This window comes from Neovison vison, chromosome 1, assembly GCF_020171115.1.
Source record: "Neovison vison isolate M4711 chromosome 1, ASM_NN_V1, whole genome shotgun sequence".
In the NCBI taxonomy this organism is placed as follows: Eukaryota; Metazoa; Chordata; class Mammalia; order Carnivora; family Mustelidae; genus Neogale; species Neogale vison.
Genome location: NC_058091.1, coordinates 303249607 through 303537964, shown reverse-complemented (window position 1 = coordinate 303537964; position 288358 = coordinate 303249607). Strand labels below are relative to the sequence as shown.

Genomic DNA, 288358 nt, shown 5'->3' with positions numbered 1-288358 from the left:
GTATTTATAGGATATACCATTGGGAGTAAAACACATGTGAAAAATATCATGATAGAAGGCCTTTATTTAAAGTGCGGTTGAAGGCCGCTGACTCATTGGATAACTGGAGTATTTGTGGCTTGAGTAATGGCTGAGCCAAGAATCTTGGAGTCAGTTAGACTCTTTCTTCCCTGGAAAAAAAAAAAAAAAGGAAGGGTCAAGAAAATTCTATCCCACTCTATCTTGGATATTTTGTTCAACATTGATTTTGACCAACCCCAAATTCCTCAAATGAGGGAGGAATGTGCAGTGTTTTTGTAACCTTGATTAACTGTGCTATTATTCCCTACAAGGAGGCATACCCACAGGAAGGCAAGAGGTAGAAAGGAAAGAGCTAAACCGAGAAACTGTTTTTGTTCCTAGATGATGGATGTTTTATGAATGGGGTCAGTGCCACTTCTGATCTCATCCTGAGAAAAGCCACTCTTTCACCAAAGGGGCAAAATATTTGGACTCAAGTGTGAAGCAGCTTGGTTGACTCGACTAAACACCTGAAGAAAATCTTAAGTTATTCCGATATGGTATAATTGATGATTTTTTTTTCCTGAAGTTGTGCTTCTTTTTGCATGTTTTCTGGTTCGGTGAAAATAATCATTTTTCAGTTAGGTTCTTGGAACTGCCATGGCCCAGGGTTGCTATTTACTGTGAACTCCCTGGTCCTGGGTTAGCAGGGATCTGGTCTTCTCAGGGATGCTGTTGAGCATGGTCAAGCAAGGATGTTCTGGAACCAGATGACCTGGGCACGAACCCCAGGCTGCCTCCTAGAAGATGAGACCTTGGAAACTTGCCCACACCTCTGTACCTTTATAGACGGGTTCCTGTCTATAAACTAGGATGATTACTGTAGGTCTAACATCACTGATTGATAAGAAAATATGATTTAAAACATGCGGCCTATGAATCAGAGCCCCTTTAGCATTTGTATCAAAGAGTTCAAATCTCCAGAGCTATACCAAATCATCACTTTGTACAACTGAAATCTATTACAATTACACTTCTCAGTTACACCTAACTAAAGCTGAAAAGAAAAGAAAAGGAAAGAGAAAAACTTCATTGCTTCTGTGTACAAGGATAACAGAAAATAAGATACTGGGTTTAATGAATCATTTCTACATTCATTGAATGATTCAGCACGTGCCAGGCACTGGGGATACCAAGTCAATTACGGCATGATTTATGATGGTGCTTGATATAATAGTAGAGACACACAGAGAGATTATTATGCACTAGGTGGGTGTTAAGATAGAGATATGTGTAAGCTATCAGTGAAGTTTAAGAAAGGGGGATCCTCAGAGGTTAGCAGAGGGTGGAAAGAAATAGAGGAAGTTCCTGAAGAGGGCAATCCTAGAAAATACCGACTTTGTCAAATACAATTTGTCTTTTAAAAAATGAGTAAGTGTTTTAGTTTGTGTCTCAAGAAGATAAGCATTCTTTCTCTTTCTCACAACCAGAATATTATTGTGACCTCTAAATAGATGACAATGGTTGCTTAACTGTAAAAAGATATCTGGTCAATTTTCAATAACTTCATGTTTTTTTAAATTTAATTTTTTAATTTTTTTTCAGTGTTCCAAAATTCATTGTTTATGCACCACACCCAGTGCCCCCATGCAGTATGTGCCCTCCTTAATATGGTAAATTACTTTTTAGTTGTACTTTTGAATCAGGATGCAAATAACACACCTTGTAATGGGTACAGTCTCTTAACAATTCTTTTATCTGTGCTAGGTTTCCTCTCCATTCTCTTTTTTTATTCCGTATTATTTATTTGAGGAAGAAACTGGGCTGTTTATTTTATAGAGTTTTCCATGGATGAATTTTTGCTGGTTACATCTTCATGCTGCCATATAACAATTCTCTCTGTTCCTTATAGTCCCTAGAAATATCTAGTTAAATCTAAAGGCTTGCTCAGATTCAGTCTCAGTTTTTTGGAGGAGATGGACCAACACCACTTCATGGTCAGTGCGGTACGTTTCTGTTCTCTCTCTTTGGGATGTTTGCTGCTGTTGAGGCTTGGTGGACAGGTCCATTCATTCACAGGGGTTATAATGCGAGCCTATTCTAATTCTATCATTTCTTCTTTAGCTGGAATTCTATAAAGAGAAATTTGCTCTCGCTTATTATTTGCTGAGTTAGTGGTATAGTTGGTCTAGCAAAGACAAGATGAGTGCCTAGAAAATCCATATTAACAATGGTCCTGTGTCATCAAAGAATCCAGAACCTTTAAAGGCAATAAAATTCTATTCGGCATACAATTTTACTAAAGCAGGAAGGTGAACCGATGGTTTTTTATAACACTCGACACAGGAAGAAGAATTTTCTGCTTGTAACACAGTTTTAGAAACATTCAACTTTCCCCCAAGCTTTTAATAAAAATAGGTTTGTTTCTTTCTTTTTATTTTTTTATAGCAATTACAAAAAGATAATCTTGCTACACTGAAATCCTAGACTACATCTGATATCATTTTAGTTTTCAGTGACCTACTTACTGCATGGCATGATTTACAGTTGAGGTTTAGTGCATTAGCGAAATAATGTTTTGGAGGAAAAAAATCCTTTCAGTTTTATTCTCTACTATGGAGTGAAACCTTTCACAATCCAAGCTGGCTCAAGGTTAAGTTATTAAAACAACATTGTACCTCTGGCCTGAGATGGATATGCGCCTTAGCATTGATGTATACAGTTCTGTTTAATCTAGTCCCAGCTGAAATCGGCTGTCTGAATTTGCTTGGTGCCATAAAACATTAAGAGGAGCGGAAACATAAGTAACCTCTGAGCTCCTGGGTGGACTCCTGTGTGACCTCAAGTCCCCAATTCTAGTGACCTCAAGTCTCTGACTTCCTCCAATGGGAAACTGGTCGACCCAGATCCTGACCAGTTTTCCTCTTGCTCTCTCCCTCCAAATCACTTAACTCCTTTGTCTCCAACTACATTAGATCTATTCAGTGTTTCCCTTTTTAATGCTTCCACAATTTCTTAATTTCTACAAAGAGGGGATTGATTCCCACCCCCGGAATATGCCAGCAGGAAGCAGCGGGGTGTGCATATTGGATGGGCCCCAGTTTGAGGAACAAGCCAACAAGGGGAATATTGTCTTTCTTTTCCTTCTTTATTTTATTTTTTAGAGCGTTTTTCTTTCTTATCCAGATTAGTCTGACCTCAGCACAATACAACTATAAGCTACTTTTAACGGCAAACTTGAATGTCACCTAGGTTGTGTCGGTGGTTTTCTATGAATGTAACATGATCATCCCAGTGGAGTCACCGCAGTCACTTACTACTCCTGGCCTGATAAAAATACTTTGCTGGGGCTATTATGATGTCTTTTATTTTTAATCCAGTTGAAAATGGGAGCATTAAAGAGCTTAGAAATATTAATGAGAAAATTCCTTGCTTTACATAGAGCACCAGCCCTCACAATGAATTAGAATAAAAGTATTTGCTCCAGTTTAACCCAAACAGAAGCGTCTTCTCTGGGGCTTTCGAGCTGGGCTTTTAAGAAAGAATCCCATGACACACACGTACACAAAATGGAAATGCCCTGGTAGATAAAATTAACATTCTCTTATTGCACCTGTAGTGCAAACAGTTATAAAAAGAACTGCTAAATAATGTACACTCTCTGATGATTTAAATTGCAGCTGTGCTCTTTTCTATTTTAAAAATCCAGAGGGTTAAAGCCTAATCTAATCCTTTCTTTGTCAAAGTTTCTTTCAAGTGATCAGACCCTTGGAAATGTTCTCATTCAGGACGGATGCGTTGTCTTGAATCTAACCTACATTATTAACAGTCTTCCCATATGCCTCTAAGGGCCTTCTCGTGTTTGCTTATTAACAGATAGAACTTGCTATCTTACTCTTGTTCTAACTAAATAAACCTGTGCTAAAGCTCAAGTGAGTATTAAAAGCAGGGAGGTCTCTTTTTTCTAAAGGACATGACTCACTGTCATCTTTTACCTCTGCGCACAGCCTGCGTGGGACATGGCACAACAATTATGACGGAATCACCTAGCGAATGAGTTCTTCTTGTACATTTCATGAAAACAAAAGAGAGAATGGTCTCCCTCTCTTGTGGTAATTCCACCTCAACTTTGGAGTTCAAGACTGATAGCACCACACAGGCAGCAAGAGGGTAGGGCGAGTTTTATTACTCACATAGCGAGGCTTTCTGGCGAGTGCAGGGAAAGCTCCCAAACAGATGCTTCAGTTTCATCTCATAGATCCCTGCACCAACCTGTCCTCAAGAGCCCTGATTTCTTTGGTTAAAGAATGCTACCATAAAACAAGATTTAGGTGTGAGGTGTACTTGTTGTCACTGGGTTGTCAGTGTTTCTAGGTGGGCCTCTTAGCCAACAGAGCATGGAAATATAGGTGTAGGTATGAGCCCTTGTATATACATCAATAAATAACTACATATATTTCTGTATGTATCCATTTTATATTTAGCTAAACATTAATTCATACTGACGTCTGTAACTCAAATTAGTACCACATGGATTATTCTAGCCTCCTTGCCTGGCTTGCCTGTAACCTCCCTCTTCACCAAAGAAACCTGGCTCCCACCACCTGCCCTTCATTTATCTAATTGTTCAGTTCCAGTTACACATGTGTATTGTTTTCAGAATCATTAATCGGGTTTGGGCGTATTTTTAAACTCTCTTCCAATTCATTTCCTTAGTTCTTTTCCCCCAATTATCCTTTCTTTAAAATTTTCAAGATTTCCTTTTCTTTCTCTTTAAAAAAGTGTTTTGACAGCTTCTCTTCTGTTCCTAAGGATACTAATTAAAGTTTAAACATTTCATTATGTCTTCACTCTTTATTCAAGATTGTCTCTGTTTCTTCTTTAGCCTTTTTTTTTTTTTTTTTTTTGCTTGTTGGTATTAGCCTTTGTCTTTGGTCTTGGAGGATTTCATCAAATACCTGATGATCTTTGGCTATCTAAATATGTCTAATTGTAAAATACAGTAATTTGAAATTATTAAAGTGCCTACATAAGACACTAAATAATTTTCCCTGTCAATTTTCTGTGCTGATGGATTAGTTGTAATTATGAAAAGAAACAAAGAGTATTATTTGTTTCTCTATTATTAATGAGATGTTCACAGCTATTTGTGACCGAAATATACTCTCTGAGTTAAGTCAGAATTAGGGACCAAGTCTTGTTTTTAAAATATAAATAACCAGGGAGATTATGATGATTACTACTTTTATACAAATAAACAGCTAGCTAGATAGCCAACTAGCTACAGAATGAGGCATTAAACAAGCTGATTGGCAGCTGTGTATCTTTAAGTAGGACTGATTGACTGTCAGGCATCTTCACATTGGAGAGCAGGCATTTTTGTTGTGGGCCCTCCAGAGAACAGTCACTTCACAGTAAGAAATACATTTTACATAATGAGCCAGTAAACGCACACAAGTACCAACTTCTCTACCCAAGTTTCATGCGACAATATGCAAATTTACTAAATGCAAACTACTCTGATGTTTTCTATTTTAAAAACATCATGGCCCACTAAATAGATTCCACAATCCAGTAATGATTCAGTATCAAAACTTGAAAAAAATTAACCCTAAAATCTTCTGTGAATTAGTCTCTTCCTGTCTCTTCATCTTGATTTTTTTTTTAATCACTTCCTATCAAACAGGCTCGTCATGGCCAAACTACTTAAAATTTCTGGAAGTGCTGTGATCTCTCTTCACTCTGTATTTTGCACATCTTATTCCATTGCCTAGTAAGTCTTCCTCCCTTTTCTGCCTGCTGACTTTTTCATGTCCCATAGATTCCGCACAGTCATTATCTATCTTGGGAAACTTTCTTGATCTTTTCTTCTTTCCTATTCCCTACTCATCCTTATACAAAGGAAGTTTTATCTCATCTCTTCTCTTTTTCTTTGTTTCCATAGCAGTTAATACATATATCTTTATCATACCTAACACGCATCCATGTGTTAATATAATCATTGATTTTTATATCTGTGTCTCCCCTGAGAACATATATTCTGGGTCTAAATTTTGTACTTTACCCTTCTTTGTTCTGTGGTTCTGATCAGACAAGAACTCAGATGAAAATGAGAGATGAGCATATACCTTCTGCCTCTACTTATAAAACTTCTGGTATGTTTGGTCAGGCCATACAGCTTAGATCCAACTTGACTACTCAGAAATTCCTTCTATAAACTCCAGGACCTCTACCCTAAATCTGCATCAACATAGGTCCATGAGTCTAGATCTCACACTCACTTGGAGTAATGCTGATTCCACAGATGGCAAGAACTACCCCCATGCCATGCTGACCACAGGAGAGAGTGAGCTGTAGACATGGACCTCTAGGTCTGTTTTCAGAAAGATGGTAGGTCTGTGACTTAAGCCAGATGTCTCCCTACATGGGGTCAAGAGTGAAGAGAGGGCTCTTGACTTGGGGTCATCTGGATAAAGCTATCCCATTTTTTGTGGAGTAGAAAAAGAGAGGTAGAAAAGGGGAAGAGAGGCATTTCTCCAATATTATTTCAGCCTAGATGTAAAACACAATTCTTGATCCCCTTTAGAGGAAATGCCTTGTGGCTCTGGGTATTGAGTATCTCATTCTTATATCTATGCCCTTAGCATTTAGTCACTGGGATGAGCTGTAAGCTCAGCATTTATGGTTGGAAGGATAGGTGTGGATAATGATGTTGGGTTGAGGGACTGGAATTCATAACAATGGAATATAATATATTCAGAACAAGATAATTGGGAAAAGGAAGAAGACAAAGAATATAGTATATAGTATTTAGGTGTTTTATGGCTTCAAGTGATTTCCTGTCTTACTGGATAACTTAAATGGGATGGAAATGGGAGTTTTTAAAGAAGAAATTGAGGAACTGTGAGATCTGCATATTAGAAGTATCATTAACATGAACACTAATATGGGAAAAGATGGTGGCAGAGGATTAAATGAGGAGTGAGATTAAGTCATTTTAAAATAATTTGAGGACCCAAGAGAATATTCTGGAAGCTTACAGATAACTAGAGAGGAAGGACAAAGTAGCTATTGGGTTAAAAATAAGTACACCTTTATTCTATACACACATATGGACACACACACACATTTTTGCACATACACATAGACACACAAACACACTTTTTGCAACTACTTTTAGTAGTTTTTAGTGAATGTTTTATTATTGTTTCTTTGGAATGTTTGCTTTTATGATCACCATTAAGAATAGTATTGCATTTTGACTAAAATAGGAGTAATGTGTTAGAAAGGATAATGCTAGCTGCTACAATAAACAATCACAAAAACATCATACAAAATGGACAATGATTCAGGCATGAAGGAAGTTTGTTTGTAAAGTTCAAAATGGGTGTTCTTGATTAGTGGGTGGCTCTCTTCCAAAGATGATTCTGAAATCTAGACTCCTTACATTTGGTGCCTCTGCTGTCTTTATCACGTGGATTCCAAGGACCCTATGCCTAACTCTATCAAGCCTGCAGATTGGGCAGGAGTGGGAGGAGAAGGCATACCCCTTCTTACTAATCAGGGATGGAAGAGACATATTACTTCTGCCCACATTCCATTGGGGAATGCTAGTCATATGGCCTCACCTAGATTCAAGGCAGGTTGGGACTCTAGTCACTGATTGCCAATCACCTTCCAACCCAAAGTTATATAATGAGAAGTTCAGGTTTGGCAGACAATTAGCTATCTTTCCAAAGATAGATATTTAGAGATCCTGTGTGTGTATCCATAATTTGCCCAAACAAGAGATTTCAATAAGTACTACATTAAATGAAAACTTAATTAAATAATGTATAACTGAGTAAAATTAAGTAGAATATTTAAAACTTTTAATGATTGTTGCTTGATCAAATAACCAAAAACAATCTAAAAATAAAAGATTTGAGAATACAATTAACAAATTCGATTTAATGGATACAAATTCTTGCACCCAAGAACTAGAAACCACCCATTTTTCTTGACTGTTTGTGAAACAAATTATAAAAAGTGACAATTTCCTAGGCCAAAAAACAACCTTTGATACATTTTATAGCACTGGTATCTTACAGTTCACATTCTCTGATTATAAAAATGAGCATAGCTCTATTGGTTCTGCTCTGCATGTTCAAACAGGAGGGTTCTTACTCAAAACCAAGCTCCAATAATCCTGTTATCAACTACCAGGGATATAGGTTTCCATTTGCCACAGAAAATATATTTTAAAGCATCATTTTTACATATTTTAAGATAATTTGGATATGTCAATTATTGGTATAATTACATTTTCCTTACAGTTTTTAAATGTCATCTGCCCTTTATATTGCTGCATATTACCCTTTGAACTTAAAACCCTAATGCAAATTTTTTTAACTTAAAAAAAAGTGACAGTTTCTAACGACCTACAAATTGAAGTTTGCTTATGAGGCACTTGATTTATAAACTTTGCCCTAGTTAGAATTAGGCAGCAAACTGTGGGGCATAAATGGAGCTCTGTAAACATTTAAAATAAAAGTCAAGTTTATTACTATTCAATTAATTCTCATAAGAATAGCAATGTCAATTCCCTTCAGTAGAAGCAAGAAGCCATTTTCATTTATACTGAGTGGATGGTAACTTTCATTCCACTGTGAAATTTGACAAAGAAGGAAAGGGCTTAGCTCAAAAGGAAAACAGAAGGTTCAGATTATTTGGTAGCCAGAAATGTCCCCAAAGTACTTTTGTCCACACATACCCCAGTGTTATTTGTTTCCCAACATAAATCTCCCCAATAAGCCCAAATTTCTTAACAAATCTTAGCCCCAATCTCTAATGCACAGATCTTAAAAAAAGAGTGAGAAAGCAAGCAAGGCTGTCTTGGGACTCATGACCTTAGATGCAGTGACGAAGGAATCAGAATCACTATACCTTAGTGCTAGGGAAGTTTAGGGTAACTCACTCTCTTCATCTGACACATGAAGATGAGGAGAACTGGGCAGATGGAAGTATTTACTCAGGGTCTCCTTGATGCTTCAGTTCAGAGACTGGGGGAAAGAAAAAGAATATCTTTACATTAGACGTTAGGCATCCTTTGATATTAAAAAACAAAAAAACAAAAAACAAAAAACCAAAACCCACACCAGAGCAGCAAAGAGTTCAGTGGACCAGAAAGGAGATGAAATGCAGCTGGCAGCATGGCGGGGAAGAGCCTGGAAACAGATCACACAGACGTGCTCATACATACAGTCTTCCTGTGTCCTTATTTTAGTAAGTCTAGCTATGCAAAACCATTCACTTATTCGTTCATATCATTCGACAAGTATTATTAAGTTACTATAACATGCCAAGTCCGTAAATATCTATCTTCATGGAGGTTATCTTTTCATGGGACCATACTCCTGTCTCAGTTATAAATATACAAAAACCTGGAACTGAGGCAGATAGGTGTAGTTAAGAAGGTTCACACATAAAATGTAGAATGGATACTTTTAAAAGTTGCATCAACCATTACACATCCAACACAATGACTAAAAGGAAAAACACCAACAATACCAAGTGTTGGGGTAAAAATATGGGGCAACTGGAGCTCTAATACATTGTTGAAAGGGATTTAAAATGGTACCAGCACTTTGGGAAACGATCTGACAAATCAAGTAAATATATACCTACCTTATAAACAAAAATCCCAAGCCTAAATATTTACCCCAGAAAATGGCAATACAAGTCTGTAAAAAAAGCTTACAAAAGCATATTCACAGAAGGTCTATTGATTATAAGCAAAAACTTGAGACACATTAAGTGTTCATCCACTGGAGAATGGATAAACTATGATATATTCATACAGTGCATACTACTCAGCAATTTAAAAAATTAATTGCAGTAGAAAATATCATCTAAGACTATAACAAGAGGAAGAAATACAAAGGATGATTACTTTGAGAGGAAACTTTTTTTTTTTTCCTAAACATGTCATCAAGAACAGACACAGCAGGGAGAGAAAAGCTTCCACAGTGGTTCTGAACTGGAGTCCAGCAGTAGTTGAGATGGGGCAGGGCTCTGGTCATTCTTGCTTGGTGTCTTAGCTCCTATCAACTAGTTGGGCTACAATCTGGGGACCAGGATGTTTTATGCTGGGAAAGTTGTAAAATTTTAAAATTGTAAAACTGTAACATTGCAGTTTGGATAAATGGGACTAATAGTGTGTGCTTCTTGACTCCTGGGAACATTGCCAAAACTATAAGAAACTTGGCTCTGGAGAGCTGATCTTGGTTTACTTCTTTCCACTCCAGCCCAGAGGGCAAGCTATGGTCTGTTAAGTTCACCCTTTCTCAGACAAGAATATTTCACATTTGGTTCCATTTTTAAACACCTTCTTGATGGACTTTTCTTATGCTTCATTGCATTAATGGGACGGTGTTATTTTTGAACATTTGTGGCACAGCAGAAGTATGGCAGTTTATTGATCAGACTGAGTGGGAGGAAAAGGAAGAGTTCGAAGAGCTTGCAGGAAGCCAGTGGTGTCAGTTTGGGATCCATTTATATCCCATCCCAATTGGGTAAATGGAAATGAGACTTAGAAATATAAAACTAGTTTCCCTTGCCATGATCTATTGAAAGTCAAGCCCAAGACACAAGAGTTTGTAAAATGAAAACAATAAAAGAATAAAAAATAAATACTACTATTTTCTTTCTCAGCGTCCAATCATGGTCAGTGTGTCTGGGTCCTGTTTTGTTTTGTTTTTCAACTTCTTTATTCATCCTCTTCCTCAATTCCTGCCAAGCCGGCTTATTTTTCTCAGACATTTGGTTCTGTTGCTTCCTCTTCCTTGGTCCTCAATTCCAAAAGCATCTCTGTTTGTCTGGAATGACATGGCAACACCTTAGAGAGGTAAGAGACTCAGAAAGTCCCCACGTGTCCTCTCTGCCTTTTGGAGGTTGGAAAAGTGAGAAAGAAAGGTGAGAAAAAAATGGGCAGAGATGAGAGCTGGATGCTGGGGGAGCAGCTCTCACAAATAATGAGTTAATGAGAAGTTTAAGGAGTTTATAGGTCCTCTCTTGCAGTGTGATTGAGACTGTCCTGGGAGACCAGAGGCTGTTCATTTAATGCAAGAAGTAGGTTAAGGCAGGGAATCACTTTAAAAAGTGATCCAATTTTGGGGTGCCTGGGTGGCTCAGTCAGTTAGGTTCATTTCAGCTCAGGTCTGAAACGATCTCAGGATGGTGAGATCAAGCCCTGCATCAGGCACCACACTCAGCACGGAGTCTGCTTGAGAGTCTTCCTCCTCCTCTCCCCCTGCCCCTCCCCCCACTTGCATGCATGCTCTCTCTCCAAATAAATAAATAAAATCTTAAAAAAAATAAAAAGTGGTACTATTTCTTTGACTTTAAATGTGTGTGTGTGTGTGTATATATATATATATAAAATATACATATATTCAAAAGAATATTTGAATTCAAAGGAATGGCAAAAGATTGTTATATATATACACACACACATACACACATATATATACATACACATAGACACACACACACACACACACACATATATTTCTTTTGCCATTCTTTCGATATAGGGCTGAGGACTTTTTTGGTTTTGAGTTTAGTTCTACTGATTGAGGTGCAGTGTCGCTTTTTTTTTTTTCAAAGATTTATTTAGTTAGTTAGTTATTTGTCATAGAGAGAGCACAGCAGGCAGAGTGGCAGGCAGAGGCAGAGAAAGAAGGAGGCTCCCTGCTGGACAAGGAGCCCGATGTGGGACTTGATCCCAGGACCCTGGGATCATGACCTGAGCTGAAGGCAGTGGCTTAACCAACTGAGCCACCCAGGCATCCCTCAGTGTCACTTTTCTTGGGTAAATTATATTCCCTAATATTCTACCTAAGAATTTCCCTATGATGGAGGGAGAATTTAAGGATACCCATGAGACAACTAAGTACATAATCCTTCTAGGTTTTTGTGACCTTCCCTCATGGCTAGAAATTTATGGTTTTCTCCCATATTTTCTTTGATAGCAATTGTTGTTACTGTCTCAATTTTATTCCATCTTTGCACAGTATTTAACTGTTTTCATAGAAAAAAATAGTCTTTCTTTTTATAGTTTCGTTTCACTAGTTTTCAAAATAGTTAACTGATTTAATTAAATCCTTAAATAAAATAGCAAGTCTAATTTAGATTAAAAAAAAACAACTTGGAATCAAGTACAACTAATTTTGACAAGGACACAGCTAGCTGGTTGCATCTGAAATTTGTGGCTGTACCAGAGAGAAGCCTACCAGTTTCAATGTTTCAACATGCTGTGAGTCCTAGTAGATTTGCTTTACAGATGGATTTGAGAGTGTTGATTAACCCAAGCAGTTGGAGGGGCAACTGGGTGGCTCAGCCAGTTAGGTATCTCACTGTTGATCTTAACTCAGTTCTTGATTTCAGGGTTGTGGGTTCAGGCCCTACATTGGGCTCCACACATTGAACCTACTTAAAACAAAATAAAACAAAACAAAACAACCCTTACCCTCCAAAACCCAAGGAGCTGGTTAAGTGGAGGTACGTTGGGAGCAGAACTCTATGTGCTCTGTGGGTCATAGAACTGATTGTGTTTCCAGATTTGAAAAGTAGAAGCCTTGGACTATCATTACAGCATGATGATGACTGGTTTATATGACCTCAGGTACTCTCATGAAAATACCTTAGGGCTCCCCATTTCCACTGCAGTGATATAATGTATGTGGAATTTCACTATGGACTTCTTGTGATTTTGCCTTAAACATTGCCTTGTACAGGCATTCTCTTTTAAACTAATGTATATTTTTAACTGTTAACACTCAGCTTTACCATTAACATCTTCTCTGATTTATTATTATTATTATTATTAATCACATCTGTTTCACTGCTAGGGAAAACCTTAGGAAGAGTAAAATCTCCAAGAAAGAGAAAGAGTGCTAAAAATGAAAGTAGAGGTTGCCTAAAGAATTGTCTTCTGCATGAACCTGCTGAAAACTGACCCTGATAATGACCACTTCAGTCAATACCTGAGAACAGTCTAGGAGTTTTGAACATCTACCATTTTCTGGCACTGTGGTAGCTTCTGGGAATACAAAGGGGTGCTGAGTGATGAACTCAGTAAATTTTTATCAACACACTCTTGACCCAGAGTTTGAGGGTAGGCATACATGTAACTATTGTGAGTTTTATGACAGAAGACTTTACACAGGGCTTGACAGAAATAAGGACAGGGCAACTAATTTCTAGCTGAGGGACTAGTGGAAGGGCTCAGGAGATGTTTACACAGGCTGGGTCTTGGAGAGTGAGTATGTGTTTGTCAAACCAGGAAGATGGGGGATGGCATCCCAGGAAGAGGGAGAGAGAGCTGTAGCCTAGACTACTCAGTGAATTGACATGTCATGCTTGAGCAATCGTTTGGTTATGGGATAAGCGTGGTATGAGGTTGTATGAGTCAGGGTTGTCTAGAGAAACAGAACCAGTAGACGGTGTGTGTACATTCGTATACACATACACATACACACACACGCACACACACATAAGAAAAAAGACAGAGATCGTCTAAGGAAGAGCCTCCACAACTAAGAAGCCTCAAGATCTTCCACAGGTAAGCTAGAGGCCCAGGAGAGCCAATGCTGTAGTTCTAGTTCAAGTCTAAATGCCTGTGAACAGGAAAGATGATGCTGTAGGTTCAGTCAAAATGCCCAGTCTCAAGAAATGGGAAGAGCCAAAGTTTCAGTTCTAATCCACAGGCAGGAAAAAATGGATGACCCAGCTCAAAGGCTGTCAGGCAGTAGGAATTCCCTCTTATCTGGGCCACGGTCAGATTTCCCTTCTTCTCAGGATGCCAGTGGATTTCTTGAGGCCTGCCTACATTAAGGAGGATGATCTGTTATACAGTCTACCATTTTAAATGTTAAACACATCCAAAAACACACAAAAATACTCAGAATGATGTTTGATTGAATATCTGGGTATCCCACGGCTCAGTCAAGTTGACACATAAAGTTAACTATCACGGAATCACAGGCTCAAATTGAAATCTTTGTTTTCCTCTTTTGATAGAAGTTATAATGTGGGACAGCTCTCTCCAACCTAGATCGACTTAGCCCCATTAGGCCTGGAAGTCTCTAAACACTGCTTAGCGGCCATCAACCCAAACCATGTAGGTCAATGAAGATGCCTCAAGTGGCCATGACTTCCACTGAGAATTCAATAATGTTTTATAAAAATGTGATCTTCAGGGGAACAGTGTCAATCTGGTGGTATTTGTGGGACTAAATTTATAGAATTAAAATTACCCTGTAATGAGGCACTGGCAATTTGGGGGGCTATTTTCATACCATAAATGTTGATCTGTTAGCTGTTCTTGGAATCTTATACACACCCCTCCCCTTAAATATCCACCCCTTTTTGCTAAATATTGCACAACCAGCTAAATTAGAATATTTCCTCCCTCTGATCAGCTTGAGCATTTGGAATTTAATAACAGACAGTGTCTTATTTCATCGAAAACTTAAGGCAGCTGCAAGTTCATTCTATACTTAGAAGGCATAATAGCCAAATTCCTCATCTGGGCTGTGTCCTTTGAGCCGTAGGTATTAAGCAAAGATTAGAATGTTGATGACAATTACCGTAATAGCAAACCTGTGTCAGTTATTGATGGCCACATTGCTTTATGTTAATTAAATTAATTTCCTCATTTTATGGGTAGATAAACAGACTTAATGGATTTTAAGCTTCAATTATATTGGTGCATCTAATTCACCACTAAGATGCTAAACTATCTTCACCTGCTTTTATTAATGTTGATAGTGAACCTGAAGTTCACTGATAGTTCACTGATAGTGAACCTAGCTCAAGCTGGGTTTCTCCATATGGAGAAATTTGTACCTATACCGATTAAAGTAGTCAACTACTACTTGGCGAGATTTCAAAATACCTTCTTTGTGTCAGTGAGAGGAAGGCTATTTCTTGAGGGGTTCTTGGACAGACCATGGACCCAGATGATTTCTGGAAGGGTGATTATCTAAATTGGTCATTCAGCACGTTATTAGTACATTCCTAAAAGGGAAAAGGCACACAGAAGTACAGGGAAAGGGGCAGAGATCTGTTCATTGTTTTGTCCAGCCATATGCAGATGGTAAAAACGTAGCTTTAGTTGGCTTTGTGTCACTTACATTTCCCTAACCTGTTGATAGGAGTTGGACCCATCGTGAACTAAGATGATTCTTTGGTCATACTGGGATGAGAGAAGCTCAGGGGCAGTGGAGAAAAATCCCCCCCGCCCCGTCCCATCCCGCGCAGGAAGCCTGAGGGTCATAACATCCTGTAGGCACACTCTAGGCTCTCGGGTGCGTCCAATCCGGTGGGATTCCCAGATACACAGCCTGTGCTGAGGGCAGGAAGGTCTACTTTGCTTACCTGTGTCTGTTTATAACAGTCCACAAAACCTTTGTTAAGGACAAAGAAAATAAAACGCGCTTGGCTGACTGGAGAAACAGATACACAAATTAACTATTAATTTGTCCTACTTTGGCTTTTTTTAAAGACTTATTTATTTATTTATTTATTTATTTCAGAGAAAGAGAGAGAGAGAGAAAGCATTAGTGGGAGGGGCAAAGGGAGAGGGAGAGAACTCTTGAGCTCAGCGTGGAGCTCGACAGGCCGCTCCATCTCACAACCCTGAGATCACGACCTGAGCCGAAACCAAGAGTCAAATGCCTAACTGACTGAGCCATCCACACACCCCCATCCTACTTTGGCTTTTAAAAAACTAACAAAAACAGCATTTTCTTAGCACAAATATTTGTCAGTTTCAGACTTCTGACAACTTCATATAAAAACAGCAAATAATAAAACAAGGCTATTTTAAAGCATACAAATGCGAGCTTGGAAAGTGCACATGACATTCAAAATTTGTCAGCCTCGGTCGGCTACTTATGCTTTTGTTTTGTGTCGGGTGCACAGTACTGAGAAAAATCCTACCCGGCACAGCTAAATAACAGCAAGTTGCATACATTTGGAAAACACCTCATTTCAAGATCTCGGGATACTCTCTTGATAAACTTAATCCAAAAATTTGGGAGAGGAGTAGCAGGAAATGTTTGTTTCAAGTGTGGAATCACTCATCTTCTTGATCTGTTTTTCACTCACTCATGATTGCATAACCGACGTTTATACCACGACTGGAGTATGTGTGACCGACTTGCCTGGGGTACGTGGGATGTTTGAATTGGGGGGGGTGAGGGACGTGTTGTCAGGGTGGACTCTTTTGAACAATGATATGTGAGTGGACAAGAGTGGGCTTGACCTCTTTCTCCTCCTTATTTTTCTTTTAAACCATTTTTAAGTGTACGGTTCAGTGGCATTGAATACATTCACAAGGTTATGCCACCATCACCTATTTTGTTTTTAGAAGTGATTCCCAGGTGCACCTGGGTGGCTCAGCCAGCTGAGCCTCCCACTCTTGGTTTTGGCTCAGGTCATCATCTCAGGGTCGAGAGATCGAGCCCCATGGCTCCATGCTCAGCAGTGCCTCTCTCTCCTTCTTCCCCTGGCCCTCCCTCATCTCTCCTGTGCTCTCTCTCTTGCTCAAAAAAAAAAAAGTTTTTCCCAAGGATCAATGTCATGACACTTTGAAAGGGACACACATGATATCTGCCATTATCTTATAGTCACCATTTGTATGATTGCCTAATTATTAATTCTTGAGCTCACATCAATCCCATTGCTGATTAATCTCTTTGACTTAAATTTGATTTTTCTATTTTCCCCCTGAAGGTTAGAATACTTCTGGACTGTCCTTTCCCGGTAGTGTTTCCAGAAGACTCGGAACCTTCAGGGATACTGGCATTTGGAACTTGTGATATAACCTGATCCCTAGCTAGTGTCTTCAAGACTTTAATTAGCTATTTACCCTAATTTCTTTAGTTAGAATCTCACCTGTTCCCTGAGCTGGCCTAATGACCTGAAATCGCATTGAGTTCTTTCTGAGGAAAACCAGAACATTTAGTCCTATGACATTCCTTTGTACTTTTTTTTTTGGTCAGAACAGAAAAAAATGAAGAAAAAGCTAACTACACGTTTTCTTCTATAGACATAAGAAATAATACTTCTTGATGAAAATGTCCCATTTTACTAGAATAATTCTCACAATGGCCTTATGAGGTTATGATTATGGCTATTGTAAGGATAATGAGATGGAAGCACAGAGAGGTTAAGCAGCCCGTTCCAGGTCACACAGCGAGGTGAGTGCACAGCTGGAACACAAATCCAGACAGCTGGCTCCAGGGCCATCACCAACCACTGAACCCTGGGGCCCTCACACTAAGAACCGCTCCTTCTGGGATGCCACCGTGACTCTTCCCCAGGACTCCAGCTACAAGGGAAAATGGGTGTCACAAACAAGAAAGTCTCATGTAGACTGGACACAAGGTTGTTCTGAGCGATCCCCACTAAGAGAACTACATCTGTGGACTGGGAGAACGGGTGGTGTAGAAGAGTGGAGGCAGGACCAGCCATGTAGACTAGAGGGCCTGGGCGAAGAGGACATGGGGAGGGCTTCATTCCAAAATTTCTAGGTATTTGAGACAGTGGCTGCAGAGCACTGAACCAGGTGTAGGCCCTTCTGGGCGTGGGACCCCATGTGACTGCAAGGTCTCCCATGAAGCCATCTGGGGGGGGAGGGCTCCCCTCCCCACAGAAGGAACTGTGGCCGTGTGTTTCTGCTGAGCGAGTCTGGATCCAGAAGTTGACGCTGGAGGAGGCTCTTGAGAGAGTCCTTATCAAGACAACTTAACCCTTGGTGGGTCCCAAGTTCTCATCGAGATCCTCCTCATGTCAGTCATCATCGGGGGTGACCCCATCAGTGCCTAAGTGGGGGGTTTGCTGACTGGACTGACAGAAGCAGGGGAACATATGGTTAAAACTGAGAGCCAGCTTAGAGATATTAGTTTTATTTATTTTATTTTTAACTTCCTCATTTTATAAAGAAAGTAGGACCCCGAAGAGCTCTGGAGGGGGGGATGTCTAAGTCACATAAGGAGATAGAGAAAGTTCTAGAACTAGACCCCAAGTATCCAGCTTCTAGTTCACCATGTTTTCCTTGTGTATGGCACACATTCCTCTGTTGCTGGAGTTCTGGGGGTTGGTGAGGGAGTCCTGGTGGCATCCTAAGAGGAGTGGTTCTCATTGAGAGAGCCCTGTGGGTTAGGAGTTTGGGGAGGGCCCTGGAGCTGGCTGCCTAGGCTCATGTTCCAGCTGTGCACTCACATTGCCACGTGACCTAGAGCAACTTGCTTAACCTCTCTGTGCTTCTACCTTATCTGTACGATGGAGATGACAATAATATTCTTATAAGTCTTTTGTGAGGATTAGAACTAATACACATGGAAGGATTAGCATAAAGAAGCCAATAAATGTTATGGACTCAATGTTTGTGTCCTCCAAAATTCACCCAGTGATATCCTGACCCCCAATGTGACATCGTTGAGAAGTGGGGCCTTTGGGAGCTAATCAGGTTTAGTTGAGCTCAGGAGGGTAGGACCCTGGTGATGGATTAGGGTCCTTATCAGAAGAGGAAGAGAGACCAGATTTTTTTTTTTTCTCTCTCTCTCTGCCAAATAAGGACACAGCAAGAATATGGCAGTCTACAAACCAGGCCAGCTGGGGCTCATCAGACACAGGTCGGCTGGTACGTTGATCTTGGACTTCCCAGCCGCCAGAAGTGAGAAATAAATGTCTGTTGTTTAAGCCACCTGGTCTCTGGTATTTTGTGAGGCCAGCCCGGGCTGACGAAGGCAACAAGCCTCGGCTAGGAGGGCTTGCAGACAATAGAACTGGCTGCCTGTCGTGTTCCCAGGCTGGTGACCCAGCATCTCCTAGTTGCTCCCATATACAAAATAAAGACAACTGTAGGGACCTTCCAGGTGCCCGCACAATGCTGAGCACATTGTCGACAGATTGGGCAAGCTGAATAAATAGCGGTTTTCGGCAATAGTAGCTATTACCTGAAATCCCAAGTTCCATAAACAAGTGATTTTTTTTTTATAAAGAGGACCTCCTTTCATTAAGTAGAGAGAGGATAAAAGGAAGGCCTGGAGTCCTCTTTCCCTCTTTGCAGTCCCCAGAGGGACTGCTCCCCAACCCCCAGGCCCATAAGCCAGTGATGTGTCAGGGACAGAGCCACTGAGCTGAATCCCCTTAAATGGGTCATTCACCCCTCATGCCATGGACCACATCTCATTTCTAAAATGCCTGTTGATCACTGACCCTAAAAGCTATCTGACTAGAAGCGGGAAAACAAAAGGAGCCATAACTGAACAGCAAAGCTGTGACATCTGGCTGGCTTAGAAGATAATGTCAGGGGAGAATGGGGTTTATAACATTTGCAGACAGGGGTGCAGACCCAGACCTGGCTTCCGCTGGCTGAGGTGTCCCTGGTGGGGGCACGGTGGGTGGTGTTTGCAAACATGACCTTGAGACCAGACAGGGAAACTCCGCTTGCCAATCATGACTAACACGTGTAAAATTAAAAAGCCACGGTGGACCTGAATTCAATTCAAGGTTATGTAAAAAAAAATAATAACTCAAAAAAATACCAAGGATGGAATAACAGTTTCTAGGCTGGTTAGAAAAGGAGTATTGTGAACGAGACGAGAAACAAAATAAAACAAAACAAAACAAAACACCCTGATTAAGATTATTTTTCTCTGTTAGGAGATGTGATTTTAAAACAATGACCTTCACATCCTGCTTACATCAACTGTTAAAAATAACTTTTGGGGTTTTTGTTTTAGTCTCTCCTGGGCATAGGCTACAAAACCAACCACCTTTGTACATAGAGCAACTTCTTTATAGGAAAGGGGAGGCTGGAATTTCAGAGCGTGGCCAAAAAAAAAAAAAAAAAAAGCAGAAATGTGCGGGCCCTGCTCTGACCACCGACAACCTTGAAAATTCATCTTCCTAGGGTCACGTCTCCTTCCCACCCTTCCACGACTTCACAGTCCTGCTGGCTGCCTTCTGGGCCCGGGAGGGAGGCAGACAGGAGGGAGAAACCTCCATTCTGGGGGCTGCCTTCTCTCCTCATTTGCTGTGTGATTCCAAGCGACTCTCCTATTTGCCAAGGCTGAAAACGGAATGATCGCTCCCCGCAGGAAGCTAAGGAACCAGACGTTGCCCTGTAACTCCTGGAAGAAATTTCCCCGAGGACCCAAGGCTGATGTTACCAGTCTTTCAGAAATCTCCTATTCGTCCAAGTACCACTTCTAAAATTTTGGTGTCTCTTGGTTTCGATGCATAACTCAGGCTTGATTTTAAAACACTGGTGGCCGAGAGCTGGTTCAGGAGAAACACTTCTCAGGTGGTTCTCTGAGGGTGATCCCCAGATGGGCACCATCAGGGGGGACCTGGGAACTTGTTAGAAATGCACATTCTCAGGTCCCAGGCCCATTGCATCAGACACTCAGGGGCTTAGGGCCCAGGGACCTGTGTTGTAACTGCCATCTGGGGGATACGCGCACATGCTGACGGGTGTGCTTCATCGTTCCCACATTTCCAGCCACTGCTGTTTTAATGAATCATTAAAAATTTGATGATGGGGGGCCTGGGTGGCTCAGTGGGTAAAGCCTCTGCTTTTGGCTCAGGTCATGATCCCAGGGTGCTGGGACCGAGCCCCGCATCGGGCTCTCTGCTCAGTGGGGAGCCCGCTTCCCCCTCTCTGTCTGCCTCTCTGCCTACTTGTGATCTCTGTCAAATAAGTAAGTAAAATCTTAAAAAAAAAAAAAAAAAAAAAAAAAAGGACGAACAGTCCTCTGACCGATTTCTCTACCAAGTTTGAGTTTCAAGTGTGACTGCCCTGACTGGACCCCCGTGTCGCGAGGGCGCTTTACCTTGACAGCGTCGTCAGCCATTTTCGCAGTAGCGCCTGGAGGACGTCGTTTCCCACAAAGACATGAAGGCTCTCCTAGAGGAGAACCAAGTGCCACCGGGCAGTCTGCAGACAGGCCGGGGCGCAGGGTATTTACAGTATTTCTTTCGGGGGTAGTAAATACGCCTGTCAGGACGAGAGGATTCCTTATGTACACGGCAGTCTCGGGACCAGGACGAGCTAAGTCGTGGATCGAAATGCTCTTTCCCCGGGAACGCATAGTCGCTTCCACGTACGGGGCGTCTGTCACTGCGCCTGGCTGCTGGGGGCCCTGCCCAGCAGATCACTGTTGTGCGCGAGAACCCTGGAGCCACACTCCTGGTAGCGGCCCTGGTGGGAGCGAGCTCGTCCGCCCATGGTTGGAGCGAGTGCGCACAGCCATGACAGGAGCGAGTACTTCGCGCCTACGTGGCAGTGAGTACGTCGGACCCCATGGGAGCGAGCACGTCTGGCCCTGCTGGGAGCGAGCACGTCTGGCTATGGCGGGAGCGAGCACGTCCGGCCCTGGTGGGAGCAAGCACGTCTGGCCATGGTGGGGGCAAGTACGTACGCCGTGGAAACTGACAAGCTCTTCGCTTGAGGACTTGAACCGTTGAATTGTGGAGAGCTGGTTTACCAGCAAGCCACCGGTTTCGGGAGACTATAGAGCTTCAAGTTAGGCCCTACTGATTGCGCTCATCTCTGGAATAGCAGTCTTTTGAAATCCTATTTATTTTAGGATCAAGACCCACTCTTATGCATGTCAGGGCTGTGGCCACGCTGGGATTCAAAGCAAACCTGTTGGAGGATTTCCTTGTGCTTCTTGATCATCACTGTTCTTGCTCTTGTGATGAAGCTTCTGCTAGACACCCAAACACTTGTTGCTGGGGATCACCTAGGTGTCTGCCGGGCACTCCTGTTCCCTGTCACTTGAAGGGCCAAGATGGTGGGCTTGGCCATTGGGGATAACTCCCTCCATCCTCCTTCACTCTCTTTTTCCTTGCAGTCTAGTCCCACAGCACTCAGAGGACTGGAGGTCTCAGTGAAAGGGTAATTTCCATTCATTTATACAGTTAATGCTTACTGTGCTCCTACCCTGCTCCAGGCTCTTATGGGACTAACTCTAGAAACATGGCCTTGCTTAGTGTCTACAGAAGCCCCCAGAGGTAGGTACTACTTGTATTAACATTTTCCAAGTGAGGGAGCTGAGGCTTAAAAAGGTAAGTAAAAGTCAAGATCATAGAGGATTTGAACTTGGTATGTCTGATTCTTGTCTTTCTCCCACATAAAGCCCTAGTCGCAGACACTGAAGTCTACTTGGAATTAATCTTGTAGCCAGTTCTTTCTTCCTCTGGGCTGTGTTATCTCTCTGGAGCCCTTTAGCTCATTGGGCAAACAGACATCTGGTGGGTCTGCTCTCCACGTGCTCAAGTAGGTCTCAAACCTGGGATTAGACTTACTTTAGGTTCCCACTAAGACAGCCTCCTCTCTCCCCCAGCTAGTCAATCAGTGATTTATTCAGTGCTTGCTGTAGTGATTTTGCTTTAGAACCACCCATAGAGCTTTAAAAACATAGAGAATGCTTTGGGCTCTACCCTGAGATTTTTACTTACTGATGAAGCTAGAAGGCCTGGGAATTGTTCAGCTTTTCAGACAGTTGGATAATTAGAAAATACTTCCAATGTTACATACCTACAAATGCCAGACAAAATTTCTAAAACACATCCTTTTAAATGTGTGAACTGAGCTCTTAAGACAGTAAAATCCTCAGGGTGCCTAGGTGATGAAGTCGGTTAAGCGCCAGCTCTTGGTTTCTGCTGAGGTCATGATCTCAGGGTCCTGGGATGGAGCCTTGCATTGGACTCTGTTCAGTGGAGTCTGCTGGGATTCTCTCTCTCCTTTCTTCTGTTGCCCCTCCCCCTGCCCTCCTCTACCTCCCGCAAAATAAATAAATCTTAAAAAAAAAAAAGGATAGTAAAATCTTCTGGAGCCAAAATCAAAGACAGATGAGCCTAGGAGCCAATTCTGGAGCCATGCTTGGTGACAGGGTGTTCTGAGAGGAACGATGTAGCCAGCTAGCAATCAACCAGGGGACAATTAAAACATCACTCAATATTTGATGCACACAAAAGAATGTCACTCTTTAAACTGTTACTAAAATTCATCTGTGTTGTTGTCAGTTGTAGTTCATTCACTTCATGGCTGTGTAATATGCTATGGCAGGACTGGAGCCCCGTGTTCTATTCATTCTCCTGGCATGGACACTTGGCACATGTCAGGACTTTTACTCTCATGCAGTTATGAACAAGCACATGCATGTCTTCTGGCCTGCGTGTGCCAGATTTTCTCGAGGAATAGAAGATATTTAACATGGAACTTACGATTCTTATCCCCAGACTTCTTCTACCTACTGTCTTCCCCATGTCATTAGCTTCCTATTGCTGCTGTAACAAATTACCATAAACTGTGTAGCTTAGAACATTACAGATTTACATTACAGAACATTACAGATTCCTATATTTTTTAGATTGGAAGTCCAACATGAGTCTCACCAGGCTAAAATCCAGGTGTTGGTAGTGCTATGATCCTTCTGGGGGCTTTAGAAGAGAATCCGTGTCCTTGCTTTTTCCAGCTCCTGGAGGCTGTCTGTACTTCTGGGCATATGGCCCCATCACTCCATCTTCAGAGTCAGCACAGTTGGGTGGAGTTTTTCTCAAGCTGCCATCTCTGGTTCTTCCTCTTCCTCTTTTAAAGACCCTTAGGAGTATATTGGGTCCACCCACATAACCTAGGATAATCTCCCAATTTTAACGTCATTAGCAACCTTAATTCTATCTAAATCCTTAATTCATTTCCTTTTGTCATTTAACCCAACATATTCATAGGTTCAGGAATTAGGATATAGGCATCTTCTTTTTTTAAAATAATTTTTTATTGAAGTATAATTGACGTAATCTGTTCGTTTCAGGTGTATATCATAGTGATGCAACATTCTTATACATTATGAAATGATCCCCACAATAAGTTTAGTTATGATCTGTTACTATATAAAGTTACTGCACTATTGTGGACTACATTCCCTATGCTGAACTTTACATCCTCTGACTTATTGGTTTTATAACTTGAAGTCTGTGTCTCTTAATCCCTTTCCCTGATTTCAGCCATCTCCCTAACCCCTCCCCGAGGACACAGACATCCTTGTGGGACCATTGTTCTGCCTACCACACCATTCTTGACGATTCTCGTGCATAATAAAACCAATCTATGAGTAGACCCTGTGGGTTCAGTTTTCAACACACATTGAAAATCCAGCCACTTCTTACCACGCCACTGCTGTTTTCCCACTGCAGCCTGCCACCACTTTGGGGATTATTGCAGTGGTGTTGTGACAGGTGTCTCTCTGTTGTCCTGGGGGTCTCACTTCAACATATCAGCCATCATGATCCACTTCAAATGTAAGTCATATCTGTCACTCTTCACACAAAATTCTCCAGAGTCTTTTCATTTTCTCAGAACAAAGGTCAGATTCTCACAATGGCCCACAAAGCTCTCTGATTCATGAATTCCTGCCCACCTCCAATCTCTCTGTTAATCATCTACTGCTCCTTTCATTGCTCATTCCTTATCTTGTATTTACTTATAATTTGGTTATTATTGGTTATTATTTTCTGCCACCTTCCTTCTAGAGAGCAAGGTCCATGAGGCTGGGGGTTTTTTGTCTGGGTTATTCACAGATACCTGCTCAGGGCCTGGAACTCAGGATATATCCTAAGAAAGACTTTTAGTTCAAAGGGTTTACATCAGCAGCCTAGATAGAGATGAGGCTCTGGACCAGCAAAGGAGTGGAGAAGGAAATAAGGCACCTACATAAATCCGAGAACCTGAAAAAATTCCTTCCACAGCCAAAAGCAATGACAAGGGTTTTTTCCTGTCTTGGCCTGGGCAGTTTAGTGGTTGCCAGGGGCTGGGAGGAGCAGAGAATGGGAGTGACTGCTTAATGGGCACCAGATTTCCTTTTTGGGGTGGTGAAAATGTTTTAGAACCAGATAGTGGTGACAGTTGCCCAACACTGAATGTACTCAATGCCATGGAATTACACACTTCAAAATGGTTGGAATGCCAAAGTTCTGCATAAAATTTCTGCAGTCTCCCAAGGAATTGTTAGCACAGGGTTATTGTCCTGTGGATTTGGGATTGAGTTTACGCTACCTGCATTGTCAAGGGACTGCCAAAGCCAGTAAGCTAGCATAAGCAGTAGTCTTGGGCTGTGGATACCCCTTGAAACTCTGAGAAAAGCAAGTGCTTCTGGAGCTCAAGAGGAAGAATGTTCCAACAGCCCAGGCAGCACTGGATTTTCCCAGGCAAATTCCCACTGAACAGGAGCTCACTATTGCAAATCCCACATCCCAAGAGATGTTGGGGGGAGGGTTGGAGTGGATTGGGGGGTTGGGGAGCACTCTCTGTGAACAAATGTCAGCAGGTGAAACCAATAGCAGAGTTAAATGGCCAAGAACTCTAGGTAATAGGATGTAGAGACCAGAGACTGTGTGCAAACTGATTAATGACCAAAATAAGCACAAAAATAGGAAACGTGGGAAAAAGACTAATATCCTATGTCAAGATCAGGCATGTCTGAAGAAGACTAAAATAAAATTTCTAGAAATCAAAGCGAAAGTCTTTAAAAATCTTAAAGGAGATCAAAAGAGCTATTTTAGCAGAGTTTCAGAAAGATGCTAGGATCTGAAAAATTTATTTGTGGCATTAACCCAGAATATAATACAGAAAGACAAGGAGAGTTTAAGGACCTGGAGCGCAGGGCACGATGGTCTATGTTATCTGAAATAGAATCTCAAGAAGAGATAAAAAGATGATAGGGAAGGGGCGCCTGGGTGGCTCAGTGGGTTAAAGCCTCTGCCTTCGGCTCAGGTCATGATCCCAGGGTCCTGGGATTGAGCCCTGCATCGGGCTCTCTGCTCAGCACTAAGCCTGCTTCCCTCCATCTCTCTCTCTCTCTCTCTGCCTGCCTCTCTGCCTACTCGTGATCTCTGTCTGTCAAATAAATAAATAAAATCTTAAAAAAAAAAAAAAGAGGATAGGGAATAGTCAGTATTTAAGATACAACAGGGAGATTTCCAGAACTGGATGAAAGACATCAGATTCAGGAAACACAATGAGTCCTGAGCCAGCGAAGTCTCCTGAGGTGTGATGTGCATGAAGGCAGATCTCCAGTCCTGGGGGATGCCCTAGACAAACAGGGAACAGGACTGGGGCAGGCCCATGGGGCATGGAACATACCCAACTTTTCAGGGGGAAGCACAATTTTTCTTCACAAAATTTTTCCTTTTATGGAGCACAGAGTTACAGGTAGCATTCTAGAAACATAAAATTTCAGGTATATGGAAGAAATTAGAAAATTGGCTTTATATCTTTCTCTTTATTATGTTGTTAGCCGACATAGAGTACATCATTAGTTTTGGTTGTACTGTTCAATGATTTATTAGTTACGTATAACACCCAGTGCTCATCACCACACAAGCCCTTCTTAATACCCATTACCCTGTTCCCCCTTCCCCTCACCCTCCTCCATTCTGTAACCCTCAGTTTGTTTCCTGGAGTTGAGAGTCTCTCATGATTTGTCTCCCTCTCTGGTTTCTTCCCCTTCAGTTTTCCCTTCCCTTCCCAGTGGTCCTCCATGCTATTCCTTATGCTCCACATACCAGTGAAACCGTATGATAATTGACTTTCTCTGCTTGACTTACTTCACTCAGCATAATCCCCTCCAGTTCCATCCATGTCAGTGCAAATGGTGGGTGTTCATCCTTTCCGATGGCTGAGGATTATTCCCTTGTATATATGGATCAGATCTGCCTTATCCATTCATCTGTGGAAGGGCATCTTGGCTCCTTCCGCAGTTTGGCTATTGTGGACATTGCTGTTATGAACATTGGGGTGCATGTGCCCCTTCTCTTCACTACATCTTTATCTTTCTACAGGGGGAGCAACACTGTTCATCAGAATTCAGGTTTATTGACCCCTTGCTCTTATTAGAAAGTATGTTATATTCTGAAAGAAATTACAAACGCCGTAGAAGGCAACGTGCTTTAGGATAGGTATAATTATTGAACAGTTATGCACACATAGATGAATATAACTATAAAAAATAACTATACATATGATATACGATGAAGCACATCAGTGCTAATTGAAGGGGACAAGGCTACTGCTGACTGAAAGATCTGTTGAACCCCTTAATTTACAAATTCTTAACTGGAAAACAGATTTGGAAAAATCACAATGATCTGTTAATTTCAATGAAAGTAAGGGTTTTTTTTCTTAAGATTTTATTATTTATTTGTCAGAGAAAGAGAGAGAGCACAAGGAGGGGGGAGGGCAAGGCAGAGGGAGAAGCAGGCTCCCTGTAGAGCAGGGAGCCCAATGCGGGGCTCCATCCCAGGACCCAGGGATCATGACCTGAGCTGAAGGCAGATGCTTAATCCACTGAACCACCCAGATGTCTTGAAAGTAAGGGTTTTTCGTAGTATGTGTAGAAATGATCCTTGATAAGGGAAAAGTGGCAGATTCAGGAAGGTGCAGCTTCTTCTCCCATCAAGAGGTGGGTCGGTGTTGCGTCTTCTGAATCTGGGCAGGCTCTGTGATTGCTGTAGCCAACAAAGCACTGAAAACGTGATATTGTGCCAGCGTTCCAGCCCAGGCTTCAAGAAGCTGGCAGTTTCCTCTTCCTGGCCCTCACAGTGCTTGCTCTTGGAGACCTGAGCCACCAGCGAGAAGTCTGGCTACTTGGCAGGAGCCACCATGTGGAAAGACCCAGGCAGTGGAGTGAAACCATTCAAACCTGTTCTGTGCCCGCTGAATCCCACCTAGCGACATGCGTCAGCGCCATAAAGGACTGAAGAGTGTCCCAACCAAGATTTTCCCAAGTTCCTCTCTCTCCATGTACACACACACACACACGTGTATACACACCTATATATGCTTGAACACAATGGAATTTTATTTCTGGATCATATAACAGTACGAGGAGCGAGTTTCTTCTTGGTAAGTGGCCCTCCACATCGTGACTCAAAGAGCAATAAGATGGTGTTCGGCCACTTATTTTAGATGGTATATTACATTGCAACAGATAACTAGAACTTGGTCTTTGGGTCCTACATCATTTCTTTCCATTCCCACTTCAATTAGTATCATATTCTGGAATCCAGAAGCTGTTGTGGTAGACTCGTGAGAATTTGGATTTGGGCAACAGGGAAGCAGGGATGAGGACTGTCTTCTCAATACTGTTCCATTTCTGGCGTGAGCCTTTCACAGATTCCTCTGTCTCAGTGTCTGTGTTGTCATTGGGGCCAGCTTCATGGGTGTGTGACCCGTGTGCTCACACAGAGCCCCACCTTCAGAAGGGTGTCATGCTTGGCTAGACACTCTGCAGTTGTCATTGTGGAGTTCTGAAATAATTTTGTCTTTGAAATTATGTTTTGTACATGAAATCTGAAGGGAGAGTGGAGGAGAAGAGATTGGGTAACCCCAAAGTCCACAGCTGTTGTTCCCTGTCCTATTTGCGTATGCCTTCCACGATACCTCCGGAGCATAGGTTTCTTGTGGACCCACAATATCTAGATGTCCACTGAGGCACAAAGCAAGTACAAGATACACACTTTATATCTGTGAATCAGTAAGTAGGGACCGGAACAAGTCCGAGAGGCTGTCCTTTCATTTGGAAACAATTTGTTTTTGCTGCAGAAAGAAGCAGTAAAGTTCCAAGACACATGAATGACTGTGATGGGAATGAGGAGTTCCTTCTTGCTGTTCTGTGAGGAGGCAGAAGTTGAAATATAGGCTTTTCAAACTGGTGGTAGAGAAACATTTAGAAGTGTTGGTATTCCTAAGGCCACAGGAACTCTCGGGCAGAGCTTGTGATCGGGCAGATGGTCTTGTAGTCAAGGCACTGACCGTGGCAAATCCTAGTAATGGTCAGCTTGCCGCTTTCTCTTTAACACTTAGTTCATTAGTTAGCTAATTCTGCAACTCCCTGTGAAAGCTAAACTCTTAGACACTAGAATTAAAGATGCACTCATATAGAAAAGGCAGTGTGTCATTTCTAATTCAAACCTGTTAGGATTAAGACTTACGATTTTGCGTAAGTTGTCAGACTTCAGCACGGCGACTGGTTGGGCCGGGTCCTCCACAATATCAATTAGCAGTGACAGCAAATAACACAGCCCCGCGAGAGAGATGCTCTGAGTTGTTAGAACGTATCTCAGTTCTCTGTGTTACACACTATGCTTTCTAGCTCAATCAGGACTGTTTGGAGCATTTCAGAAATCTCTGGAGTGAAATAACTACACAGTGATTAAATATAATGCCAATGGCATCAGTTGAGAGGCTGAACACAAGAATCATGGCGAATCTTCTAGAAGAGGGGAGGCAGGTTCTTGTAACAGTTGTTTTGGAAGGATGTCCTTCAGCCTTCCTGGTCCCGGTAATGGTACTGCCGTCTTCAGCATCCAGTTTCTCAAAAGAGAGAAAAGGTGGTCTCTCTCCCCCACCCACCCTGTGTTTCTTTAACTCTTTTATACCCCTGCTCCAGTCAACCCTCATCCCACCTCCTAAACATCACTGCTTTTCACTCTTTTTATTTTTGCCAATGGAAAAACGTTAGGTGAAATAGAATGATAAATGACTTACTGAGACACATAAGAGAATAGAAAGTTTAATCAACTTTCATCCAGATTTAGAGTTGAATGTATAAAATTTCTGAAAGATCTAAAAATTAAGCATGGCAGCTTGTTTTCTCATTAACTGTCGTGTCCTAGGCGTGTCACCCACGCTACGGCAGGATAACCAAGAGGCTCAGGAGCTGGGGTGTCTGGTTGAAATCCGTGGCTGCTTCCCTAATGCCTGGCTCCTGTGGTTCTTGCCTAGAGTCATCTAGTAATCTCCTAAGTGCTCTCTCCCTCCTCCCTGTGAGCGCCCCCCGCCCCGTTCCATTGTAATTAGAGCGATCTATTTCAATTACAGTTTAATCATTCCAACTCTAAACACTTGGCTATGTTTGTAAAGCTGTGTGTGTGTGCATGTGTATTTTTAATTAACATCTATTGCTAAATCCACGAAGGATACAAAGACCAGTGGCTGAGCAAAAGCAGTCTTGCCCTCAAGGAGCTTCCAAATTGAAGAGTGGACTTAAATAATTTATTCGAATGATGACTATTAAAAAAGGAGTCTCACTAGCTGTTTTGTTGACCCTCGAAGAACAATGCAGAACAAAGCCGAACAGAAGTTCCTATTTGCTGAAGTCAACGCTGTCCACAATAGCGTGACCTCACTCGCAGTTCATGTTATCGACATGCGCTCCAAGTTTTGTTTTCAAAGCTTTTGTTTTCTTGTGGCAACTTGCGCAACAATGCTACCCGAAACAAGGCAGCTCAGAAGGTGTGGGAAAACCTAACACTGTTTATCAGATCTAAAACCCACAGATGAAAACTGTGTTTTAAGTTTAGTGGTTACTGGCTCAAGGGGACGCAGATGTTAAGCTTCATGCACCTGTGGAAATAGTATTGGCCCTTCCTTCGAAGAAGCTTTTTCATGTAGAAAGTGCTGGAATTTTTTTTCCTAGGACATGAAAAGTCCTGTCACCATTTGATATTGGATGATAACACTGCTGATATTACTGTCAGGATGTGAGAGTTACACTAGAAATACCAATAAAGTACATTTTTTTTTTTTTTTCTGAAGAGAAAGGAACGGTAATGGCATGATTTGTGGGTGTTTTTCCCCAGGATGCCTGTGTGGTGATCAAGCTTTACTATATGCTGTTGTGTTTATAAACTAAAGTCAATTATTTTCCAACAGTGCAAACAACTTGTATTTTTCCTTAAACTCACTGGGAGTTTCACAACTTATGCTGACATACTTTGGATTTCTGAAATTTCGTAAAACTGTGAAGGAATAAATTTTACTTTGGGGTCGAATAGATGCTTTTTTTCCTCCTACATTGAGCATTTAAGGCAAAACACAGAGTTGAGCAATGTATTTAACTGAGATAGATTACCAATGTGAATTCCAACAATTTTTCTGAAATAATAATTCTTTTAAGTGGGGTGATAAATACAGGGGACAAAGCTAGGGAGCTTAAAGATTTAGTACGTTAATAAAAGTTCAAGATTGAATAAATAGAAAATCTGAAATGTTTGAAAACCAAATATGAAGACCTTTTTCCTTCCTTTGGTGTTTTTCTGGACATGCCACGGTGAGAGAAAGGCAGTGGCTCTGACATCCACACCCTGAGGATCGGGGCAAGTCATTTCTTTCTTTTGTCTCAGTTTGCTGGTCTGTACAATGGGGGTAGAATTAGCAGCCGTTACCTCCTTGGGTTGTAAGGAGGATAAAGCCTGATTACACAGGCAAAGCACGCTGAATAGAAGTTGGCAGAACTTGGCTCATGGCGAGCTGCTCTATAAATGTTAATACCTTAATTTTGTATTCTGTCTAATGGGACTTAGCCACAGGCTTTTGCAGAACACTGCGGAGTTTTGCCTTGGCACCACGTGAACCCAGATGAAATCAGAGCAGGAGCTATAAGGATGGTGAGGGAGGGCTAGCTGAAGAACCAGATGGCAGTCACTGTGGGGGCAGGCATCTTTTTGATTTTCAAACAGAGCCGAGATGTAAATTAGGTCATTCTCGTCTTCCCCAATCTCTACTCCCCCCCAGCCCAGCCTCCCCAAGAAACCCAGCTACAGAAATCCTTCTATGGCCCCTTTCTGTTGTTTCATGCCATGAAAGCCAAGATAGGAAAGTTTTGTGTAAATGACCTAAATATGCTTCAGAGGAATTTTAATGAAATTGCTCTCAATGAAATTGAGAACTACTTAGGTATATTTTCTTATTTTGTTTGACAGAAGCAGATTGCAATTTTTTCAAAACAGGCTTTCGTGAGGAATTTTTCATATATATTCAAGGTGATGAGATGTTATCTGGGTAAATCTATGCAAAAACTGTGGAACTACACTCACGTCTGGAAGGAAAGCCCTCTGGACAGCCTCACCTTTATTTGAAGGAATGTTCTGAGTGCTCGCGGATGTCACCTCCGGCCTTCCTGCTGCTTCTGCCTCAGCATTATCTGGAGAGGAGCTTCCTCTTTTGCAACCAGGGCAGGCGGACATGTAGCATCTGGGGAACAGCTGCTGCTTAGAAGAGTCTCTTAGGTCAGTGGTCACCTAAGTGTCACCAAGTTTCATTTCCATTCTCTCCTCTTATCCTTTGAGTGTAGCTGAATGACCAGGGCCACCTCTTTGTGGCAGGTGGAGTTCAACCAGGAAACAGGGCCAACAGGCCACCACATTGGTGGTGATTCCTGCTCTGAAAGAACTTTCTGGCATTTCCTGATGTGAGAAACATTTCTGTGAAAAATTCTCTTCAGTTCCACACATGACCCAAGTCTCTCTTAGCGTCATCCTCCTGAAATCCAGTACTCACTTGTCTGCTCCTTGCATAAAATACTGGAACTTTGTGTGTCTTCTAGAATTCTAGGTCCCTGTCAACCTGCAGGAACATTAAATTAGAAGTTCCTATATAGCCAGGGGATATAAAACATTTAAAAATAGAAGAATGTTGTTGATGATGTTAAAGATAATATAGGTAAAAATAATGTTGGTAATATTAAAATATTATGAGTCTCTTTAAATACTTGGATAAAAGGAAATAACTCATTTGAGCAGGGTAATGTAAAGTTTTAAATGAAATATTTAAATATTCATCTCTACAGCAAGTGTGTCCAGAAATAGGCGCCCTCCCCATAGAAAAATGTAACGAGAAAGAAAGCTTCTATCAGCAATTCTGAAATAGTTAAGTGAAATGGTGGGCAGAAAAAGCTAGAGAAATGCATAAACTGTATTAAAGTGATGCCATTAATGATGCTACATTAAAATGATACCGTTGGATTTTATTTGTCAGCCATTGAGTAGGGTTAGTTTAGTTCAATGAAGTGTCGCAGAATTCTGTTAATAAACCTGGGGAGGGGCAGGGGAAGAGTAAAAGTTTTCACCAAAGTATTGGTGATAGAGTCGCGTCTCACCTTGACAAAGTAGGCTGTCCCCACGTTGAGCCAGAGGAAAGCTACCGTAATAAAAGCAGACAAGTAACAAATATGGTGACAAATCTGAGGGTCATCCAGTGGATTTTGCCAATCTCCAGACAACCTCAACTGTCACTCTGAGTCTCCCTTTGTCCCATAAACGTACCGTCCAGCGAGAGACATGAGATAAAAAGTCTTGACTGGGCTGATCTAGATCAGCACTGCTGGGCAGCCTGGAGTCCCCAAGAGGGAACAAGGAAACAAACAACAACAACAACAACAACAACAACAACAACAACAAAACCCAGGACTTGCCAAACTCGTTGTTTGGTCACTTTGATTTGAATGGAAGAAGCAAATGTGAAAGAGAGAGGAGAAAATTGTAGGTCGTGCTTCCTGAATTTCAACCTCAGGAGGAGGGTGTACCTGAATGACAAAAGGAAATCCAAATAGGGAGGTGATTCTAGGCAACTTCCGGAGGGGTGGGGAGCGGGTTGGGGGCGGGGCAGCATGGAATACGAGTCGCTACCCTCCGGATTGCAGATTCCTTCCATGTGAAGAAAAGTGTAAATTTGAGAAAAGACCACACCAAGAACCAGGATACACGGACTGTGCTTTTATTAGGAGTTCCAAGAGAGGTTTACAAGCAGCCAGGAGCTGTCTTCTCTGCTTTGTTTGGAAACCGAAAAATCCCTGATCCCCTGCCTGAGAGTCAGGCCAGGTGTCGCAATTCACGGTTGTGGAGGAAGCAGATGGGGAAGGGGGGAGCGCCTTCCCTAAAGTCTGTTTCTCTCCGCTTTCTAAGCTGCATTGGAAAAGCATTTTTCAAAAATACGAAAATTGGCACCAACCAAACGCGGCATTTGGGGTTTACGGAGGAGGGCTCTGAAGCGTCGTGGGTGTGGTTGGAAAACACTCAGGGAACACTTTCCTGGAGATAATCCCTTACTGGCCTGAGCCCCAGCTCTGGCAGCTTCTGGGAATTCCCCCTAACAATGGCACATGACTTTTTGGCCCAGATAGGTCTTGAACTTCATCCTAGACCAAGTTTCATTTGCATTTGCTCATCTTATCTTTTCAGTTGAGCTGAATGACCAAAATATTCTCTAATAAATTCTTGGGTACACATTTGTTAAAAATCCCTAGTTTCTAGAGACTGCCTTTCCTACTGACTCTTACTGAAAATGTCAGTCATTGCCTCTCCCCGTTTTCCCCAAGAAGCTTGAGGCTCTGCCCAGTGGCATGGTATCAAGAACAAAAATAACCTTGTTGGCTCCTAGGCCAGTGTTCTGAGTTATTTCCCATACTTTTTGCCTTCTTGGCTACTCGCATCAATAATTAAGAATATTTTTATGACTGGTAACATCTTTCACTTACTATTAGAAATCTACAGTTATCACATGGCCGCCTTCCTAGGCACTGTTTGTAGGGGAGAGGATGCCGCATTCGTTTACTCATTCAACCAATATTAAGCCTATATCATGTGCTGGGTAATATTCTAGGTGTTGAAGAGACAGTAGTGATCCAAACAGGCCTCTGCCTTCATAGAACTTGCATCACAGTGCAAGGAGCCAGACCACAAGCAAGGTGGATAGGAAAATATATGGGACGTTAGAAGTGACTGTACGGGAAGAAAAAACTTTCCTCCAGGTTCAGTGCCTGCTGTCTGCGAATTAGGCTGGCAGAAGACAGATTAGCAGGAGAAAATGACTACAAATTTTACTAAAGTTTTTTTTTTTTTTTTTTTTAAGACTTTACCTGTTTGAAATGAGAGAGAGCACGAGCAGGGGGAGAGGCAGAGGGACAGGCAGATGTAGACTCCCCGCTGAGCAGGGAGCCTGCCTTGGGGCTTGATCCCAGGACCCTGGGATCATGACCTGAGCCAAAGGCAGATACTTAACTAAGTCACCCAGGCATCCCTTTACTAAGATTTTTAATTTTACATGCATGGGGGCTTTACAGAAAAGAAATGAAAACTCTAAAGAAGAGGTTAGGTTCAAGGTCTTATATGCCATTTTGACAAAAGGCTATATACATGGTGGAGAAGTGACAAAGAACAAAGGAAAGAGGGTTTGGGCTTTTAGAAACAATCAATTGTGGGCAGGTGAACAAGAAGTATAGGGGGTTAGCTAATGGTAGAGAAGGGTTATTTGCTAAGATTTGTTTATGCAGATTAATTTTGTGTCTCTGGTGATTAGGATTGTTCTTTTTCTGGTAGAGGAAAGGCAAATTTATGCCCTCCTTTCTGACAGATGGGGGAGGGCACAGAGCTCTTTTTGTGTTTGCTTTGTCTCAGTTGCCTTCAGCTCAAGATAATCCTAGTTAATAATTATCCTAATTATCCTTAATTATCTTATTATGCTCAAATGGCATATTTTGGGGTGGTGTTTTCTTGTATTTTTTTGAAGGTTTATTTATGTGAGAGAGAGAGCGAGCGTGAGCATGCATGAGTGGAGGGAGGGGCAGAGGGAGGGGGAGAGAATCCTCAAGCAGACCCCACCCCCACGCTTACAGCAGAGCCCAATATGGGGCTCAATCCCAGGACCCTGAGATCACAACCTGAGCCGAAATCAAGAGGTGGATACTTAATCGGCTGAACGACCCAGGTGCCCTTTGGGGGGCGTTCTCTGATCTCCTTCAGGGTAAGAGAACAGAGGGGAAAGGGTGAAGCAGAAGGTGGTTTGCAGATTTGGATAGAGTGCTCAGAGAAGTCCCTCTTAACAGAATGACATGAACTTTTGAGTAAAGACCTTAAAGAAGGAGAGTGAGCCAAGAGGGTAGTGGGGGAGAGCATGGCAGGTGGAAGGAACAGTAGAAGCAAGGAGAGAAGGCAGGGGAGTGCCAGACACTGTCAAGGACAAGTGCACACAAAGAGGAGAGTGCGGGAGAGAGCAGGATTAGGAGGAAGACAGAGAAGGGACAGGCCGGGAGGCACGTCCAGATGAAGTACAGGTCATGAGATGAGGTGAGAAACTGTTGGATGGTTTTGACTAGAGGGAGATGGGTTCTGACTTACGTTTAACAAGATCATGCTGACTTCAGGGTGGAAAATATGTTGTGGCGTGGTGGGGCTGGGGGCTTGAAACCCTAGGAGGACAAGTGCAGATATACAGGTAAAAGGTGGTGGTGGCTTTGAGCCGAGAGGTGACGTGGGGGAGGGATGCCATCAGATTCTATAAGTTTTGGCAGAGTTGACAGGATTTGTTGGCTGATTAGACGTGGGGTGTGGGGGAAAGGCCAGGGATGATGCCAGAGCTTTCGCCCCTGCAACTGACTGTGGGATGGAGTTCCCCTTGTAGGAAAGGAAAAATAATCTACCCCTCTACCCTCCTGAGTTCTTGGCTGAGTCTTCTCCGTGGTAAAACACACCAAGTTTATTTACATGTATACCTCGTGGATACACGGCAGAAACGGAGCAAAAATGAGTAAGTCAAAGAGATGGTTTTAGATTTCAGGTCTAAATACCATTTTTATTTGGGAAATTTGGGGTGTAGCCCTCTTAGCAGGGTAGTGAATGATCTTTGGGAAAGAGGAAGGGGTCCTTAGAAGCAAGATTGGAGGTCGGACAGTCGGTGACTGAGTTTGCTGGGTGTGGTGGCTCCTACTCTCCCCATCTCCTCTCCTGTGATAAGAGTTAATCCTACCCCATTGATGAAACTCTCAGGAAGAGATCTGTGACAACTGAATTCCTTTTGGAGGACCTGTTTTTAGGCAGATAAGGGGGTTCGGAGAAAGCTTTTCCCTGTTTTTGGTGTTTTCAGGTGATAACAGCTCAAAATGATCAGTATGCTAAAGCAGCAGACTTTGGACTGGGAGGTCCTGACCTCCTTTGGTCATATTTGGGGCGCCTTACTCTACTGCCCTTCACCATTTACTGTGTTGATGGAGAAGACTCAGAGGAGTTGGTGATTGGAGGAGGGGAAATAGTTATCAGAAGTTGTCTACATTGGTAGATATCCCACTAGAAATACCAAAAAAAATGTTGTTGGGTGTGTGAGTTGAAAGTTCAGAGAAATCTGAGCTGGAGATATTTTTTGGAACATATAAATGTATCAGTGATACTTAAAGCCATGAGACAAGCTGATCTTACCAAGAAAGGGAAAGTAGTCTTTGAATTAGAAGATATGGATCCAGATTCCAGCTCAATGTTTGGGGATCTATAACCAAGCTCTCTTCTTTACTTTTCTTTAACATATAATATATTATTTGCCCCAGGGGTACAGGTCTGTGAATCATCAAGCTTACACATGTCACAGCACTCACCATAGTACATACCCTCCCTAATGTCCATCACCCACCCACCTTATCCCTCTCCCCCACCCCCCAGCAACCCTGCGTTTGATTCCTGAGATTAAGAGGCTGTTATGATTTGTCTCCCTCCTGATCATATCTTATTCATTTTTTTCCTTCCCTATCCCCCATAACTCCCCACCCTGCCTCTCAAGTTCCTCATATCAGAGAGATCATATGATAATTGCCTTTCTCTGATTGACTTATTTCATTTAACGTAATATCCTCTAGTTCCATCCATGCCATTGCCAATGGCAAGATTTTGAGTTTTTTGATAACTACATAGTATTCCATTGTATATATATACACCAGATTTTCTTTATCCATTCATCTGTTGATGGATATCTAGGCTCTTTCCATAGTTTGGCTATTGTGTACAATGCTGCTATAAATATTCGGGTGCATGTACCCCTTGAGATCACTAAATTTGTATCTTTAGGGTGAATAACCAGTAGGGCAATTGCTGGGTCTTAGGGTAGCTCTTTTTTTCAACTTCTTGAGGAATCTCTCTACTGTTTTCCAGAGTGGCTGTACCACCTTGCATTCCCACCAATAGCATAGGAGGGTTCCCCTTTCTTGGCATCCTGGCCCACATCTGTTTTTTCCTGACTTGTTAATTTTAGCCATTCTAACTGGTGTGAGGTGGTATATCACTGTGGTTTTGATTTGTATTTCCCTGATGCTGAGTGATGTTGAGCACTTTTTCATGTGTCTTTTGGCCATCTGGATGTCTTCTTTGTAGAAACGTCTGTTCATGTCTTCTGCCCATTTCTTGATTGGATTATTTGTTCTTTGGGTATTGAGTTTGGTAAGTTCTTTATAGGTTTTGGATACTAGCCCTTTATCTGATGTGCCATTTACAAATATCCTCTCCCATTCTGTCAGTTGTCTTTTGTTTTGTTGACTGTTTCCTTTGCTGTGCAAAAGCTTTTGATCTTGATGAAGTCCCAATAGTTCATTTTTGTCCTTGCTTCCCTTGCCTTTGGCGATGTTTCTAGGAAGAAGTTGCTGTGGCTGAGGTCAAAGAGGTTGCTGTCTGTGTTCTCCTCAAGGATTTTGATGGATTCCTGTCTCACATTGAGGTCTTTCATTCATTTTGAGTCTATTTTGGTGTGTGGTGTAGGGAAACGATCCAGTTTTATTCTTTTGCATGTGGCTGTCCAATTTTCCCAATACCATTTGCTGAAGAGACTGTCTTTTTTCCATTGTATATTCTTTCCTGCTTTGTTGAAGATTAGTTGACCATAGAGTTGAGGGTCCATTTCTGGGATCTCTATTCTGTTCCATTGATCTGTGTGTCTGTTTTTGTGCCAGTACCATACTGTCTTGATGATTACAACTTTGTAATAGAGCTTGAAGTCCAGAATTTTGATGCCACCAGCTTTGGTTTTCTTTTTCAACATTCCTCTGGCTATTTGGGGTCTTTTCTGGTTCTATACAAATTTTAAGATTGTTCCAGCTCTGTGAAAAAAGTTGATGGTACTTTAATAGGGATTGCACTAAATTTGTAGATCACTCTAGGTAGCATACACATTTTCACAATATTTGTTCTTCCAATCCTGGAGAATGGAGCATTTTTCATTTCTTTGTGGCTTCCTCAATTTCTTTCCTGAGTGTTCTATAGTTTTCTGAGTACAAATCCTTTGTTCTTTGGCTAGGTTTATTCCCAGGTATCTTATGGTTTTGGGTGTAGTTGTAAATGCGATCAACATTTAATTTCTCTTTCTTCTGTTAGGCTCTTGGTGTATAGAAATGCAACTGATTTCCGTGCATTGATTTTATATTCTGACACTTTACTGAATTCTTGTATAAGTTTTAGCAGTTTTGGAGTGGAGTCTTTTGGGTTTTCCACATAAAGTATCATATCATCTGCAAAAAGTGAGAGTTTGACTTCTTTGCAGATTTGGATGCCTTTTATTGTTTTTTGTTGTCTGATTGCTGAGGCTAAGACTTCTAGTACTATGTTGAACAACAGTGGTGAGAGTGGATATCCCTGCTATGTTCCTGACCTTAGGGGAAAAGCTCTCAATTTTTTTCCATTGAGAATAATATTCGCTGTGGGTTTTTCATAGATGGCTTTGATGATATTGAGGTATGTACCCTCTGTCCCTACACTGTGAAGGGTTTTGATCAAGAAAGGATGCTATACTTTGTCAAATGCTTTTTTAGCACCTATTGAGGGTATCATATGGTTCTTGTTCTTTCTTTTATTAATGTATTGTATCACATTGATTGATTGGCTGATGTTGAACCAACCTTGCAGCCCCGGAATAAATCCCACTTGGTCTTGGTGAATAATCCTTGTAATGTACTGTTGGATCCTACTGGGTAGTATTTTGGTGAGAATTTTTGCATCCATGTTTATCAATGAGATTGGTGTGTAATTTTCCTCTTTGATGGGGTCTTTGTCTGGTTTTGATTAAGGTAATGCTGGTCTCATATAAAATGAGTTTGGAAGTTTTCCTTCAATTTGTATTTTTTGGAACAGTTTCAGGAAAATAGGTATTAATTCCTTCATTAAATGTTTGGTAGAATTCCCCTGGGAAGCAGTCTGGTCCTGGGCTCTTGTTTTTTGGGAGATTTTTGATGACTGCTTCAATCTCTTTACTGATTATGGGTCTGTTCAGGTTTTCTATTTCTTCCTGGTTCAGTTTTGCTAATTTATATGTCTCTAAGAATGCATCCATTCCTTCCAGATTGTCAAATTTGCTGGCATATAATTGCTCATAATACTTTTCTTATAACTGTTTGTATTTCTTTGGTGTTGGTTGTGATCTCTCCTCTTTCATTCATGATTTTATTAATTTGGGTCCTTTCTCTTTTCTTTTTGATAAGTCTGGCCAGGGGTTTATTGATCTTATTAATTCTTTCAAAGAACCAGTTCCTACTTTCGTTGATTTGTTCTACTGTTGTTTTGGTTTCTATTTCATTGGTTTCTGCTCTGATCTTTATGATTTCTCTTCTCCTACTGGGCTTAGGCTTTCTTTGCTGTTTTTTCGCCAGCTCCTTTAGGTGTAGGGTTAGGTTGTGTACTTGAGACCTTTCTTATTTCTTGAGAATGGCTTGTATAGGTATATACTTTCCTCTCAGAACCGCCTTTGCTGCATCCTAAAGATTTTGACAGTTGTGTTTTCACTTTTATTTGTTTCCATGAATTTTTTAAATTCTTCTTTAATTTCCTTGTTGACTATTCATTCGTTAGTAGAGTGCTCTTTAGCCTCCGTGTATTTGAGTTCCTTCCAGCTTTCCTCTTGTGATTGAGTTCTAGTTTCAAAGCATTGCAGTCTGAAAATATGCAGGGAATGATCCTAGTCTTTCGGTGCTGGTTGAGACCTGATTTGTAACCCAGGATGTGATCTGTTCTGGAGAATATTCCATGTGCACTAGAGAAGAATGTTATTCTGTTGCTTTGGGATGGAATGTTTTAAATATATCCATGAAGTCCATCTGGTCCAGTGTGTCATTTAAAGCCTTTATTTCCTTGTTGATCTTTTGCTTAGATGATCTGTCCATATATGTGAGGGAGGTGTTAAAGTCCCCTACTGTTATTTTATTATTTTTGGTGTGTTTCTTTGATTTTGTTATTAATTGGTTTATATAACTTACTGCTCCCATGTTAGGGGCATAGATATTTAAAATTGTTAGACCTTCTTTATGGACAGATCCTTTAAGTATGATATAGTGTCCTTCCTCATCTGTTATTATAGTCTTTGGCTTAAAATCTAATTTATCTGATATAAGGATTCCCACCACAGCTTTCTTTTGATGTCCATTAGCATGGTAAACTGTTTTCCACCCTGTTACTTTAAATCTGGAGGTGTCTTTGGGTCTAAAATGTGTTTCTTGCAGAGAGCATATTAATGGGTCTTGTTTTTTATCCATTCTGATACCCTGCATCCATGTTTATCAATGCCACCCAATAATGTAGACCGTCCCAATAATATAGGCTGCCCTGTCTTTTGATTGGGGCATTTAGCCCATTTACCTTCAGGGTAGCTATTGAAAGATAGTGCCAGTGTATTGCCTGTAAGGTGACTGTTATTGTATATTGTCTCTGTTCCTTTCTGGTCTGTTACTTTTAGGCTCTTTCTTTGCTTAGAGAACCCCTTTCAGTATTTCCTGTAGGGCTGGTTTGGTGTTTGCAAGTTCTTTTATTATTTGTTTCTGGAAGGTGGTTTTTTTTGTTTTTTTGTTTGTTTGTTTTTGTTTTATCTTCTATTTTCAATGACAGTCTAGCTGGATATAGGATCTTGGCTGCATATTTTTCTCATTTAGTGCTCTGAATACATCATGCCATTCCTTTCTGGCCTGCCAGATCTCTGTGGATATATCTGCTGCCAATCTAACATTTCTACTGTTGTATGTTATAGATCTCTTGCCCTGAGCTGCTTTCAGGATTTTCTCTTTGTCATTGAGACTTGTAAGTTTTACCATTAGATGATGGGGTGATTAGATGATGGGGTATCGGCCTATTTTTCTTTTTTTTTTCTTTTTTTTTTTTTTTTTAATTTTGAATGGGTTCTCTGTGCCTCCTGGATTTTGATGCTTGTTCCCTTTGCCAAATTAGGGAAATTCTCCATCATAATTTATTCCAATATACCTTCTGTCCTCCGCTCTCTTTCTTCTTTTTCTGGGATCCCTATTATTCTAATATTGTTTCATCTTATGGTATTACTTATATCTTGAATTCTCCCCTCATCGTCCATTAGTTGTCTTTTTTTTCTCAGCTTCTTTATTTTCCATCATTTGGTGTTCCATATCACTAATTCTTTCTTCATAATTCTTCATAATTCACTAATTCTCTCTCATTTATCCTAGTAGTAATAGCCTCCATTTTTTATTGCACCTCATTAATAGCTTTTTTAATTGCAACTTGGTTAGATTTTAGTTCTTTTATTTCTCCAGAAAGGGATTCTCTAGTATCTGCCATGCTTTTTTCGAGCCCAGCTAGCACCTTGATAATCGTATTCTGAACTCTGGTTCTGACATATTACCGATGTCCATATAGAGTAGGTCCTAGCCATCAGTACTGCCTCTTTTTCTTTCTTTTTTTTTGTGGTGAGTTTTTCTGCCTTGTCATTTTATCCAGATAAGAATAGATGAATGAGAGAATAAAATACTAAAAGGGTAGAAACGACCCCAGAAAAATATACACTAGCCATATCAGAGGAGAGCCAAAAGTGGGGGGAGAGAGGGGGGAAAAAAGAAAAAAACACCATATATATACATATATATATGTATATATATGCATGTGTGTGTGTTTGTGTGTGTGTGTGTGTGTGTATTACACTGGTGAATAGAGCAGAGCCACATACTTGATTTTGGTGTATTTTGATCTGTTAGAAGAAACTACCTCCAAAAATTTTAAAGAAAGTAAAACTTATAAATATACAAAAATAAGGGTAAACATGATGAAGGGATGGAATATGAGTGTAAAGATAAAAATTTAAAAAGATTCCAAGAAAGGAATTGATAAGAAGTTGGTTGAAAAAAGAAAAAAAAGAGGAAAGACTGTGATCAGACTGGAGACAAAGCCATGTGCTAGATTTAGGGTATATTTTGATCTATTAAAAGAAACTGTTTCCCAAAATTTTAAGGAAAGAAAAAACCTATATGTATACAAGAAGTAAGTTTAAATAAAAATGAAAGGATAAAATATGACTTTAACAATGAAAACTTAAAAAGGTATTTAAAAAGGTATTGATGAGATAAAATAGTTAAAAATGTTAAAATGGGAAAGAATAAAAATTTTAAAAATAGAAAAAGAAAAAAATAAAATTAAAAAAATTTAACTTTGAAAGACTAAAGAATCATGGGGGAAAAAGCCATGAATTCTACTTGTTGCTTTCCCTTATCTCTGGAGTTCTGCAGTTCTCATTGATCAGTGAACTTGGTTTTGGCTGGATGATCTTGCTAATCTTCTTGGGAAGGGACCTGTTACCAATGTCTTTGCCTGAGGCACAATTGCACCACCCTTGCCAGGGGCCAGGCTAAGTAATCTGCTCAGGTTCACTCCCGGGAGCTTTTGTTCCCTGAACACTTTCTGTAGAGCTCTGGAGGACGGGAATGAAAATGGCAGCCGCCCAGTCTCCGGCCCCCACTCCTCAGTGTGCCCTCGGAGAAGAGCAGTCAATCCCTCCCATGTCCCTGGTCTCCAGCCACACTCTGAGCTCACCCAGCCTGTGACCGAGCATTTCTGTCTCTGGCACATGGCCCCATTCAGAGTCTCCAAACCCAGTAGATTCCTGCAGCGCACCCTTGCACCGCTCCTCCTGGGTGAAGGTGGGTCTCCCCGGATCTGCCACTTGTGTGTCCCCTGCTCAAAGAGTAGTGATCCAACTGTGCCTAGGATCACAGTTCCAGGTAACCTCGAGCTGAGAGCTCACACCTCAGCTCCATCTCTGTAGCTGGCTTCCCCGGCTGGGATGCCTGGGAGCCCTGCCACACTCAGGCTCCCTGGTCTCTTTGTGATCCTGCGGGTCCTGAGACCACACTGTCCCCGCGAGGGCTCCACCCCGCGCTTAGCCTCTGGGGTGATGCCCCTCAGTGGGGTGGACTTCTAAAAGTTCTGATTTTGTGCTCCGCTGCTCTACTGCTTGCAGGGAGCTAGTCCCTCCCCCAGCAGTGTATCAGCCCGTATGTCGTCTCAGATTCACTTCTCCCCATGTCCTGCCTTCCCGAAAGTGATCAATTTTCTGTTCCTAGAATTGCTGTCGTCTTCTCTTCAATCTCCTGTTGAGTTTGTAGGTGTTCTGAATGGTTTGATAACTATCTAGCTGAACTCCTGGGACCTGAGGATATTTAGGTCTCCTATTCCTCCGCTATTAGCTCTGGATCCAAGCTCTCTTCTTTATCTGTAACATGGCTATGCGTGATGGACTGAATATCTATGTTCCCCAAAAATGTGTGTATGGTGAAATCTTAACCCCCAATGTGATTGCATTAGGAAGTGGGATCCTTCGGAGGCTGGAGTCCTCATGAATGGGATGGTGTTCTCATAAAGGAGTCCCCAGAGGATTCCCTTATGCCAGTGAGAGCCCAGAGGGAAGCCTGCCATCAATGCAGTGAGGCAGTGGGCTCTCACCAGGTGCTGGATCTGCCACCAGCTTGCTCTTGGACTTCCCAGCTTCCAGAGTTGTGAGAAATAAATGTTTGTTGTTTAAGTCCCTTGGTCTATGGTATTTTGTTACAGCAACACACATGGGCAACTGAGATGCTATGATAATATTAGCATCACAAGGGAACCCTCAGAATAGATCTGAAGTGGTGCCTGATGCCGAAGAAGTATTGGTCGAATATCGACCGGTCGAATGAATATATATAGAAAGCCCTGTTCCCTAAGCAACTAAGAACAATTGTTCTTGTCAATTAACTCTTCATTTTGGCATTCTCTCATTGACTATTCTGGGTTCCTTAGTGAGGAGCAGTGTGTGAGGACAGAAATGTGACTCTGTCTGGAGGAATAAGCTGTTATTAACTGAGTATTGACTATGAGCCTGGGACTGTCTCACCAGAACCCCAGGAGATAGCGCCCCTTAAGGGCCCAGTTTTACAGGGGGTAATAGTAGTGCCCAAAGTCATGGGGGCTAAAACCCAGAACTTGGACTGGATCTAGATCAGACTGCAAAGCTTAATCATTATTCTACAGTCTGGTGTGTTGAGAGAGGAGAGGGATCTCCTTATGGTCAGTGACACTTCTTAGTCTTCACTTGGTTCCCCAGCAACCCCGTACTTGCTTTCTCAGTCTGAGGGCACCCATTTGCTAAGGGCATGGTGGGATCAAATGCCTGTTCAGATCTTTCTACAAGTCCAAGCTCCATATTCTATCCCATAATGGTCGTTTTGACAGCCAGGAAGGTACCTCTTCTTCTCCTCTTTCTCTTCCAAGATTAATTAATTAATGAGAAAGAGAGAGAGAGAGAGAGTGCACGAGTAGGGCAGTAGAGGGATGAGGGGGAGGGGGAGAGCGTGAATCCCAAGCAGAATCTGTGCCGAGCACAGAGCCTGATGTGAGGCTCAATCTCATGACCCTGAGATCATGACCTGAGGCAGGTCAAGAGTTAATTGCTCAACCAACTCAGCCACCCTGGTGGCCTCTTCCAAAATTTAAACACAAAGAGATACACATCTTGAGTAAAAGCTCTGCTTTGTGGCTCCTGTTCATCTTCCCATGTTTTCACTTGACCTGTGCATGATGCTTTCCAACGGTAGACATGCTTTCAAAAAATCTGGGGAGCTTTAAAAAAGGGCAGTTCCTGAGCCCCCCCCACCCCCCCACCCCACAGTCAGAATCTTAGGATGAGGCAAGGGTGGTGGTCTTTATTTTTAAATATATTCGGGAAATTCTAAGGTGAGAAAAGACCAAAAACAACCAACATACAGGATAGGACAGGGTTGAATGCAGGACCAAGGATTGAGGCAAAACTCCAGAAAAAAAATTTCGAATTCCTTTTCCATTCCCAAGCACTCAGTCCAAAGGATAGACCACACCTATCAGAATCTGGAGGGGGTAACTAAGTTGACTATGTCCCTTGAATGGTCCTAACTGATGGGCATGGCTGTCATGTCATATCTCCATCCTGGTGCCTTTTTGTTGAGAATCAATAGTTTGAGGAAAATAAGACAGATTCAAGTTATTTTGGGTATCTTGTGCTAGATGCAAAGGAGAGTCATAGGGTGGGAAGGGGGATCAAAAGGGGTTGCTTTTCTGGTGGTGATAACCAGCAGTTGGTCTTGCAGGAGGAGAGGAGAATGGAGAAACAGGCCCAAATGTTTCCACTGCCTCTCTGTTAACTCCATCCTGGGCTTGGGGCGCAGTCCCAGATTCCAGCCGGAATGAGGTGTTGGCTGATCTAATTCAGGCAAGCTTAGTGGGAGGCACAGAGAGCACGTGTGGTCAACAAGGCTACTGAGCTATGAATTCATCCTGGGACAGCCATTTCAGGCTGCTGACCTTTGGAGACTACTGACATGCAGACTGAAATTTAGAAAATATACCTTAATTTTATTTGAAAAAACTTTAGGGTCCCCAAAATATCTTTTTTTAGCTGTCTTTTTGTGTAATATGTCCTTTTGGGAGAAGAGTTATTGTGGCACAGTTAAAAGCTTTCATTAACCTTCCTCCTCATGTGGAGATAACAAGTAAAAAGTACGACTTCTTGCAGAATAGGAACCCGAATATATCTGGAGAAATAAACTAGTGTGGTTGTTGTCTGTATTGAGAACAGACTACAGTCGGCACTTCAGAGTGGCTGGTGGGGAGCGTCAGAGTCATTGAATCAGTGGCAAATGTCCATTCCTTCCAGCCATGAAGCTTTTAGAGCATTTCAGATAAACCAGTTTACTAAATGCAAAGACAACTCCTGTGCCAAAGTTTCTTTTGGGCCTCTGTCCAGGCGGGTATCTAGAAGCACGGTCTATGCGAATGATGAGTAGGCAGACTGGGGCTTCTTCCATTATTGTTCACCCAAGAGACTACTCTGACCCCCACTCCCCATCTTTGGGAGTTTCTGATGTCTAAGGGTAAAGATTTAATAAACGAAGGTATCAGGCCTCAGTGCACATATTCCCCTCACTTCTCTGACCTCGCTTTCACTGGGGGTGGTCTGGCCAGGCCAGAAGCCAGATGAGGGATGAGTGGGAGGTGTGCCCTCATACCCTGCCGGTCCTCCTGAGGTTCCAGGAATCTTCTATCTCAAATATCTTGCCAGATTCTAAAGCTCTTTGCAGACAAAGGAATCTATATACTCTAAGTAGCATTGAATTTCAGAATCCAACAAATGCAGGATCTATTACAGCCCAATAAACTAGAACAACATGTGCATAAAATGAAAGGTGCCCATGAAAGCTTACTTCACCAGCACAATTGTTGGGGTTGTCCTAGTTAGTTTTGTGATTTAAAACATTGTAAAATATACAAGCAGTACGTGAAACTGTGTACATACAATTTAAACAAAAACGAACATCTATGTTGAGAAATGAAGAAGCACCAGTACCCCAGAAATGTCCTGTGTGCTCCAATCAGATCACGTATCCTTCCCCCCTTCCCACCCCTCATAATGACTGCCTGAATTTTGCGTTAATCACACCCTTGTTTTTTATTGTGGGGATACGTGTGTGTGTGTGTGTGTGTGTGTGTGTAACCATAATGTGAATGTATCAATAAATAGCGTTTTAAATTTTGCCTACTTTTGAACTTTATATGAACAATTTGTTTCTTTGGACCCACATTGTTTTTGAAATTCAGCCACATTGATGCATGTAACTCGATCCATTCATTTTCACCATGTAAGACGCGAGGGTGTAGTAAACTAATGACGATGACATTTAATAGCTGTACTGTTGATGGATGCTTGTATTGTTTCCTTTATGAAGAACACTGCTAAAAACATTTGTGAACATGGTTCCTGATGAACATGTGTCAAGTTAGATTTTGACAACTTTTTTTTTCTTTCTTTTTTTCTTTTTTTTTCCAGACTCCTTTCATTGAGGAATCATCAGGAAATGAGAAAAATTCTCAAGACTGGAGCTTACAAGCCTTTTCCCTTTTTTTAAAACATGGGAAGAGTTGGAATCTAGGGGCCATTGAAACAATGAGCATGATGAGGAATTTTGGCAAAATTCTAAAAAGAAAATTAGGTGTGATTTGTTCTTAAGAGTGCTTAAAAAATGAGGTCACTAAAAATAAGCCATGCAAATTATTTTAATCAATCCCTTTGGAAGGGTCACCCTACTGGTTGATCTAGGAAATGCTTTGTTTACCTTCTTTTCCTTAGATTATCCTAGGAGTCTCTGAATAAAGTCCCCATTATAGGTCTATTTCCAGTGGCTTCTATTTTTTTGTTTGTTTCCATGCCAATTTCTCTAGCCCACAAGCTCTACTGGTCTGGGACCCTATCTTAATCATCTAACAAAGTGTTTGACTATAAGCTAGTCCTCCCTGGAGGTTTATTGGATGGATTCTTTCCTTGAAGACAAGACTAGGAGCAGTATAGGCAGGAGATTATTGATTAACAGATAAATATCTGTTTAGAAACCTCTCTTTCAATATTTTTTGAGGGTTCAGATGAGTTTATTTCTTTTATATGACAACTCCATTGAGAAGTAATTCATATACCACACAATTGACCCACTTAATTTGTACAAGTCAGTGTTCTCTTGTATGTACAAGAAATCACCACAATCAATCTTAGAACATGTTCGTTACTCTAAAAAAAACTCTATACCTATCAGCAGTCACTTCCCATATCTTCCCAACCTCCGCAGGCCTAGGCATCCACTAACCAACTTATAGTCTTTACAGATTTGTCTATTCTGAATATTTCATATAAATGGAATCATATCATATATGCTCTTGTGTGATTGGTTTATTCCACTTAGCAGAATATTTTTATGTTTTGTTGGTGTTGTGGCATGTGTCAGTATTGTGTTCCTTTTTATTGCCAAATAATATTCCATTCTATGGGTATAACACATTTTACTTACCCATTTATCAGTTGATACACATTTGTGTTATTTCTACATTTTGGCTATTTTGAATAACACTGGTGTGAATATTTGTGTACATGTGTTTGTGGACACATGTTTTCATTTCTTTCTGAAACATTTTCCTTTTATTTCATTTCTCTTTAGTATATACCTACAATGAGATTGCAGGGTCTACTGTAACTCTAACTTTTTGAGGAACCTGTCTTGGTCAATATTTTAAGAAGCAATTTAGGTGAAGACAAAATGTATAATGACCAAATTTATGAATGGCATAAATCTGCAAGAATTAATGCTCTGGGTGTTGCTCTTCAATATGGTAGCCATCAGCCAAATGCAGCCGTTGAGAACTTAAAATGTGGTTAGTCTGAATTAAGATGAGTTATAATTGTAAAAATATATACAGGGATTTCAAAGACCGATGTATAAAAAAAGAAGGTAAATTGTCTCATAGATTGTCTCAAAAATAATTAGTTTACTGATCACATGTCGAAGTGCTAGTATTTTGGATACATTGGAGTAAGTAAAATTAATTTCACCTGCTTCTCTTTACTTTTTCAGCATGGCTACAAAAAATTTGAAATTATGTGTGTGTTTCACGTTCTGTTTTTGTTTTTGTTTTTATTACTTTTTTTATTGTTTTAAATTTTAAGTCCAATGTAACATAACATACAATGTTATGTTAGTTTCAGGCATACGATACAGTGATGAAATATTTCTATACATTGTTCAGTGCTCATCATGATACGCGTACTCTTTATTCCCCCTCACCTGTTTCCCCCATTCCTCCACCCATCTCCCGTCTGGTAACCATCAGCTTGTTCTCTGCAGTTAAGAGCCTGTTTCTTGGTTTGACTCACATTTTATTTTTATTGGGCATCACTACTCTATTCTCTTCATATTCATTTCCTCCTTTAAACATTAGATGAATACTAACCTGGTGGGGTTTGGAATCAGACCAATGTGGATTCAAAACCAGATTCTTCTTAGCTATAAAGCTGTGGGCAAATTAGTAACATTTCTAAGTTTCAATTCTCTTAACGGTAAAATTTTTATTTTTAATTTTTAAAAGATTTTTTTAAATTTATTAGAGAGTGATCGAGAGAGACAGAGAAAGAAGGAGCAGGGTGAGGGGCAGGAGGAAAGGGAGAAGCAGGCTCCCCGCTGAGCAGGGAGCCCGATGAGGTGGGCTGACATACAAGAGTCAGTGTTCCCATATCTTCCCAGTGTTCTACCTTTCAGTGTTCTTCCAGGATCATGACCTGAGCCTGAGATGAAGCCAGATACTTAACCAACTGAGTCACCCAGAAGTCCCAACTGTAAATTTTTCAAAAAATAATACAAATTATACTTAATTTTATCAGAACTTTATGAAGATTCAATAATGAAAGTTACATAAAGAACTTAGCTGGATGCAGGCATCAAGAAAGAGCTACATAAATGTTAGTTCTTTTCGCTGTCTTCCTCATTGACATTCTGTGAAGTGATAGGTAATTAACCAGATGATTGATAGGTCTGAGTTGTGACATGTGCCCCATCCTGTGACTTAGAGTGTATTTATTTTAATAAAGGTACTTCAAGATATTATGCTTAATAAAATGTTTCGGGTAGGCTAGCTGTCATAATATGAAAAACCACTTTCATCTCTTCTGTGATTTTAGAATTTAACTTTGCTTGTTTGCAGTACAATAGATGCCAAGTCTTAAAATAATTTGGGGCTGCTTGAACTTTACTCAACACTAAAGATATGTTGAGATTGTTTGCATGTGGTTCAGGATGTCATTCGAACCATCCAGAACTCATTCAATATGGAAAACTGAGTGAGAACTTCTCAAGGGAACTTATTCTCTCTCCAGAGGTCAATGGAATTTCCTGTTTCTGTTTGGACTCAAAATATCACATGGAGTTCTACTTTCTCTGAAGGCTTTGGATCCTGGCTTGACCCAGACACAGTTTAATTTAAGTGAAAAACACACACATCACAGACTCACCACCTCCCCCAGTTCTGAGGCATGCCTGGTGGACGAGAGGTTGACTTCTTCGATCGACAGGGACCACAGATGGTACTCCCTTCACTTTGCTGAGGAGAGTTCCTTCCTTCTCCAGAATTGTCGACTACCCACAATCGTTTTTCTACCTTTTTGCAGTTTTGGAAGGAGATTGAGCACAAAATGGCTAGAAAGGAATTGGTAATAACCTTTGCTTATTCGAAGGAAAAATCTGCTTTTAAAAACTAAAGTTTCCAATAATCAAATAAAACTTCATGATGTACTGAAGGTTGAAGTCAGCTCTTCCCTTGTTTTAGGTTTTTATGTAAGAGGATAGATACAGATAATTACACTCTCATTGCTTGGACATTAATTTTTTTGTTTTCTATATTCTCCCCCCCCACCCAGTGATCTGTTTCTAGAATGTTCCTATATGGTATGCAGTTAAAAAAAATTTAAAAGCTGCCTCTCCACTTTTTGGGGAAGGGTAGAGAGCTCCATCTTGGGTAATGGAGCAGGCATACTCTATAGGCCCTCTTGATCATCTTGCTCCCATTTGCTTGATTAGGGCCTAAGCATCTTTCAGCCATGTGTTGAACTTGGCACCCTGAGATTCCTGCTAAAAGTTGCAATTTCTTCAACATTCTGCTGCACTCTCTGGGAGAAGTTTCTAAAGACTTCCAGCTGTCACTGAGAATGAGGAAGGACCCTTTCCTGACAGGATTGCTTTGATTGTCCTGCCTCTAAACAATGGATAAGAAAACATCAATTGCCATTTCTAGGGCAGTAGAATATTGGAAATATTTGGGTCCTCTTCCTCAAGGATGGGAGAAGCCATGGCCACATGCTGATAAAATTCCTCTGTTGCTCAGGGTGTCCACAGAGATTATTTGATTCCTCAGGAAGTCAAGTCGAAGTGTAAAGCAGTGTTGATTTATCAGGATTAATTGAAAGCTCCTTGTAGCTTCTAGTCTGTCAAGTCTGTCTCAACTTCCTGTTTCTACCACTTTATTTTTAAAAGATTTTATTTATTTATTTGACAGACAGAGATCACAGGTAGGCAGAGAGACAGAGGGGAAGCAGGCTCCCTGCTGAGTAGAGAGCCCAATGCTGGGCTCGATCCCAGGACCCTGGGATCATGACCTGAGCCAAAGGCAGAGGCTTTGACCCACTGAGCCAGCCAGGCACCCCATCCGTTTCTATCATTTACAGAAAAGTATTCATTTGCTCCGTCTTTGAACCTACTTCATGTTGCTCCCTTAAGCAGGGAAGAGGTCACCAAGAAGAAGCCAAAGAATTGCTTGTGTTTCTTCTTCCTCCAACCCATTTAGAATCTTGATGACCCTTCATCTTCAGAAAAACAAGGCAGATGACTAGCTATGGGTCGTTCTAAATGATACCAAGTCCTGCCCAGAGATGGGAGCCAGGCACACCTACTTGATTTTCAAAATGAGAATGTTTGATGATGAGCAGATAGCAACTCAGGTAGAGATGGCAATAGGGTAAGTTTTCTCTTCTGGGATCATTATTTTTACCTCACTCCTGGCAATACTGACTTGAAACAAAAAAATTATTCAGTGAACTTGAAATCACTTCAGTTGATCACACAGTTCTTATCAGAATAAGAAGGAGTGGATTTAGAGAATAACTCATCGATACTCCACATTTTGATTTTTTTAATATTTTCCAGTTTTTTGGAAGTATTATTTAATTTTAATTCCAGTATAGTTAACATTTTTTGAAGTATTAAAAAATTTATTTTGATTTTTTTCCCCAGTTTTCATCCAAAATAATTCAGAGAAAAGAGTAATCTCTTTACATTTGATAATCCCATTGTCATTTAACCAAGTGGTTAGCGATTCAGCATTAAAAAACTCATGTCAAAAAAACTTAAAAAACAAAACAAAAAAATTGTTCTGGGAGACTTTAATATCTCTCTTTCAGAGGTATTTAGACCAAACAGATAAAAATCAGGAGGAAGAGAGTTTGGAAAAAAAATGTAATGAATACCCTCAATATAATAGAGATATATATAGGACTTTATATCCTACAGAAAATGTGTGTTGTTTTATGACTCTGGGGACTTTCAGCACTCAATCCCATCAGTGACCACAAAGAGAACGTGAATAAATTCCAGAAAGGGGAAGTTTTGGAGGCCATATTCTTTGCTTCTAATCCAATCAGCCTGGAAACCTCATATAAAGATACTGAATTAAAGAAAGCTTTACCTAACCTAGTGGGACCTGTTCGATGTCAGATGTTATCGGCGGCCGTAATAAGCAGTATAGAGCTCCTACAGTAACTGAGAACTTGGGAATACAGGCACAGCCAATGGTACTAGGTAATTGGGAGACGAGGATTTTATTGAGGGAGAGTATGTGGGTCAGCCTTTAATCCTCTGAAATGTTCCCACAGGTTCAGAAAATCTTGGTAAGGAATGAATTCCTGGATCCAAACAGCTGACAAGCAGGAATGAACTTTAAATGTTATTTCTTTTTCTTCCCTGCATTGAGGAAATGAGGACCCCTTTAACAATGAAGGTTTTTCTAAGGGTCATGATAAGATCTTTCTTCCGCGTCTGGAGCTGGACTCGGAGGCTCTAGACTCTTAATCAGCAGAAAGAGGAAACCAAGGTTTCCTTCCCGGATCTTCCTGGCCTCTGTAGAGCACAGAGCCACTTTGTGCAGAGTTTTCTGGATGCTGCCAGCTCAAGATCCGTTTTTATGTTGAATTCCCCCTTGGCATTAGACCAAACAAAGGGCTGTGTTCCGTTTTCAGTGTGTGGTTCCTTAAAAGAAATTCTTTTCTATTTCCTACAGGTAAAGCAGCTTAAGTTACGTTGAATCAGCCTGTTCTGTCAATATCACGGTTATTGGCGTTGAATGGAAAAATGTATTTCATGAAGTGACCTGTGTGGGTTGGGTTGGGATGGGGCAGAAGTTGCCTTTGATGAAGGAAATCTTTTAAATTTAGATAAAGAATTCCCTGGTTTATCCCTGCCTGTAACAAAAAGAAAACTTGATTTTGGGCATTCAGTAACACTCACAAGATGTGGGAGGGGTCCAGAGTGCTGAGACAGCCTCTGTCTATGATTTGGATGTGGAAACAAGTCCTCTGAACTCTTTCCCCATTTTTTAAAATCCTTTTTTGTAAAACGGGATCAGTTAAGAAAGTGAACGTGGGTCCGCCGTGGCTGAATGTGAGTCTTCTGCTTGTAAAGCCGCATGTTTCTAGAAGATGCCACATTGCAAAAGACTTCTAATAATATGCTCTGAATGAGCTAGAAAGAATTTTAACTTCATTCTGAAGTAAAGTGGTTACCTCAGAAGAATGGGGAAAAAAAAGCCATCCACAAGCCCGCAAACTCTTGTTTGCATCTTGTAGGGTTGAACACATGGAGTTCTGTTGCAACAATGGTCTTGACAGAACCAGCTTGTTTCATTAAAACAAGCTTAATTTAATAATTACTACCTTATGAGGCCCTCAGATATTTCCAGCGGAATCCTCTTTCTCGTTCTCTTTCAGCTTCCTCTTTCTGACAGCTCTCCCACAAGGGGTGTCCTTTTTGGAGGGTGGTTTTTCTGGGAGAGGAGGCAGTCAGGGATGGAATGGTGTCCTTGAGCGCTCAGGACCCCAAGCCCGTCTTACGGAGTCTGCTCCTCCTCCTCTGCTCAGGCCAGGCCCTCCTGTTCCAAGGACCAAAGCCCCCACGAAGCAGCATCAGAACAGAGGACAGTTGCACCCCTGCTGCCATTTTCCTGTGCAGCCTGAGGTCACACAAAAGGAGAGCCGCTCCTCCCTCCACCTCCTGTAGCACAAGGGGGAGCAGGCTTTATTTATGGGCTTCTTGGGAAGAAATCTGGTTTGGAAGTTTGTAAAGCCAGCTGCTAGGAAATAAAATATGCCCTCAAGCCAAAGAGGTATTTCTCCCTCCCCCGTGTTTGCTTAGAATTTGGAAGGAACACTAGTACTTATTGTCTAATGTGTAGGGTGGAAGCCAGAAGAGATGCGTGCATATACATGAAAGTTTTTGAACGTCTTGAAAGGAAGTTATTCTTACCCTGAAAAGAACAAAAAATGCCAGGATTCAGCAAACATTAACTGTTCAAATACGTGATTTCATCGTTTGGTTAATCAAACAAAATTTAGAGCAAAGGGTATTCCCATAAAAGAAAGGAAACAAAAGGGTAGGAGCATTTATTGAGATGCGCGCGGATGTCAGGGCGGCCTTCTCTTGCCTGGCGCCCTGATGTTTATTATGCGCCCGCGGGGACGGGGCGACTTGGAGCCACACACACGCAGGGTGACGGCTCACAGGGGGGCTCCGTGAGCTGTCCGACCTGGAGCCCCGTGCGAGTCAGTGAGCGCACAAGCTTGTGTCCCTCGCGTGGGTTCCCCCGATGCGGACCAGAAGATCCAGCACGGAGGATGGATGAACAGAGCCTGTCCTGGAGTCCTCAGGCCACGGCACTCGGCAGGATCTTCCGATGCGCCCGTGATGAAAGCAAACGGGTGACAAGGCTGTTGAGCCGTCCGGACTCTTGCTCTGCGCGGCGGCCGAGGTGGTGAAATCCCCGAACTCACGAGCAGTGAGGGTTTTCCTTCCGGCCACTCGGAGGGGCTTTCCTCAAACTGTTAGGTTCACTGTCACCAAATCCTTACGTTGGTAATGTTCAGGCTGTAGGGTCGCTGGGCGGGCCCGGAGGGGACAGTCGGGGGAGGGAACTGCCCTGCTGGGCGGGGAGGATCCCTCAGTGCGCGGTGCGTCAGTCCAGTCAAAGCGCCAGACAAGGGACCTTTCTCTTGTCGCCCCCGAGAACAGGTCCAGAGAAGGTGCCGTTGGAGACACGCGGAATTAAATCGTGAGAATTTCCTTCCCCACCTGCTACCAGTCGAAGCAGTGTGCAAGAAAGACCTGGTTTTTGTCTTTTTTCTGGAGTTTTCCATCATATTGATCCCCTCAGCTTGTACTAACTTTATGGGGGGCTTAGATGTTACCTCTTGATTTTTATTTTTTTTTTAAGTTTTTAAAGAGGATTTCTCAGGAGTACGTGGAGAAAGAAGTTTCTTAAGGCTTTTGAGTAAGACCACCAGGCAACTGTGAGCCAGGACGGAGCGCGGATCCCCAGTGATTCTCGAACCTGGTTGCATTTAACAGTTACTCCGAGGGGCGTCTGGGTGGCTCAGTCGGTTGAGCCTCTGCCTTTGGCTCAGATCATGATCTCAGGGTCCAGGGATAGAGCCCCGCATCCGGCTCCTTACTCAGTAGGGAGCCTGCTTCTTCCCTCTCCTAATAACCCTCCCCTGTTCATGCTCTTTCTCTCTCTGTTTCAAGTAAATTAAAAAAAAAAAATTAAGAGTTATTCCAAGAGCTTATTAACTATGCTGATGGGATGCTGCAGGACTTGGAGGGAGTGTACTGATGTTTGTCATTTCCTCTGAAATGTGGCAAAAGATAAACACGATGGGTCAGATACAGAAAGATGTTAACTCTAGAAGCTAGGTTTTGGGTGTGCAAGTGTCCACTATGAAATTCTTTTATTTTCTTTTATTTGGCATGTTTGGACCTTTCAAGGGTAAAATGTTGGGGGAAAAAAAGAAATACTAGAAAATGTATACTATTTGCACAAGGGGAGAAATGCTGGAATGCAGAGTAGAATGAGAGCAGTTGAAGGGTGAATTAGCAAAGTGCACAGTTAGATTCAGAAACTGTCCCCAAAGGGGGAAAAGAACCCCAAATAAGAAAGGTGAAGGAATAAGAAAACATAAAATGATGAGGTATACGGGAGGGTAGTTAAGTATGAGGAATCCCAGAAAGATGATAAATGAAAATCAAGAAAAAGATATATTTGAAAAAATAAAGAAGGAGATTAAAACAAGGCAGATGGAGACACCACCACAGAGGCGGATGCTGGTTTTACTCTGTCCACCTTCCCTGGTCGGGGAGATCCGAGTTTTTAAATGAATCCCAGCTCTGGAGTGTTCCATGCACCCTCTGTCCTTTGCTGTGCATTCAGGGTTGAGAGGTGCTGGCTGAGAAGAGAGAAGGAGTCTTGGACACGAAGACGCTTTAAAAACAAACAGGTATGGGAGTGCAACAGTGATCAAAATGAAGTCAATGCCGCTTCTTCAGAAATATTTTCTTTTTAAATTTATTTATTGGACTGAGAGAGAGAGAGAGAGAGAAAACACAAGCAGCCCAAGCTACAGGCGGAGGGAGAGGGAGAAGCAGGCAGACACCTAACCACTGAGCCACCCAAGCACCCCGTGAATGCCGCTTTTTTAATGACAGACTGGGCTTTCTTTTTGTTCTGAAAGCTTGCCTTATTTTGGTTGGTAATTTCTTGATTGCAATGACAGCAGAAAAACAAATATTAAAAAAAAAGTACACTCTTTCTTGGCCAGATTCTTGTGCTATTGGAGGTCAATGGAATTGAACTTCACGTATTTATAGCTCAATTAATATTTTGGGGGCCTCAAATAAAAACCTTCATGCATGAAAATGAAAAGCATGCTAATTATTTAAAATTAGCTTTATTGTTTTTGTTAAAGTGATAGACTTGATTTATAAAAATTCAAGCCATATAGAAAGCTTAAAGCAGAAGGTTAAAAAAAGAAACCCTCAAAACTCTAAATGCTACCACCAGGAATGAAATCATTATTAACATTTTATGGGGCATCTGGTGGCTCAGTCGGTTAAGTGTCTGCCTTTGGCTCAAATCATGATCTGAGGGTCCTGGGATGAAGCCTGGCACTGGGCTCCCTGCTCAGTGGAGAGTTTGCTCCTCCCTCGCCCTCTGTGCCTCCCCACTGCTTGTGGTCTCTTTTTCTCTCGAATGAATAAATAAAATCTTCAGAAATAAAATCATTATCAACATTTTATTGTATTTTTTTAAAAGATTGTATTTATTTATTTGACAGACAGAGATCACGGGTAAGCAGAGAGGCAGGCAGGGAGAGAGGTTCCCTGCTGAGCCGAGAGCCCGATGCGGGACTCAATCCCAGGACCATGAGATCATGACCTGAGCTGAAGGCAGAGACTTAACCCACTGAGCCACTCAGGCACCCCCATTTTCAACATTTTAAATACTTCTATGTCTACACAGCCAAAAGGATGGAAGTATAAGATTTATTTACAACATGGGGATCAAATGCTCTATAGTGTATTTGTGAAAACCAATTTGTTTTTGAATTTAATAGAGAAATACTGAATTTTAGCTGAATTTCTAAACTTTGGATACTAGTGCTTTTAAAAGTTTGCAAAGGAGATTAAAAAATAAGTTTACAGGTGATGAAACTATATTCCAACCCATATTATTTTATATATTTTTCCCTCCTTCTGTGAACAGTGAGGATATTAGTAAGCATGTACTCCTTCTCTTGTTTTTCATCTGTTTACCACCCCCTTGGTTCCTCCCTCCTTTTTAAAAAATATTGTCAGGACTCATAATGTTTACATTCTGTAATATAGTCCTGCTTTCACTTCAGTTTAACTTACACTCTTACCTTGATAATCATGATGATCCTGATAAATATGGCTAATAGTTATTCAGTGCTTATGAAGGGCCAAGCATTATGCTAACACTTTTTTTATAGTAGTTCATTTCATTCTCATAATGACTTTCATATGGATGAGAAAACTGAGACACAGAGAGGTTTAGTATCTTGGTCGAGGTCACACAGTGAGTGAGAGTCTGACTCTTAGGTCTAGTTGTATTGCTACACTAGCTATACTGAGATATTCGAGTAGTCTTTTTGGACAAAATTATGTGGATGCTATGTTTCCTGAGTTCCTGATGTCTAAGGGTATATGTCATTTTTATACCTCAAGGACAGTTTGGCTGGGCATAAAATTCGAAAGTCACACTCTCTTGCGTACCTTTGTAAACAGGATCCCCTGGCTTCTGGTATTGACCATTGTTGGGAAGAAGTCTGAGGCTAAAGTGATTTTTTTTTCCTTTTGGAAGTAACTTATTTTTCAGCCTAAGTGTCTGAGGCATTATTTCTTTACTCTTGAAAGAAAGAGTACAGAAATTTTTACTCCATAAATTTTCCATGATGAGACAGTATAAATAGGTCTGTATAAATTTATAAAGAAACAATATGTGCCCTCTCCCTCTGCAGGGTTGAGGTTTTATTTGAGAAGTCATATTGTTTTCTGTTCCACTTGTGTATCTTTTTAAGGACATCAATTACGCATATATCAGGAATCTTTTTCTCATTTTCGGCATTTACCAGTTCTCTCTAATTATTTACGTCATTGTTCTTTTCCTTTTTGTTCCATCTAATTTCTCCAAATGTTTTCCTCCAAGTCTGTGACGGTCTTAAATTTTGTTTATTCTGTCTTTGTTGCCTCTAATGTTGCTTTTAGCTTTGTAACGATTCTGCTCCCTTCTATTCCTCCATTCCCTTCACATATGGTCAGCTCGCCTTTTACCCCGTCTGCACTCATCACATTTACTTTGCCTTTTTGTAAATTTTGGAAGCTCTCTTTTCAAAGAAGCCCTTGAATCTCTAGTTTGAGACTCTGGAGAATAATTTGCAAACATTTTCCCTCATTTTTGTGAATGGTTCTTCTGATGTGTGTTCTCTGTTTTTCTGCCTATGTTCCTTTTTTTCTCTCTTTTCGTGGTCAACACATAAATCCTATAGCTAACAGTTTTTATGTGCATGATTCACCTTTAAATGGAGTCGTTCTATCTGCATTTGCTACAAAATGCATAGTGATAGGGTTGAAGTGCTGGGAAAGGTGTGACAGAATGACCTGGCAATCTCCAGCAGGAATTAAGATGTATCATCTGAAAAGCTGCTCATCGACCACTGAGTTCTGCACTGGAGCATTTCTCACTGCAGACCTTGATGTGCGAAGGTTGGAGCGGCTCACAGTGCATCCTGAGTCTCACGGGTCTCATAAGTCTCACGAGTCTCATGGGTCGAGTTGTGTGTCCCTCCTCCCCCAAATTCGTAGATTAAAGTTCTAACTCCCAGGACTTCAGAGTATGGCCTTATTTGGAGATATGGTCCTTACAGATGTAATTAGCTAAAAAGGAGGTCATACTGGAGAAAGGAGAACTGGTCTCCCTGTTAAAAAAACAAAAAACAAAAAACAAAAGCATGTGAAGAAACAGACACACACACACACACACAGGAAGAAAGACAAGTGAACCCAAAGGCAGAGAGTGGATCATGTCATCTCCAAGTCCAGGAGGAGACCTGGCACTGAAGCTTCCTTCACATCTCTCGGAAGGAACCAAACCTGCTGACACCTTGATCTTGGATTTCTAGCCTCCAGAATGGGGAGACGAGAACTTTTGTTGATCAGCTGCCCACCTGTGGTACTTGGCTAAGGCAACCCTAGCAACAGTTTGCACATTCCGTGTCTTTTTTTGGTGCCAAATCCTCCCTCTCTATCACTCCTAGTAGTTTCCCTGGGCCAGGGCACTGGACTAGATATTGAACTGGATGTGTCTGCAAAGCTGGGGTGTCCTTCAGCTCTACTTTTCCCACTCCTCTGCAGCCCGAACTCTCTCTCCCTGTCTTCCCAGTGTCCCTGTGTTATGTCACTAGTCAGGCAGCTTTTTCAGGATTAAGGTCCTTCCTTCGAGAGAAACCTCTGGGGAAATTATGTCAACTCTTACACGCTCTCTACTGCCAATAAATTTCATTTTACATTATTTTTGACAGATGTTCTTTCTTCTTTTAATTTGAGACAGAGGCTTTTACTTTAGTTAATTTAAAATGGAGTTTCTTACCTTTTGGGTCTTTTTGTTGTTTTTGATGGATTTTGGTGAGTATGGCAGAGTGAACATAACTTTATCATCTGTAAGTAAATATTTAAAGAAGACTTACAGTGACAAACATTTTGCAGATAAATAAACTCAGGCAAGGAATTTAAGAGCAGAGGCTTTATGAGGAAAATGAGAGTTGCCTTAGGATTCTCTGTCTTGCTAGGAGTTTAGTGTAACTCGATTGAAAAGTTTGTAAATACCTTTGTTAAGCATGGGGCTGAGTGTGGGACATTTCTGTGTCTTCCCTAAAAGAAATGAGCATAGCCCTTTTATGGGGCATGAAGGCAGAAAAAAGCAATTATAATCCAGTGTGGTTGGTGCAACATCAGAGATATGGATGGACAAGTTCTGTATAGTCTCTAGACTCTCTGTGCTAGAGGAATAACTGTACCTTGATTAGCAGTCACTGAATTCAAGCTTGTATTTGTTAATTCCAGGAGCTGATTTGACTGGGGTTGACGTGGACTGCTTCCAATGTGGATGAGAGCAAAGTTCCAGAAGCAATTTCAAATTTAGTTTTATTCCAGGAGTTGACAAGCTTCTTGTAAAAGAGTCAGATAATAAATATTTTAGACTTTGTGAGTTGCACTTGGTCTTTGTCACAAAATTTTCTTCTTTTTCCTTTCCTTTTTTTTTTTTTAATACAACCCTTTAAAAATGTAAAAGCCATCATGGCTTTTGGATCATGCAAAAATAAGAGTGGACCAAAGTTGGCCAACCCTTGTTCTATTCTAGAGTGCATCTTATTTCTTTTTAAAGATTTATCAATTTATTTGAGAGAGAGAGAGAAAGAGCAGGGGGAGGAACAGAGGTAGAGAGAGAATCCTGAAGCAGACTGCCTGTTGAGTGCAGACCACCACATAGGGCTCAGTCCCAGGACTCTGAGATCATGACCTGAGCTGAAATCAAGAGTCAGATGCCCAACTGACTGAGCCACCCAGGTGCACCTTAGAGTGGATCTTAAAGTCACTCTACACTGCTTCCTAAGTCTTGGGAATGACCCTAAACCAACAGACAAGAGCTCACATAGGTATGTCATTCAAAGTTAACCAAGACTCCAAGTGTGGTAGATTGTGTTGTTGACTGCCCTTTGTGGGTGGAATGTATGTGCCCACTCCCACCATGTGGCTTGCAGGGCCTCACCCTTCAGGTGAATCTCCTTCAGCATTGATGGTGGGCGTGGCTCTATAAAATATGCACAGAAATGTGGTGTGCCTCTTCTTGGCAGAAATTGAAGGACCTTCATGTGGTCGCAGAACCACCATTAACTCCTTCTGCCATTGCTTGGGGTTTCCCATTGCGTTCTCATTCTTCCTCAAGATCAACATAATCCAGATGGGTTTGGTCCCAGAATGAAGAGGCAGAGCAGAGTAGCAGCCAGCTTCCAGTTGGCCTGTAAAATAAGTGAGATTTAAAGCTTTGTTCTTAGAAGCCCAGAAGTCTGTTTGTTACAGTTACATTATCTGAGAAAGCTGCCTAGTACCAAAGATACTTGTGTCCCACTGAAGCTATTTCAGTTTGGTCCTCCTTTCTGAGCTGAGCAGTCATGGATCAAGAGTGGAGGACATTTAAATGCATAAAGGAACTTTGAAAAATATAATTCTCACATTTCTTATTTTATAAAATCAGTTCATTTTAGAGAAGGGGCCAGGCTTACTCTAGATGACTCAGAGTTCTAAGCAAGAACATTTGAGAAGTAGAGTGAGCAGGCATGCCCATCAAACCAATACCACCAGCATGGCTGGTTGCCCTAGAAACCTCGAGAACACTGAGCTCAACAAAACAATAAAGGTGAACATGGCTGGTGTTTTGGAATAATACATAGCTACAAGTGAAATAACAACACTACAACTATTTCTAAATAATGGTCTATAAAAAATAAGCATAGTTTTAATCAGTAGACCCAATAATAAAACCTGTCCACGGTGCTGAGCTTTTTGAGTTTCAGAGCATTCGCTGTTTCCCAAGTGCCGTATCTTCAAATGCTAAGATCTGCGTCTTTGGATCGTCCTGCCAACTCAGGCTCGTGTCCCTGCTGGGTAACGAAACATTCAGGATGAACTCTGAGTGTTGGATATTCCTTTTCAGACTGCTCTTATGCAGGTTAGACATATTTACTGATCATAATAGATGACATGTCTTGAACATGTGACATTCAGATCTAATGCTGAATGCTGCGGATGACTTCTTCACTGCCCTTGCCCCGAACAGCTTTGTGAAACAAGTACCATTATTGTCTCGGGCTGGGGAATGAAGAAGCTGGAGCTCAGGGGTGTGAAATAATTGACACAGGCTACACCCTGAAGGGATGGTGGGCCTGGAACTTGGCTTCAGGACTGATCCTGGAGCACCCTCTGGTCTGGAGGGTACCTCCGCTTCCTGTCTCTGCCATTGTTGAGCTGTGGGACCTTGTCAAGGTCAAATGAGATCACGTCTGAGAGATCCTTTGAAAACTGTCCTGCACTCGCCGATGTATGGTTACAAGGTTAATGCTTTCTGGAGCCCCAAATTGTCCAGGAGACATAATAAATGACCACTCTGAAGGATTCAGGTGTGGGAAACCTCTGGAGGCATGTTGTGAGGTCTCTCCCTGGTTATATGATTAAATGCTGAGGTGGCCTGTCCAAGAAGATGCAGGAGCTGGGGATGAAATCCCAACTGAACTATTAATCTTGCCCTCACATCTCCTCCTGGAATGAACTCGTTAGCACAACATCTCCTATTTTCTAGGGTGAGCGTAATATGTTGGCCTGAAAACCAACCTCTTGAGACCAGTTCCTTGGACTTCCTATACCTGATTTTTTTTTTGGATCAAACCTCTAATATTTCAGGCTAATGTTTTAAAAATGGAAATGAATCAGAAGACAGAGGATGCCTCTGGGATCCGAAACTGGTTTTTGTCCTCTTTTCATAGGAGAACAAATGTAGGAGAGTTGCATTTAAATCGCTCGGATGGAAACACCATAAAGGACAGAGCTAAATCTGTGAGGAGAGTGGAGAAGCAAATGTGTCTACTGGCTCCCTGAGCCCGTCTCAGAAGAGGCACACGCTGGGCACTGAGGGACATGGGTCTCTCAAAGTGGCCTAGCATGTGGTTCTGCTCTTTCACGGTGTTGGACATCAGTGACTTTTACAGGCTCTGGAACATAACCAAGGCCTTAGTTGTGAAAAGAGGCAAGGACCAAGGAGGGGAAGGAGAGTGAAAGGGGAACGGAGAGGGAGAGAAGCAAGTGAAGGAAGGACAGAAGGAGCAGGAAGCTTCGAAGGGATTTTGTAGGGGGCACCTGAGTGGCTCATTCGGTTAATCGGCCAAATGACTCCTGGTTTTGGCTCAGGTCATGACCTCAGGGTCCTGAGATCCAGCCCCGCAACAGGCTCTGCGCTCAGCAGAAGTCTGCTTGAGTCTCTCCTTCTGCCCTTCCCCGGCTCGTTCTCTCTCTCTTTTTCTCTCTCAACCAAATGAATCTTTTAAAAGAAAAAGAAAAAAAAAAAGTGGATTTAGAAGAATGACCATCAGGGAGGGCAAAACCGAAAAACTAATCAGGGAAATCTGGTGTTGAATCTTTACACCCAGATCCTTGGTCTTTGAGTTTCCACCTTCAAGGTATGAAAACAGGTTTGTAATGAATCCTAGAAATACAAGGTCAACTTCATCTGCCATGAGAAATCACTCGAGCTTCATGAGAGGAGTCCCCAGATTTCTCTGGAACCATCTATCATTTGGAACAGAGCCAACCGTGGGCGGTTCTTCACTTCTCTTAAGAGTAACTGTCACACACACACACACACACACACACACACACACACAGTAACTATCACTAAATGCCTAATGCCTCCTCGTTTTGAAGGATAAATCTTTAAAAATATTAGGTCCTAGACTGTCTTTTAATTTTCAGGGAATCCATATTTCGTTACTCAATTTAGAAGTTTAAAAAATGACAGACTTCTAAGTGTGATTTAACACCAGCTTCGGTACCTCCCAAATTCTTTCCTTTTCCTCATTAAAGAAATGAACATTGTGGAGCTATATTACGTGCTTCATTTCAAGGCAGGGGCATTTCAGTTCACGGTTTCTTCCTCATTGTTTTTCCAAGGAAAGCCAGCGTGCTTTCAACACTGGGTATGTTTGAAACACACGTCATCCACGTTCAAAAGGGGCTCTGAACCAGCTTGTCCGAGTTTCCCAAACTCGGGAGGAGGCACAAACATCTTATTCTAGTTCTCAGAAGAGGCAGAACTAGACCGGTTGATTTCCCTTCATTAGCTTTACTCCTGTCAGGGTTTTGGCCCTGAGGCGACATCAAATGACAAGAGTTGGCTTCCAATACACAAAGGACAGGCGTCACCGCTATAGAAATGTGGTGTATACTTCCTTTTGCAACCCACGTTGTTGAAAATCGGCAGCAGAGAGAAACTTGAACTATCTTCTGGAATAATGCCGTAGATCGAGGGGAGGTTTATCCTAAAGCCGTGGGAGGGAGTCTGGATTCCAAGTGACAGACAGGAATTACGAGATACTGAGCACCAAACCATGTATTTTCATCCATAAGGAAACTTTACACATATGGAGGGGAAGCGAGTAAGGGGGCAGATGTGTCCTGACCCCTGATGGCTTGAATTAACAAAATAAAATGAATCTTTTGCAGGGGTCAAGCCACGCACAGTCTTGGGAACCACTTTCTGGAAATGATGTGGGGATTCCTCTGTCCATCCGGTGGGGGTTTGGACTAGATAATGCTGCTTACCTAGAGTTAGGAATTCCACCCCAGGCTTTCCTCTGTTGCTGGCTTCCACAAGATCCACATTTTATATGAAGTACGATGCTGACATGCCCCACTCTGACCCCTGTGCTTCCCCAAACCGCAGAAGTTCTAAATAAATGTGGTTAATAAATCTGAGTTAACATGAAAACCACTGAAGTAAAATCCAGGGATTCTTGTCTTGTCCAGGAGAACAGTCACAGCCTTCTGGAAACTGTCTACTTACTTTGGTGGCTTAAACCCAAAAAAGTGACCCCAAGGGAGTGTCTCTCAACCAGGAGTGGAAGACCAGCTAGAGAGAGAGATCACACATTTCTATTTCTCCAGCTCCCTAACTAATGTATTTTGGAGTGGGATGCTTTGTGCCACCTTAGTGGCCATGGGCAGTGACATTTGTGCAGAACCCGTGGGCTTTAAAAAGGTATATGTTTATAATGTGAAGTGAAGAAAATCTATCACATGTAGAAAAAGGGGTGTGTGTGTGTGTGTGTGTGTGTGTTGTGTTTGCATGTGTCTGTCTCCTCTGTGTCTATGCGTATGGACCTACACACAGGGTTGTACGTCGGTGTGTATGCTGCCCAGATGGGAGGTACACGTGTCTGACATCTCCCCCTCCCCCACGGACACTGAAGACCTTCTTGCATCTCCACAGCGAGCCCTCGTGCGTGGTCGGTCGTTTAGCTGAGGGCCACAGTGACTCTCCCCCAGACCTGCTCAGCTCTCTTTAGCCCTCCAGCTCCTCCCTGACTCACTTCCTGGACCTTCCTTTGGCACAGTGCTTCGAGGTAGGTAAATGGGCAGGAACAGTGGAGGGGTTGGTGTCTAGAAGTGGCCTCTCCTCTTTCAGTTGGAAACTGAATGGGAAACCTGAGCCAGGAGATGTTTGTCATATGCTACTGCACCGGGAGAGTCACCATGATAACCTAGAGGACGGGGAAGACAGCAGGAAAAGGAAACCTTAATGTGAATACCACGTAAATCATGGAGCAAGCGTCCTGAGTGTTCAGCTACAGCTAACCACGTTCCTTGTTTGAGATGGCCGCAGAGTCTGACTCTGAAAGTCATACAGACGATTCAGAGGAAGTGCCAAGAAAAGTAGCTAAAAGGCAGCACCGTCCAGGGGAACTATCTGTGACCGTGCGAATGTTCTAGATCCACGCTGTTCTGACAGTAGCAACCAGTCCCGTGTCTACTGAGCACAAGGAATGTGGTTCATGTGATTGAGAAACAGAATTTCTAATTTTAATTAATCTAAATGTCAATTGCCACATGTGGCTAGTGGCTGCTATATTGGGACCGCCCGGGTCTAGAGCAGCTTTGTGCACTAGAACATTTTGCAGGGATGGGAATGCATAGCTCCTCTGTCCCAGAGAGTAGCCACTGGCCTCATGTGACTATTGAGCGTTTGAAATGTGACAGGTATGGTGGAGAAACTGAATTTGGGGTTTCATTTCCTTCTAACAAATTCAAATTTAAATTTGGAAAGCCATGACTGGCTAGTGGCTACTGCACAGGGCAGCGTAGTGTGAGGGCATCGGTTCAAGCTGCACGATCTACTGCTCTCGAAGACTTTGCCATTCCCTCCCCTGTGATCACGTGCACCACTCACTACTCTCTTGGTTGAAGGAAAACTACCCTGAAAGCACTTGTAATGTTTCATCTTCCACAGTCTTCTGTCACCGACTTCTTTCAGGAGCCTGTAAGAAGATTCAGTGCAAAGTGCTTCTGGACATGATATACTTTGTACCTGTGAATGTTCTCTCCATGGACACATGGACAAAATCCAGTTTCTTAAGCTACTTCCCACTGGGCTGGTCTCCTGTCTGCCCATGGGGTTTGTCTTTGCGAAAGCAGCTAAGCTTATTTTCTGAAAGCAAGATTCTCCAGGCTCCTGCTTCCTTTCATTGTTTGCGCTAGCTGCAGTTTTATTTGTCAGTTTTCCCAGTTCTGTCACCTCGGAGTCTATAAATGTAGTCGTGGACAAACAATTTGAGCGAGCTATCTGCTTGAGTTGGATTTCTCCTGTCTGTGGCATGGATTAATTTCCCTACAAACACCACTTGGACGGATACACTGAATCATCCTGAAACTTCCTTTCACTCCTGGTTTTACGTATTTATTATCTTCTAGTTCTGGAAGATAGAGTCTGCCAATGGGACTTAATTGGGCTAAATCAACGTTTGGTAGGTGATGTTACTTCTGGCAACTCTGGGGGAGAGTCTGTTTCCTTGCCTGTTTCATCCTTCTAGAAGCTCCCTAAATTTGGTGTGTTGTCACTTCCTCCATCTTCACAGACAGCAGTGGAATGTCTTCGAATCTCTCTCTCTGCCTCTCTCATCATTTATTCTTCTCTGAATCTGGCCCTTCTGCCTCCCACTTTCACTTATAAAGACAGTTGTGGGGGCCTAGGTGGCTCAGTCAGTTGAGCGTCTGACTCTTGATTTCCGTTCAGGTCATGATCTTTGGGTCATGAGATTGAGCCCTGCATCGGGCTCCATGCCTGGTAGGGAGTCTGCTTGACATTCTCTCCCTCTCCCTCTGCTCCTCTTCCCCAACCACCCCCCCACACCCTGCTTGGATGCTCTCTCTCTTTCAAGTAAATAAATCTTTAAAAAAAGACATTTGTGATTACACTGGACCCATCCAGATAACCCAGAATAATCTTCCAAAATCAGTTTATGACTCCCTTTGTTTGATATCCCTTATTTCGATTTCTCTTTGCCATCTAATATGATGTATTCATTGGCTCTTCTAATTAGGATGTGTATATCTTTAACGTGGTAAAATCCTGTCTATTGCATGAAGACCATTGTGACTCCAATCCTCCCAGAGGGACCTGGTGTTTATAGTGGGTGCTGCCGTGATGTTAAGAATGTTAGGGCAGCTTTGTCATACATTTACTGTGTGTCCTTGAGCTATGTCAACTTTGATGGCTCTTTACCGTAGTGCAGATAATAATAGCTAATCCACGCAGTTGTCTGATGATTGAATAACTTACATAACATTCTTTGCATGTGCCTTGGCATGTCGTCGTACTCAAAACAGGTCACTTCTGGTTATCACGTAAGGTGGGAGGGCTTTCTGGTGTGAGGGGTCTTTTTGTAAAGACGTTGTCTGGAACTGCGTACCCTTTCTTCCTCTCCTACTGTGAAGGCATTCCCATGATTCCTTTGCATTTTTGTCCCCCATAACAGCACACATCTAGAGGTCCGATACTACAAAGGTAGCATTTTAAGCAACACTCTATGAAACCCTGTTTAACAAACGGAATAAAGACATCATCTAGCTTTATGCTAAGGCTTTGCAGACACTTCCTATGGCTGTCCCTTCTGTGGCTGCTTGGACAGAATGGCATCCACATCTTCAGCCTGCCCCCCATACTGCTTTATCTCGAGACTGAAGCGCTATGTCTACTCATCTCATTCATTCTACTCGGTGCCTGCTGAGTCAGGGGGCAAATACTGTGGAGGAACCGCACTACAGTCTTCCTCTACACAGTTTATTTCTGGAGATTTATGTATTTTCTTTATGGCCAGGGGTCTAGGGACAGAGATGCACCCGTATTAAGCCTTTATAACGGAACCTTAATTACATGTACTAGTTAGGAGGTGGAGAGAAAGAATGGATCAAATGGGTGAATTCCAGAAAAGTCCCCAAGCTGAACCACTTTCAATGTTCTATCATGAGGATTCCAAATTGTGAGCCACTCTTCGCAAATACACGAGGCGAGGTGCCATTCGAGCAGAGCCATCCATGGTCTGGAGGGTCATTGGGTGGCTCTGCCTTGGGGGAAGGCTACAGAGCTGAAGTTAGGGGGAGAGAAGGCTTTTGTTCCTTTTAAGTCAATACAGACACCAAATTCTTGACCTTAGGTTTCTGAGTAAGAAGTAAAGAAATTCCTAAGCTTCTGGGAACACTAGCTACCACCTACTGATCAGTTTTAGCATATCAACGGTTACTCCACGTGCTTTGCCTTGACTGACTCCTAGAATCCTACTCTGTACTGCTTAGAAGGAGATGCTACAACTAGTATTTCCATCAGCCAGAAGTTGCCCCAGAACACGAGGCTAGTAGGAGTTTGAGTCAGATTTGAAGCCCGGTAGGGAGTCTGGAACCGAGTTAGCGCCCACCTGGAAGGACTGGAAGGAATGAGAGTCTTCTCCCTTCCTATCTCCTCCCCAAGGCAGGGGAAGTTCTGGGAGAATAAGGCAGTCTTGTTCACAGAAAGAGGAGAAGAAACGGGGAAAAGAATCAGTGCCTGTGAGGTCCAGAGTTTTCTAGCATGTTTGTGAATTAAAACCATAAAACCAGTTAATTCTATTAGTTTCATTGCTTTGAGATTTCTCTGTTCTTTTTGTTATCATTCTTCCTGAGACGTTTCTTTGTATTATTTCTTGAAAGTTGTGGTAAGGACCAGTTTCTGAGAGTCAGCATTCCTTCCTTTAACAATGGAACCCTGTTCAGCCTTTCATCCGGCTCCCTCCTTATCTTTTTCATAGAAATTTAAATTCTATATTAGCCAAGGACCTTAACCTTTGTCAATGCTTTTAAGAAGGAACAAGAAAGCAAGATAAAATGCCTTCAAACATCCAGTTTCTTGGATTTATACTGGTAGGATTTGCCATATGCGGACAGATATGGACCTTGCTTGAAACACGTTTTCCTTCTTGCACACCCCTAAAAAGTTAGGCAAAATCTGGAGAAGAGCTGCCACCTGTGCTCCAAGCTTATCAAACGTGCAAATAATATGTTCATCACTGTGACTAGGGTGGTCTGAAGCCTTATGAGGTGGAAATAGTGTGCTAAATTTGGCTTAAAAGCATTTTGTTTTAAGCTCAGCTCTGGGATACATTTTGATTTACAGAGACATTTATAAAGCTAGAGCATGGGTTTGCACAATTTGCTAAACAGCGTTATATGGATTATTGCAAAAAAGAATCAGAGAGTACAGGATGATACAGTATATTTCAGAATATTGATGGGCAAAGATGTGTGGAGCCATGTGTGGGAAGTGCAGAAGGAAAAAAAAAATTAAGGACATTAAGAAGGAGGAGTAGACTGGTAATTGAAGGAGTGGTCCTTTGCACATTCGATAACCATTTTTTGGACACCTACTAAGTGCTTTCAGGGGTCTAAGTGCTTGTGATACAGTGGCAAACAAAATAGTCATCTTAACAAGTTTACATTTTAGTGCAGGAGCCAGTCCCCCCTTCCTAAATCAATAAACAGTACATAAGGTAGTGATGAATGCAGAGTAAGAAAATAAAGAAGGATGAGAGGAAAATTTTATAGAGAGCAGTAGAAGACCTGCATGATAGGTGACATTTGACTTGAGACAAGAAGGAAGCAAGGAACTGAGTTGGGCAGGTATCTGGGGCAAAGAGCATTCCAGGTAGAGGAAACAGCAGGTACAAAGGCCCTGGGGTAGGAACATATTTGGGATATTCAAAGACAAGCAAGGAAACAAAGAGCAGGGTAGAGGAAGATGAGGTAGGATGTATAGAGATTATGTAATGTCATCTAAGGATTTCAGTTTTTACCCTGAGATGAAGGCGGTGAGTGTTTTGGAACAAAGGAGTAGCCTGATCTAGCTTAGATTTCAGAAGGCTCACTTTTACTCTTTGTGGAGCCAGACTTTGGGGAGGGAAAGGCTGTGTAGCTATGAAAACTGTCTTCCAGATCTGTAAAATATCAATGAGAGTAACTGTTCTCAAACATCTTTAATGAAGACTCTATCCAGATAAAAGAAACAAGGCATTTGGCAAGATCTTTAAATGACCCAATGTAAACAAATTACATTCTAGAGATGAAGTTGAGACATGCTTTCAATCTAGCCTCTGCAATCGCCAAGTCATCACAGCACAGTCAAAGCCAGCTGGGACCACGGAAGATGACTCCACATCCTGTTGACGCTCTGCTGGGCACAATGTGGATGGAAGCCAGCAAGGATGGGAGGGATGGAGGCCCCGTGAGCGCTGCCAACCTTTGTTCAAAGCTAGTGGAAACTTCTGATTCTGCTCAACTCTCTTTTGCAGCTAGCAGGGAGGGATGGCCTCACGGAGAAGATGCTGCGCCTGCCATGACAAATGTGACATGGGCTTCCAGTGTCCCCCTGGAGCTATTTCAGAGCATTTTCTATTTTTTTAAGTGGCTAGGTCTTTATGCTGGTAACGCTAGCCAGCATTTACTCAGCATTTCCTATGTGCCAGGTACCGTGCTAAACTTGCCATAGTCCTCCTCTTCCTAAGTTTTCCTAACAGCTCAATGAGAAAGGTGCGGCCATCATCATGCATGTCTTTTTCAAGTGTGATCTGACATTTAGAGACTTTCGTAAGAACTGAGAATCACAGCCAGATCATCAGAATCTCATCGGTATATTGGAACAATAACACTCTGTCTCTGATTATTACTTGCCAATGTCTTACGTGAGGAGTTGCCTAAATGGTGGCAGAATTTATTCTTAATTGGTTTCTCTTGAACAGTTGTTGGCATACGTTTTGTATCACCATGAAGTCTGCTCACTCCCAGGGCAGGAAACAAATAGAATAAGGCATGAGACTGATGGGAGAAAATGCACGTATGCCGTATGCAAGCCTTACTTTTAACATGCACAGAAACGTGAAACAATAGATTTACAAAACAGACACGAGGAGGGCATGGTTTTAATCATAAGGATTTCTTTGCTTTGCCAAAGGATTCGCCAGAGTGCTACTTTAAATGATAGGCTCAATAATAACCCCTCGTGTACAATTTATAGTTATCCAGGGAAACAGTATTATGTCCAATAGAACGGCATGATGACCAGTACAGAGACAGTCAATGGTTGTTGGTGAAATAGTTCATCTGGGCTAAAAAGCCACCGAATCTGGTGTTGCCAATCGAACGTCGCAATTTCAGAGTGACCATTGCCTATTGAAACAGTTTTCCAACGTGGTAACTTTTAACCATGGCTGAAAGCTGTGTCTGTTACAGCCCAGCAGAAAAGCCCTGTGCCTTCACCATCCCATTCGAGGTCAAATGACTTTCACGACAATGGGGATTTTTTTTTTTGCTATAAAATGGCTAGGTATTTTAGTGACCCATATTGTAAGGATGCAACTTGTGCATAAGTGGCGGCTGAAAGAAAGAGATAGGAATGGAAAGATGTCTCCTCGTGTCTCCCGAATCTGCAGCTCCATCCAGCCCTGCTTTGTGGGGGGGCAGGCTGGTTAGGGAAAGAGCAGGAGGGGAGGGCAGTGAGTTACTTGGCCTCTCTCAAGAGTGAGAGAGCCGCACGAGCCCCACCCATGGACCCTGAGTTCTGTGTCAGCCTGTGGGAGCTGTAGACGTTGGCAAACAACCTTCGGGAATGGAAGCGAGAAATGGGAGTGGAGGCGAAGCGCGTTCAGAATTCACAGCTAAGGACCACCATGGAGAATTGTGCAATCAGCGAAGTCACCCCTTTGCTCTAAAGCTCGAGGCAGTGGACGGAGGGAGATGAGTGGTGGATAGTTGAGAAGCTTATTTTTGGAAGACTATCAAATGTGTCTCTGTCCATTTGATTCCAAACAGAAGTTCAGATAAAGCAAATTTGGATGAAGCAAGCCTCGTACGGAATAGGATACAGTTTCCATTCTAGCAGCAAACATAAATCTCCCCGCCCCCCGCCTTACCGGTTACCAAGATCCGACACCTGTTTACTGATATTTATGATGAACCCTGTTATCACATTTCGCCTTCAGGAACACTGCACACTCCAGCCAATAGCTCAGAATTTTTCCTTGATGGGAATAGAAGTGTTGAGACTCTTGCCAGAGGGTCTTCCCGCCCAGGTCACTGTGAATTCTTTTTCTTTCCCTTTTTTATAGTTTTTATTTTCTAGTTGTTGATTTTTCCTGTTCACAAGTATTCCCTCAAATATTTTGAAAGATTATTTCATATAAAACCGTATTTCCCCACCCCACTCTCACCCCATGTTTGAAAAAACAAAAACAAAAACAAAAACAACTTCAGGACCGAGAAAAAGCTTTCCTTTCCCGTGCTTCGTTTACACTTTGGACAAAATCTTTTATCTTTCTTTTGAATTAGCAACAACGATTCAATGCATGAGAGAATGTAGGGCGTGACAACTGTAAAGAATTTTAAACATCTTAAGCTGGGCCTCAAGTTAGTTCTACTGTATCTTACTTATTTGGAGTCGATACTTTAATGGTACAAGTTGGCAGTTTCTGCTTGTTCGTTTTAGAAAAAACTTATTTTAATTACTTCTCAATGGAGAAGCAATAATATTCTGTGCAAAGTAACCACATATTTAACTGATAACAAAGACATACTCATCTTTTAATATTTTTAAAAAGATTTTATTTATTTATGTGAGAGAGAGAGAGAGACCGTGAGCAGGGGGAGAAGGAGAAACAGACTTACCACTGAGCAGGGAGCCTGATGTGGGGCTCCATCCCAGGACCCCGGGATTATGACCTGAGCCAAAGGCAGACACTTAACTTGAGCCACCCAGGTGCCCCAAGACATACTCATTTTCTTTAAGAGACCTACCAATGCTGATTGATTTACGTGTGGGAGAGCTTTTAGACGCTTCAGAAAGTTTGCATTTTTGGCTACAAAAATCCTCCCTTGGTCTGTAAAGACAGAATGGTTGTAGATATTTTTTAAATTTAATTTTATTTTTTTTTCAGTGTTCCAAAATTCATTATTTATGCATCATACCCAGTGCTCCATGCAATACGGTATTATGAAGGCTTGTAGATTTTTTTTTTAAAGATTTTATTTATTTATCTGGGATAGAGAGAAAGAGAGGGACAGCATGGGTGGGGGTGGGCAGTTGAAGAGGGAGAAGCAGACACCCCACTGAGCAGGGAGCCCAATGCAGAGGACCCCGGGATCATGACCTGAGCTGAAGGCAGAGGCTTAACTGACTTAGCCACCCAGGGTCCCCAGCTGTAGATTTTTTTTTAATTAAAAAAGAAGAAAAATGAAAGCAAGCCAGCATTTCCCTAACAATTAACTTTGCCAGCGGAAGTAACGGCAGCCTCCTGAACCTTGTATCCATTTCCCTTCGCTCGGTCAAGGTGGTGTTGTGATACCACTTTTCCACCGTGTGTCACATTTCAGTTCCGACGTCGAAGCTCCGTTGATTAAGTGGGGGGAGTTTATGCAAACGGCACCTCCAAAGCAGAAATATCCACCCGGTTCAGCAGCTACCACGAGTGTATCATACATTGGAGTTAATAGACCGTGAAGACACCCCCAGTGGTTTCTAATCATTTACATATGTTCTTTCCTGAGCAGAGTTTACAGTATGATTATTCTACCCAATCAAAAGGTCCATTTAAAAGAGATTATATGGAGGAAAAATTATTTCAAGCTTTGTTTACCAGTGCTTTTACTTACACTAGTTCTCAAATCCTATGAATAAAAGGCGCTATTTTCAAGACCACTGCTTAACCAATCAGGATATGCAATACGTCTTGTGCAGAAGTGAGATTCCCCCCGAAAGAAATTTCCAGAAATGCATTTCTGTCTAGGAAAAGAAGCTTAAGTTAGGAGGTGCTCTAACCGTGTGTGTCTATGTTTGTGCGTGTGTGTGTTCTACCACAGAACATGGCATTGGAGGAAATATTCAAATATTCACTGTTTATAGGTTTCTCCAGTAGTTTCTGTGACATTTGGGGTAGAGTAAATGCAGCATGAGCTACACTGAACCAACTTTTAGGGACAGGCCTGCGTATCTTTTGTAGAAAACAGGCCTTCATTTTCAGAAAGTCAATCTCGTCTGAGAAGCTACAATGGTCCTACCCCAGCACCTAGTCCACTCAGGGTTCCCGTCATATCTTGCAAATGATGAATTGCTAACATGTTCTTTTAGTTTTATCCCCAACATTCAATCTGCAGAGGCTAAAGGGACCTTTCCTAATCTCCATTTCTTCTAACAAATCCATTCAAACCTACGGGTGGAGGGGGAGAAAAAGGAGTAAATCACAGTTCTTGCCAAAATGTGTAAGAGGAGAGTGATTGCATGTTACGGCGTCAGTGCGGGTCAGGCCCGTCCGCTCTAGTGACTTTAGTCCGGACTCCCAACTTCCGCACGTCGCAATGTCATCACATGTCGATGGCGCCTTGTGCAAGTCCATGAGCGTTGAAGTTGAGCCCTGTGGAAGGAGACAGTCGCCCGACAGTGGGAGCCGGGGAGGAAAGGCGAAGGTAAAGTCACGGCGGCAGGCAGAGGGGCGCCCGTGCCTCCTCTGGGAACCTCCGCTCTCATGTTCAGGAATTCTGGGAATTTTCTCAAGCTTCTGGACTGGCCCAGGAAGTACTTTGACCTTTTCGTGTGGCCGGTCTGTTTGGGGGATGAGATTCCTGCCCAGAGACTTCCTTCTTGCAAAAAGGCTCTGAACATGTCCTTTCTAGTTTTTGTTTCTAGATTCCCTCTTGTGGAAAAAGTATCATTTGGGGACCTTTCAGTATTTCTTTAGGTCTGTAAGATACAAGCAAATTGGAGCTGTGTAATGTCTTTAAAGCCATTATCGTCATTTTATTTTCAAATGGCAAATATTTAATATTGATCCTAATATGCTGCGATGAACCTGAATGCTCAGTATCCTAAAAATTAACTTGCCACTTGCCTTATATATGATTTTCAAAAATTGCATACATCACAGTATTCTTAAATATGTTACCAGATTCATCTGTAGTTCCTGCCATTCATCGTTTAAAAGAAACAACATACTCCCCAAACAATTCATGGAGTATAATGAAATAAAGGTCCTTGTGGCATTGTATTCTGAAGTCTTCTATTAATTACCCAGACAAATACCTTTATATAATTGAGGTTTACAGCAACCCTGAGCGTTTAAACTGTGACTGACTGACTCATCTCCAATTCTATCCATATTTCCAGTCCTATGCAAGCTCTCCATGACTGTTCAGTAAGTCATTGTTTAGAGAATTAATGTGAGTCCAAGAGAAATAACATTTAAAAATTTTTTTTAATTTATTTATTTTACAGAGATCACAAGTAGGCAGAGAGGCAGGCAGAGAGAGAGAGAGAGAGAGAGGAGGAAGCAGGCTCCCTGCTTGAGCAGAGAGCCCCACGCGGGGCTCGATCCCAGGACCCTGAGATCATGACCTGAGCAGAAGACAGAGGCTTTAACCCACTGAGCCACCCAGGCGCCCCGAGAAATAACATTTTAAATGTGCATGTTTGTACATGAACTTAGGGTTTATGCTCCCCTCCCCCACCCCCACTCCTGCAAACTCATGTGCTGAAAGAAGAAGGGGCCTTTGGTAGGTGATTAGGTCATGAAGGTGGAGCCCCCATGAATGGAATTAGTGGCCTTATAAAGGAAAACCCCGAGAGCTCTTTTAATTTCTGCCATATGAGGACACAGCAGGAACAGGGCCATTTATGAATGGAACCAGGAGGCCAGCTCTCACCAGATCCCGAAGCCGCCATCTTGGACTTCCCAGCCTCCAGAACTGTGAGAGATATTTCTGTTACAAATAAGCCACCCGATGGTATTTGGTGACACCAGCTTGAATAGGCTAAGCCATGTTTCTATACATTTCAATGTTATTTGTCATAGACTTAACTTTTCATTTCTTTCTTGACTGTGTTAAATTCATTTGGTGGGATTTAGAAAACATTTCACCATCCTACGTTTAATATTAAGTGTATCAAACATTACTATTATTAACAAATCCTTGCCTGGTCACTATTAATACACTTAATTTGCATAAGGGTAGATGGCATAAAACCCATTTTATTTGTGTGAAGCACCTTGCTTAGAACCGGACTTCGGCTTCCCACCCCGGCCATCCACCCTCAGGGCTCAGGCTAGACAGACAATGGCGGGTTTCAGATGCAAGGCGGAGTTAAACAAGAGCACATTTTGTGCGGACCAGTCCCTCACTTGGCAGTACACAGCCTTGTGGAGATGAAGTTTGTTTTCCTCAATTATATATATATATATATATATATATATTTTTTTTTTTAAAGATTTTATTTATTTACTTGACAGAGAGAGATCACAAGTAGGCAGAGAGGCAGGCAGACAGAGAGAGGAGGAAGCAGGCTCCCTGCTGAGCAGACAGCCTGATGCGGGACTCGATCCCAGGACCCTGAGATCAGGACCTGAGCCGAAGGCAGCGGCTTAACCCACTGAGCCACCCAGGCGCCCCTCCTCAATTATATATTTAAAGAACACTGTGCCCCAGCTTATATGGTCTTGGAGAATCCCTGAAAAACACATTCACATTCTTTACTCTCAACTTGACCAACGACTATGTCATTCTAAATTCCCGTGAGACGTTGGCTTTGACTCGCCAGGACTCCGCCTAGGGTCAGTCTGGAACTAGGTGCTTTTTTTTTATTTGATAAGTTCCCCGGCTTAAGTTTCAGCAAGACTGGCAGTCATTCTCGAGGAAATGCTATCTCTGTATCTTCAGAAAGTCTTTTCGTACCAAATTTTCAGTGTTCCGGTTGATTTAAAAAATTAGAAGTGGAGGTGTTTGTTGTCAAAAGGGTCTCATCCTCCAAAACCAAACAAAAACAAACAAACCCCAACCCATTTGAATAATGAGGGGGTTCATAGAGATTCTCTGTTCTGAAACCCCTTGTTTTTTGTTTTTGTTTTTGTTTTTTTTCAGATTGGGAACAGAGGCCTAGACGGGCTAATTCAAATGATCCCAGGTACTTTCTTGCTCTGCTCTTGGGGTAGGGATGGGATCCTCGGTTTCGTGAATGAAACATGAAGCCTTAAACATCCTTGCCTGGTTGTAAATTGCACTTTAAGTTCCTGATTAAGTGCAGCGTCCGTGAGCTTGGCTGAGTGCTACCGTTCACAAGTGTATCTTTTTACTTAAGGATTACAAAATGTGTGCTGACTTAGCACAGGTGAGCTTTGATCTTGCTCAAGGTCAGCGTTGAAAACTGTGCCTTTTATGAAAGAGGAACAGGAAAATCCAGTATGAGATTTCACATACATATTTATTCTCCTGATAAGCTTCACATTTCCTAATGCCGTGGCATTCACTTTCCTCGTTAATGATTTGATTGTACCTCTCGGTCACGATTCTGGTTTCCCTGAAATAGTGCATGGAAGTCAGGCTTGAAGCCTCAGTCTGCCTACCTCCATCACTTGGCAATTGCCTATGGTCTGTATCATCTGTTTGCTGTGAAACCTATAATTTTTTGTCAGTTCTTATTTTTTTCTGAGTGAATTTCACACCACCCCTTAAACGTAAGGTACTTGAAGGAACAGGCTGAGCTTAGTGACTGTCACGTAACTAATTCCAACTAACATTCCTGAAGCTACTTGAAAACCAGAATTTTATAAGGTGAGCAACTTAAAAGTAATTATGACAAGGTGTTAATTTATTGCTCTGGCAAAGATGAATTTCCGCCCGTCAGAACTGCATGGAGAGAGCGAGTCTGACAGTCCCCCAAGTGCCTCTTTCCCAGGGATTTCAGGCTATAGCTCAGACCTTCACAAACACTGTATCTTCCCTTTCTTGGTTCCTGTTCTCTTAGAATCGGTTGTTGGAATTACCAGGTACTTGGCCCTTTCCAAGCACAGATCTATTTTGGAAATTTCTAGCTATTTCCCTTTCCTTAATATGGATGTATGTGTTCTTAAAAGAAATAACCATGAATTGCCAGTGCCTCACAGATGATGTCCTCCCCAAATCCTATAAATTTACTTACAGACGATGGACTGTAGCTGGGGGGTTAGGGTGGGCCAAGGCCGCCGTTGATTCCATTCTGTCTACAGGCTATACCGCTTGCCAGTAATCCTGTGCCCAGAGAATATTTTTCCTCTGTGGATATGCCTTTAAGACAGAAAACCAAAAGGCTTAAAACCACCAGGCAATTTCAGGGGGAGGGTAACTTCTTTGTTGTGCTTCTGTTAACACCTCTGTTCTCAAGGTTAATTACACATTTGGTTAATTGGTTTAATTAGTTAATTGGTTTGCTGAGTCTGCCTCCCCGGTGAGAATTACAAAACCCAGTGAACTGCCAGTTCATGCATGGATATGCCTTTTCTCCAAACGAGGCACACACACTGCTTCCCTGAAAAGAATTTGTCTTCTGGGCGGATTTGCTTCTTGTTCTCGGCAACAGGTTTTCGTTTCTGTTAGGACACAAGTAGCGCAAATGCCACTTTACTGCCAGTTCCAGAAACGTGGGCATGGGAGGCGGTGGGCATGGCAGTCCCTGGAGCCAGGGTGCGCTTGCAAAGAACAGCTGAGGTCCAGGAGGTGGCGACTCTCCACCCACCTCGGGTCTGAAGGCGCCCTCCTTCCAGAATGTCCCCTCAGCAGAGGAGACCAGAAAAAGAAGCAGGAGTCAGCGTGTCAGTTCTGGATGCTAACATGTTCTGAATAACTATGAAAATCAAGTCTTCCGGGGCGCCTGGGTGGCTCAGTCAGTTCAGTGTCTGCCTTCGGCTCAGGTCATGATATCAGGGTCCTGGGATCGAGCCCCACATCGGGCTCCCTGCTCCGTGGGGAGCCTGCTTCTCCCTCTGCCTCTGCCTCTGCCCTCCTGCTTGCTCACATGCTCTCTCTCTCGCTTTCATATAAATTAATAAAATCTTAAAAAAAAAAAAAAGAAAAAGAAAATGAATTCTTTCTACATTGCTGATGGGATAAAAGGAAACACAAGAACAGTTTTTAACCCTAGATGGGTTTTATAGCTACTGACTAAATTCGCTAATCATTTCTAGCCCTTTTTATTTTTAATTTTTATTTGCTTCAAATTGTACAGGATGACTTTTGCAGGATGACTCTTTGGATGCTGAACAAATTTATAGCATATCTCATCTGGCATCCCGGGGCGTGAGGCTTGGAAAAGAAATATTCCAGAATCCTTTTCCCTTGGTGAGCTGGCCTAGCGTGCTGTGGGTGGGAGGCTGATGGGACCGCGCGCCTTCACTCACGTGGCCCTGAAAGGTCTGGAAATAACACGGTGGGAGATTGTAAAACCAGTCGTAGATCCTTTTAACTAGAGAATGGAGCCCCCCAGCTTAGGAATGACGCGGTTTTGTCCCGAACAGTTCTCGCTGTAGAATTTCTCCTTTCCGTCTACAGGGTTAACAAATCTGTAACCTCCTCTGTCAGAGTCACCTAAGCCTCCTCTCTCCTTTCTCACCATCAGAGAGTTTCTTGGTAAGTTTAAGCAAACTTTTCTTTGAACAAGTTTCCCAACACCTTGTTCCAGCTTTATTGACTAGTGTGGCTAATTGGCCTTCTTTCTTCCCTAATAATTGCTTTATGCATTTGAAAGGCAATTATAGCTCTCTTTATTTTCATTCTTTCACATGCCGAATATTCCTTTAAAAATTATAATTATTTTTAAAATTACAGAAGTCCTGTAACAGTAGTACCATTTGGCCTTTGTTTTTCCTCCTGAATCAGCCTTTATGTTGCTCCCTACAAATCATACTTCAAGTGACATTTACTTTAGATGCGAGGTTTGGAAACCAAACACGAGACCTGCATCCTAAAGCCAGTGCGGAAGTCCACGGCAGAAGTTCTCATGCTTTGTGCCATGTGTGGAACTCTTGTTCATACATCCCAATGTCAGAGGCCATTTCCTCTTTTTTTTTTTTTTTAAATTAGGGAGGCTTGGGGGAGAAGAGCGGGTGGTAACAGTGTCTCATTGATGACTCATGTTCCTGTGTCTGTGAGCTTTGGATGAATGGCAGAACTCTCCAGAACAGTGTTCTCAGGGTTCTACGGGGTGGGCAGCCTTACCTACTGGGGTGTGATTCCTTCCGCTTTTTTATGCCTTTCCATCAAATTCTGGCTAGGTGTTCAAATAGCACCATAACCTTAGTGAGGAAATAGGAAATGAGATCAGAACTCAAGTAGATAGACCACACAACATTATTTTTAAAAAGAAGAAGGAAAGAAAAAAGAAAACAATAAGAAAAACAACAAAACCAGAGGGGAAAAGGGGGCGACTGACGGTAGGTAGAGAAAGAAAGCATGTGCATAGAAACACTGCTGAGAAAACGGGAGGCATATGGAATTGCCTTAAAGAAGTTACTCTTAAAAAAAAAAAAAAAAAGAAGTTACTCTTGGGGGTGCCTGGGTGGCTCAGTGAGTTAAAGCCTCTGCCTTCGGCTCAGGTCGTGATCTCAGGGTCCTGGGGTATGAGCCCTGCATCGGGCTCTCTGCTCAGCACTAAGCCTGCTTCCCCCCCATCTCTCTCTCTCTGCCTGCCTCTCTGCCTACTTGTGATCTCTGTCAAATAAATGAATAAAATCTTAAAAAAAAAAAAAGTTACTCTTGTTCTGGTTATTCCTGCCTTTGCATCTTTGGAAAGGCGATGGTTTGGTATCCAACTCTAAAATGTTCTGGCTGTGGATTTATGGGCCCGGACATGTTCAGTGGGAAAGGCGTTTTCATCATCTGCTGACTTCCTGGCACCTTGGTGAAGGGGTATGTCAGTGAGCTCTGTGCCGTAGTGTGGGCTCTGTGGAGGAGGAGAGGAGGGAAGAGGAGCCCCAGAGAAGGACGAGGTGCTTCTGCTTGGAAGGTCCCCTCCGGGGAAGCCAGCGGCCTGGTGAGTCAGCAGAGCCCTGGGTGGGTCTGGGTCGGGGAGGCGTTGGAGCATAGTGGCAGGCGCCTGGAGGGGCCCGACCTGATGGATGGGCTCCCTGGGCCACGGGAAAGATGCAACCGGATGGCTCAAACCCCAGCTGGCTGCACTTCATTCAACAAAACAGACAGGTGAGGGAGGATTTCATGAGCATTAGCCAATAGTCCCAGGCTGCATTTCTTACGCTGTGAAATGATTAACTTCAGGTGTCACTGTTGCAGTCTGTCGTAACCTAATCACCTCTTCTGACGAGAAGGGTTTTGTTTTGTTGCTCCTATCTACTATTAACGTAAGCCGTTCATGTCAACTATAAACTAACATTAAATATTTGCCTTGGAGGCAAGTAAAATCAGAGATAAGACTGAAGTTGGGTTTCGGTCATGCCTCTGGTTTCATCATCAGTGAAACTATCAGAAGAAATGATGAAGGTGATATTAATCCCATTGGGCTGCCCGGCCAGTTCTAACACCTTTCGTTTTTCTTATCTTATGTGCTGGGCACTCCGCTTGGTGCTAGAGATACCCGTACTACTGATGGGAGCACTGTGTCCACTGGCCGTGGAAATCACAAGTCACCCCAACGTGTGCTTACTACACACCCAATACTGCTCTAAGCACCTGCTCTTTTGCATCTCACCAATCATTTAATCCTCCAAACTACAAGGAGCATTACACTGTGTATATTATTTATATTTTATAAATAAAAAAACTGAGACACAGGTCAGGCGCTATGAAGTAGCAGAGCAGGGACACAAGGGCGGGGGACACAACCCAACACGATAGGTTCCCACCGTGACGCCCACTAGCCGGAGGTCTAGGAAGGGGGACGGACCATTAAACACACAGTGGCAATTAAGTGTGGTTGGTGCCAGAGCCAAGGAATCTGGAGCAAAGGCAACCAATGAAGCCAGGAGGCCGAGGCAAGACTGCCCAGAAAAAGTGTTACGTGGACCATGTCTGATGGCCGGGGGATGTGGGTAGGTGTCAGTGCAGCTCAGGACAAACCCTCTGCCAGGAAAGGATGTCGACAGTCCAAGGACAAAAAAGAAGCTAAATGTGGTTGTTAAGAACAGATTGGGGAGTGGGAGGGTGGTTTGAGGCAGAAGGTAGCAGCCACAAGAGGGGAGGAAGGCTCGGTGAGTCACATTAGAGATGGACTATCTCTACAGAGAGGCGAAGCCATCGAGGCTGTTGAGGGGAGTGAACCTGGCTGCTGTGGAAAGGTGGTTGGGATTTAGGTAGAGGAAGCGAGATCTGGGAAGAAACTCTTTAGTGTTGGGGATGAGAAGTAATAGCTTGCTGAGCTAGGGCGATGGCCAGGAGAAGGGAGAGAAGATGGAATTGAAAACAAATGAAGAGGTGGGGCTGTGAGATGTGGTGGTTGACCAGAAGTCAAGTACTCAGGCCTGGGAAACTGGGTCCAGGGTAGTGCCGTGTGCAGATGGAAGGAAGAGGTTGCACCCTCCTGTGCTATCTCCCGGCAGTGCTCCCATGCCCCATGTTGAATCTGGGAGGGTGGGCTTGACAAATGGAGATGGGAGATTGGTAAGCTTCTGTAATAAACAGAGGGTACCTGGAAGACCTGTGTTGAGGGTGATGTTGACGTCTTGCCCAGGGACCCTGCCCCCAACTGCTTGAGTGTTTGAATGGGCCACAGTTGACAACTGTGTGACTCTCTCCCGAAAAGTGCTCTTGGCTCACAGGAGTTGTCTTGTCTGGACATGCACGGGCAGATACTTGAAGACCCCCACCTCCCCACCAGATACATCTTGGTGGCTGGCCGGTGAACTAACAGATACAGTCAGAGAAAGACCCAGACTCCTCACTTCAAGGTGGGACCACTCTGTGGTTTGATTGACGGTACCAGTGCCCCTTTACCCCATGGATCAGGCTGAGACTAGGCTTTCCCAGAGATCAAGTTCTCTCTCCCCTCCTTCCTCTTTCTTGTTCCCCTTTTCTAACTTCCCATTAAGCACTGAATTGTGTTCTCTCACTTTTGTACATGGAAGCTCTAACCCCCAGTCCTCAGAATGGGACTCTATTTGAAGATAAGGCTTTTAAACAAGTAATGAATTTAAAATGAGGCTGGGGGCGCCTGGGTGGCTCAGTGGGTTAAAGCCTCTGCATTCGGCTCAGGTCATGATCCCAGGGTCCTGGGATCGATCCCCATGTCGGGCTCTCTGCTCAGCGGGGAGCCTGCTTCCTCCTCTCTCTCTCTCTCTGCCTGCCTCTCTGCCTACTTGTGATCTCTGTCTGTCAGATAAATAAATAAAATCTTAAAAATAAAATTAAATAAAATAAAATGAGGCTGTTAGAATTCGCCCTAATCCAATTTGACTATTGTTTTTACAAGAAGAGGAAATTGGGACACAGAGAGTCACAGGCAAACATGTACATAGAGAAACAACCCCATGAAGAGGCAGAAAGAGGGAGGCTGTCTACAGCGCAGAGAGAGGCCCCACCAGAACCCAACCCCATCAAGTCTCCACCTCAGGCTTCCAGCCTCCAGAACTGTGAGAAAATATATTTCCGTTGGTTAAGCCACCCAGCCTATGACATTTTGTTACAGCACCTTTGGCCAACTAATACACTCGCTTCCGTGTTCTCTGAGGAGGAATTGCTCCGGAAACCACAAACCTTGGTATCTTGCCCTCAGGCTCTGTTTCTGGTGAACATGACCCAGGATATCGAAGTGCTAATGAAAAATGTTTGTTTGGATTCCAAATGTGTTGATTACTTTGTTGATTACTTCATTATCTTGTTAGTGGAGAGTCGATACCCAGGAAACAGATAGGCTGCCTGAGGGATCCCAGGCCAGCGCGGCGGCTCCCGGCGTTAGAGGAGGGGTCTGCAAGGTGCATCTGGGACTAGAGCCTCTCTCTTTTTTCTTGGTTCTTCAGCTTTCCATGTCTTAAAAAAGTCCAAGTGAAAGTAAATTCTAATGGACATGTAAATTAACTTGTTTCTCGTTAAAATCAGAAAGAAACAGTTAAAACCAAGTTCAGTCTATTAGAACATAAACATCTTTAAGAAATTTCTTGATGCCGAATGTAATCGCTGGGTTGTGCCCTCTGGCTGAAGGCACAAAATGGGCCAGAAAATGATTGGGGTAAAATTCTCATTCAACTAGGTGTGGGATTTTAGGTCCGTTACTACCCTCAGCTGTAGGTTTCTTGTTTTGTTTTATTTTATTTTTTAAAAACAAAAGCAGGCAGATGAAAGGAATCTCACACCTCCCCAGGTCCCCTTCCCCCCAGCATTCTGATTCTTCTGAAAATAAAACGGGCATTTCCGACAAGGGTGTTGTTGGGGGTCTTGCATCCCATTATCAGAAGCGTCTCACCTCCTCTCCCTTTGAATGGTGGCCACAGCCCATCCCTGTGCACCTGTTGCCATTCATGAACTTCAACTCCTTGTACCTTCCTGTCCTCAAGTCCCCCGGCAGGCTCCGTGTGTCAAATCAACCTCTCCAAATAGACTGGGAATCTGGCTCAGCAGTATTTATTGAAAACTCATTATGTCCTGTTTACTTATTCTGCAATCAGAGCCTGCAAATTTGTGATACACACTAACGGGAAAGCTTTGGCCAAAGAGGACTCAATTGTTCTGGCTCTGTCCTGTCCCATGACATCAAACATTCATCTGTGGAACACATCTGAAAACTTGTGACCACGAGTAGCTACAGTGGTTAACCCTCAGAGAGAGAGAGAGAGAGAGAGAGAGAAGAGAGACAGAGAGCGTGTACGTGGGGTGGTAGTGTTGATTTCATTAGCTTGGGACATGCTCTGCTCTGTTTTCAAGGCACTCTCAAAATCCCAAAAGTAAGTCTTCTTAGAGTGCAATTTATTTTGCTAAGCGTCTGCTGACAGTGAACTGACCGGGGGACCCCAGAGGTGTCTGAAACATTGCAGGAAAGAAGGAAGTCTTTTTGCCTTTATCTGGCAGAGTGGGTTCTTGACACATCTCTAAAAAGCTGCCCAGTGACCCCCATTCAAAGCAGCTTGAGACATGACTCAGGAAAACGTCTCAAAATGTGGACTGAGGAACTCATGTTTTTCTGTGTATGATGACAGTGGAGAAAACAATGTAGACTTCTTAAAGGCAAGGGTCTTCCAGAGATCTGTAACTCATCCATGCCTCATTTAGTTTTGTATTATCAGTGTTGCCCGCACTTAGCACGTAGTAGATGATGGATAAATAAAGTGTTGGGTAATGAAATTCTAGTTCATGCTGCAGTGTTAATCCTGTGTCTTGAAACTGGCAGCGGGTTAAGTGTGACTTGAAGTCTCCTACTAACGCCACGTGTGTGAAGCTGCCGCTCTCTCACAGTACCGGACTCATTTCTTTGTGAATCTATTGCCTTCACCAGTGTTCCTCTACCTTCTAGTGTAGGCCATCTACTGCTGGTCTCCCAGCTAAGAATGTGAGCCCCAGGGGACACACACTGTGCATGTCATTTGTAACTAACCCCGCCACCTACACAGACTTGCACAGTAGTACATTAGTTATTGAATGAATGAACGTATGCAAAAATGAATGAATGCAGAAGGTGTAAAGCATTACTTAAATAAATATGAAATGGGAAAGGGTATGTGCACTGTTTTGTTAGACCCTATGAAAGAACCAGATCGTGTTTTCAAGCATTTTATAAGCATCTTGGAAAGAAGAAACAGTTATCTACACCCACCTGTGGCCTTCACTCTCCCACCGAAGAGACTGGGTATCCCTGACTCATAGTCATTAGGAAAATAATTTTACCATCTACTTCCTGGAGCCCTTGATGTGCCTCTCGCATTGGGTAAGTCTTTACCCATGTGACTCCACACATATGAGTTCCAGAAGAGATCAAACTAAGCCATGGTGATGGAAATCAGAACAGTGGTTGTCTTCCTTGGGTAAGGAGGAGGCACTGTTGACTAGAAAGGGGAAGGAGGGAACTTGAAAAGTTTTTTAAACTTGATCTGGGTGGTGGTTTACACATGTGTATATAATTGTTGAGTCCCAGTGAACCATGAACACGCACGCATTTCAGGATATTTGAATTAGGTCCCAATTAATTAGCGAACAATGCTTGACATGAGCGTGATAAAGCCTTTTTCCATCAAGCCCACTTGCTCACCATTAGTTCTCATTGTGTTCCTGGCCACAGCCCCGTGCCCCATGGACTCCTCTCCTTTCCAGCAGACACAGGAGTGTGGGGCAGAGTAGGGGTGGGGAAGGACACATTCCTGGAAACTTTGAAAGCATCTTAGGTTGGTTTGCATTACCAAAGGAGACAGAGTAAATGTGCTTATCCAAAAAGGTGGTAGGTTTGCACCTGGCCTGAATTTAAGTACCTTAAAAGGTCAGGAAACAGGCCCAGATCCATGAATTGATCTTTCCTAAGGGCACACATTAACCAGTCCCAGAACTGGGTTTAAAACTCCGACCCAGGGGCGCCTGGGTATCTCAGTGGGTTAAAGCCTCTGCCTTTGGCTCAGATCGTGATCCTAAGGTGCTGGCATCAAGCCCCGTATTGGGCTCTCTGCTCAGCAGGGAGCTTGCTCCCTCCTCTCTCTCTGTCTGCCTCTATCTGCCTACTTGAGATCTCTCTCTCTGTCAAATAAATAAATAAAATCTTAAAAAAAAAAAAAACAAAAACCAAACCCAAACTCAGACCCACTCCCTTAGCCCACCTCCCCCAGCATCTAAGCCCTATTTTCTTTCCCCCATGGCCTGTGAAGCATGAAATGGTCTTTCCTTGAACTAGCCGACGGTTCCAACCTTTGATCTATCATGTTCTTACCTGTATGAACTCCAAGTAGTTTACTTCTTATCTCTGAGCCTCAGTTTCCACATCTATGAAATGGAGATATGGTGTATACGGGTATGAACCGAATGAAATAATGTCTGTCAGCACCGTGTGTTTAATAACTCTTGGCTCTCTTCCTTCCACCCCTGTTCATTATTAATTCCTTGTACTTCCTCCCCATACTCGGGCCCTTGATCCGTATATTCACAAGGTTATAATATAATGAAATCAGCTCTTTTAAGTAAATATTTCTCTTCATGAGAATTAATAACTCTAAATGTTCAAGTGGAGTTTTAAACATTCCCTAAGCTTCTTTTTTCCTGATCCCCAGCAAACTCTCGATCTAATAAGAAAATAAATCTCATAAACATGACAAACTACAGTGCATTGCAAAGAAACCAGATACCTTTTGTTAAAAAGCAAAATATGTGGAAAGGTAAAAACACTTGAATTTCCAGCAGATTCTCTGTCATCTTTGGCAAGTCCTTTCACTTTCCTGTGCCCATTTAAGAATCCCGCCCACTAAAAATGGCCGTTTCTGTCTCAGAGTTCTTGGTCTATCAAAATACCTTTCAGGAGCCATTTGAGGTCCAGCCCCAGACTGTCACGTGGCCCCTCAGATGACCTTGAGGACATTCCAATACGGAGAGGCTGCTGCTGGAAGGGGCCTCCTGGGCCCCTTGCTTGGACAGTGATGCATTATTTTGGTGCTTGGCCCATCAGCAGCCCCCGCCCCCTCATTGTGCACCGATTCTGTCCCCTCTTCCTCCCCGTCCATTCCAGCCCTTCTAGTCAGAGGGCTGACCTGACTACTAAAAGCACGAGTAGGTTAAAGAAAAAAAGGAAAAAAAGAAGGTCTTGTAGACTTTATGGAAGAAAAGCACGCAGTCTAGAACAAAGTGATTGATATAATCACTTTATCACTAATAAGTGATTCCCGCCATGCAAGGCCTGGCCTTGCCAAGAAGGGCTCTGCCAGAAGACAAGGCCAGGCAGGACCATGCCCTGGAGAAAGCCATGCGGGAGAGACTGTCCCCAGCGCCCTCACAGCCTTCCCTGCAGCTATAGATCTGGCCCACCGGGATCTAACTTTGTGCATAAATGTGTTGGCCATTCCTGCAGCCAACCTGACATGGTATCTGCTTTTTCTTTTGAGCTAGAGTCCACAGGGCTCTAAGATGTCACATACTACACAGAGGAACACATAAAATGAACGTGCTCATCCAGTCCCCACCAAAGCCAGGCCCTGCTAAGAAACAAATGTTAACCCTTCTCACTTACGTGGGACTGAACCTGACTGGCAAACTTGAACATTCCTTTGGAAATATCAAACACTAAAGCTTTGTTCTTTCTGGGCCCATCTCTCAGACTTGGTCCCTCCAAGGGTGTAGCTAGTGGATTTGTGCTAGTCATAGGCTTTGCTTAAAAAAAAAAAAAATCACATCCTGTAGATTCTAACTGACGTTCTCAGATTGGTCTTCAACACAAACGATTCCTTTCCATCACTTGGAAAGAGAATTTGGCTTCAGGACTCTGTTTTTCAGAAGGCCCAATAATTGTTGGGCTGTACACAGTACACACTGAGTTAGGTTGAGGTTAGTACTGAGCTGAGCTTTAGAAATTAGACAGTCAAGATAATTTTAGATATCGGCTTTATTTCACCATAGTACGGAACTGGTACATGGCAAGGAGGTCGGATCCCAGAGCCTCGTGATGGCAGACGAGGACCTCAGACCTGGTGCTCAAGACTCCCGGCTGGGTGTCCTCCCTACAGATACTGTTTTCAGCAATCGGTTTAATCTGTCCATGCTTCCCCAGAGCAAATCATGGTCATGTTTCCCAAAAGCCCATCTGATTGTCTTAGCTCATGGCTAATGAGATGGGGACAGTGTCAGAAATGAACTGACGCCCCCCCGTACCCCTCCAGGCAAAGCTCGTGCCTTTCTCACTCTCGGAATTGGGAGGCAGAGCAAGGCCGGAGACAGACAGAGAAGGTTCCAGGTGCTGCATACTCCTCATACCAAAGTAAATAGGAGGACACTCATCCCGGGTCTCCCTCCAAAGAGATGTCAGTGGAGAATATTCATTGATTCGGATTTTGACTGAATTTTCTAGTTTAAGAAATGGAAGAGTTTGATGGAAACTTCTTTCAGTTTTGGTTCACCAGAAAACTTTGAGACTGATGACCAGGGCGCGCACGCGCACACACATACTCTTTGTCTCATTTGCATATGCTTTTCAAAACTTTTCAAAACTAATAGAATGTAGAAAGTTCTGTAAATGGGCAAGGAATCAAGAAATAATGGCATAACGCCAACTTCTGGCTCAATGGGGGTATTGTATTTGAGTTCTACCAGCTGTCAGCAATGGTCAAATAGTAGAGGAAAGGAACCTAAATTTTGGGTGACCCCCCATGTGCAGTGAAAGTGGCCCATAGGCAAAGCTGAGGACAAATGATCAAATCCTGAAAACAAAAACATGCTGCAAAGTCTACGTGTCCTTCCCGAGTGTCCTCCCTAGCATTCCAGGAATCTGGACTCTGGCCTCTCTTATCCTAAAACCTTGGGTTCTATCTCAAGAAGAATAAGAAGAGTCTTTCTTCCAAAACATTTGCTTTACAACCAAAGGGACTGAAATCTATAAGCAGGGCTTGGCATGGGGCGTGGGGGGTACACTTAGGGAAATTCATTTTCTAGCTTGACAGAATTATCTTAAATAATGCATAAGGAGCCATTGACTAGAAAGTGCTTATTGAACCCAAGCAATATGCTGAGCTCTATATGTTAATAATAAAACTAACAAAAATAAAGACAGCACTTGGCCCTACTTCATTCACCAACTGGGAAATGAAAGCATGAACATGCCTCCTAAGTGGTTGGCTAGTTTCCATCAGGTAGAATGCCAAATATAAAAATAGGAAACCGAGCTTTGAAGTATATATCACAGAAGTTCTTCAATAAATTCCACATTTTACAAAACTGTAGTCATTCAAGTCTTGGTATTTAGAAGGAGCACTTGGTTTTCAATTCTTTTTCCTTCCTAAGATGTTTGTAAATTCCAAATTAAAGACTATTCTGCCAGGTTTTCCGGCTGGGAATAAAAGAAGCCCTCTTGTGGTCAGAAAGTGCATAGATTAAAAAATGCAGAATGCATTCCTTGTGTAGTTTCAGGGTACAGGGCTGTATTTTTGTGTGTTTTTTTTTTTCTTTTTTCTTCTTTTCTTTCTCCCCAACCCCCAGGGTTTAGTTTTAAATAGACTAACATTTTAAACCTCAAAGCTGGTTTCTATCAGCCATTAGGAAAAGGATAACACAAATAAAAAGCAATGTTTTCACCTACATTCTTAAAGAATTGAGTGCCTAAGAAGAAACAGATTAATTGTAAGTTGTAATTTTAATGAAAGCAGAAAAACAAGCACATTGTATAGGTTTCACAATTGCCCTTCTTTTCCATAACTTTCTTGTGGGTTTTGAAAATTAGGTGTTGCAACATCACGGGATGAGCAGCATACAACTTGGCCCATTGAAGCTATAAAACATGCTTTGTGGATTTGGAAGGTGGTAAACTCCTGTGGCTGGAGGACAGAGGTCTGTGATCAGAATTGGTTTGGTTTGTACCAAAGCAATTATTTCTCTCCTTGTTCCCCTGTGTTGATTTCTATCTAAGAAATGGATGTTGGCCTACCTCTCCATTTTCACTGGAACCTAGTTCCTGGATTTTCAGTTGGAGCTACTATCTGTAGGGCCCAGCTTTGCCAACCAGCTATTACTTTTCCTAAGGATCTTTCTTTTTTTTTTTTTTTTGGATGTATTTAAAAAAAATTATAGCTGCATAGGAAGTTGCAAAAAAAAAAATAAAGAAGAAATGGACAGGGAGATCTCATGTGCTCTTCACCTAGTCTCCTCCAATGGCTGCATGTCACGTAACCACTAAAACCAGGACATTGACAGTGGTGCAACCCATAGAGGTTTACTGAGCTTTCACCAGCTTCATAATCACTTATTTGTGTGTGTGTGTGTGTGTAAGGTTCTATGCAATTTTATCACCTGTAGATATTCATGTTAGCACAACCACAGACCAAATATCAGATTGTGCCCTTACCACAGACTCTCATGCCGCCCTTTGTAGACACACCCAACTTCTTTTCCGCCAACCCCTACCCCACAGCAACCACTAATCGCTAATCTGCTCTCCATCTCCCTTATTTTGTTATTTTGAAAACATGTACATGGAACCAAATAATATGCAACTTTTTAGAGATGGACTTTTTTGCACTCACTGTATTTCCCCCGAGAGCTATCCAAATGGTTGCCTGTCTTAAGTGTTCATTCTTTTCCATTGCTGTGTTGTATCCCAGAGTGTGACTATACCACAGCCTGCTTAACCATTCACCCACTGAAAGACATTTGGGTTGTTTCAGAATGTCTGTTTGTGGCTATTATGAATAGAGCTTCTGTAAACATTCTTGTTTTTTGTGAAAAAATTCAGATTTTTGCTGAATTACAAAATGTTAATAAAAGAGATCAAAGGAAACCTAAAACCCTTTCTTTAAGGAGAACCAGCTCAATTTCTTCAGCTGAAAGTCACATTTATTAATCTCATGTTAGCCTTTTTTAATGACTTTTTATGGGACCTTCCTTCTGAGAGATGTCATTCTGGGCTCTAAGCTTGAATTCCCATCTTTTATTATATGCCAAGATAAAAATGTCATTTACTGGTGTCGTTTAATTCTTATATAGATCAATGGCATAAAGTTTTCATCCTTGCCTTTGTTCCCATCGTTAAAGTGTGTGTGTGTGTGTGTGTTTTAAGATTTTCTATATTTATTTAACAGAGAGAACACAGGCTGGGGTGTGACAGGCAAAAGGAAAGGGAGAAACATGTTCCCCACTAAGCAGGGAACCCGATGTGGGGCTCGAACCCAGGACCCTGAGATCATGACCTGAGTCGAAGACAGACACTTACCCAACTGAGCCACTCAGACGCCCTAAAGTGTAGTTTTAGGATCAGTGGTTTTCTAAAAGCTGAGTGTGCCCTAGACCAACATGTGTCAATATGGGAGCCACTAGTCACATGGCTACTGAGAGTGCAGTATTCTTAAGTGAGCTGTACAGAAACTATAAAATACACACCAAGTTTGAAGACTTTGAAAAGGAATGCAAAACTGTCACAAGTATATTTTTTGTATTAATTACATGCTGAAATACTACTTTGGTTAAAATGGACTAAATAAAGTCTATTATTAAATTAATTTTATCTATTTCTCCTTACTTTCTTTAATGTGACTTGTAGAAAACTTCAATCTACAGTAGTTTCCCTCCTTATCTGTGATTGTTTCAATTACCCACGGTCAACCTGGTTTGGAAGCAGATGATTTTCCTTCTAACGTATCCTCAGAAGGTCAATAGTAGCCTAAGTGCGTCAGAATGTCTACATCATCCACCTCACTTCATCTCATCATGCAGGCATTTTATCATCTCAATCATTATAAGAAAAATTTTGAGAGGGGGTGCCTGGGTGGTTCAGTTGGTTAAGTGGCCGCCTTCGGCTCGGATCATGATCCCTGAGTCCTGGGATCGAACCTCACATCAGGCTCTCTGCTCAGCGGGAAGAAGCCTGCTTCCCCCTCTCTCTCTCCCTCTGCCTGCCGCTCCCCCTGCTTGTGCTCTCTCTCTCTCTGTCAAATAAATAAATAAAAAATCTTTAAGAAAAGAAAAGAAAGAATTTTGAGTACAGTATAAGAGATTTTGAGAGAAAGAGACCTCATTCACATAACTCTTATTATAGTATACTCTTATAATTGTTCTATTTTATTATTCGTTAGTGTTGTTCCTCTCTTCCTGTGCCTAATTTACACATCAAACTTTATCATAGGTATGTATGTATGGGAAAAAACATAGTATGTATAGGGTTTGGTATTATCTACAGTTTCAGGCATCCCCGTGGGGCTTGGAACGTATCTCTCATGGATATGGGGGCTACTCTAAGTATGTGGCTTGTAGGATATGTTTGGTGAACAGTGATATCCACTGAGGAGAAGAAGGACTAGAGCAGCTAAGTAACTCACCTCAAGTTACACTGTAAACACTCTACGTGATGTCATCTGCTTACGCTTGTTTTTATTCCAAAGACGTACTCACTGGCTATGTGTCAATGTCACGGTTTCGCATTAAACTTGTGAAGGCAGGAGGGATCCTTGTGTTTCTCTTGATGAAACAGTCAGGGACAGTCTAACCAATTTTAGATGGTGGGCTTCCTTTCACGGTGGCACTGAAACGCTTTCCTTCTGCGCCTCCTGGATGCCGCTGCCCAGGGGCAGCCTCAGGGAGACCTTGCTTCCTGGGTTCCACCCAACACAGATACTTGAAACTGCCTTCCACTGCCCCCTCCCGAATCTTCCATTAGTCCAGAAAGCAGATCCCAGAAGCTACGCTTTAAAACCTATGGCGGAATTTGTATTGTATCCTAAGCCTGTCCGGTTAGTAATGGCTAACATTTATTTTGCCTAATGCTAAATACTGTGAATTAGGTGCTCATCACTATGTACCAATGCTGAGTACCACGAATTATATCATTTAGCCCTCAGAGCGACTGAATGAGGTGTATACCAGCATAGGCTCCATTTCACAGATGAGGACACTGAGGTTTAGAGAGATTATATAAATTGCCCAGATGCACCCATGGAAAGGGTAAATACCAGAGTTCTAGTCCTTGCTATCTGACTCTTGAATTTCTGCTCTTGGCCACTATTTTCATTGTTCTTTTGGTGGGCAAATTGCTTTGCATAGAGGATCATTCCTCTATGTCCTCTATTCACATGAGAAAATTTGGGAAAAGATTCAGAACCAATATTCTAGAACATTCCTGTAAAACCCACAAATTGTAACCATTTATGGACTGCATTATAACCACGTGACACTCACTAGCCCAGAGATTTTAGAATGCGTGCTTGGCCGCTATGAATTCACCTATTCTGTTCAGAGGAAGATGTCTGCACCCACACCCTCCCAGAACAACAGTGAATGGTCTTGCTGTATGACTTCAAAGTCCTAAAGTTTCTTTAATCTCATCTGTTGTTCTATCCTTACATAAAATCATTTATTGAGACAAAGATTGTTTAAGGACGAATTGGCAAATATTGTAGAATATTTTTGAAATCTAAGGCTACTCGTAAAAATGTCAGCAAACTTTTAGCTGAGTGACCATGGGCAAGTTTTGCACTCTCTCTGTGCCTCAATCTGCAACATTAAAAGTATAGGGCTTCGGTGAAGGTAGGCCTTCATGCCTACAACAGTGCCTGGAATATAATGTTAACTCTTCCGGCTTTTAACATCTATCTTCCAAGGGTTCAATTTTTTTTTTTTAAAGATTTTATTTACTTATTTGACAGAGATCACAAGTAGGCAGAGAGGCAGGCAGAGAGAGAGAGGAGGAAGTAGGCTCCCCGCTGAGCAGAGATCCCGATGCGGGGCTCAATCCCAGGACTCTGGGATCATGACCTGAGCCGAAGGCAGAGGCCTTAACCTGCTGAGCCACCCAGGCGCCCCTCAATTTTTTTTTTTAAGGTTTTATTTTTTTGACAGGCAAAGATTACAAGTAGGCAGAGAAGCAGGCAGAGAGAGGGGGGAAGCAGGCCCCCCGCCGAGCAGAGAGCACGATGTGGGGCTCGATCCCAGGACTATAAGATCATGACCTGAGCTGAAGGCAGAGGCTTAACCCACTGAGCCACCCAGGCGTCCCCGAGGGTTAAACTTCTCAGACTCCATATTGGGAATGAAGATGACGCAAATACACCACAGATGTTACTGAGTTAGGAGGAATTGCTAATTCTCGAGACTGACAGCCAGCGTAAATTTGAAAATGACCTTGATAAGTCAGGAACGTGTTGAGGGAACAATTTGCTGGTTATAAATTGAGTAGAAAATATACAAGAAAAGCTACTGTTAATTATAGTTCACAGATAAGAAACAGAGTTGGGAATACAACAACATTGGCTGTAACCGAACACGGGAAACCCAGGGACCCAGCAAGGTCCACCAAGGCACCACTGACCAGCGGGATGGTCTCAGGCCAGTCCCTGAACCTCTCCCCATCCATGTCCTTCACCGTCAAGTGTGGATAATGACAGACCTCCTGCTTAGGATTGCCATGAGCCTTAGCACCAGGCGACAAGTTTAGATACCACTATTACAGCTGTTCTCGTTGGGATGATTACAAGGTGGAAGTCTAGTGGCGAAGCGACCTGGGTGGAGTGGGCTCGGGTTACTAAATGAATACTCCTCAGAAATAGAGTAGTTGTGTGGGGGAAAGCCAGCATGGCACTGACACACCAGAAATAAAACCCAGAATTGGTTTAGGGCTTCTTTCTCCTTTGTATATTCTTCCTTTAAGTGTTCCACTTGTAGACCAGGCTTCTCTAGAGAACACATTTGAGGGAGTGGGTATTTGTTTCTGCTGTTAAAAAAATGACATGAAGAAACCGAAGTTATAAAAACATTGTAAAGGATGACAATTAGTTCTATGGGAAAAGGTTCAAGGGTTTGGGGTGGTTTGGTTCAGAGAAAAGCAGGCAGAGGGAGGCTTAATGACCATCTTTAGTCAAATGAAAGATCTTAATGTGGGGAATGTGAGCCAGTTTTAAATCAGGTTTGTGGAGGACCAAATTAGTGGGAATGGACTTAAATTAAAGAGGAGGGATTTCACGTCCATAACAAGTTCTCAAAAGTCTTGGCGACTCACTGCTTCAGGGAGCTGCCAGGAGAGACTGGGAGTTGGCATGGGGAGGTTTGAAGAAAAACAAAACAAAAGGAGACATGCTCTATTCTGAAATCTCTTTCAGGCCAAAAGGTCTGTTATTTTGTGGATCTCACTCAGGACCAAGCATGAAAAAGCTGGTGTAAAAAGTCATACCATTTTCTTCTTTTCAGCCCAACAAACTGGTATGTGCTCACCGGTATCTGGGATGTTTATCACGTCCATCCCTGACCACTCTCTCCCGGCTGTCAACCTGCCCCTGGATGTTTGTGTCTAATACTTATTCCCTCTGTTCTGATCCCCTGGGGCTCAGTCTTCAGTCTCCAGTCAGAGTCCACTGATTTCTTTCCTTCTTTTGCAAATTTCTCGGAGTTCCATGTCTGTTTCCTCTTTTATGATTTCTATTTCTAGACCTTAGAATGCAGTGCTGACTTGATGGCATCTGTGATGGGCTGAGGGTTATGTGCATTTGCATTTTGTGACCCAGAGGAATACCTGATTTGCTTCCTGATGAAGCTTCCTGAGAAGCATTTCCAGGTATATTTTCTATGAACATGGCCATGATCAGCCCTATCACAAAGATAAAATTGAAGTTCATTTTAACATTATAATACTCATAAGCACAGAATAGCCTGGTACCGTGGGGCATACGTAAGCGGCAAACCATGGCCCGGGTCCAGGCTGGCTCTCCTCTTGTTTTTGTACTACCTGTGGGCTACAAATGGCTTTTCTGTTTTTTAAATGATTGGAAAAAAACACTGAGTAGGAAGCAATGCTTACTGTTGGTACCTTCTGTTCTCCTGCTCCTTAAAGCCATGCCCCCAAAGAAGAGTGAAGCACGGTCCTTGACTTTTGGAAGCTGTAGTCGAGCGGACTAGTGGAAAATCATATTCTTAAAAGCCTTGTTTTGTGCTGTTGAAACCGCAGGCATGGAACCCAGCAATTCCGCTCTCAGGCGTGAACTCCAGATTATTGGAAACAGGCACTCAAGCAAATACCTGCATGTGAATGTTTGTAGCCGTACTATTTGCAGTAGCCAAAAAGTGGAAACCACTTTGCCCACCAATGAATGGATGGTAACAAAATGTGGCATTTTCTTTCTGTGGGATATTATTTAACCATAAAAAAGAGTGAAGTTCTGATTCATGTGACAACATGACTGTCCTTTGACAGTATTACGCTAAGTGAAAGAAAGATATGAAGGTCACGTGTTCTATGAAATATCTGGAATAGGTACTTCTGTAGAGACAGAGGGAAGACTGGCAGTTGCCAGGGGCTGGGGGAGGGGAATGGACAGTGATTAATGGTTATAGGGTCTTCTTTGGGGATGATGAAAATATTCTGAAGCAAATAGAGGCTATGGTTGAGAAACATTATGAATATGCTAAATGCCACTGAATCACATTTTAAAATAGTTAATTTTATGGTAGGTGAATTTTACCTTTAAAAAAAAAAAGCCCCAAACTCTAGGCAGACAGACCTGCAAATAAGCACCCTCACCATCATGGTCTTAGTCAAGACTGCTTCCCATGGGCTGTGACGCTTGTCATGTAGATTGTCTTATTGAATCCTCAAATTAACATAGGGATGGAGGTGCTATTAGTACAAGCATCTTACGTAGGGGCAAACTAAAGTTTAGAACAATTAGGTGTTGCGTCCAAGGTCACAGAGCTTGTAAGAGTCACACATGAACTTCACCCTTGGACTAGCACCTACCAGTCCTCTGTTCTGACTCACTGATTAGGATCCCTTGCATCTCTGCTTCCTACTTTATCAATGCCCATGTCGCTCCCACATTTCCTACTTTCTACTTCTCAACCTGTTAGAAGATTTGCCAGTCAGGTCCTTGCTCCACCCTCCACCAAGACTTCTCCAAGCATCTCTGCACTCCTAGACCCTGGATAATACTCAGTTCTCATACGGTTCACCTATCAGCAGCATTTTATACTGTGACCTCCTCTTCTCTGTGGCTTTCTTCTTTGGCCTCCAGGATATCTGTTCTCTCCACTTTCCTTCTTATCCAGCCTCCACTGGTGGTTTCCTCTTTTCTCCCTGACCCGTTAGATTGGAGGCACTCAGAGCTAAATTCTAGAGCCCTCTCTTCTCTCCCTGAATCACTCTTTTGGTGGTGGCATCCAGTCTCACGATCTTTGGTCCATTTATGAGCTGATGATTCCCAAATTTCCACCTTCAGCCTGCACTGCTCTCCTCAACTCCAGATTCGTGTGTGTAGCGCCTACTTGGCTTCTCCACATGAATGCTGACTTGGGATCTCATGTGTAAAGCTGACCTTCTAGGCTCCCCTCAAATCTGCTTTACTCAAAATTCTTTCCATCTCGGTGGATGACAATGCCAGCCTTCCAGATGCCCCGAGCTCCTCGTTCTTTCACTTTATCACCCCGAGTCCTCGTTCTTTCACTTTACCACCGAGGAAAGGTCTTTGCTTGGGTTCAACCCAACAAGAGGCACCATCTTCTGCACACAAAGGCTCTGCCCACTTAGCTCTCTAGAGTTGGATCCTTCAGAAGTTTGTTTGTGCAGAAGCCATGAATGAAAGCTAGCAGCATGACTAGCTCTCCTTAAAAGGAGAAATTAAAGCAAAACTGAGTATCTTTTCTTGCCTAAAGTCAAGCGCAGCTTAATGGTTACAACCACAGCTCCACAGCATTGTAAATCCTCTGTTTCTTCTGAGGCTCAATCAGCTGATGTGATACTGGGGCAAATTATAAAAATGGCTACAAATTTTGTCTCTCTCCATATCTGTGTCCTCATGACGTGACAGTGAAGATCCTTCTATTAAGAGATGGAGTTTATATTTCTATTCCTTGACTCTGGGCTGAACTTGGAACTTGTTTTGATCAATAGTGTGGAGTGGAAGTGATCTGGGTTGATTCTGAGCCCAAGCCTAAGGAAGCCTTGCCGCCTTTGTGAGCACATGCTCTCTCCTTCTCTCTGTCTCTTTCTGCCAGCCTGCACTAGCCACTGGCAATATGAGATGCCACATGGAAAACAGCCAAGGTGCTCTGTCAACACCTAGCCAGCTGTGAGACACCTGAATGAGACCAGTGGGGACGAGCCAGCTGCCAGAGGAACTGCCACTATCGTACAATCAACAGCGGCTCACAGGTACAGCGGCTGGAACAGACAACCAGGAGGAACAGCAGCTGAGCCCAGTCCAAATCTCTGACTCACACAAAAGTAAGCTAAAAAAGGAACTGAGATGTGATAATTGGTTCTGCAACAAGAACTTAACTGATAACAGATTACTGTCTTTAATTTACTTCTCTTTACTTTGCCTAATTATATTAAATTTTTTCAATGCAATAATGTGTCCACAAATTATCTCGTTTGATAATCTGACCTTGAAGTCTTTGACCTTTTTAAATACTGTGACTCCCAAGCTTCACAGATGGGACCAGGTTTTGTTGTTGTTTTTATTGCATTACTCTTAGGAACCACAGCTAGTTATAAAAAGGCTTGCATTTTCAAGAGCCCAAAGCCAGGAACCACAAAAGGCAACTCTTGAAATTTCAAAGTCTTGAGTAGATGTCACGATAGCTGGTCATGTCCTGTAAATGCAGAGAAAGATTCACAGCTACAAGAAAGAAGAAATAACATTTTAGAACATAAGTTCTAAACATGTTACTACCTGTCCAAACATGTTACTTCAGGAAAGGATAAGTAGGTTAAAATGAAAGGTAATTGTATCTCACTCATTTAAAGAGAAATTATTCTAAGCTTTTCAGTGCTCTACGGGACAATAACAAAAAGCGTTTTTTAGGATATTGCCCTTTATGCCAGGGTATGAAAAGATTTGTACCATCAGGTAGCACTGATGATGGACATGAAATTTATAAAATTTGTAATAAATGAATACATTGAGAAATCAAAAGTGTATTTCCTTAATGGCGTGGGCACAAGCCATAATGAATGCCAGGAAATTTGGGGGAACAAGAGTCTCTCAGGAAAAAAAAAAAAAAAAACCAAAAACCAAAACAAAAAACAGCTGTTCTTAAACATTTGATTTACAGAAAAACAGATTCTACCCAGACCATTGTTTCCCAAAGGGTAAGAGCTTCCCAAGGGGTTCTTTTCATTGTAAATGCTTTTGCCCCCATTAAGAATTCATAGTATCTGCTTTTAAAGTCTGCTTTTAATTTTCATCAAACCTGGGGGCAAAAATGAAAAATATGTCATCCTTTTCTTTTGAACTTTAAAACAATTTATTTTGGCCAGCATAGGGAATCTTTCCACGTAGGCAATTTTAATCTCCTCATCGTAAAACAATATAAATATAAATATGAAATGACATGTATTTTGAAATGCCAAACAAAACGTCAGTTTCACAAACGCCACATGAAAATACCCATGTTAATCGATTTCGTATTAACGCGGGGAATACAATGACTCTGCGGGTGTATCACCGTCTAATGAGGGTCCCCGAGCTTCCCCTTGACAGAACACTCTCCCATGCTACCATTTTAACAAGGGAAACAAGCAAAACCTCCCAGTGGATTAGGGATAGAACCAATGATGCCATGAAGTGTAAACTGTCAGGTTAGCAAACTAATTTGTGAGATGCTTGGGAGGGCTTTGTAAGTACCTCCTGGCAGGAAGATCACTTCAACAAACAGCAATGGGAATGGTTTGCGTTACACGTCTGACTGGAAGTAAAGCGAAAATTACTCCCAGTCTATGTGTATTTATGTCCTTTTGGCTAATGGCTGCTTGCCAAAAGCCTACGGTCAGCATATGTAAAATACTCCTTATTCCAAATAATGAGCGCCCACTGTTGTTTTAATTTTAATTTCTCGCAGGTTAGAGAAATAAAAATAAGCAGATGACAAAATGCTTACAACAAGTTCTGGGTCATGACCAATGATGGCGCCGCATACTTTCTCCAGGATGTGTTTTGCCCTAAATTCATCACTTCCCTCTTCGGAAGGAAGCCCCAGGAGCACAGTGTCAAAAGCCTGGCCTTGCTCTGACAATGCCTGCGCAGGTTGGAATCTGCTGTGGGCCATGGACTCTTCTATTTAAAACCAAATAAGGCGACTTTGGGAGGTAGGCTTTTGAAAACAATGAAGTGGCAGGAGGTCAGTTCTACTGATATAATTACTCATTTGGGGAGATTTTTCACAAAGAGTTTCCTCTGGGCTCCTAGGACTCTCACAGCCCCTAAAAGACTTCATTTTGGCTGGCAACCAGGAAGAATGGGATCCACTGATCCAACGCTCCTTTTTATCTGTATGTTTTCCCCATTTTCATCTATTTTTGGTAGCTAGCTCCAAGAACTCATAAACATCGATGAAGTCATCCATTCCTAGGGGTTCAAGGATGAAGCATGTGGTGTCTTGGCTTCAGAAAGCAGTCATCAGGGGCGCCTGGGTGGCTCAGTGGGTTAAGCTTCTGCCTTCGGCTCAGGTCCTGCATCTCAGGGTCCTGCATCGGGCTTTCTGCTCAGCAGTGAGCCTGCTTCCGCCTCTCTCTGCCTGCCTCTCTGACTACTTGTGATCTCTCTCTCTCTCTCTCTGTCAAATAAATAAATAAAATCTTAAAAAAAGAAAGCAGTCATCATGTGCCCGCCATTTCAAAGGCTTTGTCCTGGGCCCTGAATGTCCAGCATGGGCTTTGCATTCCATGCGCAGAGCCAAAGTTCCCCTCAAGATGGGGTCCTTATACCCATGACTTTACTCACAGACATGGATGCTCAGGCACCACGTGAAAGAACTCTGGCCTGTGGTTCACAAAATCCACACCCTGAGTTTAAAAGGCCCTATTTGGGCGCCTGGGTGGCTCAGTCATTAAGAGTCTGCCTTCAGCTCAGGTCGTGATCCCAGAGTCCTGGGATCGAGCCCTGAATTGGGCTCCCTGCTTTATGGGGAGACTTCTTCTCCCTCTCCCTCCCTTGCTGCTGGACCTCCCTCTCTCACTGTCTCTCTCTCTCTGTCAAATAAATAAAATAAAATCTTCAAAAAAAAAAAAAAAAGACCCTATTTGAGGCTGACAGTTACAGTTTAGGGGACAGCCTTCATCCAAATTGATTCAAATGGGATAGGCCAGATATGACGACCTGATGCGTACCCAGGGGTGGGGTCCAGCCTGTCAAGTCATACCAGGTTCCAGTGAGACACTTTCTAAAACTAAGAGGGGTGTAGAGTTCACCAATGAGCTGGTTGAGACAGAGTTATTACCTACTTTGGCCTTGTCTCCTCGATACTTCGATTGTTGTATGGATAGACGTTAACTAGGGAAATAAAGAATTCTTCTGATTTATTCTTCGTTCCTAACTTTAGGTAGATCAAAGATTTCTTTAGTCTTAGTTTTCTCTGTAGATTCATCGGTATTATAAGGGCAACTGAAGGCCCCCACAACCTATTCTCCTGTACAGACACATGAGTAAAGACCTGCCCATATACAGAAGCTGACAGTGGCGTCAGGGTAGCAGGGGTAGGGTAGCAGACTCCAGCCCTTCTCTGCCTTCATGGAGGCCATAACACTTACTTCTCAATTCCAAGCACCCCTGACGTTATTAACCCTGAGCAACAGCTTCCGGAGTGTGCTCAGGACTTCCTTAGGTAAGTTGACCTGCTTGGCTTGGTCTGCCCAGAGCCATCTCTGTTTTAGTCCTAAAAATCAGGTATCCCTAGAACCTACCCTCAACCCGGGAATATCAGGATGGTTGTGCTACCCTAACTCCAGGCCAAATACTAAGCACAAAATGGTTTTCAGTTCGGTCAAAGAATTTTAGAAACTACTTCCTATCATTTTTCACTTTTTAGGAGATGAAGGACATAACATATTGAGTCATTTAAGAAGCTCTCCAGCAAAGACCCCAGTTAAAACTTACTGTTTCCCTAACTTATTTTGCCATGGAAACTTTGGGCAACACCTCTTTAATACTGTTGACCTAATTTGGAAAATACAGTTATGGTTACAGCATTTTTTAAAAAAATGATTTTATTTATTTATTTGAGAGAGAGAGAGAAAGAGGGCTCACTCAGGTGGGGGTAGCGGCGGAGGGAGAGAGTGAGAGTCTTAAGCAGACTCTGCATGGAACGTGGGGCTAGATGAGGGTTGGATCTCACTATAGTGAGATCCTGACCTGAGCCAAAAATCAAGGATTGGACACTTAACTGACTGAGTCACCCAGACATCCTGGTTACTCCTTTTTATCTTGTGCAGTAATAAACATATTGGGTGATGATATTCATGTGATCAAGTTCCCGATTTTTGGAAGCATCTAAAAGATGTGACAAGAGTGGGAGAGAAATGTGGTTTTGGTGTCCAAAGTTCTAACTAAGAATGTGATTCTCCCTCCGTAAGCAGGTGTCAACAACAATGGTCAGAGAGATATCTAGAATCACATATCAGTTGGGCAGGCTTTTGTGTTTTGACGTAGGAGATTCCCCCACTGCAAACTCATAGCCTCTGGAGGAACGAGAGCTGGTACCCCTGGGTCTGGCATAGTGATTGGCACACGCAACTATTTTTATTGATCTGAGCTAACCTTCCCTTATACGCTTGCTTCCATGGGGGTAATGAATTTTGAATTACAAACATTTATGGCATGATTTGTTTGAAAATCAGAGACTGCCTTTATTTATTTATTTTTTTTGAGATTTTATTCTTAAGTAATGTCTACCTCCAATGTGGAGCTGGAACTTACAACCCTGAGATAAGGAGTCGCACACTCCACTGACTGAGCCAAAGAGGCGCCTCCGCTGAACTCTCCTCAGACATCATCTCAATATTCCTCAGCGATTTCTTTCCCTGAGAAAATACAAGGTGAGGATTTAATTCCAAGTCCATGGGAGTTAGCACAAGCTCTTTCTCTTCCCCTTTCCAACACCCAGCAGATGGCATTATATTTTCTGCAAGCCAATGTCCCCGTATCGGATCAGATTTCCTGAAGTTTTTCTTCAAGGAACTGTGTCATTTGTGGATCCTCAGAGCTCTGTGAAGGAGAATCAGTACAGCATGTCTATGAAGGAGCATTTTTGAGTTGGACACCTGTAGAAGGGAAGGAGAGTGAGTGGGATTAGGTGAGGGAGGCTGAGCTATGATGCCAAAGGCTTGGGCTGATGCCTGAGGAGCTCTGGAATCAAGATGGCCCCACCCAGTGGACTCATCTTGAGGCAAGGGGGCTCAGCCTTTGTGTCCCTGTAGGGCCTTCATGGATGTGGCCATCTCATGATGGAGATACAGCCTTGAGAGAAGAAACCCCTTCCAGCCAGTTGACTCGCAGTGGCACCCACGGGGGTGACACACAGGGGGTTTGGGGCCTGCAGCACTGCCAGCAGCTAGGGAAGTCAGCCTTCGCTCCTGAAGGGGAATCTGTGCCGAGCTCCACAGGGCGCACCACGTGACTTACCTCTTTTTTCCCTACCCTCCCAACCGCGAGTTTCACTTCCTCTGGGCAAGAGATTATTAGATTAAACTATTCTGCACTAACTTCTGTAATGCATCAAAGAACACAGACTAAACCAGAAGTTGGTACATAACAGATTCCTTTTTAAAATGAATCCAGGACAGATAATAATAAGCCTTTTAATGTCAGCCTGCTGGATGCTAATTCTGTTTACTTCGATGGAAATGGCAGCAAAAAGGCCTGAATTTCTTAAAAAAAAAAAGAAGGTGACCATGATGGTGCCAGAGCATGGGCACGGTTTATTTTTTCTCTTTTTTTAAAGACTTTATTTATTTCTGAGAGAGGGAGAGAGAGAGAGAAAGTACCAGTGCAAATGTGGGGAGGGGCAGAGGGAGAGAGAGAACCAGATTCCACCAGCCTTGATCCCAGGACCCTGAGATCATGACCTGAGCTGAAGGCAGATGCTTAACTTACTGAGTCACCCAGGTGCCTGGCATGGTTACTTTTTATTGTTTCATTATTTTGTATATTCCCACACAAGCATGTTTTGTGCACCATTTTTTAAAAAAGTGTAAGTACTGCATAATAGAAGTGCAAATTCCTGTCCCTGCTTTGGAAGCGGTCCTTGGAGCTCCGACCCTCAGGGACAGCACAGAATCCTGACTAATGGCCTCAAGAGCCAGAGGCCTGGTTCCATTCCTCCAATTCTACACACATGGGTCATGTGATCAGGGGCCTCATCTTCCCAGGATTCTGCCTCAGAAGGTGGCTGGAGAGTATTACGCCAAGGCACCGCTCAGAGTGTCCAACCTCCAGTTGATTTTTCCCCCTACATCATAGTCTTCTCGAGTTCATCCACTTTGGTTCATCGCCTCTTGTACAATCCAGAACCTTCCATCCTGTCCTTTGTAAAGACATTCTATTTCTTCAGCCCATTGTAGACTAATCTGTAGTCCATCCACAAGGACACTGTTTTTCTTGAATTAGGTCCTCTCCAGTGGGGACTTCTCTTTTCCCTCTTAATCTGGGGGAGGGAGGTCAACCTTGTCCTCCATCCACTTTTCTGTGCCTAGATGTTACTTCATTTCTCCTTTTTTAAAATCCTCTTCATCTTGGATCACACCATCTACCAAAATCTACCCTCCACTGTCATAGATCACTGTTATCCATTGGCCTTCTACCCTTTCTCCCATCTTATGGAAAACTGCGGTGCTTGGTTTAAGGTCTCATCTAGGTCACCATCCATGACAATTTGACATGTGTGTAGATAACCCCCAACATGGCAGCATCTAGGCCTTCCCAGTCTTAGAAACAATAGCATTCACCTCTGCAGCATTCTGGCAAAGCTCTACCACTGGTAGCTTCTTCATCCTTTTACCCCCAAATAGTGTCATCTCTGAAAACGTTAGCAGCAATAGTTTCCTCTTTTGGTTTGAGACTTATAAGAAGCAGACCCTGAAAAGTGATTCCAGCACAAGTGGTTTATTGGGAGCTAATCCAGCAGGAGAGTGGGAGGATAGAGACAAGGAAGCGAAAGAAATAGAACATCCTTAGAGTTATCTCATCTAGGGGAAGGTGAAGGAGTTGGGGGTAGTTATTCACTGATTCCTATAGGTCATTGGCTGACTGCTTCCAGGGCACATCAACAACTCGGTGTTTCTGGCCTGAAAAGGCACGAAGTCAAAAGCAAGTCATGGTCTGGCCAGAGTTGGGAACGTAAAAATCAGGATCGCCGCAGAGATATTGGGGGACATCGAGAGCATCTTCTTCTCCTACCATTTCAGCATTCTAAGAGTCGTGGAATTTCCCCTAAACATGCCTTTCATCTTTACTGGGGTCCCTAATCCCTTGACTTATTCATCTCCAGCTAAAATCATCAGCCTTCTTAGAACCACAATTCCTTCCATATGGAGCCAGGGCTCCATGGACAATTTGAGCTGCTTTCTCTCAAGTCTCTCGACTTCATTGTCTCCTTGGTGGTGTTGTTTTTCTTTGTTCTTTTCCTTTTGTGACCGCAATTTGGTATTTCTCAACTAAGTTCAGACTATGATAGCTAGAAAGAATTGCCCACCCAGGCAAACTGGTGCCACTACAAATTAATGGAAATCTGTCTCCCCAGTTCTTATATATATATTTTTTTACTGGTTTGAGGCCATCTGTGTCTTTAATAACTCTCAGCTGCTCATCTAAACTTCCTCTCTCTCCTCAAGGCACCTTCTCAGCTTCTGTCCCTTTCATTCTCAGTCGATGACTCAGCCAAAGTTCTTGGTGGAACTGTCTATATTATTGTCTCCATTTTGTCCTCCTGTCCATCCTTCAACCGGTTTCAGTGTGATTTCTGGCTCCATTACCACATGAAAACCGTTTTTGCTCTACCTCTGTGTCAATGATCATTTCTACTCTTGTCTTTCTTCTTAGCAACATTCTTGAATATTTCCTCTTCCTCAAACTGTCTCATCTCTTATTTTTGGTGCCATGAAACTATCTTAGTTTTCTTCTTATCTTTCTGGCCATTTCTTTCTTCTCTTCAGTCTGGCCATCTTCCTTCTACCCACTGATTATTTGAGGACCTCATGATTCCAAATTGGGCCTTTTCCTTTCCTCCACATTCTTTCATTAACAGTCTTATTCTATAGATGCCTACTGTATATACTTACAATTTAGATGTGTCCTTTGAGATCCAGGCCCACATGTCTGGTAGTCCACTTGATATCGACTCTTGAAAGCCTGAAAGACACATGAAAGTTACTGTATCTAGTAGTAAGCTCATGATCATTCCCCCAAACCCAACCCACTTTCAGTGTACTTAACTTTGGCAATCTACAGGTCTGTGTACACTGAAGATCTATGAAGTAGCCTCAACACTCTTTGACCTTATCTTATCAGATTTCACTTCATAAATATCCTTTGAAATTATCTGTTCTCTCAATTTCCACCACCACCATCTTTTCCAAGTGACAGTCATTTCTTCCGAGGATGACAGAAAAGGGTCTATCTTGTCCTCTCCTGATTCACTTAACCCATTCTCTGGGCTACAGAGAAAGTCAACTTCCTGAAATACAAATGACATCATAAGACCTCTGTCCCCAGCTCTTCTTAAAATTCTTCAATGGCTTCCTAGTTCTTTATGAATGAAGACAACCCCCCTGGACATACCCTACAAGGTCCTTTTGGTCTGGTCTTACTTACATCTCCTATCTTCATCTTTGCCCACACTCCACCCCACTCTCTCTGTCAGCCACCTTGTCTTTCCATCCTGGCTCTTCCAATATTCCCCACTTCTGCAGAGACTTTTGTGCATACTGAATCCTCCTTTTGTCTCTTTTCTAGTTGGCTCCAGCTTATGGGCTGGAGTCATATCTCACCCAGTGGTGTGTCTGACATGTGTTACCTCCACAAGGAAGCCTTCGTTGATGTGTTAGTAGGTCAGTTCTTATAATTATAAACTCTTGTTGCAGCCTATAAATCTACATCTGTCATCTGTAAATCTGCATCTGTCACAGTGGCAACTTTACATTTATTTGTATGAGGTGTTGATTAATGCCCACCACCCCACCAGATCTGAAGCTCCAAGAGTGCAAGAATGACGCTGACTCTGATGCCCAGCTACTTAGCAGATATTTATTGAATAATTGAAATTCAATTTGAAAATTTGAAATTCAATTGAAAACACAATTTGAATTAAAATTCAAATTGAAAAAATATTTTTTGAGGGCGCCTGGGTGGCTCAGTGGGTTGGGCCACTGCCTTCGGCTCAGGTCATGATCTCAGGGTCCTGGGATCGAGTCCCGCATCGGGCTCTCTGCTCAGCGGGGAGCCTGCTTCCTCCTCTCTCTCTCTCTGCCTGCCTCTCTGCCTACTTGTGATCTCTCTTTCAAAAAAAAAAAATTGTAAAAAAAAAATATATTTTTTGAAATCCCTGTGCCTAAGACCGCCTTCAGCTATGCCCTTAAATGCTCTTCCTAACTTAGTTTTAGTGATACTCTCTTTCTCATTCTTCAATCTGTCCTTTGCCTTATCCTTATCTTGCTTCCACTGATAGTTTCAAGTCCCATTAGAAAGAAAAATATCCTCCTCCACCTTGCATTTTGTCTGTTTGCCTTTACAAAGTCCCTGGATTATAACCCATGCTAGCTATCTCCACTGTTCATTTTCACATGCTGTCACCTTCTCTCGTGACTTTGAAATAGAGTTCATATCTTTCTCTTGAACTCCAGATGCAAATTGCCAGTTGGTGATTCATCTTTAGCTTTATCTCCATGGCTCATGGGCTCTCTGCATTCAACCTATTTCAACCCTTTTAGACCAGCTTCTCTTCTACCTTCGAACTTGTAAAGGGTGGACTGTCTTTTACTCAGTGACGAGAGCTAGGGTTCTGATAGCCATCCCAGTCTCCTGCCATGTATCCTCTAGTCCAGTTGGTCAACATGTCTTGTATATTGTGTTTTTCAAATGCTTCTGGAATTTCTGCATTAATCTTCATGGACATGATTGTCCATCTTTTGTTCTCAGACGATGGTGAGAGCTTTCCAGTGATCTCCCCAAGGTAGGCTTGTATTTATTTACCCCGCTGTAGTGCTCTCTTTAGAGCACAGATCTCTGATCATGTGTAACAGGCTCTGAAGGCATATGCATGTGCTGTGTCTTTCCACAGTGTCAGCTTCTTTTAGTCATAAAGCAAGATTCATATAATTATAAAGCTGGCTCAGGATTTCCAACTCAATGACATTTCACCACGTGAATAGCTTGGCTTCATACAAGGCACATGAAGCAGAACACAAGACGAGTCACACAACAAGCAAAGTAACAGAGTGTTAGGAAGTTAACAAACCATACATGTAGTCAGTCTGGGCGTATGGTTGAGATAAAGCCTCCGTCTGGTCTGCTCTTACTACTCCTTTGGTTTAAGCAGTGAAGGATCTTGGTTCTGTTCTGAGATCAATCGGGCACAGCCTTTGGCGGCAGCTGTCTTTTTTAAGTGGTCAGACAGAAAAGGGTCATGTCTGAAGATCTGACAGTTTCTGCCAAAATCCTCCCTTTGGATTAAGTCGGTCTTGAGCCCCTGCAGATCTCCTTTGGTTCTGCTCTATCAGTTCTGGGGAGTGAGCAGATGCCATTCTGGGCAGTATCTCCTAGCAGCAGGCCCCTAACTGCTCGTATCATTGCTCGATCCAGGACCCTGCTTGACATGAGAGACTCCATCTTGCTCCCTCCAGTAGCCCATTCTCTCCAAGGAATGGGCCTCACACCCTCCTCCTCCCAGGTTCCCCATACTCCGATGCTATGACATAGCATGAAAGTCCCCACATGAGTCTGTCTTCAGCTTTGCTTCCAGCTGTCCTCCCATTATCTCCTCTGCTCTGGTCTTCCCCAGTCCTTGTTAATCTTGCAGTACTAGGATGTTGTGCCGTTTTATGCTTCCATGACTCATCACACACTCTTTCTTCTCCCTACAACACCCTCCCCAGAACTTTGAAAGGGTAGAAAACCCCTACTCGTGCTTCAGGATTCAGGTCAATTACTTGTTTTGTACAGCTTTCCCTGATCTTCTTAAATAGAGTTGAACCCTCTGCCTACCATGCTCCCAAAGTGCATTCTGTTAGACACATTCTGTTAGACCTCATGCTGGCAGAGCTGCTGCATCTGGTTGTTCAGGTTGGGGACTGCACAACTCTTGGAGCTTTATTCACAAAATGGTGCACAGTTAGCACGGCCAGACATCATAATGTTGTTTTTGAGATGTTTTTTCATTCTTTGTTCTTCAGGATTATAGGAATGGGGAAAAAGGAATAAAAAGAAGATTAAGAATATAGTATGTGTTGGGTGCCTGGGTGGCTCAGTGGGTTAAGCCTCTGCCTTCGACTCAGGTCATAATCTCAGGGTCCTGGGGTTGAGTCCCGCATTGGGCTCTCTGCTTGGCAGGGAGCATGCTTCCTCCTCTCTCTCTACTTATGATCTCTTGCTGTCAAATAAATAAACAAAATCTTTAAAAAAAAAGAATATAGTATGTGAAATATACATGTGCTGGATTGCTGTGATAACTCAAGAGGAATGAAGGACAAGAACGTGGGTACATGTTGTCAGGATACTTATGCATGTAATGCAGGAGCTTAAGAGATCACTTTTGTGGGGCTTTGATGTACCCTACCCAAGTGGCAAATTGTGCAAAAGATATAACAAGAAGGGGCTGATTGAGGGTTGTGATGTTCTTGCTTAACACAGAGCAGGAAGAGCTGGAAGAACAAAAAACAGAGTATTTAACAATGACCAAAGCACGTCTGGCCATTGAAAGAGGAGTGGGACCCGCTGGTATCTTCATGGACTGGATACTGGTATCAGCAGTGGGGATCTCTCAGAAATCTCCTGACTGTGAGCACTGTGCCATACATAGCTTGGGGAAATCACTGCTAGGGTTTGGGGGGTCATTAGTTTTTATGTTTGCCCCTCACCTCTCCCAAGGACTGAGAGCTTCATTAACCCAGGCATTGGATTTTTTAATTTTAAATCACCAGTAGCTGTGGTAATACCTGACCCTTCATGGGCCATCCTATACCTGCCCTAGCCAGAGAGAAAAAGAGAAAGAAGACTTAGAGAATTCGACAATGATAGTAATAGTCATTGGGGTGCCTGGGTGCCTCAGTCAGTGAAGCATCTGCCTTCGGCCCAGGTCATGAACTCAGGGTCCTGGGATCAAGACCCTGCATGGAGCTCTTACTCACTGGGGACTCTGTGTGTCCCTCTGTGCTCTCTCTCTCAAATAAATAAATAAAAATCTTAAAAAAAATAATTCTAATCAGAACTAATGGAGTGTTTACTATACGCTCAGCACTTTTCTAGCTGTTTTGTATATGTTAACTCATTTTATCTTTGTATGTCGGTATCATAATAATTTTCATTTTATGGATGAGGAAATTGCTGCTAAGAGATGTTAAGTAACCTGTCCAAGGTCACACAGCTCCTAAACAGCAGAGGTATTCCATACTCCACCTATTGTGATGGCAGTTTTGATCTGAAGAGCGGGAGAGGGTTATAAAGGAGGCCTCTGTGCAGAGGCCTCATACCTCACCCCCCATAATTATTTGCTTCTGTGGTAAGATGACAAAGCAGAAACGAATTATAAAATTACTCAATTCACAAACACCAGGCATTTTGTCATACTATTTATTTTCTCTTTTGTCCCTCATCCTTGGAAACGCTTATGAGTTAATAGAGACCATTATGGGCTTTCACACATATTCTCTTTTCCCTGAACAGTCCTGGTGGGAGAGTCAGTGGGCAGATGGGTTGAGACTTTTATTCAAGGGAGACATTCCACTCCTGTCCCCTGGGGTGCTACATACCTATCCCCTTAGGCTGCTTTCCTTCAAAGTGGGGAGAAATTAGGGATATTTTCCCCTAACATTTTACCTGGTCATCTTTCTGTGTTGGCAATGTTTCCGGGGATACCAGGCCAAGAGCTCTCTCTCCATCTTTGGAAACACCCAGCTTTTTTCTGGGCAACATTTTCCAAGGATTTAATATGGGTTTTCCCTCCTCATTTTTAAAAGGACAGTTGATGTAACTCGTTTTCCCCTAGCCTTTCTTATTTTCTTCACTGGTTTTTGTGATTTGAGTAATTTTGCAATTTGGTTCCACTTTTTCATCTTACCCCAGGAGTCAAATAATTGAATTTTTCCACTAATAGTCACAATTTAATTTTCCTTTCTAGTTAGCTGTATTTCTATAACCTGTGCAGAAAATGGAAATGCAGAGTTACAATGTAAAGTCTGTGGGTCTGAAGTTTTCTGACGAAAGGATAAAGGAAAAACAAAATTCACAACTGGCTTGTATTTATATTTGACAAGGATTCCACTTGCTTCATCATCATCTTCTTCTTCTTCTTCTTTTTTTTTTTTTGATCCCCAAAGGGCTTTTGACATATACACATTAGCATTTTTGTGTAGTGCTTATTAATAAATAAGAGCTTTGATTTAAAAATTCTAGCTGTGAGGGAGAAAACAGGCACTGGGTTTCATATGCACTGTATCAACAACCATGGCTAGGTTCCAATGCATTCTTTGATTTAAATCTTAAAGAATATTTAGTTTGAAATAATTCCTTCCCATTCCCACCCCCCAGGTGTTTTCTAATTATGTAACTTGTCAGCCTAAGAGTCTGCACATGCTGGCGGAGGCGACTCCTCTTATAGGATTTGTCTTCTTGAAGGCATTCGGGTTCTTAGATTTCCGGTCTCCTAAATATAGAACAGTGTGCCCTTACGATAATTTTGTCTATGTTATATGTTGAGGACAAAAAGCCTATGGGTTTCTGCCTTAATCCTCTCTAACTTACATTTGGTTTAGTTTTTAAATGGCGTCAAAATGATCCATGACAGTAAACCTTCAATTTCAGAATGGAGATATTGTGTCTTCTCAGTGGTGGCAAATGAGCCCCCTTTTAAAAGATTTTATAGGGAATTGAGTAAAAGTATTTTTCTAGGATTAAGTTAAGTCCTATTTGGAAGTAAGGCTATGCATTAGGTATGGCTAGATTTCAAATACAGTCAACTGACTAGAAACTATTTGTATTTGTCAGGTCACATGTCCTAATTTTTAGTTTGGAAAACATGGTCCCTCTCTTTGTTTTCTAGGATTGACATAAAAAATACCACAGACTGGATGGTTTAAACAACAGACATTTATTTTCTCACAGTTCTGGAAACTGGAAGTCCCAGAGCAAGGTGTTGACAGGTCTGCTTTCCTCTGAAGTCTCTCTCATTGGATTAAAGATGGCCATCTTTTTGAGGTGTCCTAACATGGTTTTTCTTCTGTGTCCTAATTTCCTCTTCCAGTCAGGTTGGATTAGGGTCCACCTATATGACTTCATGATACCTTGATTGCTTCTCTAAAAACCCTATCTCCAAATACAGTCACATTCTGAGATATTGGAGGTTATAACCTCAATGTATGAATTTGGGGGGACATGATTCAGCTCCTAACAGTTCCTCTAGAACTCATCATCTTCTGGCCCCTGGTAGGTACTCAGGACCTGAACATCTTCAAAATCTTCCTTATTATTACACTTATAACTACACTGAATTACACTGAATATTATCACACTATTATTATACTTCCTTACTATTACACTTATTATTACACTGAATATTATTACACTGAATATTTAAGAACAATAGTGACCTCAAGGGTTGACACACTGCTTGATACCACCAAAGAATATGGAATGTTTTAACCCCAAAGAAAAATATGTATAACAATACAAATAATAATACTATATTACATCACATAATAAATATAAGAACATGAAATGCCTTTAGATAACCATTTGGATTAGCAATCATTGTATCTTGGCCCACAAGCTATGACAAATGGCATTTCAGTACTTATTAATTCATTAAAATTTGTAAACTGAGGCTCTAATCTTTCATCACCTGTCTTGAAGCAACCATTTTGCTCTGCTTGGAGAAAAGGAATATTGTATCCTCCTGTCCTCAAGGAGTGTCTACTTTAGGATCTCAAAGATTCCAGACGCATTGAGTCACATATTTGAGTAAACCCGGCATCAATTGTGTTACCCACCACGGCTTTCTTAGATCAAGATCAGCTCTGCTCAAACACCCTTCCATGGACAATGGCACCCCTGATTATTTGCTCCATCCATGAAAATACAACACATGTGAAGCAGTGGTATGTGGCAGGTTTCTGCTGGCAGGTTGATGGCAAGGAGGTCCCACTGCAGAGCTGTAGAGCTATTCATTTAAAGTTGAATAACAGACTCCCCTAGTCTTCAAAATGTTTCTTGGGTATTTCCACGGACTCTTAATTCCATTCCTCCCCTTCCTCCTTCTTTCTTCTCTCTTCCTCTGCCTTGGCTCTCCCTCACCTCACTCAACTCTGTTCATCCAGCTCTGTCTCATTCATTAGGCAGGGCTGCTTAACTATCTTTCTGTAATTTGCTTCTAAGTGACAGGCTCAGGGCCTCACCTTCTAGCCCCACGGGGCATCAAGGATTTTCTTCTACAAACACAGTTCTACCCCCAATGTGAACCTCTAGAGCAAAGTGGGAATAATGAGTTTTCTTAATTTGATATTCATGCAAACAGATGAACTGTTAGCATCTGAGCCATAGAGATTTGTACACATTTTATGAACATTTGGGAAAAGATGTAAGAAGCCATACGGGCAAGTCTTGGAACCCTGTCACAGGAGGAGGTAAAAGGGGGACAGAGGATTTCCCCTCCACTTCCCCCATTCTATAGGAAGGGAGCACAAGGGGTGAGGGGCGTACTCTTTGTGCCTGAATAGAAGGTTCTAGACGTAGGTGGCTGGAAATGGAGAGAAGGGAGAGGCCAGGATCAAATGTCTGTTGTAGCCTGCGGTAGATTTGAAGATAAAAATTTCAATTAAAATTTTTTTGTTTCACCTTTAACAGAATTATCTGCAAAGTTGTCTTTCTTCAGATCAGCTGAAGTCCCTCTGCCCCCTGACTACAGCATATCTATTTGTTCAGAGAACAGAAAATTAATCAGAGGGAAAATTTCCTTTGGTTCTTTGCTCCCATCTGTCATGAGGATACACTTTCTGATAAGGTGACAAGTCTCCCAGGCTTTCCTGGGTTCTTGGCATTAAAAGGAAAGTTTTTTTTTTCCCCCAAGGGCCAAATTATGATTCTCATGAAGATGAACATGTATCAAATATATTCTTTTTTTTTTAAAGATGTATGCATTTATTTTTATTTTGGGGGGCGGGAGGGAGAGAGAGAGGGAGAGAAGACCCTGCTGAGCGGAGTCTGACTCGGGGTGGAGGTGGAGGGCCTCCATCCCATGACCCTGAGATCACAACCTGAGCTGAAACCAAGGGTCAGACTGAGCCACCAGGTGCCCTTCAAATATATTCTTTAACACACAGATGAAGTGAGGAAACTAATAAGACGTTACAACGGGTTCAAAAGAAAATTCCAACAACATACACACGTGTAGACAATCAGGGATGCTAAAACAAATCCTAAAGAGCCGAAGCAAGCTGGCTGTGGAGTAGAGAGTTGCAAATACAGAGCTGTGAAGTAGCCTGAAGACATGAAAAGGGCGAGCCTTGCGGTGCTCTCTAAGCTTGAAGGGTAGCACGACAGAACACCTGGAAGATTCCTTTCTGTCTACCCATTCAGTCTTCCACATGTTTTCCTCACTTTGGCAAACGGGCAGACCGTGTGGGTTTATCTTGGTGAAATGGGAGATGGAGCATCTGATTTTGCTCCACACCGAGGTAGTTGGTTTCAAGTTTTCAATCCCCAAGTAGTTGATACAGAATGAGACCTTACCTGGCGGGGGCAGAGGGGGTGGGAGTCCCATCCCAATCTGTCTTCCTTAACTTCCTTCTGGGCTGCTCTTCTGCATCCAGATTTTTTTTTAAACTTTTTTTTTTTTTAAAGATTTTTATTTATTTATTGGACAGACAGAGATCACAAGCAGGCAGAGAGGCAGGCAGAGAGATAGAGGAAGCAGGCTCCCCTGCTGAGCAGAGAGCCCGATGCAGGACTCGATCCCAGGACCCTGAGATCATGACCCGAGACGAAGGCAGAGGCTTTAACCCACTGAGCCACCCAGGCACCCCGCATCCAGATTTTTGAGGTTCCTTTAATGTGAGAGGTGATTTTAACTTAGCATTGTAGGTATTTCTTCCCTGGTCTGGCTCATTCCAGCCAGTGCCTTTCTGTGTCATTACTGTGGGCAGGTCCCAAAAACAAATACAGACTGAGTATGTGTTCTAGAAGAATAACACAAATTACTCTCTATTTTGTAGTAGTTAGACACTCTGTGATTCATATTGACTGTGTGTTTCCATATCATGCAGCTGGAGCTATCCTCATTACAAAATGAGTGGAAAAGCCCCCCAATGACTTGAAGATGTTCCTGCTGCTTCTTTGATAGCAGCCGGGATGACAATCTGAGTCGTTTAAATTTAATGCTGTGATCCTCCCATGGCGTATGTACACTCAAGATACAAAGGGTAATCCAACTGCTAGTGGGTAAATATATTAAAATTATTTATTTTGAGTGTTATCTCATACTTTTCTAAAATACATTTTTAAATTTACAAGCAGTAAAATTGACTTTTTATTGGTGCACAGGTCTGTGGAGTTTAACACCCAGTTGTTAAACGTGTGTGTGTGTGTGAGGGGTAACCACCATTATAATCAGGTTATAGGACAGTTTCATCACCCCATGTCCAAAATAGGACATAGAGATCAGTTCATACTTTAACATCTATTTTCATGTGTGTATCATTTTATAACGGGCAGAAAGATATGAACACAGTAATACATGTTCATAATTTTTGAATAAATAATCATTGTAGAGGTGTGCACTCAGAACTTTGTACTAGTAGAGGCGTGTGAACAAGTGTTTGCGGACAACATCTACGAAGAGTAGTAATATAAGTTGCTAATTGGGAAAAAATGTCATAAGCCGATTTTTTTTTTTTAAGAAGATAACTGCCCCAGAGCTGTAACTAGTGTATGGAGCCCCTGGGGGGTAGGGCACCAACCTGGAGACCATTATAATCATTGAAGCAAGAGGCCCTGAAGGCGTGGATTAATGAATGGCAGAGGAGAGAGGCTGACTTGTCCGAGATGAGGGGTAGGGGTATAGACGTGGGCATGAAGGGGAGGGAGCTATTGGGCATAGGCCTTGGGTTTGCTGCATGGGAGGTAGGGCGGATGGTGATCCCGCTGATGGAGACTTGACTGCGAGGTACAGCTCTTCTATGGGCTGGGGAAATTGGGTCCAAGTTGATGCTATGAAATAATGAGCGTGATGTGGAGTGGAGGAGGTCTTGGGGTGCATGTTGGGATTGCCTTTGGGATTTGTAGTTTATAATTACAGCCAGTCGGGACTAGTGAGAAGGTACATGGGCACGTTTCCTGTCTGTCAATAGTAGGATTCATCTCGCACTCCAGGATTTAAAATTCTTTAAAAGAATTTTACTTGAAAATAAACCTGAGACCCTCATGGATATCCTTCTTAGCCGATGATGGCCCCAGCCCTGGCTACAAAGAAAAGCCGCTATCTGCTCAGATAAACAGACCCCCCCCCTCCCCAAGTCCTTTGCTCTAGTCTTGCTGAGGTTTTAGCAGCAGAGTGCAGACACTTCTTTTTTCATTATTATTACCATTTTATATTTATTTTATGTTAATTGTATTAATTTTTAAATTAGTACATATAAACTTGTATTAATTTTTGAATACATGTAATGTAATTATTTTTATTAATATTATTAAATTAATTAATATTAATTTATTAATTAAATTAATATTATTAAATGTCAAGTTAATAATTCGAAGGATTAATATTAATTTTTGAATACATGTAACCTAAAAATGAATTTATTTTTAAATATATATAACATAGTATTCATTTTTTAATTAATATGTATAACCTTGTATTAATTTTTAAAATTACCACCTATAACCTTGTTTTAAGTTTAGGTGTACAGCATAATGATTTGATATATATATATTCCAAAATGATGACCACCATCAGCTTAGTTAACATCCATCATCATACATCATTCACAAGTCTTCTTCTTGTGATGAGAGCTTCTAAGATCTGCTCTCTTAGTAACTTTCAAATATGCAATACAGTATCGCTGGCTCTGGTCACCATGGCATCTGCACACTGTATCCCCACGACTTACTTATCTTGTAACTGGAAGTTTGCATTATTTGACCGCCTTCCCTAGAAAGGAGACTTCTTAATCCTCCTGGGAAGTCGTAGTTCAGACTTTCAACCAGTTAAATCCTTGGGGTGTTCTCAACTGGAAAAGAGCCTGACGGACAAGAACCACCAGGAGCAGGCAGAGCCTTTTCTGTCTGCATTCCGCCGCCCCAACTTCGGCAAGACTAGAGCAAAGGACTTGGTAGAAGGGGGGGGTTCTGTTTATCTGAGCAGATACCGGCTTATCTTTGTAACCAGGCCTGGGGCCGTCATCAGCTAAGAAGGATATCCATGATGGTCTCGGGTCTATTGTCAAGTAAAAGCTAAAGACCATCGCGGCAGGACTTCAGCCAGGGTCTGAATTAAGATCGGATATTATTTCAGAAAATTTGTCTGGTGGCTGTTTTGAGCAATGGACTCACAAGTTGCAGGGGACATCTGTACCTCAAAATGTCTGCAAGGACAGAGTAGAAGAAAACTGGGTGCAGATGTACTCTTTAATCTGAAAAAAAAAAAATGACACTAAACTCTACTGCTATTTAATGCTCTAGTTGGGAGAAGCGCCTGTGTGTCATTTATAAATAAATGTGTGCGGATTGAGAATGCCTGCTCGGAGATGTTTTACTGATGCAGATAAAATTACGGTTTTTGCTTTTACTTGAAAATATAGCCAAGGGCCTTCCGCATTTCCTTTTTTGTCCATTATATGGTAGAGAAGAGGGGGAGATGAGGCAGTTGGGATAGAAAGGAAGAGGCAGACGGGAATGGTATTTAGCAGTTGGTGATTGATGGTTTGTGAGTGAATCCGTGATAAAAGCCTGGCCGCTTAGTGAGGAATGTCTCGCCTTTCTAGTACACATGTAGAACTACACCACTTCCGTGATGACATTGTGCCTTCACTTGTTCTTTTTAAAAAATTTTTTATTTTATTTATTAGGGAGGGAGAGAGAGAGAGAGAAAAGCAGACTCCCACCTCCCACCCTGAACAGAGAGCTTGCTGTGGGGCTCGATCCCAGGACCCTGAGATCATGACCTGAGCCAGAGGCAGACACGGAACTGACTGAGCCACCCAGGCGCCCCCCTAATCTGTTCATTACCACTCGTTTTCCTCTCAGTCTTTTGGAGATGTATTCCGGGCCACTGCCAGGATGTTAAATAAATGTTGCAAGGACACTATTATAGGAAATGTTTTAATAGCTCAAAAATGGAAGAGGTCCGTATTTTTGAACCAGAGCGTGTTCCATATAATGCCAGGCCCTCGGTTTTTACTTCCAGAGTGAAATAATAATGCACTATGGCATGCTGTGGAGTTGGGGTTAAGACTCACCTTATCATTCTTCTATGACAGCCTGGAAGTAACTCAAGTTGGTCACTTGGCAATGCCCACTATTTGAAATTTACATGGTGACGAAGGACGCTATTAAATATTCACACTTTGCACACTGCCAGTATAAGAGTCCAAAGGAAGCATGAAAGTTATTTTCTCCTTAGGAAAATGGAAGAGTCAAAATTAGCCAGAAAAGTTATTTTCAAAGCATTTCCTTTTGGATACGTAAGGAATGCTGACTATTCAGTAAACGGTAGTTGCATAAAGAAGATTTTGGTCCCATGATCTGGCGAAGCTTTGCACAAACAGCTGCTTATCTCACGAATGGAATTTCCTGTTAATATTCTTGCAGACTAATTGTTCATCAGAAGTATAACAAATGTCAACAAATATCACAAATGTGTTACATCTTAATATGCAAGAGACGGCAGAAATAGTTCAGATGTTTGGCTTGGTTTTGCTTAAAAGGCATCAATCAGTACAATTTCTAGATTTTGTCACCCCTTTTTGTAACCCCTTGACGAGGTTAATACTATTCAGAGAAACTCATTTTGTTTAAATGCCCTTTTAATTTACAGCGACCTATGGCTTAAGATATGACAGGTTGAGGGAAGAAACAAAAGTCTCAGTACAAACCTCCTCGGACATAAGAAAACAAATTTTTAAAGAGCATTTCTACTTTCTCTCCCTCTCCCATGATATCAGATTATTTTCCTCTTTCAGACACACATGGAAATGGAATCAGGCTCCAAGAAACTAGAACTCCCTTCTTACCTTGTTGGAATCTCCTCCGTGGGCAGGGGCTAATACCTTCCTGGGAACTGGGACCCACTTTCTGGTCACAAGGAGGGAAGTTGAAGTACTCCCTTCTCTGCCATCCTGTCTGTTCCTGGACATTTGTAGCTATTAACTCTTTCTCTGTCTTTCTCTCTGAGGCTTGTGTGTGGTCCCGAGAACTCCCACGCCTGTGACGATCTGCACCAACACACCACTGCCAGCCCCTGCTCTCCCTTGGAAACAGGCTTGGTAAGGGAGGGAACACATTGGATAGTACCATCTCTAGGTTACTGTCTGTAACCAAGGCTCTATGTTTATACATAGAGCTTTTATAGTTCTGGATAGCTCAATTTTCTGGGTTAATTACTGGTTCTTGTAAGTATGCCATCTCATAATACTGTATCTTCATGAACCAAAAACATGTTGGGTGAGCATCTCTTTCCCTGTGTGCTCTGCTGTAAGTGGGGCATGCAGGAGCAAGTAAGACTTTTCCTGCCCCCAAGGTTACTCAAGAGTAACAAGATGATATCAGGAAGTTGTTGGCAAAATATTTACGTGCCAAACCTCAAGGTATCCCCTGTTTTTGTTAGTCTTGCCCCCTCAGAATATGAAGAATTATAAAGAAGAAAAAGAGTATGTATGTACATTATAAGAAGAGTATGTACATAAACTATAAAGAAGAAAAAGAATGTACAGAGAGGTATGTGACTTGAAGAGTTGAAAATACTTGCTGTCTGGCCCTTTACAGCAAAACTTTACAGACCCTTGACCCAAAGGCTATAAAGCAAGGTAGAACATTTAACATCCCATCAGGAATGGTCAAAAGGCACTGGAGTCCAGAGGAAGGAAATGCTACTTCTTGACGAATGGGATCAAAGGGAGGGCTGTGGATGGGGGAGGTGAGCCTTAAAGAAAAGATGTGGAGTTTCAATGAAGGGAAATGGGAGAGAAGCCATTTCAAGGAGAGGGAAAGAGGAGAGAGAACAAACCAGAAGCTCAGTGATGCCCTGACCATAGCTGGAATCCTCCAGGGAGCTTGTAGAGTAGAAGGTCAGAGCCTGAAATTCAAACAAATGGGAAAAAATACACTTAAATGCACACCAAGTTAGAAACATAATCGCACAGAGAAAGAATCGTTTCCAGAGACGTGTGAACTCCGTCCTCTGCATGGACCTCCTAATGGGAAGCATGTAAGAAAGAACTGCACAGAAATCTCAGACTTCCTTCAGCAGCTTTATGAGTAGTAGTAATACTACTGGCGATGTGATTTTGACACCACCTTATTTGTAGCATGAAATAAAGCAAATTAGTAGATATGTTAGTTTTGTGAAGAATCAAGATTTCCGGGGACGCCTGAGTGGTTCAGTCAGTTGGTAAGTGTCCCACTTGATTTTGGCTTAGGTCATGATCTCAGGGTCCTGGGATTGAGCCCCATGTCAGGCTCTGTGCTCAATGGGAATGTGCTTTGGGATTCTCTCCTTCCCTCTGCCCCTCCAACCCCAAATAAATAAATAAGTAAATCTATCTTTAAAAAAAAAAAGAATCAAGATTTCTGGTGTAAGAAAAAAGGTACAAGTTAAAAAGTCAAAGAAAGTAAGAAGACTAAAATTTAATTGGCATTATTGGTATGAATTCATGATTTATATGCATGTATATGTCTTAATTTTTATCTAATATGTGTATGTGTGTGTGTGTAGGTGTGTGTATATTTCCACAGAAAGAATAAAAAACCACGAGAAGTCTGTCCAGATGTGGTTTCTAAGTATCACTTAAAGGAACCAGTCCTCTTGGAGAAATGGCTGATTCTAGGCCTGGTTCAAGGAAATTTCAAGGTAAGAGTAGGAATCTTCTTGTTTCCAAAAGGCAAGAAGTATCAAAAGCTAATAAAGCCATGTTGAAAGGCCCAAGGACCAACTTGACAGCATTCTCATTAGGCAAATTTGGGACACTTTGAGTATCAAAAAGAATAATAAATGGTATTGATTTTAAGTATGGAGTAAATAAAAATTCTTAAGTCTGTACTGTGGTACAGAAAAGAAAGAGAGAAACAGACAAAGAAAAAAGGAAACCTCACTTGCAGCCATTGGAAACGACGGCTATGAAAACTCTGTCCTCTAATTAGGTGAAAAGAATTAGCATTTACTCTGTTTTTATAACAAGAACTACAGTTCATCTCAAATTGGTGAGCAAATGTTTTTTTCATGGGAGAACACCATGAAATTAAAAGGATGCTGGACCTCGAAAAACGAGCATTTAGCTCTCTTGCATTGTGGTGGGTCCATAAGATGTTGAGGCCCCTGTGGGAAAGAATCCAGCAGTTTCTTACAGAGTTAAGCGCACACTTAGTTAACAACTCAGAAATCCTACTCCTAAATGTTTATGCAAGTGAAATGAAAACCCATGTTCGCAGAGACCTGAATGAGAATAGTTTTATGACTGTAAATAGCTGTCCCTTGACGTGGGGACAGATAAGCGAGCGCTACGACACTCCTACAATGGGATACTCTTCAGAAATCCTACCATATCCTACTCCAGACTAAACAAATCAGGATGTTTTGGGGACAGAACCTAAGTTAAGGCGTTTTTTTAAAAAGTTCTCCAGGTGAGCTTTTGAAAAAATGTCTAAAGACCATTCTATTGGATTCTGGATTCTGTTGGCCAGGAATTCAGTCAGGGTAAAGGGGGGATGACTTGTCTCTGATTCACGATGTCTGGGGCCTCAGATGGGGTATCCTGCAGCCTGGGGCCTGGGGTCATCTGAAAGTATCTTCACACTTCACACACATACTTGGCGGTTGAGCTTGACTATTGCCTGGAACTTCAGCTGGGCTGTCAGCCTGCACACCTCCATGTGGCCTCTCCATGTGGCCTCCAAGTGATTTTCATGTGAAATCAGCACTTTACCAACTTGAATAATCATAAGAATTTCATACGAACAATCATAAGAATCATAAGAATTACCTTAGGCATTATTAAAATTCAGATTCCCTGGGGGTCTGAGATGAGGATTATCCATATTTATGTGAAAAGCCATCCAAGTGACTCTCCTGGAAAGGTAAGTTTGGAAAGTGCTGACCTAGGGCCTCAGCCCCGTTGTCCTTTCGAGCCCCAGATCTTTCCAGAAAACAAGTACCAGACACCATAGACAAGGGGAAATATAGTCTATTGCTTTATTTCTGAAACTTAGCCCCAGTTCCTCTCTTTGATTTCTTGACTATCTTGCTACCTCCAGCTTTGTCTTTCTCTTGGCTATGATTATGGTTCTCCCATGGCTATGTGGTTTTGTTGTTTTGGTTGAAACACTTGTCTAAGCCCTTGGAGCTTCCTTCTTCACGAGGTGATTATGTGGGACTAGAAACTGGGTGCCTTTAAGATAAACTGGGAAAGAAAACAATGGCCTAGGTCATATTCAGGTCCTGAATGTGAGGTCAAGGAGTTTGACTTTACATCAGTATGCAGTGGTAGTCCAGAGAGTTTCTTGTCCATGAGTGCAGAAGGATCAGGGGTGTGTGTTATGAAAACTATCAGAAGCTATGAGAGTCTGGAGTCAAGAACAGGTTAGAGCCTAGAAGAATAGTTCTAGAAGTTCTAGAGGCATTTACCAAGATGGTGTCAATCTCAAAGTTAAGGAGAAGACAGATGTAGGACACCTTATTTTCAAATCCTTTAGAGACCATCATCCCATTCTTGGGTATCAGTGTCGGTAGATAAAATGGAATAAGCATTCTATTCTTTCTTTTCAGAAGAAAGATGATACTGCTGACTTAGAAGCTACACTCTAAATTGATTCTAAGCCTCTCATAATGTACATGAAGTGGTCACATGAGGTCATTTCCCTCTTTTTGTCTCATTTCCCTCTTGACCAACAGGAGTACAGCTAAGCTAAGCTGTGGATCTGTGGACCTTTATCTTAGTCATGTGATTTTCCAGCCAGCTGAGCCTCCTACCATAATCTAAAACCAAGGAAGAGCTTCTATAACCAAACCAGAAGCAGAGAAATGAATCATCTTCTGAGGAGATTTTCATTGGTATCTATCAAATATTATTCAGATACACTAGTGGGTTTTTTGTTTATTTGCTTGTGGTTTTTTGGGAGGTAACATTCTGCCTAAATTTAATGAAGCCATAGTTCCTACTGGTTATTTAGGAGTAACTTCTACATGAATTTAGAACAGGTCATCAAATTATAGCCTGTAACGGAATAGGGCCCAATGCCTGGTTTTATAAGCAAAGTTTCACTGGGATATAGCCACACACTCTCACATAGTTTCTATGGATGCTTTCAAACTATAATAGCAGAGTACAATAGCTTCACAAGAGACGGTATGACCTGCCAAGCCTACGGTATTCACTATCTTGTTCTTTGCAAAAGCTTCCTGACCCCCGATCTAGGAGAATGACTTTCTCATTACCTGGTGGTACGCTCTGCACATGATCCTGGAGGAATGAGAAGAATGTAAACCCTTTATCCATTTTCTTTTAAGTCAGAAAAGTCTAGTTGGGAAAAACAAATTCAAATTCCTTTTTGTGTGTATATTCCTTGAAGTTGTTTTACTTTCTTTCTTTCTTTTTTTTTTTTTTTTTTGAGGTAACTCTTAGTAGATTTATATTTGGCTAAACTACAGTCAGTTCTCATCTGTGATTTGTGACATAGCAGTTAAACTCAAGGTCTCTGGAGCCAGACTGCCCAAGTTCACATCTCATCAACTCCATCTAGCCTTCCGCAAGTCATTTGACTGTTCTGTGCTTTGGCCTCAGCTATATTATTAGTTTAGAACATATGTCTAATGTTGTTAGGAGGATTGAACTCGTTAAGGCATGGGACGACAAGGACAGTCCCCGCCTACCTACCACTGTGTACACATTAGCTCTTATGAGTATTGATTTGATGTAGGATCATCTACAGCCACCATTCCTTGATGAGATCATCAGTGTTCTTCTTGCAAATGATGACTTAGGATACCCATATGCTCTCCATTTCAGGGCCCTCTGAAATGTTTTCCTAAGCTGTTCTCTAAGTGCTGTCCCTGGACCAACAGAATCAGCATCACCTGGAAATTTGTTTGAAACATAAATTCTCAGGCCCCATTTAAGATTTACTGAATCAGAGATTCTGGGAATGGAGACTAGACAATGGTGTGCTGGTAAAGGTGCTATCTGCCTCTTGGGCAGAAAAAAAAATGCCCCAGAGTTTGCCGATTCTTGTGGTTTAAATTCTCCCACTATGACTGATTTCAAGCTACCAATGTGACGTTATTGAACACGCACTTGGGAGGAGATACACATGATGTGTTCCTCTGAGCCTATGGGAGGAACTTGCTCCAGCACATTGCTGGCTTGGAGATCTGTGTTTTAACACGCTTTCCAGATGATTTTGATGCATGCTGGAATCTGAGAACCATTGCTCTGACTGATCCCCAAAGAGCTTAGTCATCCAGAGTTCTGGAGAGGAAGCAGGGCAGAGTTCCTGGGCTCTGCTAGTAGGATATCTGGGCACAAATCTCCTTCTGCTACTTCCCGACCTAAGGTAGATGCTTGGCACTAGTTAAACATAACTACATGTTAGTTCTTGTTATTACTTTGGCTGCATTCCTGCTGCAGTCCACTGACTCCTTCTTCAACATTTAGAGGACTTTTACCACTCCCCACAGCCCCAGGGTAAGCCAGTGATGATCCTCTGGTAGGTAGATTGGTAGGATTTTCCTGAGGACTTTGTCATATTATGTGTTGTGTCTCATGGTGATTATATGAAGTGGAAGATGGTGTTACCCCATTTTGCATGACAATCAAAAATAGCCAACATGGGCACGGCGATTTGTAGAGCCTTGCCATAGTGCTAGCTTGGGGTCCAGAGTGTATGCAGTCTGGAAGTTCATTTTTGTCTTTCAGCAACTGAAGCTACTAAGATGAGAGGTCTAACAGATCCTTCCTGGTAATTCTGATATCCACCACCACCAATGGCTGGGCTCCTGTGTGTGAGAGATGGTAGGGAGCGAAGAGGCTAGCTGGGTAAACTTGAGGTCTAATGAGGCGTCCTTACCCTCACTGAGTCTCTCTCCCAGCCACCATGCTCACCTCCACTGTTCTGATCTCGCGAGGGTCTGTGCTGTCATTCTCTCCCATTCCTCCTTCCTTGTTGATTACCAACCCAACAGTCACCTCCGCTTTCTCCTTGTGAACACAGCCCCGATTTTGTGCGGGGAAAGATGGCTCTTCATGCATGAACTCTGATTCTGGCACTGTCCAACAGAACTTTTTGTGGGGATGGAAACCGTCCATACTCATTATGGAGACCACCAGCTTTGTGCGGCTATTGAGCACTTGAAATGTGGCTTGTGTGGCTGAACAGATGGATTTCTAATTTTGACCCATTTTGACTTACCTCAAGATTGCTTCATGAGGCTGGTGGCTACCATGTTAAGCACAAAGGGTCTAACCCATGCTAATCCAGTCCTCTTTGCTAGGCATTGCCACACTCACCATGTGGCTCAGTCCTGACCTATCGGCTAGAGTGTAAAAGGATGAAGGTGTGCAGGAAAGACTTTTCTTCCCACTAAAGAGAGAGGTACTAGGAAGCTCGCTTCCCTTTCATGCCCTTCCCTTTCATGACACTTCCTTGCTGTCCCGCATGTTGTCCTGGGCAGTGTGAAGCTTGGTGCCTTCAGAAACCTCTTTTGACAAAGGAGAGGATGATATTAAGGAAGAAAGATGATTGATTAGAACTAAGATGTATATAGTGCTTATTATAAGCCAGGCACGGGCTAAGCAGTTTATATATACTAATGAACAGCACTAGCCACAAATTTGGAAGGGAGGTGTTATCGTTTTCTCTGATTTTACAAAGGCAGGAGCTGAGGCTGGGAGAAGTGGAGTAGCTTGCTGGAAATCCCACCACGAAGAAGCACCCCAGCTGGGATTTGAGCCCAGGGAGACTAAGGGGAGAGGCTGTGTCCCTCATCACCTCCCCACACTGCCTTACTAGAATCAAGAGCGTTGCAGACACGCTGCATGGCTCCGGTGAGACGAATACACAGCCTTGGGCTTAAAGCCACTTGAGGTTGGGTGTCCTGTGACTTGCAGTCTCGTATATCCTAAATGCTGGCGTATCTTCAAGTGGGTCTCCACCCAGAGTACAGGGCAGTGCTAGCCCACTGAGTCACTCCCCTACCGAGGGCTGAGTCACAGAAGACGTGGATTAGGAAATCAGCACCATCTAAGGCTTGGGGGTGCCTATGTTGAAATACCTAGAGGGACACCCCAGGGGGCTCTCCATGCACACGCCAGCCCAGAGCTGCCAACCAAGCTCAGCCTTTCAGCTTCTGCTCCTTTTCTCTGATTCTGGTCAATAAAGTTTGTCCCAAGTTATCTTGGAAATAAGAAGCTCCAAGGAATAGGTTGACCTGGAAACCATCTGTAAAGGGCTACAGGGCACACGCTTCAAGTTTCACCTCCTATTATTCATTATGCTCTCATCATGGAGTCAACGTCTGGGTTTCCCTGTCTTGCAAACCCACTTTTGTGACTAAGGAATTCAGGCAGACGTGAAGTTGTATCACCAATAAGTAGGTGTTTGTCTTTCCAGGCTGACGAAAACTTGAAAGTGCATGAATATTTAATCTACACAACCAGAAGTAAACACAGCTTTAAGAGAATAATGCTGAAAATCTCTCGTCCGTGTGAGCACGCAATACACTGATTTGGGGACAGAGGAGGCTCCCATCCACAGGTGTTTTTGGGGAACCCCCTTCTGTCCCCATAGCTGTCCTTCCTTCCTTGCTGCTGGGTGGCCCTTGCTCCCTCCCACACCTCCTCCATGGCCCCTCTCCCTCCCCAACCCAGCTATTTCCTTTTTTTACTACACCTAGAATTAAGTGAGCCTGGGCTGCTGGGGCAGAATGAACGGGGTGATCCAGGATAAGGTGAGAACAAGTGGAAGGGACCAAGAATCCCTGGGCCTCCTCCCCATCGCAATATTCATCTAGCCCTTCACTCATCCAGCAAAGAATTATGATGTACTGGTTGGTGCACTAGAGATCCCATGGTGGAAAATCTTTCCTGGGAGAGAGAAAGGAAACCTTCTCTGTAGGGTCCCCCTGGGGTTTTATGTCTTCATCTCACTTTAGGATTTGGTGAATCCAAAGACCTAACATTCTTTTTATATCAAACTTGTGAGTTAACATGTTAGGTATTATTGCCCCATTTCACAGGTGGGAGCATGAAGACTGAGGTCTTCTCATCGGATGTGAGTGAGCAGCAGAGTCAAGCCTCAAACCCACATCTTCTGACTCACATCTATTGTCTTGACGCCACATGCTGGGTCTGGACTGAGCTGGGCCACCCACTGCAGCGCTCACACTGCTCTGAAGCCGACCCCCGAAGTCCTTTGACCAAGAGCCCCTCATTGCAGAGAGAGGAGGGGCCGTTGCCTGTATGAGCCTGCTGGTTAGGCTTTGAAGTAAAAAAATCTTGAGATCAAAGGAAATATTTTGTTGAATTCAGTCATTTGTCCTTGATCTGCTGGAAACCTTAATTTAATTAGCAATATAAACTTTGTAAAAACTTCACTTTCCCAGCTTGATTTAACCTAGACTGTTTCTTTTATGTCTAAGTGACTTGGAAGAAATAAGGAAAAAAATATGGAAAATATCTCACATAAGACGTGAACTGTGTTGTAGGTCTATCCCATGAGTATTTCCCTGCAATACTGACCCAGATTTGTATACTTCTAATGCTCCACTGGATAATAAGTTAGGGTGAGAAATCTTTTGGACGAAATTGTCCAGCTGTGGTCCAGAGAGGCAAAGTTCCTGGATTTCTTGATGTTTGAAATCACAGCATTTTAGAAGGAGGGTACTAGCAATACATATCATACCACAAGTCAGGAGCCTGATATATGTTTAAAGAGGTCAGTCCTCACCAGAACCTGGGACGTAGGCATTCCTATCTCGAGGTTACTGAAGAAATCAAGAGACATTCCAGTGGTCCCCTAGCTTGGAAGGAGTTCAGGTTCAAATCCACTCCAGCGGAAGCTGGGCCCTAATGTGTGCTCATAGGCCCTTGTTCATGAGTCACTGAAGAGCTGCCTTCAGACCTTCCCAAGCCATCTGGCCCACTTCCTCCCCCATGTCAGAACTGAAGTAAATGGCATCCTGAAACTTAACTTACTTGCCCATCCCGGAGGGAGTACAGACAGAACTCAGGCCACTAAGTGTCTGGAGGGTGTGCTTTTCCCTTGTCTTTTTGCAAAGGTCAAGACTGGGAAAAGTTGTCCAAGGTGGATGAAGGCCACCTCTGGGGTCCTTGAGAAAACTCTTCCATTCCAGAATGCTTGATTGTTAACCAAGGCTCACCAGGGCATTTAAGCCTCAAGAGAATGGGTCTCCTGGTTTCTATAGCGTATATTGTGTGCGTAATGGATCCGTTCTCCTCTGTGAGACTGCATTCACTGTGGACACATATCTCTGCCTTAAGCATTTTATTTCTGGGAGTAGTTCCTATGGACATGGAGAAGCCTCTGGCCAAGATTTCTGCCCCACTGATGTATTTTCTGCCAGACCCATTGTTTGCTGTCACATAGAGATTCTCTGTTTTTTAAGGCAGTCATTTGAGTTCATCAAATCCCACAATGGGAGGTTTCAAATGACTCTGGTGATAAATAACATGGTTAGATCTTGAGCTAGATTTGGTACCCACTGCTCATAATTTTCCTTTCCCTTTCACCTGCTAACAGAAAGCAAAAGAGCTTGGCAAGCGGTGGTATGGTTGCTAATACTGAAGGAAATCACTAGTTCGGAGACACTTTTAACAGAAAGGCTCATGTCTCTTCCTTACTCAAGACGAGTGGACAGTTCTGACTCCCTCTAGCATAGTCTCCATTGACTCACACTAAAATGATCTCCCAGGAGCTGTTTCAGCAGCCTCAAACTGAACTTGCATGACTGGCTATTCGTACCACTCCCGTTCCCCGTCCCCCACCCCCACGACACCATTGCTTTCTCTGGGAAATTTCTTAAGCTTCTTACTGGAATTTGCTCTATGTGGTTAAATCCCCAACAAGTAAATTGTGAGCTTGGCATAAATGGTCAGTTTTGTTTCAGAGTCACATTCAAAAGAATAAGTGAAAAGGAGATAAAATTCTTTTTAAGGAGGCTCCTAATTCCTATAACTGAATAATATCCCTGAAATGTACTTGAAATTCAGAATCTGGGTAGAGTTTGCAACAACAGATTGTATGTAAGTTGTGCTGAGAACTATTTCAATTTGGATTCCAGTGTAAGAGGAAAGATGGAGGAAGTAGGGGACAGGCTCCAAATTTTGGGTAACGTCCAATGCATTTTTTTCTTTCTTTCTTTCTTTCTTTCTTTTTTTTTTTTTACTTTTTGGAAAGTGTCTACTGAATATAGTGGCTGAAACAAGCCACTATTTGCTGAAGCTGAGTGATGGGTACATGGGCTTCACTGTTCTTCCCTCCCTGCTGTTCTGCATGTTTGACACTTTCCTTAATAGAAGAAGAGAAAAGGAAGAGGAAACAGCGGCTGAACAATGATCGTGGCTGTAGTGCTGGGCTGTTCTCAGCTTGCAAGAGTCATCCAGGAGAGCTATCAAGAGGAAGAAAAACATTTAGTTCAAACTCGTTATCTAAAGAGTTGGGTTTTTTATTTGTTTGTTTATTTATTTTTTTTATTTTTATTTTTTTTCCTGGAACCTTCAGAACACACTCAAAAACAGTTTCAGCATGGTCTGGCCTGGCAGGGGTCAGAGACGGCTGGAACACCAGTTGGTTGAGAAAGCCTGTAACATTGGTGGGTGGCTGGTTGAGATGGTTTTCGACTAGAATTATGACCAGAAGATTCGAAAAAGAGTGTACCCAGGCATTCTGCCATCGGTCACGAAGCTGCTGCATAGTTTTGACTTCACCTGGGGGCCAGGATACAGTGCTTCAATTTTAGGTTCTTAATTATAATAATTACTGCAAGCCTTGTTCTTTTGTGTCCCCGTCCCACCCGCTTCCGGACGAGCAGAAGGTACAGAACCGACTGTTCTCTGTTTCGGATTTTCCGGTGGGAAAAAGGAATGTATAGCTGGCAGATTAATTCACCTTCCCTCCCGGCACGCTAGGGTAAGCCTCCTAGACCTGCTAATGCTTCCGCTGCGGGCACTGGGAGCGCCCAGCCGTCGGCGGGGTGAAGCAGACCTCCTTCCTCCTCCACGGTCTCGGGGGCCCCAAAGGTTGCCTCTTCCCGCGGGGGTGTCGACCAGCTGACCGCAGGCCGAGCGCTCCAGTGCCCCGCACCTCCGAGGACAGAAACGGACCCGACCCATGTGGGTCCTGGAAGCCGGTGAGTCGTTCTGCCCCGTCACTCTGTCGCCTCCAGGGATCACCCAAGTTCTGGCCCCTCGGGTGGTCTGTTCTCTTTCTTCTACTCCGGCACCATGCTGTTCTGGGGGGCTTTCCCTGGGATTCCTGACTCGTCTCCCGTTCTCATGCCAACAGCGCTTTGCACTGGGCTGTGTGGGGTCCTTGTTCCACGCGGGATAATCCCTTCTGTGCCCTCAAGAGTCTTCAAAGGAAACTGAAACACAGCTTTCTCCAGGTGATTCTGGTTTTCCACTTCTCCGCTGCCATCAGCTGGGTTGGGGGGTCAGCATTACGCCGACACTCCACGGTCAGCTGGGGTCCCTCGCTCTTCTTTTTGGACAATATTCCCCCTCTGTTGGGTCCTTGACTTCTTGTGACTCCTCTCCCTTCCCACTTTGCTGTCTCCCGTGTGATCTCCTGGTGATGGCTGCCTCCCACCTCTCCCGTTCTATTAAGACGTGAGTGTACACGTGTGAATGTGTGTGTGTGTGTGTGTGTGACTTTATAGTGTCAAGACCCAGCCTACAACACCCAGTGACTTCCATTCTAATTTTGGCTTGGCACTCACTGGTTTGTGTGACTTTGGACAGGATATGGACAGTTTCGAGGGTCGTTAGCTCTTCTGCCTGTTGCAGGTGAAGGATTTCCAATAGCATTGCGCGGAAGGACGTGAGACCCATAGAAGGTGACGGGCACGTTTCTGGCATAACTCAAACATTGTTAGCGATAACTGGAACTGGCCTGCTTGGTTTTGTTCCCGAATCCCACCATCATCTGAGGAAGCTTCTCTGTTCTTCGGAACTATACAACCTGTTCCTCACCAGAGACCCCTGACTGCTTCAACCTGCGACAGGCACGTCCCCTGCACATCTGCCCCACTGTCTGTGACAACTTTCTGCTCTACACGCTCTCCTAGTGCTCTTTGTCTTTCTTTCTGGATCACCAGCTGGAGCCCCTCAGCCTTGGCCTTATTTTCACTGCAGACTACAAGGGCTGTGATGTGGATGTCATTCATCTTGTATGAAGGTCACATTTATTCTGTGGTTCTATTTTCACAATTTTGCACTGTGATCATTATGAGGTAAACCACTGCCTACTGTGGACCGCTGGCCACACAGTGCGTGAAGAATCTCATCATGTACCTTTAACCCAGAGACTGGGCCTCAGGCCAGTCATAGCTTTTTTTTTTTTTTTTTTAAAGATTTTATTTATTTATTTGACAGAGAGAGATCACAAGTAGACAGAGAGGCAGGCAGAGAGAGAGAGAGGAGGAAGCAGGCTCCCCGCCGAGCAGAGAGCCCGATGCGGGGCTCGATCCCAGGACGCTGGGATCATGACCTGAGCCGAAGACAGTGGCCCAACCCACTGATCCACCCAGGCGCCCCCAGTCATAGCTTTGATCTCAAGGGCGAGGTGTTTAGGACATTGGCTTGGCAGGGAAGTGAAATGGCACTTTGTACAGAATTCCTCAGAAGCTGAGACACCAGGAGGCCAAGAAGTGGTCTTTGTCACCTGACTCGAGTATTTGAGCTCCAGTGAGTAATGGGAAAGTCGTCTGAGCCTTGGGGCAAACTCAGCTATGTATAGTGGTTCCATGATTTTCTGTGATTTCCCTTGAATTTTCTTTGGTACTTTAGGAAATTCCAGTCTGTTTCAACCGGGCTGCGGTGCAGAAAGGATAAGGAATTTTCTCCTGGCTGGACCAGACTTTGAAGATGGCGCTCCTCTTTGGAGGCCAATGGTGAAGGGCAATGATGGAGGGAATCAGACCCGGGGCTCGCTAAAGCATTCGGAATGAGCTTGGCCCCACAGTCTGCAAGCTCAGGACCTCCCTGTTCTAGAAAAGTGTGGAGCCAGGGAGCATAGCGAGGCTTAGCTAGGCTTGGGCCTGATTTTTTCCATCATTCTGAGAGGTGGAGAGCCTCTTTCCTCGTTCTCAGAGTGGAATGCGGAGGAAGGGAAAGAAATTCTTGTGGATACGGGGAAATTAGACCATGACAATGTACATGTATCATTTGGTTTGAGGTTTTATGAGTTCTCAGGGACATTTCTATCCAAAATATAGAAAAGGCCTCCAAAAGGCAACTCTTGAATGACGGCAATTTGAAGGATTTTTCACTCTTCTCTTATACGCGAATAATTAAAAATAAAATAAAATTGTGTAATGTTTAAAGGAGGCTAATCAAGGAACCGGGAGATTTATCTCCCAAACCCTGTTAATCACAGAACGGCTGTGTGATTTAGAACAAGATGATTAACCTGGTTCTGTATTTCCTAACTTTTAACGTAACTGTTCATTATCATTAAATCTTTCCCTTCAGAATATTATGAAAAATAGGGAACATTTACATCAAATACTTAGAGTAACTTGAGGGAGCAAAATGCTTTAAAAATGACACCTGGACCATGAAGTTTTTAGCTATTTGAGGAGCCATACAAAATATACGAGGGAAAAAAAGTGGACACATCCCCAGAAATCACTAAGAGTTGTGTATTTAAAGATCAATAAAAATAATGTCTTATATTTTAAAAACCGGAATATTGGAGTCGGACAGACAGGGAAGAAGGGAGAGAAAGAGAGAAAAGAAGTAATTCTTTACAACCTTATGCTTACTTAAGTATCTCTTCATTGTCACTCCCAGAATTCCGTCTACGGTTTCCGAGTTTGGTCATAAATAACTACATCATTTCCTGGGGATGTGGTAACAGAGCTCCATGGACCAGGCAGCTTCAAACAACAGAAATATATTTTCTCACAATTATGGACGCTGGAAATCTGAGGTCAGGGTCACATATCTGAACAAGGCTCCTGGAAGGATCTGATCCATCCTTTTCTCCACTGGCGACCGATGAAAATCCTGGGGATCCTTGGGCTTCAGATGTGTCACCCCAGTCAAGGCCTCTGTCACAGAGGACTTATCTCTGTGCATCTGGGGGTTGATAACCCCTCTTCTTAAAGGACCACAGTCATACTGGATTGGGGCCCGTTTAATAACCTCATTTTCACTTGATTACCTCTGTAAAGACCCTCAAATACAGGCACATTCACGTGTGCGGGCTTCTGGCTTCCACATAGTTTGGGGGGAACACAGTTCAACGTGCAACACTGACCAAGTTTAAAAAAAAAAATCTTTATTTTCCCCTGGTGACCTGGGCACTGGCAACTCCTATGTGTAGGGATGGCCTCTCACCGGTGGCCTCGAAGGGCAGGCAGGGAGCTCAGGGACCGGTCTTGGGGTCTGAAAGGTGCAGTAAGGGCCTTTATGGTGCCTCTGCGGAGTCTTCACTCCTTGGCCCTGCCTTGTGCCTCCCCTGCCCACCCTGGTCCTCCGTCCTTTAATTCTTAGTCCAAGAAATGCATGTTCAGTTTAACACATCAAATGCTTTTTAAAAAATGGACTTATGGGGAGCCTGGGTGGCTCAGTGGGTTAAGCCTCTGCCTTTGGCTCAGGTCATGATCCCGGGGTCCTGGGATCGAGCCCCGTATTGGGCTCTCTGCTTGGCAGGGAGCCTGCTTCCCCCCCTCTCTCTGCCTGCCTCTCTGCCTGCTTGTGATCTCTGTCTGTCAAATCAATCAATCAATCAGTCAATCAATCTTTTAAAATAAATAAGTAAATAAATAAATAAATAATGGAGTTTAATGGAAAATTCAAAAGTTTTTTGAAAGAATGATCAGAACGTGCACCGCCGGCCTCTTGCAGTGGCCTTCTTGTTCCTTTCGCCCAACGTGCCAAGGACACCCCCTCTTGACCGTCTGTGGCAGGGGGACCCCCTTTCTCTGAGATCCTGACATGTGCTCTGGAGTCCGCTGGTGACTTCAGATTGCAGCACGATGCCCCGTCCTCCGAAATCTTACTTTAAAGCCCCCCTGGGCCGCCGAAATTTCTTGCCTAGCTAGGGCGACCAGCAGGGGCCGGTCGGGGGAGAGCAGGGAGGGGGGCTGAGGACCTTTTAGAGGGCGGAGCAAGCTCAGCGGGACGTCGGCAAGGCCCGCCTGTCCCCTCCGCGGACCCTCCTGGTTCACAACCTCAGGCGGGGTCAGGCTTCCTGAACACGTGTCTGCGGACCTCAGTATGGGGCCGATTCTGGATGCCCAGAGTCAGCTACTTTTCACTTCTGCTGCCAGAAAATGATTTATTTTCTTCCTTCAGCACTAGCGTGACCAGCGTGGCCTCTCGTGTTGTGAGAACAGTTCACTCTGGACAGTATTAATGAAAGCACAGGAGTTTACCCAAGGGGGGTGTGTGTGTGTGAAGGGCGCGTTCCTCCCTGCGCTTTGACCGCAGTGCCCCCTAGTGGGCACTTCTGTGCTCTACAAGGTTCTAAGGACGTATTTTAACTGTTTTGTCAAGTGGACCCATATTTTGTTTTTTGGGTGGTTGTTGTTTTTTTCCCCCCAACTAAAGATTACCGCGCTACATGACCAAATTGTGTATAGATATAATCTTCTGATTGTTCACAAGAAATGATCTGCACATGCCCTCTTTCTCGTCTCAGGAAGGAGGGGTGTCGAGGACAGAGAGGTTAATAAAAGGGCACAGAAGGAAATCACCCTGAGGGATTTTGAACTGTGGTTGGTAACATAGTATACATGTATCCAGAAAACGAAAATGCTGAACCTACAACTATAGTGATGCTTTAAAACAGATTATCGTGGCTAAAAATTTTTTAAAGCAGGATAGGCATATGGATTGCCTCCATGCAAGTCGGACATTTAATTTCTGTGACAAGTGGTTGGGGGAGGAAACAGCAGGTCCCCAGACAAAGGCCACCTTCTTACCGTTTTGCATAAAGATAATAAAAAATCATCCCCAGGTATTCAGCTCAGGCCAGCCGGGAACTAGTTCTAGAACCCTAGAGGGCAGGCTTCCCCTCAGAGTTAGTCTCTTCTTACACCACAATGCGGCCCAGGTGTTCTTTCTCACTCTGGTCCACAACCAGGGTAGAGACGAAGGCCTGGCCTCACTTCCTTGCCCTGTAGCTTCCAGGAGCCCGCAGGGTGGCCAAGTTAGGAGATGCCAGTAAGGACCTTCATGTAGGAGACACAGATCTGGAGAGTTCTCAAGGCTTCTCTGAAGGAAGTGTAAAGATATTGCTGAGATTCCCAGATTTTTAGATCTTACAAACAAACCACAAAGTGGAGAAAATTTTTAATGGAGGATTAAGAAAAGATGGCTCATTGCAAAAGAAATTTCTGGGTAACAGCATCAAAAATACAGTCATTAAAAATTGAACAACTATCTTCATCAGTTTATAAAAGAAAAAAATTCAATTCAAAAGATAAGACATAATTTTAGAAGAACATGTCTTCTCAGGAACTATGTGTTTTATATACGTGTGTATGTATATATATGAGCACGCGCGCACACACACAGGCACACACGCGTGCACACACACGCGCCACAGTTCCTTCCCTTTCTTTCCTTTTACTGTAACAGGGAAAAGCTTTTCCTGACCTGGCAGTTACGTGTGGACTGGCATTCGGGGACAGTGTGAGTACTTTGTCCCTGAAAGCTGATCTCGGGGCGTATTTGCACCTCCACTGTTACTCCTCCGGAATGAGGACTCCGGCCCCATTGTGGTGGAAGGAGAGACTAACTCTGAGGGAAAGCCAGCGCTCTAGGGTTCCAGAACTTGTTGCCTGTTGGCCTCAGCTTGTCGTGGAGGGCACGCGAGCTTGTCAGACCTCAGAGGGTCTGGGGGACCACAGGGCCTAACCACACGGCCTGGTTAATCCTCTCAGTTCCGTGCAGAACCAGTGCGTGAGCCACCACAGACAGACGGGCATGTGCTCAGGGTCAGGCCCTCAGAGGAGGGATTCCCTAACGTCCCCGGCCATCGCCTTCCAGTGCTCAGGAATGCTCACTCGCAGAAAGGAAATTCGCAGACCCTTATGGTCAGCAATTTAGAGCCAGAATAGGCCTAAAATCATACAGCTGATTGTCCCCATATTACAAAGTCACCTGAGAGGGACAAAGGACATGTAGAGATTCACTCCAGTTGTCTTTGGAGAGGCTGATGCTACCTCGTCTGCTTCCCACAGCCCAACACCGTAGCCTCGGGCATAGACGCACCCCTCAAACGGTGGGTGGGCCGGGGTCTCCTGACACATCGTCTCACACCCGAGACTTTCCCAACCCCCTGAGATTCACCCTTACGCTGCTAGAAGCCTTGCGAGCTGAAGAAAAGCCAACATCAGAAATCTCTCTTGAGAACCTTCCTTCCATCTGCTGGGCCGGGAGCTGTTATTTTATCTTTCAGGCTTTGTCTTGTCCATGTTCAAACTTTTTATCCCTCCTTTAAAGGCCTTATTTTACAAATTTTTAATTGTTTGGGTGTTTTTTTTTTCCAGTTTAGTTCCTTTTTCATATGTGTTATTCCAAATGGGTTACTACATCCTAATGCCCAATGGACAGTGAACATGTACATAATTTATGCATTCTCCTACTTTGTGCATTTTTAAACATTTTTTTTTCTATTTATTTGAGAGAGAGAGAGTGTGTGCATTCCTGCACAAATGCGGGGAGAGGGGCAGAGGGAGAGGGAGAAGCAGACTCCCCACTGAGTAGGGAGCCCAACTCAGGGTTGGATCCCAGGACCCTGAGACCATGACCTGAGCCAAAGGCAGACACTTAACTGACTGAGCCACCCAGGGAACCCCTACTTTGTGCATCTTGAGAACACAGACACCACACAGTCCTCATCTTTTTATTTGCTGTGTATCTTTCAGTTTGCGTTGTTTTGTCTTCCTAACCTTTGAATGACTTCTATATTTCAACCATTTCACTTAATTTTTTGGTTTTTGATGGTGTCTCTGTAGTGAGCTGAATGATGGCCCCCTAAAAGATATGAGCACACCCCAGTCCCTGGGACATCTGAATGTTCCCTTCTTTGGGAAAGAGGATGTTGTAGATACTGATTAAGTGAAGGATTTTGAGATGGGGAGCTCATCTTGAATTAGTCCAGTGAGTTCTACATTCAATGACAGGGTTCTTCTAAAAGACACACAGGAGAAATGGCAGAAAAAGGGACAGCTTCCAGAAACTGGAAGAGGCAAGGAATGAATTCTTGCCTAGAGTTTCTGGGGAATGCAGCCATACTGATGCCTTGGTTTTTGAACCTCTGACCTCCAGAACCGAGAAAAAAGAAATATTTGTTGTTTTAAGCCACCAGATTCGTGGTCATCTGTTAAGGGAGCCACCAGTATTCTAAGAATTTGCTTGACACATTTTCCATTTGGTGCTAGGCAACCATTATTCCCACATTTAATGTGTAATTTCCCAACTGTCAGTGTCTTACTCCCCCCTCCTAGGTCACAGATCCCAATCATGCTGGGTATTCTACTCATTGCATTTTATTGTCAGTTTATGGGCTGTGTCTAGCATTGGAAGCTTCTATTTCTCTGCTAGTCAACAGCAAATAGAAGAGTTTATTTCTAATTCACACGTTTTGGAGCAAAAAGTCTTGGAAAACTTACAGAATGGAATGGTTTGACATCTCGAAAGAAAATAGGAATCATGTGAAGGTGTTTTACAGTAATCACACTATACTCTGGTAGCAATTAGTGTGTGGTTTGGAGCTAGGTTCCCGGGGTTGGAATCCAGCTTTAGCAACTAACTGTGGACAAGTTATGTATCTTCTCTGGGCCTCGATCCCCTCATCCATAAAATGGGTCTAAGAAGTTGCACTGATTTCTGATGAGCATGAAGTGAGGTAAAATGTGTAAAGTTCTTAGAATAACACCAGGAGCATTTTCAGCACCTTGCAAGTCTTAGTTATGGTTCGTGTGTTTATGCTTTAAACATCTAATTAGTGTGAAAGCACCTTAAAAATAGGGAGGGGCCAATTAGGGAGGTTACTAAGTTATTAATAACCTTAAATTATTCCCTTGGGGAAAGAGCATTAAGAAAGTGCTCGTAGGGACCTAATAACTTCGTGTGACCCCGAAATAGGGTTTTGAGCAGAATTATATTTACTCATGTAGGACGTAACAAGGGACAATATATTCCTGAAGCTAGCATTAAATATTGTGTCATGTGCCGTTGACGGCCATGTTTAGCAGGCAGTGTAATGACAAACACCCTCCGTATGGAACCAGCCTCTGTCTCTTTTCTTGATCTTTTGTCGTATCTCTCAAGTTTATTCGATCATTTCGGTTCCAGGGCTAGGAGATTAATCTCAGCTCCCTGCTGCTTTATGCCTGTGCTGTCATAAGTATTCAGGGAACCCCTTCCCATATGACTCTTTTCCCTCCAGCAGAATTTTGGGCACAGCATCCCGTCCTGAAACAGCGGTGGGCTCAGAGCCCTTCCGAAACTGCACACAATCAGTGGGGGAAAATATTAACCTGCCTATAAATAATATGCAATTTCTATTATGCTAATCACAAGCACGTGATAAAATACACAGCCATAGAGAATTTTAAAAGATGAGTTTAGGGGTGCCGGGGTGTCTCAGTCGGTGAAGGGCCGGACTCGTGATTTCAGCTCTGGCCATGATCTCTCTCGGTCGTGAGATCGAGTCCCAGGTCAGGCTCCACGCGTCTCCTGGACGTTCTTTCACCCGCTCCCCCGTCCCTCTCCTGGCTCTCTCTCAAATAAATAAATAAATAAATAAATGTGGGTTTTGTGTGTGTGTGTTTTTTTTTTTTTTAAAGATGAGTTTAAGCTGAAATAGAAAATTTTAAAATTTCATTTATTTATTAATTTATTTAGAGAGGGAGAGTGCATGTGTGAGTGCAGGGAGGGGTACAGGGAGCGAATCTTCATGCAGACACCCTGCTAAGCATGGAGAGCCTGATGTGGGGCTCGATCCCAGGACCCATGAGTTCACGACCTGAGCTCAAACCAAGAGCCGGGTGCTCAACCCACTGAGCCACCCGCTGATGCTGAATCCTGCCATTAAATGCCACCGAAAGGCGTGTTTTACATTTAGGCCAAGCTTCCTCTTTAATAACAGTGAGTACAAACCCTCCAAACAATACTTCTTCCCGGTCATTTAAAACTTCCTGTCCAGCTTATTGTCCTAGAAGATTTGATTACCTCTGCTCCAGAACAGGTGCGTCTGCTGTCCTTGTCTGCTGCTCGTGTGTCCTCGTGCTATCAGTACCGCGTTCCATACACCGGTTCATTCCCGGAAGCTTTTAAAGCCACTTGTCACTTTTCAGAGGGTTACTTAACCGAGGCGAAGCACGAGCCTCCGTGCAGCAGAACGTGACAATAAAGGAGCAGCGAAGAAGTGGGAGGAGCCCCCTCTGTCACCCACATCCCTTTGGGATAAACTGACACGCTCATTGGCCATCGGACAGACAGGCTGAGTGACAGCCTCACTGCTGGGCTCCTGGGTGGCTCAGTCGGTTAAACATCCAACTCTCGATTTCGGCTCAGGTCATGGTCTCAGGGTCATGAGCTCAAGGCCCATGGAGTCTCCTTAAAATTCTCTCTCACCCTCTCTCTCTGCTCTGCTCCTCCCCAACCCTGCTTGTATATGTGTGTGCCAACATGCTCTCGCTCTAAATATTTTTTTTAAATCAGTGCCAATTTCCATATTTAATACTGACAAAAGAGAAGAAATGATGTATTCTTGTTGCCGCCCAATCTGTGCTCCTTCAGGGTGGACATGTGTCTCTTGGGGGACTATTCACTACAGATAAAGTCAAAATAATTTAGCCAGGCTTCCTCGACCTCCAGAGCCTGGTCTCCATTAGCCTTTCCTGGTCCAGTGGTTGGACAGCTTCTCTGCCATTAGGCCTCAGTCTAAACAGATTGTTCAATATCCCCTTCCAGAACGCTTAGTTTTTACCTCTAATGAGTCCTGGGACTGCCCTCCTCAAGTTCAAGTAGAGAATTCTACTTTTCCAAGAAACCGTAGGACAGACCTCCCCTCTCCAGAAAGTCTTGCCTGATGATATCAAGGCTTAGTGAGCACTCCTGCCTCTGACTCTGGAAATAGTCTTTTGGCAATTAGACAAATTGCCTTGTTGAGGTATTTTCTATTATTGACTTCAACTGTTATTGAGGCTTTTATTATTATTTTAGTTTTACATGCTTGTGTCTATCTCCCCAACTGCACTGGTAATTCCTTGATGATGAATCTGTGTTGTATCATTTTTTATTTTTTAATTAAAAAAGTAAAATAGGTACAAAATTTAAAACATTATTGTATAAACAAGATTATGATGAAAAATATAATTCTTTTGCTCACTCCTTCCCATCTTTCTTTTGCCATCTTTATAAACATTCCTTTTCAATTCTTAGCTGCTTCCCCTGGTAATTTTCTCCACATTTTACTGCTCATTCTCTCCTTCTTGCGTTGCCACTTTTAGACATTACCTAGCGAATTTCTGTTCTGGGATATGATAGGGTGTTCTAATAGTCTTCTCCTGTCTTTCCCTCCCCCTTTTCATCCTTGTATTTTCCTAACATGTCACAACTTGTTGCTTAATTATTAGTTAGCATTTACATTATTATGGCCATATAAATATGGTTTACCATTGAGTCAACCAGAGTAGATGAGTTCATTTCTTTTTACAAACTTGTTTTTCCTAAAGTTACCACATTTTCTCATTTGCTCTATTGTCTCTGAAAGTATATTTGTTTTTTAAAAAGATTTATTCATCCATTTGAGAGAGAGACACAGAGAGAGAGATCATGAATAGGAGGGAGAGAGAATCTCAAGAAGACTGCATTCAGCTTGGAGCCAGATATAGGGCTTGATCCCAGGACTCCAAGATCACGACCCAAGCCAAAACCGAGGTCAGACACTCAACTAACTGCAACAGCCAGTTGTCCCTGAAACTGTATTTGTTTTATTTCTAAGTGTTCTCAAACAAATAGCAAGTGTCTGTCAGTATTATCTTCCAAATTTTGCTGGAAGACCTTCCCCCCACAGATTTTGTTCACCTGCTCTAATCTCTAATCTGCTCTAATCTGGCCTGGGTCAGCTGATGTCTGAATTCACAGCACCGTTGTTACCCTGTGACTTCACTTTGACCCTGTCCTATGCTGGACATCTTTCTTTTTGGATTCTATGTCCCACTATTCCTTAGTTTTAACCTTCAATCTGATATGGTCTTTAAAAGTCTGAAAATATCTGTTATACTCTTATTTTTTGGTGGATAGATTGGCTGGGTATAAAATCATGGATTGAGAATAATTTTCGTTTAGATATGTAAAAGTTTTATTTTCTTACTTCTAGTATTTTCATTCTGATTCCTGATTCCATTTGTTGGTTTCCTCTCTGGAAGGTTCTGGCATCTTCTCTTTATCTCCAGGGGTTCTGGTATTTCGAGATGATGTGTTTGTTTGTTGTGATCTTTTCATTTATTGTGCTAGACATACAGTGTGCCTTTTTAATTTGGAGACTTGTGATTCTCAGTGCTGGGGAAAATGTTCTATAATGTCATTGATAATTTATTCCTTTCTGATCTCTTTCTGGAATTTCAGAAAAATTGGACCTCTTGTTTTGAAACTCTCTTTCCTTTCCTATTTTCTATTTCTTGATATTTTTGCTTTACTTTCTAGGATCTATTCTATATTATAGTCTAAGTTTCTGTTGAAATTATACCTTGGTTATATTTTTAATTCCCAAGAAGTCTCTCTTGCTTTCTGATGTTTGTTGCATATCTATCTTCCTGTTCCTTTTTTTTTTTTTTAAGATTTTATTTGACAGAGAGAGAGAGAGAGAGAGAGATATCACAAGTAGGCAGAGAGGTAGGCAGAGGGAGAGGGGATTATCAGGCTCCCTGCTAGGCAGGGAGCCTGATGTGGGGCTCAATCCCAGGACTCTGAGATCATGACCTGAGCCAAAGGCAGAGGCTTAACCCACTGATCCACCCAGGTGCCCTATCTTCTTGTTCTTATTTTATGACTCAATTGTCTTCCCTAATAGCTCTGAGGGTACACACAGCACATACACATCCATTCCTGCTTTACTGCTACATCCTCTGGAGTCCTCCCTCTCAGTCTCCAAATCATGTTGTAAGTTTTCTTAAATACCTGATGATTCTTGGTTGTCCTTTTATAATTAAGACCAAGATACTTGAAAGTGATTTGTAAATCGTGTGTGTATGGATAGACCTGTAAAAAGTGGACTTCAAAACAGGTGCCAAACTAAAATTTGGGCTAGGGGGCACACTGACCTTTTCATTAGAGACCCAACTCCCCAGAGAGGCTTCTGATCTCTTGTTTGGGGGCAGGATTTTCTTGGCTGTGGCCTTCTGGCATCAGGTTCTTGGAAGTGGGCTGAGTAAACTACATCATTAAACTGGCTTTCAGTGAATTCCCTTATTTTTAGGTCTGTGCCTCACATTATGGACTTATCAGTAATAACTAGATTGGCACTGCTTGAGATCGTTTCTTTGGGGCACATTTCTAGCCAAGGGTGTGGGGACTGGGGAGCATGGAGGCAGTTGTCTCTACTGAAAGATTGAGAGGAAATCTGGGGGTGTGTTCATCTACATAGAAATGTTCAACTAATCTCCTGCACTGCCCTCTACTTTGGGTGTCTCCACATCCAAATGTTGGACCTTTGAAGGTGTTGAGAAAACTGGCTTCCAAAACTTCCCATGAAGGATTTACAGTTTAACCCCTCCCCCCCTTTTTTTTAAATTAAAGGGGCCAATCACAGAAGTATCATTGTGAATCATCTGTTGGGGTGGAATTTGTGATGCTTGATCTGAGTTGAAAGAGTCAATGGGAACAGCAAAGCCGGATCTACGTCACTCAGGAAGCTTGCTGTTAACCGGCAACTGTCCAAGACTGTCTTAAGAACATGAAGTTGTTGGGGCACCTGGTGGCTCAGTTGGTCAAGTGTCTGCCTTCAGCTTGGGTCAGGATGCCAGGGTCCCAAGATGGAGCACCATGTCAGGCTCCCTGCTTGTGTGTGCGTGTGTGTGTGTGTGTGTGTGTGTGTTTGTGTAGGAGTGTTGGGGTCTGCTTCTCCCTCTTCCTCTGCTGCTCCTTCTGCTTGTGCTCTCTCTCTCTATAAATAAATTAATAAAATCTTAAAAAAAAAAAAAAGGTCACCCGTTTTTTGGTTTTAGCCTTAATCATGTGCTAACAATTTGCCAAGTAGGTGAAACTGTGTATTCTTTAACGAGCCTGCCACCTTGTGGTGACTTGGAAAATCACACTTGGCAAAATGAGTACTTTTTGAGCCTGGAATGAGAACCAAACGCTGCTCTAGGTACTGCGCTTACTTACAACAGCGGATGAAACGGACAAGAATCCCCACCCTCCTGGAGCTTGTGTGTTACAGCACAAGGACTTGGGTATATAAGTTAGAATTTGGAAATGTGGTCAACCTTTGTAACTTGCAGACGTAATATCCTACTTACATATGTGCTCATCTTCCCTTGATGTTCGCGCATCTTCCTTATATATTATCTGTGTGTGACACGTCCTTGCTGCTATAAAGGCCAGCTTGTCCTTCTTCTATTCTCTGGGTCCAAACACCTCTTGCCTTCTCAAGGACTCAGGGACTTTGCGTCTATTATAAACCCCTCTTTCTCCAAAATTCGCAAAGGCTGCCTCCCCCCTTGCTATGTCCTCCAATATGTACACATGCTCAGTGGCTTCCAGTTAAAAAAGTCTTTCCTTAATCCCAAATCGTCTCTGGCTAAAACTATGTTTCTCTGCTTCCCATCACAACAAAGCGTCTCAAAAGTTTTATTTTTACCTCTCGTGCCCACAGGAGGTTTGTGTGCCTTATTGCTGAATTCTCAGCACTCGGGAATTATTTGTTTAGTAGGTGGTTGGTCAATATGTTTAATTTGCCTGTGAACTCATATAGTAATAATGGCAGCTCCCACCTTGCCCTAGTCTAGGGGCAATCGGGATTTTGTAAAACAGAAGTCGAAAGGCCATTATGTTGAAGAGGGTCCTGCTTGTTTCACGGGAAGGTTTTTAATCTTACGGCTCCCCAGTTTGTAAAAGGAGGACCACACTCTTGGAAGTGACAGTTATATGGCAGCCTTGGGGTGAGATCTAATTGGTAGTGGTATGTGAGTATAATACTCTAAATAATGTTTTGGCCATGGGACAAATTCCGTGAACAGTCAATGGTGATTTATTAGTAATGTCCACACTGCATGTGGGAAGTGACACTGGCTGTACGTTCTTGGACAACTTGGCTCCTTCCAGTTCTAAATGTGAGCAGTGATTTGAAAAGACTGAATCTTGGGGGCCCCTGGATGGCTCGGTTAGTTGAGCATCCAACTCTTGATTTAGGCTCAGTTCATGGGGTCATGGGATCCAGCCCTGCATGGGGCTCTGCGCTGGGCATGGAGCCTGCTTGAGTCTCTCTCTCCCTCTGTCTCTCCCTCTCCCTCTCATCCTTTAATAATAAAAAATAAAAATAAATTAAAAACAAACACAATCTCAGCATGTTGCTGCATTTTAGATTTCAGCTAGACTAAAACCTTTGAGCAGTTCTCAACATTTAATTACAGAGTAAGAATTAAGCTCAGACTCAGAATTACAAACTTCAATCTCTAGAGTAAATCTAAGATAAACGGACATGGGTTTGCATCTATTTTATTTAACTGGAGTTCATCTGCTCTCCCATATCATGAAGGAAAAGTTTTTTTATTGTATAATATTTAAAAACATTACTTCCCGAAAAATGTCCTGCACTAAGTGACGTTAATTATGCTTAATATTTTATTTCCATTTGAATGTGTTATCTTTCCTTCTCTTCTGGATGACTGACTTCATTTGCTTTCTTTTTCCTCATTTTGCTTCTCCACAAAGGGGTAATTCCAGACTAGACTGGCAAATATGTCAAGCTATATTTCAATTACTGGGACAGTAAATGTGAAGTTAATGAGATTAAAATACAATAAGCCTCAGAAGTGAGTGTAAGCCCCTTTTAAAGGAAATCAGGATTGAATGCAAATCTTCACCACCTTATGTGTCAGTCATAAATGTTCTGGGTCCATGAAAAAACATCTGAATGGATTTAGAGACCTTGAAGAATGTAGAGTTTATCAGAGTGAAAAGAAAATGACTTGAGAATTTAGACCATTCATATGACATTCTGCATGTAGCATGTTAAAAAAATTGCAGAGCTCCTTTTTTTGCTTGCATTTATTCGTTGCTCCAGAATAATATTTTAAGGCAAATAAATAAAATTTAAAAATTAAAATTAAATAAAATTAATTAAATAAAATTTAAAAAAATGAAAGAAGGCATATGAAAAATCTAAATTTGTGAAAGGAAGCTTTAAATTTACTTTATTACAGTCTAAAGGGTGAATTTTGCAGGGGTGGGCAAACTGTAGCCCCTGTGTCAAAACTGACCTGCCACAGGTTTTATAAATAAAGCTTTACTGGAACACAGCCATATCCATTTGTTTTCAGATTGTCGCCAATGTGGCAGGGTTCAGCAGTGGCAACAGAAATCTCATGGTTTGCAAAACCCAAAATAGTCACTGTTTGGCCTTTTTGGGAAGAAGTTTATAAACTCCTGCCCTAGACCGTAAGCTTCTCCATTATACTGTATATTTCCGAGGGCAGGGACTCTGTGTTTAAGCTTGGTTTTTAATTCCTCTTAAAAAAGTATCTGTACTTTTGACATGATCAGTTAATAACAACTTGAAGAAATATGGCATAAAATAGAGATCTATGCAAGCAGTCATATTTTAAAGATAGTATAGCAGTAGTTACATGTGCTTAGGTCAATCCTATTTTTCTCAGTCCTTGGAGAAAGGTTGTGTTCTCTGCTTCTCTGCCCTCCCCGGGGATCTGAGCCTGCCTCACCCCCGGGCAGGGACATCAAGCTTACCACCTTCCTTCCCAGATCTCCTCCTAGGGTTTCCCTGGAGCCACTTAAGGAAGCGGACAGTCCATCCAGTTGGTTGATGGCGGAAGCCCCGCTCTCAAAACTCTTCCCCGTTGCCCCTTCCATCCCAGTGCTTCTGGCCTCTGCAGCTTCCAGCTGGCAATCTGCAGGCCTGGAGCAGATTTTGAGTAGCTGCCCAAAAGATGGAGGGAGTGGGGGAGGGGGTGAGGGACGGGAGGTGTAAGGAGGGGCTGGTGGGTGGCCGACTGCCAGGCTCCCATAGCGCCCCTGCAGGCAGAAATGGAAAAGCCCTTGGCTGGGCCAAAATACAAATGCTGAAAAAAGGAAGGTGAAATCTTAGAATACAAATATTTCGTCTTACTCTTCTGTCGCTACAATCCTAGAGAAGTCCATTTGGCGCTGCAGCATTCGCTTCAAGTTCACACCAAAACGTAGAAGAAACTGAAGAGAGGGACGAAGAACTCCTTCAAGGCCATCTTCAAGTCCCCTAGGACCTCTGGGCTCCCCAGGTTGGAAACCTTTGCTTGAGACTCAAAGGGAGAGGCTGCTGCAGAGTCTGGTGTGGTTCAGGGGTGCCTGGTTAGCTCAGTTAAGCGTCTGATTTTTGATTTCGGCTTGGGTTTGATTTCAGGGTCTTGGGACTGAGCCCAATATTGCACTCCAGGTGCAGTGGGGAATCTGATTAGGACTCTGTGTCTCCCTCTCCCTCTGTCCCCACCCCCAAAAGTAAATAAATTGATTTAAAAATACTGTATAATTATTATATTTCCAGAATTATTTTTTTTTTGAGAGCGAGCACACACACGTGCGCACGTGGGTGTGGGGGAGACAGGCAGAGGTAAAGAACCTCAAGCGACTCCACACCCAGGGCAGAGTCTAACGGGGGGCTCAATCCCACCCCAAGATCATGGCCTGAGCTGAAATCAAGAGTCAGACACTTAACTGACTGAGCCACTCAGGCACCCCCAGAACTCAGAATTAAAAGATGTATGATAAAATCCAGAATTTTCATTTTCAGAATTGTGATATGATGCCTTGTGGAGTTTGATGTCCTAGATGACCTTGTGAGAAAATTTCTGTCTCCTGTGAAAAATCATTATTGAAAAATTGTCCTTTAAGTAATTCACTATCCTTTACATAAAGGGCTATATCATATGTTCCTCTGAAAGCCGATTGCTTGGAAGATTTGTCCCTCCCTATACATTGCAAACATTTCCTTTCTTAGATGACAGCTAGTAGTCCATACTATGTTGACTTCCTTTTCTTGGCTGCCAGGAAGCTTAGAGCTAAATTTCTTATGCAAACATAGAGGGATACCATGTGCTATGGGCTTCCCACACAGGGACCCGTGCTCTCCTGCTCTTCCTCACTGATGCCTCTTAGTTTCCTCCTTCCTTAATGACTCTGTTGGTGGTCCTGTAACATCAGCTTCTTTAGGACACATTTTTCTGGGTGTGTTTCATGAAGTGGCTGAGGGATTTAAATAAATTTTCCTGTATAATCCTCAGACTAACCCAGTGAAGTTGGAAATATGTCCATTTTCCAGATGAAAAGACTGAGACTAAAAGAGATGAAGATCTGTGCTCAGAAAGCACAGAGGCAGTTAGGTCTTGGAACCATTCATACCTAAAAATCAAGCTGGTCTGCCGCCTCTCCTATACCTGTTTCAGCCAAGTTCAACAGAGGTTAAAAAGAACTGGTCTGTAAGAATAAAGTCAATCTTTCCACTGAAAAGTCATCAAAGGGATGACTAGAGGACTTTTATCAACAGAACCGAAAATAACTTTTTCATAGGCGACAGACTGTTACATCAGATGAAACCCATACAGTGAATCAACACTGAAAAAAAAAAAAAGTCTCATCCTGTCCCTAATTAAATACAGGCAACTTAAAAACATCTTGCACCTGTGAAAAGTTGTACACTGTATTGGGGTTGGATCTCTGGAGAAATGAATTCCCTTTGTTTCTTCTGGTTGCCATGATGTTTGTTTAATTTTCCTGGAGGACAGAACCATAAAAATCAGCACAGCATGATGGATAGGTCCCCTTTCTAGAAACTTGAAACCGAGAAAATATTTCAAAAGATGAGAACTGTGTGTTTAGAGTTGTCCCAGCAGCACTGTCAGGAGTAAAAATACAAAAAGGAGGATAACTGGCCTTCATAGAAGATACGAGGCTTACGTGATTTCGAAACAGCAGCAATGCTATTTATGTAATAGAAGATCACTCAGATACACAGACGCACAGAAAACAAGAGTGTCGGGTGTGATTATGGGACCATCAACGCCACAAGTAAGTTCATATATAGTAAGGGCTAACGCTAGGCTAAATCTTGTCCCTGCAATCACCTCAAACGCTGGGGAGGGGTGCTTTTTGGAAACGGGGTAGACTGGGGCGGGGTTTCCTAGAGAGGTCTCCCAGCTGAAAGGGGGAGTGTCAGGCCACAGTCTTCATCGAAATCAAAGCACTCATTTAAAGGTGAGGAAGCAGAAAGATACAAGGAAGAGAAGTAAGGTGTTAAAAAAAACACGGAGCAGGAATGCTGCTGAGAAGGCAATCCCCGAGTGCTGGTTTCTTGGCGCAGCACAGGTCTCCCGGGCAACACACCAAATTATATACTCTGAGTCCCCAATAACGAGTGGTCACTGCAAAAGTACTCGTTTAAGACACAAGTGTGTAACATGTTAGAAAGCTGAGCAACCCTCCACCCACTTCTGAAACGACACCAGCTCTCAGTGGGGGATGCTGGTAACTGTTGGGGCGAAGATCCCACAGAATTTTCCCACGTATTCAGTAACAGTGTAATGGCACAATACCTCCCGTACTGTTCAGCAACTTGCTTTAGTATTTGAGAAGAAGTTTTTGACATTTCTTTGTGCTTGATTTTGATCAAATGAATATTTTAATTACAATGAAACTGTTTTTCTTTTTTGTTCCAAGTCCTTTGGTAACACTGATGCTTTAAGACAGGGACCATGATGCTTTGTGTCAAGTACCCTAGCTCAGAAATCATTCTGACATTGAGATGACCTTATCTGGGTCGGAGATTGCTGCGCTCCAGACACAAGGGGGTCATGGCATCTATCTGAGGATTTTAGGGAGTCTATCCAAAAAGCAGAGTTGGCTAAATATATTGGAATTTGGACAATATTTGCACTTGGAGAAGAAGGCAAGGCAGGATCTTTTAATTAATTTATAACCAAAAATATGCATCCTCTGCATTCTGTTTGGCAACTTGCTTTTACACTTAGCAATTTATTTTCGGCACCGTTCCTTGCATCCGAGTTGAAGTAAAACTATTTTAATTGCCAGTAGGAGCTGATCTGAGAGTCAAGGCAGGTAGTAACAAGGAATGGGCTAGTCCTCAGGCTCATGCTATTTAATACTAGAATCTCTTCCGTCTCACTTATCCAAAAGTAGAGCCATGTGAATAATTGTTCTACAACATTCTTTACGCTATTTAAAACTAACTTGTTCTTTGAAGGTTTTAACAGGCGATTATGGGGGAAGGGCAGCCAAAGAATTAAGGACTGTTTTCCTAAGACTGAGGTCCCTCTGCTTTCATACCCTGCCCTGTCTGTAGAAACAGGTGGGCACAGTCTAGAAAAAGCCCTTGTATGTGAGTCAAGCAAACACCCTTTATCATTGATTCGATGTATTTCCTGAATAGAAAATGCAGGTGAATAGAAAAGTATTTGGGGGCCGATGGGATGGCAGTGGGGGAGGGGGACAGAAATCACAGTGTTCAAAAGGGAGAAGGGAGTTGGGAATGGGAACAATTTAGGTGGAGTATGAGGTTTTGTTTTGTCTTTTAGATTTTTTTTTTTTTTAAATCTGCCTTTTGACAGAGGGCCAAAGCCAGCTTGCTCCTTCCAGTTTGAGTCTGATGCTTTGTAGTAAATACATGCTTGCTCGGTTTCCGAGCTAACGTTTTACAGGACTGGAAGGGGAGGCTGAAAGTGGGAAGCCAGGTGAAGTCGTGTTCTTCCAGTTCCTCAGCGTGTAGGGACAGAGACTGGAATTCAAAATCCCTGAGGTTAATTTTCAGCTCTGCTCTCGAAGCGACTGCTCTGATTTGTGTTCTAGTCAAGGAAGGTCCTCAGGGAAGGGCTCAGGGTGCATGGTGGGCCCCTGCTAAGAGGAAAATCTCTGCACCCCGTTCGTCTACACCCCACTGCCGGCTAGACACCCTGACCCACAGCAAGGGGCGGGCCCCCGTGCGGAATGTGCTCTTAAAACAAATCAAGTCTTTTCCAACTTCATGCTCTTTTTAACCAGGGTTTTCCAACCTTGTCATTATGGGCATTTTAGACTGGGTAATTGCGGGTTCTGGGGCTGTTCTGGGGGTACCGTAGGATGCTTAGCAGCAATGCTGATTTTTACCCATTAGATGCCAGGAGCACTTAACCCCCTTGCACCTTCTTCTCCCAAATGCCTCTGGATATTGCCAGCTGTGCTCTGGGGAGCAAAAGGGCATCTGCCGGAGAACCACTGATGGACACAAAGGAAGGTCTTTCACTTGGGTATGTGAATGGTGAGGTTGTGATCATGGGAGGGTTAGAGGGTAGGACGGGAGAAAGATGAAATACATTTACAGATTCCAATATTTTCCTTTGATTAAAAATCATAAATATATTTCAGGAAGAACCAAAGCTGTACAATTTTGTATGTCACTTTGGCTGTCGGGCCTTTATAAAGCTTGCAATTTGAAGGTCAGGTCTTTGAGGATTTACAGAGATTCCGTTATCCACCCAGTCCTTAGGCACAGAGCTGAACTGATCAAATCCTCTGTGGGGGTCTTGGAGGGCTTGGGTGACCACTGTGGCCTTGAACAGGAGCTAGCCAGAAAGACGTCAAGCAAATGTAGCTGGGGTAACACAAATGAGAGTATGTCACCATGATTTGTTTCACTCATGTTGGTTCATATCTTTTATTTGGGGTCTTAACTCTTTTTACTATTTAGGAGAAAAGGAAGGGGAAGTGAGGAAGATGCCAGGCCTGGGTGGCTGATGTGAGAGGTCCAGGAGCGGTGGGCGAGGTCTGGAGGTGAGATGAAGTCTACTTCCTACTCTCTTGCACACTGGATAACAATTTGGAAAGCTGAAGACACACTAAAATTCTTGGAAACGGACTAGTAATTTAGGTGACAATGTATCTATTATATTGCAAGCAATTCTTAGGCAAATCTTTCAGGAAAGATTATCTTTCACGCACCTTATCTTTCACGGAAGCAAATCATTCAGGCAATTGAAAATGACAATAGAATTCATTTTACAACCCAGAAAGTACAGGTTTGTTTATTAAAAATATATCCATTCCATTGGGAGAGTAAAGCAGTTTTTATTTTCATGAGTGTCACGTCAAACAGGTAATTAAATTTGTCATAAATTGCACCTTGAACGTATCCATCCAAGTCGTTAGTTTAGGATCTAAGCAGCTAGTGATGTCCACAATGGTTAATGTTAACAACTTCTTTTAAACTCCAGAGCTTCAAATGCTTATTCATGAATTCCCTAAGTGTGTGTTTATAAAATTTTTCAAGATCACGCACCTTAATAATGTAAGATGTTAGAAAAATGACTAAAAATCAGACTAAAAACATCACCATATTGGATTTTATGTAGTAATGGATTGAGATGAAACATTTCGGTCACCATGTGATACATGAGTACAAATTCTGGGATTAATAAATAGCCCTATCAACCAATTACATCATTGTTTCATTAAAGAAGAATTCCTTAAAAAAATCCTTTAAAAGGACAACTAGATCTGATGGGAGATAAAATTGACAAGACACAGTCTCACTGGAGTAGTAAGCTTCTGCCTTCCATTTCTATAGTAACCTGTGATCTGTTTTCCAATCACTCCTTTGAAAGGCCTGTTTTCTCCATCAGGAACATTTGACCAGAAGCACTGAAGGTAACAAACATTTCTTTCTGTATTGTCTTTTTTTTTTTTTTTTGAAAAATTGGACTAAGGAAAAATAGAAGATAACATTCAGAGGCCACTCACACAAACAAAACAGGAACTTATATTTACTAGTTTGTGGATGACTGACATTATCTGAAAGATCACAGAGTTAAAAACTGAATATTAATGAAATGACCATTCAGATGTCCTAACAAATACATTCAGTAAATGTCTTGAGCTTTAATAAAATCGCAACTGCTCATTTGATTTGGTAAAGTAAGAACTTAGAGGCCTGCTTGGGATGACCTAAAATTTTACAGCCCAGCAGTTTTCAAAATGCAGTGATTTTTGCCTCCAAGGGGACATGTGGCAATATCTGGAGACATTTTTGGCTGTCCCAACTCATGTCACGCTAGTGGTGGTGGTGATGGTATGTGTCGCACGTACGTATACTCACTACTGGTAACTAGTGGTTAGAGGCCAGCAGTGAGGCAAGCATCCAACAGAGCCAGGACAGTGCCTCCCCCACCCCCCCCCCCAAAATAAAAAATTACTGGCCCCAAACAGGAGGTTGAGAAAACCAATATATAGCCTCACAGATGCTGTTCTAGAATGAGGGACATATATCGAACATATGAAATTATTGAGCGTAAATGTTCAAATATATAAAATGCTTTGGAGGCAACCCTAGTTGAAATTTTCTTCCCTGCTCTTGTACTATATTTACTTCTTTGATATTTCATTTAAGTGGCAAAAAAAAAAAGATTGGGGGAAAAAACCTACATAGAAACAAAATCACCATTTTTTAAAATCCACTTTTGGTTAAGAAGTGAACATTTCCAGCTTACACGTGCTTAATTTGCTGTGGTCATATATGAACTGTAAATACCAATTCAGTGCCGTAGTCTAGTGTTTCCTCTGCATAATTTCTAGCAAAGTTGAAGTATTGGGTTGACACTAAATTTAAAATTTAGTTAAGTTCTGTTAAGTTTTTTCCCGTTAATTGAAAATGGACTTACCTTTCCTCAGTGGAATGCGGACGCACTTGCCTTTGGCAAGTGCCAAATTCGCCTTTTAAATATGGTGGCATTTTGTCTTCTTGATTCTGGAGGACAACCTTACCCCCAAATCCACGCACAGGTCAGGGGCGCGATCCACCTTGAAGGAGGATTTGCAGCTCCACCGCTTTCTTTGCTGGGGTGCTGGCAAACAGGAAAGCAATCCAGGCACAGCCAGAGGGCGCCAAAATGCCGCAAATAAAAGTTCCAAAGGTTCAGATGGTTGCGGGAAGGTAAAATTGGCTTTTGTCTAATGAAACAGATGCGGTTGTAAGCGTTGTCGTGTTATTTTTCGCATTTGTTTCTTGCCAACAGATAAGCTAGGTGGGCATGCGACGCCACCCTGACGGTTATTTTATGTCCCGGTGTTCAAGTGGCAGGGCCTGAAGCCACCCGGCACGTCGTAGGTGGTTGGCCACGGCTTTGACCTGTGCGCTTCTAGGCGGCCCGGGAAGGGTTGCCTCCACTCTCCCAGTCTTCCCGGGAATTGGTTGCCCCTTTTAAAGCACAGACATAGAACACCGACGGTTCCTTTCCTCGGGCTCTTGTCCTTTCTCCTTCCTCGCCAAGTCCCGAGAGCATTCTTGCAGGGGCACGCCGCCCGCCTCACTAGGGTGGACCTCGGCGGTCGCGCTAGTCCCCAGCCGCAGACCTCCAGGCTCTGCCCAGCGTGCTAAGGCGCCGCCTGCCCAGCTCGTCTGGTCCGCCGGGGCGCCGCCCGGACTTGCCTGCCGTTAGCCGCCACCCTCAACCCCGAGGACGTCTGCCTTGATGGGCTGAGGGGAGCCACCAGGTCACCCTCACCCTCACCGCCCGTCCAGGTATCGCAATCTCAGGCGGACGTCGAGCGCGAGCGGGATTGGGGTGCTGCGAAGGGTAGCAGGTGGCAGGGGGCGTCATTCATCACCTCGAGGCAGCCCCTTAAGACTGAGCGAGACGGAGCACTTCCTATCAAACCATTCCAAAGGGGGTTGAGAGGGAGAGAAAGAGAAGAGACAAGTGCCCACAGACAGCCCCGGCGCGGCGGGGGAGGGGAGGCGGCGCAGGGCTGGGTGGGGGGGGGGGCGGGAAAGGACAGGACTGGAAGAGAGGGGAGGGAGGGAGGTGGGGAGGGAGTGGGAAGCCCTCCTGGAGGGCAGATGAACCGGCAGGAGGGACGGGGGACGGAGGGGAGGGGAAGGGGAAAGGGGGACCACCGGGACGTAAGGAGGGGAGCGGGATGGAGGGGAGTTGAAGGGAGGCGGGCGGGGCCCGGGATGGAGGGGAGAGGAGGGGAGGGAAGGGGAGGGGAGGGAGGCGGGCGGGGTACGCGGGAGGAGGGAGGCTGGGCGGGCGGACGCGCCGGGGGAGGGCGCTGGGCAGGAAGGGGAGGGGGAGCGCGAGCGCGAGAAATGCAGAGGCTGCAGCGGCGGCGGCGGCGGCAGTAGCGGCAGCGGCGACGGCGGCGGCGGCAGCGCTCCAACTCGCTCCTCGCTCCGGGCTCCGCCGTCGAGCCGGGGAGAGAGCCTCCGCCTGCGGCCAGGTACCGGCCGGACGACGCCTGCGACCCGGGCCCCTCGGCGGCACCGCGCTCACTCAGGGGCGGCACAGGCACCCAGAGCCGGTAAGGAGGCGCGCCCCGGCGGCCCCGCCGCCCCCGCGGACCCGGGGTGCTGGGAGCCCGGGGGCTCCGTGCGCCGCCGCCCCACCTCGAGGCCCTTTGTTCTCTCCGCGCCGCGGCCGCGGGCGTGGGGCGCTGCGGGCCCGATTAGACGGCGCCCACCGTGGGGACCCTCCGCGAGGCTCCTGCCGCACTTCGGGGATTCGGGGGGATGGGGGGCCCCCCGAGGTGGGTGGCTTCAGCCTCTTGTAGGGTGGGAAGGGTGTGGGTGGCGAGTCTGCTAAACGGAGTTGGGGGGTGGGTAGCGGGAGGGAAGCTGCTCGTTAAGGAGGAAATTGGCGAATGCGAAGCCCTTTAAACGCACTGAGTCCCGAAGAGACGGTTTTGTGCGGCCGAAGGGAGCGTATCTGTCATCGGAACCATTCACAGCCCGGAAGAAAGCGCTTCGGTGCGCGGGGCGCAGCTGCCGGAGATGGAGGGTGGGGGTGGGGTGGGGCGGGAGTAAGGGGTGAGAAAAGACGGGGATCTGATGTGATCTGGAGGAGGGAGGTGCCTCTTTGGTTTCACAAATGGGGTTCCTTGACCCGGGGGACTCCTGCCTCTCGGCCTGCGGTGGCCACGGAGCGCGAGGTTCCCACGACGACGTGCCTCCCGGAGCACATCGGAGCGGAGCAGAGCCGCAGCCTCGGACGTGGCCGCCCTGCTTTTCCCACTAACCTGTGGGCTGTGTCTGAGCACTTCATTTTTACGGAGGTTTGGGTTCCGAGATGCGCTGGGCGTCTCCCCCCTCGCGGCCCCGGCGGGGAGGGTGTGAGCTTGAACCTGACAGCGCGCCGGCCCCCACGGCGCAGCCCCGCTGCGAGCGAAGGGTTGGGGTTTAGCAGGTTTTGCCGAAAGCGCTAACGCTGAAACCCGACGCCCGGTGCCTGCCTCCTGCCCCACACCCTCCCTCCGACCTCCCGCCCCCGAAAAAGAAAAACGGCGAATCCCTGGATCCGTTCGCACACGCCACGCGCGGCTACTAACCGCATTCTTTTCATGAATATTCATCGAACGCTCGGCCTGGCTCCTTAATCGGCGTCCCCAGAGACATTTCCGCCGTGAAACGAGCTCCGCGGACAGCCTTTGCGGGTGTAGTGCTCACCCGGCCGGAGTCCGCCCCGCGCTCGCGGGTGCATTTTTTTAGGACCTTGAGCGGGGTTGACACACCTCGGTCTCCCGCGAGGCCGCGAGCACATGTACGGGGGGTTTAAAACCGAACAGGTAGCGTCGAGGGGGTCGTTTGGCCGTGGGGGTGTGGATCCCCCTCCCCGGGATTACAGCCAGGGAGAACCGATCTCAGTACTGCGGGTAAAATGAATGAATCGGGACTGTAATTACCTATTCCTTTGTCTTGGCCTCGCGCATGCGCCGGAGAGCAGGGTGTGGAGGGCCCCGGCGGCCGCGTCTGATCTCTCCATCACTCACCCACCCACTCCCTTCTGAAGCCGAGGAACAAAGGCGGTTGCCCTAAATGTTGCGTGAAATCCTTGGACACAAATGACAGTCCCCCCCCCCCCCCACCGTGTGTGGTGTCTTCTTTTCCAGGTCACCTTGTGTCTTTTGCTTTCTTAGTGATTTCAGTTGACGCAAAATAAGACGGTCCTTGGTGATGAGAACGACACTGTGGCTTTATTTTTGTGACCTAACACTGTTAACTTTCCTTTCTAGACTCTGCATTGTCCTTTTTTCCCCTGTAGCTTATTGCACTGCAGTGATGGTGGCTCTCGATTTGCATCAATTAACCATTTGACAGATTTTTGCTGCTGGTCCTTTGATTAAGGGACATTGGTTTCAAAACTGACGGTGGCTGTCTGCCCCTAGTGTCACTGCTTGGGAGAAATTAAGACATTTTGGCGTTTATAGGAACAAGATGGCCTACAAAACCCAGCCCAGAGAAAATGGTTACCTTGTCAGAATCCTAACCCTGTTTTTCCTCTTGATTCCTGCCTCATTGTTTCACTAGGGATCCCAAAAGGCCAGACCTTGTCAGAATCCTAACCCTGTTTCTCCTCTTGATTCCTGCCTCATTGTTTCACTAGGGATCCCAAAAGGCCAGCCCCATGGAGGTGAAAAATCATTGGTAGGGGAGGAAGGAGGAGGAAGGCAACCAGGGCTGATGGGGTGAAGATGGTTGATGGAATTCATAACCATTTCTTTTTTCTTTCTTTCCTTCTTCCTTTTTTTTTTTTTTTTTTTTTGGTACCATCTAACAGAAGCCATGATATATATACCTTTGATGGTCAATTTTCTTAAAAAAAAAATCGGTGTATTATCCAGATCATGGGCATTTAGATTTCTTTGGTTTTGGGGGCTACTTTAGTCTACTATCCACAAGGTGACTTATGGATATAAAATGGCTAAATACTGTATTTTTGCAGTGGCCCGTTAAGAATTTTATGTTTAACTATTCTCCGTACATCCTGGTGGGACGACATGGAGCAGGCAAATGGAAGTCATCTCTTTTGTTCCTTTTAATAAGGGGATATTGATATTGATCACATTTAATATATCAGAACCTATATTTGGTAGGATAGCTGGCTGGTACCCTCTCTGTTCCTTAGTATTGGGTAGCTTATTACAGTTTAGGGGGTTATCTGCAGTTTTTTTTCTTTTTTTTTTCCCTCTTTAGATTATGTTTTTGAGGAAGAAGGGAGTTGGAATATAGATGGATTTGGATAGCAAATATATGCTAATATGTTCCAAATTCAGAGAATCGTAGGTTTTTAAGCAAGTTGATTTTTAAACTGAATGTGGAAAAAACATCAGTTACCTTATTCTTTTATCTCGTTAGTTTTTTGGCCGTCCTTAGCAGGTGGAGCAAGGGAGCTAATGGGCCTTTTAACAAAATGTGCCAACAAGAAGCATATGGACAGGGGCATTTTTGTCTTTAACTGGTGCTCATGCTCTCATTATGGTGAACGGAAGAGAATCTTCTCTCCTGCTGGACCACCCTGATTTGAATGTCCTATGGAAGAGGTCTAAGGGCTGTGGCTCTCTGTCATTGGAGGCATCTTCACAATTTCACTGGATTTACCAGAACACATCATACTATAGTCTAAGATGTGATGTCTTCTGCCTCTTTAGTTTTGTGTGGTTTTTTTTGTTGTTTTTGTTTTTTTTTAACAAATTCACATAAAGAACAATTTAAAAACCATTTTTATTCCGTGGTCAGATAAGCAAAGTGTGGAAAGCTTCGGTTTGGGGGATTTGGTCACTGAAATGCTGTAAAAATGGATGTCTGCGTGTTATACACAGTAGTTTCGTAAAAACTTACAAAATCCAAACATTTTTTAAGGTGCCACATAAATGCACATGGGTGTATGCATTATATACAAGCTCATATATACACATTAGGTATACATACATATGTGGTAAAATTAAATCTTATTAATGATAAGCTAAACTAGTTGGTGTAGAATTTTATATGGTTTTTGGTACTTTATAGTGCTTCATACTGGTCTTTGGAGAATAATCAATTTTTGGTCTTTCTAAACACGTATGCGGGAGCCTAGGTAGCAAGTGTCCTAAGAAGCTCATTGCCAGTTTCTAGCAGTGTAAAACATATGGGTTGCCTCGAACATCTTAAATTAAGATGTTCATTTACAGGCTTAAAAACTCAGGTGAGACACCAATGAACTTGAAAAGCTGTAATAAACAATGCTTACAAAATAAAGGACTTATGAAATTGTTCTGTCTTATTTTTCTGACCTCTTTTAAAATTTTGTTTTGAAAAAAAAAAAAAAATCCAGAAAAGGCCCTTACCAACTATCCTGTCAGAAGCCATTGCTTTTGGTGTCTGATTCTATTGAAAGAAATACTCGGATTTGCGTAGGCCTGTAGTTTACATGGAATTATACCTACTCATTTTACATCTTCTTTATCGAAGGTTGACATCTCAGTGACCATGTTAGCTGGTGAACTGGAAGCCACGTTGTGGCTGAGGGAAAATGGAGGACATAGGCAAGCTGTTCTCTGGGAAGTGGGTGCCACAGCATCTAGGCTTCCATCAAGTTTTCTCAGCCCACCCAGTCCTTTCCATTTATTCTAGTGTCTTAAGGCTTCAGATAACCCAACGCAACATGAACTTTACTCTTTGGCTTAATTATGGTAGATAAATAATCAGGAAACAGCTTTGAGTTGTGATGATCCCAGAATTTTTTTTATTTTTTTCCCCAAAGATAAAGTACTCCGTGTGTTTTGAGAAGGTACACCTGGGATTGGTTTCCTAAGGCACAGTGGAAAGGAGCTGGGTTTGAAAGCTCTTAAAGACAGTGACTAAACCACTGTGGGCAAATGACTTCAAGTCTCTCTGAATTTCACTTACTTTGGTTGTACGGTTGGGGTAATAATTCTTATTTTCTCGCGTAATAAGGACCACACACAGAGCTAAAATGTGCCTAAGCACAATGGCTAGCTCTCGGAGGCTTCTTGACTTCTTACTTCTTGACTTCCTACTCTTCATTTTCAACGGTTGTGTGATTGCCATCACTAACTCTTTTCTGTATGTAGAGCTGTATTTTTGTCCCATGCTGATTAGTCAGGACCTGTGGGTTTCAGTGTATTCAGTTGGAAATCAGATATTTCAGTTTCAAAGATGCTCAAATACCATAATTACTAGCTACTGTTCTCATACATGTACATATTTGAAATTTAATGAGACACTGTATGGGAATTTGCCCAAAAGTGGATTGAATGAAACCAGGGTAGCCACCCTCATTGAATTTCCCATGGCTGCTTACGTAACTTGAGAGATGGCATTTACATTCTTAGTGGAAAATACGGGGGTAGTCCTACAGCCACAGATGCTCCCAGCCTGCCAAAGGAAGGTTTCTGTTGAATGCCGTTCCCTCCATCACTATTAAGACAGACATCTAGGTAAGTGTCCAGTGAACCACATGGAAAGTAGAAGATGACCATATGAAATCCAGTTCTTACCAGGATATAGTTAAATTGCAGTTTTAAAGGCACAAGCCTTAGCAACACTGATTAAACAGCTTTCTCTTGTCCCCCCTGGAAGTCAGAAATCGGCTGACATGGATGCAGAGAGAGTCCTGTGGTGGATTTTCCTTCTTCCGCAACCTGAGGGTTTAAATAACCTAAAAAATCGGGCTTTCCAAAGGCAGTAGATTTTTTTTTTTTTTTTTTTTTTTTTTTTTACAAAAACAGGAAAGCAGAGAGTTTTTTGACTAGCTAAGGCTGTTGGTGAGGGGAGGTTGCAACTGAGCAGGTTTCAGAGTCTGGGAATAAATTCCTGAAAGCTTTGGAGATTTAGAAATAGAAACCATCTGCATGCACACCAGGGGCCCAGGGCATAAGAAAACATTTCAAGATAATATAGAAAAATGGCATTTAGTGGGGAAGGCAAAGCATTTGCACAGTATTTCCTCCTAATCACTTAGACATTTTATGAGCTTTTTTTGAATTACTTTTTCTTCATATTTTCGAAGGGACTGGATTTCACTGGTTTGTTGCTTAAACTTCTCTTTGAAATCTATTTCGGCCATTGCTTGTACAGGGTTTGGGGAGTATGATCTTTAGAAAAGCAGGATTTGGAGGGTTGGGTGTAGTAGAGTTGGACTTCACTCGGTTGTTTACTAGCTGTGAGGCCTTGGGTAAATTGCTTAACTTATCTGTGCCTCAACCCTCAAAAATCTGTAAAATGAGGGTTACTCTCTTGGGTTGTAGGGATCAGGCGAAATCCTCAAACGCCTAGGACACTGTCTCATGTATTCCGCATGTCTTTGTAAGGCACAGTCACCATGAAGTGGTGAGCAAACCAGCTTTCCCTCTATGTCTCTAGCTATTCACATACTTGTCCAAGAGGTCATCTAAAAACAGGTCTGTGGTGGTGCCTTGGACAGAAGTTGGTAGAACGTAGAAGTACGTGGTCTAGGAAAACCTGCCAGGTGTAGCCATGATACCTCGAATATGTTGCCTAGTTTCGAAAGTTCAGACTGGTCGATGAAGACAACCCCAGCCTCCATATTGAACTGCTTTTAAGATGGGGCCAAAAAAACTGAAAGCATCAGAGAAAGATTTACTGTTTCGATAAGGTTGAGATCTGGGCAACACTGGATGACCTGCGCAGTAGACATAATGCATTCAGATTCCTTGAAGTAGGTAGTTTGTTGGGTCCTGAACAAGATGTACTTGTTTGCATTTGAAGGGAGGGTTTTAGTCATTGGTACAAAGTTCGACATAAACCAATCTTGATATTTAAAATTCGGAAGACACGTGGTTTACACTTGGCCATATCCCTACCACCCCATGCCAAGAGTAAAATATTATTATTCAGGAAGGTAGAGGTCTTGTCACCTGCCTGGTCACAAAATTTTTGAAATTACCATCATGGAGACCTGTCATCCTGGCTTCTTAAAAAAAAGCAAAAAGGAAGTTGGGTTTGGTGGATCCTGGAATCACTCTGACCCTTTCAGCCTTTAATTCAAGGCTCTTTGCCCAAGTGGGTTGTGTTTGTTCTCCTGGACACTGAGTTTTGCTGTTAGGTGAAGGTAAAGTCATTTTCATTTTGGTTAAATCATTCTCATTCTTTCTTTCTTTTTTTTTTTTTTTTTTTTTTTTTTTTTTTAAGATTTTATATATATGAGGGAGAGAATGAGTAGTGGGGGACAGAGGGAGAGGGAGAAGCAGGCTCCCTTCTGAGTAGACACTCCAATGTGGGGCTCAGTCCCAGGAGCCTGGGATCATGACCTGAGCCCAAGGCAGGAACTTGAACCTACTGAGCCATCCAGGTGTCCTAGTTAAATCGTTTTCTAAATAGTTTTTTTAAAAAACAGCTTTTTGAATCTTAGGGATTTAGGAGAGAAATTATATTTTCTCCTCTGTCAGGTGTTCACTGTAGGAACGGTTTTAGATATGGATGTTACATCTTTTAAAGTTTTCTTCAGTGAAAGCTTGTTTTGTTTTGTTTTGCTGTTAATTTGGAGAAGTTGAAGGATGAGGGTGGACATTTGTTGGTATTTCCTGTATATCATATTCTCTAATTGAATTTCATCCCCCGAAACAAACCATAAAATGAATTTTACCCAGAAGTAAATAAAAAATGGAGGGCTCCATACGGTAGGTAAGACTGTAAAGCGAATAGAAAGTGCTAGCATTCAGATCCATGTCTGATGGCCCTCTTCTCTCCAGTGGTACACTGTACTTACCATAAGCCTTGGACGTTTTGTCTTCCGTCAGATGGACGTGGGATAAAGGGGTGACCTAACATGTTAGCATTTTCAGTATGGATTTAGAGAGAGTTGTCCTAAGTTCTTCAGTGAAAAATTACTTATCTAGGAGAGATACGATGCAGAATAAATATTTAGTCACTAAATACATGAAGTGACCTGTAGATTAGAAATGCTTCTTGTTAGAGTGAACAGGAGCTAATATCTTTAAGTCCTCCTCTTCTTGAATGGCGATGACGATGATGATGATGACCATGGTCACGGTGATGATGACAATGGTGGCGGCAGCTGCTCCTAATAAGGACTCTTAGATGGATGTGACTTTGGTTGGCCCCTTCACTTTCCTTATTACCCTTCACTGGTGGAAATAAGTGCTCGAATGCCTTCCTTGTAATTCTGCCCTTGAGATACTCATCAAGATACTACTTGACCCCCTTCCTGCTCAGTACCTAGCGTTGCCTGATGAGAGAAACAAACTGAATCCCAGCTTTGTGAACCCATTTCATTCTGCCTCTGCAGGATTCTTTTAGGGGAATTTGATGGCTGCTTTTAAATACTACTACCCTAGCTACCCTAGCCTCAGCCTTTTGTAAATACTTGTGTCATCCTAACAGAATGTTTGAAAGCTCATGAACGACACTTATTTTGGAGCTCAAAAGGATCTTAGAAAAGTCGGTGGCTTACTCAAAAGTCTTGAGCTGGTTAGTGGCCGGTGGAAAACCAGGTTATTTCCCAACAAAGCCTTCCTCCAGCTGCCCCTCCCTTCTGTGGAATTGAGTCAAACTCTTACTCAATTTCTGCAACTTAAATTCCAGCCATGCTTGTACCCTGGTACCATTTTTTGAAAATCCAGTCCTGATCCGGGGTGTCTGCCCCTGCCGTCCTCTTCTCCCCGCCTCTGCAGAAACCATCTCTTCTGCCTTTGATGGACCCACTGATGGGACTTGTCTGCAGAGAGTCCCTGCTGTTCTGCTATCTGCATGCCCTCTTTCCTCTTCAGCTTATCTCTTTTTTCTTCTTGCATCATAGGCACGTGACTTCCTTCATAGGCCAAAGCATTTATGGCATGCATTAAAATAACTAGGCTAATAAAAGTAAATTTTGGTGTCAGTATCTTTGTTTCCCTCCTTAAATGAACCATGGTGCTAGCTTGGGGGGCTGCAGAGGGAGGGTACTCAGTTGAAAAGAAAGCCACTTGGCTTTAGACTCATGGTTGGTGGTGGTGGGGGGGGGGCTGTAAAATGAGTGGAACAATCCAGAATTGTACGCCGGGGATGCTGAGAGAGGGTCTTGGCAGATCCAGTGTACAATGTTATGGAGAAAGGATGGACACCAGCTTTTATTACTAGTGTTATCTGGCCTCCTAGTTTGAGAGGTACATAAAACATGAGGTTTAATTGTTTTTCTTGAGAATTACCATTTATAGTATTGGGACTGACGAGAGGATTTGAATTTTGAAAGTGCCGCAAGGTTCTGAAGTAGCCATGAAAATACGGCACTTAAGTACTTCAGTTATTGCAAACATTTTGTAAGGCTTAATAATCAGGCTTTTGAAACTTCTGTCAGCCTTGTAAATTGCGTGCATTCGCACTCGGAGAAACCGTGGTAAGTTTACCTCTGATGAGAGGCAGTTTTCAACTCCTATTTTAAATGATCTGTTTAGACGTTTCAATAAGTGGAGAATAAGCTTTGGTGAATTTCTGTTCTTCCCAGGGAAACCCGCAATACGGAAGTGACTTCACAGTTTTAGTAATGCTTTTAATTACTACAGTTTTCGTAGGTCAGAAATAACAGTCCCAGAATAAATCCAAGTGAAAACCTCTTTTTTAAGTTCTCGAAGAAAAAGACCTTAGAGACCAGCCTTTGCTGGTTGAGCTTCTGAATTACAAGTTTCCTGGATTGCTTGGCAAATCGATTTTGAACAGACCCACTTCACTTACCTGTTGACCTCTGTTCAAAACACCATTACCACACAGACTAATGGAATAGCCAAGTTAAATAGTAACACCAATTGATTGGGGGAAACACTGTATCAAAAGAGAAAACAACAGCAACCATCTAGTAACTGTGAGAACATCCCGCCTTACTTCAGGATACGTAGAAGGAAGGTCTTGGGTCTTCCTGGAGTATTGTCTCAGCTTCTCTGGGCTTGTAGAAGTCAGTAGGGGCTGGAGGAATGTTTGCTGTCTTTGACCTTTACAGATGTTCTCAGCTGTTGAGTACAGAGCAGCAGCATCTGTATTCGCCTTGGGCATATTTGAGATGGTTGTGGAAAAGGCAGATCTAGAGAAATCAGTGATCTGTAGGCGGGAAGATGCGAGATACCTTTCCGCCTTCAGTTATCCTGAATTTCATCAAGGAGACGTGACCACGTGAGCGTTTACTAAAGACATTCAGATGATTAAATAAGGTGGTCTGGAATCTTCTCTGGATGACTCATTTTCTTAGGAAAAAAGAATCTCAACAGTTGGTGGTGATAATAGCTCCCGGGGCTTCTCATGGTCACCCAGCCTCAGCGAGTAACGAGTAATCAGTAACGCCCTGTTGACAGGGAAGTTTGTTAGACTGTGCTCAGATTTCTTCGGTAGCCCTGGTAATCCTTTGTCCAGACCTTAAGCCTTGAATTCCCAGGGCTCACCCAACTGGACTTTGGAAACCCACCCGGTTCTAGAATTTCCAGTGCTTGGCTTTCAGACAAATAGTAACAGGTGTTTGTAACACTGTTCTTCACAAGGTGGTTAATACAAGATTAATAATGTTTTCTCACGTTAAGTGTTTCTTCACGTGACTACCATCTGAATGTTACTCTTCTCCCTCCTCCAATGCAGGGGTTGACTAATGATCGAAAAGCCACCCCGAAGGTTTCTTTGGTGCAAGAGACAAACATTAATAGCTCACTCCATTCCCCTTCACCTTTTGTGTTCTAACTGGTTTTGTTTCCGCCATCCAGAGAGTTTAGCTTTATTTCACCTGTACTACAGCCTCTTAGGGAGGAGGTCATCCTGGGAGACCCCAGCTGGCCCCAAGGCAGAGAGAACTGCACAAGGAAATTAAAACACATGATTTCACTAAGGTAAGAGCGGTCATTTTCAGTGGAACAAACACGGTGGGAAAGAAGTTCTCCTAGTATCTCTGAGACCTCATGTTTAACTTTCTACCAACTCTGAGTGCAGGGAATGTTACAAAAAGTGAATTTTTGGAAAAGTGAATATGAATGTTTATAGGCTTCACTTCGCTCCCCCACATCCAAACAACCCTGTCCGTTAGCCCTTCTGCTTTATAAAATACCACTTTGTTAGACATTGAATTTGAGTGCTGTCCATACTGGCACAATCTCTGACTGTATCCTTGCTTCTGGCAACAAATCCTAGGACGCTCAGGAAAGCAGGTAGTGGTTAGAGGGAGCAGTTGGCAAATTAGGACAGATGAACTCATGTTCCCCTTTAACTTGCCTTCTCTAAGCCAATGCCTCCTATTTTCAGTTCTCCTTCCTGTATTGATTGCCATAGGCTAGGCATTCTACCAAAGGAGACTCTTCTGTCGCTCCTTTCTATAGTGAGGTAGCCAGGAACCTCTGATAAAGGGTAGAGAAGTCCAGAATGATGTAATACTGCAAAAAATGTGACTCTGGTCGCTAAGGGGAGTGGAAAAAAAAAAAAAAAAAACCCAAAACTGGAAGGCAGTTTCGAGTTGGGCATGATCAGTATTGGAAGAGGGTGTAGCCTGGGGGAGATAGAGGTGGAAAACCCCACCAAACCCAACCCAACTGCTTAGGGCATGTAGACAGTTGGTAGTCTTAGCAGCACGTGGCAAGGCTAACTCGGCCGACCCGGGCACGGAAGCACTTGTTTGCATAGTGTACCTGGTAGAGAAATCATCTAACTGCTTACAGGAAGGTGTTAGAATGTTGCAATGCGCTGTGGTGAGTGCAAGGTTTCATTGTTCCAGTTAAGTCTGATTCTGAGAACAAGTTGAAGGATCTCCCGACCCAAGGAAGCAGTCTGGTCTTGGGGGGAGTACGGAGGGGGGCACTTCTGCAGTGGCATTCCTTGTTTAATACTGAGGTGCATAAAATGGTTCTGAAAAGGAGGAAGGGGCTGTACTTGGAAGTTTTTTGTTTGGTCATTCTGCAGCCATGTGTCTGGCTGGAGAGAGGGGAACACCCAATCCTTTTCTGCTTCTAGAAGTGTCTGGATTCCCTGTGTGTGGGCAGGATTTCTGGTAAGTACAAAAAGTAAGCAAAACTACATTGTGGCAGGTCAAGAGTCAGTGACGCCTTGTCAGTGGATCCCCACTGCTCCCTCCGTCTGAGGTTCCTGTGACAGAGGAAGGGAAGGGACAGGAGAGGTGATAACGGGAACTGGAGGAGACAGCAGTGCTGTGTCCTGTCTTGGTCTCTTCTGGTACCATTACGCAATACCACATGCTGCATGGCTTAAACAACAGAAATTGCTTTTCTCACAGTTTATGGAGGCTGGGGGTTCATGATCAAGGTGTTGGTGTATTTCGTTTCTTCCAGAGTGTCTCTCCTTGGCTTGCAGAGCTGCCCTCTTGCTGGGTCCTCCTGCATTCGAGTGCACACAAACTCCCTGTGTCTCTGCCAAGCACAGCAGTCCCACTGGGTGAAGACCCCCCCCCCAATGGCCTCATTTTAGCTTCATCACCCGTTGAGAGACCCTGGTGCCAAATACATTCACATCTTGAGGTCCTGGAGGTTATAGCTTCAGTGGATGGATTGTGTGGAAACACAGCTCAACCTGTAACAACTCGTGCTTGGTGTTAAAAACAGTGAGGAACGTTTGAAAGTCCTGTGCAGAAAGCTGCTTCACCGGTTGCTACCCTCAAGGAGGAGAGTGGAGAGAATCACAGGGCTTGAGCCCCTGGCTTGGTCCTCACCAACCCATGGGGGGCAAACATAAGAGCGTCCACTTGACATGAGATGAAGAGAAGTTAATCTTCCCCAAGAGTCACATCACCAGTGAATGGCAAACCCGGTATAAGATTCGAAAGTCATGTTTCTGTGGCATCATTGTCCTGGGGACGGTGAAGGGTGTAGGCAGATCCTGTCCCCTCTGTTGTATGCATGACGGACTTGGGTCCATGCCAGGGGCCTTGGAATGAATCCTCAACACAGTGCCCTAAGCAGTTGCCACCAACTGGTCACCATTCACGCATGGTGAGACCTGGTTTTCACTCTAGCCTTGTATGATGATTCTTTCCCTCTACCCGAAGGCTTTCCCATTTGGATGTCCACATACCCAAATGTGACAAGAGAGTGAACAAAGGGAGTGAGAAAAAGATTTCCTTAGAACAGTGTAAAGAACTAGCTAGTCTTGAGTAAATGAAGATGGAGTTATTTGGGGAAGGCTCTCTTTAGAAAGCTCCTACCAAGAGTGACTGTGGCAGAGAGACCTTACTGTAGACGAAAGAGTTGAACAGATGCATTGGCCAATTTGAAATCCTCTTCTAGCATCAAGGCTTATTGGTAGGGATTCACCACACACAATCTTACCATGGAGCAGGTTTTAATTGATGGAGGTGATGGGAGATGGGGGTTTTAACAAAGGCATGTGTGGGAGGAGTGGGTAGAGATCTAATGAAAGATTTACCATACAGTGGGACTCCAGCAGATGGAAAGTCAACAAGTGTCAGGAATCCTACAAAGTCTTGATGACTGCTGACATCAAGGCTAATAAATTTTGGGTCTTTCCAAGCAGTAAAACAAGTAGTGATACCGAGGGGATTTTTTTGAGGGACATTCTCAACAAATGTGGGTGTGGGGTTTTGGCTCCGCTGAATGTCACACTTTGGAGAGACTCTACAGAAGCAATGTGCCGTGTTTGAGGTGCCCTCTGGAATGATTCAGCCACTGCCTTGGCTGTTTCAAATTTCAGGTCACGTCATGTTAACTACAGCAATAAAAATACTACCTCATTAATCCACCACGAAATTGAATATAATAATTCCGTTTTATCAGACTGGATAAACCACGGGCCCTAAACTAATTGAAAGTTGGTGCTCTTTAGTTTCTTTTTAAAAGCTTAGATTACTTTCTGCATAAAATGTGCCATAAGTAGTAGAATTTTTAATTTTAACTCTTTAATTTATGCAATGTCTCTTTCCAAGCAGATGTCCGTGGTCCGCAGTTGAGCGCTCATTCTTGGCCGGTCCCTTTTCCTCTCATTGCTGAACACTGGGCTCTTCTGGTAACAAAGCTCTGAAGTCCGTCTTGTCATTGTCTCCGTCTGTTCAGTAGCCTCTACTCTAAGCCGTGAACCTCACAGAAGCTTCTCTTCCTCTCCTTGATTACCGCCCTGATAACTCGTCTATATCTGAATATGGCATCCCTCTGCCAAAGACTTGATATCATGACTTTCTGGTCCACTTAGAATAAACTATAAAAATCCTTGCTGATCTGCAAGTCCCCGCACATTTATCTTCTAGTTTCCTCTTCAGACTCCCTCCTGCTTCTCTCTCATCCACCCTCTGTTCTCGGCCATATGGCCCCCCCACGTGGTTCCCCCTGTGCTGCATGCTGCCTCTTGCCTACTCTCTTCTGCCTGGAATATTCTTTTTCCGCTGTCCAAATATTCTTCAGTGAAACGGCGCTTTTTCAGAGATGCCTCCCCTGCCTGTCCCCACATCTCTTGGAGCACTTGGTGTTTTTGTTCTTGCCTTGATGGAAACTGATGTGATTTTTGAATATCTCCACTCCTTTGGATGAAGAGACCAGAAGGCAGGAATGTGTTGGTGTTGTTGACCCATAACCGTGTTCTAGGACAGTTCTGATGCCAGGTACTCCATGTTTGTGCAGTGTACGAGGTTGCCTACTGCACATTATGTTTCTTCTGAAAATCACCTTTGGCAGCAGAAAGGGCTTCATTTATGGACACTAAATTTCACCTCATCTGTTGTGCTTACTAGGAAGATGAATATCTGATGAACTCCAATTAGTGTAATTATCCTGTTTCCAGGCAGTAAGTTTAGTATAATTGTTCTAAAGCCCTGAGACATTACGAATAATTGGTACTAATGGCTTATGCCATGTAAGCCTCCTCCCTAGGTAGGGTCTCCAAGGAAGAATGAAACTGTATTATTGGTGAGAAAAAAAGCACTGGTACACTGTGGAATCTTTCTGGAAATCCAGCACAGCCAGTGAAAGCTGGGGCTGATTACAGGTACATTCCTCATCCTTTCTCCAAGTGCCTGGATGGAATCCTGGTTCACACTGCATCAGTTAGGACTGAACAACTTAACTAATGCATTACCTAACAGCCTCTGTGAAGTTGGGCGTGTTAGGCCCCCCAGATGGTGTGTGGTTTTAAATCTTCACGCCTTAGTTGATCATAATAAAGTAGAAGTGAGTTCAGCCCTGATTCTGTGCTGTAACCACTTGCTCTAACTTGTACATCCTCCAGGCTTGAAGCTTGCAGGTTGCTTCGTTCCTCGTTGGATGTCAAGTTTCTGGCTCAGAACCTGTGGTTGCAGGAAGGGCTGAATGCATAGAAGGGCATGTTTCCTTTGGCCACTTGGCATCAGTCATTCTATACAAACAAATAAGGCGTATTTCATATTATTTGTTTTGCCTTCAAGTCCAGGAACCAGCTGGTAATGAACCTTTAGCAAACATCATAGTGTTTCCTTTAGGGGGTGGGGAGTACACAGTTAAGAAAGCATTTGTGATTCCCCCTTCCCCTCCTCATTTTCATACTCTCCTTGATGGTCAGCATTCAACTGTCATTGCCTCCTCCCGGAGCGCTGTGCTTTAGTTGAAACTAAGATGATTAGAGCAATAAATACCGTCAACTCTGAGGTCTCTCACAGATCTGTGCCTAGTTTCCTAAAGCTGAGTCTTTTATTGATGGGATTCTTACTAAATAAAAAAAATGTTGGTAGTTCTTTACATCGATATAAAATGAATTTTCAAATCAATCTTTATTTAGGAAATAATAATGCAGGGTTTCGGTAACTTGTATCTGACAGAAACAGTTTACTCATCCTAAAATGTCTCTGGATATTGATCTTTCATTTGCAAAATTCTTCCTGTAACAGGTTTCTTTTTACGTATTAAAGGCTGTAGTTGAGATGATCACAGTCTTCATTGCCTACGTTTGTGAGCTGAGGATGGGCTGTGAGACCCTCTGTGTGATTGATGCCCTACACTCTTGCTACTAATACTATTAAATCAATACTTCATCTTTAAGTGGTCTCCTTTTAAATGAATTCAGTTTATGGATTAGCCAGTGGCATTCTCTGCACCTGAAACCTCCTTCCCCTAATGCCCCTCAGCTCGGCATCCAGAAGGGCACTTCTGCATCCATCAAGAGGAGCTAGCCATCAGGAAAAGGGAGAGCACAGATGCAGGTGGTCTCATCCTTAAGGTCAAGCCAGTTCGATTTAAATTGGATAGTGGAATAGAAAGGGCAGTGGTCACTCTTTGCAGTTAATGTTTTATCTTGGGCACTATTTAGGCCCCTGACTTCACGGTCTGTTTGGAACCCCTGGCCCCATTGTAGGTTAGGTGCTAAGAAGAGGTCATTAGCTGAAATGACGTGTCCGTGCTTGAGCAGGAATTCCTGACACAAACTGCTGATGTGTATTTCCAAGCAGTTTCCTAGATGGTTTTTCCATCCTTTATTTTTCCTTGATCCTGGTGATGTGACTTGCATTAAGGAAGCCCAAGCAGTATTGCCGTGGATGTTTAGATTTGGTCGTCTTCAAACTCCAGGGAATTCATGTGGGCCTCCGTCTTTGGCTATCGTGGGCACATACTTCCCCTCCCTCTTTTTCTGCTTTGTAAACATGTTTTGGGGGGGGTCGATGCACGTGATGTACACTGAGACATTTGCAGCCATAAGTAAAAAATATATATATAATGTATATACACACACACATATATATATAGTTAAAAGATACAAATATTGTTTTTGTGATGAGTGTATCCTTTATTTAAAGATCAGTGTGGAGACCAAGTTCCTTAAAAGGCCTTCAAATAAGCAACCGATGTGGGATTCATCTGCTGTTAAAGGCAACACGGGAAAATGCAAACCACATTCAACTATTGCAGAATTACTGTTTGTTTATTGAATGAGCCGGGAGATGCAAAGACTGGTTTCCTTCCTTTAATGAGCTTAGAGCTGGGAAGGCAAACAAGCACACCAGGAATGACAGGGAGACAAGTGTTGGTCTCTAGATACGGGAGACAGTCGTTGATTCTTCCTTTTCTCTTTGTACTGTGTGTCCCTGGACCCACCTCTTTCACTCGACTAAGCCATGTGAGATACTCCAAGTTCAGTTGGCAACTGTTTTCTGTGAATATCACTTGTGAGCATGTGGAATTCAGGATTGATTTTGTTTCATTTAAAGGTCTTAATTTTCTAAAGATAGAAAAGACATTTATGTATCCTACATTTCCATCCAAAATAAAGCACTCAAAAGATTAGAAATGGAAGGAAGAGCCTTCCAAAAAGTTAGTAATTAAAACACAGTAAGACTATACTTTGTGTCCTTACCCTGCAGTGCCTGAAGGACGACCTCTTGGGGCGGTGTCCCCAGGACACTTTGTCCTGTCTGTCTAACCGCACTGGCCGGGTACTCGGCTGGAGAGACTGAGGGAAGAATTACTGTTGCTCTCTCCAGAAGATTCTAGGGAAAGCTCACGGCAGTGTGCGGGATCCTTCAAATTGTTACTCCAGGGACGCGGACTTCTTGAATCTAAGGTGTAAGTGGTGTTTGTCCTTTATTCCGGAGAGCGATGTAACCCCTAGGAACACAAATTGGGGGTGCATGGAAACGACTCTGAAATTACACATCACCTAGGATACAAAGGGGTATCTCTGTACAGAGAAAACATGTAGAGCTTCTTCATGAATTGGGTAAGTGTGTAGTGCTAGGGAGGGCAACAGATCATTTTTCCCTTAATATTTCGTTACAGGAATTCTATTTCCCTCCATGTATAATCCCTTTCTCCCCAAAGTGCTGGTTTTTATGGACTCCTAAATTGAAAAGAGTTTACAGAAGTAGCTGAGACTCTAGAATGTGATTTTTTTTTCTTTTTAATCTCAACAAAGTTAGGGCAGGGTTGGTAGCCGGTCTCTTACCAAGCCTCTGGCCTTAAGCTTCCCGTCTGATTTGTACCACCTGCCATCTGTAATGGCTCCTTGACCAGTGATTACTTGTCATGGGAACCCTGTCTGCTTCAGTGCAGTTTTCCTAGAACTTGGGCACTAGGTGGCCCAGAGTAATTCCTCAATGTGAATCAGTGTATTAATCCTTGAGGTTATTCCACCTTACAGGGAGAAAAGCAAAAGCGACTTATTACTACAGGTATTAAACCAGTGTATACATTGGTGGTGATCTTGGGCACATCATTCAGAGAGCTAATTTCCCGGCTGGTAAATAGGAAATCAGTTGTTCCTTTGTGTTAACGTTCTGTCCTAAATCGTTAAGTGGCTGCTGAATATATTCTGAAAGTGTGTCTTACAGGTTCAGTTTAAAAACCTGTTTAAGAAAAAACAAATATTTTAGTAATAGGAATTGAAGATTTATATGACGTCATAGGTTCTGGAATCTAGAGGCTGAGTAGTTCAAATACGATTAATGCACACCTCCCATTAGGTCGATATTTTAAGAAAAAATTGCTAACAGGCAGTCTTGATATAAATACATCACAATTCTGTATATCCAAAAAGCTGGTGTCTTATTGTGTAATTCCCCTGATATTTTCAAAGGCTGGGATTTTTCTGTAGAACTTGAACGCTTGTTCATGGAATCTCCCAGCCATACTCCAGAAACACCCAAGGATTCTTCATGAAAGTGTTGAAACAAAGACTGAAGGACAGATAAGGTTATCTGATTAGGGACGAGAAGAACCTTCATCTGAGCTCATTTGGAATGCTTTTCTGAAGTAAAAGACAGACTACATAGTCCTTAATCTTACTGACTTGGGTAGTTTTCATTTTGGAGAAGGAAAACTGCTGAAGTCTGTGGTTCGACTTGCAGGCGTTACAGGTGTGGACCCACGGGAATGAGGATTCTGTCCCCTGACTCTTGCTAGGTGTTCCCTGATGCTGCATTCTCAAGTCAGGGTACTCGCGTCCCCAAACCAGAGCGCAGCACTGTGTGTGTGTGTGTGTGTGTGTGTGTGTGAGAGAGAGAGAGAGAGAGAGAGAGAGAGAGAGAGAGAAGGCTATGTAGTTCCGTAAAGGCTTATTAGGGGGGAATTATTGTCTTTTCAGCTTGGCACTTCGATTGCCACTTTATTTGGTTTTTGACTTGAAATATTTTGTGTGAATTTGCTTACTCTGTTGTCTAGGAGCCTTTCTGTTTTCTATTTATTGAAGTTGCCTTTTTTTTTTTTTTTTTTTAAATTAAAAAGAACAGCTCGGGACTTTTCCTTCTCCTTAAAATCTTAGCAGATTCATTTGGTTTTCGCCATTTCAGCTTTCTTACGCGGGCAGAGTGGTCGCTGTTTTCAGCCAACCCAGTTTACATAGCTGGCTTTCCGAGTTTTTATTGAAACCAAAATAAAACTTCAAAGAAACTGCAGAAGCTTGAGCCTCCCGTCTCTCCCTTTCAACTAACACCTACCAGTGTTTATCTTGGGAATAATTTGATGTTTATTTGCTGAAACGTGTAGTTAAGTGTTAATGGAGATGAATGTCAAGCTTCAGAACGGTGTGCCGAAACCTTTAATATTCTGTGTTGAGCATTTGATGCTCTGTGGCCAGGGGTTTCTGCGGATCCCATGAAAGCGAGAAGGAAAAAGGGTTGCCTGCCCCCGACGTGGGCTGGACAGGACGTGCTGGAGGGCGGCCACAGGCCTTTCTCATTGGACCTTGGCGCACCTTTTCCTTTTCATCCCCCTGCGGGTCTCTGACTGCCTCACGCCACCTCCGGTTTGTCGCTGTGTTTTCTAGCACCAGGAACTGTTCGTAATTTCTGGTAAATACTGAAGTGAGACATAGCGGTATTGCTGTTGAAACATGACTCAGTATGAATTGCATTTAAATGTTGTTGTGACAGTGACTTTTCAAAGAATACATGGAAATTTCTGTTTGAGTGTAAACTGTTAATCACCTGCTTTCTGTTCAAGTTTGGTACTCTTTGGTGTCCCTGAAGTCTCTTTCCACCCTAGTGAGGAGTGTCCAGGTCTGAGAAATGCCTAGGCAAGGGGGATTGCTTTAGTGCTTGCTCATTTTACCCATATTCGAAGCCAGTGGAGTTGGCTTTATCCAACAGAGGATGTAAACGAGTTGACAGATAGAACCATCCATCCCCTTCTTACCTGGATAATCCGTCAACACGTGACAATACGGCACATGGCCTTTAGCTCCTCCTAGAAAGAAATACGGCATCTATCATTCCCTTTTTTTAAAATAATTTTTTAAAAAGATTTTTCATTTATTTATTTGACAGACAGAGATCACAATTAGGCAGAGAGGCAGGCAGAGAGAGATGAAGGGAGAGAGGAAAGGGAGCAGGCTCCCCGCTCAGCAGAGGGCCCGATGCGGGGCTCGATCCCAGGATCCCAGGATCATGACCTGAGCCGAAGACAGAGGCTTTAACCCACTGAGCCACCCAGGCGCCCCCGTGGTTTTTTTTTTGTTTGTTTTTTGTTTTTGTTTTTTCCCCCTGATAAACCATTTGTGAAGCCACCGAATTCAGAGTCTGAATACATGGGTCAGTGTTGGTACATGTGACAGGCGGCCATATGTTTGGTGGTGATGGTTGACCTCACACTCAGCCTGGGGTGAGGCCTCAGTGTCCCGAGGATGTGTTTAGATAGCCCGGGCTGCCGATCCAAATTACAGCTTCCTCTGTCTCTCTTCCAAGACCTGGCAAAGCAAGGCTGTTTCTCATTAGGGCCCATCTAGGATTTCAGATATGTGCGGCATATGTGCATCTCTTAATGTCCTCTCACGCTTGAAAATCCAAGCTTCAGTTAGTGAGGCAAAGCTCTTCTAGTCTGGATTCCCCCACCCCCACCCCCGCCCAGTCTGTGAATTTGTACTTCTTCGAAGTCCTTTTCACCGCTGACTACCATGGTGGTGGCGGAGTCTTCGGAAATGTCACTCCCGCGGTGTGCTGGTGGTTGCTTTTCTTCTTTCAGTCTGTAGTCTGTAGTTGGAACTGTTAATAGAGATGTAATTTCACAGACTACTAAATAAAAAGCCTGGATTATTGTGATTTCGACTGACAGCATAAAACCTTCATCACAGGGAAGACAAAAAACTGCGGAGATTGATTTTTTTTTTTTTTAATGGTATTTTACAACATTTTATAATCTCTTTTAATTGCAATATAACAAAATAAAACCTTTTGGTCAACTGAACACAGGCTTGCCATGTGCCATCTAGGCAGTGTTCCAGCTTTACAAAGACTGACGTGCTAAGGTAAAGTCACCTGATGAAGTAGGCGCTGTTACCCATTGCGCAGATGATGAAATTTTGACACAGAGAAATAAGTAAGAGGATACGCAGCCAGTGTGACTTCGCCCTTCGTGGCCCACTCCCCATGCTAGTAATTGGCGGGAGCACTCCCATTCAACAGGAAGACTGACTTTGTGGCTTCTAATTTGGGTGACTTTTATTCTTTAAGTGCTGTCCATGATGTGTGGTTGTTGAAAATGAACTAGATTCCTAAGCTCGCATAGATCTGGCCGGCAGCTGGAGCAGAGCCAGTGCCCGTGGCCTTCTTCTGCATGGGATTCCCTGAGAGCCGCCGGTGTCCCAGACAGCTCCTCCCCTGGTCCCTCCACCTGGGTGATGAAGGGGTGTGTCGTGGTCCATTCACCTGGACTTAAATCCTCAGGTCACACCTTATTTGTGTGAACGTTGTTGGCTCAGGCCATGGCCTCCAACCTTCTTACCTTGGGTTACTTCTGTGTCTAATTTGACGTGAAAGAGGTCTAATTGGGTTTGCATTCTTAGCAGAGAGATGTTTACACTGTGCACCGTGAACAGGGTTCAAGATTTCTAATTGATATTTTAGGTTCTCAAATAGTAGAAGATAAGTTTCCATGTTATGGGAATCTGCATATTAAATATTTCCAGTATATACTCCCCTGATAAGAATCTGTACGTTACATATTTCCAGGGTCTGGAGGACAGAATGGTAAGAGGAGAGGTTAGACCAGCACTGTGTGGGGGGGTGTGTTTGTGTTTAACATTTAACACATGCTAGTGTAATTGGATTTATGCTTAGGAGTGAGCTGCTTTAACTTCCACTGAATTTTATATACTCATCGCTATTGTTGGCTTTGCTCTGTGTGTACAGGTAAAAATTGTACTGACCCTTAAACATGAATAGAATTTAAGAGTGTTCTCCAGTGTCGGGAAGACACAGTCTGGCTTAGTAATTTGTCATCTGTGACCATCTGGGGACCTGTGTTGTAGTTAGTAACTCCTGCCAAGCTGGGGTCCAACATTGAATTCTGGGGGGGTGTCGCCTCAACCCCCATTTTAGGGAAGAGGGAGCTCGTGATAGAGGACTCTGTTAACCGCACGTGCACTACTGTTGCATGTACTGTCAGATACTAAAGTGATGTTGTAACCAAAGTTGGACTTGATAGAGACATATTATTGAATATATATTTGCATTGATGTGCATTGAAGATACTATAATTACAGTTTTTTTAAAAGGTAGTTAAATGTCATTGTTGAAGGAAGACATTTCCCCCTGTAGTGGCTATCAAATAAATTACATTAAATTGTTTCCTTATATAACATTGATAGTATTAAAATTATTTTCAAATTAAAATGGAATTTAAAAAAAAAACCAATGTTTTTGCACTCTCATTTTAACGGTGGGGAGTGTATTTTATTGTTCTGTGGAGCTATTCCATTGGTTTCACTATTATATTCAAACTGTTAATACACATTGTATAAGTGATAAGTGTAAATACTGAATACGTATTTTATATATAAATCTGTACAAATCTATAAATACCACTTTGCCTCTATGACTGATTTTATTTCTTCTGTGAACATTCTCACCTCAGCCAATTTAATATATGAAATTCTGAGATGAATGAGAAATAAATTGTATAATTTTATAGGCTTTTAGAAATTACTAGGCTCTGCATAGAAATTTAGATAATTCTTTCCCCCCTCTAGGCAGACTGTCTCCTTAAATTAGGAAAATAGAGGGAAAACTTGGCTGGGGTGAGAAAAGACAAAAAATAAAGGAGTAAGGGAGGGAAGAAGAGACAAGGAGAGAAAGAAGGAACTGAGACCATAGGGAATAAATTCATTGTGTGGGACAACTCAGCTGGTATCAGGATGGATCCGTTTGGAAGCATCAGGATTCAGAACGATGTATGTGAGACACCTCAGCCTGTGTTTGCTTTCCTAAAGTCAGTACATAAAACTGGGAAATGTGGTGAATTACTGGTAAGTTGAATAGTATGGATGAAACATGTGGCTAGAGAAAAAGTCAAGAAGAGTCTAGAAAGGGATTAGATGTTTTCTAGAATTTTTCTAGAATTCTTGGAGATCGCTTCATAGTAGAGCTTCATCATACTCAGAAGCATTTGAAGGATGGGACCTCTGGGTGGCTCACTGGGTTAAGGATCTGACTCTTGGTTTCGGCTCAGGTGGTGATCTCAGGGTCCTGGGATCCAGCCGCATATATTGGGCTCCACACTCAGTGGGGAGTCTGCTTGACATTCTCTCTCTCCCCCTCTCCTCCTGCCTCTCTGCCTGCTTGTGCTGTCTTTCTTTCTCTCTCAATTAAATAAAATACATCTTGGGGGGAAAAAAAGTATTTGGAAGAGGTCTTGCAGCCACATAAACATTGTCCCAACTTGTCCCCGCTTTGAGGATGGGCTTAGCCTCTTCAGAGGACGGTCTGAGCTGAATCAATGAGAACAGAACCCTTCCCATAAAAGACCTTTGGGAAAGGTAGAAATTCTAGATCACAGTGGCCATGACAACCCTGGAAACGAGGTTGAAAACTGAAGCCCGTGAGGGCAACGGGGAGCCAGTGCACCCGTATTTCATTGAAGTGTGCATACTAACAGAGCAGCACGGGGACCCCCCCCCCCAGCCCCCAGCGCAGTGCGGTGACACGGCGGGGGGAGAAAAACCCCGAGCCAGGAGCTAAACTGCATGTGGGCTGGTGAACGTGAGGCGGATTTTTAGATTCAGAATGGGATTCTGGTGGTTATTTCAACTATTGCTATTTAATTTAATTTGAAATTCCGTTAAGCACAACTTACTCTTAAAGAAACGGTACGATGCTTTGGGTCAACTCACATTTCTGTAACTAGACACGGGGGTGTGAGGCTGTTTGTAACTTAACAGGAATGTGAAAGAGGGGTTTCATTCCCTAATTGCCTTTTTCCACAGTTTACTTTACAGACTCTTCCATACAAGACTTTTACCCAAATTGCGTTTTGCTCCCCAGCCCTGAGTCTCTGGGGATCGGAACTCTGGCAGCAATCATTAGCGGAGAAGGGCTAAGCGTCTATCAGTCATCCTGTCTCACCTTATAAAAGTCATTTCAGTTTCTGAGTGTTGGATTCTCACTTGGATTGAAGTTCTGAATGCAGATCTGAGAGGCCTTTGATCCGCAGCCTCATAGACTGAGAAGGGTTCCACAGGTGCCCTGAAGGATGTGTATTCTGACTTCCTGCATAGAAGTAAGTTCTAGTGATGTTTTCGTTGGTGCAGGGGATTGAAAAACACAAATGTTACTCTGTCGTCATTTAGCTGGAAGAAGTAGTTGAATACCAGACTGCCCACTGGATGGATGTTCCCTGTGCTCTGATCTCCAAGTTGTAACCCTTATCGGGAGTGCTCCTTCAAAAGGTGGGCATGGTTGGGAGTCAACTTTGATGTGGCCTATAAAGTTCCCCGCCCAGCACTTAAGCTGGCCTTTGATGGGATAACTCCTCAGTTAATTTTAAGAAATTGTACCTCTTCCAGTGTAAGACAGTGGCTGGAATTAAGTATGTGAGAATGGCTCGCCCAATCCTTGGCCCGTCATATGTCCCAGACTTAACTTAAAAGAATTCGTGGACTTTGTGTTATGAGAATCAGGGGATAAGTGTACGGTAGAGGATTTGGAAAATATTTAGCATTTTTGTGGTCTCTTTAACAGTGGCCCACTGTTTTCCTGGGGGAAAAGGCATTAGTGATCAGAGAAATCAGGAATCTCTGCATCTGGGCCACCACGGGGCTTTCTTGGCCATGGACTGGGCAGTACCCCAGGGTCATGAGTCTTACTTTGTCTTGCTCCTCAGTTACTTAGGACTTTGTTTCAGTTCAAACAGGTCTGAGATATCCCAGACCTGGGATAGTGAACAGATGGTGTCATGCTAGTCAACATTCTGGTAAATATGGAGCACATGATTGGCTCAGTTGGTAGAGCACGTGATCTTGATCTTGGGGTCATGCGTTCAAGCACTGCATTGGGTGTTGAGCTCACTAAAATAAAAAGGTATATGTTTAAAAATAAAAAATACTCTGGTAAATAAATTTTAGATGGTTACCTGTAGTCCTCTTGTTGGAATTCTCTTCAGCTGTAAATGGCAATAGTCTCTCTCTGGCACACGCTTCGATTTGGCCACTGTTTGTAAACTGTTGTGATGGAAAGACAAGTTCCTGTTTGATGTTTGTTACCTGGAGAAATTGACCAACCGGTATGCCGATCAGCCTCCGTTGGGACCTTACTAATCTGCTGATCTGAAGTGAAAACGATCATACCATACTTTTTTTTTTTTTAAGGTTATTTTTTGGCTCCTGGGTGGCTCAGTGGGTTAAAGCCTCTGTCTTCAGCTCAGATCATGATTTTAGGGTCCTAGGATCAAGCCCCACATCAGGCTCTCTGCTCCGCGGGGAGCCTCCTTCCTTTCTGTCTCTGCCTACCTGTGATTTCTGTCTGTCAAATAAATAAGATCTTTAAAAAAAAAAAGTTATTTTTTAGCATGGGCTTTTGCTCTGTGTGATGGATAAGGCAACAAAATTTTGAATTTCAGTGCATGTGTGGTGTTAATTCTAGGTTGACTGCGCTGTGTACATTTCAGTGGTGGCAGGGTGAGGGGGTCATTTCACCAGAATCACTCAAATAGTTGGACAGTACTCTGGGCAATGGTGGTGGTTCATAATCATTGCCAGAAGGACAGCGCAGTGTGCCTTCTATGACGGAATCTTCTCATTGCATACACCTGAGGATTTGTAAAACCAGGTTCAGACTCTGACCAAGTTCAGTCACTGAGGTGTTCTTGCAAACTCAAGTTCACTGTAGATGTGAGTTTCTTTCTGCCGAGAGGATAGCGCAGAGCCCTAAAGCAAGCATGTTTATGGTTGCCCACATTAAACAAGAGGACCCTGGAAGACTAACGTCTGGATAAAAATACGTGCCACATCACAGCTGTACTTTCTTAAAGCTCTGAAAGTGCTTTTTCATATTGTTGTACCTGATTACCTTTTTTCTAGTCCCATACCACCATTCCACAAATCTGAACATCTCTTAATTATGGAGGCCTTCTACCACATCATATTAAACTTTAAAAAATTCACATCTCAGATTAAATTTATTTTGCAATAACGATAGATCTGTATGTGCTGATTTGTAGAAGCTCAATGGTATCACTGTTATTGTAAACATTTGTCTTAGCCCTTCCAGACAGCTCTGGAGTCAGTGGCTTAAGCAGTAAATACTAATTTCACTCAGCTTTGAGGCTGGGATGTCGAGGATCAAGGCACCGACAGATTCGGGGTCTGGTAGGAGCGCTCTCCCTGGTTGATTGAGGACTGTGTTCTTGCCCTCAGCTCACGGGGTGGAGGGGGCAGATGCTCTTTGGGCCTGTCTGAGAAGATCACTGATCTCATCCATCAGGGCTCCCCCGCCCCCATGACCTAACACCCACCTCCCAGAGGCCTCCCTCCAAATATCATCACACTAGGGATTAGGTTTCAACATAAGAGCTTGGTGGGGGAGCGTTCCGTCTGTGGCCACGCTTAAAGTCTGGAGGTCTTCTCTTTGTATTTTGGACGCCCTGCTTTATTTCTTCGAGATCTCAAAACTCAGATTTCACAGGACCCTTGAGAGCTGACACCCTTGCCCCATGCCTGTGGGGCCCCACGATGCAGGAGACTTCCCTATTGCTGGCCTGGCCCCGCCTCACCTCTTGGGGGGTGGGTTTGACCTTGCAAGCCAAGGTGTCAGATGTCAGACTCGAAAAGCCTTGTTTTTCAGCCAGAAGAGAATTCGAAGGTAAGAAGCCATCTGCTCTTCCTGCATGTAGCTGCAGGTCCAGAGTTGATCTCCTTGGGTTGCAAAGTTCAGGGTCTTCTGTTCACTCCTGAGCTATGCAGCGAGCAGAAGTCTAGATAGATGTGATTCACTGACATGGAATCTGCAAAGCCAGATTCGTTACCAGAGGCTTCTTCAGTCTCTTCTGTCAGTGGTAAGCAGTTCCATCATCTTTTTTTTTGACACACAGTTTTAAGCCTTCGGTGTCGACTCTCTCATGTTTTGTGTAAATGGCTCTTTTTTTCACGTACTAACATTTCTAGATCTTTGCCTGCTTTGCACCTTGCTCTTTCGTTAATTTTCTTAAAACTGACAATCACATCTCTCTCTCTCTCTCTCTCTCTTTTTGGACCATCCCTAAGGCTTTTCATTTGAATGTGTTTTGAGGGTTCCATTTTGCTTTTATTTACTGCTAAGACTGTTGCTAGTGCTTTTTGCTCCATCCGTACAAAAATAGGCCCATGTCAATTTGATGTTTGTTCCACTTGTCTAAAATGTTACTTGATTCTTCATAACAACTGCATTTTATAGAAAATGTATTCTTCGATGAATGTGTCTACTTTGTGATATTAGCTGCATTGCCCTTAGATTAAGTATTTAAAATCACCCTAATTTTTGTTACTATTTATTTTGCATGACGAGTAATATTCTTTGTGGTGAATTCATTCAGATTTGGTATTTTCAGGTGATACCATGTTCTGACCACCAATTGTTGAGAAGTGCATGTGTTGGAAAGATGGTCAGGTACGGAAGGAGCCCTCCTATGAATAATTCTATTGCCAAATGTGTTGAGATATTTTAACCTGAATTTTTGGTGCTTAAAGAGTGGTTTTGAGAAATTTAACACTGGTAGAATTAGATTTTTTTTTTTTTTTTGCATAGAGCGGAAGTTTTTAAATTATAATGGCTAAAATGACAGAGAAGTTTAATTCTCTTTTACATAAAATTCCAAAGATGGGCAGCAGGGTTGGTGGGGCAGTTCACTGGGTACCGGGCTCCTGTCTCTCAGCTTTCACTCTACACGTTGACTTCTGCCCTCATGGTTCAAAATGACTGCTGGAATGCTGAGCTCTCTTTTCTTCAGAAGTACCTATTAACACTTTAGATTGTATTTTGTTTCCCAGCACTTAGTAGTGGAGTCATGAACCTATTTAATAAAAGAAAGACATAGTCAGTTGGAAACCTTGGTGGTGCAGGTTGGTCTACAAAACCCCCATATTTCTGCCTGCACAGTGGAGCAGATGGTGGTTCTACTCTTGGATAGGGAACACAGGAAAAGGAGTAGGTTCAGGTATGTGGGAAAGGTTATGATAAGCTCACTTGGGGGAAATCTTGAGTTTGAGGTACCCAGGGATGTCCATGTTGGGTCGTTGGTACACCACAGCATGGCTGAGTTTGTGGCTCAGGTAAGAACAGCGGGTAAGCTATCGACACAAGACAGAAGAACCCCCAACATCCCCGAAGGCTCTTGAGGCTGTGCAAGTGGGTGAATCTCAGGAGAAAAGCAAGATAGGTGAAGTGATGAGCACCAAGGGTGATGCTTCTGTGAATCTTTGAAGGAAGTCATGGACAGAAAAGAGAAGAAGAAGGTTGAGGCCTAAAGATGAGAAGGACCGGTCAGTGGAAAAATCAGAGGGAAGCTGTAGCTGTGTTTTTCTTTTTTACTATTTTTTAGAGGGGCGGGGAGGAGCAGAGGGAGAGGGATAGAAAGAATCTTAAGCAGACTCCACACCCAGCGTGGAGCCCAACTTGGGGCTCATTCTCACAACCCTAAGATCACGACCCTGTGCTGAAATCAAACGCTTAACCAACTGAGCCACCTAGGTGTCCCAATGGCTGTGGGTTGTTTTTTGTTTTTTTTTTTGTTTTTTTTTTTTTTGTTTTTTTTTTGTTTTTAGCTTCACTTTCACCATTGGACTATTGTTTGATACTATGGAAGCATCAAAAGCCAAGCATTTTAACTTCAGAGGAGGTTAGGTATGATATAATTTAAAGGGCTCCACCACAAGACCATGCTGTCTGCTCAAGAAGAGCACTGAAGTCTTTGTTGTCTCATTTAATTATTAATAGATCTTCTCTCAATAAATCTTCCCTCGCAGAAAGGTATTATTATCCCCATTTTATGCATATGAAAACCAGGCATACACAGGTTAGGGAGCCGTCTCTTTGCCATGCACAAGAAAGGGATGGAACTGAGGGGTTGGAAACCAAGCACGTTCATTGGTTCTGGTCAGGATTTTGTGCTTCAGTCCCATGCATGCCTCCCGAGGGGTTCAGTGACCTGTCAGGAGTTTTTGACCTGGAAAGTGCTGTGTTGGTAACTACAACCTAAGTTTCTTTGCTCTCAGTATTCAGAATACACAAAGTGATGAGAATTTAAAAAAAAAAACAAACAAACAAAAAACGAAAAAGAAGACGACCATGATGATGACGATGATGGTCTTGTTTCCCAATCTTAAAACATTCCCCTGTGACCATCTTCTTTACTGATAATGTAACTGCAAACCAAAAGGAGTGTGATTGATCTTTGCAGCACCTTTCAGACTTGAATCGCATCCTCATCTGATAGTAGAACTGAGTCACTGGTCACTTGTGTTTGTCTTAGACTAGACAGGGGGTGCCTGGGTGGCTCAATCCATTAAGTGTCTGCCTTTGGCTCAGGTCATGATCTCGGGGTCCTGGGATCGAGCCCCGCATCTGGCTCCCTGCTCAGCAGGGACCTGCAAACTTTTCCTCAAAGGACCAGATAGCAAATGTTTTAGGCTCTGCCAGCCATGCAATTTCTGTCAGATCTACTCAGGCCCATTTGTGCAGGATGAAAACAGCTCAGTGTGTAAATGAACGGGCATGGCTGTGTTCTAATTAAACCTTATTTTCAGCAACAAGCAGGCGACCTAGTTTGCCAACTCCTGCTCTAGAAGAATGCTAAAACTTCTACAATTTCTGCTGTTAATCCTGCAACTAAAATCATTCAACAAAACTGTGGAAATAGTGAATTATTTTTTTCTTATTTCTAGAACTCAAAAAATACTTAGCTAGGTTTGTTTTTAAAATTGACTTTAGCTCTGTAGTGATCTTTTGTAAGTGTAATGCCAGTAATTCTGGGAGAACAGATGCAAAGTAGGAATTTGGAGTTCCCGTCATATTCTCTTGTTTTATTTTCTCCTGTGTACTCTGGACAGAATTCTGAGTTACCAGGGTCCTTCTAAAACACTCAAAGTAGCTTTCAAATCAACCCCTAAGGCACGTAAACACTTGATCACCCAACTGAGACTTGAGTTTCTCTGATCACCATCAGTCTGCACCCCAAGACCTGTGGGGTTAAAGACTGGAGAAGGGGAGGCTTGGATATTCACACTATTGGCAAATTTTCATTTTTTTATTCCCCACCAATCAGAAGACCACTAGTGCATTCGGGAGGCTTCAAAGAACAGAAAAATTCTTCAACAGTAGTTCATCTGGTGTTTTTTGGTTTGTGTTATGCAGATGTCCACACCTATCTTGGAAAAGCATTGTAAAGTGAATTCGCATATTACAATGTGTTCCAGTTGCAGCCCTTTGATTTGTACCATTGTTGAGAGTTTTTAGTAATTGAACTAGAATAGATTTTTAGGGGAAATACCTTTTTTCATAAAAGAACAACTAAGAGGACATTAGCATTTTACATGCAGATTAGTGCTGATTATGAAGAATGAGCATAATGAATTTGTAAAGAATCATAAGCAGATTCTCTGTTCTTTTCAGCTGTTAGTTCTCATTTGTTTGTAATAGAGAAAGCAAATTTTTGTTAAAATAATTCTAGTTCACCTTTTGGGTTCCTTTAAAAGTGCCCTGTCCCTCCCAGGCAAGCTGCATGCATTGCAGTAATACAGGATGGCATCTTTTTCCTTTTTTTTTAAGATTTTATTTGTTTGTATTCGAAAGAGAGGACTCGAGTGAGCTGGGGGAAGAGCCGAGAGAGGGAATCTCAAGCAGACTCCCTGCTGAGCTGGGAACCTGACACGGGGCTCGATCCCAGGACCCTGAGACCATGACCTGAGCTGAAATCAAGAGTCAGGAGTTGGGGGACGCCTGGGTGGCTCAGTTGGTTAAGCAGCTGCCTTCGGCTCAGGTCATGATCCCAGCGTCCTGGGATCGAGTCCCACATTGGGCTCCTTGCTCAGCAGGGCGCCTGCTTCTCCCTCTGCCTCTGCCTGCCATTCTGTCTGCCTATGCTCGCTCGCTCTCCCTCTCTCTCTCTGACAAATAAATAAAATCTAATACAATCTTTAAAAAAAAAAAAAAAAAAAGAGTCAGGAGTTGGGCTCTTACCTGACCGAACCACCCGGGTGGCCCACAACAGCATGGCACCTTTAGCCCACATACCCTCTCGTGGCCTTTGAGTGCTAGTAGCTGGGTGACCTTTGGCTCTCCTCCTGACTCAGTGGAAATAAAATATTTTCTCCTTGTGCAAAAAGGTCTCGAAGTTCGAGTGACTGGAGGAGCTGGAGCTTGGATTTGGGAATCCTAAGAGTCTCTGATAATCACGCATGATGGTCAAGTCTTGCTAATTCTAAGTCAAAAGACTCCCATTTTGCCTGGCTTAGAGAATGATTGGGATTTTAGCATCGTCTACTTTCAGAGTTATATTATGAGGGGAATAAACCTGTGAGTAAGTAGAATGAAGTCATTCTGATAAAAACTGCTACATTTCTAGTGAATCTGTACTCAGTCAAGATAGTCAAGAACTCAGTGACAGTTTTGAAGAACTACATTTTTTTTTTTTAGATTATTTATTTATTTATTTGACAGAGAGAGATTACAAGTAGGCAGAGAGGCAGGTAGAGAGAGGAGGAGGAGGAAGCAGGCTCCCTGCCGAGCAGAGAGCCCGATGTGGGACTCGATCCCAGGACCCCGAGATCATGACCCGAGCCGAAGGCAGCGGCTTAACCCACTGAGCCACCCAGGCGCCCCATGAAGAACTACATTTATTTCTCTCTTAATTTGTTGAAGAATTGCAAATCCCATACTTGCGTTGTCACAAAGTATGAGTCATGTGATCTAGGATAATGAATTTTTACTGTACGTCATGCTTGGCAGTGATTCCTAAGACATTTTAGGCTTACAGTAGATAAGAGGTCCGGTGTAATGGTGGAGACAATAATCTTAAAGCACCAACTCTGCTGGATGTCTGTATTTCAAATTTGCCAGCTTGGCCATTTTGTTTCAGTTGATGCTAAAAAAAAGTACCAGTGTTCTGAGAACTGATGTTGGATGCTCCCTCTTTTATGGGCGGTCTGAGGTCACGTTAATTCACACTCTGCATCTTTTTTGGCCTTCCAGCTGACTAAAGCTATAGCTTTGATTTTCCTTTATTTTCCATGATAATTTATTCTCACCTTTTATTTATATATTTAATATTTTGGACCCATTGTTCAAACATGTAAATAGTTTCGGACCTGTAAATTTTTTCTCTGTTGGCATTTGTTGTATTGATGTCTTAGATGTCTCAGATTTTAAAGAAGAGTTAGCTCAGCCCCTTTGTTTTACAGAAGAACATAGGTCCAGAGATGCGTGGGACAGGTGTCTAGTCACTGGGGTTAGAAGGGGCTGTCCTAATGAGTATTCTCTTTCCCTTTGATTCAGCTTAATCTATTTTAGGTCTCATGTTCATGACATTGTAAAGTAATCTGCCCACTTAATACTACAGTAAGTATGCTAGGATTTTCTCCATTAAAACCGACTCATGAGTCGCTTCCAAGAAAAGCTTCCAAGCGTTTCTTCTATATTCTCCTCACATCTAAGAGTCCTAGGGAACCTGTGGTACTGTGCGTATCTAAGGCTGCCTCGTGTTTTGAAATCTCTTCCCCCAATCTCTTACCCCACACTGATGCCCAGTGTCAATCAGGAAATGTTGCAATTTGTAACCCACTACTCGGAATTGTGTTACAGGGTGGAAAGTTGTGGGGATGCAAGGTCGGTGGCGGGAATGAGTAGTGGAAGTCTCGGTCTTTTCTGAGGCCAAGTTTTGTTAGCTTGTATCAATCAGATAGATTTTGTCACGTTAATAAGTAATGTCTTCTCTGTCGCTTCTGCCTTCTGTTTTAAATGGACTATATGTTTGCCTTTGACTTGTTTACTAAGACAGTACACCTCTCCTCAAACACATCTGTCAAAACTTCAGGATTACTTAACACTCACTCTGTCACCAGTGTATTCCATTTAGCAATGTCCTCCAGACCGGAGTAGGTTTGTAGACCGGGAACTCGAGATACCCCCACAAAGGAGACAAGGGTTGAGTGCATAGGATCCATCCTTCGTCTGTATCAGAAGGAATTCGTACCTGTTTGAGTGAATCCTCAGGTCTCCGGGATCAGCATGACTTCCTGCCCTTGCCTTTAGCACCCCATGTTAGCTGCGCCCACCTCGTTCCACATCTCAGTGCACAAAAAATTTGAAAGACATCCCTAAAAGAGCCCAGAAAACCTCGTTAGCAGATATGTGGGCCACTGCCTGTGCATTTTCTACCCTAACTCTGCAAAATAATGGACTTTTAATTTTAGTGTACTTGCTAAAATTGTTTAAAACCATGCTGTCAGAATCCAGCCCTCAGGTTAGCATTTAACCTTTGACCACTTTTTAAGAGGCATTTTTTCCTGCAGTGTGGGTTAGCGAGACCTCTGGGAGCTCAGAGTCAACCTAGGACTGTGCCTGGGTGTTTGTGGTGGTTCTGAAAGAAATGGGAAAGTGGATTTGAGTGCTCAGTACGGTCTTATCCAGTCCACACGTGATTATTGCACATTTGTACAAAGGTCTAAAATTACAGACCTGAGGGTTACAATGATGGTCACTAATATCAAAAATGAAATAACCAAGCCTTGGGGAATTAAAAAAATGGTATTAATACAAGCAGCTTGTAGTGGCCGTTGATGTGAGATTTTGGAATCTGGGAGTGAACCCTGAAGAGAGAATTCTTGAGACATCTAAGGTGCATAAAAGGTGATTTTAATTAAAGCACGGAGACAGGCCCTGTGGGCAGAAAAAGTTGCACTGGCGTTGGAAGGAGGGACTGATTATATGCTTGCCAGTTGGGGGAGGGGATTAGGGATAGCATAGGTCTCTAAGGAATTGGGAAGCAAGGTTTCTAGGATCTTGAGGGGTCATGTACTTAGGTCTAGTTAAACCCGAATCATGAGACCTTTAGATGTATGGAAGATGTGAGCTGTGTGTTTGGAGGGTGATTGCTAACATGTATCTTGTGCGTGTGGGGAAGGAGGATAAAGGAATTTTCCAAAGGGATTTTTGTATGTTAAAGGAGACTTACAGGATCCTGGATATTGAGCCCTTTAGCAGAGTGCTGACACGGAGGCCATTGAGTTGCCAGAGGAAGGCAGTCACTCTCTGCCTGTCCAAGCCTCGGCAAGGGGCTGTAAATTGGAAGTTTCATTTTTTTCTGTATTTTACCTTGTCTTCACATCAGCCATCATGAGATTCAAACCCAAGTTGAACACATGTTGTTTAAAGATTCAAGTTCACAAAATCATGGAGTTAATGGTGTTCTTTGCTTTTCCGAGGGGAGTGATTGGGGTGAGTGTGTTGTGGCTTGGACACCCCGGGAGGGGCTCTCCTGAGGCACTGATAAGGTGTTGGTTTTACGGTAGCGTGTAGGGCTGGTATTTAGCATTTGGTCAGCAGACGAGTCCCGACGTGCTCTTGGCGTGGCTTGGAATGCAGTGCCTTCTTCCCTAGTGGCCCCCGAATTCCAAGGAAATCGCTCACGAATTTGGGCAGTCTGTTTCCTTGACTGGCTTTTTTCTAAGCCTGTGTGTGTGGGCGGGTTGGGGGGGGGGCGGACAAGAAATGGCTGACTTCTTGCCCGAATTTTATGCTAAGATTTGGGAAGGGTATCTGGTAATTCTTCTACTTTGTGTTTGAATAAATTATTTTGTAGCAGTGATGGAAAATAAAATATTCTAGGAGAAAGGTTTATTGATATTTCCATTTTAAAACTAAGACTGAACTCCAAACAGGTGAAATGGGCAGAACAGAGTATTGTGCGTGGCCCTTTGCCACAACCTGTCAACCTACCTAAAGCAAGAAAGATGGAAATACACATAGTTTGGAAAACACTCTTTCCCAAAGTTGCTGTAAAGCCCCTCTTGAGACATTTTTGATTTTTTTCTTCTGGAACATGTTCCCGTATATACTACTGGGCTCATTTAGTCATTTGGTGTTCCTAGTTGGCCTTCATCTTTTCTCAACACGAGGCATCTGTTCTTATCATTGTAAGTTTTTGCACTTTTAGTAACATTTACTTGCTCTTAAAATCTACAGATTATATAATGAGTATTTCAGGCTTTCACCTAGGATTTAAATGTTAAGGAAAGTGATTATTTGGACCTTACTGAATCCATTTCCATTCTTTTGCCTGTTCTGAATGCAGTACTTTGATCCACCTGTGTTTACTTCATCTTGAAATTCAAAGTTACCTATTCACAGAACTGAGAAATGGTTTTAGGCACAAAAATACTGTAAAGATCTGATTGGGCTCCTCACGGATTCACGAACCAGGCGGTTTCCCATCTGGCAAGTAGGGGGGTAGTTCCAAGGAATTGCGCAAAATGAAGGCTTTCATAGGAAAGAGAGTGGGCAAGGACGTTATTAGCAAAAGAAACGGACTGTTTCAGGCAAGGTCACCTTCCCTTAGCTGGGGGGAAGAGGAGAGGCTCCTGTCCTGTGGATTACTTCATCTTCCTTCCGCAGCCTGGAGAGAGCCCATGTGACAGATGACTTCATTGGTGCTGATCAGAAAATTCCTGGCTGATGGGGTAACCCCGCATTTCTAGGGGAGGTTGAAACTGCAGTTAGCTTAGGTGTTCAGGCCTGGTTTGGGGACTTGGCCTAGCATGAGTGATGCCCTTTGGGACCTGTGGTTTTCTTTTTAACAAGGTAAAAGAAGGTAAATGAAAATTTGCCGAACACCTACTGTGTGTCATGAACCAAACTGTATTCTGTCCTGCAAATACTCCGTTTAATGCTATGAACAACCTCCCCCACCCCCCTTTTTTTAATCTGTCAAAGAGGAGGTTGAGTTTGCTGAGGTTAACTTCCTTGTCCAAGTTCACATAGCCGGCCTTGGCCTGCTTGACCCCGTTGCCCACGTTTCTCTGACAGAGTGTATGAGATTGGGGCTCAGGACTCCTGGGTGAGCCATGAAAGTCCATTTGAAGTAAAAGAGAAAACCTGTTTTCTAAGGACAGAAAATGGATGCTTCTGAAAACAGTACCCTCTCCGAGGGAGGGCTGCAAACTTGAACCACAACTGAAGCCTGAGTTCTGTTAAGAAGGGAGTTTACAGAGCCCTCTGGCTACTAGAGTGTGTTTTTCCTCAGCCTGTGGCAGAAGTTGCTGCAGCCACAAAGGACCCCCTGAGGTGTGGTGGAGGCCTAGGGGCTTCTCTGCAATGGATAAAACCCACCCTTGGGGCAGGAGCCTTGCCCTTCCCTTCAGGCTGCCCCCTCTGTGGCTGAACAGTGGCATGGATGAGGGGGTTAGAGGAGGTGGGGGCAGTTGGCCGCCGGGAGTTTCTGGGTGGGACGCTAAGTCCTGATTATTGTGACATAGTCATGATTCTGATAGCATAAAGAACTCAGATGGCTCAGGAGTCCATGAGACTTCCTTGGGGCTGATACCACCCTGTTTTCTGCACCCTTACCTCTAGGCTAGACCCTGCTAGGTAGGAGTTCTTAATCATGCTGGTCTTCGGGATTTTCGTGTTTCAGTTTATGCAGATGATGCAAAGCCTTCCGTTACTCAGTGTCGGTACAGACCCCGTCTGTCTGTGTTGCTCAGTGAGTGGCCCCGGAGCCACTGGCTTCAGGTTTACCAGGTCAACTTGTGAAAAAAGTTGATGCTTGGGATCCATAAAGGTCTGGAGATAAAACACCTAGGGGACACACACAGCTTGGGGTGTGTGTGTGTGTGGGGTGAATATACTGCCATTTGTGGGGGGGGGGCTACATTACAAAGCACATTAAATGTCACACTATGTTGTTTAAACCCAACATTACAGGGATGCCTGGGTGGCTCAGTCGGTTAAGCATCAGCCTTTGCCTCAATTCATGATCCCAGGATTCTGGGATCTAGCCCTGCATTGGGCTCCTGAGTAGGGGAGCCTGCTTCTCCCTCTGCTTGTGCGTGCTTTCTCTTTTTCTCTCACAAATAAAGAAATCAAGTCTTAAAAATAAATTAACTCAGCATTGCAGTAGCCTCTTGAAACCCAGAGAATCCCATTCATCTGTGCAGCAATACATACGTTCTTAATTCCCCAAAGGTTTACTAACCCTGATTTGTTTTGTGCTAAAGCCTTAACATCAAGACAAAAAGCAAATTCTTTGTTAAAAAATCAAGGACGTGTATATAATATTTTAGAATGGTTTTCCTTGAAAATGATTAAAATATGAAATCACCTCAGAATTGGAAATACTACATTCACTATTGGTGCCAGAACCAAAGATACATTAAAATGTCAATATGTGGCCATTTTAAGTGGCCATAAAAAGTGTGAACCAGCCCTTTATGACTGGAGATAGAAAATCCTGGAAATAGAGCTGCGGTTACTCCCTGAGGAGGTGCACCTCCTCCTTCCCCTTGGCTACCAGTCAGTCTTTGTCTGGCGGACTCCATTGAGTGAGTCTCTTATGGCTCCAAGCCCAGGATGGTCTGTCTAGTTGACCAGTAGGCTGCAAAAATATCTCAACTTCTGGGAGCCTTTTTTGTTTGTTTGTTTTTTCCCTGCGCTTTATTTAATTCTCTCTTGAGAGTCTTAAATTAGTCCCAGGGATAGGACATATTAGTTTCCCAGGTCTGTGGATGGGAGGAGTGGCTCAGGAGTGATCTTAGTTTGCATTTCCTGAGTTGGTTGTGGGTTCACTTACCAGCTTTATTGATCGAAAGAACAGGTGATTCCTATAAAGTCCAATGTTAGCATGCTGGAAATAGGGCTTTTGAAAGGACTGCTCGTTAAGTGCACATAAATAATGATACAAATGCGCAGCAGACGCAGGAAGGTATTTAACTATTGACGAGAATGAATAATGCATGTTTTCTGATAGTGTCTGCTGCAAGTGGCAGGATGTTTTAAACGGGAGGAAAAAAGCCCTCTCTGCCGAAGGTCTGCATTTGGTCAATGTTATTTTCAAAGACCAGCTTAACTGTCATCTGTTGTACTTACAGGGCCATCATCATCAGTTCGGTTTTATGGTTAAGCTTTGTAGAATCAATAGGAGGTATACTTTGAAAAGATGGTTTCTCCAGTATGCATACAGCAGCTTCAAAGATAATCTGGCCAGAATTACTGCAGTGGTTTGTATATTCTCCTTGATGATGAGATGAGAGCTAGCTCCATAGAATTCGCCATCATGGATGATCTCTGGAACTTGGCCGTGTCTCATTTAATGGAACGGACGTTTCAGTTACAATTCAGTGTACTTATATCTACTGTTAAGTGAAAGCTGAGTTTATAGAACTGAATTTATACTCGTGTCTTTCCTTTTATAAGTTTGTAATTTGAAAATTGCATGTTTCAGTGTGTAGTAAGTCGGCAGTACTTATCGGGCATCCATCGTGAAGTAACCTTAACACAAAGTCTTTGTTTGGGGTTTTCAGATATATGTTGAATAAATTTAAAGACAGCCTTTGAGGTCAGTGCTGAAGTAAGGCTGGTTCTGTTCTACTGGTAAAACTCCCTACACAAAACAACAGACTAGAAATGAGGTAAGCAGGGATGTTACTGGTAAATACCACAGACGGATGGCTCATTAAAGACCCAGGACCAGATTGCGTGATCAGGAAAACTAAGTGTGGCGAGGTGGTTCTGAAGAATAGATGTCCTTTTTACATCTCCATGGAGAACCAGTGTCTAGAGACCCAGCCGCGCATTCCTTTATCCCAAGCCCTTTTATAATGCAGCAAGCATTGTTGCTTGACTTTTGCTCATCAAATCATTTCACAGTAAGACCTCCCCAGATTTAGAGGTCACTGTGTTCGTCCTTCAGCATTTTAGTTGATGAAATGTCTGTCCTTTCCTCCTTGCACTTGAGAAATCCTAAATGTTGTTAAATGAAAGAAGCTAAGTGATAAGATAAATGACTAGACAAATACAGACCTGAAATGCTAGAAAGATAAACTACTATTTCAGATGCTCATGATTTAACATTTACTGTAGAGAGATCTTACTGAGATCTTAGTGAATCTTTTTTTCTGGAATAAATCACACTGACCATATTCACTTGAAAGAAAGTGATGTGGATGCGGAGTCTGGGCGCACTGTTGGACTTGGATTTGCCCTCACTCCTCTTTCTCTTCCCATCTGTCTAGTAAATAAACTTGTTTTTTTTTGACTTTCTGACTCCGCAGAACCTTGAACTATTAGTGATTTCTCCTCCTTGTTGCTACTTGAGCTTCTTTCTTTATTCTTTTTCTTTTCCCATCTCCCCTTAGGTATTTGCAGGTCTTCCCAGTCTTTGTAAACTCCATCTTGACAAAATTGCAAATTCTTGTCTTGACTTCTTCCTTCCTTGAGCAGCACTCTTTCATGTTGACCATTGTGGATGGTCTGTGGCTCCTCCTACACTGTCTGAGCCCTTCCTCAGAGACATTTGTCCTCACCCCTCTACCTGGGTCACTCCAGAGTTAGCAGCTGACAAGTCATCACCAGATCAAATTGCACAGTTTCTGTCCTATCTCTGTTAACCTTTTTGCAGCCGCACAGAAAACCTCCAGGCTGCTTCTTCAAGTCCCCTGTCCCTTTGCTTTCTGAGCCGTAGACTTTTCCTTCTTTCCCAGCTACTTTCAAGAGCTCATGTTCTGCTTTCTGCCACCTAAATACCAACATTCTGTTAGACCTTTATAGTTTTATATTCTACCACCACCACCACCACCCCCGCCCCCCCGCCCCAGTAGATACATCCTCTCCATCTCCTAAGTCTCCAGAGGGTTTTCTTAAAATCTCAAGTGGACCTTCCTGGTTTTCACATACATACTTTCTACATTGCCATCTTCATCTACAGATAACATAGCCATCTTTCAAGGCCATTTGTCGTGGTGGCTGACCCCTCAGGTGAGGCTTGGGTTCAGTACCCATGTCCAGGTGGGTAATTACATAATTGTCCCGGGTGAGCTGTTCACCTGCACCCTGCCTTCGTTTCCTTAGGGTAAAGTGGAGGTAGTAATAATTCCTTCCTCCTAGGATTGATGAGGCAGCTATAATGAGTTCATATACATAGAAAATAAATAGTAAGAGTTCTAGGTAGAGTAAGTACTGTGTGTGTAAGTACTTTACATATTTCTACCATCTCAGACCCCTTTTTCTCTATAAAATGTTCCTGAGCCCTGACTGGGATGAAAGGCTATCTTTCGGGGGAAAACTGTTGTTTTTCACTCTCTTAAAACACTTCACATCCTCTCATTTTAATTGTCTCTGTATGTCTTCTCTCTCCTGCAAGGCTAGAGGAGGCATTTTGTTGACTTGTCCCCGTGCATGGCTTCTTATACTTGTTTATACTTCAAAAAGCTTACTTTTCCCACTAAAGTCAAGTCCATTTTTCTAGAATAATTTCTGAACATCTGAAGTTTTAGAGGCCACTCTGCAGGTTGGATTTTTCTTTTTTCTTTTAGATTTTATTTTTAAGCAATCTCTGCACACCCAATGTGGGGCTAGAACTCACAAACCTGAAATCAAGAGTTGCACGCTCCACCTGCTGAGCCAGCCAGGTGCCCCATCTGTTGGGTTTTTGGTGAGCGATCTCCAAAGATAACTTGAAGATGCTTCTAGTCTGTGCTTCATGAAGGAGGATAATGGAGAGGTCACTTGAGGTTCATTTTCTTTTGTAGCTGAGACTGTTCTGGTTTTGTAGGTCCAACTCTTCTTAATCAACTCTTTGGTGGGAAAATTGGGTTGTAAAACTATGAGTGTATCTGTCCTTTTTTCCAAATATTTCTTGCACATTTTTATAATAACACTTTTTGGTGCTTTTTATTATGATGGGAATAAATCATCTTAAATGTTGTAGAAACTTGGGACATAAGTTGACAATTCTTGCTACAGTTCCCTGACCCCAGAGGACATTCCCATCACCTCGATGGTGGTGATGTTAGAGTTGCTGAATAGAGGCTTTGACTGAACAAGACACCAAGAACGGTAATTTCAACAATGTATATTATCACCAGGCATTGATAAAGCCTCACAACAAATCAGCTGTGACCAAGCGCACTCTTGTAGGAATACCAAAGACACACATAGGCGACAGGGTCTTTATTTCAGTTTTTCTCTTCTGGAATAAAAGTTGTGAATATTTAAAAGAAAATGAACAGTCATTTGTTGATACTCAAAATTGTTGGACATAACCAAATAAATGCTCTCGTTCCTCTCTTCTTACTGAATAAAGCTTTTGAGTTTGTTACGTTTTGTAAATTCTTTCTTAAAGGGCCATTTCCCACCCCCGCCTTCCTCTAATCCTAGCATTTGCTTCAGCTGGATTTGGCCAATAACTTGGATTTTCTTGTGTGTCCGGAGTCATTATAAACCCAGTTGGTCTCCTGAAGAGTTCATTTGCAAATGCAATTCACAAGTCAGCTCTGACTTTTTATAGGTTCCTTTAAAAAAAAAAAAAAAATCAATACTGGATTGCCTTGTCTATCAACCTGTTGAAGCTTTGCAGCCCTGAATTCACAATTGCTTGTTCGAGGATACAATGTTTGTACGCTCTGGCCATACATTTACCCTTGTCAGGAAACATCGATCCTTTCTCAGCATCCTTGTGAAGCAGATGTATTTTCTTCTGATTGTAAAATGGAAACAAAATAAAAAAGAGACTGGTTTGTACTGGTCCCATCATGAAGCAGCAGTCAAGCCAGGAATACCAGTCCCGTTTCTGATCTACTGTGGCATATTCACGTTGTTTTGCTATATGGATAGAGTCGTCATCTTCATTGTAATCTGTTTGCAGTCATCCTTAAAAATCCTTTTCTCTTGGTTCTAGGTGAAATGGTAAGTTAATCCACACTTGGATTTTCAAAATCAAAACTTGGCAGTGGATGGGACCTTTGTGTGATTCAAACTGTCCTACAGAGGAGATGCTTAGGTATTAGAGAAGGAAGACATAAATAGAATAGTGTGTGAAGTTGTAAATATTGTAACTTCGGGGTCATATGGGAGAAAATTTATATATATTAGCCATATTTTTTTATTTGGTTCTCTATACCAGTTAAGTATACCAGTTACTTTCATTGTCCTAGAATTAACAGTGTGTTCACTGGCAGAGCAACAAAAGTATGAAAATAATGCTAATAAGACATGGAATTGGGTGATATCATGGAGTATATAGTAATTGTAGAAAGAATACAGTGCATGTAGGCCCCCGTGGTTTTGAGGTGGTTAATGCCTGGAAACTGTGTCATCATGCAAGGTTGCATTTTCTGAAGAGGGACAGTGCTATAATCAGGGCGTGCATTTTTGTTCCAAAGACTTGTGCAACACTAATGGATATAACCAACACTCTGCTACTGAAGTAAAGATTCAAAGATCACAAGTGGTGACTCTCTGCATATCAAAGTATCTAAAATTCAGTAAGTGGGCGAAGATAAATATTAATAGTTAAACTACCAATAATTTTGTTTGCCACCAAGGTGCAGACGGATTCTTGAAAGCTGTTTGGACATGGTGGGAAATGAGCAAAAATGGGTGAAGGGGCACAGGGGATACAGGCTTCCAGTCACTGGATGGGTGAGTCTTGGGGATGAAAAGTATAGCATTGGGAGTAGAGTCAGTGGTATTGTTAATCGTGTTGCGTGGCGGCAGATGGCAGCGACACAAGGAATGAGCACAGCTCATGTGTAGACTTGTCGAATCACTATGTTGCACACCAGAAACTAATGTACCGTTGTATATCAGCTATCAACTACAATGAAAAAAAGCATCTGGGAACTGTGAGGGATTAAAAAAAAAAATGTTTTTCAATTAAAAAAAAATACAGCAAAATAGAGATGAAGTGTCCCCCACTATGTAGAGGAAGAAAGCAAAGCTTGGGAGAGAGGAATTCATCGGGTGACACAGCTACCCCAAAAACACTCAGCCTATTTCTTACCACTGAAGTCTGTTCTGATGGCAGTGGGACTGTGGGGGTGAGAAGAATGTTCTGGAAAAAATAAAAAGCAAGCAAGCTATTAGGATGACCCAGGTGTCCGGAGGGACTCTCCTGGTGTGGCTGGTGGGCATGTTACTTAGACTTGCCTCAAAGGACTGAAATGTCGAAGTCAGCCCTGACAATGCTATGGTTTCTTCTGCTTAGAACTCCTTTTGATCTAACATTTCTCTTTTTCTCTTTCACCTGCACCCAACCAGACTATTTGGGAAGTGTTTAATTTCAGGGACTAAAGACAGGAAAGCATAAATGATAGCTCCCAGAAATCCGACATTTCACTGGGAAGCCATAGGAACAGCTCCATCGTGGCTAAAATAGTGATAGATGCTCTCCAGGTAAGGAGGGCTGTGCCTTCCTTTGTTTTAAAACACCTGGCAGTTTTTCTTGACTGAAATCGAAGATGGTTGGGATGAAGCCATGTGTTTTTCCTTGGTAGCAGCCATATAGGATTTGGGAACCTCAATTCTGGAAGAGGGAGATCTGTCTTCTGTCTATGGAGGCTGTTGAACACTAAGTCACATCAGGGGTTCCGCTCACCACAGCAACTGGTGTCTGCCAGATTGTGCTCCTTTCTGAGCACCAGAGAACAGAGGAGCTATTTTAAGGGGCTTCCTGATTTAGAAGGCCTTTGCTTTAGTTTCCGTGCATAATGGAGTCAAGGTATAAATCCTGTACAGCTGAGTGTTCTCATTCTTAGGTGCCCTGGAGGTGTCCTGCTAGGGAAGTTTGCAGGACAGAACATTTGGCTTTAGTTTCCGTAAGTTAAAAATGTAGAAAGATATTGGATCTGGTGGAGGAGTAGATTTTCAGAAAAAGCATTATATGGAAGCTGGAGAGAGACTTTATTCAGAATGAAAAATGTTCTGTCTTGCCTGTCTCTGTCTCATTCGCTGTCGCTCTTGCTCTCTCTTTCATGTGAAGGTAATGAATCTTGGCCCTTACTGTGTTTAAAATCACCATGACCTCATGCTGATATTCCCAAAGCAGAGTTGGCATTTAATATCTATACCTGGTCTGAACTCTTTCCCGACTTACAGACTCCAAAAAAAATCTTTCAAATGTTGCTTTCTGGTAGTTTTGTAAAAGTGGTGGTATGTCCTGGTTTTGTCTTGTGTGACTTTTCCATGACAATAAATGTAGAAATGAATTATCCCCTAATTGGGAAAAAAAAAAAAAAAGCTATTCATGAGAGATATAGATAAAACTGTTTAATGAAGTTATGAGCATGTAAGAGAATCTAGAAAAGATCCGGACCTTTACAAACAAATTGAATTTTTTTTTTCCCTTGGAAGAAATGTTCCATATATCTGTGCCCAATTAAAGATAAAACAAACAAAAATGGTTCTACCCAAAGTAAGTGGTATAATTGATTGGTGACAGTAGTGCTTATGTGTTAAGCTCTTCCGATTCTCAAAGAAAGGAAAACAGAAGGAGTCTTCAGAGAAAACCTTCAACTCCCGCAAAATGTAGACCATTTTTAAAAGTATTGGACAATCTTAATATTTATTCTGCTCAAGAATTAAACCTATGTTTTTCCATAAAATTCAAGATAGCTCCCCTCCCCCCGCCCCCCATGAGATCAGCCTAGGTTTGAGCAGAATTGCCCTGTATATTTTAAATACCTCTTGCCAGCTCTTGGGTATGAGGCAGTTTGTGGTTAGGAGCTTGAGAATTTTAGCACTTAACTGAAGAAGAAGTGAATCTAATCACTGCTTAGATCATTTTTCTCACCCGTAGCAAGTGGGTGAAAACTGGTTTCTGGCAGACAAAATAGATTCTGTCAGGAGGCCACACATGACTAAGCGCTTAGTGTTAGTGTCCTGTGAAACAGTATAATCTTGCTTTAGAAGGAAGGCAAGTCCTCCATTTACAGAAGCATTTGCAAACACTGTTGGTATTGGCTGATTCTGGATGAGGCCATGGGGATGATGGCAAGAAAATAATTTTATGTTTTACAAACACTTTTTAAAAAAGATTTATTTATTTCAGAATGAGAGAGACAGCAGGGAAAAGGTCAGAGAGTCTTAAATAGACTCTGCACTGAGCATGGAGGGCCATCTTATCACCGTGGGGCGCCATCTTATCATCTTCAGATCATGACCTGAGCCGAAACCAAGAGTGTGACCCTTAACCGACTGTGCCACCCAGGAGCCCTATAAATGCTTTTTATATACAGGAAACAGATTCTTTAATTAGACTTAGATAACTGCTGAATTTATATATATGTGATATATTTAAGGAAGCTCTGTACCCATTATGGGACTTGAACTCATGACTCTGAGATCAAAAAGCACAAGCTCTACTGACTGAGTCAGCCGCATGCCCCTGGATTTATATATTTGAATGGTTTTCACATGATACAGGATGGGATTAGGAAACCGTTTTAATTTGGCTTCTCGGGCTTGGTAATCATTTTATGTCACTGTCTTTCTATTTAAGTCACTGACTTTTTTTTTGAGGGTTACGTACTGTTCTAGCAAATTGGACCCAAGAACTCTTCCCACATGGTTTTTCTCAATATTTCTACGCAACACTTGACTGAATGTCCTGTTAGCTTGAGGAACTTGAGATAGATCCTCTGTAGACTGACTTAAATTCTGTTGAAAAGATAGTTTTCAGTTATCTTTAGCATTGCATAAAAGGCAAGATGGCTAGCATTTGATCATTTTTAGAAAATGCTCCTTCTTAGAGTGTGACACAGGGCAAATCTTGCCAAGCAGGACCACCAGTGGTTGGTAGATGACTGGTCAAAAGTAGGTCAAGAGGAACAACAGTATTTTCTGTAAATAAAACACTACAAAATAGTTCTGCATGAGCCAAGCCAAAGAAACATAATTTTTCTGACAGTTATGTCTTTATCTGACATGTTTTCAGTGTTAAGTTCCATTCCCACTCAATACTTAAGAGATGAAACATTCTGAAAACATTTCCTAATGTAATTGAAGGGGCGCCTGGGTGGTCAGTCAGTTAAGCCTCCAGCTCTTGATTTGGGCTCAGGTCATGACCTCAGTGTTGTGGGGTTGACCCCTAAATGGGCTCCTCGCCCAACAGGGCGTCCACTGGAGATTCTCTCTCTATCCCTCCTCCCGTTCTCTCTCTTTCCAAAAGAAATTAATCTTTAAAAGAATGGAATTGAAGATGCCAGAAAATACTTTTTGATAAATATTTGGATTTATAAAAATAAAATTTTATTTCTAATTTTTAACAGACTTCACATATGTTGAAATTACGGTGTATTTATCATATAGATATGTATAAGGAAATCCAGTTATATCAGTAAGCCAGCTGATTGTCGATTTAACCTTCAGGGTGTAAGATGGTGTAATTTTTTATGGTAAATAATTCGCGGGCATTCGAACTTGTCTTGGGATGTTCCCGCTGCTCGAAGAGAGTACCATAGACTGGTGGCTTCTAAACAACAGAAATTTATTTCTCCTAGTTCTGGGAGTGGGGAGTCCAAGATCAGGAAGTAGCATGGTCAGGTTCTGGTGAAGACCCTTCTCTGAGTTGGAAAATGCCAACTTCTTGCTGTGTCCTTACCCTTATGGAAGGGGCTAGGGAGATCTGTGGGGTTTCTTCTAAAAAAGGGCACCACTCCCATTCATGAAGCTTCCACCCTCACGACTTGAGCACCTCCCAAAGGTCCCATCTCCTAGTATCATCATCTTGGGCAATAGTTTTCAACTTAACAAATTTTGGGAGGATACAAACATTCAGAATATTGAGCATAACACATTTTTCACACACACTAGTATTTTGTTAGTGTCACAAGCATTCATAAAATACACACATGCACACACATAACATCCCCCACCCCCAAGAATGAACTTGAGTTCATTCCTACTGAGTAGGAAATTCGAGACCCAGAGGGGAAGGTGATTTGCTCAGAGTCTTAAACAAATTACTTACAGCTGGGACCAGCACTCAGCATACTTGCCATTTTTAGCAAACTTCATATTGAGTGCTAGGTGGTTTGTTTTTGACACGTCTTAAAAGATTCATAATATATTTAATTTTTTTCTAAATGACATTTGTCCTTTGCCTTTCTGCCTTTATTTTCTCAAAATGAGAGACTAAATTTTAATTCAGAGGCTATGCTGAAAACATATATTTTTTAAGATTTTATTTATTTATTTGACAGATAATCACAAGTAGGCAGAGAGGCAAACAGAGAGATTGGAGGAAGCAGGCTCCCCGTGGAGCAGAGAGCCTGATGTGGGGCTCGATCCCAGGACCCTGGGATCCTGACCTGAGCTGAAGGCAGAGGCTTTAACCCACTGAACCACCCAGGCGCCCTTAGATTGGTTTGTTTTAAGGTAAGAAAATTGTAAGTGCGTATCAGGAAAGTTTTGGATGAGCTGATCACATTAGAGCACACATTGCAAGAATTGTTTAATGAATTCTGGATTGAATTCAGCTTGTACAGAGGTGATTCCGACCTCCGTGTATTCTGGCAGTTGTGTCTACAAAATAAATACGATTTAGATGATTTTCAGTGGCTAAGGAACATCTTCCATGTTCCTTGACAGGCTTCCTAGAGCAAAAGTAAAAAAGAGTTAAAGAACTCTGTAGGGGAAATCATCTCTATTAGAGTATGTTGATTACAACGTAACCTTTCAGATGATTTCTTGCCATTAATCCCCCAAAGAAATTTTTCATGTTAAATTTAAGTGCTCAAGAGTCATTCATTTTTTTAGGTTTTCTATAGTGGTGATATATAGGATCACATTATATATATATAATGAGAAAAGAATATATGGTACCCAACTTAATAGTTGCACCTTAGCTTGAAAACAGGATTTTGTTTTATAGGAAAAAAGATACTTGGGGCTCCTGGGTGGCTCAGTTGGTTAAGCGTCTGCCTTCTCCTTAGGTCATGATCCTAAGGTCCTGGAATCTAGCCCGCCCTCTCTCCGCTTCTCCTCCTCCCCCCTGCTCATGCTCTTGCTCTCTCCCTTGCTTGCTCTCTCAGATAAATAAAATCTTAAACAAAAAAAGTGCTTGTCAGCTTTAAGGCTCAACAGAATATTTGCTTTGAGAAAGAATTAAAACCCGATTTTTAGTCCATTTATTATTTAACTTCATGTACTTATTTCTGAGGCCAAAACCTGTCACCTTACCTGGCCTACCTAAAGTACCTGCGTTGCTTTTTTGTGTGTCTTCCTCCACCTGAAGATGTTAGAGAAACACACCTTTGGAATTTTCATGAAAGTTCCTGAACACACTCTGTCCTTTATTAGGAAAAGTCATTAGCTGCCAATAAACAGAGGCAAGTTGTGTCAGAAATTAGTGTGTAGGGGCGCCTAGGTGGCTCATTCATTAAGGGTCTGCCTTCCACTCAGGTCATGATCCCAGGGGTCCTGGGATTAAGCCTAGCATCAGAGGCTCCCTGCTCAGTGGGAAGTCTGCTTCTCCCTCTCCTGCTACCACAGCTTCTGTTCCCTCTCTCACTGTGTCTCTGTCAAATAAATAAGTAAAATCCTTAACCACCACCACCACCACCCACCCACCCAAAAAAAGAAAAGAAAAGAAATGAGTGTGGAGTGTAAGCTAACAACAGGGAGGTGCTGGATATGGATACGGGCTCTGAGTTCCCCGACCCAGGAGAACCCTTAGAGAATTCAGCACCATTGGTCCCTCCTCTGCTCTTGCATGGCCTCCCTTCTGGACTCCACTTCCTATGCCAGAAGGTCAGGCTCTGGAAGACTATCCTATAAAACCAAGCATGGTTTGATCAGTGCACAATGCCAGAGGGACGCTTGCTCTCCTCCCTTCACCAAAAAGCAGGACTTCAGTTTTCCTGAATATTCGTTTATATCCAATAGAATTAATTAACTAGGAAAAGGTCTGGTTTTCTAAGAGTGGGGGAATAAGTACAGGACAGCTGTGGGACCCAAGTTAGGACCTTCAAATATTAAAGTATTGGTACTTGATACAAGAAAAAACTCCTCTGCAGAAAGTTGGAAAAAAGGGGAGGGGGAGGCATTTGAGGGTGTTACTTCACTCCTAAGAAACTGAAGTTTAGCTTACTAGCTAAGATGTGGTCAGGCTTGTTCCTTGTGCATATTTAATAGGCAGTAAATGAGTTTCAACTGCAGAGTTTGGGTTCTATCTTCATCCTCATGACTGAAATGGATTTTCCCTTGTTTTTCTGGAACAAATGAAGAGGTAGTGGGAAGATGAAATACTTCTTCTGTGGTCGCTCTAGTATCAGCTCAAATTTGGAGGATGGAGATTTGCTGGCTAGTCTATAGTAGACTAATACGGTGACAGCATATAAATGCACCAGCTTCCTTTCTCCGTACACTCAGTCAGCAGGCACAAGCTTGGGATACACATAGAAAAAATGTTCATGATGACACTTAAATATTTTTAAATATTCTTTTAATTACAGCGCTTCTCAGACCTGATCATAGAGCTTGTGTGTTCCAAGCCCATGTTCTGCCATTCTCTTGGGATTTACGAGGCTAGAACTACCCAAGAATTGCAAAGTTAAATGTTGGGGAAAGGAATTAACATTTATTGCAGGCCCATGAAATGTCAAACATTGTCCTGATGCCTCATGTTAAATTCTTATAAGGTTGACATTTTGTGCTGTACAGGAAATAAGAGGACAGAGTATAAGTAGACTTGCCCAAAGATTCAGGGCAGGTACACTGGGGAGATGGGATTCATAGCAACATGTTACAGGAGTCAACCATGAGGCAACATGCAAATAGTCCATGAAATAATTCTTGTCCAGAATTTTCTAGATTATACACAGTGAAGTTCTCTCTCTGTTGTTGTTGACTGTTAGTTATTTTCTATGCCAACACGAAGACCTGAGTCTATAGGTTTGGTCCTTGTGGCATCAGATTCTCTTGTAATTTTAAAGGACAGCTCTGGAGTTTGCTTTCTTTTGACATGTTTTAACTACGAGATCAACGTAAGTGTTGGGTTATTATATCATCAGCACATGGAGCTTAGTTCAGTCCATCAGCGTGGGTCGCGTTTTAATGGCTAGTGAGTGTCCCAGATGTGGAGAAATGCAAACGGTAGTCTCAGCCTTCACTGTAGCTCAGATTGAGGTTTAAGTGACTTCCAAGGTGGGTTATTTGTTGCTGGGGTTTTTTTTTTTTTACTGCCCCCCTCACTTTTTTTTTTTTTTTTAACCTAGATGTTTGAACTTAAAACTTTATATACCAGCTAATTTCCTTCAAAATTAGAAATAACAGATACGAGAGAAATGGTTAAAATCTGTGCCCGTTGCTCTCCTTCCTTCTTACGGATACAGACACAAAGCTCCACTGACAATGGGGTGATGACAAGGTTAGGGGCAGAGAGTACCTGAAGTTCTGTGTTCATCATTCAGTTGGTGATGTCTTGAGTTCTGAGTCAGCCCATATCTGTGTGCACCAACCTTGTGACCCAGGGTGGGTAACATTCCTGAGATGAACTCTGTCCTGTTACCGGCTTGTTCATGATGTTCCCTTTGACCTCCTGCATGATGCCTTCTCACCTTATTTCTGTTGGATTTGACCTTTTCCTTATGATATTGCCCCATGAACTCTGCTAGTTAGAATTTCCATATGGGTAAAATGAGTGTGCTAATGGTAAATTTACTACCTTATGGTACTGTGGAGAAGATTAAATAATTTAGTAATGTGTTTAGGATTAGGCTTGTGCTTGACACTCAGAAAACCATTAATAGATGTTAAGTTGTAATTTTAATTTACCCCTGCATATAGGCAAGGTTTTCACCCATACTATCTTGGGAAAAACCAGACTACCTTGCTTTTCCAGGGTTCTCGTGGATTCTATAAGCCTGCCTCTGATACCCCATTGCAACTTCTACAAGAAAATTAGCAAAAAGCAGGGGTGTTTATTAACTTCGTGTTTGAAAAACAAATAAGGATAGAGACTTTGTTATTTACAACTTGATGATACGTATTTATTTCCAACCCAGAAATGAATCGCAGCTGGGCCTAAAGGATAGAAAGTGTCCCTGACTGTGTTTCCAAAAACCAATTTTAGTAACATAGATTTTAGGTTTGTAAACCAACATGACTTTAAGCCTCTGGGGATGGCCGTATAGAATTTCTTGCTGTGTGTGTCAGAAAGAGGCACTCCTGTTAGGTTCAGAATGCACACCACATTTACACTTTGTCTTCTATTCTGTAATTTGTAAGTTGGTGTATGGGTTTCTACTACAGAATGGGAGAATATATAGAAAGAGCAAAGCTGACAGGTTTTCTTGTTTCTTAGCTCTAACCTAATGTACCAGAATATATCTCAAAATGTCAGAGCATGAAATTACTTTTGACATTCCTGCACACTGGCTAATTAACTGAGTTATAAACTATTTAAAACACTGGTCCAGTTTATTTCTTTGTATTTTCATTTTTCTTTGTGATTGCTTATGAGATTAAAGTATATTTAATTGCATTTTATCATATGTAATTGCCCCCACTTCTGAGGGAAAATAACCCAAAATTAAGTCAAATAAAACCCATTGGGTGTCTGAAGTGGGTTATGACCAAAAACCATTCCTTTTTTTTTTTTTTTTTTTTTTTTAAAGAGATCTGTAAGAGAAATTCTTTCAGAACATAATAAAGGCCTTCCTTCAGACTTGGAACATTATTTTGGTCATCTTTCTGCTTACTGCTTTTTTTCTTCCTCCAATGTTAAAGGCATTCCAGACAGGAAATTCACATACAGGATGGAAATTAGCAGATAGAGACAAATTTTGACTGAAGAATAGCGCTCTCCTACCTAACACCCAGCTTTTAAATAGGATAAATGTAGATTATTTCACTCTCATGAATCATGCATGTTTCCAAGAAGTGTAAAGAATAAAATTTTCTGTTCTAAATGGATGACTTTAAAAAAAAAAAAAAAAGGTTACTGGTCAATAAGAACTTCATAGCTCAACCCAGAGTCATCCTTCACCTAGGACAGAACCAGGTCAGCTGTCACTTGTACTCCACTGGGCCCCAGGGCAAGGCTCTCTCTCTCTCTCTCCTGTCTCTTCTTAATCTCTTCTTAATTGTGGGGACTAAAGAATACTGGCATCGGATCTCTTCCATGCTTCATCAAGGAGAAGCAACGGATTTTCCTCTGAAGAGCAATAGTTCCCAGGAGTTTGCACTGATATATGATGGTATCAAAATGCATTTGAAAATAAAAACACAGTGCCTATGTAGTTCTGGCAGTGTTTCTAGAATGAATTTATTATTTATAATTTTAGGATTTATTACGTATTTGGGTTCATTTTCATACCAGAGGAGAAAAATCAAGGATTCAAATAGAACTGTAGTTTCTGGTGTCAGAATCAAAGGTCTTCAAGAAGTTGGGGAGTTCACCTGGAGTAAAAAAGTCTTTTAATGACCATTTTCTTAGTTTGAATTCTAATGCGGTAATTGACCATGAGGGACATTTTTATATTGCTACAGAGTCTCTTTAAAGCCCCAAACCTCTAAAAAAGCAATGAATACAAGTCTGACACAGCTAACCAACTAAATGTAGCTAGAGACACTATCTAGGCTTTTCGTATTTTGGGGGGACAGTTTTCTTTTAACTGGTCCTGCTATACTAAGGAGATAGGCCAAATACTACTTGCCTTTGGTCTTTGAAGATACGTGCGCTTCAATGAGCGGGTATATGAATAACGGAGTCTCAGAGGAGTTTGTAGTTTGAGACTATTTTCTAGAAATTTGGGATTGTGCTTCATCAACAGCTGTGCCATTTCTCGGGAAAGTATTTTAAGATTGTGAAGGCTTTTTCCAGCTCTGCCGTAGATCTAAAATGGCTGCTGCCGCCATTTTGCACATGAGCGCTCGTGCTTCTCTCCGAGCCGCCCGTCCGAAGCAGCTCACACGCACACACTGCTCCCCTTGCCCTTACCATGGACAAGCTTAGTATCTAATCACGGATTCTTGGCTCTGCGTTTATTATGTCTTCACTTGCTGCAGCTAGACACGGTGTACTCGAGCTCTTTCCTTTTTATGATGCACTTTTTGTTTAAGAGTTTCGGACGGTGGCAAAAGACAGTCCGCACCAGCTTGACCCCGGTCGCCATGTTGGAAGCGGCCCCTCCAGGAGCTTGCTGAGCTCTTGGCTTGGGAAGCAGTGGCCGCCTTCAGTGTTCATGCAGGGCAGCGTCGCGGTCCATGCTGGCTTCGGAAACAAACTAGGGTAGACTTGAGGGCGCCTGAGGAGAAGTTTCTCTCTCCCGGTTGTGCAGGCGGGGAGGCCCCGCGTGAACGTGCAGGCCGACGAGGGCTGTGGGGCCGCGGGTGGGCAGTTCCCCGCCCGGCCTCCCCCGGGGACGGGGGCGTGCCGCGGTACCATCCCTGACGCGCGCCACCTTCCGGGCGGGTCCCCGGGAGAAGGCCCCGCCCCCCGGGAGAAGGCCCCGCCCCCCGCCATGCCATCACCGTGGGGGGTCGGAGTTCGGCCCGGGAATGGGGGCGGGGAGTGGGGGACACCCCGGATCTCCCGCCGGAACCAGCAGTAACCCCTGTCCGTGTTGTGCCCTGTTGTGTTGTGTTGCAGAACCGCAAGATGGGAGGCAAACTGAGCAAGAAGAAGAAGGGATACAACGTGAACGATGAGAAGGCCAAGGACAAGGACAAGAAGGCCGAAGGAGCCGGGACCGAAGAGGAGGGAACCCCGAAGGAGAACGAGACCCAGGCGGCTGCCGAGCCCGCGGAGGTGAAGGAGGCCAAGGAGGAGAAGCCCGACAAGGACGGCCCGGACGCGGCGGCCAGCAAGCCGGAAGACAAGGAAGGCGACAAAGACACGGCGGCGGCCGCCAAGGAAGACGCCCCGAAGGCCGAGCCCGAGCAGACGGAGGCGGCGGCCGAGGGCAAGGCCGAGCCCCCGAAGGCCGAGCCCGAGCCCGCGGCCGGCGACGCCCCCCAGGCGGCGGAGCCCGAGGCGCCCGCGGAGGCCAAGGCGGATGACAAGGGCCCGGAGGCCGGGGAACCCACAAAGACTGAGGCTCCCGCAGCTCCTGCCGCGCAGGAGACGAAAAGCGACGGGGCCCCGGCTTCAGACTCAAAACCCAGCAGCACCGAGGCTGCCCCGTCGTCCAAGGAGAGCCCGGCAGCCACGGAAGCGCCCAGTTCCACGGCCACGGCCAAGGCCCCGGCCCCCGCAGCCCCCGCAGACGACGCCGCCGAGGCGCCCGCGGCCAGCGCCGAGCAAACCGTAGCGGTCAAAGAGTAACACGGACACCTCTGAGCCCGGTCCCGCTCCCACCGCTGTCTCTCTCTCTGTGTCCTCTCTCTGTCTCTCTCTCTCCTCTACTAACTCGTTTCAATTGGAAGTCATGATATGTATTGCCCAAGGAAATAAAAAAATAATAATAATAAAAATAAAAAGGATGCTGTCCCATCGAGGGAGGGAGGGGGTGGGGAGAATCCAAATAGTATTTTTGTGGGGAAATATCTAATATACCTTCAGTCCTCGTTCCCAGTCAGTCCTGGATTTTGAAGATCAATGTCTGAAAGTACACACCTTCCGCACCGACTGCTGCCACACGCCCTCCACCGCCAAGATCCGAACGTTCTTGTCTTCTGCAAGGGGGGTCGGGAGGGATGCGATTGATTCTGCCCGCGGGGCCTATGCCAAGGCAATCAGATCTTTATGAGAGCAGTATTTTCTGTGTGTTCTTTTTAATTTACAGCTTTTCTTATTTTGATATTTTTTTAATGTTGTGGATGAATGCCAACTTTCAGACAGCCCACTTAGCCTGTCCACGTGTGTATCTTGATGCCAATACTCCATTCTTCCTCCCCAGGTATTTTTGGGAGTAACAAACATTCTCTCATCCTACTTAGCCTCCCTAGATTTCTCATGACGAGTTAATGCATGTCCGTGGTTGGGTGCACCTGTAGTTCTGTTTATTGGTCAGTGGAAATGAAAAAAAAAAAAAAAAAAAAAAGTCTGCGTTCATTGCAGTTCCGGTTTCTCTTCCATTCTGTGTCACAGACACCAACACACCACCCATTGGAAAATGGAAAAAAAATAAAAATAAAAATAAAAAAACAAAAAAAATGTACAATGGATGCATTGAAATTATATGTAATTGTATAAATGGTGCAACAGTAATAAAGTCAAACAATTAAAAAGTAATGAAGACTGTTGGTTTTCTTTCACCACCCATCCTTTCCTCCGTAATTACCTCAGTAGAGAACAGAATGCTCTGTTGGACCTGTTCCTGGTGGTACTTGGGTAGAAAGCAGTGCACTCCTATTTTCTCGAACATTCTCTGTGTCAACAATTAGCCGGTGGATCCGTGTCTGTACACTACCTTGGAGAGGCCAAACCGAAAACTGACTATGGCTATGGATAGGCACGCTCTAAAAAAATGGATGTTATTAATTTAATTAGAACAGATATTTTGAATAAAACAAGAGGCAATAAGTGGAGTTGAAGGTTGGAAAGAGAATTAGAGGATCTTGTAGAAATACCCTGTGTATGCGTTGTGAGACCACTGATGATAATATTTTATCCCATTACTTAACCATATTCCTGCAAAGCCTGGAAAGGGGACCCAAGGACTCTGAGGAGGCAGAAGAGCACTGTGAGAGCAAGCATGGAACTGGACCTCATGGTGGCCCTGTCCTGGTTTTGTCACTAATGACATATGGCTTCTAAGTCACTAACCTCCAAGCCTCCCTGTTTTAACTACAAGAGGGCGTTGGCTTTATGATGGCTAAAGGAAGACTCCTTTCACTTTGGAAATGTTTAGTAGTTTGTGTGTACACATGGTGACAATTTTATAGGATGGATAGATGTTACGTCACCTCCATTCCTTGGTTTCTCCCCCAGAGCTTGCTCGGATTCCGTATTCTGTAGTTGGGGAAGAGCATGGAGAACCTGGATAATTTTTACTGAGTGCACACATCGATCTGGAACATAAAAGGAGAAATGGTCTCTTGGATCTCTTGGTAGTCACTGAGTCTTTTCCAGTTGGATTCTAGAAACTACATCTCAGATGTAAAGCTCTTAAAAATGAACTCAACCCTAACAAAAGTTTTTTCGTGATTGAATCAGATACATGACAGATTTTGCTGGGGAGTGGGATTGGGTGGTAATCTGTAATAAATACAGTTTCACACTCGAACATAGAAAATTTTCTGGAGAACTTGGGAAGGGTCAGTACACTGGAATTAATTCCCAAAGAGACATGAGGGATATAGTGACTGCAAATGAACCTGGTCCTGTTCCTAAGGGTTCAAGAACTTGGCTCCAGTTAACCTGAGCGGTCTGTAGTGATTACCACACCTAACATGTTGGCAGTGAGTCATGCTGGAACAAAAAATAGTGAAACTGAATCTCGGGCAGATACAATGAGTGTTGGGGTCAATTCATGTCTGTTACCGCCTTTGGCACTTCTGGTTCTTGTTTCTATAGTGAAATGAATTTGAATTCTTAATGCTTGAAAGCACAGCATACAAGAAATATGTAAACACCTTAACCACCAACCACCTGTTTTAGGTAAGGAAAATGGCAGAGGAATGTCCAGGTTGTTCGCAATGTCCTGTCCTGGCAGATAGAAAATAGCCTGGGGGCAGGTTGCTAGTGGTGGGGAGAAGAGAACAGATTCAGTGAACCCTGGAGGACATTTATATGGTTACTAATATTAAATGCTGTGCATTTCTTACAGATAAATGTGATTGGTGGAAGTGATATGTTACACATTCACTGTGTTTTCATCCCTTCCTTTGAGTTAAAAATTTCACTGGGTTTTTTGGTGATCAGAACAGTCAAATCAGGGACGGCTGGCTGACTCAGTCGGAAGAGCATGTGACTCTTGATCTCAGGGTTGTGAGTCCCATGTTGGATGTAGAGATTACTTAAAAATCTTAAAATCAAATCAGCCTCCTGGGTTAAGAGTTATCACTATAAATCACTGTTTAGGGGTAAGTGAAACTAAAGAGATGTTTCCTCTGTTGTACACTTCGATGTGTTGGGTAGGTAGCATATGGGAGAATTAAAACCTGAGCCAAGGGGGCGCCTGGGTGGCTCAGTGGGTTAAAGCCTCTGCCTTCAGCTCAGGTCATGATCCCAGGGTACTGGGATCGAGCCCCGCATCGGGCTCTCTGCTCAGCAGGGGAGCCTGCTTCCTCCTCTCTCTCTGCCTGCCTCTCTGCCTACTTGTGACCTCTGTCTGTCAAATAAATAATAAAAATAAATCTTAAAAAAAAAAAAATCTATAAAAAAAAACCCTGAGCCAAGTATGCCTTTTTTTTTCCTCCTAACTCTATAAGAATTATGTTCAAACAATTAAAGTCATCAATGTGGTCACCAAAATTAAGTCAGAATTTTAACCTAACTGTGGTTCATGTTTCAATTCTACCATACTTAGGCAAACTTAAGATGTCTGAAATCATATATTCAGCAGAAAACATTGTATGTGTGGGAGTAATTGGCTCAGCCAGGAAGGGAACAGTTGGGCAATCCATATTAATTTTGGATTAACCCAGATTATACCCGCCTCGTGAATAATCCAAGCTGAAGAGGCACACAGGCAAGTGCTTAACAGACAAGTTAGCCCTCTTCGGAACTCACCACCTGTTTGGCCCATGAACTCATGTTCATGTACAACCACGATGAAGAATGGAGGGTTCCAGGGTCTAATACTCGTTGGGGATCTAATGTGTGTACTGTAAGGAGAAAATAGGAATTGAAGTGAACTTGTCCAAGGTTACCAGCTTTGTCTCTCCATCTTGAAGATCCTGTCTAGGGGCTGACACAGCCTCTGCCTGATGGAAATAGACCCAAATCCCAAGAGCTGGGGAGAACCAGGCATTCCAGGGTGGGCCTTCCTGGCCTCAACCAAGACCATCTTCAGCCTGGCCCTGTTGATTGAGGCAGAGGTCACACGTGGCCATGATCCAAGAACAAAATTCACCATTCTTGGAGAATCTTCCACTGGGGTCAAGACCCAAGGTCTAGCATACAGGATCGAATTGATGGCCAGTTCTGGTGCTGACAAGATCTAGACATTCTTCAGCTCCCCAAGTTGCGTAAATTGGTAAGTGCCAGCAGCTACACAAAGTTCGTTTTCATTAGGCCTCCTGAAGCCACAATTTTCATTCAATGAAACATCATGGTGGATTGAAACATGCTATCTTCACTGAAACATACAACATACCACTTAATGTCTGCTGTCAAGGGTTGGTGCTGGGACACACATCTTAGGTTGCTACTTTACCGATAGAAGGCTGTGATACACAGCCAATCTCAGTCAAGTTTCATCTTTGGGGACAAAACCTACTGTTCATAAAATGTGCTATTTTGGTGATCAACTACTTGTCCCAAAATCGATGAGATTAATCTTCATTCTTTTGATCATTATTTTTAACTAATTTCCTCAATATTAAATGTTGGATGCTCAGCAGGTAATTTAAGAACAGGCCAAATAACACTATCACTATAGTTGTGAGGTTAATCAATAAAGTTTTTATATGCATCCTCGTAAAGGAGGCAACATTTGCCTCATTTTAGCTTACAGTGCTTTTGGTCTGCCAAGTTAATATTTTAAACATTTAGTTTAGAGACTGCAGTTTTTTAATTTTTTAATTTGAATTTAATTTTAAATTTATTTTTACTATTTTATTTTATTTTTATTATTTTTTAAATTCTTTCTGCTACTGGAAAAGTGAAAAGGGCAACGCAGGGAGTTTCTCATGAAGATCCATATCTTTGGTTTAAAAAAAAAAAAAAGCTATACCTTATCCTGAGCCTATACATTTCATGCCTTTTTTTTTTTTTTAAGATTTTATTTATTTATTTGACACAGAAAGAGAGAGCGTGCACGAGAGCATAAGCAGGGGGAGCTGCAGAGGGAGAGGGAGAAGCAGGCTCCGTAATGAGAAGGAAGCCCAAAGTGGGGCTCCATCCCAGGGCCCCAGGATCATGACCTGAGCCACAGGCAGATGCTTAACTGACTGAGGCACCCAGGGCCATCCCCTCCCCCGCCAATTTAATGCCTTTTTAATGATAGAAATTTTACTGATGTATGAAATCTTGAAGTCCCAGAAACCACTGTTTTGGAACATTTCTCTGAGTCTTTCTCAGTCTTCATTTTATTGACAGCAATTTTCTTTATGAAACTGTATTCTTCTATCCACATACAGACTTAAGTAAAAAGAGTGAATATCTTCTTGGAAAAGAACTGTGATCTTTAAAAAGAATACTCTTAGGGTAACTGTACACAACAAAATGAAAAATCAAATAACAATATCGTATATCTCTATCTCATGTACACTTGACCTGCATATTTTTTAAGTCCAAATATAACATATGTTCCTCATTTTTTTCCTTTGAGGGTGGTTTTATGTTTCTCCTGAGTTGTTCTCTGAGTCCAGAAAGTTCACGTTTAATATCACTCATTTATAAATTAATTGGCCTCATATAATGTATCCATTTCTTTTGTGTTCCCTCCCTCAGGCCAGTGTGTTAAATTGTCAAATGACAAAATGATGAAGCAATGTGCGCCGATTTGGAATCATTTAGAGAGTGCATATTTGTTTTCTTCACATCTGTTCTTGCTTAGAGAGCTTAAGAGGGTCGGAGTAAAGGGGGCCTCAAGAAAAATGCTGTTTTGGGGACTTCTCATCTTAAATATGATTTTACATCTATTTCCGGATTCTGAAGCCTGATAGGGGAAAGATATATACGACCTGAAGAGAAACCAGAGCATAAGCCTGATAGGCTACAGGCTTCCCTAAAGCCGTAGGTGGAGAAACGTAAACTAAAACTTCAAAAAAGAAATCTATTTCTTAAAATTTACATTCTGATAAATTTAAAAAAAAAGTATGTTGAAGACTGAGTTCCAGTCACTAGTAAGAAAGGCTTATTACTGGCAACCTCACTATCTTTTGGCTTTTTAAGCTATGAATGTATTGAAGTAGAAAATATCTTGGAAGAGGCACTGAAGACTTGCCTCATAATAGAATAAATTAATTCTTAATGTCGCCTGGATTGTAGTTAAGGGACACACAACCAGAAAGCCAGGCCCATCGTGTGGTTACTTAAAGGAAAAGCACACATTTTTTTTTTTCTACCTTGAAGTAGATGCATTCCCTTGTAATAAAATTTTGTTAACAAAAAGAATGGGGGAGAAAAATGAAAAAAAAAAATTAAAAAAACAACAACAAACAAAAAAAGCCCCCCAAACAAACCTTCTAGCTCCTAAAGAAGTGCAATTATTCATGCAAGGGAAAGACCACATTTCAGTACTTTCCTGACAGAAACAGCCCTGTTTTGAGATTCGCCTATGGAAAAAAAAGGGGATGACGTGTCTGATGACAACGGTCTTTTGCGCAGGGTCGGGGCATTTGATCTGACAGGTTACCCCCGGTAAGGGAACTGACGGGAGGCCCCAGAGCAGCGGTGACCAGCCTTCACCCTCCTGTTTCAGCCCAGACATCTAAGAATAGAGCTGCCTCTCAGCCGGAACCACCCACTGCAGGGTACCAAAGTCTGACTAGTATGCAAATTCCCTGGAGGGTTCTTTTTCTCTTTCTTTCCTTTTTTTTTTAGGCGCATATAATGGAGACTATATTTTGCTTGCTACCTATTCAGTTGCCTTCTCTGGCAGGAACTGAAATTGCCTTGACATTCAGAGCGAATTCTACCTTTTCAAAATAAAACACACACACACACACACACACACACGCGCGCGCGCGCGCGCGCGCGCGCATGTAAAAGCAACAAAACCCCAAATATCACAATTTGGAGACCAGCTAATGAGAATACATCAAAAAGAGATGCTTACATTTCTCGCGCTAGTCAGCCCCTCATTATAACTTTTTGTCTTTTGTTACCTCTCCTCCTTACTCTGTTTTCTCTGCATTTTGTCTTTCCCTGTCAAGTTTTCTCCTTTTTTTCGGTCAGCTAATTGAATTCCAAAGTGATCATGTCCGCCAGCTTGGCTCCCCTCTCCCGCTCCTGCCCTCCTAGTTTCCCTCCTTACTTCCTTCCCTTGACACAAACGCTTGCACTGGGCCAGAACTCGAGAAATGACGTATGTCTTAAATGTGTAGTCGCTGTTGTTGTTATTGTTGAAGTGTAGTTGACACACATTGTTGCATTAGTTTCAGGTGTCTCACAAGGTGATTTAAGTCTGTATGCTCCGCTGGGCTGACCAAGAGTGTAGCCACCATGTGCACCGCACAGGGAGAGTCTAATACACTGACGGTATTCCCTTTGCTCTACCTTTTATTCTTGTGACTTTTTCATTCCCAGACCGGAAGCCTGTGTCTCTTACTCCCCTTTATCAACCTCCCTTCTCCTTCCTTGAAATGTGTAGTTCTTAAATACACTTCAAGTGTACTGTTCTTTTTGACTTTGCATAACCCTTATTTATTCATTTGCTCAGAGGTTTACTTGGAACTCACCTGTCCTTTACTCATCTCTCTTCCCTTGCCCCCACTTCCCGGTTTGTCTGTAGCAGGGAGATTAGGAGGATCTATTCAGGATACAAGGTAATTTGAAATACTTTTTGATGTAGGATGCTTATTAAAAGAGCATCTTTAGGGGCACTGGGTGGCTCAGTGGGTTAAAGCCTCTGCCTTCAGCTCAGGTCATGTTCCCAGGGTCCTGAGATCGAGTACTGCATTGGGCTTTCTGCTCAGCAGGGAGCCTGCTTCCTCCTCTCTCTCTGCCTGCTTCTCTGCCTACTTGTGATCTCTGTCTGTCAAATAAATAAAATCTTAAAAAAAAAAAAAAAAAGAGCATCTTGAATGTTCCACCACAAGAAGTTCTGTTCTAGAAGGTAGGGCCGTGGTTTCTAGATGCCATACAAACTGGTTACATAAAGTCTTCTTGCATGTTGAAATAAAAACTTCCCAGGCTCCTAGGCATAGCTTTGATTCAGGAGTTCTTGTGGAAGGTGGAGTTTTGTGGAGCCCTTTTTTGGGGATTAACTTTTTTTTTTAAGATTTTTAAAAAAATCTATTTATTTGATGGAGAGAGGGAGAGAGAGCACAAGTAAGGAGAACAGCAGGCAGAGAGAGAGAAAGAAGCAGGCTTCCCATTGATCAGGGAGCCTAGTGCAGGCTCCATCCCAGGACTCTGGGATCAGAGCTAGAGCCCAATGCAGACACTCAACTGCCTGAGCCAGCTAGGCACCCTGGGGATCCACTTTGATAGTGTAACTTGCATAAGATTGCGAAGACACAAGGTTAAAATCTGGCTTTTGTGGCTTTTACTCTCACCTTAAGTAAATTCCTTAACATCCTGAGGCTCACTGACCTCCTTAGAGAAAAAGGGAATAGTAACAATAATAAAGTTGCTGTGAAAGTTTTCAGTGGGACCTAGGAGTGACCTGCTCACGACATATACTCCATGAACCACAGCAGAGGTTTCAGTTTTTTAGAAAGGCTAGGATCATAAGCTCTGGCCTGATTGTCTACTGAAATTATACAGGAAAATGTAATGGAAGACATTTCTTCATGTTTCTTTAGAAATGCAAAGGCAATGCCCATGGAATCGAGACCCAAGTTATCCTAGAGAAGACAACCTTGTTTGTAGGAAAATGATAAAACACATATATGATGTATGGAAACCGTTTGGGAGGGATGTCAGGATTCAAGATGGTTTTCCTGAGAATATTCAAATTACATCACCAAGATAGCTAAGGTATGAATCAAGGAGAGAGAACAAATTGCCTCAGCGTATGGCAGATGAAGTCACTGGAGTCCCAACTGTATATGCAGATGGCTCTGTGACCTGGGAACAGATTTAACTTTTTGGAGTCTCACAGTGCTCATCCAAGAAGTAGAGAATATTCCTGTCTCAGGGGCTGGTGGTGAGAAATGAAGGTCATATATAGCACAGTGCCTGGTACATAAATGCTCATTAAATGGATGTCCTACCGTGATGTGCATTTCCTTCTGGAATGAGTGACAGTGAAGATTGGGGCAATTTCATCCTTCCCCTCACCATGATTTTTGTGATCAATTTCTCTTTTAAAGCAATATAATATTTAATGGGTTAAGTCTGGCCTGGTCTTTACTCATTCTGTGTATGTCACATGACATGTGCCCAGTGGCTTCAATTAAGGCAGGGACGTGGAAGGGGTGTTGTTCCAAGTAGAGCGTTGAGGGTAAAAAGGAGTTCGCTGGCTATGATGCTGTGGTTCCAGGGCTTGTAGTGGCAGAGGTTGGGAGGTAGGGAGGAAAGCAAGCTAAGCTGGGGCAAGGAAGCAGAAGGCATTATGGGCGTGAGGGAATCACAGCAAGAGGGAGCCCATGATAGCGGACAGTTGGGTGTTGGCTGATGACTGGAGATGAGAGATGGAGATTAGGTTCTATCATTCCCTTTGAGGACGGTGAGTTCCATCCCAAATGGCCATTGGTTTTGTTCAGTAAGACCTGGTGTGAGGTCTTTCCAAGCAGTGGGTAGGGAGGTGATTAATTCTGCTCCTGAACTGATCTGGGTGGTGACTTCTTGGAAGCAGATGCTGCCCAAATGAGTAGAAAGGAAGAAGCCCTTAGTTTTCTTTAAGATGTCCACTACTTTGCCTCAGGAGACCTTGTAGTCTGGGCCTCAAATAAAGCCCAGCTGGGTAAACCTGCTTTGCACATGGGCCAAGCATGCTCTTCTAATCACCTGAAATCTCTCTGAAGACTTCCGGTGACTTTATGCTTCTTCACTCTCCCTCTCTCACAAACTGCATTTAGAAGATGCTGGCTGATCCCCTGGTTTGAAGCCTATCTCTGAGACTTCATGAGCTCAGGGACCTTGGGCAAGTTACTTAACCTCTTACTGCTTCATCCTTCTTATCTGTAAAATGGCAATAATAATATCACTTACCCAAGCTCAGATCACATAATGGATCTAAAGCACAGGACCTGGAAGCTAGTAAGGGACCAGAGAAAATATACTGCATTGTCTCTTCCTGTTTCTTCAACTGTTCCCAGAACTCCAGGCATACTGGACTTCTTCCAGTTCACCTGTTAGCACTGCTCTGTCCTTAAATCTGCCTAGACTTCTTTTCCTTCATAATCCCCATGTCTGTGTGTTTCTTGCCTTTACCACCCCCTACCACTGAGTGTCTGTAGGTTTCTCCTCATTCTGACTCAAGAAGACTGGACATAACAACTCATGAGGTCCCTTTGTTGCTGGCAGACAGCTCCCTACCAGCCAACATCAAATTCCATGAGATTGACTCATGGGCATGTGATTCTTCCCCCACTAGGCTGAGTGACTTGAGCGTGAGGGCATTCCTTCTCATTTCCTTATCTCTAGTACTTTGAACGTTGCCTCACACTTAGTAAGCATTTTAAAAATATTTGATGAGATGTAAATGATTCATATAATATGATCTCTATGTTCTTTCCCGGACTTATTTGTCTTTTAAAATGAGATTTAAAAAAATTTAAGTAAAAATGATTCCCAATTATTTAGTTTCAGATAAATGGTCAGGCAGAGGGGAAATACTTATTTGGGGAAGAGTGGGGTGACATTGGGTGGGCAGCGCAGTATTATCAGTGAAGATCATCCTAGAACCACTGGAACTGTGTCATGCCTGGCCATTTTTGACTCTCTCAATTAAGAGCGCCAATCCTTTATTCGGTAGCAACATCATCCGTTATCTTATTAATGAATTTCAAATGTAAATCGTATTTGGAAAAGAAGGAATGTGAGTGTTTGTCCTAATTCAAATATTATAAATGAAAAACATCTGTGACTCCCTGACTGAAGCCAAGCGGTATTATTTTACGGAGATGTTGAATGGAATGGCATCAATGAGCTTCAGATGTCTGAATAGATTCCAGTGGATCTCCAACAGTATTCACATGGGGTTGGGCAGTCATTGAATCGAGGTCCTTATAGCCATCTTGCTGAAAATACTGTTATTCAATATTTAAATTTGGATAAGACAAAAGCAATAAGCAAGGCCTTTATTGTGCTTAATATTCTTTGGACAAAGTAACATTTACTGTTGGGTTCTTTATGAGTTCTTAGAAATTTGACAACTATTTCAGAGTCTGATTTTCAGTCTTTTTCTGAAGGTCCCACAGGAGGTTCAATGGACTGCTCTAACCTGATTAGAAGAGCTGGTATTTTCTTACGTAGTTCTCACCAAGTCTTCCAGATGACCAACTAATAGTTATTTATTCAATAATCATCTTTTTTTTTTTTTTAATATTTTATTTATTTATTTGACAGAGAGAGATCATAAGTAGGCAGAGAGGCAGGCAGAGAGAGAGAGGAGGAAGCAGGCTCTCCGCTGAGCAGAGAGCCTGATGCGGGACTCGATCCCAGGACCCTGAGATCATGACCTGAGCCGAAGGCAGCGGCTTAACCCACTGAGCCACCCAGGCGCCCTCAATAATTATCTTTAATTTTCTTTACCTTTTTTAAAACAAGGAAGTCGGGGTTTTCATACCAAGTCTAGAACCAATCCTTTAAAGTTCTTCGATATCTAGAGAGTAAGTTTATTCTGGGAAAGTCCCTATAGTAAAGTAACATAAATTTTATCCTCTCTCTCTATGTTATGCACAGTGATTTGGTCAACTTCCAGTGGAAATATACATGATTCTCTTATAGATTTTCTTTTCTGAATCATGGTATTTTTTTTCCTAATGGAGGAAAAAAACGTCTTTGTGATTTCCATCAATTATAGCATCCACTAACATGCTAAACCTACACATGTGCCTATATCTTCATTATATTTCAGTAATTAGAAAAAAGTCCTCACTATTCTTCATTTATACAAGTCATACAAAAGGATGTTTCACCTATATTGCATTTTAAAGCTTGTTCAATGATCAAATTTTTGATACAATGAAAACAGTATGTATAAAATTGTAAAGTACATGGCTTATTCTAATTAACAAAATACTCACGTTGGTATTTCTCCATGTAAACTGGCCTCTGGTTTTAAGGAGAAATTCTGGCTAGTCATGCTACTTAGCTTGATCAATATTGTCTTATAATCTCTGTCTTCAACCAAACAACTGGATCTGTCAGTGATCTATAACTTTGATGAAATCTTAAGTTACCTTTTTTGAAGGCCACCATCTTGTTGGCTGCCCTACCCTCTATATTCCGTAGTTCAGATTCACTCATATGAGGTCCTCCAGATGCTCAAATCAAATTTTTCCAATTTTTTCTATTTCCCTATTCTCTGCAGCAAGAGCAAATTCATAGTTATGAGAGATTTCATACCAGCTACAAGCCACCACAACTTTCCAAAGCAAGAAGAGGCCCAAAATACGGCTGATGATCCAGATGGTTCTGTTGAGTTGAGCCTAAAAGTATCTTGAATTTTGGCTTCATTTTTATTTCTTAGACTATGACTCTGCACTGTTCCTTGAGACTGGTTGGGTTTACAGAAAAGTTAGAAGACAGTGCTGTGTGATCTCTGAGGACTCGTGAAGCCCAAGGTCCTCAGGTCAGAGTTGTATATGGGACAGATGCCTGCCTGAAAACGGACAGGGCCCAGAAATGAGCATGCCAACTGGGAACTAATGAGAAAGGAACTGATAACCCACCTGACCATTCAGTCAGTAGACAAAGTACAAAATCAAAGATCTTCGTGATTTATGTAGTGAAACACCGAGCCATCTATGCATCTACCATAAATGCTTAAGCTTTTAACTTTTCCCTAGGCCTTCCAGAGCTTTTCCTGAACATGTGGGAGCATGTGTACTCCGGCTGTGTGCACCATTCCTTATCCTACTTGTATTTCTGATAATAGGTGCTGAATATAAGGGAATTCTCACCATTTTGAAATGGTAGAGGTGGAGGATAGAAACAAGAAGTTTCTTATCATATTTACCTTTACCAGTTAACAAGTATATTTAAAGCTAACTCATAGCAACTATGATGGAGAATTTTCTGCCTAAGAAAACCATTCTAATTTGCCATAAGTAGGAGCTACCGGAAGATGGTAGGCACTTGAATTCTAGACTGATGGTGTGGGCTGCTGCCAGCTTGGGATGAGAGGCACACTGGCTCAATAAAGATCCGTATGTGTTAGTTAGAATGGGACAAAGACCTAGCAAACAAGCTGAGACTCTAACCTGCCTTTAGTCTGGATTGAAGAACACCGAGGAAGCAACAACTATGAAATCCCCTTTTATTTCCTGTTGGATCCCAGGAGCACCTAACACCACCTTGCCAGTCTCCAGGACAGACATCAGACTGCTTGAGAAACAATGACCCAACTGTCAACAACGAGCTGTGTCTGTGCTCAACGGACGCCGTCTAGGGTTGTGCTATCTTGAACATCATTTCTGTTCATGAAGCGGCCAATACCATCAGTTGAAAAGTGAAAGATGAATACAATCACACACCGTCCTCTTTTAAATAACATCAAAGAACTCCTTTAACTGGCTTTGTCATTAACTTAATGCTCCTCAACCCAGAAATAGTGATCAAGAAGAAACCCACCACTCACTTTGTCTCCATACAGACTGTGCCCTTGAGATGCCCTTGAGATGTCTTCTCTAGAGTTTGCTAAGAGCCGCCTCCAGCCCACTCTTCCCATCATCTGGTCTTGCAGTTTCAAGGCCATAACTTCTTCACTTGACCTCATCTCTCTTCCATTTCCCTCTGTACTTGTCCATCTGTGCTGTAAGGGTTAAAATTAAGGACCAGTATTATGTGTTGCCTGCACATCTAGGGGAAACTGGGAGTGTCTTGAAGGGCCAAACAGTGTGTTTCCCCCCAGCTCTCTGCTCCCCTGGGCAGGGTGCTCTAGCCAGTCCTTATCGTAGAGATGTGCACTGGTCCTGCTTACCCCTGAGTGGCAGGCTCCTTTCCCCGCAAGTCCCCGGAGTTATTCAAACAAGCTCATCACAACTTCTTGGGAGGGGAGAGCCACCTCACCCCCCTGTTACTACAGAGTCAGGCTCCCACAACCTCTGCCTGTTCACTCTGCTCCCAAGTGCCTCCCCTGTGTACCCTGCAGGTGGTGTCCTCTTTTCCCAGGCTGTGCATATGTGCGATAAGAAACCGCGGTTGCTGTCATCTGGTCCGTGTTGAGCATCATGTGTTTGGCCCCCTGCATGACTCTTGGGTGGGGATTCCTTCCTTACCCTGGGGTAAGGAGGTGGTGATTGAAACATTACCTATGACCTGCCACTGCTGCAACAGCAGCCTATCATCCCCCCGACCATGCCCTTGGGTACAGAATAATTGGGATGGAAGAAATCAAGCTGAAGACACATTTACATTAAGCTCTCTGTATGTGGCCATTTCCACACATTTTCTGGGGATGCAATTTTACTCAGTGTAATCAGTGGGTGGGAGAGATATTTTGGGGAAGTGGATATCCTTAAATCCACTGAACGGAGGACTGTCATCTTTGCCTGATGGTAAGACTTGTCCTAAATACTCAGCTCATGTGTTATATAGCAGGGGAGGGAAGCTTGCCTGAGTGTAAAATATAAAGTCATGGACATAAGACCAGAAGTGTTTTTAAGAAAAGAACAACATGTATACCATATATTTTTTTAAGATTTTATTTATTTATTGGACAGACAGAGATCACAAGTAGGCAGAGAGGCAGGCAGAGAGAGAGGAAGGGAAGTACACTCCCCGCCGAGCAGAGAGCCCGATGTGGGGCTCGATCCCAGCACCCCGAGATCATGACCCGAGCCGAAGGCAGAGGCTTAACCCACTGAGCCACCCAGGCGCCCCCATGTATACCATATTTTAATACTCCAAAGTCCTTACTAAAAGCCATATCGCCAGGTGGAAAGAAAAGATTTATTTCTCTTGCTCTTGAAGTAGATGCTATGGGGGTAAATAACAGGCTCAGGGGATGCACTTGGTGATTTACAAGTTCTGATTCTAAATGCTGATTATTCTGGCTGAGTTACTTACCCTTGACCTCATCTGTAAAATGGGAATGAGAATATTCTACCCTAGGAGGGTCCTGTGGGGATGAATGGAGTGAATAGTGCCAGGTCCTCGGTAAGTACTGCTTACATTTTTGTGCCTTTTTTTTTTTTTTTTTTTTTTTTACTACATAGAAATCTCAATCTCAAATCGATGTTTGATAGCATCCACATGTTTTTATATTACTGACTTTCTGTGGATTTATGGCTAGTGTCTTAATTTAAATCTGCCTCAAAGCCCCACTTGTTCTTGATTGAATTGCCATTTTATTTGAAAGTAATGTTTTCTCCTGTCTGAATTATTGCAAGGGTGAAGACACAAGCACTGGGCGTAAACGTGGTTGGTGCATTCTCTGCAAGCAGGTGACTCAGTGAATACAAAGTCAGGAATACATTCTGACTTGGTAATCTGGACTTCTCCACAGTAATGACGAACTTATTTCTGCATTCATATCTGTGCTCAAAATGGCTGGATTTCTCAAAAAGTCTGACTTCCAGAATAAGAAAAAATGGCTCTTAATTATTGCCTTGAGAATTGTTCCGTGGTCATCATAAGTCATATTCAGTTTACACTAGAAAAAAATCACACTTTAAAACAAAAGGCTATTTTTCATGTTGGAAATGTGGCTGGAGTTCCCTGCCCTGTTTGTCTAGTTAATCAGACCTCTAAAAGGGCAACATTCCTGGAGAGGTACTAACGTGGTTTGGGAGGGGCCATTATTTATAGATAATGAGTTCAGATATGGGTGAGGTTGATATGTTACATTTATTAGAGATAGAAAAAGAAAAAAAATTGGATGGAAACATTGCAGATTCAGACTTGAACTTTAGATTAACTTAGTATGCGGGCAAACAGGTGACACTGGGGAGCGGCATGGCTCCATACATGTGTCTGCAGGTGTGTAGATGCTTTTAAGTTGGTGGGAAAGGAACAGGCTGAAGGAATGGGCAATAGTTTTAAGACATCAGCAATCACGTGAAAGGGTTGATTGACATCAGTGCATCAGAGGAAGAGTGACATTGCTACCATCACTTTCCGCTCTCCTGAGACCATAAAGTATAAGAATTATTGCTATGTTAATGGTAATTTCTGGAACTACCAGTTTATGGGTTTTTTTTCCATAAAACCAGAGGAGAACCAAGAATGGAAATAAGACTGGACCCTCTGAGGTTGTTTTTATGATAAATTTTCTAGCTGTTGATAAAAATGTATTTGTCTTGGATCATTCATAAACTGGGGGAAACATCCTTGATAAGCAGATATCTGGAATTAAAATCACAAACAGTCAAAATCTGAAGCACTTTGGTGGCCATGCTTATGCACATTTCCAGCAGTAAAAATTCACTTTTTGTTTTAAAGAGATAGCTTCTTTCCTTTTAACCAATAAAATATTGTACGTGTGTTTTGTGCAAACCAAATGGTACAATTTGTGGATGCATTAGTGCTATCACAGCCCTCTTTTCCAGAGCAGGGGGTCAGGTTATGGAAACTCATGAAATGTGGACCCAGAAAGAAGCCAAAGAAAACCATGAGCAGAGATCAAGGAGAATTCCTGTTATGAACCCCACTAGGTATTGCTCTCCAGAAGTTCTCAGTTCCTCGCTTAGACAATAGTCTGTCCATAAGGGGGTGAATGAGAAAGATGGTGAACAGACTATGCAGTAATGGTTGTGTGTAGACAGAGGAGACAGAGAATCCATAAAAGTAGACAGGAAGTGTCATAGCCCGAGTCCATTGAAGATGAGGCAGATGGTGCCATGGTGTTGGGAACTCCTTTTCTTTTCCCATTTAAAATATAAGCTTAGGGCGCCTGGGTGGCTCAGTGGGTTAAGCCTCTGCCTTCGGCTCGGATCATGATCTCAGGGTCCTGGGATCGAGTCCCGCATCAGGCTCTCTGCTCAGCGGGGAGTCTGCTTCCCTCTCTCTCTGCCTGCCTCTCTGTCTACTTGTGATCTCTCTCTGTCAAATAAATAAATAAAATCTTAAAAAAAATAAAATAAAATATAAGCTTAGTTATCATCACAAGAAAAAAAAACCCACAACCATGGTGACAGATATTAACTAGACTTACAGTGGCGATCATTTCACAATGTATACAAATATTGGATCATTCTGTTGTACACCTGGACCTAAGATAGTGTTGCATGTCAATTATTCCCTCAATGAAAAGAATTATAGTGAAGTGATAAAGGCAGAAGAATTAAGAGTGCATGTAAGGAATCTTTGCTGATGTTTCTCAAGAACACTTGAAAGCATCATACACTACAGTGCACAATAAAATATCCGGTGTGCGTGAAGATGACCAAAGCACAAAGAAAAGCTTAAATTATGCTCCATGCCTTTCATGGGTCAGTTTCTTTTCATGGTACATATCAGATACTTGTTCTTGGTTACGCTGTTATGAGAAGTGCCTACCTCTCCTCTTTTGTTTCTTCTTCTGTCTACAGATGTCAGGGCAAAGCTCCAACCCGTCTTTGACATTAAGCAGAACAGGCTGGTGTCATATTAATTGTAAATTCATGTGCTTATACTGTGTATGTGTACGGTATAAAGAACTGTTGGCTCTCATCCTCACTCGTCTCCCATCATAGCTGCTGTTCTGTCCTTCCCCTTTCCTTGCTTTGTCCTCTAGCTTGGAGATTACAAACTCAGGAGTGGTGAACCTGGAGGTTGCAAACTCAGGGGCCAATGCAGCCATGTAGGGTCAAGCGGGGACTGTGGCAAATTGTTCTATGGCTGGTGGCTCCTCAGCTCCCATAGATGATTGCTATAAGTAGATGCAGGCTTAGAGTTTCCAGAACTTTTCTCAAAAGAAGTCCTTGTTTTGGATTTTTATGGGAGATGACTGAATTTTTATATGTCAGTTAATGTAACATGTAAAAATGTGTGGGGCAATTTTAAGTTTGTGGGGCAAATCTCATCTATAGATTGCAGTCCATCATGTCAGCCTTATCCATTTTTGAAATTCACTCCATCTCTGAGTCTCCCCTATGCCTGACCTGCATCTAATAAGAAATGTGTTAAGAACAAAAGTGTATATTTAAACACCACTTCAAGCTAGAGTACAATAGTAATGTTGCATAATAATATATAATATAAGGTAATAATAATAGTATATCAAAATAATATAAGCCTAGACAGCAGTATATTTCCTAAATGGGTTATATATACTCTTCTGTTATAAATGGCATATTAGGGAAAAGGGAACATATATAATTTATTCTTAAAATCCTGAATTCATAATAGAACAAAAGAAAGCTCTAGTTAATATTCTTCAGTGGTCATAAACCTCTCTAAACTATTATGATGTGGCCTGGGGCAAATTTAGGATGGTAGGAATAGAATTCGGACTAAATAAAATATAATTATGATCATGTCTATAGTACAACAAACACACTTTCATCAAATCATGGAAATAGGAAAGTCAGAATGGATTGTATCAGTCATGAGGAACTTACTGATTTTTTTTGTTGTTCTATCAATAGCTTCTTCTTCTTTTTTTTTTTTTTTAAGATTTTAGTTATTTATTTGAGAGAGAGAGAGACCAAGAGGAGGAAAGGAGTAGAGGGAGAGGGGGAGGGGTTTCCCCACTGAGTGGAGATCCTGACACCAGGCTCGATCCCAGGACCCTGAGATCAGGACCTGAGCCGAAGTCAGATGCTTAACCGCTGAGCCACCCAGGTGCCCTGCTATCAATAGTTTCTGTTGGTAAATATGAATCTACCAGTCTCTCACATGAACCTCCTTGCCAAGTTCTTGCCTTTGATAAACACTGAAATAGTCACATAGTCACCTTGCTACTAATAATGTCCTTTAACCCCTCTGATACATCCTTCAAAATCCCCAAACTTAGCCTTGGATAATGCAATTCTCAGGCTGATAGTGTTTTGGGATCTTTTATCAGCTTTAATTTGCCTTCGTGGCATAAGCATACTGCCAAATCTAGTTCAATTACACAGAATGAGGGGAGAGGAGGAAACCCAAACACCTCACTCCTTAGACATCAACCCCCATGTGAAGACTCTCATCACTCCCGTGACCATGGTCATTGGAGAGTCCCACTGCATGGTACCCAGCCAGTGTCCTCCCCAGGGAAGCCCTTGCTCACTGCAGACAAAGTTTCATGACATCTCCTTGGACCCCTCTCAGCCTCAAATCTTCAAATCTACACCAGCCTTGCAACTCTGAGTATTTCAAAGAACCCATCATTGCTCTGTGGCAAATTTGCTGAGACCTTAGCTGAGCAGCCCATTGGTCGCTTGATCCACTGCCTTGTTGTCCCCATTGGCACTTAAATACCAAGAGCCAGGCTCTGAGACCCCCACTTCTGTGGCCCCCACTTCTGCAGCCCCCAGGTTGCTGCTGAAAGCTGTTGTGCATTTACTTTTCTCTGCTTAGTTTTAAAACCCAAAGCTATTTGTCTGCAGCTACGTCTTCTTGCCGAGAAGCCCTCTTTTTTTGTGTAATTACTCTATGGATCTACTTGGAGTCAGCTGCTCCCTGGAAGAACACACTCTTTTTGGGATCCTCCCCTGTAGACGTTCTACATAGAAAGCTTCTCATCATGGAGACAAAGCCCGGACTCTTAGAGACAGCTGCTCCCAGAGGACTGCTGAGCCCTAGTCCCTTGCTGGGTTGGAGGGTGGGGCTGAAGAGTGATGGTGTATTCCAGCCAGGCGTAGCTGAGACAACACAAACTTTCCTCCCTTGGTTGAGATATCCTCACTCCTAGGGACATCTGAGACAACACAAACTTTCTTCCCTTGTTGAGATGTCCTCACCCCTGGGGACATCTGAGACAGCACAAACTTTCCTCCCTTGGTTGAGATGTCCTCACCCCTGGGGATATCTGAGATAGCACAAACTTTCCTCCCTTGGTTGAATTGTCCTTACCCCTAGGGACATGGGTCAATACTGTGCAGACTGACATGCATCACACTGACTTGACACTTCACAGTAGGTCTTGGAAATCAGACCTCATCAGGTCATGTTGAACTGTCTCATGCTTTTAGCGAATACCTGGTAAAATTTAATTGTTCTCCTCTTGATGAAGTTCCAAACTTTTGGTCATGACACTGCTGCAGCAGCGTAAATGAAAATGACTCTTTCTTAAAACATTATTGGTCTTTTTTCCCCCTCCAGAATAACCTTTTCAATACTTGCAAGTAAGGGACTAAAATACTTCTGATAGTTCTGGCAATACTGTTAACTACTTGTTCCTTGAGTTCTCAAGGTCTACGAAGGGAAATTTATCGAACCTCTCTGCTCCTGCAATCAGCAGGAATTGAGCCCCTACTCATTTATGTACTTATTCAGCATTACAACACCAAATACCAGGCACCAGAGATACAGATTCTTGCTCTTGAAGACCTTCTGGTTAGAAGGTGGAGATTGCAGCAGCCCAGACTTAGTGTATCAGAGATCTTGTGTTTGTCTGCATTGTAGAGTTTACTGAGTCAATGGCAACAAGCTTTCAAGGTTGGAAAATACTTTTCTTGTAGAAAAATTTTGCTTATAATGGTATTTATTTTGTTTGGAGTTTGGCCTACACTCTGGTAATAACTCAGTTGGGTCACAGGGCTCTGAAAGAGTGAAGGCCCCTTGTGTTTCTTTTTCAACATTGGTGGAGAATTTTTGGAAAGCTTCCTGCCTGTCATCTGATCCAATGAGAAGGTGGATGGACAAGTACACAGTGGCTAATAGCAGAATTTGATTCTGTAAGTGAAGGAGCCTGATGTGCAAATATAGGAACAGGATCTTGTTTCTTGTGAAGAGAACTGTTTTGTTTGCTTACGGAAGACACGTCTTTCTTAAAACTGTCACTTCCATGAGGACATCACATTAGCCTTGGCTAGGAACAGAAAATGGCACGTAGTCTAGTTGTTAAAGATCTTTCATCAACGTGATTAATGTTGTAATGGATGAAGGAGTCCTTAGTTGAAATTTTAAAAAAGAAGGCATAATGTATGTTAGAAATTAAAATGTGGTCTCAACTAAGCAGTGACTTGTACAACTCATAACCATTTTGACTGAAGTGACTGGATTCAGTAAGCACAAAAACAGGATAGGTCTTGCAACCTTTCGTGAGGTACATAGGGTCAGATAAAATAAACTGAATACTCTTTGAAGTCACCTAACAAGTCCCAGAAAAACTAGATAGATCTCCGGTCTCCTAAATTCTAGCTCAGTACAAATCCAAAATCCTAACACTTCAAAGGATCATGAAGTGATTATTCGAGCAGATATTTGGCTCTAGATAAAAATGAAGTTTTTATTGTCACAATTCATGTAAATGGTGTTGACTTTGGGTGGCAAACAAGCTAGGATCAGACCTGCTTGATATTGCTTCAGGCAATGATGTCAGCAGTTGCGTGTTGAATAAATAAATTAGAGAGTTCGTGAATGCCAAGTCACACAAGCGGAAACACAACCATCTCTTTCCATTTGCTTTTCACCGTGAAGTTTGTGTGTAACTTCAGGGCAAAACCCAGAACAGGTCCACTGGCCAATCTAGAGACTAGTGAATATTTTACAGGATGGTAGATAAACTACATGAATGCTGAGAAAAATTCCAGCCAATTTCTCTAGTCACTGGGAAGTGTCTGAGGTGAATGAAGACTGGTTGGGGCAGGCTTGAAATCTTGATTCTCCACACAGGTCTCCTCCCGCCACTCATCCCTGCCCAGATTTGGTTCCCTATTCAGCCCTGCACAGACTGAAACAATTCTCTATGAAGTCTGCATTCAGCTCTGTGACGTTTAGCATTGTGCTTTTAAAATTATTATTATTGATAATAACTGCTATTTACTGAGGACTTTTTATGGGCCAAGCGCTCATTTAGGGGGTTAACCACCTATATTTGGTCTTTTATCTCTGTGAAGTCATTTTTAAACATTTTTCAAAGTTTTGAATATGACCTTTTAATAGATTTAGACATAGATTAAGAAGGAGGATTACAAAGAATAAATTTGCAAACAGGTCCTCAAACACTTGTACACAAATTTTCATAGACACATCAGTTATGATTGTCAAAGGTGGGAACAGCCCAATGGTGATCTATGAATGAACCTATCAACTGTGGTTTTATACAAAAATGGGACATTTTTCAGGCCTCAAAGGAATAGAGTGTTAGGATAAATACTGCTACAATGTGGAGGAAATTTGAAAACATTATGCTGAGGGAAAGAAGCCCAAAATAAAAGGTTTTACATATAGTATGATTCCATTTATATGAAATACCCAGAATAGAAACATTCGTGGAAACCAACAGCGGATTGGTGGTTACCAGGGGCAGCTGGAAATGGAGAATGACTGTTACCAGATATGGGGGTTCCATTTGGGGAGATTGTGGTAGCGAAGGAGGTGTTGGTGGCACCACTTTGAGGAGGTACTAAATACCGCTCAGGTGTACCTGTGTAACAGCTCATTCTTTGTTATGTGAATTTCATTTCAGTAATACTAATTTAGGACCAAACTAAAGGGATCTAATGTTCTAGATCCTGTATTCACCCTTTTTCATTTTCAACTTGAAGCACTTCTGAAAGGCCCTGTGGAAAGGAGCAAGCAGTTGGGTTGGTCTCACTTACTTCAGGTCTTGGTTCAAAGGTTACCCTTTATTAGAAAGTCCCTTCCAGCCCATTGGTAACAATGCCCAACTCACCCTTTGTTTTTACAGCACTTTTCACCAGCTGACATATTTATTTGTTAATTTTTCTGCTTCACCTCCCCATTAAATATAATCTCTCTGAAAGCAAGAGTTTTATTTTTAGTCCGTTGTACCCAAGACAGTGCCTGGTAGGGGCAGGAGTCCAATATGTATTTGGTGAATGAACAAACACAGTATCAAGTCCTGATTTTCTTCACCATTAATCATCATGGGAACCATAGAGTAACACCCGTGGGGGAAGGATGGGTGTCATTTACCTTTTACTTCCACATCTAGGTCGATGCCTCAAGCTGAGATGATGCTCACTGAATAGCATTGGGACTAAACTAAAGACAGTCCAATTGGCAAGGTGAGACATAGGTAAACATGAAGTTAAATGACGATGCGGAAAAATCGTATGATTTTACAGTGGTGGAAAGAGTCATCTAGGAGTCATTAGATTTGGCTCCTGATTCTGGCTCTTTTCCTCCTCTCAAGAGAGGATTTCAATCTATCTAGGCTTCAAGTTTCTCACTACAAAATTTAGAAGGTGGGACCGGATGGACTTTCTGACCCATCCTAAGCTTTAATTATAATGCACATACGTGTAGCAAAGGAAAAGTGTGGTATACATTTAACTAAATGGAAAATATCCCTAAATGGAAAAGGTATCTGGTTAGCTTCTCTCACCCACAATCTGATCAGGTCTAAAGAATAAGAAGTCTGAAGAAAATCTCTTCTGAATGTGAAATTTTGTTGCTTAGTATAATTTTGTGAAATGTGGGCATGAATGGGTTCTACGATATATTCTAAACCCTTGAGACAAAAACCTTTATTTGGAAAAGTGGTGAGTTTATGCAGTTTGACTTACTAATATAATACTGCATTAAAAAAAAAATTCTCAAGTTTGGTAGGTTCTTAAATGAATCTTTAAGCCTACCAAGCAGTGAAAGGTCTGATTGCAATGATTTCCAATTGGCATACTAAAGTTCCCCTCAAATTTCTCTTGTTTTAGTAATATGAAAGGTATTTGCAAGCTCTAGATAAATACAAATCCAGAACTGAAGCCCAAGCAAAAATTCTATTCTCTCTGCCTAGGGCATTTGACGTCGAACAATAATAGCAATATCATGCAAGCAAAAATCGGGGTTCAGCTGACTCCTTGAAGAAACTAGTTGGCTTCAAGACACTTAACATGCTGAATTCTTTGAGATTCAACAGTAGGGACCTGGCAGGTCTCTCCCTCTCTCTCTCTCTTTGGAGGGGAGGGAGGAGGGGCAGAGGGAGAAGGAGAGAGGGAATCTCAAGTCAGCTCCCTGCTGAGAGCAGAGCATGAGACAGGGCTGGATCTCACAACCCTGAGATCCTGACCTGAGTTGAAACCAAGAGTGGGACACTTAGCTGACTGAGCAACCCAGGTGCTCCTTGGCAGGTCTCTCTTACTTGGGCTTTTAGTACAAGAGCAGAGAAGGGAGCTACCACAGACAAGAAGCAAAACCCAACACTCCTTCAGAGGCAAATCCTCAACTAGGGGCAGCACAATAGAGACATTTATGAAAGGCAGGATAAAAATCCATTTAATGATTTTTCCTTCAGAGCACTGTGAAAAAGAAATAATCTTGCCAAATGAAAGTAATTTAAATTCAATTCAACAAACATTTATCGAGTACATACTCTGGGACACATACTGCCTTGCAGAGAAAACAAAAATGGGGTTGAATTTTTAAAAATCTAAAGGTCGCTGTATTAATGTGACCAATAAATGACTAATTTCTTACTCTTAATTCTTTCTCCTTTTAGAGGACATTTCTGCAGCATTGTCACATAGACTGTAATTTCCTTTCCTTTCCTGTATTCCTTGAAATATGCATGATTATTTTTCACCATACTTTAATTTTGTCTTATATTTTGTCTTATATTTTGTTTCATACTTTTTACAATTATATGTATATTGTACCATATATTATATATAATTATATATATAACTTAAATATGTCTATAAATTTTTCCCTCTCTTGAGGGAAATTCTCTAAGAATTTCTTCCTACTCCCTCCCATCCCCTACCTGCATGGCCTCTGCCTGAATGTTTGATCTGGTTCTTTACTTTGATCCAAGAACTGGGTTATAATTCTTGCAGCGATTATTCTACTGTGCAAATTAGTTAAATTCTCCAGGCCTCACTTTTCCTTTTCACGAAATTTATAGGCAATAAAATATGGAAAAATAACCTCTTGTATTTATTGCTGGAAACCTTGGTGGAGCCGAGCTCACAGATGTCAGGAAGAAGGATGGCGATAGGGCACACAGATGGCTGATAGGTGGCCGCCTATTAAGTTGACCCTGTATTAGCATAAAGTAAATGTTTATTTAGTTGCACAGCTTGCAGGATGTCACTGAACGATTGTGATAGAGGTCTTAGATTAATGATAAGATCTGAGATGGGCTAAGATGAAATATTTAGCCAAGAAGTATTTTGCATCTCACCAAGTAAGATGATAAAGATACCAGCTTGCTGGGTTGAATGTATCCCCAACAACCAACTGGCAGATTAATCCTGCAGAATCCACCACATCCATTGGGACGTTGACAGAGACGATGCCTGCTACTAGAAATTCAATTAGAGACCGGACTGCACCTGTAAGGAGAGGTTAATATTCAATGTTTTGTCATCTATGTGACTTCTGAAATGAACCTGCCAGAAGCCTCACTGAGGGATCCTAGAGTGGTAAACAGTGTCACCCAAGTGACACTGCGCAGAAATCAGGATGGTTTTGAAAATGGTGGATTGCTAGACAATTCCCTCCATCCTCCCCGAAGCAGGACATAACCATCTTCTTCCAGTCATGTTTGTTTTACTCATGTTCTTTGAGAAGCTTGTAGGTCGAAAGTTGAGAGAATTGCCCGCAAAGAGCTGTCGCTGTTGAGCTGACGTGAAGGATCAGACACTAAAAGGTGACCAGCAACCCTGGAAGTTGGCGTTGGCATCGGAAGGCAGTGCACGCACTGCTGCGAAACCCAGCTGGGGGAGTCCCTCAGGGATGGCGTCAGGTTACCTCTGAGGGAAACCAGTTCCCAGGAGAACTTGAAAATCAGCTCACCTGGGGGATTTGGTTGCTTGTGTAGCTTTTACCTATAGAATTTGTGCCAACTCATGTTAGATGAAGTATTTTCAACCCCTCCAGGTGATTTTGATGACATTCAAGTTTGGAAATCAGCGTTCTAAGTCGAAAGTCTGCAAACCGTGGTCCACGCACGGGCCAAATTTGGTGTGTTGCCAAATATTGTATGGCTGGAGAGCAAAGAATGGTCTTTTTAAATTTTTAAATGATTAGAAAATGTGCCCACTATTTTGTGACATGTAGAAATTATCTAAAATTCAAGGTCTCCAAGTGAGAAATGCATAGAGTCAGGCTCACCCCAGTCCTTTGGGATCACAAACTCCAGAGCAGGGCCCAAGGATCTGTGTTTGAACTCACGGGTGCCTTGTCCTGTGGCGTGTTTGATTAAAAGCTCATGAGTGTCATCTGTACAAAAGGCACCCTGCAAGGGCTTCTGTGCTAATGCAAATGCATGTGGAAGGAAGTGCTATTCATTTAAATTCATTTAAATTCATTTAAAAAAGCTGTTCTTTTTTTTCTTTTTTTTAAGAGACGGGGAATGGTGAGGGAAAGAGAAAATCTTTAGCTAGCTCCATGTCCAGCGTGGAGTCCAGTGGACGACTCGATCTCACAGCCCTTGACCTGAGCCGAAATCAACAGTTGGATGCTTAACTGACTGAGCCACCCAGGTGCCCCCGTGCAAGCTGCTTTTAAGGAAGTCTTTCCTTGGGCCAAGGAAACAGGTCCATCTGGCTCAAACAATATGAGATACTGGAAGTGCAATTACTTTTTCCCAGGATCCCAGGCATTCCAATCCAGGGTCACCCCCATACATAAGGCAACCAACAAGCCAAAAATCCCTTTAAAATAAGTTGGTGTTTTAAGTCTAATTATACAATAGAACTTTGAGCTGTTTTCGTCTTTTTAAGAGTTTCCATTAATGGGTATAGAAGCTGATAGATGAAAGGCTGAGTGAATGAAACCTTTTATCGCTTAGAAAACATATCCACTACCAATGAGAATGAACAGGAAACCAAGAATGGAAAGACCAAAGAATTGGCTATTACATTTTTTAGCCAATTCTTCCTTGCAGGGGACTTACCATCTCATTGTCACCAGGAACATTTGTAGAGTTAAATGTGTTTGTTTAAGTTATTTGTAAGTCAAAGATAAAGGAATGTGACTCTTGGGACAGTTACTGTCCCTGGTACTAGTAGTTTTGTTTTAAATGCAGCAGGAGGGTCTACAAACACTGTCCCAGGAAGGTGGGGCTGGATGGAGGGAGACACGAAGGTGTTCAGGTATGCTCCTGGGGGAGGCGTGTCGGAAGGGAGGATGGTGGAGAATGGGAATGCTCACAATCACATTTCCCCAAGAGTTTTGTGATTATTGTAAACAATCAAGGAGAGTCCTTGGCAATATTTTTGAATTGAGGGAGGGGTCAAGTGAAGCGATTCAGTATCTGGCCAAGCACAGTTTAGTTTTATCTACATGGTTACGCCAGAAGAGATTACAGCTTGCAGGATCCCAAGTTACAGTTCTTCCACTCACAGTTGTTTTGCGGGACGAGGTGAGGCCCCACACTTCCTGTCATTGCCGATCTCCTTTTTTTCCCACAAACATTTATGAAACACCTATGATGTGGAAAATGTTACACACGTGGAAGTATATCAAGTTTATCATTTGTGTAAGTCATTTGTAAGAGCTGACATTTCTCAAAGACCTTGGATTTTATTTGTTTGTTTGTTTTAAAGATTTTATTTATTTATTTGATAGAGAGACAGACACATCGAGAGAGGGAACGCAAGCAGGGAGAGCGGAAGAGGGAGAAGCAGGCTTTCCACTGAGCAGGGAGCCTGAAGCGGGGCTCCATCCCGGGACCCTAGGATCATGACCTGAGCCGAAGGCAGACGCTTTATACTGGGAGCCACCCAGGTGCCCCTCAAAGACCTTGGATTTTAGTCTGAATCTGTTTAAAAACATGGTCAAGTTGTTAGATTTGAAAATATTTGCTGTGCAAAAATAATAGAATAAATTAATATTTTGGCTGAAGTTGCAAAGTGATCTAGTGTTTTTGGTACTTTCCCCCAAATATAGTCAGCATAGCCTCAGCCTCAGCCCACCCGGGCACCATCCCAGACCTACTGAATCAGAATCTGGCCGGGGTGGGGGTGTTTGAGGGGGTGGAGGGAGCCCTCCAGGTAATTCTGAGGAGCCCTGATCTAAGTGAAACTATGAGACCATGTACTACTGATTTGCTCTAATTAGTAGTTTGAAATTTTAATAATGAGAAAAAAGTATGGTGGATTCAGCAAATGGGCAAAAAAGGTCAAAATTTTATTTTTCATGAAATTGAAAATATTGCCCTATGATAATCATTTACTTAGGTGGTATGAAGGGGGACGTGAAGAGTTGAGGGGGGAAAGCATTGAGAAAGGTATTTGATACTTTTTCCCTTGAAAAGGGCTTTGGATTGAGTTTCTATGTTAATTAAAGTTATCTGGGCGATTTAATTTGAATAGTTGGCTCATAACCAATAATTGCATAGGAGAGATTTTCTCTTTTAATAAAATTGGAATCTAGAACATACTGAAATAAATAAACTTACACGTCTGGTTCTTTAAACTAATGCTTCAAAATGATCCGTGAAAAAAAGAATATTTTGTTTTTGTTTGCTTGTTTTTTGTTTCCAAATGCATCCTGGACTGTTACTTCTGCAATACAAAATTACAATAAACCACTAGAAAAATGAGATGAAAAAAATGCACAAAATGCAAGCACCAGATTTTATTGCTACTGTCAACAGACACTGAATTACTCTAACAAATGATATTCCCAAATGCTGACTCTCCCTTTCTGAACCAAGCTCATTGTGGACCGGTAACACACAGATCACCGTGGACACCAATTTTCAGGCCACACTTGAAGAAGCCTGGTTAAACCACGTCTCTACTGAAAACACCAGAAAACCAACGGCAGTAAAAGACCAGGTGAGTCAACCTTAACAAAGCAAGCAGCAGAGGAGGTTCTGATGACTTGGCTAGGATCTCAGTCGGACCCTTATCCTTGTGCCTCCATGTTCTTACCTAGAAAGTGGGCATCGTAATATTTACCTCGCAGGATGGTGGAGGGAACTTTTAGTGGTTGAGAATCTATTCAAGGGGGTGCTTTAAGTGAAAGACTACAGAATTTCAACTAGAGACGTAGGGAGATGAGGACAACACGGAGAAGGAGGACATTGAAAAATGGTACAATCCATGGATGGTAAATCTAGCTAGTGTTAATTAAATTACTACTGTAGAGAGAAGGAGGGACACACACACACACACACACACACACACACGGTTGTTATGGACTGCAGGTTTGTGTCCCCCACCCCCCAAATTCATCTGTTGAAGTCCTGAACCCAATATAGCTGTATTCGGAGATGGGGCTTTTAGGAGATAATTAGGATTCAGTGAGTTTGTAAAGGTGGGGATCTCGTGATGGGATTAGTGCTTTTATAAACAGAGACACACATAGCAAATTTATCTTTGTGTATGGTGTAAACACATAGCAGGAAGGCAGCTGTCTGCAAGCCAGGAAGAGAGCTGATTCACCAGAACCCAGCCATGCTGGTGCCTGATCCTAGACTTCCAGTGTCCAGAACTGTGAGAAATAAATCCACATGGTTTAAACCCCCAGTCTATGGTGTTTTGTTATGGCAGCCTTAGCCAACTAAGACAGTGATGCTCATGAGGGAGATCCTCAGAATTAGGATTTCCGGTTGGATTTGAGTTAAGAATAGTGACAAGATCCTTTGACTTACGGGCCAGGGAGTGGTTGGACGAGAGGGTAGCATAGGCTCTCTTTAATCCCAATTTGTAATGCTCGAGACTAAACTCGATGTTAAGTTTACAGAGTGATGCATAGTCAAGTTCTTTTTATGGTCTCTGTGATGCACCACAAGTAAGTTAGAAGTGGGGCCAAAGTTCTTGTCCATTTTCATGTACTTTTTAGTTTAAACCCAAAGAGGTTGCTATCACTTCTACGTCAATTCATTCAAGAATATTTAAGTGCTCATGAAAGTGCCAGGCACGATTCCTGACACGTAGGATACCAATATGCTAGCTTAGTCTGTTTGCACCACTGTGAGGAAGTGCCCTAGACTGGGTAGGTTGTAAATAACAATTACTTTTCATAGTCCTGGAGGCTGGAAGTCTGGGACCATGGTGCTGGCACGGTCGGGGTCTGATCAGTTCCTCTCCTGGCTTGCGGGTTGCTTTCAGCTTACAGACCTGGGTACTTCTCCCTATGAGGACATAGGTGAAGGGGATGGAGAGCCCTCTGGAGGTCCTTTTATAAGGGTACTAATACCCTCCTTGTGAGGGCTCCACCTTGTGACCTTATCACCTCCCGACAGCCCTACCTCCTGGTACCATCACACTGGGGATGAGGTTTCAACATATGAATTTTGGGGAGGCAAACATTCAGCCTATAACACATATTCATTTGTTTTCCTTGCCCTAAAGAAGCTTGATGAAGTCCCAAAAGTTCATTTTCGCTTTTGTTTCCTTTGCCTTTGGAGACATATCTTGGAAGAAGTTGCTGTGCCTGATGTCAAAGAGGTTACTGCCTATGCTCTCCTCTAGGATTTTGAAAGATTCCTGCCTCACGTTGAGGTCTTTTATACATTTTGAACTTATTTTTGTGTATGGTGTAAAAGAATGGTCAAGTTTCACTCTTCTACACATAGCTGTCCAATTTTCCCAGCACCATTTATAGAAGAGACTGTCTTTTTTCCACTGGATATTTTTTCCTGCTTTGTTGAAGATTAGTTGACCATACAGTTGCGGGTCCATATCTGGGCTCTCTACTCTGTTCCACTGGTCTATGTGTCTGTTTTTGTGCCAGTACCATGCTGTCTTGGTGATCACAACTTTGTAATAAAGCTTGAAATCAAGTAACGTGATGCCCCCAGGTTTGTTTTTCTTTTTGAACATTTCCTTAGCAATTCGGGGTCTCTCTGGTTCCACACAAATTTTAGGATTGTTTGTTCCAGCTCTTTGAAAAGTGCCAGTGGAATTTTGATCAGGATGGCATTGAAAGTATAGATAGCTCCAGGCAGTACAGACATGTTAACAATGTTTATTCTTCCAATCCATGAGCATGGAATGGTCTTCCATCTTTTTGTGTCTTCTTCAATTTTTTCATGAGTGTTCTGTAGTTCTTCAAGTACAGATCCTTTACCTCTTTGGTTAGATTTATTCCCAGGTATCTTATGGTTCTTGGTGCTATAGTGAATGGAATCAATTCTCTAATTGCCCCTTCCGTGTTTTCATTGTTAGTGTATAAGACAGCAACTGATTTCTGTACATTGATTTTGTATCCTGCCGCATTCCTGAATCGCTGTATGAGTTCTAGTAGTTTAGGGATGGAGTCTTTTGGGTTTTCCATATAAAGTTTCATGTCATCTGTGAAAAGAGAGAGTTTAACTTCTTCTTTGCCAATTTAAATACCTTTTATTTCTTTTTTTGGTCTGATTCTTGTTGCTAGGACTTCTAGCTTCTATGTTGAACAAGAGTGAACAAGAGTGGTGAGAGTGGACATCCTTGTCATGTTCCTGATCTCAAAGGGAAGGCTTTCGGCTTTTCCAATTGAGAATGATATTGGCTGGGGGCTTTTCATAGATAGATTTTATGAAGTTGAGGAGTGTTCCCTCTATCCCTATACTTTGAAGCATTCTAATCAGGAACAGATGTTGTATCTTGTCAAATGCTTTTTCTACATCAACTGAGAGGACCATGTGGTTCTTCTCTCTTCTCTTATTGATTTTTTCTATCACATTGATTGATTTGTGAATGTTGAACCACCCTTGCATCCCATGGATAAATCCTACCTGGTCATGGTGGATAATCTTTTTAGATCCTATTAGCTAGGATCTTGTCGAGAATCTTGGCATCCATATTCATCAGGGATATTGGTCTGAAATTCTCCTTTTTGTTGGGGTCTTTGCCTGGTTTGGGGATTAGGGTAATGCTGGCTTCATAAAAAGAGTCTGGAAGTTTTCCTTCTGTTTCTATTTTTTGAAACAGGAGAATAGGTATTATTTCTTCTTTGAAAGTTTGGTGGAATTCTCTAGGGAATCCGTCAGGTCCTGGGCTCTTGTTTTTTGGGAGGGTTTTGATCACTGCTTCAATCTCGTTACTACATGTTGGTCTATTCAGGTTGTCAGTTTCTTCCTGATTCAATTTTGGAAGTTTATAGGCTTCCAGGAAAGCATCCATTTCATCTAGGTTGCTTAACTTATTGGCATATAACTGTTGCTAATAATTTCTGATGATTGTTTCTATTTCCTTGATGTTAGTTGTGATCTCTTCCTTTTCACTCATTATTTTATTAATTTAGGTCCTCTCTCTTTTCTTTTGGATTAGTTTGGCCAATGGTTTATTGATCTTATTGATTCTTGCAAAAAATTCTAGGGATATAGGAGCATGGTGGGTGGTGGTAAGGGGAGGAGAGATAATAAATAATACGCAGGTGTGTTAGAGGTGGTGGTGCTGAGAATTAAGGGAGGAGGTCTGGGGGTAGGTGTGCCAGAGTGGGCCGGGTTAATGTGCTATGTTAATAGCTGACTGGGGTAAGAGAAGATTTGAAGGAAGTGAAGGAGTTAGTCCTTTAGATGTCTGAAGGTAGAACTTGCCGGGTAGGGATGATATTTGTTATTATTATGTTCATTTTCTGCCTCTGAATCTGTATATAAGATTTATATAGGCTTTCCCAACATGATGTCAAAGTGGCTAATGCTGGCTTATCCTGGCCAGCATGGGCACTTCTTTTTTCCCTTCTCCGTGTTCACCTTGTTTCTAAACCGTGGTTCTCTGTGGAGGGTCTTGGCAGCTTTGGCATCACCTGGGACTTGTGAGAAGTGCAAATGGTCAGGCTCATCCCAGTCCTTTGCGGCCAGAACTCTGGCCTGGGGCACAAGGATCTGTGTTTGAACTCCTCCTCCAGGGGATTTTGGTAACGGCCAAGTTTGAAAATCAGTGCTCTGACTCAGAAGATGGTGAATTCCAGCCCCTGGCCCAAGTCTGGTCAGCTGCCTGGCATTTTATGGCTGGTCAGCAAAGAAGGTTTTTTATTTTTATTTTTTTTAAATTTGTCAGAGAGAGGGAGAGAGAGCGAGGGAGCACAGGCAGACAGAGAGGTAGACAGAGGCAGAGGGAGAAGCAGGCTCCCTGCTGAGCAAGGAGCCCGATGTGGGACTCGATCCCAGGATGCTGGGATCATGACCTGAGCCAAAGGCAGCCACTTAACCAACTGAGCCACCCAGGCACCCCGAGGGTTTTTTTTTTTTTTTTTAAGATTTTATTTATTTATTTGACAGACAGAGATCACAAGTAGCCAGAGAGGCAGGCAGAGAGAGAGGGGGGGAAGCAGGCTCCCTGCTGAGCAGAGAGCCCAATGCGGGACTCGATCCCAGGACCCTGGGATCATGACTTGAGCAGAAGGCAGAGGTTTTAACCCATGAGCCACCCAGGCGCCCCGAGGGGGTTTTATATTTTCAAAAGGTTGAGAAATGGGATTACAATTCTAGGACATAGGAAAATGATCTCAAGGTCAAGTTGCAGTGCCTGTCCGTAAATACAGTTTTGTCCTAATATGGCCATGCCCCTTCCTTTACAGATCGACTCCGGCTGCCTTCATGCCACGAGGAGTTGTGACATAGACCCGTGCTCTAGAGAGCCTGTAGACTTACTCTGTGGCCCCTCCAAGCAAGGGTGTAAGAGCCCCTGCTCTAAATCCTTTGTTCCTTTATCTCCTGCCTCCATCTCTACAGCCCTCTCCCTCCCCACCTCTGAGGACTCCGTGTGGTGGTGGAGAGATTTGTTCCTGTCACTAACCATCCCTTACCTGGGCTGGAGCTCAGCTTCAAAGAGGATGCTACTCTTCATTTCAGCACACTGCTGTGCAGGGAAGCAAAGCAACCTTGCTTTCCATATGCAAACGACATTTACCCATCTCTGCTCTGGGAGAACATTGCTTCCATATACTTTGCATTCACAGTTTTGGGTTCAAGGGTGAGGGTGCATATTTTGGTAGCATTTGATCATGGATCTGGTTTTAGCGGAGCAGGCCGTGGGGCAGGGCACAGCGTGCTACCCCGAGTTCTGTCTAGAATGCCTTGGCACGCATGTGGTGCAGACGATCGCAAATTGTGGAAATGAAGACTCGTGGTTTAGGAACGTGGCAGTTGTGACTCTAGATGAGATTCTATGTCTGCCAAGTTGAGACTTTCACTTCCTGAAATATTTCTTGAGTGGCAGAGACGTGCGAGCTGCAAACAGGGAGTATGAATGCCAGGGTGGTGGGTGCCTGTGCAGAATGAGATGGTTCTCTTCCTTCCCTCTGCCCGGCCCCCGGCGGCTTCTTTCGGAGGCGACAAGCTTATTTGCTTAATGCTTGCGTAATAACCTCTGAAACCAAAATTAATCTTCAAAACCCTTACTAATGTGGTGCCGAAGTGGGGGGTTGGACGGACGACTTGCGTGAACGACTTGTAACATGAAGAGGAATATTTCCTTTGGTTTAAATTTTGCATTTATTTAATCCTGGGAGCGTCTGAGCACGACAGCGTCACTTTCTTTACCTCTCCCCGGGAGGAGATGGCAGTGACCGCTCAATTCCTCCCAGGGCTCTGTTCTTCTTGTACTTAAAAATGTGGTCTGCAGGATCACCTCCCTGTTCGGTTCTCAGAAGGCCAGCTGGGCTCTGATTCAGGCTGGTGAGGGGAAGGGTGTGTGTGTGCACACGTGCCTTCTGGTGAGGAGGGGAAGACTGGCTAAGTTCTAGACTCGGAGATAAAGCGTGAAGGAGGAGCATCGTGGACATTTCAGATGGCTCCGAGGACGGAAGGAGGGCTACATGATGATGATCATGGTTGACATTAGTAACAGTTTTATCTTAGACAACCTAGTTCTGTTTGCCCGCAAAGAGCAGCTTTTCATAAGCACCCACTGGGAAGGTAGGAAACTGCTGGCCGGAGAAGAGAACAGGACGGCATCAGGGAAAAAGAAGAAGGGAAAAAAGCATGGGGAATTTTGGAAAGACCTCCAAGAAGGAGGTCTTTGTTCTATTTAGACTGATTACTTTTCCTTACAACTTTCACTATGAAAAATTTCAAGATACAGAGGAGGTGAAAGAAGAGTTTGACAAATACCGGTCTACCCAGCCAACGAGAGTCAAGAAACTGTTAACATCTCCTTATCTTTGCTTTGTGCTCTCATCTGCTTACCCATCCGTCCCCCCATCCCGTGCCTGGATCCCTCTCTCTGTGTCTTTATCTATCCCATTCCATCAATTCATTCATCCATTGATCTATTTTTCCATTTGTCTCTCTTTTGAAAAGAGGGCGAGGGAAAAGCAGACTTGCTGCTGAGTAGGGAGTCCCACATGGGACCTGATTCCAGGACCCCAAGATCATGACCTGAGCCAAAGGCAGACAGTTAACCCATTGAGCCACCCAGGCACCCCTTTTTAAGACCTTTAAAAAATAAGTCACAGATATCATGAGCCTTGATTCATAAATTAGCATGCATCTCTTCAATATAAGGACATTCCTCAGCATATCTTTATTATACTTCAAATCATTAATGGTAATTCCCTGATATTGTTAAATATTCATGTTTATTGAGTTTTTATTTAAATCATTACACTTTTCACTTTGAGAAGTTGCTTTCCTTTTAAATTTTGCCTCTTCCCCACTCACATTTTAAAGTTTTTTTTTTTTTTTTTTAAGAACTGTCCTTGGGGGACCTGGGTGATTCAGTGGATTAAGTGTCTGACCTTGGCTTTGGGTTATGGTCTTGGGGTCCTGCTCAGTGGGGAGTCTGCTTGTCCGTCTGCCTCTCTCGGTGCTTATACTCTCTCTCTCAAATAAATACATAAAATCTTAAAAAGAGAGAATGTCCTCTAAAAACTGTCAGTACAGTTATTATTTATATTTTATCTACTAATTCCGGTATGTAAAATTTTATATGTCTGTTTCAGCTGTTTGTTATTTTTGCAGATTCTCTTAGGGTGCCTGTTCCCTTTGTGTTTCCTAAATTTCGAATGAGAATTTCCCATTTTCCTTGGAAATTTATTAGTGGAAATTCTCTGAGATTTGGTTTGAACTTGAGTTCCTCCAGGAAGTATGTATTTTGCTTTTACTTGCAACAAAGCTGAGACTGCGGCATTCCTGTTCTCTGCTGAGAAGTTTCTGATCACATGGGCAGTGGGTAAATTTGCCCTGAAAACCCATGTAAAGGCCACATGTAATTACAAAATCTTAAAGGACATTTCTGTTTCATTCATGTGACATGAACTTTGGGATAGGTATATGGTTTTTGTTTTGTTTCATTTTGGCTTTGGTTTCCTTTCATGTGTGATGTATTTCTTGGTTCCCTTTGGGTGATAGCTTTAGGTAAAAAGTCTCCTATTAGATTTCAGTTTGAACAAGCTTAAACTTTACTGTATCCTCAGAGTTTAGCACAAAACCCTAAGAATGCAGCTGCTTTGGGATTGACTTGCTTTTCAGAGTTTCTGGGTTTCCCTGGATTATCATATTGCCAGAAAGAGCTATTGCATAAATCCTTCCTTAAGATTAGAGGAGAGAATATTCAAGAAAGAAGATGGCTGACTTTCCTGTAGGGAAAGACAGTTTCAAGGTTCAAGCTTAATTTCTTGTCTTGAAATAGTCTAGAAAAATGGTGATATACACACTTGCATGTCAAGATTTTCTATTTTATTGTAATCAAAAACATGACATAAACATTGACTTCATCTGACTATAAAGCAAATGTCAATTTTCTTGCAGCAGTGGAGGTTATAAATTGTCTAAAAGGGGATACTTTGTGCCTTCCAAACCAGGAAGACTACATAATGACCTGATTAATAACCAGAAGATGAAGTTTCTGCTTTTGATCTTTAGAGCAAGAAAAGGTTTCTTTAGATCCACAAAGAGTTGATTCCATAAGGGAAATGAAAAATGAAGGTGACTTTTGTGGTTATAATCTTTAGGATGGGCTCTATAGGAAACCACATGTCTGGCATCTATGATGACTCAAATGAATGAAGCCAAAGTCTACAATTTGACTGAGTGACCATCACCATTAATCAATCTGAAAATACAAAGATGATTTAAAGTAAAAGAATATATCTGGTAGACAATTTTATCTTAACATTTTGAATTTTCCTATCAGATAGTGTAGAAAACATTATCTTTTTTTTTTTTTGATTCACAAATAAAATTCAAACCTTTGAGTTTCTATGTATGCAAGGAAGGAAATGGAATATTAGGGCAGACTTCCTGTTACATATCCTCCAGAGTAATTCCATGAGAAAAGTAGGATACATGGATGGGCAATTAGCTTTCTTATTTGGAAGATGTAGAGGTTATTGCATCTTTTTTTTTTTTTTGTCAGTTGGCTATTGCCTCCATACAGGTAAAGTGCATGTAGATATCAAGCTCCCAGGAAGTAACATTGTCCTGTTTCTCCCAGAATGGCTGAAAACAATCTAAACCACAACACACTCAAGTCCAAATCACTAGATAAGGATTTTATGGGTCTTTTAATTCTAACTTGGGTCCTCCTCACAAAATTCCTCTAATACGGATGGAAAGGAAGTTCCCCTTTCTGAAGTAAGATGATTTTATTTGCTATTTTAAAGGAACTGCTGACAAGTACTTCAATACTTTGCTTCTTTAAGAGTTCTCTTAAGTAATGAAATAGGACAGGAGAGGCACCTAATTTTTGGATTAAAAATGATGGAGCAGCTCCTAGACTTGGGCCTGTTCCAGCATCTGAGGCCATACATACAGCCCAGAGAAGCCCAGCGGAGCATTAGCTTGTACATTATTTTTGTGCACTTTAGTTGAACTTGCCCTCCGGCCTGGTGTTGGAGAGTTTTTGGCACCAAGTTTTACAAACTCCTATATCACTGTCAACAATGTAGACATTCTTCACTTTCTACTATTTTCTCTCTTTTCTTTTTGTTGCCATTATCTTGGTCTGGACCCTCCATCCCAGCCTGCACTGGGCTTTCTGTTGTTAGAATTTTAACCAGTTAGAATACTGCCTCTCTCCTCTCCCCACCCTGTCTGCCCTCTGTGTGGCAGTCTGTTACTTTTTCCAAAAGCCATACAGTTTAGAGTCCCTGTGCTCAAAAACATTTAACAGCTTCCGTGGTGGCTCCGTAGAAAAAGTACAGACATTGAAATTTTGCTTTAAGGTCCTTTAGGATCTGGCCCTAAATTCCTTGTCCAACTTTATCCGTCTCTTACAACCAATTAGAACCCTCTCTCTTGGTTGTATTCATTTACTGTTAGCCCAACAGAAATCATTATTTTTGTAATGTGAAACCACAGAGAATGATGTTAAGGATAAACACCAATGGATGTAGCAGACTGAAAGATTTAAGAGACGTTTTAACTCTGGATATACCTGGGACAATCTTTCTTTTTAACTCTGGTGGCCATAGAGTGATAAGAATGAATCCATCTTACCTAGAAACAAAACTTCACATAATATAGGAAGCTTCCTCTTCAGATAAATTCTTTCTTCAATGTTTCTTTCTCTGTCCTCTTCTTTTGCACTTTTCTCTTTGACATTTATTATCAATACTGTCGGCAGACCCACGTTCCTGAATATTTGCCGTCCTCAGAACAGCGGAGTTTATTTTCATGGATGTTCCGTTATTCACTGTGCAAACACAGCATCACTTGGGATGTGCTTTTCCAATTGATAAATATTCTGAGGGTTTATTATGCATGGGTGGTCTTGTCCATAACAAAATCCCTTGTCGATTTTGGCAGATTTCTACATTCACATGTTTGTTGCTCTGGAACTCATTTTGTTCACTAATTCTAACCTCTAGATCCCTTTATTCTCAAAAACCTTGTGATAAAATCAATAGTTTTGAATTAAAATATTACCTATTTATGTATTTTAGTCTCCTTTCAGTTTTACTTTTGGGGCGTATTGTATGCTCTGCATAATAAATTATTGCATTAGTTCATTTTATGATTTGTAAAGAAACTCATGCAGGTATATTGAGGATGAGCACATAGTTTTCTCATGAGAGGGGTGTATGATATTATGATATTAAAAATTTGGAGACCATATTTTTTAAACCATCGATTTGACATTTACTATGTTTCGCAACATGCAATAATAATGTTTTCAAAAACAGCTTTATTAGGTATAATTCATATTCCATAAAATTCACTCATTCTTAGTGTACAGTCAAATGACTTTTAGCACATTCACAGAGTTGTGTGACGATCAGCACAATCCAAATTTGAAACCTTTTTATTATGCCAAAAGATCCTGTGTGCTTATTTACAGTCCCTCTCTCTTCCTACCCCCAACCCCAGGCAACCAGTGAGCTTTCTTTCTCTATGGATTTGTCTTTTCTAGACTTTGTGTATAAATGGAATCATCCAATATGTGGCTTTTTTCACTTAGTATATGCTTCTGAGGTTCACCCATGTTGTAGTAGGTATTAAAACTTCACACTGCAGAACGGTAGTGCACCATTTAGGTAGTCCACACTTCATTTATCTGTCTACCAGTTAATGGTCATTTGGATTGTTTCCACTATTTTGGTTATTCTGAACAATGCTGCTATGGACATTCAAATGGGTGTGTTTGTTTTTATTTCTCTTGACAAGAAAATTTCCCAAGAGTGAGTTGCTGGGTCATATGGTAACTCCATGCTTAACTTTTTAAGAAACTTCCAAACTGTTTTCCAAGATGGCTGTACCATGTCACATCCTACCAGTTTTTCTACATCCTCCTCTTTAACACCTGATACTGTCTTATCGATTATAGCCATTCCAATGGGTGTGGCTAGTATTTCATTGTGGTTTTCATTTGCTTTTCCCTAATGACTAATAGCAAGACTTTTCTCCATGCATACCTTCATTGGTGAAATATTTATTCAAATTGTTTGCTGATTATCTTTTTATACCTTTTCCAAAACAGGAATCCTTCATCAGGATAGGAATTATATGTTAGACTTCTTTGATCCCCAAATACTTGCCTGGTACATGATAGGGTCATTCATATATTGGTGTCCCAAATGCCCAAAATGATGACAATTTCATATATTAAATGTAAAAGGAGCTTTGTATTTTATCTCATTGGTTCACAAATCCAAATGCCTACAGTTGCCATGCTGGTAACATAAATGTGTAACCTGGGGTGACTTTAGGAAAATAAGGAGCAGTGGAGAGGGCAAGCTGTCCTTTAAGAATACAACTATGTTCAATAAAAATAATCACTGTGCAGGCAAAGGAAGTCCATTCATCACTAGATTTGAGCCTCCCCCCCCCCCCCGCCGGGAGATGCACACCATGTCCCCCTCCACTGAGCCTAATTCTGGAGAAGTCATCAAGCTACTCAAGGTGTGTTTCCCTCTACGATGCTGTGAGGGCCTTCTCTGAGACATTACACAACCTTCCATTGTCTTCTTTTCTCCGGCTTTCCACATCCATTTTGCTACAACCAAAGGGATCTTCCCACATGTGGCCATGTTGGTGATGCTGGCACACTTAGAGCCCCCTCCAGACCCCTCATTACTCTTTAGGTCAGCTTGGAATGCTGCAGTGGCCACCCGAGAGGGGAACAGATGGGAGCCTCTTTCACTGGTGCCAGCACCCAGCTCCCTTTCTCACCACTAGCTCTTTGCCCTGTCTTTTCATTGTCCTGTAGGATCTCCTGGACTCCACTTCCCCCTTCAGCTGGTTAACTCCCACTGATTCCTCAGCTCACTTTAATGCAGCCCCTCTTAAACCTTTCATAGGACCCCATTTTACTCTTGTCAGAGCATATTGCATATTTTATTGTAATTTCCTTTTTTCTTTTCAAATTTCTCTATTCCTCAAGGACATGGGTTATGCGGAACATATTTATTGATGTGTTCTCAGTAATCAGAGCTTTGATTGCGTAGAAGAACCCCAAAAGATCACACAACATGCCAAGTGAGTTGATGTATAAGGGGATCTATAACATCACCTTGGGGAAGGACATCTTGGTGAAGAGTCAGTAAGCCTGAGTAGCAAGGATGTGATAAAATCCCCATATACCTGTCCATAAAGTTGATATCTGATTTTCATTCATAATTCTCCTCTGAGTTTGAAGCTTGGGGTCCTTGCAGAATTTTGCTTAGCTCCAGGGTTAGTGCAGGTGCTTAGTGAGATAGTATTTGGAGCCTGAAGATGAGAAATTGGATGGTTAGGCTCCAAGCTGGGGAGCCAGCCCATGTGATCCGACAGGTTTGTTCTCTCTGGTTCATGCCTCTGCCCTTTAGTTGCCCAGCACCTTCTTCCAACAGAGTCCTGGAGGGATTCTAAGTCACTTATTTAATATACCAGTTTCTGTGATATGCAAAGTGATGGTTACCTTACTAATTCATGGACTTAGTCCTCACCCAAAGAAACTCAGGGCTGTTGGAGATCCCTAGGTGCCAAAAATATGACTTCATCTCATTTTGAAGGGCTGAGGTCATCTGCAAACTTGTAGGGCCATATGAATTGGCTTAACTTTCACTTGGAAAAGGAAGTTATGCTTCAGGCTGAAAGTTTTCAAGTGACTTTTTAAAACTTGACTTTCGGTGATACCTACCTGACATTGGTATGCTATCTTGATGACTTGTCCTTAGGCTCCAAGCTTTGAGTGCCCAGGAAATGAGAACTGAGGAGAGAATGTCTTTCCTTACACCCATCTTCCCTCTTTCTTGGGAGATCGGGCCTCTTTTGTGGAGCTTGCCAGGTAGAGTCTCCAAATTCTAGGATAAGTAAAACTCTGCCTATGATGTTGCTCTTTCAAATAGCCTCCTGTGGGGCTATTGGCAATACCACAAAGGACACAATAAGTGGAGTAAGTTCTTCCCTTTGGTGTTATGATTTCCTCGATCTCTGAACCCTAGAGTTAAAAAAAAAAAAAAAAAAAAAGCAGTGTGAGTAAAAGGGCTTCTGATTCCTCAGTCTTACTAATTAGCATGGGCTTAATTAATAATATTTTAACACTTCATTTATTTGGCATAGTTGTGGAATGAGAGCCTTCCTATTAAATGGGTTATTAAGGGATTTTACCCTGATAAATATTAAAACATACACTTAATTATCTTTACAACTACAGAAACATACTTCTCTACCTTATTTACCATTTTGTAAAAACCACAGTGGAATGCCATACTGATTACTTAGGCAAAGCATTAAAAAGACCCAGATATTACACGTGATTTAATGCATTTCTGTGGCCAGGGCTTCTGTGTTGTAGTTCATCCTTCACTAAAGAGCCCCAGGCAACTGGGCTTTTATTTTCTTTCTAAATTCTGGGGGGGGGTGGTGTCTTTTTTTTTTTTTTTAAGAGTTTTTAAGTCTCATTCATGTTGTCAGGTTGTGACTTCTCACTTCTTTCTGCTAATATTAGATCTCTTATGGCTATCCACTCTCCACACTCCTTTCAAATATGTGCCTTCAAATCTTACAATGGACTGAACAAGTAGACCACTGAGCTGGTTAATCTTACATAAGAGTGATTAGGCACAAAGATACTCTCCTAAGAGTTAAAGGGAGGAAATCTACTAAATGGAACGTGTTATATCTGAGTTGGTTAGTTTTTAAAATTCTAGGCCTTTTTTCTTTTATGGGCAGTTTCTCCATGGAAATAATGTGTTCTTTCATTGTATCTGAGTGCTCAAAGTAAAGAATACAATTCTAGAATGAATTTAACATTCTGTTGTTTTCTAGCTATGAAGAAGATGGTGGAGAGACAGAGAGAGAGAAGATAAACATCACAGAGGTTCATCACAAATCAGTTTTCATCTTTTAGCAATCTAATTTTTTGCCTCACCCAGAGGTGATCAGACTGTAAAATAAATCACACTGACAGTATCAGTTTCTTGCTGTTGCTATAACAAATCAGTACAAACTTAGTGGCTTAAAAATATATATAACTTTTTATTAATTTACAGTTGGGAAGCCAAAAGTCCAAAATCAGTCTCGCTGGGGTAAAGTCAAGGTGTCTGCAAGACTAGCTCTTCCTAGAGCCTCTTGGGGGGGAATCTTTTCCCTTGTCTTTTTCAGCTTCCAGAGTCTGCCTACATTCCTTGACTCATGGCTCCTTCCTCCATCTCCAAAACCAGCCTTGCAGTACCTTTAGTCCTCTCTGACCATGTGACCTCTGCTTCCATCATTCCATCTCAGTCTCTGAGTAGGGGCATCTGGGCTCCCTCTTGTAAGACCATCGTGATTTCTCCAACCCCACCAGATAATCCAGGATAATCTCCCCATTTCAAGGCCCTTAACTTAACCATACCCACAAAATCTCTTTTTCCAGGTAAGGGGACAGATTCACAGGGTCTGGGATAAGGATAGGGGTGTTTTTGGTAAGAAGAAGGGAACATTATTGAGTCGACCACACTAACTAAACTCACATTAGGCTGCTTTAAAAACTAGAATGGCAACTTAGAATTTGGAATTTTGATATATCTAGTAGGATAACTGGAATTACCTATTACTTCAGATACTCTCTTTCTGCCAGGACACTGGCCAAGTGAGGAGACAAATTGTCTTTGTATGCTGTGATACTTCTACCAGCTAGGCAGTACTGGCTGTTAGAATTTTTTTTTTTGAAATAGTTCTTGAGTTCTGATTCCCTGGCAAACTCAGTCTCTTTGGTTCTTCTTTCACTAGTTCTCATGGAGTCTATAACTTGCTGCTATAATTCTGCTTTCTAGTGTACCAAAAAATGTGACAAAACTGTGTTAAATTAACTTTAATCTACATCCTACAGGCAGTTAAAATGCATTACTCAGAATCCACATTTTGGGGTGAATCCTTAGCCTGTGGAATATCGTAACAAGGAACCAACTCTTCCTTTTTACTTACTAGTTCAAATCTCTGAGAAACAGGAGGCAGGAGGTAACTCTTCGGTGGTTCCATGAGTTGTTTTCAAGGTTAAGTGAATCCTTGGCTGGGTCTCAGTGCCTTTAGGGGATAAGGCATAGGACCCAGCAAGCCAAGGGAGCTGCCATGGTTAGTGCAGAGCTGAAAGTCTAGAACCATCTTAGTCCTGTACCCTCCTACTTCAGGGAGGATGAAGATGTCTCACCAGGACCTGGACGGGACTGTCTGCACAATACCGTTTTACCGGCCTGAGAGTGAAACTTTCATGTAAGATGCCTGTCAGAGGACCCGAGAGCAGGTTGGGGACTTTCCTAAGCTATAAGAATAGGTCTCCTGACTGTTCCGCACCTGCTCGCTAGTAAATATTGCTACATTTGTCAGAAATTGGACTAAGTCTTGCTTTCTTTGTAATCTACCACCTGGTATTGCATCTCTGTGTGCAGAAGGTTGGGGTAGCAGGTCTTGGTGTTCCAACATCAGTGAGCATCAGCGTCACACAGAGAGCTGGTCAAAATGAAAGTGACTGAGCCCCAACCCCTGAGTCCCCAAGGCAGTAAGTCTTGGGGAGGGGTTGAGAATGTGCATTGCTCCCAGGGTCCCAGCTGCTGTTGCTGCTGCTGGTTGAGGTCTGCTCTTTGAGAGCCACTTGCTCTGACTTAAACCAGCAAAAGTTAATTTTTTGCTCACACCACGTGTCTCCCATGGGTCTGTTGGAGGCTTTGCTTTGCAGAAGGCCTGATCTCACTTTACAGTCCAGGCTGATGGAGTTTCACTGCTTGTGGTATGTATGTGAAAAAGTCTTGGCAGGTATCATGCTGGTGATTAAAAGACTTCCAGCAGCTCACTCGCTAGAGCTGGTCACATGACTCAGCCCACCAAGGGATACCATGAAGCATGATTCTACCTTGTGGCCCGGAGGGGGTTATCTGGAAGTTGGTAAAATAACACTGATGGTTAGCTCAGGTACTACCCAGCTCTAGCTGAGAGAACCTGGTAACAGCTGAGCAGTCAAACTGATTTTAATTGGTTCACAGTGCTTGGGAAGATGTAGCTGAGGCCATCGTGGCTCAGTTTACCTTGATAATTGTTTCATCCTCTCAAATAGAATTGGAATTCATACTAGCCTCATCAGTGCTGGATCTACACAGCATATCCAACTCAGTTCCTCTTAGGTATATAGTTGATCCATCTCACCCCCATAACTCCCTTTTTTATTCTTAGGTTCTGTTGCAGACATGGTACTTTCTGCCTTTCTCTTACATTTTAAAGATAGACTTGGCCTTGGAGGCTTGCGTCCTTGATGTGCTGTCTACAACCATGTAAGAACAAAGTCTGTGAATTTGGTCATCAGCAGTTTCCCTTCCTTCCTTCCTTCCATCCTTCCTTCTGCAGCTTTGCAATCAGTTAAACCATCTCTGAAACTGCAATGGCATAATGCATAATTTAAGCATAAACAAATATTGGCTCAGAAATTATTTCTCAAAACCTCTTTTTGAGTCACCACTTCAACAAAAACTCCTGTCCAACACTGTCCTCTTTCTGATTCTTAATTTCTTTTGAAGCAGCCAAAGACAGTAGTTAAATCTTCACCAAAGGACACCCCATAAGGAAAAATGACTGGGTGAGGACTGCTTGTTTTCTATTCTTGGGTTCAATCATTTCAGCTCATCAGGGAAATAAAACTGTCAGCACAACATCTCTGGGCACAGAGGACATGGGTAGGGTATGCGATTCAAAGGATTGCCTTAGGCTAAAGCCACTGTGTAAGCTTTAATTAACTGGGACAGCCAGGGGCAGGTGCTGTAGAAAGGAACATGATCATTACTAATGTTAATTTTTTATGTGAATATTGGGGAACTCCTGGATGCATTGCTTCATAATTAATTTTCTTATAAGTTATGAATGTGCTAGGCTATCCCCTAAAGGAGGGCTGGAGAGAGCAACTCATTTAATTCAGTTTAACTTTTAGAAACTCTTCTTGGAATCAAGTATTTATGACTATAGTTGAGTTTCCCTTTCTTGTGTGGCTTTCTAGAGCCTAGCATAGCTTTGCTTTAAGGTGGGAATCGTTAATGACTACTGCTAGGCTTTTCCAGAATAGTTGAAGCTCCTTGGGCACATTTTTAGGCTGCAGGCTGAAGCAAGATGAACGGAACTTGCGACTGAGCTGGAGTTTGAATCAGTTATGGCAGGAAACACACAAGTATTTGTCAATCAAATAAATTTTGTTTGTTTGTTTGTTTTAAGTTGAGGTTATCCTGATCATTGGTTTTGGTTACATCAAAGTGTTTTGCCTTATGCAAAATATTGAATATATTCTAATATTTTATTTTCTTAAAAGTCGTATTTGTTTGCCTTCCTATTGTTAACACTGATATTTTTATTGTTCCTTACCACAAATCTTAAAATGGGAACAGGTAGGGCAAGCTACTTGTGTTTGCCCCATGGCTTAGAAACCTGGCTGATAAGACCATTTTTAGTTGAACCGGATTTTCAGGTAGGACAGAAATGCTAGAATTCAACAGAAGCCTTGAGCAAGGCTGAAGTCAACCCTGGGGGTGAATGGGATGGGGGAGAGCTCAGTGGTGCAGAGAAACAAGAGCACATGACTCCTTTTGTAAAATGAGGACAGTTAGAGAGATATAGGATATCATAGGATATTAAGATTAAATGGTATAATATGCAAATAGCAGCATGAAGAGTAAGTACTCGGCAGGTAGTAAACCCTGAGTAGAAGTTGACTTTTATTTATGTCTCTCTTCCCTATTCCTTCTTGCACAAATAAATAAGTAAATAATCAAGCAACAGGGGTACACTGCTGTCTTGCCTTTAGTGGTAAGACATCATGCGGCCCACAAAGAAACATCAGAGTCTTCTCTGGAAGGATTCAAAGCCATTGGCAAGATGAATCATAAGCAATGACTTAGAAAATGTAGGACAGAAAGAAATTCTTGTCGGTTCTCAAATAAGTATCGTACAGAATGTGCATCAGAGAAATCCAGGAGGCGGAGAAGTGACTCTGGAGTCAAGTGGTCTGGAAGGAGCCCATCGTTTGGATGGGTCCAAAATCATGCTGGTGGAGGTGACGGAGGGGAGGGGTGTTGGAGTACTAGGTAGGGAAGGGCAGTAAGATTTACAGCACAGAGACAAGAAAGTGTCAAGAGACAAGAAAGAGACAAGAGCAGTATATAACTTAGTTTTCTGGCAGGAAAGTACTGGCGAGTATTTAGTGACAAAAAGGTGTGTTAGAGTCCTTTTAGCGTGGACCCTTGCTGATGTAAGTACGTTTTTGTTAGCACCACTTTGCAAACAGGATTGAAATATGACCACTAACATTTTAGTTGGGAGTGCACATATTTGATGCTTTACTATGTTCAGAATATGGTCATTAATATGATCTACTCATAAATAGAATCAACACAGTGTAAGTCCACAGGCATATGGTAAGTTCTCCAGAGAACCCTTTCATACCATCTCTCACTGGTTTTTAAATAACATTCTATGCTAACCAGATATTATACAGTATTTATCTGATATCATATAATAGTTATCCATCGTGATAAACTGCTCATTCTTGGCACTGGCTTTATTTGGCCCATGGGATGTACTTAATGACCTGGCAATAGAAAATATTCAGTTTTGGATCGATATATAAGTACTTACATCATATTACATTTAATTACCTATCAAAATGTATCTACTATTGTCATAGCTTATCACTTTTTGGGGGATGCTGATGCTAAAATAATATTGAACATCTTGAATAATTCATATATTCTCTACTTTGTCACTTTTATTGAACTCTTCAAAGTACTTCAGATAATTTTCACCTGTAGTGTGGAATTATTTTGTGTAGTTTGATGTTATAAAAAGCATCTAGAGCAGCATCTGTATCCCCAGTGGCAAAGTTGATGTTTTTGTAGGATTAAAATATTTTCTTCATAAAGTAACCAACTAAGCTTGCATCTAAGAGACATGTGCTTGATGACAAATATTTCTTCTTTTTATATTTTGTGCGTGTGTATGTGGGACCACCATCAAGAATTAGAGTAAAAGAGGAAGGAAGGAAGGATGAATATAATCCAGTTATTGGATATATTTGAATATATTTGGATAGTTCAGATGTCCTGGAAGTGTAAGAGGGTTTTTTTTTTTTCATTTTGTCAACATTTTATAATGAAAAATTTTAAACATATAGGAAATGTGAAATAATTTCTAAAAAATCTTTCTTTCTTTCCAGAGAGAGAGAGCACAAGCAGGGGGAGTGGCAGACAGAGGGAGAGGAAGAAGCAAGCTCCCCAATTAGCAGAGAGCCCAATGTAAACTTGGTCCCAGGACCCAGGGATCATGACCTGAGCTGAAGGCAGGTACTTAACCAACTGAGACATCCAGGCGCCCAATTTGAAATAATTTTAAGTAAGCATCTCTACATCCACCACCTAAATTGTACCATTAACATCCTACTGTGCTTATTTTATCAGATGTTCATCCATCCCTCTACCTGCACGTGTACAGAATTTAATTCTAACTATGTAGGGGATGACCAAGTCAACACTCTGCAGAACTCTAGTTGTTTAGCTTTATGCTCACCGTGTTCCCATTGTGTTCCAAGCAAGACCAATGGGACAGATTAGAAGAGTCAGTTCATTTGATCAAAAAATCCTTCTTGAGCATGTTCCCAGCATGATTCTGTGGAGCTGTACAGGCTTAGCTATGTAACAATCATCTGGGGAGCTTGTTAACTTGATTTTCTCCTAGATTTCATTCCCCAAAATTCTTAGTCCATAAATCCAGCACGAAGATTTGAAATCTGTATTTCTTCTGAGAAGTCTTTCAAAAGGCATCAAAGATGATTTTAACATGTGGTTGGATTTGGAAACCATTGAGCAAAGAACTATATCTTATGGTCTTTGGAGAAGGCAAGACATTTTTTGGGGAAAAGTCAATAATTCAATATGTAACCAAACATCAAATTCCTTGGTTTACATTCTAAACACTAGAGACTTTCAGGGAATGGAAAGACCAGTGTGGGCTAGAAGACCGGTCATCATTTCATGGATGACAAGAGGCTTGAGAGAATGAGAGGGCAGTACTGAGGAGATGGGGAGTTAATAGGCTTGGGAGGGTGACATGCTAGAGAGGCAGAAAATGTAAATTCCTGAAGAACTTTCAGAAGCCGTCTTGAAGGTCTATAGCCCCTCTTCTACCAGTGAAGACACACTGATTTTAACACACACTAGGGTATTTAGAACCCTTCTCATGGAAAATTTTAGTCATTGAATTCATCCATACCTTAGGACGAAAGGGGAATTTTTTCTGGAAGGCTGGAAAAGCTACGGGAAGGCAGGGGTGTGGACACCGATGGGTGTGAAGCACAAATCCCACTGGGGCTCTCTCTCGTCATTTCTCATTTCAGTTACGCTCTGTATTGGCCTCATTCATTCAGACTGGCTTCTTCTTTATGGTGACCAATCCCCTTCTATCCTTTCCTTTGTCCAACTCTCATCATTAACCCTCAGGCATGGACACTGGGGCAGACACAGGGGTGAGTGCAAAAATTACAAAATCAGAAATAAAAGGCAGAGTCTCTGCCAACAACACGGCAGAGGGCAGGAGGGTTGGGGAGCTCTTTGGTAGGCCTGAGACAGCCCATTTGTAGATGTGGGCCGTGAAGAGTTCTGTCCCATAGGAGAGGACAGTGAGGGCAGGGGTGAGTCTGTAGCCTGTGAGAGGCGGGCCATGCATCATTTTCATGCTATTTCAAAATTCCGTTCCCTTTCCTTTCCTCTGTTTTGTGGAGTCTGCTCAGTTCTGTCTAGGCTGCCTCTTCAGGGTGCCAGTTGCTCGCCTCCGAAGCTCTTCTAGGCTGTTCTCTGAGTAGCACCCGGCTTGCTAAAAGGCGCTGGATCTCGAACAAGTCATAATAGTTTCTGACAGGATCTTTCTTTTGAAGGAAAAATGTGAGAAAGCAAAGGGGGATAAAAATGTCTTTGTTTTCACTGAAGCATAGTCAGAATGAATAATTAAGAAATTGATACTGAATTCAGCAGCATTATCTGAGCTGTTAGTCAAAAGAAGGTGGATGAGGGTGTGGGTGTGTTTGTGTTTCCAGATGACAGGTGGAAGTTCCCGAGTCTGTTTTTCTTCATGGCTCCATGCAATGGTGGGATGAGGACAAAACTCTCTCCTGAGTAAGAGCTATCTTCTCAAAATGACACCCTTAGAAACAGATAAATGGCTACCCCATTGTATGGTTTCAGGAAAGAGACAGGGTTCTAAGTCCAAAATAACACCCTTAACCCCATGTTCAATATCAAAATACTTTTGTCAGAGAGCCCAAATACTTTCTTCTACCTTAAAAAAAAGAGACAGACACAAATATTTCTGGGAGAGTTAGGACACTGATGGAGATTCATGTTAAAATGTTCATAAATCTTATCAAATGCTTTCCTGAATTTTTTGTTGGGTGAGGCGTGTGCACGTGCGTGTTTGCGTCTGTGTGTGTTAATTAGTTACGGGACCTCGAATTCCGCCCAATACACCATTTTTGCCTGGAGCTGATTATGATATTAAGTTTTCATTCTACTTCACACCAGATGCAACGCGTGCTTTTGAATGGGAATTCTGTCTGAAAAATAATAACATAGAGTCAGACATGGAGGGTCTCAGAATATTTGTGGCTTTGACTACTTTAACAATTTGTTTGGTATTAGCGTTCTGCGAGGCTAGTTCTCTCAAAACTTAATTCTTTTTAACGAGCACAGACGAGTGAACTTTTTTCTCTCAGATTTCTTGTTGAATAGAAGAGAAAAGGTCAACACTCCTTCCCCAACGTGATATCTTTCACTAGAGTGTTATCTGCTTCAAATGACAACGTTTGGATGCAATTCAAATCAGATAAGGCCTGTTATTTATTTAAGGCCCTTTAAGAACATGGCTGATTAGAGACTTGAATAATAGGCACATCGCTGAGGTTTCCTAGAAAGGGCTCAGTAATGGGGTTTTGGAGCTCCCATTACAAAGCATGGCGGGTTGCCTGTTTTTAAAGGAATGTTTATTTTTGGAAATCTACGATCCTCTTGTTAGCTTCACACTCCTTTGCTTATAGGTGTTTCAAAGAAATTTGAGCTCTTGACAGGTATTTTTTTTTTTTTTTAAGATTTTATTTATTTGGGGCACCTGGGTGGCTCAGTGGGTTAAAACCTCTGCCTTTGGCTCAGGTCGTGATCTCAGGGTCCTGGGATTGAGCCCACTTCGGGCTCTCTGCTCTCAGGGAGACTGCTTCCTCCTCTCTCTCTGCCTGCCTCTCTGCCTACTTATGATCTCTCTCTGTCAAATAAAGAAATAAAATCTTTTTTTTTTTAAAGATTTTATTTCTTTATTTGACAAAGAGAGAGAGAGACAGCCAGAGAGGGAATACAAGCCCGGGGAGTGGGAAAGGAAAGCAGACTCCCCTGAGCAGGGAGCCCAATGTGGTCTCCATCCCAGGACCCTGGGATCATGACTGAGCTGAGGACAGCTGCTTAACCTATTGAGCTACCCAGGTTCTCCTTGTCAGGCTATTTCTATGAAGTCACCTACTTTTTTTCCCCTCACGGATTGCTTGCAAGAAAGAATTATAATTAAAAATATTTTTTAAAGATTTTATTTATTTGACACAGAGAGAGAGCACAAGCAGGGGGAGTAGCAAGCAGAGGGAGAGGGAGAAGCAGGCTCCCCACTGAGCAGGGATCCTGAATCAGGGCTCAATTCCAGGATTTTGGGATCATGACCTGAGCCGAAGGCAGTCGCTTAACTGACTGAACCATCCAGGAGCCCCTAAAAATAGGTTTAATGAAACTATACTCTGCACGATTCAACTAACGTCAAACCAAGAGTTCACCAAATTTCTATTAATGAATTACTTTGTCAGTTTATTCAGTATACATTTATTGAGGGCTTACTATGCATCGAACACCACCGCCAGATGTGATACGTAAGTTCTCTACTCTTGTTTGACGATACACAAATAGGCAAATTCCTATGAGCTCACACACACACACCCCTTGAGCATTACCTCAAGGTGAAGGGCTGAGTAGTGACCATGCCAGCATCTTTCTTCAGGGTGCTAAACATAGTCACTTTGGAGAGGGATCACTTACTCGAGGTGTGGATGACCAGACAGAGTTAGGCTTGTAAAGACCTAGGGAAGAACATTCAAGACAGAGAGAAGAATTGACTCACAAAGGTTTCAAGAATGGCATGGGCTCGGTGTGTTGGAGGAAGAGAAAGCAGGTCTGTGTGGCAAAAGCTTATACGGGGAGGTTCAGAGAAGTGGGCAGGGTCCAGATCTCCAGATCATGGACAGTTATGTAAGTCAGGGGAAGAAATTTAGGTTCTAAGTGCAATAAAAAGCTACTGGAGAGTTTTAAGCAGCGGTATGGCATGATCTAATTTAATTTTTCTTTAGACAATGGATTATAGGAAACAAGAATGGAAGTCAGGAAATCAATTATGAGGGAAGCATAGTAATCTAGGCCAGTGGCTTCCATGCAGAGTGCGAGACCAGAGAAGGTATGGGGTGATCTCTTAGGCTGGAGAAAGAAAATATTAGGAGTGTGTGTGTGTACATATGTATGTATATGTGTATGTGCGTGCATTACATATGTGGACACATTACAGTTTTTTCTTTAAAACTTTCTATTTCCATATTATATAATGCATAATATATAAATACCACCATACGTATCTTATTCAGAAATAAATCAACATGCATAATGGGTGTGGATGTGTTCAAAAATATTTTCTTGGTACAGGTATGATCCAAAAGCTTGGAATTTATTGGTCTAAGTGTCAGGTGATAATGACTTGCATTTGGTGGTGTAGTGGAAATGGAGAGCGGTAGATGCCTTTGGGATAAGGTTCGTCGGTAAAAGTAACAAGACTTGGATGCCTGGTGGCTTAGTTGGTTGTGTCTGGCTCTTGATTTTGGCTCAGGTCATGATCTCAGGGTTGTGAGATCGAGTCCCATGTCAGGCTCCGTGCTCAGCATTGAGTCTGCTTGAAATTCTCTCTCTCCCTCTCCTCCCCCTTGCCCAGCCCCCACTGCCCCGTACCCTGCTCCTGCTTTCTCTCTCTCTCTCTCTCTCTCTCCCAAAAAATGAAACAAAACAAAATAAAAACCCAAAAAACAACCCTGTTGAACTCAGTTGTGCTTCACGGCAGGGCCAGTTATAGCTCAAGACACAGCCCTGGGCTCAGGGGGCCTTGTAGTGCTGCATTTTCTTCACTGGGGACTGGGCGTGGAACAGTTTTCAAGTTTTTTTTTTTTTTTTTTAAGGTTTTATTTATTTATTTGACAGAGAGAGATCACAAGTAGGCAGAGAGGCAGGCAGAGAGAGAGAGAGAGAGGGAAGCAGGCTCCCCGCCGAGCAGAGAGCCCGATGCGGGACTCGATCCCAGGACCCCGGGATCATGACCTGAGCCGAAGGCAGCGGCTCAACCCACTGAGCCACCCAGGCGCCCCAGTTTTCAAGTTTTTGTTTACGTGCCACGTTCACACACAATATGGCTCCCACTTCCTCAAGACAAAATAAATGTCTCTTCATTTCAGGGCCACTTCTGCACAACATTGGGGTCACCGTTAGTTTTATAATCTCTGGAGTTTTGTGGCGGCAGGACAAATGGTTCAGAGTTACACACTGAAAAGATGCTGTGTAGGGGTGTGTGTGTGTGTGTGCACATGTGCACGTGTGAGCATGCACGTACCTTTAAGTCTTTTCTCATAGAGGGACTTGGTTTAGGTCTGTTCTCCCGCCCGCCTCCGAGATGAGGGTCTTGACTTGAGACTGTAAGAAACCAGGGGATATACTTATCAACCACTTGACGGCTGAGAGCTCAGGTCTCTCGGATGAGAAGCAGTCTTGCAGTGGCGGCTGGAGCCTAGAACTGAGGCTTTCACGGATTTTTACCGAGGATGCTATAAAAGACTGAAACCCCAGGGTGTGGGGATGCCCACATGTCATCTGTTTTTGCGTTTTGTCAGGCTCGAGGGAACATGTAATACCTGTTCTCCTCTTATTCCCACCCCCAAATAACCCACCCATGTGAAAGGCATTTGTGAACTATGTTAATCTTATTGACAAATCTGTCCCCAGAAGGTATTTGTCCTTTCCTGCGTCCATGCTTATCCCTGCCTTCGGAGAAGCTTGCCCTCACACAGACCTGGCCCTGGCTTTCCCTCGCTCCGCCGTCTTGACCGCACAAGCTGTTTCCTTCTTTACCACACAGCGTGCCGGCTGCTCCCCCGTTATCCTCTGGGCAAAGCAGATCCCTCCCTGAGATGGAATCCATGCACCGACTCCTACAAAGATAAATGTCGTTGTGTTGTTCTAGGAGTTTGCAATCATTGTTACATGCTACCAGTCCTGTTGTCACTGTGATAAAATGAATTCCGAATGACTGTTGGAGTACAATCTGTATTTACATCAGACACTGTCTTTTTCTTTTAATGAGGGAATGTAGTCTCCAGTGAGTTACTGAAAACACAGCGTACTCTCTTTATCCTGGGGTGAAGAACACAAAATTTTCCCCAAGAAACAGGAAAATTATCTTTTATTATATTACCATGTTCGAGTTTCTCATGGAAAACAAAGCACTGGGTGAGCTGTTAAAATAGGTTTTGTTATTCCAAAAAAGAGACTTACATTACAGTAAGCTAGGACCATTTTTTAAAAAAGATTTTATTTATTTATTTGACAGACAGATCACAAGTAGGCAGAGAGGCAGGAAGAGAGAGAGGAGGAAGCAGGCTCCCTGAGGAGCAGAGAGCCCAATGCGGGGTTCGATCCCAGGACCCTGAGATCATGATGTGAGCTTAAGGCAGAGTCTTTAATCCAGTGAGCCACCCAGGCACCCCAAGCTAGAACCATTTTTAAGAGAGGCACAGAACCATTCATTATTTTTTAGCAAATAGCATGAGAAAAACTACTCCATCATTTTGTGGCTGTTGTTTGTCTTGGGAGGAAACTGAGGCTCAGATTCTGGGTTTGGTCTGGAATATTGGGAAACAGCAGAGACAAAACCTCTGCACTCCAGCAACTGAAAAATCAGCCTGGGAAAATTGAATATATATGTACAAAATGACTGAAAATGCTTGATGGTTTAGAAGCCAAGCAGAAAAACGCATCACTTCCCCTGACAAACCCTGTTCGCGTGTAGCCCGATTATAAGAACCACAGCTGCATGTCAGCCCGGGAGTCTGAGTAAAAAAACGAAAGCAAAGGTTGAAAACGTAAAATCTTCAGGTAGAGGGAGGCTACTTCTCAGGCTCTCTACCTGCCTCATGTGTTCTGCATATGCTTCTAATCCCTGAAGAATTCCCCGCCTGTATCAGTTTTCTTTTGCTGCTATTAAAAAGTCACCACAGGGGCGCCTGGGTGGCTCAGCTGGTTAAGTGTCCGACTCTTGATTTTGGCTCAGGTCATGATCGCAGGGTTGTGAGATCGAGTCCCGGGTCGGACTCCGTGCACAGTGCGAAGTCTGTTTAAGATTCTCTCCTTCTGCCCTCTGCCCATTCAGGAGCTCTCTCTCTCTCTCAAAACAAAAACAAAAACAAAAACAAAACCCAAACTCAATGGCTTAAAATACACAAATCTATTAACTTCTAGTTCTGGAGATGGGAAATCCAAGTTCAATCTGAGGTAAAATCAAGGTGGAGCAAGCCTGCATTCCTTCTCGTCTCTACAATCTGTTTCCTTGCCTTTTTTAACTTCTAGAAGCCACCTGTGTTCTTCGTTGGAAGCATCATCCTCTAACTTGAAAACCAGAGGCATAGAATCTCCAAATCTTTCCCTCTGTCCTCTGCTGTTTTCATCACATCTCTTTCTTGCTCTGACCCTCAAGCCTTCCTCTCCTGTAGAGGCTTCTGATTAGATAAGGCCCACCCAGACAGCCCGGGATAATTTTCTCGAGATCTTAGTCACATCTGCAAAGTCCCTTCTGCCACAGTAGGGGACACATTCTCGGGTTCTGGAGATGAGAGTATGGGCATCTTTGAGAGCCATCACTCTTTATACCACATTGGCTTTCTGTTCAGAAGCTGGACTTTTATCCAAAAGCTCACTTTCTATGGTGAGAAGAGTGAGGCATGTACCTCAGGGGACAAATTAAAGGGAACACCAAAACAAACAAAAAAATTCAGTAATCAAAATAAATTTTAATGAAATATTTTTAAAAATTAAAATTTCAAAAATCGTTACCAAAGTTTTAAATATAGACTTTTAATTTTTCCTTTGGCTCCAAAATGGCCCCACATGACAGTATCCTTTGCTTAATTAGCAAAAACAGGCAATCCAGCCTACATGAACGAGATGTGCTGGTGTGGAACTTGGATTTAGAAAGAATAACCAAAGGAAACTGGGGTCTGTCCGGTGTTTTTCTTGCTGGCGTGGCTGGGCAGCTGGCGACTGAGGGGGCAGGGGTAGAAAGCATGCCTGGCCTCAGAGGTGGGAGCACCTGGGGGGGGCATGGCTTTGGGAAAATGCTAGTAGCCTTTGGGCCACGGGTGGTGTGATTTAAATTATGTGACTCAGCGGAAGATTCTGGAAGCTACCTATTATTCTTGGTTAAATCCCTTTTCTACTGAAAAAGCCAATTTGCTGTTGTTAGTGACTAAGAATGCTGAATAATGTGATTTATCACAATAAGGACTGTCTGATTTGGTTGGGAAAGCCAAGTCAGAGTCACAGCCAAGCACCCATGTTTAAAGAGCAGCATGGCAGTGACTTCACCAAGGAAACACAGCGTGGGCACCTCACCCCAAAACACGAGGCTAATATTCCCCAGAATCTAAAAATAAAATCGTTACCACTCAGTTCCTTACCTGGATATTTCCCCGGTTCTAAATTAGTAGCTTATTCAGGATTTTATTAGTAATAAAATGATACTGACTTTTTCTTTGCTTACTGGATAGCAGATCAGTTCCTGTTGGAATCATATGCAAGATGCTGGAAGGTCCTTTCTGATGTGAGCCTCCTCTCTGTCTCTCTTTCCGCATTTTAAACAGAGGTGGAATTATGATTCCAGATTTCTAGGCCTTATCTTCCACTTCCTAACTTAGCTGGTCTTTCTTTGGCGGGTCAAAGATGGTACTGTGGTAGTTTTCTTCAACATCTTCAAAAGGCTACCTGGCTTGTGTAGCTACATTTTGTTCTTTCTAGATTCTTTCTTTGTTAAAAGATTTCTTATCTTTTGTCCAAATCTATTTAGCTGAACTGACCATGTATTAGGATCAACTGTACATTGAGAAAATAATTCCTTTCATCTGATCAGAGACTGACGGGTTCTGGTTTAAAGTGGCTAAGTAGAAGGACCCAGAACTCACCTTGTCCCACAGACATGCTGGATCATTCGCTACATACAGAATCATTTCCTCTGAGGGGACAAACACAGGAAGAGAATCATGACTGATATCACATCATAACTCTGTGTCTCGTGGAAAATAACAGATAAATAATAGGAAGCAAATGTGGAGATTACTAATCAAGGTAGTTGAGGTGAAGTGAGCCATCAGCTACTTTTCTGAAAGTTTGGGTAACATGCTGGGACTTTTTTTTTTTTTCAATTTATTTATTTTCAGAGAAACAGTATTCATTATTTTTTCACCACACCCAGTGCTCCATGCAAGCCGTGCCCTCTCTAATACCCACCACCTGGTACCCCAACCTCCCACCCCCCCGCCACTTCAAACCCCTCAGATTGTTTTTCAGAGTCCACAGTCTCTCATGGTTAACCTCCCCTTCCAATTTACCCAAATTCCCTTGCTGGGACGTTTTGGCAAGTTTTAGGGCAGTGAAGATTAGCTGAGAGCAGCCGTCAGGCTCTGGCTATCAGGGGCTCCATCTCTAGGATGGTGAAATCGTAGGTCTCACACGCAAAATCAGGGCCCTCTAGCACTCCCTCCAGACTGACTTTTTCACCCCATTATTTCCCCCCAGTGCTTGAACCCCGAAATCACTATGGTTTAAGGTGGTTTTTGACGGTTTAACAAATAGGACGATATAATCTATGACTGTGCCCATCTATGGAAAATATCCCTTCTTTGACCTCTTTTGGGGGAAACTGCCTAGTTTGTTTTTGGGGTACTGACACTGCCGTCTGTATTACCAAAGATAAAAGAAAAACACTGTATGGCTTGCCTTCTAGGAGCTTAAGTTTTAATTGGAGAGTCGAAGTTTATATATTTTATTTAAAAATTTTTTAAAATTTTTATTTATTTCTTTGAGAGAGACAGAGAAAGAGAGAAAGTGAGTGGTGGGAAGGGCAGACGGAGGGGGAGAAGCAGACTCCACATGGACCAGGAAGCCCAACAAGGGGGTTGATCTCAGGACCCTGAGATCATGATCAAGCCCAAGGCAGACATTTAACCAACCGACCTACCCAGGTGCTCCTGCCCCTGGAAGTTTTTATTTAAGAAAAAAATATGGAGTAAGATATGAGAATGTATGGAATCAAGTGCAAAAGATTGGGGTACAAACTAAGAATTACATAATTTAAAGGTTTAGACATTTATTTAGATAAATGACAGTCCGAGGGGGCCATCTGAGAGGGCTTTCTTGCAAATGATTATGGTGTACACTTCTTTCTCCTTTCCACGGGAGAAACTTCAAAACTGAGAATGTGAACTAAAGAATATGATCTGAATTAAATTCATATTTAGTTGAGATCATGAATTAAAGAAGGCTGGAACTGTTAGCATAAGAAGCAGGAGGTTATCGGCTTGGACTGATCTGAGAAAATAAAAACCACGTAAGATATTTCCAGCACATAGGATTTAATATGGGGAACTAGACTGTCAGATTATTGAAAAGCCTGGAGGAGCCCAAGAGGGAAGGGTGTTTCTGGAGATCCAGGGCTGTAGGGGGCTGCTGTCTGTCCTGCAGCCCAAGCCCACCCACCCCAAGCTGCCTGCCATGGTCTCTTCTTCCACTGGCCCAGGTGTCCTGGAGGGACCACAGGGGCTGGTAGCTGCTCTTCCCGGAGGAGGTCATGTTCCTCCTCTTGTTCTTCCTCCCTCTGACCTCCTGTGAAACCTCCTTTGGCAGGACCTATCCTGGAAACCTGCTGGTAGAGGAATCTGTGCAATGCAGTTTCCAGCCTTCTAGCTCCTGCTCGAAACCACCAGACATTATCTGGCTGCAACCAGTGGGGTGAGCGGGGAGAAGCATGATGCAGGGGCCGTTTTCAAGAGGTTTCTCCAGGGCGGCTGAAGTCTCATGTTCCTGACAATGCTTTTTTTCTTTCTTTTTTCTTTTTTTTTTCTCTTCTCACTCACACAGTCTCCCTTTGGGTTTGTTTTTTTTTTTTTCCCCTTGTCATGTTCTGTTGTATTAACATTATATGCATGTTTTATAGGACTTAGTTTTGCCTCCCTAACTGAATTTTTAAAGATTGGGAAGACAGCTTTATTGATTAACAAAGAATCTGTTGTGGAGGGAACAAAATTCTCTTTGCAGGGCCTATGACAGAGCAGTGAATTAGACATTTATAATCTGTTTTTAAGGAGCTGAGAGTCCAGTAGGGGAGTCTGAGAATAAAGAAATAAATGCCTATTTCCTATTACTTGGGGACAAATGCTGTGAAGAAAAACAAAGTAGAGGATGGTGATGGAGATAGGCAGTGTGGATGGGAGAAGCTATTTTTTTAAAAAAATATTTATTTATTGGAGAGAAAGAGAGAGAGAAAGAGAGAGAGAGTGTGTGTACAAGTGGGGTAAGGGGCAGAGAGGGAAGCAGACTCCCCATTGAGCAGGGAGCCTGAAGCAGGGCTCCATCCCAGGACCCCAGGATCATGACCTGAGCTGAAGGCAGATGCTTAACCGATGGAGCCACCCAGGCGCCCCCGGGGAGGAGGCTATGTTATACTGGTGGACAGGGATAGATTTTCTGATAAGGGGACCTGTGAGATATGAGAGAGGGAGCCAGGAGCACATCCCCAGGGAAGGAACTTTCCAGGCAGGACACAGCAAACACAGAATTGAGACAGGAGCTAGCAGGACATGTTAGAGGAAGGGCAAAGTGTCCAGGGAACGGGGGAAGAGAGAGTGCTGGAAGGTGGCAAGAAATGTGGTCAGCATGGGAAGGGGAAAGGGAAAAGAAAGACATAGACCTTTCATTTTCCTCCCAGAGTTTGTTTCAAGATAACATGTTTAACTCCTGTCTTCAAACCCAACACCCACCTCCCCAAACATGAGTTTTTTCCCTTTGGTCATTTCTTTTTCTTTTTTTCTCTCTCTGATGTGAGTCTGTAGCAACATTTATTTTCCCTTTATTAAATTGCAAAGACCACTTTCCAGGATGAGGTAGAGAGATGGGCTTTTCCTGCAGGCCGGTTGCCTTAGCAACAGGGCAAATCTTACCCATTTCAGGGAAACCTTATCAATAAAGCGGTCTCGTACGAGACTAATGTTCACATCATTAAACGCTGGCTCTGCTTTTCCTCCGTTCCTTAACCAGGGCACTTCTCACCTTACTAATGAGGTGCCTGCACATTGACTAAATTTCTTCACAGGAGCAGACACCAGGAGAGCCCAGTAATAGAACGCTCCTTAGCAGTCACCGTCGACGACCCCAAGTTCCCATATCGCTATGGCTTCCTTGTTCCACCACAGCACATGCTGATCCCCCGTGGACAAAGGCGTGTGGTTTCCACGTTGAACACTTGGCCTCTACTCAGACTTCCCAGTATCCATCACCCGGAAGCCTCATACAATAACAAGGCCGCGTCTAGAAGCCGGAAGAGTATACCCAGTCTTGCCAACTGCAGTCTACGAATGAACAAGTATGTGGGTCCCTGAAGGGGCAAAGAAAGCAAAAGAAAAGAAAAACCCCAATCCCAAAAAACCACAAAACCCCATATAGCTCTCAAACCTTTCACTTAATGCCACTGAGGTACATTATATAATTTATGGTAAGAAACAAGTATATAAACTAAAACTTTTTTGTTACAATAAATTATATTTATGAGAAATTTTATGAGAATATTTATGAGAAATCTAACAAAGAAGTTCAGAGAAACAATATGTATTTACACATACACACACACACATACATGTGTACCTAGATACATCTGTCTCTGTCTCTATGTCTCTATCTCTGTATCTGTCTATGTATCTATCGTCCATATTTGTCATCCTCTACATCTATCTATTGATCGATTTGTTGATTCACCTATGGGAATAGGCTCCCATGAGCGTGGGGGCTGGCAATACTGAAATTGGTAGGGTAGATTTGTAGGCTGGAAATACAGGTAAGAGTTGATGTTTTATTTTATTTATTTATTTTTAATAAAGATTTTATTTATTTATTTGACAGAGAGAGAAATCACAAGTAGGCAGAGAGGAGGCAGGCAGAGAAGGCGGGGGAAGCAGGCTCCCTGCTGAGCAGAGAGCCTGATGCGGGGCTCTATCCCAGGACCCTGAGATCATGACCTGAGCTGAAGGCAAAGGCTTAACCCACTGAGCCACCCAGGTGCCCAAGAGTTGATATTTTAGTCTTGAGTCTGAATTCTGCAGGGCATCAGGCTAGAAGCAGGAGAATTCTTTCTTCTGATGAAATCTCAGTCTTTGCTCTTAAGGCCTCCAACTGATTAGATGTGGCCTATCACTTTATGGAGAGTAAACATCTTTGCTCAAAGTATATTGATGTAAATGTTAATCACGTCCACAAATACCTTCACGGCAACACCGAGACTGGTGTTTGACCAAACAACCGGGTCCTAGAGCTTATCCACACTGATGCATAAGATGAACCATCACAGGGCTCAAAACAAGACATTTGATTTTGATAGCTCTGTTTTCTAAGGGCAATTTCATTTTTAAAAATGTGAGGGAGTAAAAGGAAGTGAAAATAGGATGTAGAAGAAATATGGGAGCTAGAATAAAAGTGATTCTAATAATCTTAGCGACTTCCTTATCCTTCTTTTAATTTCCTTAATTATAGAACTTTTATATGGCAAAACCATTACACATGCATATACAGTAAGCTGATGAATCAGAATTTGCTTTATAATTATTTTATATGGTACCATCAAGTTAAAAAATAATCTTATACTTTGACAGCAGAAAACTACTACATATCCTGGATAAAATTAAAATCTGTGTAATTTGAGGCTTTTTCAGCTCAGATAATTAACGCCTTTCATTAATGTGGTATGGTCTGATTAAAACAAGTAATAATTGGCTTTGACAATAAAAGTGTAGAAAGGGGCGTGCCTGGGTGGCTGGCTCAGTGGGTTAAGGCCTCTGCCTTCGGCTTAGGTCATGATCCCATGGTCCTGGGATCTAGCCCCACATCGGGCTCTCTGCTCAGCGGGGAGCCTGCTTCCCCTTCTCTCCTTGCCTGCCTCTCTGCCTACATGTTATCTCTGTCTGTCAAATAAATAAATAAAGTTTAAAAAAATGTAGAAAGGACTAATATCAATGAATTAACTCATGTGGGGTTTCAACACTATAGGGATGTCTCTCTCTATAGCTGTGTGGCTAGAGCTTAGATGTATTTATGCAATCTTTTATGATGATCAGTTTCCATCATTAGATGATCTTCTCCTGCAAAGCAGGACCCGTGACTTCCATGTCTTGGTAACTTTCTCCTCCATCTGATGTAGTCTCTGCTGATACTGGACCACTAATGATATTGTGAACCCAGAAGTATTGCCATATTGAGAAGGTTAGTTTTATGTCCAGGTTAGGGGACCCACTTATTTAATCAAATACTGCTGTGAAACTATCTTGTAGATGTGGTTGATATCTACAATCAACTGACTTTAAAGGGATTGCCCTTGATAATAGGGATGCTTCTCTGTCAATTAGTTGAAGGCTTTAAGAGCAAAAACTGAGTTTTCTGAGATGAAGAAGAAATTATGCCTCAAGACTATAATATAAAAATCCTGTCTGAGTTTCCAGCCTGCCACCTGCTCTATGGCTTTCAGACTTGCCAGCCTCTACAATCATATAAGCCAATTCCTTGAAATAAATCTCTCAAAACCCTCATATATAGTGAATACATACACATATAGATATATTTATATACACATACATATATATTTGTAGATATATATACCCTACTGGTTCAGTTTCTCTGGAGAACCCTGAATAATACCCACACTAATATTGTTTTTGTTTGATTCATTCATGTGCATTGTTGAACTTGGAATGTATGTTAAAATTTAGTGTCTAAATGACATTGCTTAATTTAAGGGAAATAAGTCATTTAGGCCATGATGTTGTGGACCTATTTGTACAGACCAAACAGCTATTTTCCTGGGGATGGCTAATGACTTGTAAAACCTTTTGCAAGTTGGATTGAATGTAGGGTTTATTAAACTGGACAGTATGATCTTATAAATCTAATTTGTTGGGCTGTGGGACTCAACATTGAAAGTATTAATTGCCAAATATTCCTTAGAGTTGAGTATCTGGTAAAATAAACAGACTGATATAATGGCAGTGCCTCAAATCATGACCGATTGCCAAGTACATGGACCCTCTGCAAATGGGGGCATCAATGAACAGGAGGGTTGAAGACATTTGTCGTGTCAGACAGATGACATTCAAAGGTGGTGGTAAGTATCCCTGCATGAAATTTCAGTGCCTTAAAAAAGGATGCCAGAATCTGAGCCTGGTTTAAAAACAAGTATCAGCCAAGGGATGTGGCTTTGTTTTCTGAAAAAGGACACTAAGATAGAGACTGGCAGGATGCCCAAGGTATGGACTAATAAGGAGCCTTCCCCAAGTTGCCATCGGAAGATCTGTTTGAGAAGGTTCTGGGTATAGATCCATTCTCAGTACGATTCTAGAAATGCAGATACTAATACACAGTCTTCAGAAGCTCAGCTTGAAGCCAAATTGTGATAGAGGACAAAAAACTGTTTTTTTTTTTCTCTCTCTCTTTCTCTTCTTTCTTTCCCTCCCTCCCTTCCTTCCTTCCTACCTTTCTTCCTTTTCTTTTTTCTTTCTTTTGTTCGTTCATTCCTTCCTTCCTTCAGATTTTATTTATTTATTTGAGAGAGAGAGAGAGAGCGAGAGAGAGCCCTGGTGGGGGGTTGGAGGAGAAGGAGAAGCAGGCACCCTGCTGAGCAGGGAACCCAGTGTGGGGCTCAATCCCAGGATGCTGGTATCATGACCCAAGCCAAAGGCAGATGCTTAAATAACTGAGCCACCCAGGCTCCCCACTGGCAAGGGTTTCTTAAAAGAGAATTTTCTGCGTGTGTGTTGAAACATGTGGTTTTACAAATTATCATGAGCGCCACCAAACCCACAATTTTATTACTCATAAAATGTTCTTCTGCTTTCTCGAGTTAACCAATGAGATCTGGGAAGTCTGACATAGTATTATTTATTAGAATTTGGGCAAGCCAGGTCAAGCAAGTCCCGGCTCAGAGGGGATGGTTTTGGGTGATTGGAATCAAGCATAGCATGGGGGTCCCTTTCTGTTCTTTCGTCAAGGCTGGCAACTTTTCATCTGCTCTCTTTCTCCAGTGCTCCTGCTGAAGTGACCCCTCCAGTACCCTGCTTCCTGGCTTACCACCCTGTGACCAGTTTTTCTTCCTCTATTCTGCTGATTCTTCTTCTCCCCCTCTAACTTGCTCAAATGCTTTCTTCCTTACAGAAGTGGTTTAAAAGACCCTAAATGGGGGCATCTGGGTGGCATAGTCATTAAACGTCTGCTTTCAGCTCAGATCATGATCCCAGAGTCCTTGAGCCCCACATCGGGCTCCTGGCTCGCCGGGAAGCCTGCTTCTCCCTCTTCCTCTGCCCCTGCTTGTGTTCCCTCTCTTGCTATAACTCTCTCTGTCAAATAAATAATTTTTTTTTTTTTTTAAAGAGAGACCCTAAATGCTTCAGCCCCAAAATGAAGTCATTTCAGGGGATAGTTTTTTCATCACTGGGAAAAAAGTCCTTGTCCTAACTTTTTATATTTTCCCCTATCTCACCTGCTAGCCTTTTGTGAAGAAGAGTTTTGTATGTGTGTGTAAGATTTATTTGAGAGGGAGAGAGAGAGTGTGTGTGCACATGTGAGCAGGGGAAGGGGCAGAGGGAGAGGGAGAAGCAGCTTGAATATTCAAGCGGACTCCTTCAAGTTCATGTATTTGAGAACAGCCCGTTTTTGTGCTGGGGGAGGACTGCGCCCCCCTGCTCTTTCTGCCTTTGGGACCGTGTAGTGCCGTATCTGCTCTGTGTGATGAACTTGAGATGTGGTGGTTGTTATCATCTCTCCTCCGTCATTTTACCAAAAGCATCGCCCATTGTATTTCTCACTGCCTTCCAGAGTTGGAACTCCGGTATCCCCATGTGCGAGGACTCCAGCCTCTCCAAACTCTGCGTGCCCTTCCCACTTGTGTCTCATGCCCCTGAGTCTCAAAGACATCATGATTCTCTCATTTGGGAGGCTTGACTCTTTGGCATTCTTCTGGCATTCTTAATGTCTGATAACTCATAGGTAGTAAGCTTCATGTTCTGTAGTGTGGTGGCTTGTGGTTCGCGTTGCGTAGCCATTCTCCCTTCTCCATGGACTTTGTGAATGCTCTATCCAAGACTTATTTACCTTGTGGGACAGCCTTCAAATTGGCTTCTTCCTCTTTCCTCTCTATTCCAAGCTAAATATTATAGTTAGACTTGTTTTCTTTATAAAAATCCTTTTATCTGCCATTGCTGTTCAAAAACTCTGAAATTATATCACTTTGATTGGTCTCCAGAGCTCTTAGGTCATTTTTCAAGCATTCTTATTTCTCCAGCAGAATGTCTTCACTCACATTAAAATGGTCCTGTGGCCACAGGGACAAAGCCTGCTTCTTCTTATCTGGCTGTCATTTTTTTCATCTTTATCTGTGACTGTTAGCAAGGATGGTTCCAGTTTCGTGGTCCTCTCTCAGTACTTGGAACCTTAGCAAACATCACTTCCTTTGGCTCCTGTCACTTCTCATCTGCTTGGCACACCCTTCATGTTTCCTTTCTCGTGCTGGGCGTCATGGTATGCCCTGGACACATAACGATCAAAGACTGCAGTCTACCTCCTCACGAAAGCAAGGGTCCAAAAGGCCATCTCTGATGACTACACAAACCTCGAAACAGGGCACCACATTTCCTTGTAGCCACTAAAGAAAGCCCTCCACAAAGTGTTAGTAAGTAATCGTAGATGTTACCAAAGATTTCCAGGGAGATAGCAGGAGAGAATATCAATGACACAGCCAGGAATCACAATACATCTTGGTAAGGTCTGAAACCAATATCATTTCCTGTCTCTGTGTTACACAATCCTGGGACCCAGCACATTTCACTTTCCTTGTGTTACCTGGAGTTAGGAATACTTTCCTCTCTGTATGTGAAACGACACTGCTGACCAATCAACAAAAATAAAAAACAAAACATAATGACTGAAATCTTCCCTACTCACTCCAGAAAACACTTGTCCAGAGGACAAGATTGCAAGTCACCAAGTAGCCCAGTCTCCAGGGCTCTCTTTGAGATCTCATCTCACTGTCCCCATCAAGCCACAGCCCAGATGTAACAAGCTCTGACCTCTGGCAGCTCCCCACCTTGCCAGACTCGTCTGAAGATGACCTGAGTCTCAAAACACCAGATACATGTTTCCTCAATTTCTCCATTTTGAGACACTAGTAATCTCTGTCAAGTACTATCATTACACAGAGTCAATAAATTAAGCTTTGCTTGAGCAACCAGTTTTTCTGGTGGCTTTTTGGGAAATCCAGATATTTTTTCTCTCTCTCTGAAAGTCCACCATTTTCCAGGCTTCTAATCCTCCATCATGTGGCTTCTCAGTGAGCCTCTAGCCCAACTTCCTCTTTCTAAGGCAAGGAAATTTAGGTCAGCCTGATAGGCATTTGGAGCACCAACCGTCAGGTAGACTAACCTAAGAATTGACCTGACCAGGTGGGTTTCTAGCTGTGGAAATTAAATGATTATCATCATAACGGTAAATAGCGTAACTCTACCTTCAGTCTGGATGGTGTGGAAACCTCTGTGGAGTTTTTATTCATTTTTTTTCATTTCTTTCCTCTCAGCCTATGTCAGGAGGCTGAAACAGCTGCCCAGCAGCTGCTCAAGACATCATTTGAAAGCGTAGAATCAGCACATGACAGGAAGAAACATTCACAACTCTGACTCTGCCATACTCCTGCCTTCTAAGGAGAGTTTGTTTTTTTTGTGTGGCTATAGATTTACATGAGAATCACCTTCCTCTCCGAGCAATTTCTCCCAACACCACAGTGTGTCTGATTTCCTGCCCCCCCAAAAAAGAAAGAAAGAAAGAAAGAATACAATGAAATCCAGAAATTCTTTGGGATTAACCAGTGTTTCTGTGACTCTTTTGGAAACATGGTGGAATTTTTTAGGGCACAAGTGTGCTTTTAAAAGTTCCCTACAAATATAATTTTTAATGACTAAATAACATTCCATTATGGTCACATTCAGTAATTTTCTTTACTACTTCCTTATTCATGGACATTTTGGTTGTTTATGATGTTTTAAGATTTTGAACATTTTAAGAACAAATCCTTGTCTGCATCCCATATTGTTTCCTTTCAGGGTAAATTTCCGGTTGTGGAAGGACTGGACAAAGCTATGGCTATTTCAAAGTCTCTGGCTAGACATTGTCCATGGGTCTCCCTTTGGAAATGTGAGATGTCCCTTGTGAGAAGTTTTACTGCACGGCAGAAAAAACATATGTGGACTTAGTCATGGGCACTAGGTGCTGACCATGTTTATATGGAAACCGAACTTTTGAATATGTCATTACCTTTGCTTTTAAATTAACAAGCCGACCCAGTGGATGGCAGTCAGGGTCTGTGTGTTTACGGAGAAACATTTACCATTTTAAATGCAAGATCTGGGACATGCCATGCTTCCCCATTTTCTGCCAGAGCTACAGCCTTCCTGGAGAACGTGGAAGCCAAGGTGCTGAGACCGTTTTTGGTCTCAGATGAGGCATTCATTCCAACTTGGGAGCGTCATCCTCCCCCGGAATTACCTTCTGTGTGTTCTTTTTACTAGAACACATTGTACTTTTAAAAACCAGACCCTCTTTACTCTTCCTCCCTTAGGCTGTGTTGAGAGTGGTGCATTTTGATAAATTGTCTAACCAAGCAGAGCAATTAGTGCCCAAGGAGACAGGAGGCTGACTGCCTTGCCGAATGAATGGTTTTCATGGGAACAGCGGTGATCACACTGGACTCGGCAAGGAAACTTGCCAGTGACCTTGTTCGGTGCTGGCCCTCCTGTCTGGTTTTCTAGAACTTGTTTATATTGCTGATGCTGTAACGAACAGCCCTTTTCAGGGGGCAAATCCTTGAGATCGTTTAGTCCCAACATGAGTCCCGGTGCCAGTCAGATGCTGGCTGAGTGATTGCTGTTCTCTGGGAAATTAGCTCAGAAATCGGTAAGCCCCTGGTCTTTTACCTCCTGTGTGAGGCTTACTTCCAACCACTCAGCCTTCAGATATTCATCAACTGGCCAAGAGGGTCAGATTCTGTTTTGGGGACTGGGGAAAGAGTGATGGATGAGACAGACAAGGTCCCATTTCTCATGGAGCTTATATTCTAATGGGTATAGCCAGACAATAAACAGATAAATAAATACAAAATGTGTCCGATGCTGATAAGGAATGCAGAGAATTAGAATAGTCTGCTACGATGGTGAATTTCTTTTCCTGTTTGGATGATCCAGGAAGGCATAGCTGAGCTAAATTCTGCGTAATAGCTCAGACTCGCCTGTTTAGGAGAAGGTTGGAACATGTCAGGCCAAGGAAGAAATAAATATAAATCCCCAAGGCACGCAAAAGTTTGGTGGATTTACCAACAAAACCAGAAGGAAGGCCACATGGAAAGGATTTAATGAGTAAGGGGACGTGGTATGTGATGAGTCCTTGAAAGCCAGAGTGAGGTGACAGGGTTTTTTTTTTTAAATTCTAAGTATGATAGGACGTCAATGGAGAATATTAGGCAAGGAATGACATATTGTCATTTATGTTCTTAAAAACCCACTCTGCTGGGTGAGTGTTAACTGTCTTACAGAACAACAGAGGAAGCCACAAGGCTACTCAGGAACCCATTGCACAGGGGAACCAGGAAGGAGACAAGAATGGATTGAGCTAGAAAGGCAGCCGTGAAGATGGAGAGTAGTCGCGGAATTGGGACATGCACTTGCACATTTTTTCTAACAGCCAATTCTCCAATACCAACTGGGTGTCCAACAATTCAGTTCAAATCTACTAAGGGTTAGTACAGATCCTACAGGTTAGAGACCCAGTTCTACAAGACTGCCCTACTTTAGACACAAGCAGCTTGTGGGGTCTCTAGGTTCCCTCACTTTTGCCTGGCTGACTACAACTTTGGGTTGCCCATGACACATCCTCTGCTTTGATAATTTGTTAGAAGGACCCAGGAAGTGTTACATGTCGGAGGCAGGCCCTGGCCGGGGCGGCCTCCGCCATTAAAAGATGGCGCCTGGCTCGTTGCCAGGTTAAGATTGCCTCGTGAGACTAAGCGGAACGCCAAAAGAGGAAGTAAACAGCATTGGTTGCTAGCGAAGTTGTTTGTTTAGGTGCACAGCCTGATTCGCTCCCTCCTGTACCCTGCTCGCTGATTGATCATGTAAATGTTTATAAGTGTGTAGACTTGCGGAAATAAGGAGAAAGAAGATACATCTGAACTGGGGCTTCTTGTCGTCCTTGCGGGTCGAGGGTGATATTATACTTACTATCAGAGTTATTATAAAGTATACAGCAGATAGCAAGTTGGAGAGGTAAATAATCTGAGGTCTGAAGTATGGGAGCCTCTGTTCCTATGGAGTCAGGATTCACCACCTTCCTGGCATAGTCCCTCAACCCAGAAGCTTCTCGAGCCTCACTGTTGCAGAGTTTTTATTTATCCAGGTTTCATTGCATAGGAATGCTTGATTAAATCATCGACTGTTGGTGACTGAAGTCAATCTCCAGCTCTGCTCCTTTCCCTGGAGGTGGTGAAAGTTCTTATCCTCTAATCAATGCTTGGTTCCTTCAGGGACCAGTCTCCATCTTGAACTATCTAGGGGCCCTGTCAAGAGTCATCTCATCAGTGTAAACCCAAGTATGATTGAAAGAGGCTCATTATGAATATCAAAAAACACTCCCATTTCTCAGGAGATCCAAGGGTTTTAGGAACTCTACCAGATCAGATCTTTATCTACAAGATCAGATATTTATTTTTTATTATAACCCAGAACTGGAGGCAGATTTTATAGACTTGGATGTGAAGAAGGGAGAAAAGAAAGTCTGGGGATATTAGCTAGGGTTCTCTAGAGAAACAGAACTAATATCTGTCTATCTATCTGTCTATCTATCTATCTATCTATCTATCACTTATCTAAAAAGAAATGGTTCATGCAATTATGGAGGCTGGGAAGTCCAAAATCTACAATATTGGTTGGCTGGCTTAGGACCCAGTGGAGCCAATACTGCAGTGCTAGTACAAAGATAGTGTACTGGAGCATTTTGTTTGTTTGTTTGTTTGGAGGGACCACTCTTTTATCCATTCAGGCCTTCAACTGATTGGATGAGGCCCACTCATGTTATAGAGGTCAATCTACTTTACCTAGATTTCCTCAGTGTTAATGTTAATCTTGTCCAGAGACACTCTGCAAGTTGACCCATAAAATTAATCATCACAGGGGCGCCTGGGTGGCTCAGTGGGTTAAGCCGCTGCCTTCAGCTCAGGTCATGATTTCGGGGTCCTGGGATCGAGTCCTGCATCGGGCTCTCTGCTCAGTGGGGAGCCTGCTTCCTCCTCTCTCTCTGCCTGCCTCTCTGCCTACTTGTGATCTCTCTCTGTCAAATAAATAAATAAAATCTTAAAAAAAAATTAATCATCACAGTGGGTAACTGCAAAAGTTTTCCTGCTTATGTATCACCAAATTGTACTGGTGTCTCAGCTTATTCAGTAACGATAAAGACCTGTGACATAATTTGAATTTTACGATTTCCAAAACTTGTTTAGATCACTCTACAAGATTTCATTTGCACTCTAGCATTATTTTGGGTGGTAGTGGGAACTTAGTGGGAAGAGGAAGAGAGTAAGAATGAGTAGTTGATATATTTTAAAATAACAAATTGACTAGAAATTTCTTGCCCACTGTATAAAGAATGAAGACCGTACACACACCTGTTTATCGGCAAACTCCTGCAGTGCTATGAACCTGTCTTAGTTCCAGGAGTAATGGAGCAGCTTCCATTCAGCAGCTTCCTTACCAGTATGCAATTTTAGGTTAACAGACACAACGTGAACAGAGGTTTGCAGCAGGATGGAGTAGCCCCCCTGCTGGGTCTAGCACCCGGTGAACTGTCTCCTGATGAAAGGAGGTCTTCACATGTTGAGGGTGGGAAGGATAGAACATTGTCTTAGGGCACAAACCATGCTCACCAAGTGAAGACTGTAGGATCTGCAGAAGGTGGGTCACTCAACACCCCTAGGACTTCTAGGACTCAAGCAAATCCTCTTGTAGACTTTCTTCCTGCTCATGGGGTCCCTCATGTCCTCCCTTTCATTATACCCCCAAATCATTTTTTTTCTTCATGATCCCCCATTTCCCTAGCCTAAGGTTGTTTTCTGGTCTTTGGAAAGAAATCATTTTTTTTATCAGGCACACTCCTGCAGGAATTTCCTTCTTTTCTTTTGCACTGCCCTTAGCATAAGTTCTGAAGTGACTTGGCTTCAATTTTGAACTTGGGCTTTGGGAAACCGAAAGTTCTGGGCTTTTGAACTCATGCAAACAGAACTGTTTGAAATAGAGTGAGGTGCAGGAAGGTGTCAAGGGTTTTGGAAAGGGAAGGGAAAAAAATGCTGGAGGAAAAGACAAAAATCATTTAATATCTCCAAAGTGTTAACCTGACTAATAAGGATGAGTACCTCCATCAATATTTTTCTTTTAAGTAATCCACAAAAGTCTGCTTTCCCATCAGTTTCCAGAAAGATAGCTCTTTAACTCTTTCAGTCAATTTTTAGTAAGTAATATTTTTTTCATAATGAGTTGAAAGGCTACCCAGACATCTAGGAAGGCCATAAAAATGAATTAAATAATTTATGGACACAGAGAAGCTGTTAAAAAGAAGTATAAACAATAACCTCCATTTACAAAATTTCCTCTACCATTGGCCACCCTGTCCTCCTTATAGACTTCTCTTGGAGGCTTCATCTCATTTTTATGTTGTTCTTGGTCCTTACCTGGAAGTGGATGGTCTCCAAAGTGGAATGTATACACAGGGCTGGGTTCGGAGAAGCCAGATGATCTATTTGGGTGTCGAAAGAAAATATGAGGCTTTATACTTAAAAATAAAAGTCTTTTCCGGGGTGTCTGGGTGGCTCAGTGGCTTAAAGCCTCTGCCTTTGGCTCAGGTCATGATCTCAGGGTCCTGGGATGGAGCCCCGCATCCGGCTCTCTGCTCAGGGGAAGCCTGCTTCCCTTCCTCTCTCTCTGCCTGCCTGTCTGTCTGTCAAATGAAGAAATAAAATCTTTAAAAAAAAATCTTGTCCTTTATATTATTCTATTTTTTTGATGGTACAATATTAACACCATTATGACATATATAATATAGAAGTAATCACAGTTGCACAATAAAAACATTTAGAACTCTTGTGCTGGAAATCTTGCAGGTCTGCATTTTCTTTTCTAAGCCTGATTTTCTAAGTTATTGGTCTTCAAAGCTGAGGTTGTTTGTAAAAAGTGCTGATTCCTGTTGGTCTCTCCATCCCTGGTTATGTTTCAGTTGATCTTAGGTGGGGCCCAAGAACCTGAATTTTAAGAAGGTTTCCAAATGGTGCTTGAACAGATGTTTGGAAAAGACCTCAAAGTTTTAATTTCTAGTTACTCATGGCATTTCTTTGCAAAACATGGGACAGTTACCTGCTGATTTTGACTAAGGCCACTTATTCCAGACTATGACCCTTCAGATAGGTCTTCTAAATTGAAGCAATGGCTGACCATGTGTATTCAGCCCTTTTCCTAGATTCCAGGAGAGGAGAGGGACTGTTGAAGATATTTTACTGTCATCTTCAATTCTTGGCTCTACGTGTCCTTCCATTGCTCCCTGTGTTGAGAATGAGCAGTCATATCTCTACATTTGTCCCCTCTAATTCTGAATGTGACAGTGTCCTTTGATGATGCTTCCAATGGCTTGCTTTTCCTGCCCCAAAGAGTGGCCCTCTATGTGTGACAGACACCTTTGACATGAGCACCTTAATACTAACATGGAGGTATGCTTTTGTAACCCTGGCCAAGGAGCATGCCCATGAGTAAACTAAATGTGACCTTTAAATATCACTTCTCTTAAGGTCTTGCCTTGTGGAATGGAATGCTGGGAAAATGTCATTTCACCTGGTAAACAGCCTCACCAGTGCAACTTACTCTATTTCCACCACTGGGGCGGGGGAGTGGGAGGATGTTTGTTTTAGCTGTAAATTATCTCCTATTTCCACAGAGCCTAGTGAAGGAACACAAGACGGAGAGGTGAAGGAGTATCAGCTGAGCCACGGATAAGTAATAATTTCACTGAAGTGATAGTCCGGCTAGGGCACGCAGACCTTGTATAGCAAAAGCCGACTCTCCAAGGGTAGAGTGGAATCCTGGAGAGTTTTTGAATGGATTCAGATTCAGGATCCTCAGCTTCCATATATTGCCTTTCTTGGGATGTGATCAGCCTTAGAGCATGCCCGTGAAGGTGCTCAGTGGCTTCCCTTCCCACCTCTCCTCTCAATCTCCTTTCTGCTGCTTATAAAGAACAGCATCGTTATGCAAGCTTGGTCACAGTGAAAGCACTTTGGGAAGGCCAGACAGACTGGACAACTCAAAATCCCATATTGGTGTCAGAGAAATCTCTTTTAATCCAGACTTGAAAACCCTGCCTTGCCCTCTTACTGAAAAGAAAGAAAAACTATTCCCCCCAAATTTTACTTTTATTGCTTATTAATTACCAAAACCTATGCATGCTATGTTGTCTTGATCATTTGTGGACTAATAAATAATAGTATTGGTTCCTGAAACCTCTGCCCCCAATTTTAACCTAAGTGACTTAAATACTACATAAATTTAAAATTATCTACCTATGTTTGATCACTTACAATTGAGTGATCAATAAACAGCATTCAAAGGGAAAAATATATCACCTCATGGCAAATTATGTGGGAAAAGAAAATATGGTTTCAAAGAGAAAGGAAGTCTTTTCAATTTGTGACTTTTACAAAAGAACTTCTGCATGTGTTTTAAGAATGGATGACAGTCGAGAGCACTTAACTCTGCTATTTAAATTAACAGTTTAGTTTTGGGGTGCCTGGCTGGCTCAGTTGGTTGAGTGTCTGCCTTTAGCTAGCTGAAGGAAGAAGCACTTATTCTGAGGGCGAAGAAGGCAAACATTGCGTGGTTGACATGTGACATGTTAAGCTGCCAATGGGACAGCCTCTACCCCAAGCATCAGGTTACACTCTTACTATGACAGATTTTTATGTGAATCAAGAAGCGGACTTACTCTTTTACAAATAATTTTTTTAAATTAAATTTTGCTTGTAGGGAAGGCCTCTGCTGATTGGCAGTTCTCCCCAAACTGCTCATCTGTAGCCATTCTCACAGCAGGTGATTTTCTCAGGACATAGAGAGCTTCCCTGTTTTTACCCTCTTCTTTCTGTTCCACTGAGAAGAAGAAAACCAACCGAGTGTCAGCTGTGACTCGTGTATATTCCTCCCTGTAAGTCAGCCGAAACCCTTGTCAGGAGCTTTCTGGATCCCAGGAGCCTCATGGCTGTCTCATCATCCATCCTTCTGAATTGTAGAATACAAGGGACCTTGGTTACTGAATGGGGATTTATGGGAGGATGCGGCGGGACAGGTGCAGGGCTGAAGAACACACAGGATGGTCCCAGACCCACACTTTTTGTCTCAGAGAGAGCTGGCTGGTATAGCCAGCTAATGGTGCCCCAGACATTTGCTCCTGCCTATGCACCTTATACACATGACCCTTGCAACAGTCCTGCCCTCTGTTCCTCCTCTATCTCCCCCTTTATTCTGAATCATTCTCTGTGCCAAGGACTCACAACAGAATGTTAGGATTAAAAATGAAGTAGTTAACAGTATAGCTTCCTTATTGTTCTGGGACTTTAGAAATAAAAACCTTTTCTGAGGTCTAGGATTAAAAATCTCATCTTAAGGCGCCTGGGTGGCTCAGTGGGTTAAGCCGGTGCCTTCGGCTCAGGTCATGATCTCAGGGTCCTGGGATCGAGTCCTGCATTGGGCTCTCTGCTCAGCAGGGAGCCTGCTTCCCTCTCTCTCTCTGCCTGCCTCTATGCCTACTTGTGATCTCTCTCTGTCAAATAAATAAATAAAATCTTAAAAAAAAAATAAAAAAAAATCTCATCTTAGCTTTTTCTTTTTAATGAAAATAAATTTGCACCTGGTGTTGTATTTTTTTTTCCAATTCATTTATTTTCAGAAAAACAGTATTCATTATTTTTTCACCACACCCAGTGCTCCATGCAAGCTGTGCCCTCTATAATACCCACCACCTGGTACACCAACCTCCCACCCCCCCGCCACTTCAAACCCCTCAGATTGTTTTTCAGAGTCCATAGTCTCTCATGGTTCACCTCCCCTTCCAATTTACCCAAAAGCACATACCCTCCCCAATGTCCATAACCCTACCCCCCTTCTCCCAACCCCCCTCCGTGGTGTTGTATTTTTTGGTTGAGAGGACAAACATCTAATACGTAGTTTAGATTAACTAAAATACGTATTAATAACTATGTATTAATCTAATACGTAGTTTAGATTAACATAGTTAATCTAAATAGTATAATACTTATACTATTTAATTAATCTAAATAGTATAATACTTATACTATTTGTTTACCTCCTGTTTCCTATAGACAAAATCGTAACTAAATATATAGTACAGATTCTATTCTCTCTGATCATAGTAATCCATCTTTAAAGATTTTATTTATTTATTTATTTTGAGACACACACAGAGTGAGCAAGGAGAAGGGACAGAAGGAGAGGGAGAGAATCCCAAGAAGACTTGTGCTGAGCACAGAGCCTGATGAGGGATTTGGTCTCACAATCCTGAGATCATGACCTGAGCTGAAGTCAAGAGTCCAGTGCTTGACCAACTAAGCCACCATAATAATTGATTTTGAGAAGCCTGATGAATCTTGTCACCTTGAACCACAGGCATTTCAGGTCAGCAGTAGGTTGAACTTGATATAATTTAGAAATGCACTATCTAATCAGTCTGCAGCTACAAGAGGTGGGCCAATCCCCAATTCCCAGCTCCCTAAGGAAAGGAGGCAGCCTGACATGGGGAGCGCTAGCCTCAGAAAAGGTTTTGTTATGGACAGTCAGAGATGTAAAATGTGTGGCAAAGTCTCTCTGTTGTCAACTTTCCAGCTCCTCTCCTTTTTCCGTTCTTATTTCTTTTATGTCTTCTAGACTTCAGAATGGATCTGATAATCTTTCCTTCTTTTATTTTCTTTTTTCTTTTTTTTTTAAACATTAGACCACATGGATGCTAATTAAAAACCAGAGTTTCCTGAATTCAGAAAATAGAACTTAATTTATTTTTCTATAATAGAATTTAATTCCTGTCACAAGCCTTCATTCTACCAGGCAGCAAAACCTTGTTTATTTAGGAACCCCTTTAGCCACTTCCCACATTCTGTAGGGGGTCCAGCCTCATTTCCAAGGATCCTTTAGAGCATGACTCTTCCCAGTGGGAGTGAGAGGGGGTCTGGCTGTCCTCAGCAATCCACACCACCCTCTGCTGGGGATACTCATTCCTACCTGTGTTCTGGTCATTAGATCATTCTTATTATACTTGTTCTGGGTCCTCTGACTCTCATTCTGCATCCTTGCCAAGCATGGTGGAAAGATCCACCCCTTCATTCAGCAGGCTTCCTACCCCCTGTCTGTGTAACCCCTATTTTTCTGATTCTCCCTCACCAGGGTGACACACTAGTCAATTCTGGGGTCTTCTTTCCCAGGACCCATGTAAACCCTTCCAGAAAGGGGGTCTATGGCCAAGCCTGTGTGCTCTGGGATAGGAATGAGAACAGGGAAGACCTCCATTCCTCAGGCACCCACCAACTGCACCTTCTTCTGCTCCCTCTGAGTGTTTCTCTCTCCTCCTTCTTGCCTGAGCAAATTTCATCTTAGGGACAGAAAAAGAAGGCCTCCGTCTGAGTACTGCTTTGAAGACTGAGGCTATTGTATCCACCTGCCTCCAACCCTTGTGTCCTTTATCTTGTCATCCAGTTTTATTTTTCTCCACAGTGTTTCCATGTGCTGGTCCTTTAGAAAACATTTGCTTGTTGACTCTTCCCCAGCAGAATATAAAGGTCTATGAAAATAAAGACTATTTTCAGCACATAGGACAGTGGCACGCAGATGGTGCTCAATAAAAATTTGTTGAAAAAATACTGGATGAATAAATGAATGAAGTTGATCCTTGTGTTCTTTTGAGATATTCCTTTCTTGAGGCAGTAAAAATAGAGTTCCATTGCCTGAGCTGGGGGTGGTGTGGGGGTGGTGCGAGGGAGGGCTATCAGGCCACAGATCCCAGAGAAAAACAAAACAAAACCTCAAAGTTGGATAATATCTCAAAACATAGTCTCATTATAAATATATACATATACACACAAAATGATAGCCCTACTACTTAGGTTCTATGAGGATGGAGTTGGTGTTTTCCTCAAGGTGGAATAGTCTCCCTGGTTCCTTTCTGGTAGGTAGATTTCATTTCCTGGTCTGCTTGCTAGAAAGTACTTGGCAGATACTTGGAATGTTGCACGGTCATTTGTCTTGGGATAGCTCAGTAGAGATTTTTGCTCCCAGTCATATTCATGTGTTGTGGCCCGAGTCACTGTTTACATTCCTTTTGCAAACTCTTGATATAGCGGGGTTGCAAAATCACTGCGGAATGCAATAAAATATAAAAATGAAGACTTGAGTGGGAAATGGATTTGAAGTTCATGGTAGTGTTTCTTTTCCCCAGCAAATGTATTAGCAGGGAAAACACATGCACAGATAGATTTATTTTTCCAGAAATAATATTTGTTCTAAATGGCTTTATTCTAAATAGAACTGTAGTTCTTTTTCTTTTTTCTTTTTCTTTTGCGAACTCTGCAGTGAGTATTAAGGAACATAAATATTTTGGAAAGACTTACTTATTCATTCATGTATCTTCAGTTGAGATAAAAAGACATCAAAGGCATACATTGGGGAAAACCAGCGAGAATCCCTGAGGTCATAAGTCTTAGTGAAAACTCTCCTGGGTTAGAGAGGAGAAAGATTTGGTGTTCTCTTCGAGAGTAAACTTTCTCGTAGATTATAAGCAGCACCAAGATTAAAGATTTTAAATCCTATGTTTATTCTTAACACTAAATGATGACTTTTCACATCACAAATTACTGTCTTTGCAGTCATTTGAAAATACAGGCAATAATGGATCCATGAATCACAAGTTAGATATTGGGGGTTGAAAATGTAGCTTGTGTTTTGCAGATTCTAGGCATGTTTGGAGACCTATTTCTAAGAAAAACTGTGTGCTTTCCACATAATTCAAGTTTTAATCAAGTCTCTCTTTTCTGGTAACTCCTGGTTCAGATGTTCCTCATTTTCTGCCATCCTGCTCCCTGAAGAAGTGACTTAAACTAGATCATCTTTTAAATGTACTGAAAGCACAGGCTGCAATAAATCACGAAAGGCGATCTCTTCTCCACACTGAATCACTA

The 288358-nt window shown here is 42.6% G+C and overlaps 1 protein-coding gene and 1 long non-coding RNA gene across 3 annotated transcripts; one reads left to right on the top strand and one right to left on the bottom strand.

Moving 5' to 3' along the window:
• Positions 1 to 104231: 104231 nt before the first annotated feature.
• Positions 104232 to 155486, bottom strand: LOC122895859. Its single transcript, XR_006382330.1, has 3 exons — positions 154722 to 155486; positions 107479 to 107548; positions 104232 to 104463 (listed from the first exon to the last, which is right to left on the bottom strand). It is a non-coding gene; the product is annotated as an uncharacterized LOC122895859 (long non-coding RNA).
• Positions 155487 to 155533: 47 nt separating this feature from the next.
• BASP1 (brain abundant membrane attached signal protein 1) lies at positions 155534 to 211146 on the top strand. 2 transcript variants are annotated; one of them, XM_044233606.1, is made up of 2 exons: positions 155534 to 155581; positions 209563 to 211146. In XM_044233606.1, the coding sequence occupies exon 2, from the start codon at positions 209572 to 209574 to the stop codon at positions 210235 to 210237; it is 666 nt and encodes a 221-aa protein (XP_044089541.1). In that variant the 5' UTR covers positions 155534 to 155581; positions 209563 to 209571; the 3' UTR covers positions 210238 to 211146. The 2 variants fall into 2 exon arrangements, with proteins under 2 accessions (XP_044089541.1, XP_044089535.1); XM_044233600.1 differs by lacking the exon at positions 155534 to 155581 and adding an exon at positions 156184 to 156363.
• The last annotated feature ends 77212 nt before the right edge of the window (positions 211147 to 288358 follow it).

Bases quoted from the DNA above. Each gene is read 5' to 3' on its own strand.
- BASP1 (XM_044233606.1), top strand. From the start codon at position 209,572: ATGGGAGGCAAACTGAGCAAGAAGAAGAAGGGATACAACGTGAACGAT.